Source organism: Phyllostomus discolor, chromosome 3, assembly GCF_004126475.2.
Source record: "Phyllostomus discolor isolate MPI-MPIP mPhyDis1 chromosome 3, mPhyDis1.pri.v3, whole genome shotgun sequence".
In the NCBI taxonomy this organism is placed as follows: domain Eukaryota; kingdom Metazoa; phylum Chordata; class Mammalia; order Chiroptera; family Phyllostomidae; genus Phyllostomus; species Phyllostomus discolor.
This window is the reverse complement of record NC_040905.2, coordinates 67890286-68178643: the sequence shown is the minus strand read 5'-3', so window position 1 is coordinate 68178643 and position 288358 is coordinate 67890286. Positions and strand designations below refer to the sequence as shown.

At 36.8% G+C, this 288358-nt stretch overlaps 2 protein-coding genes and 1 long non-coding RNA gene across 16 annotated transcripts; 2 read left to right on the top strand and 1 right to left on the bottom strand.

Annotated features, from left to right (window-relative positions):
• The first annotated feature begins 160289 nt into the window (after positions 1-160289).
• On the top strand, positions 160290-173896 carry NUDT12 (nudix hydrolase 12). Of its 3 annotated transcripts, none has more exons than XM_036020630.1 (7): positions 160291-160368; positions 162924-163135; positions 163653-164236; positions 166333-166500; positions 167532-167645; positions 170328-170527; positions 171496-171943. In XM_036020630.1, the coding sequence occupies exons 2-7, from the start codon at positions 162930-162932 to the stop codon at positions 171604-171606; spliced, it is 1383 nt and encodes a 460-aa protein (XP_035876523.1). In that variant the 5' UTR covers positions 160291-160368; positions 162924-162929; the 3' UTR covers positions 171607-171943. The 3 variants fall into 3 exon arrangements, with proteins under 3 accessions (XP_035876524.1, XP_035876523.1, XP_028378146.1); XM_028522345.2 differs by having other exon boundaries at positions 160361-160454; positions 171496-173896; XM_036020631.1 differs by lacking the exon at positions 167532-167645 and having other exon boundaries at positions 160290-160368.
• A 4332-nt stretch (positions 173897-178228) lies between these two features.
• Positions 178229-285381, top strand: LOC118499499. 12 transcript variants are annotated; one of them, XM_036020622.1, is made up of 14 exons: positions 178356-178419; positions 179648-179730; positions 189402-189493; positions 191684-194023; positions 199764-199955; positions 210818-210985; positions 216002-216103; positions 225620-225730; positions 234318-234496; positions 271218-271375; positions 273243-273285; positions 275080-275266; positions 282786-282921; positions 284962-285381. In XM_036020622.1, the coding sequence occupies exons 3-14, from the start codon at positions 189436-189438 to the stop codon at positions 285059-285061; spliced, it is 3774 nt and encodes a 1257-aa protein (XP_035876515.1). In that variant the 5' UTR covers positions 178356-178419; positions 179648-179730; positions 189402-189435; the 3' UTR covers positions 285062-285381. The 12 variants fall into 12 exon arrangements, with proteins under 12 accessions (XP_035876510.1, XP_035876513.1, XP_035876512.1 ...); XM_036020624.1 differs by lacking the exon at positions 179648-179730 and adding an exon at positions 187531-187607 and having other exon boundaries at positions 178379-178419; XM_036020617.1 differs by lacking the exon at positions 179648-179730 and having other exon boundaries at positions 178229-178419.
• LOC118499500 lies at positions 256033-268891 on the bottom strand. Its single transcript, XR_004901993.1, has 2 exons — positions 268185-268891; positions 256033-265679 (listed from the first exon to the last, which is right to left on the bottom strand). It is a non-coding gene; the product is annotated as an uncharacterized LOC118499500 (long non-coding RNA).
• Positions 285382-288358: the final 2977 nt, after the last annotated feature.

The window sequence follows — 288358 nt, the reverse complement described above, 5'->3', positions numbered from 1 at the left end:
TATCTGAAGCTCCCAGTTCCCCTGGATTATCATCTATGCATAAAATTTTGGAAGGGAATTGAGTGAATTGGTTAGGGTTTTGGAATACTTGAGAGTGACAGCATTGCCTAGGGCAAAACACTGGCCCTTTCAGGCCACAAGGTAATTGTGTAACTGGCGAAGTCCCTCGGCTCTGACCTGAATTCCTCTCCATCCCAGAATTATTTTGCTCCCTGCTGTCAATGAGCCAAAGGGTAATTTTGTTATGAATATATATTAATTTTTATCTTCCATGTGATTCATTTTTGGTGCATTAAATGATATAGTTAAATTTTATCAATTAATTTTATCTACCAGAGTTCTTCACTCTCTAATTCAAGGACACAAACTTGAATCAGTCACAGCTAACTGCAAGTTACAGACACTGCTAACAGCTAAACTTAGGAGGAGGATATTGCATGCCTTCACCCAACAGCTGGTGCTAATGTCAGTTTTTGTTTTCAGTGTCCCATGTGTGTAGCTTTCTTTGACAAGAACTTGAAATGAAATACAATTTTGCACAGTAAAGAGATATATAACTGTGCTTCTTGCCCACATATCCTCAACTGGGCTTTTTAAGTTTTAAAAGTGTTTATTTATAGTTTCTATTGGGTTTGACTTTATAGACATTGATCTATTATGTTTTGTTTATTTGTAAATTTCTCTCTCTCTCTCTCTCTCACACACACACACACACACACACACAGTTTGTGATGCTAGCATTAATCAGATTTCCAGTCTATTTTAAAATGTATATATTCTAGCCCCACTAAGGGTAAATTTTCAGATCCTAGAATAAACTGGCTTAGCAACTTTGTTCCTATAAATATAATGAAAAGCCGTATGGCTAAATTTTTACTTTTTGTGCTTAAATCTTAAATGAAATTACTTCCAACAAGGTAGCTTTAGAAAAATAAGCACATCAGTCACACAAGACTTCAGAGTTTTAAAGTACTTTTAGAATATAATTATACTTCATGTCTTTAGGAATAATCATCAAAGAAATAAAAATGATCACCCTTTGTCCACAACTAGCAGGATGCTCTGGAGTGCATCATGACATCAAGTACTAGTTGCTACAAATACTAGACCTAGGTAATATCCATTATCTTAGCAGTTCTGCTACATGCCCTACCAATAAAAAAGTATTATAGTAGTCCCCCTTATCCATGGTTACAGCTACCATGGTCAATCATCATGGCCAGGTAACCTGGTATCGCCTGAAGCAGATGATCCCCTGACAGATTGTCAGAAGGTTAATAGTAGCCTCACAGTGCATCACACTGCTCAAGTCATTCACCACACTTCATATCATCGTGTGGGCACTGTATCTTCTCATGTCACAGTAAGAGCAAAGGTGAGTACAGTGCAGTAAGATAATTTTAGAAAGAGACCATATTCACATAACTATTAAAATATATTATTAAAATTGTTCTATTTTATTATTAGTCATGGTTACTAATTTCTTAGTGTGCCTAATATGTAAATTAAACTTCATCAATGGTATGTATGTATAGAAAAAACAGTACATACAGAGTTTGGTACTATCCACAGTTTCAGGCATACACCGGGGTCTTGTAACATACCCCCATGGATAAGGAAGGACTGCTATACCCTTTGATAATACATAAATCCTTATGTTTGTGACAGTGTTTTTGACAGAAATTGACACTTACATTTAGACCTTAAGATCCTACTGCCCCCCACTCTCATCTAGTCTTAGAGAACAACTTTTTAATTTAATTTATTGGGGCTAGATTAGTTAATAAAATTATATAGGTTTCAGGTGTACAACTCTATAACACATCATCTGTATATTGTATTGTGTGTTCACCAACCAAAGTCAACTCTCTTTCTGTGTCAATGGTGACTCAGCTCATCCTGAGTCAACTCTGCTGCTGCCAGTTTTCATGCTCAGGAGTAACCAGGATAGATGCACTGGATCATCTTCACAACCCGTCCATCTGAATACATTCAACAGTGAGGTAGCTACTTTCTTCTTACTACTTCCTTTCTACATAGTGAAGTATACTATCCTTTCTGTTTCATGTAGATTATGGTGGCAGAGTAGGAAACACATTCATACTCACACACACATGCGCGCGCGCGCACACACACACACACACACACACACACACACGAGTTTTAACATTTTTCTTACTTCATACAATGGAAAGTAGCCTGTGAAGCTACATAAACAAGCTCAGCCACCTGCCAAGTAGATAGGATGGTGAATGGGGACTTCATCCCCTTGCTCTTTTTTATCACTAATTAGGTGATGAAAGAGAGGCTCCATAACACAGTCGTGGTTATAGAGCAAAATAGAGTAGAACATGGTGGGATGTAAAGAGTGCTATAACTTTGTTAGGGAACTGATATCTGCCGAAAGATAACTCACAGAGTATCAGGGCAAGAGGGAGGCTTAAATTTAATCTGGTCAAACCCACCATCTGAGAGTTTAATTCCTTCTAAAATTCCCTGCCAGTATTGTTTATCATCTTTTCAAAATTATCCCTGATGTTTGTGGGAGCTAAAGTTGAAATGCATTGGGGTTAGGATTAATGAAAGGTATAAAAGTTGAGACAATAAAGTCAAGAATGTGGTAAAAAGAAAATAGAGAAAAGGAAGTTTGAGGTGGAAAGACAAAGGAGGGGGCCTTATCTCTGAAGATTCTAGTTGTTAGTTCAATCTGAAACAAATTTGATCTCTTTGTTACTTCACTCTACACACATTGATTGAATACTTAATATTTGCCAGGATCTGGGGATACAGAAACAATCAATAAATGGGGTTTTTTTCACCTTTAAGGAGCTTAGACTAACTGAGACAAAAGCTGCATGGAAATATCATCTTGGAAGGCAAGTGATTAAGTGCTAGAACAAAGTACTCCTGTAAGACTAAGGGAGTTCCCTGCTGGGATAATTACACAAAGGAGGTGAATACGTGACCTGGAATATTTGAGGAGGACTTTGCTAGTGGACAAAGCAAATGGCTCAGGTGGGCAGGAGGATGACAGAATTCCAAATAGTGTAATGCAAGGCATTAAGCGTATGATAGCATCAGTGAGTAGTCAGAAGTCAGATGTGGCCATAGCTTCAGATGAATGGGGAAAAGGTGGAAAAGGATACTGGGAAGGTAGTGGAAACTCCATCCAGAAAAGTATAGTATGCTAAGGATATTCAGCTTAACCAAGCAAAATATCTGCTTCTTACTATGAGGATTTGGGGATTCCAGATTGAAATAAACTGCAAAGACTGTTGCCTGGACTAAAGCATTTTCAATAGATAGGGTTTTCAGTTACCTAGAACAGTCATTAGTCAGATATTTCAAAAAGTAGACATCAAAGAACATGTACATAATACCTTAAATATTTTACTTTATGTGAAAAATAAAGCACATTATCTAATATTTTTATGTAAAACAAGGTCTTTGCAATTGTATGGATCTGCTGGTTGTAACCCTGCCATTTTCCTTCTTTTGCAAACAATACATACAAATCATTATATATAATTTCTACTTAGGGTTTTTTTGGCAAGAGTTTTAAAATGTTATCAAAAGATAATTATCTATATTTTGATAACTTTTCTTTCAACTGTTTATATTTGGCTTTCTCACACCTAATTTGACAGCAAACAGTATTTTTTTTCAGCAACTCACTTCTATCAAGGCTTCCCAAAGCATTCTAATTAGTGATCATAGAAACATCTCTCTTTTCACACTGACACTACATTAATTCATAGATTATCAAGTAAATTGCATAATTATAATAATAGACACAATCAGTTTGAGAATACACTGAGGTAATCATATAAACTAACTAGAAGTAGAACTGTAAAAACATACCATACCGTAGAGCAGGCTAGCAGCTTGTTAGCCCTGTGTGCTCAGCAGGTCCTGGGCAAGGACAGCATGTTCTGTGAATAGAATAGAGAGTGTTAGCTATTCTTCTGAGTGGGTTAAGTGCACAGGGAGAATGGAGAATCTGCTTTGATAACCATTTTCTTATCTCCCCTGTGTATATATTTAGACATTTTAAAGACCAGACCAGCCTTTTCAATCATGTATCCCCATTATGTTCCTAACAGAAGAAATAGTAATTTCAAAGACTTTATGTGCTAAGGATTTTTCAGACACACTAGAAATGCCTCATTAGTTCCCTAATGTACAAGAAATGACATCTGGGCTCAGGTCAGAGGACTTGTTGTCCAAAGGAGTTCCATCTCAGGGGAAACTGATTCTTAGTTAAAAATAAAAAAGCATTTATGTAGGAGGCAAGGCAGGCAATCAGAACTCTAGTGAGACAGACTCCCAGGCAACAGTCACTATCGCAGCACATACAGACTTCACCTCACTCTTGCGCCAAATCATGTTTGAAGTCAAATGTACGCCCCAGAGGACCATAGGCTGATACAAAGGCACATGTATTGGAACTTCAGGCTTTATGAAGCCACAAAGTTCCCGTGTCTTCCACATCAAACTCCAACCACAATAACAACTTTTTACAACCTTAAGAGACTTTTGTGGCATTTATGACTTCATTATCCCTGTGAGTATTTTCATTAGGTAAGTGGCAAAGAAGGTACCCAATAAAGCAATATTGTGACTTGTACATGGGCATACATCAGCCTCAAAATAGTATAAATATGAAGAACCCATTCCAGATTTTTTAGGATCCATGATGTAATTCTAAGATTTATTTTATCCTGAACAGTATTTCAATATATTGTTAGGATTTTAAGCTATTTCATGGGAAGACATAGTTCCTTGAACACTAATCTCAACAATTTCCTTTAGAGTAATATAAGAAAAAGCAAATTATATGCACATGTATATTGCAATATACAATATACATTATACAAGATTTGTATTCTTTACACCTAAATGGGACCTAAAGAATGCAAGAAAATTTAGGACAGGTAGTTTATTGTGTATAAAATATGATTTATCAAAAATAACACTTTAAATCTGTTGAAATCGCCAGATAAATTAATAATGATTTTTCACAAAGTAGTATAGCTGAATTATAAGGAAAAAATTAAATTTGTGTTGCTATTCACCAGTCACTTTTACTTGTAAAGAACACAATATTGGGAGGTGTTTGTTCATAAATGACAGTCCACACATTTTAAACTAAGGTGTGCAAGCCACTGGCATTTATGACAAATGTTCAGTGTCTGGCTCACACACAGAGTAAGTGTTCTGTTTCTTTTACATGAACATGATTCCATGATGTAACATTACATATTATACCTAGCATGACCTCCAAAGCCAAAAATTATCTATTAAACAGGGTAACTGTGTATTTAGATAAACATTCTTCATTTAAGGGATTTTGTATGTTTCCATTAGGAAATAGATTAAATATGTATCTAACATATTTTCTCTTCAGCATACATGATTCTCTTGTTAAAAACCTTTAAATTTTTATTTAGTAAGTTAATAAGTCATAAACTAATTTTAAACTCACTAATGTGGATTTTTCTATACTCTAGAAGTGGATAATGAGCAATAAAACATGAAAATAATTAAATTTCAAATGCTGAGCCAAAAGGATCATTGATTTTGGTAAATAAATAAATAAATAAACTTGCCATGATTCTAAGAATACTAATAAAACATCTACTTATCTCCCATGAATAGGAGCATTTTAATTTTTTTAACTTCATTTTTATTGTAGGCACTACTACAAATGTCCCCATTTCCCCCAACCCTCTAGGAGTGTTTTAAATTTTTACAAAAGGTAACTGTACTCCAACTAGTTAAAGCTTTGAGAAATGAGCTAAAGCTAGGCTTAATGTCCCCATGCACATGCTAGCTTTGAGATCCCTTTGAGCAGAGACTGTTTTTTCATTTAGGCTGTCCCTAAACCTAGCTCAGTCCTGGCACATTGGGTATTCTATAACACAGAGCAAACAATATGCTGTGGACGTCTCATCTGGAATTAAATGAATATTATTAGCTTTCCCCATCAAAGGAACAATATTTTTCAGAGCAAGTAGGATTGAGTTAATGTTTTTGTTTATCACAGATGTTTGGAAATTTTAACAAAAGCCTTGTGGTAGCTTCTAATAGTTACTTTTCCTAGACATAGACATTTTAGGTGGCAAAAAGGAAGTATTCTAACCATGAGAACTAGTTTAGTAATGCAAGCAATTTAGTTTGGATGGAGTGGAGGATCCCTGTTGGGATGGATAGCTAAGGTTGGGGAGCTAAAGTAGGTAGGGAAGTTAGGCAAGGCCAAGGTAGCTGCCACTGACTGCCAGCCTGTGGTGTTTAGACCCTTTCCTAGTTTTCAAGCATCACAGCATCATAATAAAACAGCACTATATAAGGTCTCCAAGCAGAGGTACAATGAAGATGAAGTAGACATGGGAGTGGGGAGATGCAGGAAGAACCTACTGCTAACAAAATTGAGATTCTCAGGATGCTGCAGCAAAGAGAGAAAAAAATTCTAGCGACAGATAGCAAACAAAGCCAAATGTTCAGAGAATAAAAACAGAAAATAAGTTGTTGGATTTGGCGATTAGGAGCCTGTCAGTGAAATTTAAGGAAAGGATTTCAGTAGCCTCAAGGTAACAAAGCTAAATACTATAAATAGTGGCTTAAAGTTAGAGTACAGAATTATGAAGAGACAAGTGGTTTTTATTCCTGAATTCAAAACTTTGACAAAAGTGAAAGTGAGATGAGACCTTTGCCAGTTGGAGAAGAAAAAGTGTGAAGATGGAGAAGTTGAAGATGTTATTATAAATCAAGAAAAAAATGAGTGAGCAGGGTCATTGAAGAGAAATTGGATTGTAGTTAGCCCGCAAGAGAGGAAAGGGCAAGTCTTCCTCAGACGAGAAAGGAAGCAAGGAAGAAAGATGAATATCAACAAAGGGTACTTGTGCATAGTGAAGACAGAAGGTGGGCAGACCTCTAACCTTTGTGTGAAACAGGGTTATGATTATCTGACATGATTGGGGCTGGCAAAATGAAATTAAAGCATTACAGAAATCAGAAATTTCAAAAAACTGTTACTAGGAAATTGATAAATGAATAAAAATTTTACTATTTTCTGTGAGTTAAAAAGTACATTAGAGGCCACAGAGAGTCAAGTCAACATACTTAGTACTCTCTGTAGATAGTCTATAGCCTAGGAGCATGATAAATTGGCCAGGGGTTGATCTAGACAGAGCAGATCGTTAAAGACATAAGACAATCTAGGGCATTAGAGCTGCTTAAAGGTGACTGACAAAAATTCTAACTGAGCCAGGATGCAAGCATAAACAAAGGGAAGACTGACTGAGGAAAATGAGAAGTTGGGTCATTAGAGGTCTCTCATATGGGCAGAACCTGGTCAATGAACACGGGAGAGTATCTGAAACAGGGTATAGCTATCACAATGCCAAAGGTATGGCTGCCTTCTCTTCCTAATTGTCTCCCCAGAGTCTCATAAACTTTAAAAACAGACGAACTAAAACAGAAACCTGTGCTGAAAGATAAACAGTCACTTACCACCATTTGATGTTTCATTGTTTGGCTGTTAGAGTATGTACAGAAAGGCCTACCCTCACTAAAGAGACATATCTGCTACTACCTTCCAAATAGCAGTGAGTGTTAATAGGCATTAACAACATTAACTATACATTGAAGGTAAGATGAGTAATTTCACTTCTTTCCTTATCTAAGCTGCTCTCTGGGCATAAATCAGACAGCTTTGAAATGGCACTAATTTTCATAGAATTCTAGAATGCTATTTTAGTAATGTAAGTTTATATAAATTCAATAAACATTTACTGAACGTTTAATATGTGCTAACACACCATATAGGAAATCCAACATGCCTAATCCAGAAAAACCTTTCACACATATATCTTCTGGAATAAGTTTTAAGACTGGTGGAGAAAAAAAAAGGAAGGAAGGAATTAGCAAAGGAACATCTAAGGAACAAAGGGGTAAATTATGGGTTAGCAGAGAGATACAGTAAATATGAGAAAAGAAGGGGAGCTATAAGTCAAATAATACCTCAGAAGCAAAAACCTAGTTGGAAAAAAAGAGAATTAGGAACAAAATATCTAAGCCATAGATCATAAAGTATGGTATGGTATCATAAACTAAGAGGAGAAACATAAACTGAATACAAAAAGATAATGTCAGCTTCAATGATAAAGAGGTTGAAGGTAAATAGGATAATAATAAGCTAACAACACTGGTTTAAGAGAATATGATTGTTAGCATCCAACCTGAAGAAAATAATTGTACTCCAAGAATAATTTATATTTATAGTTATTGAATACATAATCAGTACTCACGGTGGTAGAGAGCTAGTGGGAAAGAGAGGTAATGAGCTGAAGTAAAATTATATTGCATTATACACACACACACACACATATGAAGGTCTGTCCAGAAAAAGTCCGGCCACTGTTAATAATAATGAGACCAGTTTGCACGACATTGATGTAACCTGGCAGTCAAGGAGAGTGGACTGGAATGTGCATGTATGAGTAATGATGGCTTCACTGTACTAGTCAGTGGGGGCGGTAGGTGTCCTTGAGTGACCATGTGTACTGTGTGGTCATTGCATTCAAAATGACTGAGTGAGTACAGCAACAAAACTGCATGAAATTTGTGTTAAGCTTGAACATTCATCCATGGACCTATTTGGATGGCTCAGAAGTCCACAGCTACGGACAACTGGTAATTGGCAGCTTCATCAAGACAATGCACCCACTCATGCATCATGTCTTGTGCAAAGAGTTTCAAAACATTAAATTACCCAGGTGACTCAGCCCCCCTTCAGCCCAGATTTGGCACCCTGCAACTTCTAGCTTTTCCCAAAGTTAAAATCACCTTTGAAAAGGAAGAGACTTCTGATCATCCGTGAGATTTAGGAAAATATGACGGGGCAATTGATGGCAATTGGGAGAACTTTGTGAGCTCTCTGGACAGGCTGTGTGTGTGTGTGTGTGTGTGTGAGAGAGAGAGAGAGAGAGAGAGAGAGAGAGAGATATGTGTGTCTCATAAATATATGACAGATTAATAAAGAATTAATTACTGTATGTACATATCTCCATAAGCAGTCAGAATGTTTTTGCTTGCAATGGACAAAAAGCTATGTTAATTGAGTAAAGCAAAAAAAAAAAAAAAAATAGAAGGCACTAATTTGCTATTTTCTATGACTGAGAATTTCAGAGGAAATATTAACTTCAGGCATAGTTGGACCCAGAGGCTTAAACGATATGATCTATATTCCATCATTTTCCAGCTCTCGATGCAGTTTTGTTCTGCAATGGCTATGTTTTAAGCATGACTTCTCTATCTTGTGGGTACTGACATTTTCAGACTTGCACCATTGTAACAGAAAACAATCCCACAGTAAATAAATAAATAAATAAATAAATAAGGCTTCTTCGTGTAAGTTAATGCCAAATTTCCTCCTGGAGTTAAATCATTTGCACCTCCTTTTTTGCACATCAGTTTCTGAACTGCAGCCTTAAAAAATAATATTCCATAAGAGGCACTCCCAACTATGGGAGATTGTCATCTAAATTAGCTGAACTAAACTGTATGGACTAAAAGAGGGAGAGGCTGTTCCCAAAAGAAAAACAGAGTCACTGTTTTCAGACTCATGTTCTAAATTAGTACTTCTCAAGCTAGATTGGCATGGAAAGAAGTATATCAGAACCTAGGAAATGGGAGGAAGAATTTTACATTTATGAATAGGAGATGTGGAAAGAAGGAGGAGTATTCATAGAATGAAACTGAGAACTACTACTCTAAATATACTATCACCTGTAATAAGAATATAATCTGTTATTTCTAAATTGAAATGTCCACAAAGCATATGATATATGTTACTTTCAGATCCAATTTTACCAAAAAGAATGGAAATTTTTCTATGTACTGTTAACCTATTTCCTCCTAAAAAGTCCTCCTAGAAAAAACAGAACTGTCCTTCTAATTATTCCCTACTCTGCCTAGTTTTTATTACTGCTGTGCAGTAATAAAAAAAATTATAAACATACACAGTACAAATTAATCATTTGTCATAAAATAAGAGATGGTTAGATTTATGTTCAAGTGTGTGCATAAATGTTAGGTGTTCCTAATTTACTTTGACACCTTCCAAATGTCAAATACCTGTTTTCAAACTTTGAATATTATTTGGGATAACATTAAGTATCACTAAATTTCTCTCAAAAATAGTATCTCAAGTCTATTTGCCATAAAATGAACTGTAGGATAAGATATTTAAAGCCAAACTATAGATTTTAATTAACCTTTACTGCATGGTTTTATATAAAAACTTTGTAGTACCTAAGAATCACATTGTTTATACATTAAGTTACTTAAGATATAATTATGCATATATAATGTCATATGTTGTTTAGAAAATGTATTAAATCACACCTTTTATGTCTTTGACCTATTTATGAAGATAAATCACAACTCAACTTGAGAGCATTAAAAATCAATTGTATCACAACATAGCATGTAAAGTCAAAGCAATGCAGTGGAAAAAAGGTATGAAATACAGAGGGAAAATGTTGTATAAATATCATCTTACAACATGTTTTAAAAAATGAAACATGAAATATCTTTAAGGCCTGACTTTATTTTTTCTATATTCCATTCCAGGATACTAAATCATTTTTTAAAATATTATTTAAATTATCATCATAAATAAGATGCATAGTACACATTAAAAATCATTTAAGAAGTGTGAAATTCAGATATGTTAATATCATTTTTCTGTGTTCTAGTTCAGCCATTGCTTAGGGTTTGTTTTTGTTTTGTTTTTAACATTTGACTAGAGCATTCTTCCACTCTAGTGGATGGTTTAACTTCATCAGTGAAACCATCAGAAATGGCACAAAAGTAACTATTCTTAATAACCTTGAGTGTTATAAACTCGTGTGTATTCCACATTTAGGTGTCTGATTCTTATTTCTCTTCATATTCCTCTCTGTCAGGTGATTTCCTTGTCAGGTAACTATCCTTGAGCAGTCTGTGCCTGGACCTTGTTTAGTTGTCCCTGACATATACTTACATTTTGATAACGGAGAATGATAAAAGAGAATGAGTGGTTCTTAATAAGCAGAGTTTCTAGAAAACTGACATTTAGAAGATGTCATAAGAGGAATCTCTAATTATGCTACTGATGCAGACACCAGTCTACAGTGTCCAAATCATTATGGATGAAATGAGACATTCACACGGATTACTGAGTCAGGTGGGGGAAAAGGGACAGCATGGCTTTTCTCTCAAGGGGAGCAAAAGCCATGGCCTCCGCCATGGTAGACCTTTATTTCTATCTCTCAGCACATTACATGAAAGTCCTCATTTTACTATGCACAGGTTTGCTTTAGGTGGTTACCTTTTACAGAAAACAAAGGAGCCAATGCCAAATGCCGCTAATCATGTCACCAAAGAGGGATATTTGCAAATGAAAAGGTAAAAGTGGTTGAACTAGTTACACTCATCCTTGGAAGGTTTAGCAGGGATTTTAGGAAGTTACTTTATAGTAAATCTCCTCAATTCAGTGTGAGGGAGTTTTTTAGCAAGAGCAAAGACTCAAAGCAGCCTAGGCACATTGCAGGTCTGATTCCCCACAGGAGACCCTATCCGTGGGCATGGGTCCTGTGCATCTTCAAGTGGGAGCTGGGCCCACGCCACTCAGAATGGTCTCCTACATGCTACACTATTCGTTATCTTCTCAACCAAAAGATATTGAACATGATTTAATATTTTCTTGATGAATTGGAGCCATCAAATAAAAGCCTTCAGTAGAGCATAACGTAGCTGTAGGAGTGCATATCCTGCCTCTGCCTCTTTTAATCATGTGGCCTTGTGCAAATTACTTCTCTGTACCTCCATTTTTTATAAAATGAAGAAAACATTAATACATATTCGATTGATGTATCATAGGGGTCAAGTATGAAAGTTCACATAAAGCAAATCCTGGAACATAGAAACCTCTCAGGAAATTAAAGCCAATTCAGTGACAACCATTATCATCATCACCATTGTATTATTACCATTATCTCCATCATTATCCTGAGCTGTACAGTGCTGCCCACAGGGATCACAGAGGTTTATCAGCCTGCAACCTCTCTCACTGCTAGTGCCCCGGGGGCTTGCCCCTAGATTTGTCCCTCCCTCTCTTCTTTTAAAATAGTCTTGAAATAGTGTAGGTAGGGTGATGAGAAAATAATCTATTGTGTTTTTATAATAGAAACTTAAACAATTGCTATAAAAGGATCTAAGAAACTTTTGTATGAGTACAGTTCATGAGCTTTGGTATATGGGCACATGTATTGGCAACCACAAGTTTCATTTCATGACACCTTGGATCTCCCTTATGATCCAAATAGAGGATTTACTAGGCAAATGACTCCTTGATAAGTGAAGAAATAATATCTTGTCTGTTTTGGCTTCTGGTATTGCACATCATTTTTTTTTCTGGAGTCCTAACAGGGTGGGGGTGGGAAGGGACCCATACAGGCATAAAAGGCCATTACTAAATAGAAAAACTTCTAAAAAAATGAAATCAATATCTTCTCATAGTGGGATTGTCTCAAGCAGAAGAATCGCTATTCTAGTTAACTCATATTAATCTACCTGGATCAACAATAAGTATTTTGTTCTTTTGAACCAAGTAGGCTGAGGATAAGGCTACAGAGAAGCAAATTCAGAGACTGATTATTTTTCAGCATAGATGTATTGGCTCAGAATTCTAAATTACTTAAAGTAATTCTTGAGAAACATCAGTATCAGGGGTTTCCAAGCTGTTTTAACATCAATTCCTGAAAGGTGGATTTTTTATGTCTCTGAGCAGTCTCTAATCCCTCATGTACCACTAATTCCCACACACACAGTGCAAAAACTAGCTGCTTAATAGGAGCAACCATAAGAGAGAAATATCTCTTAAATTTTTTTAAAATGCCTTGTTTTAACTATTTGCACATTACTCTGCAAAATAACCAAATAGACAATAGCTAACATTTTATAAAGTTTCATATGGATTTGAGAATAAGAATGCCTTTCTGAACAATTTTAATACCTTAAAAGTGTTTGTACGTTTCTTTTTTCTTTAAAATCCTCAGTGCAATTCTAATTAGTGTGTGTCATAACTCATAATGTTGCCAGCTGTTCTAATGTCTGTAAAAGTTTGTAGAGCCACAAATTAAGAAAGAAAAGAAAAACCTATGTATTCAAATAGATAAAATATTTTTCAATTAAATACAGGGATTAAATTCCTGTTAGGATTCATTAAGTAAAACCCCATTTCAAAAATAATGTATAGGCCCTGGCTGAATTGAGCGCAGGCTGTGAACCAGGCATCGCAGGTTCGATTCCCAGTCAGGGCACATGCCTAGGTTGCAGGCCATGGCCCCCAGCAACCTCACATTGATGTCTGTCTGTCTGTCTCTCTCTCTCTCCTCTCTCTCTCTCTCCCTTTCCTCTCTAAAAATAAATAAATAAAATCTTAAAATAATAATAATAATAATAGTGTGATTACTGATTTTTGTATATTATGGGTGCCTTTTACACCAAAATGTTGAAGAGCTAAACTACTCATTTCTCCTCTTAATTTGTTGGCAATGATATCATCAGCATGCATGATTCTATCTGTTAGAATTGTGGTAACTTGCTTAGCTGTGTTAGAACTGCCTTAAAACCAACTCACCTCACATTTTAATGCTACTTCAAACAATGTGGACCAAAGTACATAAAACATATATATCCAGGGTAAAAGTTTGAGGTTAGTTGGCTATTATATAACCAGAGCTATAAAGAGATTCAGCTTGCATTTGTGAAATTTTAAGATTCTTTTTCAGATTGTCCATTGTGGAATATAGGGAACCTATCTGTGTGGTATGGCGAATGTAGCCTGGCCCCTGACTCAGAAAACCAGAGGGGAGCAAGTCGGCACACAGGAACTGAGCTCACCAATCTGTTTTCCCATGGGGAATCAGGCCTGCATTGTACCTAGGCTGCTTTGAGGTTTGCTTTTTGCTAAAATTCCCTCACTTTGAATTGAGGCAGTAAATGTTTACTGCATATATTTAAAGTAACTTCCTAAAATCTATGCTAAACCTCTCAAGGATGGAGCTTAACCAGTTCAACCATTTTTTCCTTTACATTTGCAAATATCCTTTTTTTTTGTAGTAATTAGCAACTTCCTCTCCTTTGTTATCTGTAAAAGGTAACTACCTAAAGCAAACCTGTGCATAGTAAATGAAGGCCTTCCTTTATGTAATGTGCCCAGAAAAGCAATAAAAGCCTGTCCAGGCAGGGGTTGGAGCCTTCTCTCACTCAGAGAGTGGCCATGCTGTCCCTTTTTCTCTACAGGACTTCTTCAGTCTGTGTGAATTTATTTGTCACATCCACAACACACAGACCCTGTGGGCAGGAGTCCATGTCAGTAGGAGGGAATTGTTTCTGTTGAAATTCTAAGAAGATATATCAAGTATATCAACTGAGAGAAAGTAACCATTTCAAAGATGAATAATACAATACTATTTTAAAATGTTAGAGTTCTAAGTACTCAGAATACTTCCTTTTACTCTTGTTCCTTCCTGAAACCCCATTAACAACAAAGTACTACTTAAAGGCATAAACATAGAAGAAAAAAAATGAAGAAATAGCCTCAGCTGGTGTAACTCAATGGACTGAGCACAGGCCTACGAAACAAAGACTCGCCAGTTTGATTCCCAGTTGGGACACATGCCTGGGTTGTGGCCCAGGTCCCCAGTAGGGGTCGTGCAAGAGGCAACCACACATTGATGTTTCTCTCCCTCTCTTTCTCCTCTTTTCCCCCTTTCTAAAAATAAATAAATAAATAAGAAATCTTTTTTTAAAATGAAGAAATACATAAGACAGCAGCAACACCTGTGAAGTACAAGGACAAGTTTTGAATTATAAAAAAAATGGGAATCCTGAACTGGCCATAGAGAAAGGAAAGAAACAATCACATGCAGAACCCACAAAAAATCAGTAATTGAAGACCCAGTTAAATACCTCTGGAAGAAGGTGAAAAAGGAACTAAAGAAGGGCAGATTGGTTGAAAAATTAGCATTAGAAATACTTAAAGCCCACAGATACCTTCCCTCTCTCACTCTGTGTAGCCAAAGAATTCTCTTCTAAAAACTTGGAATTTTATGTTCATAGAAGGTAAAAGAGGATCTTTGAATTCAGGGTTTATAAGCACAGCTGAGAGCAAGACTATACAGGGAACCAGGACTAATAAGTGAATACACAGCTCTGTCCTACCCTCATTCCCAGAATCCTTCACTTACCAGGATCCCAGAATAACCAGGCACCCTCTGGCAAGATGGTTGGATGATACTCACCTTGGGAGTTTGGCCATCCAATAAGGAAGTACCTGAAGATATCAACACAGGGGTTTCTAGAGAAAACAGCCATACCACACCACCTGAGAGTAAACTGTACAATTGATAAGCCTGATCTAAATGTTCAGGATTTCCAATGAACATTTCAGTGCCTTATGAATGTAAATTGTTTTAGGAAAATCTTAACATGAAGGAGATTAAAATCATATTTTTTTAAAAAATCAACTTTGTCCTGGCTGGTGTGGCTCAGTGGATCAAGTGCAGGCCTGCAAACCAAAAGGTTGCTGGTTTGATTACCAGTCGGGACAAATGCCTGGGTTGTAGGCCAGGTCCCCAGTAGAAGGCACACGAGAGGCAACCACACATTGATGTTTCACCCCCTCTCTTTCTCCCTCCCTCTCTGTGTATAAAAAAAAATAAAATATTTTTTTAAAAAATCAACTTGAAAGAAACAGATCATACCAGTTAAGTAAAACCTCAAAAAAGTATCATTAATATCCAAATAATAAGAATTCCAGGAAGAAACAATAAAAGCAAGAAAAGTATTAAAGAAATACATTGAGCAATTTTCCCAAAACTGAAGAATAGTACTTTCCCATTGAATGGGTCCTCTGAATGTCCAGCTCAATGAAGCAGGTCACGAGGAAAGTTCAGAGCACAGAGAGAATAGTTTCCAGAAAGGAAAGTCATAAACAAAGCATTAAATATTTAAAGTGTTTGGGGCAACCTCAAAAAAATAATGAAAAGCAAATTTACTAGAAAAAAAAAACTTCTAATTTCTGAGAATTCTTTTTCACCTAGAATTCCAAACCCATTTGGAGTATTTGGGAGTGCTCTTCACCCAATATTCCCAGCTGTTCCTTCTCTACTTTTGTGTGAAAAAAGAAGAAAAGGAGTATACTACATGGCTCACTTCTGAATATCATTTACTTCATCACACTTAATTTTTATCTACCTGAACTGTGCTATAATATCTTGGGGGGTATGAAGGAAGGGAAATGTCATGTATGGTAAATGAAACAGAACCAAATCCTCACTCTTCTTAGTGAAAATTCTAGAAATAATGTCTTAAATCAAAGTGCAATATACAGATGCTCTTAAAGGTGTGGAGACAGAGGCCAAAGGCATCAGCCTGAATCATTTCACAATGGACAAGAGGAAATATGTAGAATGGGAAGGAATGATCAGTATTGGTCTGACAGAGAAAGGCCTAGCTAATGATCTAAGTTTTTTCCTGCATCTATAAATAACCGAAAACATAAAAAGTAAAAAGCCACTTTAGGTTAGCAATCCAAATCACCAATTTAAGTAAGTCTATAGAAGGCAAACCTGACCTTTCCATTGGGTTTATAAAAGCCATAATTAGACATTCTTTCTGTTGTTTGCAAGTGAAATATAGCACTTGCTTTCTTAGCTAAATATGAGGTTTTTTGTCAAATTCAAAATAGCAATTCATACCATTCAGTATTTTTGTTGTAAAAACATACCTGTGGTGTGAAATACAAAGTGTCAAGTTCCCATTTGCCACTTAGACACTGGACAGGTGAGCCAGTAGTCCTGCTGTGCTATAAGTGTACAACCACATGTGGGTCGCAATGTGAAATGGCATATCCGCAGGCCATGTGATAGTTCCCAAAGCACACAACAGCATCACTAATGCAGGCTCAACACTGGTTAAGTACTGAACATTCTTTTCATACTTTCCCTTGTTTTAAATGTTTCACCAACATCCTCAGAGCATGTTTTCTTCCAGTGTTCACCAAAGATTTCCCATCTTCCATAAGGGCCATCATCCACACTTCTCCCTTAGCTTTCTGCTCCCATCTAAGTGCGATCTTCCACCACCCTTAACACTTCACCACTATTCACAGCTTCAAATCACTTCTCCCACTGGGCTTCCTCTACACACTATAACCAGTTTGTTTTTACTCCACTGAACCCCTTTAGACTTTTCCACTCTTCAAGTCCCTTTTTAAAACCCAAGATATGTCTTTTGAGCTTTGCAGCCTGCTAGAGATTAGGGTCTACAGAGAACTGAGGCTTTAGGGCATGGGAGTGCTGAGTGAGAGCCTTGTAAATGCAGAAAGTACTTCAGAATCTAGAATGAGTCTTTAGGAGGCTAGGAGAAAAGGTGAGAGAAAGGGAATAAATGTCTAAGTTGTAGCTATGATAATAAAGAAAGAAAAGTTGAAATATTTATTGATGCTCTCTATACTGGCTTCAGGGCAGTTGTATCTATCTAAAAATGGCTATATTTTTCCATCATGTTTTCTTTTATCAAAACTGTAAAGTGGGTGACCTATATATTCATTGGTGGTCATATGATTGCTATATGTGAGAAAAGTTTTTGATCTTGCAAGAATTAGAAATTAATGATCTGAATTTATTTTTTTCTCTATCAGGAAAAAGAACACATTATCACAAGAGACCTCTTGAGTCTCATTTTCAAACTAATGCATCCAATTTCTAACAAAGAGCAAAAGATAAACAATTAGACATTACATGTAACAGAACTCTTACCCACCTGCCAACAATTAAACCCAGTAATTAAAAATTGTAGAAGAATACACACAAGCTTATCCTCAGCAGCAATCGTACCATGGTCAAAAAGGGGAAAATTCTTTCTTAATAAGTTCCTTTCCCATTTCCCAGGCTGCTTTTCTTGACACAAAACAGACACAAGATTCTGTCAACTGTTTCACTCTCTTTAAAAAGAGGGAAATCCTATTCTGTATCCCCTGGGAGGACTATTATATACAGATGAATGTATTTTTATTTAGTTTAATAAATGCAGTGTTCAGAACAGATGTTACAGCTTGAAATTGTCCAGAGAAAGGAACAGCTCAGGTGGCAATAATGCAGGCTTCCTGCCTGCTGTGCTTTCTTCTTTGTCTTTGGAAGAGCTACTTTCACAGGTGAAAAGGTATTACAGTATTTATAACCGCTCAAGTCCTCACCACTGGACTGAAGCTGACAAATGGGGTGCTAATTAGTACCAGGAGTGGTGATGGTGATGGTGGTTTTATGACACAGTCATCTGGCCAGTAAATTGGGCAAAGAAAAACTGCACATTTACAGAAGCATTGCAAATCCAGCCATACAACAGGTAAAGTGTGAATGTGAGGGCTGTTTTTTTTTTTGTATAAAAGATGGATTTTTTCCTAACACCAGCCTGTTTGGCCTTGCCATGACTATGCTCTGCTGTGGATTTTCTAATGCACTAGCTACTTATATCACTATAATCCAAAAGGATTTCATTAGAGTACACCTGTGAATAATGATATGCTCAGGATAGAGGAAAGGTATTATTAAAGTCAGAGTGAATATCTGCCCTATGAAAATTATAATTTATAAAACAGCAAGTCTCAATGTAAGAGTCAAGCTATTATTTTGCAAGCCAGGAATCAGTAAAACAGTAAAATCCAATCAAATGATAATTATCTTTTAAATACAATTCTTTGCACAATTCATCATTTTATAAATTTTATAATACCTTATTTAGTTTCACTAAAACAAATCTACAGTTTATAAATGTGGCCAGCACATTTACATTGTCCTTATTGCTTTTGGGTCTGCAGTGGCTGTGATAAAGAGAAAGCATTATACAATGAGGGGGAAAGGGAATCATTAGCAGGAAAGTTCAAGGCCCAGGAGTATACTAGTGCAGTTAAGAACATGAACTTTCAACTCCAAAGAACATGAAGCTAAATCCAGATACTTATTTTATTACTTATACTATGGTCTTCGGCAAGGTGATTGCTCTAAGCTTCAATTTCTACAGTCACAATACCTACCTTTGGGGGATTGCTGTGAGGATTAAATGAGATAATATATATAGTTGACTACTGGACAATGCATGGGTTAGGGACTCTGACCCCTACACAGTAAAAAATCTGCCTGTAATTTTTGACACCCTAAAATTTAAATTGTCCCTTGGTATTTGTGGGGTAATTCCAGGACTCCCCTCAGATACCAAACTCCACAGATGCTCAAGGTCCCTATGTAAAATAGCAGAGACAAATGCATACAGTCAGCCCCCACATCTGTTGACTCCCAACCACAGATGGAGAACAGTACAGGTATTTATTGAAAAAACTCTGTATATAAGTAGACCTACACAGTTCAAACCCATATTAGTTCAAGAGTCAACTGTGTAAACCAGTGAGCAGAGTTTCTAATGCATTACAATGGTTCATTAAATGGTAGATATTATTAAAACCATTAACTGTCCTAAGAGAGTCATAATAGTTTCTCCATGGTTGATTTTTTTAAGTTTATCTCTGTTTTTTAAGATTAAGTATAGTATTAAATATAATGAAATATGCAAAATCCCTTAAAATTATTAAAAGAGACATATGCTACTGCTAAGGAATTCAAGTGTCTTATTCACCATTGAAAAACTAGTTTTTAAAAATAAGCTTTCCAAAAATAAGTTTTACCATCACTGTCATTCACTTCACACACATTTAACTCTCCCAAACCATTTTTCACAAGAGATGTTTTTCCAGAGTCACATGTATGCAAACTGGCACCAGAAAAAAAGATACGTGCAAAATGGCTAGTTATATTGTGAGGAGCAGAATGGTGATGGCTATAAAGAATTTACCCAGCTCATGAACACAAACTGATTAACATTTAAAGTTCAGTGTTTAAACCCACATCTCAGAGAGACACTGTAATGCAAAGCAGCAAAGAGAATGGAGTGGGGGGCTTGGTTCTCAGTGGGAATGTTTCTTCATGCTCCAAAAGTCCTACATGGGCACAGCAGGTAAACATAGTGAATATCGTCAAGCAATTACAATTGAGAATAATATTAATGTAACAGATTATTCATTCTGAGATATTTTACCTCAAAATAGCATATAATCTGTGTAAATATATAGAACCCAGTAAATTCTAAACAGAAAGTTTAAATTATCACAAAATACAGTAATATACAACCTTATTTTTAAATCCCAGGGTCAATGAAGTCTATAAAATTGAACATGGGGGGTGGGAATCCTTGAAATGTTACAGTCTGTCCAAAATAAAATTGAAATGCAGCTTGGAATTGGTTTATTAAAATTCCTCTAAGAGCAGAGCTTTTCCCGGGAATTCCCTTCAATGCAGGCAGTAGGAAAGGAGAGGTCCCTGTCCCCACTTGTGAATTCCTTATTTCCTTCCTCACTGGCTTTGAAGCTCTGCACAAAAACCACACCCATGACTTAGCTTGTTTACTGTGTACTGACACCAATTCCTAGCCTATGCTTTTAGTTAAAAGAAAATTGCAAAGTGACTGCTCCTGTATTTTTCCCAATAAAACTTTAGCATACGTAATGATAATTAAATCTAAGAGTGCCTTAAATTTACTGCTCAAGACTTTAAAATTTATATATCTCTCTACCCCACCCCTAGATTTTCTAACTCATTAAGTCTAGGATAGAGCCGTGGCATCTGCATTTTCAAAAGCCACATAAATGATTCCAGTGCACATCCAGAATTAAGATTATCTGTAAAACAACCAAAAGGAACAGTTTGAAAAAGTATTCTTCCTTCCTACCACTTTCCCTGGAAAAGCAGCCTTCTTGAAAAAAGTAGCATAGCCCAAATGGGACAATAATACCTATTTATATGCTGGAGAGATATTAGTTTTAAGCATTGAACTGGGCTGGTTTAGGTAAATTGAAGCCAAATTACCTGGCAGAATCTTCTGTGGACTGTCACATCTATTACACCCTGCCTTCGTACACAGCTAGATGATTCATTACTTTATATAAAACAGAATATTCCAATGTTATCATTAAATAGTGATGATATTCATAATAAGAGAGAATAACACACTTCTTTTAATTCAGATAATTAAATTACATACTTTTCTAGAGATCTGACCTAAGCATAATAGTCTTAAAAAGCCCGGGAACTAAGTACTTCGAATAGTTCTCGAATTTAAAAAAGAGAATCAATTCCATGTCTTGGTACATTCCACTTCTCAGCAAAGGAACTTGAATATCGCTTTGCTTATCATGTGCAAGGAAACAGCTACAGAACTGTATTGTGAAAAAATGTGCATGATTTTCTGAGCATATTGTTCAGCATAAAGAGTAATTGTTGCTGCAGTGATTGATAACACAATCCTCTAAGATCTGACTTAATGGAGAACAAGGCTGAAGAGTGAAAACAAAAGGCATATTCTCAGTGAAACTGAACCGAGCTGGAAAGCTGACCTGTGACTTGACCACAATTAAGTGTTTCACCATCATTTACCAATTGACCTTAAAGGGAAATAGTGAAATATATTAAGCCATTTGGCCTGATCCTTTGGGAATATGGATAGGTTCTTTGAAAATCAGGTGCTTGAAAATCAGGTGTTTGATAACTTATTATTAAAGTTTCATTTCTTTATGAAGAAATGGAAAAGGGGGCACTTTTTTAAATATTGTGATGCCCATTAGAAAGAGGTCAGTAGTCTCATCATTTTTCAGCAAGTATTTTTTAAAAAGCAATGTCAATGTATCCTTTGGTAGATACTAACCCTGTTCTGTTATGAGATCTTCAGAAAAATAATGATAGTGACGACACAATAACCTATATTGAGCACTCATGTATCAAGCACTGTGCTCAACAATTTACATGCGATGACATCATTTAATCACTACAATCATATCATATGCACTATCAGCCCCATTTTACAAACAAGAAAATTGAGACTTAAGACCATTAACATATCCAGAATTATAAAACCTGTAAGTGGTGAGGCTGGGTCTTGAAGCCATGTGTGTAGGGCTACATTTTACCTAGGAATGTATCTCAAGGATGATGAATATAACACAGAGACAGACTTCAATATGTCAAGGGGAAAATGGAAAGCACATCAAAGATTGCCACAAATGAAGGCAATTGAAACTGAAACCTTTTTACTTCCTAAGTACAATGAAATGCACATCAAAGCTATGATCACTTTCTGCCGTAATATTAGCACAAGGTGCAGGTAGATTCAATTGTATGCAGTACATTTTTCCTAATAATATTTTGATTTTGAATGTGTTTCTTTACAGTGAAAATATTTTTCACACATATCTGTAAAGAGCAAATTATAAATTAAATTGGACTAAATTACAACACTATGATGACTGTGGAATGCCCATTGCAGTGGTTTTAAAATATACTTATCCATCCTTTGACACTCCACCCTTTAAAAGGTAGAAATTAATTTCCCTGCCCTTGAATATAAACTGGATTTAGCAACTGTCTTCTAACAGATAAAATTAAATTAACAAGTTAACAAATAAACATGGCCAAAGTGACAAAAGTATTTCTCTCTCTCTCCCTCTCCCTCTCTCTCTCTCTCTCTCTCTCTCTCTCTCTCTCTCTCTCTCCCCTTCCAAATCTCTAACCAACATAAACTGTGTAACATGTTTATTAAATTTAACTGCTAAGTTTTAGAATAGGCTGTTATGAAGTGACATAAAACTAGTACAACCATATTGCCTGTATCACCGATGTGGTATAATATCACAGCAGGTCACAGTTATTGCCTCTCTTTGACACATTGCTGTTCCTCTTTGTACTTCAGTTACTTCATCTATAAAATGAATATATGTATACACACATACAAACTTCCTGGAGCAATGAGGATTCATAAATACTTATTAGAAGATTTCCCAGCAGAGTAAATAATAAATAAAAGTTAGCTATTATTATTGCTGTTGATACAACAGTTTTCTATTGTCTCTGGAGTTTCAGTTTGACTGGGGGAAACAAAGTTGAGCTAGCTACCAGTAGTCTTGGCTCTGCTCCTTGATTTCACTCCCTTTTTTCATCTCCACAGCTCTAATTTTTTAGCTTTAAATGAGAGGTATTAAGAGAATACAAGTGATTATGGTACTTCTTCTATTTCCTGCTACTTCATAAAACGTATCCCATTTGGGCAGCCAAACTTTTGGCATCTATGAAAAGTTTGGGACAGAAGAACATAGAATAAGCTTTAGAGTATCAAAAACCTAAGGCTTAGGGAACTTTGGGAATATATAAAATACAGAAGGTAAGAGCAAAGATTTCTACTTCTGTTAAGGGGAGAAGCAAAGAGAGCTTAGACACTGATGTGTCCCTAAGAAAGTTGCCTGTGCATTAACCATGTTCCTTGTCTTGAACCAAGAGTCTAGAATAGGAGAAAATAATTCTGAAGAGTGTGGGGAAGTCCAGACTATAGGGAAACTATCTCACTCCCCAGTAGAGCCCAGAGAGGGAAATGCCCCAGAATTTCCCTGCACACCAGATGTGTCAGAAGTGTGAAGGCTGCATGGTGGGTTTAGGACAATGGGCCTCAGACAACTGAGTAGCGGTCACTGCCTACCAGGATAACGCAGGATGAGAAAAAAACATAGTGACTCAACCAACCCTAACTGGGCTATTAGCCAAAATCAAGACTGGCACAGGCACAGCAATGATCTGAAAATAATGCAAAGACCAAGGACCAATGAGATGACACACAGGGCAGCGGATGTCAATCAGCAAAGGGTGAGCCAATCTCAATATATCACCTGGGCTCTTCAAAGTGCCCTAGAACTTGAACTCAGCTTCAGAGAAGGATGAAAACTGTGTTATTGACTTAGATATTTCTGTTACCCAGTAAAAAGGAGTCTTGGAGTAGGTAATAAAAAGTAAAGTTACATTTCCAGCTCACCTGATTTTGTAGACTGAGAGTTCTATCACTACAGAGTAGATGGCATAGAATGATTTCTAACATCCATTTAAACACTTCTATCCCCACACATATCTCAGAATCAAGTCAATAACTTTTGTTAGTCTCTATCCCAGTTACTCAAAGTTCATATTTCCTCAAATTCCCTAAAATTACAAAGTCTACTCAGTCTCATCTGCAGTTAAGTCTCCTCCTTCACAGGACTTTTTTACACATGGTTCAAATAGACTTTCCCATACTACTGTTGCAACTTGATGTTCAGGATTCTTTTTATTAGTAGTCAGACATGTTATTTTCATGGACCAGGAACAGCATTTGTATGGAGCATGAAGAATTATTTTAAAATAAACGAAACTAAGTTTTATATTTCCATTTGTGCCCAAGGGGCCTAGCATGGTGCCAGGTTGCACTGCTTATGGTGTAATTGAAGTCAAATTAGTAATCTCTCTGAGTTTCAGTTATTTCCTCTATAAGATAATGGCAATATTTTGTTTTTTGTAATAATCAAATGATAAATTATCATATGCTCCACAATATAGTTATTTATTAAATGGACAGTAACTGTTCAAATACAATAGTTTACATTGCCAAATCAGGCTCACATAAGTCAGAGATCTTACCCAGAATCAAGATGCAAAGGCAAAGAGCCCGGGGAGCCCATGTGGTTCTACAAGCCCTTCCTTCTTGTAACCAACAAACTTTCTGGCCCACAGTGATAGATGAGATTCCAGAGAAGATGCCTTCCAAATCCCAGATTCTAGATTTGTTTACTATAGGTGGTCCTAAAAATCCATTGTTGGAATTGCCATCAGCTACCCTGTCACATTTTCCTGAATCTCATCAATAGTCTGAGATCTCTTCCCTTTTAAAGCAGATTTCAGTTTTGGAAAAAAGCCAGAAATAACAAAGGGCCAAATCTTGGCTGTAGGGGGTCTGAGTCACCTGGGTGATTTGGTGTTTCACAAAAAAACTCTGCATGAGACGTGATGCATGAGTGGGTGTGTTGTCACAATGAAGCTGCCAATCACCACTTGCCCATACTTGCAGCTGTTTTCATTGAATTGCATCTCTCAACTGATGAACATTGAGGTAGTGCTCTTTATTAATTGTTTGTCCTGGAGAGGTGTACTCATGATGGACAACACCTTCTCAATCAAAAAACACAGCTAACATGGTTTCAATCTTGCTGCAACTTTGTCACTCCTTCTTTGAGCATGGAGAACCAGATGACTTCCATTGGGAAGACTAGGCCTTTGTTTCTGGATCATAGCTGTAAACCCACTACTCATCTCCAGTTGTCACCTTCTTGAGGAAATCCGGTTCATTAGTAGCAGTTTGAATCAAATCACTAACAACTACAACACAATGTTCCTTCTGCTCTGCTGGCAGAAGCCACAGGACGAATTTTGCCAGGATATGTTTCATGCCGAGATCCTGCATCAAAATCTCAGACCCTGTAGTTTTGGGAATCCACAGATCAGCTTCTAGTTCTCACACCGTCAGTCGCTGATTTTTGTTGATTGCAGCCAGTACACGTTCAACATTCTCAGGTGTTCTGCTTGTTGCAGGTCTTCCAGAACATGGATCACTTTCAACAGATTCTTGACCACTCTGAAACATTTGTGCCACACTTTTATTTGCATGGCACTCATTGCATTGCCCCCCCAAAGTCTTCTGAATCATCCAAATAGTTTCTGTGGAGGAATGTTCAAGCTTAACACAAAATTTGATGCAGATCCATTGCTCTATTTGCTCAGTCGTTTTGAATACAATGGCTACACAGCACACATGCTCACTCAATGGTGTCTACCACCCCCCACTGACTATAGAGTGAAGTTGTCATTGTTCACACATGTGCATTCCACTCTACTCTCCTTGGATGCCAGGTTACATGGATATTGTGCAAACTGTTCTCATTAACAATTAGATGAACTTTTTCATTAACAATGAGATATTAACAATGGCTGGATTTTTTCCATACAGACCTCATATACCTTGATAGTTTTTCATCTGAACAGTTAATGATATATATTGGTGTATATTAATCAGTCTTCATTCTTGTATTGTGTTATATCTAAATATGATTTACAGCATATGGAGAAAACTGATTCATCGATAAAAGGTATATAATCACTTCTTGATTAGGGTGAAAGAATGAAGAGAGGGAAATCCATATAAAGGAACTCAGGGGAGAGACCAATTTTGAAACTTTGTTTCACCACTTTAGAAAGCAGGAAAGGTCTGTTTTTTTAAAAATCCCCTAGTGTGGAGAGACTTGTCCACTTTATCAGCTCAAGTCTCTGTTCCTCTAGGTGGTTTGAGTGACTCTGATGGTCCTTTAGTGCTCGTGTAATGACGCCAGAGAGGTTGCCTGTGTCTCAAAATGAGCATATTTCCACCCAAGGACTTCAAAAGCACCTTCTAAAAAGTACTTTTAAAAGTACTTTTTAAAATGTTTTAATGAATTTTATTAAACCTTTGTTTGCCCTTGCTATATTTTTTATAATGTGTGCTAACTTCTCTTCCCTAAATGAAAATGAAGTCACCCAATTATGTAGTTAAGTATTTGTCATAAAAAATCCTGGGTACAGAACATTATTATAAATCATCTTTGCTTCTCTTCTACCCTCAGGCATCAGAAAAGGCAAGTGGAATTCTCACTGATTCACAGACATCTTCAGCAACAGTGTCAAATATCATGGCAAAGAAAATGGCTAGATATCCACAGGATTTGAAAATTCAGGCATTTCCCAAACATATTTTAACACAGAAATACAAGTACCAGAAGAACTGTTCCACAGCTGGAATATTTTCTAAACAACTCTGATTTTCATTTATGGTTGTAAATTTTACCCAGGATAGAAATTAGAGCCAAAGGGATCAATTAGTTTATTGCTATTAAGAAGATAAAGTCTCCTGACAAAAATGAGAATTAACCCTAAGAAAAAATACACTTAGAAAATTATTTTAATGCTTCCAAGATTGGTGTTTATTTTTATCCTCTGTTCTGCTCCCCGCATTTCATCTCTTCTATGCTTCCACTTAAAATTATTTCTCCCTAAGAAGCTGACAACACACTTTTGAATTGCTTTTAAAAATTAGAATCTATTCTCAATTGTGAAAGCCAGGCTGACACACCTTCTCCACATCTGTAGAATTTCTTAGGTTCCAGAACAGTGTGTGTTTCTCTTGTCTTTAGCAAGGTATATACTTTCTCTATTTTTTAGTCACTAAAACTAGTTAGAAATGGAAAAATATTATGTGCAAACAATTATAGGTAAATGCATCCCAAATGTTCTCTATCAGTCTTAACTACATGTCATCCAGTAAAAGAAGAACAATAATGCATAATAAATCTCTGTTGCTTATTCAGCTTATCTTTGACTACAAGAAATAATATAAATTATAATTTTTAAACACATCTTTAAAGTTCTGGACTTGTACAATTTGACTGAAATAGCAGAAGTATAGACAATAGAAGCTAGCAATACTATGGAAATAATGACTAAGCAAACAACTTTTGTGGAAAACCTGGAGGAGAAATAATAGAAGTACACAGAAATAATGGGAATATAATTTTCCAGGGGATTCAAACAGATTTAAAATACTAAATATAAAAGTATATATATACATATTCCTTACACAGAACTTTAAAAATATATATATGTTTACAAGATACCTTATCTGGCCCAACAGTTTTTATTACACTCTCCTTTTCTTCCAGCTATAATAGTAGTATGCCTGATGTCAGCCATGTTAGTAGGACAAAATACAGCTTCAGTATTGATGGCCCCACTTTTGATTTTTTTAGGAATGTATTTATTTATTTTCCATGTACTGACCTCCATGTACTGTTTTCATTGCAGGTCAGGCAAATTTCTTCCTGATCTAGACTTGTGAGTCTTTTTAGTCAGTAAATATTTATTAAATAAACGAATAATTTTAAATGTAGCCCATAGTTCACATTTAATGGAGAAGTTAAAGATAAGATAGTACTTTTATTACATGTGTGTGTGTGTATACATATTTTTTCTTATTTTGACTGCCCACCTGTTAACCTTTAGAAATGCACTTATTGTGGTAATGTACTGAAAACATATCCCAAAAGTGAGTTTTGGCATGAGATATGGAAAAAACAAGTGACCTGCTTGCCACATTACAGGTGCAAAGAAGAAGGGACAAAGCTAAGTAAGAGTCAAGGGATCTAGGAAGAAGCAGCAAAAAGTTCGCCAGGAGGAAATGGATAGATACAGGAATGAAGAAGGGAAGTAGGTGACAAGAGAAAGCACACAGTAGGGAGACATCTGCAGAAAACATCTGTAGATACTTCCCATCACCACCAGGAAGAAGGATCCCTGCCACAGAGACACACAGAAAGGCTTACCTACCTGCGGTGTTTGGTTGAGAGGCACACACAATGTTCTGAGCACCAGCCTCTAATTACTCCGTGACAACCCTGGTCCTGCCTTCCCAGTCCAAAACATATGTCAAAGAATTTCACATTGATTAAAACATAAGGTAATTCTTTGATTTATCTTTTTCCCTACAACAAGCCTGCCCTGTCTCTCATTTGTCTAAAAAAAAAAAGAAAAAAAGTATTTCCTTCCAAAGAGAGATAGAAAATAGTTCTGACCCATTTATCATAGAATTATTTTGCTTTGCTTTTGTACCTAAGGTTAGAAAAATTCTGCCAACACTGCTCTGTCAGCCTGGAACCAAGTGCAACAATTAGAATGACAAAGGTACCAGCAGCTGCAGGAGGACACTGTCTTCAGTGCTCGTAATACCCACGAAACTGGCCACCAAGAAGACTGAACAAGTCATCAGAAGGTAGCTGTGAAGAGGATCGCCATCCCTGCCTTGTTCCCAATGAACATCTTATCCTTCTCATGTTCCACATTACCCCACTTACAGCCCATTCAGGTCTAATGTAGCAGAGGGAATATGTGGAGAAGTCAGAAACAGATACATAAATCTTGCAAATGAAAACAAAATTTTATTCTGGTAAGTGGAGTTCATAGCTTTGAAAAAGAACAATATGGCACACAAATTTTTGTGTACACATTACTACCCCTGGCCTACCCAAGTCATTCAGTCAGATGAATATTGCTTCCTATGGAGTGAGTGCAACTTGTGAGTCCATTACAGGCACGTTTGTGTGGATGGGTTGCTTTCCTGAGTCAGGGTCTCCAGGTCATGATGAGCCAAGTGCTGCCGATGGTGCCGCTCCCAATGTCACTGCTTCTGAGAGGTGGTGCTTTTGAAGTGTGACCAGCTGAAAGAAAGAAGCCACCACAGAAAATAAAATGGAGCTTGAAAGAGGCCTGGGCAAAAAAATGCACATGGACAATTACCTGACTGTTGGGCTTTACGTTCAGTTCCAGAAATCTGCTATCTTCACAATGACTTGCTGAATGGTGCTGGAAAGTTATTAAACTTTCTATGCTACTCAGTTTTTCAGTCTATAAAATAAGTTAATAAAAGCAATTCAATATAGAAGTGTTCCATATAATCAGGTGTCCTTGAAATCATTCACTTTATTGAAGAGATCAAATAGATTAGCTTCTTATTGACAGCCTCAGATGCTACCATTGAAAGAATCTATTAAGGACAATCAAATGTCGAAGGCATTCATGAAACTGGTTCAGTGTTAGTTGGCATTTGAGGAGGCCTCTTCTTTTCCTCTGTGGCTCATGACCTCAAATTAAAAAAAAAAAAAAAAATCAGCCCTAGCCGGGTAGCTTAGTTGGTTGGAGAGTCTTCCCAATGTGCCAGGGTTGTGGATTTGATCACCAGTCAAGGCACATACAAGAATCAACCAATGAATGCATAAGTAAGTGGAATAACAAACTGATGTCTCCAACTAACTCTCTCTCTCTCAAAACCAATAAATAAAAAAATTAAAAAGAAATAAAAATATCAAAGATTCCAAGCCTTTTGATGAGCAAGTAATCTAACTCCCTTTCCCACACTAAACCAAAAATAGTCATTAAAGGTGGATCCACTATGACTAAAAACCAGGTCAAGAACTGAAACCCATAAAAAGGAAAAGCTAAAATGCTGCCCCGTGAGCAATTCAATTCAACCTTGAACCATATACTTCCTCCACTCAAACTACTTTGGGCTCAGTGTGTAAGCATCTGCAAATATAAGAAAAGAAGAAAGATTTTTAATAAGAGAAAGGAGGAACAAGCCCTAGAAGAAAGGGTGGAAAAAAGAATGAAGAGCAATTTATAGAATACCAACATGACTCTCACTCCCCCCTCCCGCCATATCAATAGCCTCAAACCACCACATTCATAAGGACAAAAACTATTCCCACTATTTCTTATGAACATTCCTCTCAACCAAATCACCATCTTCTCACTACCACATCGCTTTTAATGACATATCATGCAGACACAGTAGATGGGTCATAAATGTTATCTGACTATAAATCCAATTTGAATGCAGTGATTACTCCTGGAAAAAAGTATTACCCTTCCATACTTCAGTCTTATATAATTTGGCAGAAGAACAGATTGAGAGTAGTATAGCTCTTGGAACACACAGGAGTGTAGCAATTTGCATGTGTATTTGTATCTATTCATGCATAAAATTATTTTTTTAAATCTTTTTCCAAACTTGTTTCATACTTCTGTACAAATAATTTCATAGGGTGAAATTTCATTTGCACATAAATTTGTATAACTGCTGTAAGTTCTATCACCTTTATTAGGTTGCATGTTTCTTAAAGCAAAGACTTGTATTAACCCCAGTTCCCAATAAATGCTGGTTGATGAAAAGATACATATTTAGAGCCAGTCTATTCAAGTACACAGTCCATCTCTTGCTGTTGCTAATTTTATACTTGTTTTTAGTTTTTTGTTTGTTTGCTTTTGTTAATATGAACCATCTGTGCCTCTCTCATCCTGTTTTTAAATAAGTTGCCTAATTATAGAGTTTTAAATTTTTATATTTTACCCTCAAGCCTGCTGTTGATCATTTTTGTCAAAATTGAATGCCTGCCCTTTAAAAGGTCATTTGTGAAGTTTAAACCTGTTGGTTTGTATTATTACAGCAAATCTCACCCCAGAATGTTTGGTGTTGTACAATAACCACCTGTCCACTGCTGTGTGAAATGAATAACAAAGTCAAAACCCACTATTATCTCTTAGTTGTGAAGACCAACTTTCAAACATACACACATTTGCCATTTCACATTTTTCAAGCAGCTAACAAGAACTACTCCAAAGAAAGTTTATAAAGTCAGCCATTTTGAAAGGTAGTATTGTTACATAGGAAGTATGATAAGACAATAATAAATTTCATTAATACACTCAATAAATAATTTCTGTAGTCATAATTTTTCTTGGCCTCATAAAGTCAACACTAAATGATCCTTTATTCTTACTTGATAGAACATAGTGCCATATTATTCAGAGGAAAGAGAATGTATGTTTTTTTTCTAAAGATAATTGGAGACAGTCTAAATATTAAGCATATTACCAAAAATGTGGATATGAGTACAAAATAAACATAGATTTTAGAAGAAAAATTCAGAGCTTTCAATAATGAAATTAGGAATTAGTTACAACAAATATGTACTAAACTTTATTCTAGATTTATAGGAAGCCAGAGATAAAGGGCAAGTGTGGCAGGGAATGGGGAGAACTATTGTGTTCTTCAATTCCCACTTAATCATTTAAGAGACACAGACCATGGCCCTTTCCTTGATAATTGCAAAGTTCATAAGGGTCCCAAAAGTAAGACTGGAATTACCTTTTGGTATTCATAGCCATGAATTAATGGAGTCAAATGCTGTAGCCTAGAAAAATGAATAAAGGAGTAACATACTTCTCAAAATTATTTACTGGTCCAACGAAGTTTCCAATTTTGGAACTAGTAGTAAGGTTAATGCTGGCAATGTTAGAAATAACCAGCAACTCGTATATTGGTTCACATATTATAAGTACATTAAATATATAATTAAGAATCCTGAAATATAACCATCTCAAGATGATACTCAGGTACTTCAATCACTATAGCTATTTTAGTATATACTGTAAAAAGTGCAATGAAAAAAATAATTTAACTGTTTCATTTGTAATGCTTGAAATATTACAAAAATAAAAATATGTTGTTCTCCTTAAATTAGTTATCATGGAAGGTTTAAAATGCATACAGTACTCCAAATATTAATAGAGCATTAGTTTAGGAGTTATCTTTAAACTAGTTTATAAGATGTATTGGCAAATATGGTCTTCCATTTAGTGGGTTGATTGTTTCCTTTGCTGTGGAAAAACTTTTTAGTTTGATGTAGTCACATTTGTTTATTTTTTTTCTGTTCCCTTGCCTAAGGAGATATATCAGAACATATTCAGCAATACATCTGATTAGGGGTTAATATCCAAAATTTACAGAGAACTTATAAAACTCAACAAAAAAAATCTAATTAAAAATGAGCAAAAAACATAAACAGACATTTGTCCAAAGAGAACATACAGATGGCCAATAGATGTAGGAAAAGATGCTCAATGTCACTAATCATCAGAGAAATGCCAATTAAGACTACAATGAGATATCACCTCACACCTGCAGAATGGCTGTCATCAATAAATTAACAAACAACTAGTGCTGGTGAGAATGCGGAGAAAGGAGAACCCTTCCACACTGCTGGTGGGAATGCAGATTGGTGCAGCCACTGTGGAAAGCACTATAGATTACCTCAAAAAATTAAAAATGGAATTGTTTTATGACCCAGAGATTCCATATCTGAGAATTTATCTGAAGAAAACCAAAAGATTAATTTGAAAGAATATATGAACCCCTACGTTCCTTGCAGTTTATTTAAAATTGGGAAGGTTTGGAAGCAGCCCAAGTGTCCATCAGTAGATGAGTGGATAAAACAGCTATGGTACGTTTATACAATAGAATACTACTTAACCATAAAAAAGAAGAAAGTTTTACCCTTTATAACAACATGGATGGACCTGGAGAACAATACACTAAGTGAAATAAGCCAGTCAGGGAAAGACAAATACCATATGATTTCATTCATATGTGGAATCAAATGAACAAACTGAACTAACAAGCAAAATAGAGACAGACTCATAAATAGAGAGCAGGCTGATAGCTCTGGGTGATGGGGTGAGAAATGACTGTATAGAAGGATAAAACAAAAAAGAGAAAGAACTAATGGACATGGACAGCAGTGCTGTGATTGCAGGGATTGCAAGGATAAAAAAATATCCTTGCTATTGCCCACAAGAGTTGGGAAGGGTGCTCCATTGCTAGTGAGCCACTATATTTCCCCATCCATGGATTTTTTCCCCTTAATTAAAGAACCTCAAATTCGTTAAAAACAAAAAACCAATGTATAAGAACACAAGTCTTATGTTTTACTAAATGTGTGGTATTCCATGTTCATCTGTCTCATTTTTATTAAAAAAGCATAACAGCCACAGTATGAATTTGGAAGCCAGAAAAATCTGGATTTGAAACCTTAGTCCACACATTGCTGAACCAGGGCACTGTTCACAATCTTTATACACAGCTGCTGCTTAAGAAATCTTATTTGTCTATAAACAACCTCTCCACCATTACATAAAATGCAGTAGCAGAAATGCTTCTAAGTTTAATTCTGGAGATTAACTTACTGATATTGCTAGTGATAAAAGAAGTTTTATTTTTAACACCACTATCAAAGAAATTCTATTTTACTTTGTAATTTTCTTGGTTCCTCTCTACTTCAGTTTTAGTTTCCTCCAATTACATACACATAATCTCCATACTTTTGCTATAACACAATTATTAAAGAGGGGGATGTGGAAAGAAAGGTAAACCTATATGTCTCTTAGTATCAACAAATACATACAGGTACTCCTAAAAGAAAATCCAGCTGCAAGTAAACCAAATATTGTTAGCAAATCAACATATTTTGAAGTTGTAATATTTGATGTTACCTAAAAACCAACCTTTTAGCTTTATGTTACTATTATTAATTGACTCCCAACAAACAGCTTAATCATAACCTTTATCTTCAAAGACCTAGGAAAAGTGAAACAAATATGGATATAAGGAATATCTCTGTAACCTTTACTTGGTTTTAAATACTGCTTTTCTATCCTGAAACATAAAAAAAAAAAAGGCATCATACCCTGGCTGGCATAGCTCAGTGGATTGAGCTCAGGCTTTGAACCAAAGTGTCGCAGGTTCGATTCCCAGTCAGGGCACCATGCCTGGGTTGCAGGCCATGGCCCCCAGCAACCACACATTGATGTCTCTCTCTCTCTCTCTCTCTCTCTCTCTCTCTCTCTCCCCCTCCCTCCCTCCCTTCCCTCTCTAAAAATAAATAAATAAAATTTTTAAAAAAGGCCTGATCAATTTATCCTGCTTTATTCAGCAAAAATGTACCACTCTCATTCTTAAAGTGTCTCATTAAAAAAAATGGTTTTGCCACCAGGATGTTTGGAGATAAAAGACCACTCTGTGAACAACATTAAATAATGTTAACAGCATTTAATAATGGTGTCAGCCAAGTGGTTCTCATGGACACTTATTTTAGAGGAAAAGAAAGTATTTCGTATCACCCAGAATAATTCTGATGGTGTTTATGGTAACTTAAATATTTAAAATGTAAATCCAGGCATAAACTCCTTACCTAAATATAAAATAAACATATATGAATTATATATAATAAAAGATATAAATGCAATAAATTAAAATTAATACTAATTTGATGTGATATCTGATTATACTTAGTTTACTAAATCCAATATAATTATATAACTCCCTCCTAGAACACAGTTTCTCTTAAGTTCAGTATAACTAAACAATTGCTTTGTATAATGCCTTTTTTTTCTACTGCTTAATTAAATGCCTATTAGCCACACACAGGACATGGTTGGTATGCAACTGCACAGGGGAATCCAGACTTGAGGGAACTGGCTTAGGCTGGAGATATCAAGTGAACGCTATTTTGTGATATTTTGTGAGACCTGAGAGGAATGACAGTAGAGAAGTTGTCCCATAGCCAAAGATAGAGTGACAATTAAAAAAATAATCCAAATCAACCAAGAGAAAAATATACCTTTGTGTGTCTAGGTCCCTCTACTTCTTTCATCATTTGTTTACGGGTTTACCTGTATCTTTCCTTCATGTTAGTGGCTTGTAAACCATAGGAAGAAGGAATTAGAGTGTACAGAATTGTCTCACCAGGTAAGAACAGGGAACAGGAAGAACAAAGGGGAGAATGTAAGAAGCACTTTCGCTTCCCAGAATCGCTTCAAGCATGCGGGACTTCATTTACTTTGAAATAGTAGGCAGCTAAAAAATATTTCACTTAATGAATTGGTTTCTGCTGCTAGAAAAATGAATAATGCTCAATGTGTGTCAAGAAACAGAGATAGATGTGAGTTACCTTATATAATGAGAAGTGTACTGTAAGGACACACAACTACAGAAATCCAGGACTACCCGGTGCACAGAAGGATAAAAATCATGTAACCTAGTAGAATCTTTACATTAGTGTTCTGGTATTATCCTAACTCTGTTGCTTGTCAATTACCTTTACTAATGCTATGCACACTTACCAGGACAGATCTGTAATCCTTTCTCCTCTTTGTAATTTCTGCTTACTCACAGCTCTGCCTCCTCAGAACTTTATCCTGTAATCATCACTCAGGGTTCTAATTCTATCTCATGAAATATTTCAGCTTCCACTCTCCTACTTAACCACTAATTATGTCCCTGTTCTCCAACCAGTCAAATCAAGGGGGCAGAGTTCCAACATCTACACAGTTAGATTCTTCAGCAGTGGCTGTGGACTGGTAAGACTGACCTGGGGAGGAATGAACATTTTTAGGCACCAAGTTTGACATCCATAACATAACAATGGGCCCAATTAACTTAACATATGCCTTCAATGAGAATGAAAATAAAAGTTTGCATTTTAATAATGTACCAAAAAAGAATTCCTCATGGTACAGTATCAGAGAATACTTGTGACAATAACTACTAGTAAAATGTATTACTATTACCCAAATGTTACCTGATCTCAGTGATGTTTATATGTTACACTGCCCAATATAATTTAAGAACTTAAGAAACAATTTACAAAAATAAATACAATGTGCAGATAACCTCTTAATGAGTTCTGACATATTTCCTACTTTGAGTGGAGGAGATTTAAGGACCTCAGGTCACGGTCATATGAGATCACTAGCTCATATTCAAATAACCTGAGAAATCACAGTTGCCAAAAAAAAGTAGTATCACTGTATGAATTTCACTAAAACACTTCATATTTATTCCTTTTCACAAGAATGGTTGAGGACAAACAAAAATAAGTCAACTTTTAGGCCATGGTAAAAAATCAAATTTTAACAAATACAAATGTTCTAGTTTAGAACTGCCAGCTGAGAAATCAAATGTGGGAACTTTTAACTTAGATTTAATAAACAAAAAAGCTCCTACCCTTACTGATTCCCAGGCCTCTAAATATCTCTGAATCCTGCATATAGCAAAAAGAAAGTCCAGAAAAGGATAAAATTTTTAAATATTTCAACCTCAAAATAAACAAATTTAGGACAGTGCTCCCTTAAAAATTCTATTTTACATAAATGGTCTTTAAACACCAAGAATGTAAAGTTAAGGGCATCAAAGTCTCACAGTAAATATTCTCCTCAAGCAGATGAGAAATATACATCTGATGAAGATTTCATCATTTCAATACATCGTGAACATTGAGGCTCAGTGCTGGTGGCATTTCAATTTCATTCTCCTTTCCTAAGGAGTTAGGTCATATTTGTTAGTCACTGAATTCTCTGTACACATTCAATAAGAAACTTCTATTCTATTCAACAGATATTTGTTCAATTCTCACACAAGACTGACATTTAGAATTTGGCATAATTATCCAACAGCCTGAAAAGAAATATGAACATATTAAAAGGAAAATTCAGAATGCTTTTGGAGTGTGCTTGGAGAACCTGTTGCCTTGAGAAAGCCTATGTCATCTTTGATAAATGGTATCATGCTGGTGTGATATTGTTGCTGGTATTCTTTTATCACTGCAGGAATAACAACATCACCTCTATATTCATACAAGTTTCTCTTTAAGCAATTAGAAATGGTTGCAACAGTCCCACCTATGATGGTAATTTACATAAATATTTTGCCAATTTTGGTTCACTCTAACAATCCATATTTGAGAACAAGTAAAAGAAAGATATACCTGTTGATTACAGAACACATGGAGCTCATTACCTACCCCCCAAATATTATTCAGATTGGAACTCTAGAAAAGCTTAAGGTTTAGGTAACTTCACAGATTGACCCCATTGCAAGTTATTTAAAAGGCAGTATTCTTGATCTACGAAATAATGTTACAAAGTCCGTATCATCAGCTCTTCCCAAAATGTAATTTGTGGGCTGTTCCATAAAGCAAAAATCATTATATCTTAAAGTTGAAAACAATGTTCCTGATTATCATTCTCAACTTTTGTATTTTACTTATAGAAGAAAAAATACCTTTTAAAACTTAAATAATTTTCCCAGTGTCAAATAAATGATTGTGGAGCCTGCATAAAAATTATTGTGTATTCATCTGATGGGAATTTAAAATCTCAACAGACTGTGCTGCTAATTCAGCGAGTATGTTTCAGAACAAAATGAAAACAAGAAATCAGCATATCCAAGACGGTTACAGAGTAGCTGGAAGCTCATCCCACTTGTTTCCAGATCCCAACCAGTCTTGCAGCTAAACCATAGAGCATTCAACTCGAAAATCCAGTGGAGAGTGAGCGAGTGCAAACATGGACAAGAATATGGAAAATGTGAGTGAATGGGCAAGAGCCTGCCTGCCTACAGGGCACTCAGAAGTGGGCGGCCTAGGCTCTCACAGTGGAGCAAACTACATCCCCACCCACCACTTCTGGCTGCACAGATTCAGGGTGGCCGTGCAGTGGCTCAGGAGCCTCGAGGCCCAGGAGTGGAGAGAGATGGCCAGGGCAGTGCTGGCTGCAGAACGCCAAGTGAACAGGCCCAGCCAAGGCAGAGAGCAAATGGTGGGAGCAGCAAGTGCACCCCACCACCACTCTATGTTATAGTATGTCTGCGAGTTTCTCCCCAGCACCATCCAGGAGAGATCCAGAGAGAAACTCTATCTAAAACTGTCACAGGCCCTGACAGGCTGCCAACCCTGACTGAGAGAGACTTAGTGATTTCTGGGAAGGGTGAGGGACAGGCCCCTTCAAGCTCAATGCTGCAGCACGGTGCAGGGGTGGTCACACAGAAACTCTTTTAAAACAGGAATTGAGGCAAGACCTGCAAATCGGCAAGGACCTGGTCCTTGCCTGGGCATATGCGCATGGGCAGTGGCCCTGCAAACAAGGAACTAAGAAGGACAGAGTCATGTTGAAGGGACTGTGGGACACAACCCAGCACTGCTGGCAAGCAGGGGATCATACAGAGTTGAGAATTTGGGCTGAGTCTCCAGAGAGAGAGAGCAGCAAGCTGGGGACTGAACAGCCAGGAGCTGAAAACCTGAAATTTGCTGAAGCCAGGTAGGTCTCCTAACAGACAGTCAAGCCCAACCCCCACCTGTGGGATTGATTATAGGCTCTACAGATCAGTGAGGCCAGGCTCAGGAGCCCCCTGCTGGGCACATTTCTGCAGGAGAAAGAAGAAAAGGCTCCGAAAGGACTGTTTAAAAGACACTACAATCTACACTGTTCCTCTGGGTCAGGCCGAAAGATTAGAGACAAGCACAACAAGGGGGGTTCAGGGCCACCCCTCCAAGCCTCAGCACCTTGACAGAGCTGCTGTCTGCACCAAGCAAGAAAGAGCTGCTCCTCTTACACAGATTAGCACTTCACAGAAAACAGACAGTTAATTCACCAGAAATCATACATAATTGAAAAGAATCTGGTACAGACCAAGATGTGTGGCAAGGGATTGGGGAAGTATTCCCATCATCTTCCTGGAAGACTGAACAGTGCCCCCAGGATGGGGCACAAGGTTCTCAGCCTCCCAATCCCATCAGAGTCCCCCTCTGGAGGCAGATGGAGAAGGTACTGGCTGTGCTCTCAGGTCATTAAATGAACCACTCCTGGGCCCTGGGAGGACAGAAAGCCAACAGGGCAGAATAGCTGGGACCAGCCAAATCTGAAGCAGATAGCCAGAGTATGGATTGCTTGTAGTCTCAAACAAGCTGCCTAGGGCCAGACTAAGACACCACCTGACATTATCAGGGGTGGATCCAGAAAGAGAGGACAGTAGTAAACACTGAATTCTACTGAGATTAATGCCAGTACAGTATTCTTCATGATTTGCATTATTTCCTCTCCCATATAGCTTTTTAATATTCACTTTTTCTTCAAATTTGTGCCTATTATTTCACTAGTTTTTAATACTTTAGTTTATTTCAAATCTCATATTTTGTTCCCCCCTTCACTTACTGCATTTTACCATCTTCCTTCCTATTCTTATTATTGTTTTAAAATTTATTTTTCTCTGGCTACAACCTATTTCTATTGCACACTTTTATTATTTCTGCCCACACCAGCCTCTCAAAACCATTTATTTTGTCATTAGTCATTTCACTCTTTTTTTCATTCTTAAAATACCCTTATTCTCTCTCCACCTTTATCAATCTTTGCTCATTGGTTGTGGGTATGTTAGTTGTTGCATTTCTTCAATTTTATTTCTAGATCATCATTGTTTTGTATTTCAAATCTCAAATTTTAATGCCCCCCTCTCCTACTGCATTTTGCCTTCTGCCTGCCCTGCCTCTTTTTCATTATAAATTTTAATTTTTCCCAGTCTTAGCATGGTTTCCGTTCTTTACTCTCAGTACTCCTTCTCCCTCTGTCCTCTTAAAATCACTTTTCTTTCCTCTAGACATCTCATAAGCTTTTCTTTCTTTCTTTTTTCCTTCATATTCCCATTCTACCTATATTAATCTTTGCTCATTTGTTGTTGATACCGCTCTGGTGGACCTTTTTCTCCAATTTGGTTCCTACTTTTTCCACTATATTTTTCCAGTTTTTGTTTAAGCCTAATACTATACTCTTCCTTTTTCTTACTCAATTCTTCCTTCTTCCCTCCCTTTTTATTTATGATGTAAATTTTCTTTTCTTTCTTTTTTTGCTTTGTTTCTATTCCCTACCCTTATTATTTCTCCTCCCTCAACCCTCTCAAAATCATTTTTCTTTCAGTTAGTCATCTCATATTCATTTTTCCTTTCTTATAATAATCTCAACTCTTCACACCTTTATTAATATTTGTTCATTTGCTATTGATAGTATGGTTGTAGGTGGGGGTTATTTTTGCAGTTATGGGTTTGGTTCCTGGGGTGTTTGGTTTTGTTCTGGCAGCAACTGTACAACAGCATATAAAACATGGCGGATGGCGTGACTCTCGGTCAGACAGTGAGAGAGAAAGGCCCAGCAGAAAACAACCCAACAACAACCAAACACAATTACAACCAGAGAACCCACATAAATAGCATAAAGCACATCCCAAGAGCATCCAGCTTTGGGGATCCCTTGTAGTCTCTCTAGTGGAGACTACACCACTGAGTCCCAAAGTTCTTCTATCACAGAAGTTCACACCATGAAGACAGGAAATCAAATAAGATCAATCTAATATGTGGAAACAAACAAGAAGAGTCACCTAAAATGGGTAGAAAAAAAAAACCCAATGAAAAGGAAAGGTGGAACACCCAGAAAAAGTGCTAAATGAAATTGAGGCAAGCAAACTATCAGACACTGAGTTCAAAATAATGGGTATAAGGATGCTCAAGGAGCTCAGTGAGAACTATAAAAGACTCAACAAAAGCTAAACAGAACTTACTGAGAAAAACACCAGCATGAGAAAGGACATAGAAACAATCAATAAGAGCCAAGAAGAAATGAAGAATACAATATCTGAAATGAAGAATGCATTAGAAGGAATTGAAAGCAGGCTAGATGAAGCAGAGAATTAAATCAGCAAGCTGGAGGACAAGGTAGGAAAAAACTCCCAGACAGAGAATAAAATGAAAAATAGATTCAAAAAGAATAAAGGGGGTCTAAGGGAGCTTCAGGACAACATGAAACATAATAATATTCATATCATAGGGATATCACATGGAGAAGAAGAGGAGCAAGGGATATAAAACCTGTTTGAAAAAGTAATGACAGAAAACTTCCCTAACTTGATGAAGGAAAATGTCATGAAAGTTGAGGAAGCACATAAGGTCCAATCAAGATGAACCCAAAGAGGACCACTCCAAGACACATCATAACTAAAATGGCAAAATTTAGAGACAAACAGAAAATCTTAAAAGCAGTGAGGGAGAAACAGGAAGTAACATACAAGAGAGGTCCAATAAAGCTAGCAACTGACTTCTCAATGGAAACACTCCAAGCCAAAAAAGAATGGCAAGAAATATTCCACATAATGAAAAACAAAGGCCTGCAACCAAGACTACTCTACCTAGCAACACTCTCAATTAAAATGGAAGGACAAATACGGAGCTTCCCAGAGAAATGAAGCCTCAAAGAATACATACACTTCCTCCAAACCAGCTCTGCAACATATGCTAAAGGGTCTGCTTTAAGAAAAGGAAGAAAATCAGTGAGAAAGAGAGGAACACAGGTAGGAAGAAAGTAAAATGGCAATGAATAAATACCTATCAATAATAACCTTAAATATAAATGGATTAAATGCTCCAATCAAAAGATATAGGGTAGCTGAATGGATGAGAAAATATGGTTCACATATATGCTGTCTACAAGAGACTCACCTAAGAACAAAAGATCTATACAGACTGAAAGCAAAGAGATGGAAAAAAAAAACATTCCAAGAAAATGGACATAAAAGAAAATAACTGGAGTAGTAATGCTTATATTAGATAAAATAGATTTCAGAACAAAAGCCATAAAAAGAGATGAAGAAGGACACATAATACATAATACTTAAGTGAGTAACCCATCAAGAAGATATAACCCTTGTAAACATGTATGTATCCAACATAAGAGCACCCAAATATATAAGGAAAATCTTGGATGACTTCAAGAAAGATATCAATAGGAACACACTCATTGTATGGGATTTTAACATCCCACTGTCAATAATGGGTAGATCTTCCAAACAAAGAATCAACAAGGATATTGTGTCATTGAACAACACTCTAGATCAAATTACTTACTTGATATATACAGAAACTTTCACTCCCAAGAAGCAAAATACACACTGTTTTCAAATGCACATGTAGTATTTTTAAAGAAAGATCACATGGTAGGACACAAAAAAGCCCTCAATAAATTCAAGAAAATTGAAATCATAATAAGCATCTTCTTGGATCAAAATGGCTTGAAACTAGAAACCAACCTTAAAGAAAAAAAAACTCAAAACATTCAAATTGTGAAGAATGAATAACATGCTATTAAATAATGGGTTAAGAATGAGATCAAGGAATAAATCAAAAAGTTTCTGGAAGCAAATGAAAATGAACACACAACAACCCCAAATGTAAGGGACACAAGGAAGACAATCCTGAGAAGGAAGTTCATAGCAATACAGGCCTACCTAAAAAAAGACAGAAATATTTCAAATAAACAACATAACCCTACATCTACAAGCTGGAGGAACAACAATAAACAAAGCCCAGAGCAAGTAGAAAGAAGGAAATAACTAAGATCAGAGCAGAATTAAGTGGCATGACTACTAAAAAACAATACAAACAATCAATAAATGTAGGGGCTATTTCTTTGAAAGGATAAACAAAATTTGATAAGCCTTTACCCAGACTCAAGAAAAAAAAGAGAAAGTAACTAAATAAATAAAATCAGAAGTGAAAGAGAAGTTATAACTGACACCACAGATATACAAAAATTTTAAGAAATTACTATGAACAAATACATGCCAAGAAAATGAACAACCTGGGTGAAATGGACAAATTTCTAGAAACACACAAGCTTCCAAAACTGAATCTAGAAGAGGCAGAAAGCCTTAATAGACCAATGACAGCTAGTGAAATTGAAGCTGTAATAAAAAATCTCCTGGCACAGAAAGGCTCTGGTCAGGATGGCTTCACAGTTGAACTATACCAAGTATTTAAGGAAGAACTAACTCTTGTCTTTCTCAAACTATTCCAAAAAACTCAAGAAGAGGAAAGACTCCCAAACTCTGTTTACCAGGCCAGTATTATCCTAATTCCAAAGCCAGGTAAAGACACAACAAAGAAAGAAAACTACAGGCCAATATCTCTGAAGATGATAGATGCTAAAATCCTCAATAAAATACTGGCAATCTGGATCCAGGAATACATTAAAAAGATGTATTGAGATGAAGTGGGATTTATCCCAGGGATGCAAGGATGGTACAATATTTGCAAAACAATAAACATAATACATCACATAAACAAAATGAAAGACAAAAATCACATGATTATATCCATAGATGCTGAAAAGGCATTTCATAAAGTACAACAGTCACTTATGATAAAAAAAAAACACTCAGCAAAGTGGGAATAGATGGAGCATACCTCAACATGATAAAGGCCATATATGAGAAACCTACACCCAACATCTTACTCAAAGCAAAAACTTAAAGCTTTCCTTTTAAGATCAGGAACAAGAGTAGGGTGTCTGCTTTCACTAATTTTATTCAACATAGTATTGGAAATTCTAGCCACAGTGATCTGACAGTGATTGGAAAGAAGGAAGTAAAACTGTCATTATTTGCAGATGACATGATACTGTACAAAGAAAACCCTACAATCTCCACCAAAAAACTACTCAAACCAATAAATTTATTTGTCCAAATTGTGACAATAGCAGGATACAAAGTCAGTATTTAGACATTGAAGGTGTTTTTGTATACCAATAATGGAGTATCAGAATCAGAAACTAGGAAAAAATCCCATTTACTATAGCAACAAGTACAATAAGTACCTAGGAATAAACTTAATCAAGGAGGTAAAAGACTTGTATTCAGGTCTACATAACACTGAAGAAAGAAATTAAGGAAGATACAAATAAATGGAAGCATATACTGTGTTTATGGATTGGAAGAATTAATGCCATTAAAATATCCATACTACCCAAAGCAATCTATAAATTCAATGCAATCCCTATTAAAACACCAATGGAATATTTCACAAATGTAGATAAAATATTTCAAAAATATATATGGAACCAAAAATGACCCTGAATAGCCAAAGCATACTTGAGAAAGAAGAACAAAGTAGGAAGGATTACAATACCTGATACCAAACTGTACTACAAGACCACTGTAATTAAAATAATCTGGTACTAGCACAAGAACAGACACATAGATTAATGGAAGAGAATAGAAAGCCCAGAAATAAACTTATGTCTCCACAGTCAATTATTTGACAAAGGGGCCAGAAGCATAAAACGTAGTAAAAATAGCTTCTTCAATAAGTGGTATTGGGAGATCTGGACAGGTACATGCAAAGAAATGAAACTAGACTACCAATGTATACCATACACTAGAATAAAGTCAAGATGGATAAAGACTTAACATCATAAAAGCCCTAGAGGAAATCATAGGCAGTAAAATTTCAGATATCCCACACAGCAATATTTTTGCTGATATATCTCCTAGGACAAGGTAGATAAAGGAAAAAATAAACAAATGGGATTACATCAAATTAAAAAGCTTCTGCACAGCTAAAGGAAACATCATCAAAATGAAAAGAGATCTGACTATATAAGAAAACATTTTTGGCAATGATACCACAGATAGGGGTTTAATATCTAAATATGTAAAGAACTCATATGATTCAACACCAGAAAGACAAACAATCTCAATAAAAAATAGGCAAAACACCTGAACAATAACTTCTCCATGGAGGACATACAGAGGGCTTAGAGACACATGAAAGTATGTTCACCATCACTAGACATGAGAGATGCAAATTAAAACTACAATGAGATACCACCTCACACTGATCAGAGTGGACATCATTAACAAATCAACAAACAGTAAGTACTGGCAAGGATGTAGTAAAAGGAGAACCATAGTACACTGTTGGTGAGAATGGAGACTGATGCAGCCACTGTGGAAAATAGTATGGAATTTCCTCAAAAAATTAAAAATGGAACTGCCTTTTGACCAAGAAAATCTACTCCTGATATTATATACTAAGATCCTGAATCACCAATTGAAAAGGACCTATGCACGCCAATGTTCATAGCAGCATTATTTACAATAGTCAAGTGCTAGGAACAGCCTAAGTGCCCATCAGTAAATGAGTGGATCAAAAAACTGTAGTACATTTACACAATGGAATGCTATGCAGCAGAAAGAAAAAAGGAACTCTTACCTTTCGTGACAGTATAGATGGCACTGGAGAATATTATGTTACATGAAAAAAGCCAAGTGGCAAAAAACAAACACCATTTGATCTCACCTATAAGAGGAACCAAATGAACAACTTAACAAACAAGCAAATTAGAACCAGAGACATGGAAACCAGGAACAGACTGACAACTGCCAGAGGGTAGGGCCAAGGGGGACAAGGATGGAAAGAAGCAGAAGGGACTAGTGAAGGAACATGTATGAATGACCCATTAACATGACAACAGGGTGAGGACTGACTGTGTGAGTGGGGGTAGGGCTGGGCAGAGGAAAGCAAATAGGAAAAAATTGGGGCAACTATAATAGAACAATAAAATATTTACTAAAAAAAGAAATCACACAAATGTTCTATAGAGGAAACTGTATCATAATAAATAGATATCAACTTAAGTGACAATACAAATACTGTGTTCTACATTCCTTCTGCTCTTTAATCTTTACATCACAATTGCTTCATCATGCCTTAAATTAAAACAAATAGAAAAATAAGCATTCTCCTATATTTAGGTAATATGTTCTTATTATCATTATCCAAGAATGACCTTAAGAGATCATTAGTCCTGCTGCCTATACACAAGGAACAAGAGATAAAATATTAGCTGCAATAACATAAAATCAAATAAGAAATCATTATTTTTGGCATAAATTCACCACTTTTTATGTCAGAAACTTTAAACTAGAAGCTTACAGGTGAACTCTGGCCTTTAACCTTAATTGTTTGACCAATTAATGTTTTTTTTTTTATAAGCTGAAGTAATTTTAAACATTAAAAATGGGAAATTTCAAAGAAAAATCCAGATTTTCAGATTCTCTCAAAAATTAAAAAACTTGACAGTACCAGGATTCCACTATTCAATCAATAGTAGCAATTCATAGGAGTTGAGTAGTTGTCACTTCAGGCAGATTATACCCTCTTGAGGCACAGCACAGTCTCTTCAGGGTGGGCTGGTAAACCAGAGATCCAGGAAGAATTGATGCTATAGTTGAAGTCCAAACACTATCTGCTGGAAGAACTTCTTCTAGCTAGGATGAGGTAGGTTTTTTGTTCTATTCAGGCCTTTTGTTCTATTGATTGGATAAGGTCTACCCACATTAGGGGGAGCAATCTGCTTTACTCAAAGTCCATAGATTGAAATTATAATCTCAACAAAAAACAGCTTTATAAAAAAAATCCACAATGATGTCTAAACACATGTCTGGGCACCATCGCTCAGCCAAATTGACACATAAAATTAACCATCACATTACATAACACTTCAAAAGAGATTTTCCTAAAATCTCTAAAAGAGGTAGCACCTGGTCTAATTCTGCCCCATACAGCTCACAAAATGGCCCAGGTCTGCCACTAGCAGCAGTCAGCCTTGGTTCACAGCTTGGCCTTACCAAGGCACCACCCCATCCAACACAAGTAACAACCATCTTCAGATTGCTTTGTAGCTCACGCTCAGGCAGCACACAGGCAGCAGCTGACCTTAGCCTGCACCTCCCAGGAGGTCTCAGAGCCATAACAATCAGTAGGCAGCTTCAGATCATGTAAAGTACCAGCATCCAACCACCTCCACAAGCGACACACTCAAGGGGCAAACTCAGAGGGCATCAGAGCCCCACTGAAGTAAGTCCCTCTCAGTAGAGTGGGCTCCTGCACAGCTGATCCTCAATGGCTATCAGAAGTCAGTGGTTGATGGTCACAGCCAGTCATTGCAGATGATTGGCCTGAAGGCAAATACCTCCCATTGAAATACCAACAGCAATCAAGGCTCAACTATACCAGGAAGGTGTTTGTAGCCCACAAAAGGCCACACCTAGAGTGCTTAGTTTGGGTGATTGGGGAGGCTGTGTCACCAGACCCTATAGAATACCTACTATATAAGACCATTCTACCAAGCTTGTAGGACATAGTAGATCTATCTAATACATAGAAACAAACACACTGTGGCTGCCAAAATGAGGAGAAAAAGAAACATATCCCAAATTAAAGAATAGAAAAAAACTCCAGGAAAAGAATTAAACAAGATGGAGATAAGCAATATACTAGATGCCTAGTTAGAAACACTGGTTGTAAGGATGTTCAATGAACTTAGGGGAAGAGTAGATGAACTTAGTGAGAATTTCAACAGAGACAGGAAACATAAAAGCATAAGTAGAAAACATAAAAATAACCAGTCAGAAATAAAGAATAAATTAACTGAGATAAAACACATTATAGGGAATCGACAGTGAAGTAGATGAAGCAGAGAATCAAATCAGAGGTTGGTAAGATAAGGAAGCAGAACACCCAATCAGAACAGCAAAAAGAAAACAGAATCCAAAAACATGAGGATGGTGTAAGTAGCTCTGGGACAACTTCAAGAATATTAACATTCATACATGAAGGTGCTGCATGGAGAAGAGAGAGCACAAGAAATTGGGAAAAAAGAAAATATATTTAAAAAATGACAGAAAACTTCCCTAACTTGGTGAAGGAAATAGACAAGTCTAAGGAAGTACAGAGAGTCCCAAATAACATGAATCCAAAAAGGTCCACACCAAGACACATCATAATTAAAATGTCAAAAGTTAAAGACGAAGAATCTTAAACACAGCAAGAGAAAAGCAGTTAGTTACCTACAAGGGAGCTCCCATAAGATTGTCAGCTAATTTCTCAAAAAAAAACTTTGCAGGCCAGAACGGAGTAGCAAGAAATACTCAAGGTGATGAAAAACAAGGGCCTATAATGAAGATTACTCTACCAAGCAAAGCTATCATTTAGAATCAGAGGACAGATAAAGAACTTCCCAAACAAAAGCTAAAGGAGTTCATCATCACCAAGCCAGTATTATATGAAATGTTAAAGGGAAGAAGAAAAATAATAAAAAATATAAATAAGAAAATGGCAATAAATACAAATCTATCAACAATTGAATCTAAAACAAAACAAACAAGCAGAACAGAAATAAACTCATAGATACAGAGAACGTTTTGACAGCTGCTAGATCGGGAGGGAGTTTGAAGGGATGACTGGTGAAAAAGGTGAAGGGATTAAGAAGTACAAATTGGTTGTTACAGAACAGTCATGGGGATGTGTAGTACAGCATAGGGAATATAATCAATAATATTATAATAACTATGTATGGTGTCAGATGGGTGTGAGGTTCATTGGGATGATCACTTAGTAAGTTATGTAGTGTCTAATCACTGGAGTGTATATCTGAAACTAATATAATAATTTATGTCCACTGTAATTGAAAAATAAAAAATATTAAAAACTTTAACAATTAAGGAAGTAAAAGTAGAGATGGAGGAATGGCATGAGAAAGACATAGGTTAATTATTCTGAAAAACATCAGTTGGTCATGTTGCTTGAACTCAAAGGTTCAAGAAGAATAATCACATTGAAAAAATGCTGCCTTCTTAAATAAATTTGAGATTAATAAAAACTGGCACTGAAATGAATCTCCTGATGTGGAGGTAATTTGGGTCATGTGCCCAATTAGGAAGCCAAAGGTGACTTCAGAATAACTCTTTGAATCTCCTTTTATTCACTGAGACTGATTCATTGCCCATTTCATAAATGTATTCTTACCCAATGAAAATTAATGACTTAACACATTTTGACTTCTACAAATATCACCAAGAAACTTAGACCCAGCTTTATACCCAATCATACTCACTCTAATAGCTGTCTTCGCCTATTAATAGCTTTTAAGAGACAGAATGACATAGTAGTTAAAAGTACAGATTCTGAAACCAAATTGCTTATAATCAGATTGCAGTTAGCACTTCATAAATGTGTGAATTTAGGAAAGTTATTTAACCTCTCTGTTTCAATTTCATGAAAACAAAAGGTTTCTATTAATGAAATATGAGATAACATGTATGTACTTAAAACAGAGCCTGACACAATAAATATGTTTTTGTTTTATTATCTCCCTTATAAAATTCTTTGTAGCATTTTTACTGAGTAAATTGTGCTATGCTATTTTTCTAAAGTGGCATCAAAATATTTTTAGAAAACAATAGTGTCTCCAGAGATGGGATATTTTTTTTTTTGGATGTAGACAGAAGAGGATTGTCTCAAGACAGAAAAGGAAGAAGACATAGGGAAGTGAAGAAATTGTCTTTAGACAGTTTGCAGAGGGAGAAAGTTTGTAAGAAGAGAAAAGATGCAAGTGATGTGATGTGAGAGAAGAGAAACTAAAGATTTCACCTTATATTTATGCATGTTATCCACTGCCACACAACAATATTACCACAAACTTAGTGCCTTCAACAAGACACACTCTCTCTCTTTGGCCACCAGGGTGCCTAAAGACAAAATTTTTACCGAATTTTAGAAACTATATAAAGCCAAATAGTCTGTGTATCTGCAAGGTAAACACCCCCCTCAGACTGGCCTTCTCTATGAAAAGATGTTAGTGTTGCCATTAATTTATATATCTTTTATCCATTTACTTTTTAATATGTTCCTATATTTCCTGCAAATCCTCTGTAAAACGAGACATGGAATCAATAATTATACCATAAGGACATTGTTAAAAAGAGTATCTCAGCTCTGAAAAGTCGAGAAGTCGCAATGCTGCATCAGCTTTTCTAGTTTTTCCATTAGTACTGCAGATGTCCCATAGGTGAAAACACGTTCCACCCCTCACCTCAATGCCATTACCGATCTCCCTAATTATAGCATAAGTCATGCAATTCAGTTACTATACTTAGTACAACTTTCACTTAATCAACAGAAATGTCCTTTCCCTTTGACTCGTACAAGGTCTCTTTAGAACCTATGCTAAAAAAAAAACAACACAAGGAATATGATCACATTGTGGATTAGAATTCATAGGAACAGTGTTTCAGCTCATAATGTGCCTTCTATAAATATGTGCATGATTCAAAGCAGTGGGGAAATTGACACTGTTTTAGAAATGCATTACTTAGAACCAACTTTCATATTATAGGAAACATTTTAGAAAACTATTCCTTAAGTTTGGTCAATATTAGTACACAATTTTTAATAGCATTTTGTGTTAACATTATCAAGTACATTTTATCTCATGTTTTTTATGTATTTTACTCAAGTCATAGGACTAAAACACCATAAGAACAATTAACATCTTTGAAGTCACTTATAACTTTTATGTCAGCTCCTTTTAGCATTTTTTGTTTCCCAGTGAATTAATAATTTTATACTATGAGAAAATGAGAAAAAAATAAAGTAGGCTTTCATCCTATATTTTTGTAACCTAAAGAAAGCCAATAAGCACACTAATTTTTTTCTGGTGGTAACTTTGCTCACTCACTGAATAAAATGAGTTTCTTTGACGTTCCATGCTAGTAGTACCTGTGTTTTATAATGGTGATTGCTAGCTTCTCTGAGATTATTCAAATGTATGCGTTGTTCAACTCAGTCTACACAGAGGCAAATTAAAGATGATTTCAATTCTCTCTTTCTTGGTAAACTACAATTTCTTACTAGTCAGTCAACAGCCCAGTCCCTATCACCATATCTCCAGTGTGACACAGCACCTTGACTTATAACAGGGTAAGGCTGGTCCAACACTCAGCAATTTGTAGAGAATGTTGAGTGTCCCTGTGACTTTAAGAGGCAAAATTTATGTACATGCTAAATCAAAGTGTCTCTTGAAAAGGAAAACACCAAAAAAATACATAACACCACAAAGCTACCTCAGAGGGTCAATGTGGTGTGGAGGTAATGGGGGCATCCACCATAAACCCAGACATACCTGCTTCGGAAAGTTAATCTCACTGCCTGCACTTCACATGGGACTATTTGTCAGCAGATTGCTTTCTGTTCATTATAACTCTCACATTCAGGAAGGAGAATTGGCCAAACTGGTAATATAAATGCATTGTATGCTCTCCCCTCCCTCTTTATGATTAATTCCACCAGTGGTACAAATTTGCATGAATGAATGTCAGTGTGTTTTCTGCCCTGAACATTTCCTGCTGGCTTCAGTTCAGCCCTGCTGACATTTATTACAAATAATAGCTAAATATTCCTGATTTAATAGCTGCAGTGGCCCCACATCTGAAGGTGATGTCTGTAATAAAAGCAGACAAGACGAGCTTATAACAAATACTAATCAGACTGTGTTTGCACACATAATGGATAAGCTTCACAGATACACCCACAAAATGCAATGGTTGTTTTTAAATGCAGCTGCTAGAAGTCACAGTTCAAGAACATATTGGTTGCTTTATTTCTTTTTCATTTCCCTTCTTCCTCTATCTCCTTAAAGTGCCAAAGGTCCCTGAACACAATCAAGATTGAATATTATCCCCCTTTTTATCTGGAAAAATGGGACACTAAACACAGAAGACTGGCTGTGTCCTTTTATTCATCTTTTGTTGCTCCTTCTAAACAAAGGGCATTGTCCCCTGATAAATTCCATTTTCTCGCTCTTATTCAAAGACAGTTTACACACTAGCCACGGTGATTCTCACACAATGCAGGGACTGGCAAAGATACAAAATAACTTTCAAAGTTCTTTCAACCTGTTGACCCAGGTGTCCCTTCTGAAAGATATAAACTAGCTTTCCACACCTCTCACAATTGATAAAGGAGACTATAAAACCTGAGATTACAAAAAGAAGGCATGCAGTGCCTACTAAAGGCAGATTTTAAAAGCCTTTGGAGATAAAAGGTGCTTTTCCCTTTATCCGACCCAAACTTGAACAAGCCTCCGTATGAAAATTGAAGGAAGTCAAGTTAGCATTGTCTTTCCCTTGATATTTAAACACTTAGGAACTTTACTCACTTGGCATTAATTGTGAATAATTTTCTGAAAATAGACCTTTTTTTTATTTTTGCAGTTTTCTTTCCAGAGTACAACTGTGCAGAATATTGTAATGTGATGTGATTACAACCATCAAATTTTTTTAAATGTTTCATTGAGATATATTACTTGATTGGCAGACAGTCTATGCAGTGAGTACATTGACTGTGAAGCACTAGGGAGCAAAAGTTATAATCACAAATTGTTGTCAGATCTTCCTCAGTGATCAACCCCAAAAATACATGACTTGAAGTTTAAGCGTCAGGGACTGAGGCATAAGATAAGGGTTGAATATTTTTGTTGAACCCCAACATCATGTCCTATTCTACAAAACCACCTTGGGGTGTCCCCAGTTCTAGTTTCTCACTCCAGCCCTGCTCTGATCCCCCCAGTGGTCTAGGGGTTAACAAGGTGAGAACAGAAGTGTCGGGCGCACTGGAGCTTCTTCTCAAACTCTGCACTGCCAGCACTACTACCTGAGCATCCAACAATGGTTCCATGTAAGTAAAGATCTGGAAGGAAGATTCAACAAAATTTTTATAATTTGATATTCAGAAAATATTTAAATTGCTCACTTCATCCCATTAGATTAACACAGTTTCCTACTTGAATTTGCTTGTTGATTGTGATTTTCAAAAGAACTAGAGAATAAGGCTATTGTGCTCACATTGGCCAAGAATAGAGAGTATCCTCATTTTACAGATGAAACACTGGAGCCGTGGTAGCTGACATAACTTACCAAAAGTCACACAGTGATTTAGGACAGAAGTTGTATTATAGTCCTTGTCTTAAGTGCTGGGTCAGTGTTTGTGCCACTAAACTATTCTCCATTCACCCCGTCTGTCTCATCTGTTCATTTCTTGTTCATGACACCCAAACACTTTGTTCATCTGTCCTGAACTGCGAAGTTTAGTCAATGCATTCACTGGATTATCAGTCTATGGATCCATGTATCATCTTTTCTATGTGCTATGTGGCTGCCTATCACTTGAAGGTGTCACTCATTTCTGTGTCTTTTGTCTCTCTGGATAAGAAATCTTGCTTAGACGGAGAAACAAACAATTCATATACACTCCTTCCTTGCTAAGTATAACCTTTTTGTGGCCAGCCTTTAGTAGCTGGGTATTCAAGCACAAAGTTTTCTATTTTTCTCCCATTTTGTCACTAACCACTATTCTCCTTCCAGAGATCCACTTCATTTGCTTAGTACATTGTGTTCAGATTTCTTTGTCTCCCACCATTTGCCTTGACAAATATTCAACTTCACCTAAATATCCATTATAGTTTTGGGTACATCTTATATCAATCTGTTTTAGTGACTGTGCCCTTGCTACGCTCTGGGCTGGGGATACCTTTCCCCTATCCCATTTCAGTTCTATTCAGATGCTGCTTCTTCTTTGAGCCTTTTCCTGACTATCAGCCAGAAGATTTCTTTCTGCTCTGAGCACCTGTTGCCCTTCTTGTCACTTCTGCTTTCAGAGCACTTATATACTGGCCTGTATATAGTTATATACACTAGGTGCCCTAGACCATGTCTTTTATAATCCATCTTTATGCTACACAGCACACAACACAGGGCCTTACTCTTCATTGAAAAAAAACACTATGTGTGTATGTATGTATATATGTATGAATGTATGTGTGTGTTTGTGTGCATATATATTTTAAGGATATATATAAGATATATATATGTATATATATATATCCTTACCAAATTAAGTTTTTTTAATCATAAAAACAATACACCTTTACAACTCTATGTCAAAACTGAAATTAAACATATACTATTTCAATGTTCTAAGAGTTACATGAAAACTGAATAAAAAACAAAATAAATTTTATATTCTAGCACATTGTATCTAATAGAATCCATGTGCCTGATACCAAAGATTAAATGAGGGAATCAGGAATCATAAGCAGATAATTAATCAAAGGACTGACCCTCTTGGAGGAAAGGGGGGTGCCTGGAGGAGGGAGCTGATGGTGTAAGTCCAATCTGAGCCCCGAAGCCCTAAACCAGGAGCTGAGTCCAGTTGTCCAAGGATGGGAGAGAGATGGATATCTCAGCATAACTAGAGAAAGCAAATTTCATCTTTGCTTTTTTGTTCTATTTGGGTCTTCAGTGGATTGGATGATGCCCACCCACATAGGACGAGCCATATATGCTTCAGTGCAGAGATTCAATATACTAATCTCTTTCAAAAATACCCTTACAGACACATTCAGAAATAACATTATACCACTTATCTGGGAAATCCTTAGCCCTGTCAGGTGGATACATAAACTTAACCATCAGAGGAGGACATGTATTCAGATATTTGAAATTCTAAATTTCCAGGTTCTGAATTCTAGTTACTGTCCTCATATTTACCAAAGAAAACACTACTGATTTGAGTCTAAAAAAATGAATGATTTTTTTAAGAGTCAACCCACCTTACTATGGGATAATCATCCAAGCTTTAAATATTCTCAAACTTTAAATCACATGGGGAATCTCATTAAATTGCAGATTATCACTCAGTAAACCAGGAGGGACCTGAACTTCTTTCTTTCTAACCAAGCACCCATAATGCATAATGCAAACTGTTACCGAGAGTTCCCAGGTCAAACTCTGAGTAAGGAAGCCCCCTGTAATAACTAAACTGGAGCTCAACATACAGGATAGTCATATTTTAAAATCTCAATGGAATTAAGTAATGTACACACATACCATATACAGATTATATAATTTGTTATGCTATCTGGAATAACATTATTTCAGACCTCAGAATATATGTTGCTACATTCCCTTGCCAACAAATAACAAACACTTTGAAGCACTTGTTTTCCATATTTATCTCTTGCTTCTGTCTGCTTATATTCTTTTTAATAGTTCCCAAATGAGAAATGTTCACTTCACAGATTTTAATTACCTGAAATCCTTTTTTCCTTATTGATTACCAAGAGCAAAGTAGCTTTTTGCATTAGCCTTTCACAATGTCTAATTTAATTTATGAATACAAAATTTTTCAGCTCAGTGTGTATAGATGACGCATACTGTTTCATACTGCCATTATAAAAGGACCATTTTAATTACCCCACAGAAATGTGCCTGGAAATGGAAAATTGCGCGAGTTCATGAGAATTGCCCAACAATTTATTGGAAGAGCATCCACAAAGCAATTGTATCTGTGGTAGATAAACATTCTCTCAACTGCTGGGGAAATTTGTTTTGACATCACATTAGGATTAAATCAGTTATGTGATATTCCATAATGGCTGCCTTTATTTTGTATTTTTGAAAACAAAAGCCTGATTTTCTGGATTCTTGCTAACGGACTAAACATTGGCATAAAGCCTGGAAACATGTCAGGAGGAGGAAGGAGGCTGCTCATGATGAGGTCATCCTGAGGCATTTGAATCCAGGGCTTCCATTATTCCAAATGCAGCAGCTATTCTGAGAAGCTTCAAGGTCACAAAACCAACAGGCTGCTTGATTGCAGTCACTTCTCTGATGCCTTCAGCAAGTGTTTGCTTCTTTTTACGTCTTCTGGGCTTTGAAATTCACAGAGCAACTTTCTCCCCACCTCCCCCCCAATCAGAAGGCTTTCATGAAAGCCATTCTGCAAAACACAAAATCAGGGGGAAAGGAAGCTAAATCAAACTCAAATAAAAAAAAACAGTGATAGAAGCCTTCAACAAAGTCCACACAGGGAATCAAACCTGCTTTTAAACAAAAATATTGACATAGCAATTTAAAATAAATACCAGCTTCATATGCGGAACATTTTATTATTGGCTCCCAGGACTGCAAATGTAAGGAACACATTCTTCTCTGAAACACTGCCAAAGGCAAACCTCTTAAAAACCAAACATTGTGACATGTTCTTAAGTAGCTTGCCATCATGTCGATTGTTGCATTTGGTTTAACAATGCCTGCACGTTCATTAAGCCTACATTTTGCCATTAAGGTACATATGTTTTGCTTCTCCAAATGTCTGAGAGCAGGTGGAACTAGTCAATCGCTCTGGTGACATTGAACATTTCTACAACAATGCTGAATTCTAGCTCAGTATTTTGCATAGTCTGCCTATTACATAGAAAATGGAATTGCCAATATGTTCTTTTGTGTAAAGCTGTGAGAGCTTGGAAGATCTTAGCAAATGCTGGCTATGTTGTTGCTAAGGTACATGAAGCAGATGCCTACAAATACCCTGTTAAAAAGTTTCATTGTAAAAGACCCTTCAAACAAAGCACTGATGCCGGTAATTGCACATTAATTGGCTTCATTTCTCTCTGAAGGTCTAGCAGAGCAAGGCCTCTGATTTGCTGCCTCCCAAAGCATACTCTACGCTGAAAATATTGAGGGGGTTCTTATTCTTCCATTGTCTTTTAAACTTTAACTAATGTGTCTATAGAAAGAATGCCAGTGATTCTGTCCTGACATGCAATATTTGTTCACATTTTTAAAAATCAAAATAAAAATGAATTTTATTATGACTTGGGACTGGTAATACCTAAGGACAGGAGGCAGAAGGAGAGTACAGAGTCTGACCTAAAGTTAAAATGGTTAAGTTTCAGTTCACTGCAACCTTGAAATTGTGAGCACTTGGGCAACTAAAATGTTAGGTGTCAAGTAGCTAAACAAAATACGGATGTCACAAATAAATGCCAGCAATGCCAGAGTTATGTGACCTGCCCTGATTCACCTCTATAAGGTAGAGCACCTTAGAACTCCCATTGTGATGTCAGGAAGAGCTAATTAGCTGAAAGCTGCATTTGGGCTGAAAGGACAATGGGAAGGCAAAACAAGGATTGCTTCAAAATTGCTCTCACTATGTGTCCACTGGAGAGGGGTTTGGGAAGATTGCTTAAAGTGCAAAGCTCTTTCTGATATTTCTGACAGCTTAAGTACCTTAAATTGGAAAGCACTCCTGTGTAACAGAATAAGGAAGCAAACAATTGCTGGGGAGTGTTGATGATTATGGGATGGTTAGTCTTTGCTCTAAAAGCCCATGTAACTTGAAGGGTTTTTTAACTTTGAAAATATTAAACATAGTATAAGAAATCTTCCACATTTAAGCACTCACTATTCACCCATACCCAGTCTCCACCACATTAACCACCTGAGCTCAGCAGCATCTTTCACTGTTTCCCTTTTAATTGTTGCATGAACATAAGGCAGGGCTGTCAAACTTGTTTTCACCGGGCGCCATCCACATGAACCCAGTGGTTGCCTTCAAAGGGCCAAATGTAATTTTAGGACTCTGTAAATGTAACTACTCCTTAACTAGGGGCAAGGAGCTCCGCACTGTCGCCGGGTAGAAATGAGGTGGAGGGTCAGATTCAGCCTATGGCCTTGTGTTTGCCACCTGTGACGTAAGGTTTAGCATGATCTGTTCATTGACAATCTACTCCAGATGGAAGAAAGAGCAGGAATAGAGACGGAAAGGTGTAACTACCTGAGGAACTTAGTATTCACCTCTCAGAACAGTGAAGTCAATAAGAAATAGAGGCTGGGGATGCTTTAGTCACTAACAAGTGTACATCTTTGACAACTTACTGGATCTTTCTTTGATTTCATTTCCTCATGTGTAAAATACTTGTCTATATTCAGTTTTTAATTCCCAATGGGGACTACAAGATTCGAACTTGGTATTCTTAAACACCTCTGTAATGGTTCATTGTTGACAAAAGGAGATTTGGGGTTGTGTTATGTATATCTTCCTAAAGTATGCTTTATTCATAAATTTTTATCTGTAAGCATATGAGTAATACTCAATGAAAAATAATTTTGGAGATTTAATAATTCTGAAAAATGAAAAAAATGGAGTACTTGCAACTATTGAATGCATCTCAGATACCAGCTGCGGCCCCTATAACATGAACCTAATCAATAAAACAAGCAAGCAAAATATAACCAGAGACACTGAAGTAAAGAACAAACTAACAGTGACCAGAGGGGAGGGAGGAAGGGGATAACGGAGGAAAGAAGGGATAGAGTCGTCAAGGAACATGTACAAAGGACCCATGGACATAGCCAAAGGGGATAAGATTGAGGGAGGGAGGTGAGGGTAAGTAGGGCAGGGAAAAACGGTGGCAAGAAAATGGAGACAACTGTAGTTGAACAACAATAAATTAATTAATTAATTAGAAGAAAAAGAAATCTTGAAAGCTGGTGAAATTTGGGAAGACTTTAGAAGCTCTGAGAAGACATCCAAAGTGATTTAACTAAGACACCAAAGGAATTTGTATGAGAACCACAGGCCTTAATTTATGGTAAAATGTCTCACCTCTATCTCAAGTAAACAGAATAAAGAATACGGAGAGATTGAAAAACCAATACTGAGAGCCCACTGGGAAGAAATACTGTCCAAGATGCTGGAAGATGAACATAATGTGACCCAGCCAGCAGGAAATGCCTGTTTGTTAAAAGCAAACAAATAAAAAAAACCTGGGCCCTGAGCTGCTTGCACACCACAGACACCTTGTGCAATTAGAGATTGGGGAATATGAACCCAGTTAACAAATCAGTTTTACTAAAGGACTAAATTGGACAGTCTAAGTGGTAAACCATCAGTCCAGTCTGGCAAAAATCAGACAATTTGATCAGGGTGTGAAAGCAAGGCACAGTTGGGTTAATTTTAACAGGACATTCCACTTTGAACCAGATGTTTGGCTGACACTAAGCTTTATCTAAAAAGAGGGGTCCTGGCTTGTTCATTGTATTTGTTCAAAAAAATAATAAAATAGAGGGGACGTGGGATGGGATAATGGGGGGAAAGGGGGAAGGGTTTTCAGGAGCATGTATAAAAGACCCATGGACAAAATCAAAGAAGGGTAGGATCATGGGTGGGGAGTGGGGATGGTTGTGGTTGGGGGGAGTGGTGGAGGGAAATAGAGAAAACTGTACTTGAACAACAATAAAAAATATTTTTAAAAATAATAACATAGATAGGAAAGCCAAAAAAATGACCAAGATGAATATAGAAATTATCAACTCTAAAGTAAAAGAAAGGAGAGGAAAGGAAAATGAAAAATTTGAACTAGATGATTTCTAAATGCCATTTTTCAGTAATTAGAAAAATATCTTTGATTATATATCAAAGATCAGAAATTAGAGAAAATGAGTTCAGATCATTCAAATACCACACATAACTCTAAGCTAATTACACATGAAATAATGTATTTCAAAGTACATTTATCTAAAGACCTATTTAAATTATTTCTATTCAAAAACTGTAAGAACTTAACTTGGCAAATTCAGTGTGAAGTTTGAGGATGAGTAAGACACATTTAGTAGTTACATGAAGAACATACACACTTACTTCCACAGACTATTTCCTTCCTGTGATCACTTAGGTTAGTAAATGGCAATAAAATATGCAAAATACAACATTTTCAGCCAGTTATATAATTGTATTGTATTTTGGTGCTTTCTTTGAAAATAGATTAAACTATATCAGATCCATATACTTGACCCCAAATTTCCAATTTATTTCATGTGGCATGTTGGGGATGGGTCAAGGGACAATTTGCTCTAAAAATACAAATTAAAGAAGACCACAGTTCTTTGTAATTAAGTTTTCATGTTTAAAGTATAATTAACTCTAAATATTTATAGATATTCTCCCTCATGTCTCACCCTTATGTTTCTTTTAACTGAAACATCATGACTTAATTCTAGAAATTCCTATAACAATTCAGAAAGGTTGCAGTTAAAAAGCTTCATTTCCTGGGTGTTAAAATAGTATTTCCTATGGGCTTATTATGAGGCAGAGCCAGTGGGTAAAAATGCAAGATTATTATAAATTAAACTGAAATCTAATTTAAGTGAATTATATTCATTGATGCTAACTTGAGTTTTCATGCAAAATACCAGTACTATTTCCATACGCTGCTTACGTACACATATTGTGTTGCACTAAGTACACAATGTAAAACTATTATGAGTAATATATAAATCATAGTACCTTTAGGATAAATGGTTATGAAACATATTCAGATTGTCCAAAAACATACACTGAATTAATGTTTTAATATCTTACACATCAAATTTTGTAAGTGCCTTTATTGCAAAGACTAAACATAACCTACTATTCCTAAGGATAGAATTTTAGAACTGAAAACTACCTTACAGCCTGCATAGTCCAGGATAACAAAGACACAATCACACATGCTGCCATTCTTGTCTCCTAAATCTAAGGCAGACAGCACCAATCAATTCAGCTTTTGGTTCTAGTGAGCCCGGGTGTGGTCTCCAATGCTTATCCGCATAGCACTTCAGGATGTCCTCACCAACTGATCGCAGCTGGCACAAAAGATGATATATATTTGCTAACTCTACTTCAGTCCAGTATCCTTAATATTCAAATAAAGAATGTAAAGTAGCCCTGGCTGGCGTAGCTCAGTGGATTGAGCGTAGGCTGCAAACCAAAGTGTTGCAGGTTCGATTCCCAGTCAGGGTACATGCCTGGGTTGCAGGCCATGACCCCAGCAACTGCACATTGATGTTTCTCTCTCTCTCTCTATCTCCCTCCCTTCCCTCTCTAAAAATAAATAAATAAAATCTTTTTTAAAAAAAGAATGTAAAGTAATGAGAACATAAGTAATTCCCCATTTTGCTATTTCATTACTTTTGCGGTAGAGCTAAGATTAAAAAAGATTTTGAGCTTTTATAGCTATTCCTTGTTGTCTTAGAGAACTTTTTTTCTTAATGCAAGAGACAGGAGGTTTGAAATTAAAATATTTTAATTTAAAAATCTCATTGCTTTATTTTCCTCACATTGCAGCTGCTGATTTTCATATACATAATGTTATTTTTTCTCTTGCTTCTCTTTGTAAGCTAAAGACACTTCTTAAGAAAAGAACATTAGTCTTCACCTTAAAAAAACATATTATTAAAGAAATTACAGTTTGTGACAAATTGACTTCAAGAACTGATAGGGCCAGTCAGTCCTGAAAATAATGTCTCGTATCTAGTACACTCAAGTTTGTTTTTCTACTGACCAAACAATTCTGGGGCTGGCCACCACCACATGAAGATACCTTAAATGGTCACTCTGATGCCTAGTAATACCCATCACCCATCTGCATGCTATGTAAATCAACTTCATCATCGCCTCAAACAGAACTAAAATTCCCTTCAAGGCTTTTGGTGCCAACCAGCTGACACCTGAACTCTGTCCCCACTCTTTCCCATACCCATTTCCTTCTCCGTCTTTTCAACCCCCACCACCCAAGCACAATAGAACTCCAGCCCTTACAATTTTTGAGCAAAATAAGAGGCTGCTCATTCCTTTTACCATGCAGTCATCCATTCAGTCAATAAATAGTTACTCAGTGCCTATTATATGATAGGTGGTATTCTATCTGACATGACTCAACAGAGTAAAAACCCAGATTCAATCAGTTTACATTGTCATTTAAATTTTAGCAAGTAAATATACCACATGCCAGATGTTGTTTAGGGCTGAAGAAAAAAATAAAGGAATACCAGGCAATGAGGAGTGATGGGGGCTCACATTTTCATAGGCTGGTGGGATAACCCGACTGGAAACCCAGTATTTGATCAAGAACCCCAAGAAAGTAAAACAAACAAGAAAAGCAAGCTATTTATATATGGATAAAGAAGGCCTTGGCATAGAGATACTATTCACAACCACAAGAATGAAAAGAACAGGGAACTGTACTCCAAACTTAAACATCAGGGCAGTGAGGAAAGGCTAAGGAGGGATCTCTTAGCAATATAGGAGACCAAAATAAAGTGGAATCCTAGAAATCAGTTAAAGAAAGTGTTTCAGGAGACAAGGAAGTGTTGAACTATGTAAAATGACACTGAGAGGTTAAGTAAGACAAGGTCTGAGAATTGACCATTCTATGTAGCCACATAACAGTCAGGTACAACTTATGGGAGCCATTTCAAGGTCATGAAGTGGGCTCTGAGATAAGGGGGCCCTGGGGGATACAGTATTACAGAACAGCCCTTTCCAGGAGTTTTGCTCTAAACAAAAACAAATAAATTGAATAAAGGAAATTTTAGGGGTCTTGTTATTATGTTTTGAGATAGGAAGAAGCTTATATGTTTATTCATTAAAATGATCTGGTAAAAGCAAGAAATGGTAAAGCAAGACAGAAAAGAATTGCTAGAGCAATGCCTTGATTAACCAGAAGGAAGAGAGTCTTAAAAGCAAATGCTAGGAGTAGGAGGGAGATGGAGAGTGTTTGCCATAACCAGACAGATACATTTTATCCTAGTGAAGGGTAAAGGTGTGAATTTATGTGCTTAGATTAAAGGTTTGAATAATGTGATGGTAGGAAGATAGAGAAATGCTCTTCTGGTTCCTTCTGTAAAATATACTTCTGTGATATGAGAAAAGTTACAGCTAAAATGAGGAGAAGGACAGAATATTGAAAGTTAGAGGAGAAAAGGACTGTCTCCTCTGTCTTATTAAACAATCTGAACCAACCACCCCCTTACCACATTAATAGAAAATAAGGGAACTATCCACTCTTTGCTAATTATCCACGCCACCGCTTCTTACATAATGAAGTTGACTGCAAGTTCCAGAAAGACTGGCAAAGGGTGAGCTTATTACTTTCACCTTGAAGATAGTTTTTGAAAATCACTACAGCTCACAAACATGCTATAGACTCTCTCTCCACCCTCCATCTCCAACCATGCCCTAATTGTAACTACATCATTTTAAGGCTTTCTCTGACTTCCCTCAGGACATAAGCATTTTTCTAAAACAAATGAAAAGTTCCTCACAAGTACATTCACTGGGGAATCAAGAGAAGAGGAAAATTGCTCACTGTCCTTTAGTCCTTCCCACTCACTTTCTTTAAACCTCTTCATTATCTCTTCAGTTCCTTAATCCTCTTTTATTGTAAATTGTGGTCTGATAATTATGCCATAGAATTTTAAAGCCTGGAAATATACTAGAAAGTGTAAATGCTAGAATAACACAAAATCTGCAGTAGTGAAATGAGTAAGTGTTATTTTTTTAAGTTTAGTATCATGCTTTTTTATTTAATATAAACACTTCTCCAATATCATTAAGAACTTTTTTTTATTTATTGTTGTTCAGTTAGTTTTCCCATTGCTCTCCCCATCCCATCCCCCCACTCCCAGAGTCAATCCCCGCCATTGTCTGTGCCTATGAGTCCTCTATTCATGTTCCTTTGCTTGCCCCTCCCCATTCTTTTCCCATTATCCCTCTCCCCTTTCCCCTCTGGTCACTGTTTGTTCTTTGTTTCCAAGTCTCTGGTTCTATTTTGCTCATTTGTTTGTTTTGCTGATTAGGTTCCACTTATAGGTGAGATCATATGGTATTTGTATTTCGTGGCTTGGCTTATTTCACTTAGTTTAATGCTCTCCAGTTCCATCTATGCTATTGCAAAAAGTAGGAGTTCCTTCCTTCTTTCTGTTGTGTAGTATTCCATTGTGTAAATGTACCATAGTTTTTTTTTTATCCACTCATTTACTGACAGGCACTTAGGCTGTTTCCAGAACTTGGCTATTGTAAATATTGCTGCTGTGAACATTGGGGTGCATAGGTTATTGTGAACTGGTGATTCAGGATCCTTAGGGTACAGTCCCAGTAGTGGGATCACTAGCTCAAAAGGCAGTTCCATTTTTACTTTTCTGAGGAAATTCCATACTGTTCCATACCATTCACAGTGCCTGCACCAGTCTGCATTCCCACCAACAGTGTAAAAGGGTTCCCTTTTCTCCACAACCTCGCCAGCCCTTGTTTGTTGAGCAATTGTTCTTTTCATGGAATCATATTGAGATGTAAACGTGCAGCAGTTCACATCTGTGGTTATTTCAATGTTCCACTTACCTGGGAAAGAGGAGTGAAAGAACAAGGATGATTGAAAGAGCTATCCTGGGATGATTCTGGAACCTCTAACTGAACCTTCTGCAACAGGTAAAATATTTGACCTAGATACTGTGAAAAATCTTTTCTGAACAGTGTGCCCAAGAGCAGATCTATTAGAGTAGTGAGCCACATGTTGCCTAAGGTAAGATAGTCAATGCATAGGAAAACAAAAATTAATATTGCCGACTTCAGATGCAGATTGAAAACTAGAGCTGAACGACCTTAGAGAATTAGAGGGTTCCCTTTTCCTTAAACTTTGTTAGGAGGAGCCTTACAAATCTGCTGTTCATTTGGCATTCACTACTGAGAATGAAGTAGCCTGGTTGCCTAGCTGCCAAATTATTCAGGTGGTAGGAGAGAGCATTCAGAGGATGGTGGGAGGGAAAGCAAAGGGCATTCATTGTAGAGCAGAGTTGGCATGTTTGATCTTCGGTGGCAGGATTTGAGGGAGTATAGAAACAGAGACAGGTGCAAAGAGGAAAGTGAATACAAGTGGAAGGAAGTGATAACAAAAGGGATAGGGGAAGCCACATAAAGTGAAAATTAGAAAAATAAAAAAGGAAGGTGGTATTGTGTAAATAAGGAAAAAATTAGCTTAGATCCTCCCCTCACATTAAATGACAAAATAGATGTCTAATTGGTTAATTAAACACAAAAGAAACTTAAAAATATATCTTCAATATCTTTACATTACATTTTAAACATAAAAGTAATATAATAAATAATCAAAAAGGATTGAACTATTTACTTAAAGAAAATGTAAGATATCTAACATCAGAAAACATCAGAAAATTTAAAAAGCAAATAATTTCTTTTTTGTGTCCTTCTTCCTTCCTTTTTTTTTTTTTTTTTTTTTTTTGCAAAATTCAGTCTGACTGAAATTTAACAGCTGCCAAGCAAGGCAGGTGCCAGTATAGGGGTGCAGTGGTATGCTGGGCCAGTAAGAAGCTGGAGCACTTGTGGGTGAGCAGGGCTTCCTCTCAGAAGCAGGGAGGGAGTAGGTGCAAAAAGGCAGTCCAGCAAAGCTGTCTGAACTCAGGTGAGAACAGGCGATAATGTCCACCTGAGGGTGAAGCCTGGGTAGAGTTAAGAAGACATTAAGAGGGGTGGGAGGAGAAAGTAATGAGACAGGACTTTGGTTACAGAGAGATTGATGAAATAAGTAATTACATCTAGGCTAAAGGGAGCCATGCTTCTCACAAAGGAGAAAGAGTTAACGAATACAGAAAAGAAAACTAAAACGAACCCTGTGATGTGGGACTGGAATTAAATATATCAGTGTGGATGCACTGATTTTGTAATATACAGATACCTGATGAAGTAAATATAGATGTACTCTGTGCATGTGTGTGGGTGTATCACCAACCTCTCTCCACCTAGAGTAACAGCAGCAACACCCTAACACCAATGAACACACTAAGTGCCCAGCCTTTGTTTTCTGAAGATGCAAGCTAAAATATTTATAGTGACTACTTAGGATGTTAAAATGATGCACAATTTTTTATTCTTTGCTCTTTTCCAAATATTATTTAACAAGTCTCTAATTCTTTTATTTTTTAATAGTTAACAAATATTTTATTATTTTTTCATGATATTTTTGTTATTCAAATACAGTTGTCTCCATTTCCCCCCACCATTCTCTCCCACTCTATCTAATACTTGTATAATGATAAATAGTTCACAGAAATTTAAGAAAAAATAGGATGAGAAGGTTCTATAGCCTTCTGTGGACTGTGTCCCCTCCATGAGACTCTCTGTCTTTGCCCACCTTACTATTGCAGCTAGAAAGCAAAAATGTCCCATTTTCCAGTTTGACTTGGAGTTGGATGTGGCCATATCTGTTCAGGCCATGAGAAGTAGGCAGAAGTTCCTAAAGAATTTTAATATGAATGCAAAGCCTGGGAGGAATTAGCCTACTAGTTCTTTTGCTCACTGGCTTCTTCAGGTGAGGAAAACATACTCTCTCCCTGTAGGTTCAGCTGCCATCTTCTGAGCCTGAGTCAGTAAGCATAAGGACAAAGGCCTACACGCTGAAGGGTGGGAAGATGGAAAGCAACCAAGTTCCTGGTGACACACTTCAGGTGCTGTACCAGCTCTGGTCATCTCACCCCTGAATTTCTTGCTTCAAAAAACCAGTAAGATTTCATAGGTTTAAACTGCTGTTTATAACAGAATACATACACTGGTACAAATATTTAAAAAGTCAAGGAGAACAGCAGAAAGAGGAAGATATGCTGTATAAATAAAAAGTGCGGGCCAAGGTATCACATAACCTTCCTGCTAAGCTCAGCATAAAACAATATGGATGTTTTCATTGCTGGATTAAGGACATGTCACATGTCTACTAACATAAAGGGCAGAGTTTTCTAAACATCACTCCTTCCTATCAGCAAGAACTACTTAAAACTCCTAAAATATGGCCTTTAATTCAATTACACTTGCAACTCATCTTAAAACATTAACTTAATCTTCTGATATCTATTAAATATAACTCTATTATCAATTCTGTAGTATTACTGAGATGATGAAGTGTATCACCAAACATTATAGACCTAGCCTTATTCATTGCTTCTAGAATCTTTCTGGTGCCAACCTCAAAGATAGGGTTCAGGAGACCAGGACAGGGCTGGGGAATGTGCAATCTGTACCCTTAAGTAGTAGTAAAGCAAATATGAAAGTAAAGCTTCATCCTTTGACTGGCATGTAACCCAATGTGAGTGACCTCTTGTGAGCAAAGTTTCATTCAAGTCCCACAACAACAAGAAAGTAGGAAGCACCCCTTGCTGTATCATGCTATCAGATGTCTGCAGTTACTGTTTACTTTGATAAACTATGATGGACATAGGGGATTCCCCAGCTGTTACTCACACATTCTACACACCCTAAAACCTTCACACATGCACACATAGACATACAAAACACCAAACGTGTTCACTTTTGTTTCTGGTTTTTTTTTAAAGGTGTGACTCAGCAGACATGAAAAGGCAGAACAGCTTACTAGTAAAGTGCGTACTTTGGGGTCAGACATATTTGAGACCACATGCTAGTTCTGCCTTTCTTCCACTTAGAATGTAAGCTCTTTGATTTCATCAAGTTTTGTCTTCTGATTTCACTGCTCTACTTCCAGACCAAGGCTAGGTTGTGGAACATAATTGGCACTTAATGTTTTTGCTGAGTGACTGTATCGGACTCACAGCATCAAGAATTGACAGTCACACCTCTGTCCCATGCACTGAACCCTTGACATTGTCAGACCAATGAAAGTATATAGCTGTATGTCACCATGAAAGTCAAATGCAAATAATGACCACAAACTTCTATACACTGTACAATTTCCAGATTAAAAGTGAAAAACTATGGAAAGCTATGCATAAATTATGCAATCTTGTTTTTAGAGTAACCTTTCCAAGTTTACTAAAACTAAAAACAACAAGAGATACATTTTTTCCCACCAGACACTTTCTCACTTGGAGACAATAATGAACGAAGTGAAATTAATTGAAAGATTTATCTGGTCATGCACATGTGGAGAGGTGACAAGAATGTTGGGTTTGCAGTCAGATGGACCTAAATTTTAATCAAACTCTAGCACTTATTAGAAGTATGAATGAACTTGTAAAGTTGTTTGTCTGCAAAAAAAGAAGATAATTATATACCTCATGTGGCTTTTATGGGGAATAAAAGGGATAATACATTAAAGTTTTAGTACATAAGCTATACATAGTACAGATGAAGAACTTAATAAATGTTAGATATTGTTATTAGAGTACTGTTATTAGAATATCTTCTTGGTATAAATAATGATGAAATTTTCACTTTATTTTAATTTTTTCATATCTTTAGAGAAAATTCAGCAACATTGGCACTTCCAGGAGTTTCTGAATTTGTTATTTAAAAAATCAGAAGCTTATTTCATTCATGGGGTATAACTTGCATATGAGATTATCACCCAATCTTCATCTATTATGTAAGCAAAATTATTTTCCCAATGTGATCCGCTTTAATCCAGTCATAAAGAGCCAGCCATTCCCAATTTTAATTGACAAATCTAATTACTGTGATGAGTTTATTTATAGTCACTATTCGATATCTATTGATAGTCTCTTGACCTTGAAGAATGTCATCCAATTAACATGGCAATACGTGCTAATGGATTTTTAAATTACTTCATACTGGATAAAAGGTAAAAGGAAAAAGGGAGATTCATTTTCAGAAAGAAGAATCACAAGTTATAGCAACAAGCCTTATATGTTTGTCACTGAATATGCAACACTAAGGGTTTTTTTTGCGTTCACTGGATATAACGGTAAGGGAAAGTTACTTTATTGATTAGTGGTATATGTTTTTGCAATTTTTTTCAGAGACTCAGTTCCTATAACCTGGCAACAAATTATCTGCCTCACTCCAAGAAGAAAGTTGTTGTTTTCAAAGTTTGTTAAATTTTAGTTCCTTCTTTCAGAATGTAAAGTTAGTGGGTGGCTGATTAAAAAGAGTCATCAACTCCCTGTGATACATGAAAGACAGGGACCCATTCTTAGAAAACTGAAGGGAAATGATCGTAGTCCCACTAGTGACCCCCAGGGAAGGAGCAGGTGCAATTCACTCATGCTCCCTTCCCATTCTCCATCTTTATTTCATCCCGTGTTTCAGGCTTAATTTCTAGAAAGACGTGGACCACCAAAACTGTCAGGAACCCTAGACATTATTTACTCAACCCATCATTTACAGGAAAAATACAGAGGGACTGAGAAATGAAGTGATTTATCCTTTGTCAAGTGACTCATACTTTTGTTTCCTTTGTTGTATCCCTGTATTACACCATCAGCCTCTCTAAAATGGACTTTGTAGTAGGGTGTCCTATGGACTAAACTGTGTCATCTCTAAAATTCACATGTTGAAATTCTAACCCCCCACTACCTTAGAAAGTGACTGTATTTGGACAAAGAGGCTTTAAGATATAATTAACTTTAAATAAGTTTATAGGGTTGAGCCCCTAACTCTATATGACTGTGTCCTTATAAAAGGAAGAGAGCCCAGGGATGCAAGTGCACAGAGGAAAGACCATGTGAGAATAGATTAGCAAGATGGCCCATCTCCAAGCCAAGGAAAGAGTCATCAGCAGAAACTAAATCTGCCAACTCCTCCCTCTTGAATTTCTAACCTCCAGAACAATGAGAAAATAAATTTCTGTTGTTAAAACCACCCAATCTGTGGTATTTTTTATGGCAGTCCTAGCAGACTAATATAGGGAGTTTGTGTCTCAGCACCTGGTATAGTAACTGGCACAGAGTAGGTATTCAATTTATAGAGAAAGGAAGTGATAGGCAAAAGAAGGAGAAAAAGAGGGAGAGAGAAGGAAAGGAAGTCTCTTAAGATGGAAATTAGTGTCTATAGGAGAAAATCCCAAAATGTTTAGGCACTTTTCCACTGAGGCGAATGCTATGACTTTTCTCAATTCTAAAATCTGGTTATCACTTGGTTTTGCCGGCATCTTTCATATACTTTCAATCTTTAATGTTTATTTATTATTATACACCTGCAGGACAGTAATTTTATTGTTCATGGTCCCAAATCTACATGTTTGAAATCAGCAGTTATATCAGGAGAGAGAAAAATATACTTAACACCTGTGAAATTCCTATTTTGCTTCAAGCGGTTTATTAAGAATTACTTTATGTACTGGACAAAAGTAGTTTAGCCAGGCTACATCTCAAGAATTTGCACAGTTACCACAAATTATTTTGCTCTAATATCTAATCTTTTAAAAATAAGGAAAGGGAGGAAAGACTGGGAGATTTAAATATTTGGTTTTTATTTGGAAATATTTTCTTTCAAGACAATACATAAAAAAGGAAATTGTGCCTCTGGGGTTTAAGCAATACTCATTTTCTTGGCATAAGATAAATTGGGATGGACTACTGCATTGAGAACTATGTCTAGTACAGTGAAGTGTAGCAAACCGATGCTCAGTGAGGCTCACTGTGCATGAAGAAGCTTCAGTCAGATGCACTCAAGCTGATTCTGAAAGATGCCAAGTTATAACCTATTTCAAACCATTTCTTTTAATGTTTATTTTTTCCATTTGGAACAAGGGTTGGGGGAGGCTGCATTCGGGCTAGTGGAGTAAAGATGCCAACTGAAGGCCTTGTGGGAAATCTAGAAAGACAGACGTCAGCCGGCTGGCAATCACATGGATGTGGTCACTTGTCAATTCTATCTGAAAGGCATTCATGGCTCTTCTCTTAGTCCCTACTGATATTATGACCCTGAGGATACAAGTGCCTGCCTGAGGGAGAATATTTCTAATGCAGTTACCTGCATCTTTTGATAAACTATGGTCTTGTAATTCATTTACTGTAGCAGTTGTGTCAACATTATGTCTCACCCTGTTGCCTAAAACCATTGAATAATTCAAAGGCAAAAACAGCATGTATATGTGTGTATGTTTGTGCATGTGTGTTTGTGCATATCTCTATGTTTGTGTGTATATCTGAGAGTGTGTGTGTGCAAGTGTGTCTATTTGTGTTGGAGACAAGGTCAAAGAGAAAAAGAAGACATGATTGGTACTTCCATTAAAACATTCTCAGATTTGTTTATTCATTTCAATTATTGCAATCTCAGAAGCCAACAAGACCATCACAAATTATTCCAATCAATAAATGAGTAATGCTTGTTTTGTTATTGAATCTATTTGTATACAAATTGCAGCTTGATTTTTACCCATTTAACCTTCCAACCTTTCTTAACATACTTTGTTCTGCCTACAAAAATCCTATCCACTCTCTAAGACCCAAGCAAATTTCTTTTTTATTTTGAGAACTTCCTATGCAAGTGAGCCTTCTGTTACAACCTACATAGTTATAACCTCAATTTCACAAACCTGGCAGAGTTAATAACATGAGCGAGTGAATAGGTATAATTGCTTGGTATCTATGTTTGTTCTTCATTTTGCTCACACTTGATATAGACATGAGTACAAGAAATAATTTTCCTCCTAAATCTAACACAAGAAAAAATATGGAAGCATAATTATAAATGGCAGCCGACACACATTTGTGTGAGAATAAAAGGGAGTGGTGGAGACTATGGCAAACTGAAGAGCAATGCCACTTCAAAAATGAACAGCAGTTGCTCAGCTGCAGATGATCTGTCCTCATTAGACTGTGGGCAAGGGATATCCAAATCTCCTGAAATACCAGGAGAGGCCAAAATCTTAATATTTATATATTGGGTTGGCCAAAAACTCTGTATGTTTTTTCCATAAAATGAAAGATGCATTTTTCATTTTCACCAATAACTTTATTGATTTGGATGTTTTGAGTATGTTGGCTATCTCCCCCATAGTATAACATTGATTGTTCTCAATTAATGTCTTGATTTGGTTGCTATCAACTTCAACTTGTCTACTGGACTGTGGAGCATCATCCAGCAAGAAATCTCCAGCAAGAAACTTCACAAACTGATTGTGACACATTCAATCAGTCACAGCACCTTCTTCATACACCGCACAAACCTTTTTCTGTGTGTTTCAGTTGCATTTTTACCTTTCTTAAAATGATCAAGTGTAATATGCTGAAAATGTTGCATATTTTCTTCCATCTTCAATATTAAAATGGCTACAAATTCACAAATTTTGATTTTTTTCAAATGCACACTGATGACCCTGTCACAATCTAACAAAACTGTTTCAAATGAAGTTAAAGACAACTTGGTGCTACTACAGCCATCTGGTGTAAAAAAAAAATTGGGGGCAACCCAATAAAATACTAAAATACCTCAGTTTTTAACTACTAGTAATGATTTTTAAGAATTTTAAAAATATACAGGAAGTTTTCTAAACAACATATAGGCAAAACAGAGTGTGGCCCAAACATCAAAGGGATAGATTTAGCCCAAGCCACTGTTTTGCTCACTCTGGAATACACATGCATTTAACATGTACTGCCTATGTCATCTCTTATTACTGTCTAAAATAGTAAGATAATCTAGTACACATGCTCTGTAGCCAAACTGGGGTTAAATTCTATTCCATCATTCACCACTGTGAATGGAAAAGTTACCTAATCTCTCTGTGCCTCAGCTTCTTTCTTTGTAAAATGTGGACAATGATAGAGTTATAAAAATTAAATGTGGACCCATTGGCACAAAAATTAAAGTACCTCAAGTCAGTGGTCCCCAACCTTTTTGGCACCAGGGACTGGATTTTCTGTGGACAGGAGTGGGGGCAGGAGGCTGAGTTCTGGTGAGCTTCACTTGTTTGCCACTGCAGCTCACCTGCTGTGGATTGTTTGGAGGGGATGAGCAGAGACAGGAGGGGGAGCTAAGGTGGGGGTCTTCCCTCACAGCCCAGCTCCTAACAGATTCAGAGGGTTGTGGGCCTGTGTTTTAAGTCATTCACTATAAGACAGTTGTTACTAAATATTATATTATATTATAATTTGCTATATTTGTTTGATACCTCCCCTATTAAACTGTAAATGCCTTGAAGGTAAATTTTTATACAACATGATGTTTAACTTACTGGTTTCTTTTTAGAAAAGGATTTCACTATTTTTAATGCCAAAATGTAGTGGAAAGTTAAAAAAATCATTTAAAGAAACTGACTGGAAGTCAAGGTCACAATACAGCTTGTCCTTGCTTTTGTCCTGTATATTTAAATCTACTTGTAAGGCCAGCACATTGCACCAGTCCATGTCAGTTTGTTCCATGACCACTTATAATGAATGTTTTCCAAATCCCCGACGTATAATTTTCTCTTTGATATATTCTATCTGGTCTACAGTACAACAGACAGGAACTATTTATGTCCTTTTTCTTCTTGCCTTTTGAAAAGACTAGAGGAGAGTTAGGGTTAGACAGAACAGTAGGGACATGTAGGGCAGCCTTGTGCGGCTGGAGCCCCTGGGTCTCTCTCACCTGCCTTTACTGAAACTGACAGAGGTTACATCACAAAAGGCCTGACAGGGTGCTTGTAAAAATGGAGCCATTATTATCCTCATTCTTTTCTTCCACTATAATCCTGTTCTCTTTGAAAATAAAGAGTAGGTTCTAGAAAGGGAGTGTTACAAAATAGAACCCCCATATTTCACAGCATGAAATTGAGAATTCTGAGACAGTTAACACAAATAGAGTTTTACACTATAGATGAGGATAATGACTGTACCTCAGAACTTTGGGAGGTAGGCTCAAAGTACATAAAGTTAAAGGCATGTCTAAGTCCGATCCAAACTTCTACCTTCCCCCAAAGTATATTAACATGTTGAACAAAACCAACAGAAACCGTGTGTCACTAAGCAATCAAAAACCTTCTCCAAATCTTAATGGATTGAAAGTAGCCACAATTGAATGGAGCCAGAAAAAGTGAAAATACAAGGAGGTTTAAATATTAAGTGTGCTGATATTAATATCAAGGTTTTTCAGAGGAGATTTCTAACATTAAAACAATAGTCACGAATCCTGGACCACTTTGTTGTATAAGGCACACAGGTTATTTGTGGGTTTACAAGAAGGGTGTGGGAGCTGGGAGAGAATGAAGAAAAGATGGAGTTCAAAAAAAAGAAGGGCTTTAGAAGAAGCCAAATTAATCATGAGAGCTTAATGAAGAATTACACAAATCACATGGCAAAATCTGTCTTGAAAATTTGACAAGCAAAAGTGAAATTTGAGGGAAATTAACCACACCAGAATTTACAGTATTCATAATTTTCTTCAAATAAATATCCATTGATTATCTACTCTGTTCCAGGCATTGGGCTTGATTTTGAAGAGAGCAGTGCAAATAAGACATACAGATTCTGCCCTTGAGGATGTGTCTGTATATTAGGAATGATCTTTCAAAATATGAAGGGAAGAAGGAAGGAAGGAGGGAAGGAAGGAAGGAAGGAGGGAAGGAAGGAAGGAAGGAGGGAAGGAAGGAAGGAAGGAAGGAAGGAAGGAAGGAAGGAAGGAAGGAAGGAAAGAAAGAAGGAAGGAAGGAAGGAAGGGTGAAAAAGTAAAATAATAAAAAAATACAAAAGTAAAGTTGAAGGATTGGTCATTTAGGAAAGGGAAAAGGTATGGTAGAGAACGTTTCACATGAGTTAACTTCTGAACTGAGCAGATATTGCTCAGGCAGGTGGCTAAAGAAGGGTATCATTTCATAAAATTAATTCCCTCTGGCAATTCCCACCCCCCTAGTTCATGTCTACGGGTCATGTACATAAGTTCTTTGGCTTCTCTATTTCCTATGCTGTTCTTAACATCTGCCTGTCTCTTTTGTACCTACCAATTATGATTCTTAATCTCTGTACCTTTTCCTCCATTTTCACCCTTCCTCCCCTCAGCTTATAACCCTCCAAATGATCTCCATGTCTATGATTCTGTTCCCGTTCTGGTTGTTTGCTGAGCTTGCTTTTTTTTTTTAGATACAGTGTTGATCATTGTGAATTTGTTGCCATTTTAATGTTCATAGTCTTGATCTTTTTATTAAATAGCTCCCTTTAACATTTCATATAATAAGGACTTGCTGATGATGAACTCCTTGTCTGGGAAGCACTTTATCTGCCCTTCCATTCTAAATTATAGGTTTGCCAGATAGATTAATCTATGTTGTAGGTCCTTACTTTTCATCACTTTGAATATTCTTGCCAGTCCCTTCTAGCCTGCAAAGTTTCTCTTGAGAAATCAGCTGACAGTCTTAATGGGAACTCCCCTGAAGGTAACTAACTGCTTTCCTCTTGCTGCATTTAAGATTCTCTGTCTTTGACTTTTGACATTTTAATTAGGATGTGTCTTGGTGTGGTCCTCATTGCATCCAACTTATTTAGGACTCTCTGTGCTTTCTGGACTTGTATGTCTATTTCCTCCACCAAATTAAGGAAGTTTTCTTACATTATTTTTTTTCCAAATAAGCTTTCAATTTCTTGCTCTTCCTCTTCTCCTTCTGGCACCCTTATGATTCAAATGTTGGTACTTTGAAGATGCCCCAAAGGTTCCTTACCCTACCTTTATTTTTTTGTATCCTTTTGTCTTCTTGATGTTCTGATTGAACATTTGTGCTTTTCTTCCTTATGTTCCAAATCATTGATTTGATTCTTGGCTTCATCCACTCCACTGTTGATTCCCTGTACATTTTTCTCTAGTTCACTTAGTGTAACGTTTATTTCTGCCTGGGTCTTTTTTATGTTGTTGAAATACCCAGTGAGTTCCTTGAGCATACTAATAACCAGTGTTGTAAACTCTGCATCTGATAGATTGCTTATATCCATTTTGTTTAGTTATTTTTCTGGAGTTTTGCTCTGTTCTTTTATTTGGGTCATATTTCTTTGTCTCTTCATTTTGGCAGACTCCTGTGCTTGTTTCTATGTATTAGGTAGAGCTGCTTTGACTCCCGGTCTTAGTAGCATGGCCTGTTTTAGAAAAGTGCACCCAAAAGTTGGATGTGGTAGAGCCTTAGGTAATCACCAGGGCAGGGCAACCCATGTTAACCAGGTTGAAACTCAGATATGGTATTGTTGTTCTCTGGCTCTATATGGGGGAGGGCTCAGAAAAAGGACAATGACCACTACCTGGACTCTATGTTGTCCAAGAGGAAGCTGTTCCCTGGCATTTTCCCTAATGCCAGAAACTTCATTTTCTCCCTTTATGCCACTGGTGCCCTTCCAGTGGCTGCCCCAGTACTAGAACCCAGAGGAAGTGAATTTTCATAACTCCTAAGACCACTGTGGGCCCTTTAAGAGGTGATGTCTGAGAATCTCACAGTTTCTTCTGTCACCCCTACCCGCTACTGGTTCTTACAGCCAGAAGATATGGTGTGGGGGGGTTCTTCCTGGCACTGGAACCCCAGGCTGGGTGGTCTGGTGTGGGGCTGGGATTCCTCACTCCCAAGATATCCCTCTCCATTTTTATCTACCAAACATGGGTGTGGGACCACCCTTTCCACATCTCTGCATCTCCACCCTTCCTACCGATCTAGATGAATGTGACTTCTTTACTTCTTTGTTTGTTGGACTTCTCCAACAATTTTTAATTAAAAATAAAAAATAAATTTAAATAAACTCATTTATAAAAGATTTGGATCCACTCAAGAATCATGCAGGGATATTAAGTAGAGGAGTCTCTATGCTGATTACCTAGCATTAGGAATTTCCAATGAAACCCCAATTTTTCCACCAAAAAAGAAGAAAAAAACACAAAATCTAGTTAGAAGAGAGAAGGTGCATCCATGGGGGAAAAGAAGGAGGAGATTTTTATTGATAGAATTTGTAGAGCACTCACACTTCCTCTTTTCCCTTCTTTCCTTTAAGGGAGTGGATAGACATCTTCACAGAGTTCATTACACTGCTGGTTGGGTGCTGAGCACCAGGGCTTGCAAACAATTAGGAATAGGGCAAAGATTGCTCTCTTCAATTTCTCCCTGAGCTGAGGCTCCATGGAAGGGGCTCTGAGATCTTGTAAGGGTCTAGAGCAGGCTGCAGACCTAATCTCAAGCAAAGATAGGTGGTCACCACAGGAACCCACACAGTGACCATCCATTAGAGATTTAGAGGAAAAAAGGTGGAACTGACCCCATCAGATATCTGAAGTTAGGATACTGCAAAGAGTATGCCCTCTAGGCACCAAAGCCCACCTCAAGTCCATACCAGGTAACCAGCATTTAGAGACCAACTGCACAAAATCTTACTAGGCAGCCAGTGTTAGATGAAGAAGAGGCAATGGCCAACCACAGAGGTACCCCAATTCCTCACAAAGGGCATACAGTCTCTCACATGAGCAGTCAGTCTTACCTATACCCCAGGCTTCAGCAAGCACAGGTGAAAGAGAATGCAGGCTACTACTAGCCTTCCACTGAAAGTAGACATTGACCATAATAAATAAGAACACGACCTGAAAAAAATTTTTTTCTGAATGAGTCAAGATACTTTTGTAAAGATCAAGCTTCTCCACTATCCAGCCATATCAGTAGGTATACAACAGAAACTAATGTTAAGATATTGGGAAAAAATTAACACTACATAGTTGTGTGTTGCTGAATTACAAGTGTTCAATGCATTGCTTCTATAATTATTTTATAGTTGTGTGAGGCTAGAAAGAAAGTGTGTGTGTAAGAAGAAGAATAAAAACTGAAGCTAATCAACCATCACTAAATGGAGTAAATCTTACCTAATAAACAGATTTTATCTGGTACCTGAATATCTTCCAATTCCAATTTCAAAAAAATCTAAGAAAATGTTTTTGTGAGTCTTAAATGAATCTATGATTCAATGCTCTTCCTAGGGGAAAAAAGTATTTTCCTGAATCTTGTATATAATCCAATAGAACCCTCATAATATTTAACCTGAATTCTTTGTTGATTTTTAACTAAAGAGTTACTCAAATCTTGACTGGCATGCTGTATATCCCAATATACTGCTAATAATAATCATTAACTTTAATAAGAGCAATAATTTCCAGCATACAATTGTCTTTTCCTCTGAGAAACTCAAAACAATTTCACATTTACTATGTTATTTGTTCACAGACAGCCCTGTGAAAACTGGAAAAGAACAGGAAGTTTATTGATTTTGCTATAGAAAAAGACCCAGTGAGGTTAAGCATTAGACCAAGGTCACAGAGCTGGTCTGTGGCAGACCCATGATAGATATTGCTAAGTGTAACAATATAAACTAGAGTTGAGCTAAACCCAGATATAGCAGATTTGATTAAGGGCCACATCTCTGAAGCAGAGATACTGGACCTCCTTACCAGAGTCATGATGTCTTTGCCCTGAGTGGACCTCGATTTCTCTTTCTAAAGGAGCCTTAAATCATGCCATCAGCCCCTTTGGCATTTTCCTTTCTTTAAGCTGTTAGGGTTGTGGTGCCTTCCTGGTCTATATCAAGCTAGATGTTTCAGACAACACGATGGGTAATTTTGCTCCCTAGGATTCTAACTATAACTAGTTGCCCATGGAAAGTATTTGTAAAATTGAAGGAAATTATTTTCTATTACAACACTTGAATATCACAAAGTTCCCATAAGATGTGTCCATTGTAAAAGTATTGTTAACACTATTTTAATCAAAAATGCATTAAGTTAACATCTGACTGGCTAATGTAGATTGATTTTGCCCTTTTTATTTGATCTTACTTGCCCTCATATCTCTTTGCACACTGTCCACTTCAGATATTTGCTTTAGGCTAACACTACTGGTTCCTTGGTGCTATTGCCAACACCTCCTTCAACATGTCTTTCCTTCCAGTTCTTCCCATTACTTACCAAAATCTACACTTCACTTTCAACTTAATTATTTTGCCACTTGTCTCATTCTTATTTCTATAACTCAATATGGAAAATTTTGACCAACAGCCATATTTTCTAAAACACAGAACAGATTCTTTGAGTACAAATTTTAGCAAGCATTTGAGTACATTGGCAATAGAGTTTTCTACCAATTACAATGGGTTCTAAAAAAGAAAAAGTACTTTGGTTTTATTTACTAAGTAACCTTTTAAAAAATCTTTGTTATAGAGACAATGGGTTTCCTCAATTAAAAAAAAATGAATCTTGCCAAGTTTTCTAAGTGTCTGTTTATAAGGCCATTCTCTGCAAATAAGTGTCCTCTCTTTGGGGTGGCATCAATGTAGGGTACAGGGGAGAAGTGAAGTCCATGGGGCCCCATCTTTCACTGACACAAAAGTAGGGGCCAGAAAAGAAACCATGTGCCATATTTTTAAGCTGTGATAATTAGGAATTCTTTGTCTCCGGTGAGGTTAGCAACCTAGTCATATTTGGTAATGTTAAGCAGTCAGGAGGCAGTGTCACAGTCTGGCTTAATTTATGGGGATCTGACTTTAGCTCCTTACATATTATTTCCTATGAAATTTCTTATATTTTTCTTCTGAACTGTATGTAGAGAAGTAGCACATAGGGAAGATCATAGTTTCATGTTCAATTCCGGTTCACCCTCCACTCAGTGAGAAGAAGTCTCTTTATCAGCACAATGGAAGCAATAATAGCCACCTTATCTCTCTTGAGGAGTTGTAAGAATAAATAAAATAAGGCAAAAGTGCTTGGTATACTATAAAGAACCACTCAAACAATTCACACATATAGCACTGATTTTTTTTTCAAAGCACTCTTAACTAGGAGTGCATTTACTCTCTTTTCTCAAGGAGTGAATAGCACTTTTCAAACCTTAATAAATGTCAAGGTTATAAAGGTACAATACCATTTGTAAAGTTCAGCTTAAAGGTAAACAGGGCAGCTTATTAGCAATCACAAGAACTGCAAGTTAATTTTAACCTAATAAATATTCTGAAAATACCTGTAAGAAGATAGACCATTATGCCAAAGAAACTTATCCTTTAAATTAATGTCATACTTTACTGGTTTCTGGGCATGTTGCTAGTTTATTCTTTTTGCAAACTTTTTAAGTGCCCCTATTTTCAGTGATAGAGTATCTGATACACAAGTGAGCTCTGAAGTCAGTCTAGATTCAAATTCCCCCTCCCCACATATTAGTTCTGTGGTTTGGGGAAAATTATATAATCTCTCTATGCCTCAATTTCTTTAACAATAAGATGGAAAAAGATAATGCCTGCTCCATAAGAATGTGATGCAGATTAAATGAAATAACAAACATAAAACATTTAGCATTTGATAGCAACATGATATAATTTTAGCTATTAATATTATTAATAATGATGGTTATAATTGCTAATAATCATTATTTATTATTAGAACATATTTGTGCATTAGGAATCTTCATAATCACTTTAATATTAAATGACCTAACATATAACTATGAGCTATTCTGGAAGGGAGTAAGATGTTGCAGTGCAGAGAAATGTAAACAGGACAATTTTTCATCACCAGTTTGCTTTGAATAGGCATGAGTTATTTACAATCATTTCTTACGTGTCTTTTTTTTCTTTCTGTTGTCAAGTATAATTGTCCAGTGTGGCTGAATTTTCAGAAACTTCCATGCATTAAAGTAGAATATCGAGGTGCTTTACATAAACAAGAAAGGCATAAAACATATAAAATAAACTTGAGGAGAGTCAGGAATTGTAAACATGTTAACAATTGTATATGACAAGTCACACAAGGCTTTTGAACAAAATGACTACACTCTTAAGTTGCAAGTGATACCAGCCACGATGCTGGCAACAAAAAGCATCCATTTTTTGATTTACAGGCTTCAAGTTACAGAAAAGCATGGTAACAGGCCCTAAGTGCAATACTCCCACATACACATATCAGTCATACATGTCAGGTAGAATAGTAAATAATCAATATGTCTGGAGAGAGTATTCTGCCCCTTATTTGGAAAATAAAATGGAACTGAATTTTTTCCCCTAAATTTCTAGGTCTAAAAAAAAGTACCCTTTTGCTAAATAATGTGTTCCCTGAGAAAAAATAATGTTGAATGCTTGCCATTGAAATAACTACAGAAAAGCTATAGGAGGCATAGTTTAGCAATTCTAAACTTCTCTTGGTTCCCGAGTAATTAATCCCTCTTCTAATTTAGAAATGTTTCACCTGCTGCTTCCTCTCTGTGCAACATTTGTCTATCCCTATCCAATTCTTATTTGCACTGTTAACTTCTCTTAATCCTTCTCAGCTTGGACATCACTCCCACTGGCAAAACTTCTCAAACTCCCCATATTTGGATGAGATACCCTGGGTAAGTACTGACATGCCTTGTACTTTGCTTATGATGTTCCTTTTCACACTACATCTTACCTGCCCATTTACTTACCTATAGCCGTCATGAGACAGTAAGCACAATGAGGGCAGGAGTAATGTCCATACTGATTTCATTGCATCCTAACTACCTAACACAGTGCCTGGTACTTTGTAGGTTCCTGTTTAATATTTGTTGAAAATTTTGTTAAATGTTCTCCAATTTAAGCATCACTTTCAAACTGCAACTAGCAAATAAAATTCTGTGCTTTATAAAAAAATTTATTTTATTTTCCAAGTAAATGTATAATATGCCATGTTGTATGGTATAGTGTTCATTATGATTTTAGGTTTTCAGTGTCCATGACCATAAAACCAATTAGCAAAAGATAAGAATTAGCTTTATTTTTCCCTTTGCCAGGGAAGTAAGCTCTAGCAGGAGTGTCCAACTTGCAATCCATGGGCCGCATGCAGCCCAGGATGGCTGTGAATGAGGCCCAATGCAAAATTGTAAGTTTACTTCAAACACATTATGAGATTTTTTTGTGTGATTATGTGTCAAAATGTATTTACTGTGTGGCCCAAGACAACTATTCCTCTTCCAGTGTGGCCCAGAGATGTCAAAAGGTTGGACACACCTGCACTAAAGCCTTCCAAGAGCACCTCAGCCATTTCCATATTCTCAGATACAAAGGGAGACACTCTGGGCCACACTGGAGTCACATTTTCTCATAGGTGAGAAAATGAATGATGTAAAGGAATAATAAATGAACTAAGAGACATACAAAGTCCTGTCTCTGGTCTGTCTCAGTCAAGACCTGGCTTTGGTCTTAACTTATATAAATAGGAAGCTGCTTAACTTTTTCAGTTTCTTCATGTACAATGATAGGATTGGGTCAGGCCATTCTTAATGGAAAAGTTTGTAAACAACTAAAACAGAAGGAATACAGTCGATTCTTCAAAAACTTCTTCAAGGACCTGGTGGTTTAAATCGGGATTAAAACAGGAAAACTGGGGCCACAAAAAAAAATGTACTGAGAAGGAGGGAAGTCTGACCAGCAGGATAGTAAGTGCTTCAGGTTTCTAGAGTTCTGGACCAATTACTTCTTTCAGTGCACGAAACTGAATTCTGCTCGAAACCAAAACTCTTTCCTCACCTTAGTTTGACTTTTTTTGTGTGTGTGTGGATCAGTATAATGTAAAACAAAAAAGAATGTGAAGAGCAGATCTCTCTGGATGATTGCTTTGGACTGGCTTTTCCAGTAACCATTACTACTGATCTTTTCCTCTTCAGTGATATTCCATGATAAATGTGAGGACTTTCATGTGTAGATGAAAGTGGCAAAGTGAGTTAGTAGACATAAATAGAGAAGCTGTCCTCTCTCAGTGAGCCATCAGTTATAATGGAGTATCCTTAGAATCCAAAACAATTTACTTGTTTTGAGGCAGTTTTGGAAGGACTGATACTATAGGAAGTTAGGAGATCTGATTTCAGAAGACACCTGAAAATTACCCCCTCTTCAAAAGTCGGACTTGCAAGACTATCACAGGCACTAAAATTCCACCATGATAGAGTTAGGTCTTTGGGTTAAAGGGCTTAATTTCCAGTAAAATTTCAGAATGTGGTAATATTTAAGCAGAAGTAGAAAGAACATACTTTAGCCATTTCTAGCCATGAATATAACAACAGAAGTGAGTACATCAGATAAGATTCATTCATTTACCAAAACTCTGTTGGTTAGGATACCAAATAATTAAATTTGGAACAAGAGGGAAATGAAAGCAGGAAATAAAAATATCTCCAAAACAGAGTTGCTTACTGAGAATGGGAAAATCAAGGTCTGAATATCTGAGAAGGAGAGTGAGAGCTGACGCAGATGATAAGTACTGAAGAGAGGAAGTGTCTCCAATTCTGGTGATGTTGAAAGAAACAATCCTGGTTTGAAATTAGCATTCAGTACATTCACTCATTCAACTTTCCTAAGTACGTAATATGTCCCAAGCACTGTGTTAGGTACTTGGACTACCATCACACTTGAGAAACTGTGGAAAGGGAAGGAGGAATAAAATTTTCTTTTATGTTCTACTAGTTCTCTCTGAAAGACTCAGTCATAAAACAAGAACGTGCTCCTGGTTTTACTTTCAAAACTGAGAAACACTTTTTTTTGCCCAAAAGTAACATTCAAGGGGAAAAATAGTATTGTGTCAACTGGTTTGTTTATTTCCTTTGTCTTGTCCACCAACCTCACTTGGAGGCCATGTGATGTGGTGGGGCCAGGGGGCAGAGTGTATGTAAAACAGTTACATCCATTCGATGCCACATGGCAGCAGAACAGGCTGAACAGAGATGACCAACGGACAACCCTTTGGATTGGGTACAGTCCTATCTCATACTAAATTATAAGTTAATACTTGTTTTCACCTATATGTCATAGGTGAGAATGCTTTCTCCTTAGTTCTGCCATTTTCTCTGTGGTGTGGGAGATCAAGTGGTATGACATTTCTGGCTTTTTGCTGTCTCTTCTCACAGACATACATAGAGTGACTTCTCTGAAATTGGTTAAGCTTGTAAAGAATAAATCAGAAAGCTTAACACTGATGCTCCTTCTCCTCCACTGGAATTGCTCCTTCTTGACAAAAGTCTGACTTGGTCAGGCTCCTATTTTGAAGACCAAGAATGATATATCTTTATCTGTGACAAGGTGGGAAACTCTCCTTAACTCTGTCATTCTATCAACATATCCTCCACCTCAACCTATATTTTTGCTCCATCTGAGACACCTTTGTCTTATTTCTCAGTTGACTTTCCACTTATTTTTTGGCACCATTGAAAGACCCAAGTCTTCAGTTAAGTCTGTTAAATATAAGTGTTGAATAAACTCTGCTTTGGGAAGTACATGTCCCCATTTTGGAACAGAAATGGTCCAGAGAAAGCTGAAGAAACTTTATATGGCCTTAGGTGATCTGTATAGAAGAACAAAACAACATTTAAATATAAGAAATTCTTGATAATAAGGAAAATCATAAACTCCACACTGGAATATTCTTAAGTACACAAGGAATAAACAGGACTTGTACAACATGGGTTCAGATAATGAATGGAAGGTGGCCCTATAAAACTGTAGAATCTGGAATTAACTCAGGTTAAATATGCCTTTTTTCCCTCAGGTATCTGTCTCTGGGCAAATGAGTGTGTGGCATTAACTAATCTACTGCCTCTTAGCTTCAAGCCCACCTTCTCTACTTCAAGAAGCCAGGAGTCTACAAACTGGGGTTCTCCTTTGCCATCTGGCCAATATGAGACACTAAGGAGCCTGAAACTTTGAAAGAGGAAGAAGCAACTGACTTTTTCTCCTGTTTTGTTTTCTGTTTAGAGGTGTCAGTGAGGAGACAAATAATGTGGGGATATACCACTCCCCACAGCATTCTATGCAACATTTACCACCTCCAAGCTGGTTTGGGCATTCTGTGGGGAAGCCCCAGCATTCTTTTTCACCCCAGGGGCAGAGAGGACGTTGTTGGAGCAGCCATGCCCTCCATTCAAAGGTGGCAATCTCACCCTTATGGCAGTATCTCTCTAAATTTCTAAATTCCTTCCTGGTTGACTTACCCCACAGTTACAGTCTGCAGTTGCTACCTCTATTAAAACACTTTCAAGTTTTCTCTACCTCTTTACCTACTTAATAATTATGCATATTAAATTTCCCCTATTCAGAATATTAGTGCTGCTTATGTCCTCTGACTCACCTTTAACTGATACTTTATAGTAACTATCCCACTTTCTTTTCCTCCATTTCTTAATTTAAAATGTCCAGTCCCTACCAATTCCAACACCAACACCACCACATTTCTGAGATCCCACAAACTGACTTATGCAGATTTATGATAAAGTATCTTTCAAGTGGCATCTCAATGGCATCAACAGATGCAGAGAGTATCATACAACAAGGAACCATAGATTCCTGGGGGCCACCACTGGACCTTCATATAATTAAAACTTTAGTTCCATGGCAACGCACAGTAGCAGTTTTGCTTTGTTTCACTCCAGGAGAAGATTTATAAAACAGTGATGCTGGGCTCCTAACAAAGACTTTAGGGAAACCATTCTTTATAATTTTTCAAAATATCTCTCTCATACCTAGTCTCTATAGGATTCATGTGTCCAACAATGAGCTGAACAAGTGATGGGCAACATGCTGACCTCGAGGTTAGCACTGCTCTTCGTTGGCTAAGAGATGGTTCACATTCACTTATTATAACACATTTATCCTTCTTTTTTCCTCAAGACAAATTCTTCTGAAAGTTCTCTCAATGCACAGGAAAAGTGACCACCCCACCTGTTTTCTAGACAAATTACGTAATGTTTACATCATACTTAGAACCCTTCTGTATTTGTAAAAATATACAGAGATGCAATGTAGAATTAGCATGGCTTAATAGTTCAGTATAATTGGAATACAAAATGATAGAGGATGGACAGGGAAGGCAGTAGCACCAGATGAAGTCATTTAACTGAAAAGAGCTTGTTTATGAGTGCCAAGCAACTCACACTTACTTTGAGGACAATGAGAAGCAACATCCATTTTTTATAAAAAGAATCAAATTCAGAGGATAGACTGGGGTGGGGCAGAAAAGGGAATGAATTTAAAAGAAAAGAACCCTTTACCTCCCACCTGTGTTTCTAAAAGAACAGAGACTATCAATAGCCTCTGGACCAATATTGATAAAATACATTAAATTCCTCTTAGAAAAAAATGTCCTCTAATGAAAAGCAGCATGGAGGAAGCAGTTCTTTTCATCTAATCTGATTTTTAGAATATAACATTGAACATAATCTCTATTTTTACAAAGAACAATGAGTTTGATTTTCAATAGATGCAATTCACAACTTCCTCATCAATTTTTAAGAAAAATGACTAGGCCTTCCAAAGATGACATATGAGAATTCAATATACAGAAAAATAAAAATAGGAAGCCATTGTTAAATATAATTGGATGAATGTCTTTCTTGTATGCAATTAAAATAATCTTTCTATATATGTTGGTTTAGTGTATTTCCTAACACGCATTGAAATGATTGATGTCTTTTTTTGTAACAGTCATAAGACCTGTGCTTCCCCTGAGTATCCTAGGAGGACAATGTGCTGAGATTAGAAAGGATCTGTGAAAGTGGGGACCCTAATGTTTAAGTTTCATGAGTTTCATCTTAAATCCATTTCTGGAATCAGGTATTACATATTTTTTTATTTTAGAGAATTACTTTAAAAGTTTAAAATGATCATTTAAATTTGTTTGAAGTGTAAGATTATAAACTCTAATAAGATGATTAAATATTATTTCCATGTCACAGCTTTATAAAATTTGAATCACACATGTTGTTGAGTCTAAGAGGATATGTATGATTAGACTTTGCATTAACCTCTGAAATCTACTAGAGAAATAATATCACTTCCCTTTCTAATAAATGATCAGGGACAATATTCATACCTCAACATATATATGCATACATGTTATAAAGAGAACATGAACTAGTTTTGTATGACCCTAGATAAATATCAATCAGAATACCTGAGTACCAACTAGGGAGATGTCAATTTCACATAATATTATTCATATTTCAAAAAAATTGTGAACCTATATAACATAAATCTGATCACACAGTAATAAAAAATTCCAAGGAAAACAAAATACACTTAAGCATGTAAGGTACACAGCAATTCCTCAGAAGAAACTAGTAATCTGCTTTATGTTAGAAAAAAATGGTATTCTAAGATCCAGCTGCATAGGCTATATGATGAATATTCAACATATGAGTGACTGATTTATCTTTACTCCATCATTAAGCATTTTTTTGTATGACAAGTTGGGTATTCATCTCATTAGAGTTTGTGTGTCTATGTACTCCTTTTGTCTAATGTTTGCTCATGCCCTTTCCTGACACCCTGCAAGATTAGTCTTTTCTTTTCCAAATTTCTGATTGCCCATATTGTTAGAAACTCATACTCAGAGAACTCTTTGTAATGATAGGAAGAGAAAACCTTGATCAGAACTCTCACTTCAGCACCAAAAGCTTGATCTAATAGCTTTTCCTTCTGCCTAACTTAAAAAAATCAAAATAAATGTAAGTTTTTCATTGGCAAATATATATTCTTAATTATTTTTGTTCACTAGAATTCCACCTGCTTTATATTTTCAGATTACTCCTAATTCGGGAAAAAAATCACTCCTTATTGTACACCAGAGCCTACCACTTCAAAGATTTCACCTTCTCAAAGTAAATTATTCTTTTTATACATCTTTCATTGCTATATATGTGATAAAACATTTGCCTGGGAGGGCTTCATCCAGTTTTAGATCACTTGCTAAAAAAGACATTCACCTAATAGCTCACTGAAATCAATGTCCGAAATGGATTCCTAGTGTTAAGCTGTTAAATAACACAAGTAATAGGACTAAACTCTGATCTCTAGAATGCCTAATACATCATACTCACTGAGAAGCTTAGTTAGAAATTTTCCTATAAACTATTGAAGTTTGGCAAACCTCTTCACTAGGAGATTTCATAGATCCTTTCCAAAAATATGACAAGAAATAATATTCTCTATGTAAAAAAAAATCCATATGAAAGTACATCATCAATGTAACAGCATAGCTGCAGCTCCTTCATTTATTATGGACTCAGTGCCTTCTTTATGTGTTTCAGCGCCACTGAGATCATGACCAAACATCAATACATGCTAACACATTTTCAATATTTATAAGCTAAGGGCTCAGATCCAAGGGTTATCAGTAATGATCTTGCTACTCCATTCATACTCACCAGAATCTCAATTGTATTACCAAGAGGCATCCTCAAGAATCTATGAGGCTAACAATTTTTTTTAATCTAATTTAAGTCTGCTTTAGGGTTGGAATTGCCATATGTCTCACTCATACTAGGGCCTGTCTCCCTTGAAATACTTACTCTAGAATGGGTTTTGTTTGCCACATGACAGAATGTGTAAGCAGGTGGCTGAGCTCAAAATTATACTCACATACTGATCGTATCACAGTCAAATATGAAATAGCATTGCCTACCAATATAAATAGCACTGGCTAGTAAATAACATAGATAAATGTCAGAAATCCATGTTTTACTAAACAAAGGTAAGTGAGAAATGGCGCGTACCATACATCCAGCTACATAACAGCCTGTTTCACTGAACACCAAATAGGATCTATTTACTGTATTTTGCTGTGTATAATGTGCACCCACGTTTTTGGTCCAAACGTTAAAAAAAAAATCTTTCAATTTTATAATTCAATTATTTATTTATTTATATTTAGAAACAAAACCAATTATCACATTGCAGAGTATTATTTTGCATATGGATATTGTTATTATTTTCTAAAGTTATACTTTTAATGCATAAGCATAAATAAAAGAATTAAAAACATTTTTATAGATACAAAATTAGTACTACCCATGTATAATGGACATTCTTATTTTTCCCTCAAAAATCTGGGCACAAAAATGCATGTTATATACAGCAAACTATGATACTTTGTTAAAATAAATGTGGTGATTTAAATAAAATAGTTTTTCAAATGACATTAATCTCCCATTAATAATGCATATACACAAAAAAACTAACACAGGAATCTTTCTATTTAAGTGGAAAATTAATAATATTAGACACATTTTGTGAGTATGTCTAATCAGAATTACATTTGTAAGAATTTAAAAACTGGATATAGGCCTACTGCCCTGAAGGAGTAAAGATTTCTCCCTTTAAAATACTATTGACAAAAAAAAAATCAAATAATAATACCAGAAATGGAAGAATGAACCCTGATTACCAGAGGGTTTCCCAGAAAACATTCCTCTTAAAAAATTTGACTTGTCCTTGAAGAATACTTTTTAAAAATTAAGTTGTTTTATTTTATTAATCTAGAGTAGAAATTATTTTACTATTGAAATTTAGTCAATGTATATTCCTGATGTATTACTTGAGGTTTTACTGACTAAAGTCTAGATGGGCACTTGAATCCTGGTTCTTATGCCCATATTGGAAAGCTTACATTAAGTATAGTGTTAATTGTTCAATAAAAAGATATAGCTTTCATGACAGATTATCATCAGCAAGCATCTGCAGAATGAATTCTTTTTTTTAGTGTTCTAGAAATTCATTTGAACATTAGAATCAGAAAAATCACAGCTCCATTTGGATGTGTTCCTGCTCTACTTCACCTTATGTTCACCCACATACACACTCCAATCCATCCTCCCAACTAAACATGTTCTCTAAATAAAAGATATGTAAAGAATGTGTCCTAAACACAACAAAGACGATGAGATTTCTGTCTGCTTGACAATAATGCTGAAATTGTGATTCAGATTAGTGAAATATACTACAAATGAGTACCAAACAAGTTTTAAGCTACTCCCTTTTGGTTAGTTCCTCCCTGGGAGCACAGTGTCTATCTATCTGCCTCTCTCTCTCTCTCTCTCACACACACACACACATACACACTCACACACACACACACACTATGTGACTATAATAAATAAATTGCTTGTATTTAGGGTATATTTAATGCTTACATTTTGATATTTAACCTACTTATTAATATGGACTTTGCTTAGAAACAGTCAAATATTTCAACACACTTGCCCAACAACTTTAGATCTCTGCAGTCCTAATAAGAATCAAGAAATAGAGTGTTTTGCCAAAGAGCTCAAGGCAGCAAAAAATAGAGGTCAAAAACTGTGTACTAAAAGATCATACTCTTACATTTCAAAATGCGTGTTTTTAAATTTCACGCAGTGACTATTTATTACTACTTCAGATAGAATTCTGCTAAATACAGACATAGTTTTTTCTATTCTATAGTAGATTAAAAGCACAAACTTAAACAAGAGGAAAAGAACATCTTTAAGACAGTCATAAAATTCAGCTGATTAAATATACACACATATATACATATACAATGCACTATTAAAAATCATTATATGTATTGAATTCAATAACAGAGAATTACAGTGGTGGTTTAACCTAAGAATATAATGACCCAATGGCTTCAAAACTCCTAAGAATACCTCTTATACAGTGTACACTAATTTTCCATCACCTACAAGTGACTTATTTGACTTATTATACTTGATATAGGTATAGAAATGAGTGATCTTAATGAAATTTTTCTGTGTAAAGTGATTTAAAACTACAACCTGAAAATGAAGTCTAATTTTTGTTATAAAATTCATTTGTGAAGAATACTGCATTCAGTGACAATACGTATTCATTAATTGCTATATGAACTTGATAATTTTGTTTACCACACACAAATAATGAGCATATATCTCACACTTTGCACATGGACTACTCTCTAAACACTAAGAGAATTAAAGGATATATTAATACCTTTGGGCCTGTATAAATAGGAAAGGGATCTATGTCAAGCAAATAATCAGCATGATTAATGAACCCTAAACCAATGAGACTGGGTTGTTTCTGAAGTAAAAAATAGAGCATAAGGCAAAACAAATTACAAGAGAAGAAAAGAAAGGATGAAATAACTTGCATCAAACCATGGCAAAAAATACAATGACATATTACAGAAAAAGAAGATCCATATTACATGAAATCCATATTACATAAGAGAAGATAATGGAAGGGAGGGTGGGAAAAGGGAGTAATATTCCAATACCTTAGGATGGCAGGAGACCATCAGAAATCAGTCCCTTCTTAAATGGAAGGCTGCGGGGCTCCAGGAAATCTGAACTATGAAGAAAGGACTGTTATCACTGTGACCTAAAGATCAGCCTTCAGACCTAATCTGAGAATTAGAAAATTACCACCAATGAATACTCTAGCCAAAGAGTAAAAGACCCTGCTTTTCTCTTGAAAGTACATAACCCTAAGTCTCACTACTTTGATTTAAGGAACAACCAAGCAAAATCAACTACTATAAAATGATAGACTCATAAATAACCTTGTCCTAAGTATTAGAAATTGGTCTGTAAAACTGAAATATGACTAAATTATTTTCCTTAATTTTTCTTCCCACTCTAATATTTTTTTCTTTTTCTCTTGTCCTTTGTGTGGAGGACAAAGCCTGTCAAAATTCAGGTCTGGAACACAAACACAACCATCTTTCCTCCAGGTCCCAACCTAACTGTAGATCCATCATTTCAACTGACAATTCCATAGGAAATCAATATCTTGAAAGGAAGATTGCTTCAACTACAGCAGCATGGACTGTGGGTATAGCCAGTGAATTCAAGAAAGCAGACCCATTTGTAGCTGCTGCTCATTCTAGCAGAATTGATTGCAGGTAACTTCCTCAGAGAGGAGATAGAGGAGCTATTCATTTCTTCTCTTTTCAACTGACTCCTCTCTTCTGGATCAAATAACGGTCCTAAATTATACATAGCAGCAGGAAATAAACAAACACCCTGGCCCACTCAAAATGCTAAATAATAACTCCACTCATTTAAAGATTGATGTTCTTCCTATTCAACGTCGTTTTTATATTGCACATTACTAACAGTGGGTGTGATTCGCTGATGTTACATCAGAATATTCCATTTAAAAAAAAATGTGCAGATGCCCCAACTCACCAAGCTTCTTTGAACATTGCAATCAAACGCAACCTAAAAACCTTAAAAGCTTAAAATTTGAGTTTTTGTCCCTGCTTCCAATATTTTAAACTGATTTGTAAAATATTTCTTTGTAGCCCTGGCTGGTGTAGCTCAGTGGATTGAGCTCGGGCTGTGAACCAAAGTGTCGCAGGTTCGATTCCCAGTCAGGGTACATACCTGGGTTGCAGGCCATGACCCCCAGCAACCGCACATTGATGTTTTTCTCTCTCTCTCTCTATCTCCCTCCCTTCCCTCTCTAAAAATAAATAAGTAAATTTAAAAATATATATTTCTTTGAAAACACAGTCGTCTCCCTTTTTCACGAATACTGATCATCAGTATCATATTTCAGGGTTGTATAATAACTTGTTTTGTACAACTACCACAATCTACTTAAATCATCTTACTAGCACTGGTATTTAAGCTGTATCCAATATGGTATTTTGTTATTAGACATAACTCAGATAAACACTAGAATGTATTTCCAAGATATTTGACACACTGATAAATCACTTTCTAGAAGAGTTGTTGATGTGCCTTTTTAGATACATATGTTTTTAAATACACCTTTTTTGCTGATCCCTGATGTAGATCATCAGAACTGTCCAGATATCTTTATGTCCATATATAAAATAAGTCTTCTCTAAGAAGAGTTGAAATGGAGGATGGTTCTATATTACTGAGTAAATCAGCCAAAGAACAAAGTGACCAACAGTTCAATTCCCCAAGTTTGTTTTATGGCACATAGATTGTCAGGCTCCCTAACACCAAGGATATTAAGTTCATGGTGCATGTCAGCCCCCAACCCATGTTAGTGCTTTATATGTATTTTCATTTGACCAATTTTTCAATTTTAAAAGAGGCTGAATAGTGTTAAGTGTTGAAGGTGACATGACAGCCAAGAGCCAGGATTTGAGTTTTGGCTCAAATTAGACAAGTCAGATTATTCCCCTGAATATCAGCATCTTCTCTGAACTCCTTGCTTGGGAAAATTAATCTAACTTTCCATGGCATTTAAAAATTCTGTCATTCCCTGTCTGATTTATATGTAGCAGGATAAAATCTCTAAGTTCTTTCCCTCATTTTTCTTACAGTTCTCTCCCCGTATACCCAAGATATTCATTGTCAATAGTGGACAGTAGAATATACACCAAAACAAATAATTCAAATGGATTTTTATGCACAAAGCATAGATACTGGTCTGAAATTCAAAGTTTTTTCCATTTACAAGACCCAGCCACTCAAAAAGGGAAAGTACTTACTAGAATTCTAAAACTTGGGCTTTGCTTATCAGGAGTAAAAAGGGACTCACAGCAAAGGTTTACAGCTTTGCTTTTCAAAATGCTGGTGAGTGCCCACTAGTAGGTTGGTTTCCTGGGTTCTAGACTAGCATTGCTTTTTCTCCCCTGAGTAAGTAGACGAGAATAGAGTGCACTACAATCAGAGTAAGGTAAGTATGTGATTTGCAGGTTGATATGGAAATGGGTTTATCACAAAGGGTTTCTGTCAAAAAAATTTGAAAATGTAAGTTTGGATTATAAACCACCTTGGGTTTGGCAGGGGAATGTCCTAATGTAAATCCAGTTTATCAAAACATTAGTATGTGTATGTGTGGGATGGAAGAGAGAACTTGGGGAGGACTGGGGAGGAAACTACTTGTAACTGTTGCACCTGGTCCTTCCTTTTCCCACAGGAGGCTTAAAACCCAGAGAAGTGGAGTCTATAGAAAATATCAAACTTCCAAGAAAATGAGGGCAGAAATATTTCCATTTCTTGTCTGGATTTCAGTCAGAGGCAGCCTGGTAATGTGATGCTTGCCAACATGGAGGCAACACTTTTGCGTATAGTTGACAACAAGGCAGGTCTAGAGAGAGGAATATCTTGATATTCATACCCACTTCACCCCTGTTTGAATCCTGTGTGGTAAGAAGAAAATCCAAAAATATTCTCCTGGCCAACTGAGGCACAGAGAGGTAAGGTGAAAATCAAGATATGGGATCCCTGAAAGTCAAAGGGGTGAGGACTGGGGGTATTTGCAGCTCAGAAGGAGCTTCCCTGATAATCACTGCACTTTGGCAACATTGACAAAACAGATGGCAAGTTATTCCAGCAATGAGTACACCAGATAGGAATTCAGACCATGTTCTTTCCCTCCAATGTCAGGAAGATATGGGAGCACCTAAGAACCCAGGTCAACTGGAAAAGAGAAGCAGGAGAGAGAGGAACTTTAAAATTTGCTGAGTTTATCCAGAATAAACAACTTTAAACTGTTAGTGGCCTTTCTTTAGCAAGATTGCCTTCCATCATAGTGGAAACGGGGGCTTGGAATACACGTAAACTTCATTCAAACAAAATAAAAAAGTTGTCTGTAACTTTTTATTCATTATATATTCCTGTTACATTTGATTTTAAACACTTTTAAAATCATAAACTATCGTGTTGTTTGTTTTAAAACCACTTCTAATTTTAGGCCAGTAGTTTTCCCACAGTTGTTGCTCAATAAATGCTGCTTTCAGGGTTTCCCAACCCTTTTATTGGTATGGTATATGTAAAAATTAGAATTAATATGTGTGTTGGGTAAAGTGGAAGAGGGAGACCTGCTCAGAGTCTGGGGCCAGCGCATGTCCCACTGAGGTACCTGAAGATGAAGGGAACCAATCAGTAATTGCACAATCATTTCAAAGTGGTCTATTGCATTACTAAATACATTTTGCACAGTGGATTAAACTCATCTGTGTGATGCTTACCATGATACCATAATATAATACCACATTTACCAAAACACACACAAACACTGTTAGCAAATATCTGTGGTTTCTTCTTGATTAAAGTAATCAAATCTTTCAATGTCTTCTAAACATTTAAAAAACTCCTGTCCACAAGTTTCTGCAGTGATCTCTGTGTATCAGCACATCAGGCCCATAATGCTATTAGCATATAAGTGCTCAAGAGATTAACTCAGAATTATGGCAAAATATGAACCATTATTTCTTAAATGTTTCATAAATAATCAGCAATACTTCCCTTCTTGGCAATAGCTCCGTGAACAATTGCAAATGGGTTATATATTATTTTTCTATTGCTTCTAAATGCTATGATAATTCTTCCTGTTTTGAAGTTTGCTTTCATTGCACTCAAGATTGTTTTATTACTCTGGAAAGCCACCTACGTCATCTTTAAGTCTAAAAATATATTTTACTGAGTGACCACATTGATTCTCTTGATGTCTAGTGAGTAAATAATGTCTGTTTTTAATGACATTATTTTTCCCAGGAGATCATGACAATTTTTGAATAACTCTCTTTCTGGAATTCATGTCAATCAACTACAAATAAAAATCCAATATAGAATTTTACCTACACATAACAAAAATATGCTATCATGAATTAGATAATAGAATAATTTTATTCTAGAAGTTGCCTTTTTCAATTGCAATGGCAGGAGTTAGAATCAAAGAGGGCATGATTTTCCTTCAATTATTAATGAAGAATTCAGCCATACAAATTTACTGATTTCAACTGTATGTTCAAAATACTATGAAAAAAATTTTAGTTCCTTTTCTCGAAGGTGACTCTTTTACTGGACACATGTAACTTACAAGGCTTCATTCCAGTACCATCTTCTCCACAAAGCCATCCCTGAGCCTCCAATGCAGAGAGTGACCTCTCCTTCTGGATTCCAGCAGCACATGGCATCCGGACTACTCACATAGCGCCTATCATATGTGTCCTTATAAAATGATGCAAGAAAAGAGAGCATTCACCCCCACATGGAAGGGATATCAAAATATCTTAAATTATTTAACAAAGGCCATGGCCATATTTGCAGACCCTTTTTACCATTTATATTTTTAAAATCTGTTCCAAAGGGAAGCAGAAAACTGAATATTGTCAGAATTAATGGAAACAACAAAGTGCTTTAGCCATCATGTGTTAAATCTTTCATTTTAAGGCTTGTAGTTCATGAATATTTTATTTATTAATGTATACACCAAAGAAGTAATCTACATATGCATGTGTGAATTCATAGCAATGTGGTTTGTTCTTTCGTGCAAAGTAGACTTGTACTTTACTTGTCAACATTAAAATGCCTGTACTAAATAATAAAGTCATTTGTAATGAAAAGTGTATTTCTCCAAAACAAGAAATGCATTGGCAATGCTTGACAGCATTTTCATAACCCTTTAGTAAACACATCAGTTCCACATAAGGTTATTCATTTTCATTTTTCCTCCTCTCTCTTTTCCATAACAATGAGTTAAGTTTTCATTGCAACCAATGTACAAGGTTGGATAATCCCAGTGCATAAATTATAAAATGCATGTTAAGGATTTAGCACAGTGGCTAGCTCCCTCTAAGGGCTCAATAAAAGGTTGCTATAATAGAAGTCTTACTTTAGTTGCAAATATCAGAGATTTGTTTAAAACAAAACTGCCTAACAGGAAGAAAATTAATTGTTTAAAGGATATTATCTTATGAAAACCAACAAATAATTAGACAACCAAGTTATGGGAATAATAAAGAAGAATCTGAATCTGACAGAAAAACAAGAACAAGAACTTAATACCAGTACTGGCTGGTGTGGCTCAGTGGATTGAGTGCCAGCCTGTGAAACAAGGGATGGTTGGTTGATTCACAGTCAGGGCACAAGCCTGGGTTGTGGGCCAGGTCCCCAGATGGAGGGCATGTGAGAGGCAACTACACATTGATATTTCTCTCCCTCTCTTTCTCTCTTCCTTCCCCTCTAAAAATAAGTAAATAAAGTATTTTAAAAAAGAACTTAACACCATTAGATAACTCAGCTCTTTTTCTCACCTCTCATCAGCCTCATTCTTTCTAGGTGCAGAAGCCTTTCTCAACATGCATTCATCATGTCAACCAGCAATCCCATGCCAACATATTTACTCAAGTGAAACAAAAACTCAGTTCACAGAAAAATCTCATACACAAATTATTTTAAGAGGTTTATTTATAATTAAAACTAGAAAAAAATCAAATATCTTCCAACTGAGGAATAAAGAAGCAAACTATGGTGCATACAGGTGCTAGAATATTATTCAGCAATCAACAATATAAGAATAAACTATAAAAAATGCAACCTCGTGTATGCATTTTAAATATATTTAACTAAATGAAAGAACTCAGATTCAAAAGGCTACCTACTACATGATTCCACTTACATGACATTCTATAAATGCAAAACTATAGAAATGGAAAATAAATTGGTGGTTATCAAGGATTGGCGTGGAGGAAACTCGCAACTACAAAGGAGCATAGAGGAATGTGGGTGGTGGAAGTGCTGGAACTGTTTCCATAACTTGATTGCGGTGACATTTATAAGACTTTGGGCATTTCTTAAAACCCATAGGATTGACTGTACACTAAAATGGGTGAATTTTACTGTATGAACATTACACTTTAGACATTTTTGAAAAAGAAATGACAAAATGGCTTAGAAGGAAGTAAATCACAGATATTAAAGAGATAAAATACTGAAGATATTGTTTTGAAAAAAATCCAAGATGCACATCACAGGTGTCTATGAAGTAAAAAAAAAGCAAAGGGACAGAGCAAATACTAAAATCTAATATTGAAGAAAAACTTTTTGTATTAAAGATTTCAAACTGTATATTAAAAACACACACACGTGTACCTGATGATTTAGGCTCAGAACTACTGTCACTAGGTATATTCTAGTAAAATTATTAGACTTTAAAGAAAAAATATTGGGAGCATTTTTTAAACACTTATTTTATAAGTAAAATAAAATTAGATTATCATCAGACTTTGACAGCCATGCTTTATGCCAGAAGAAAATCTAATAAAACATTTGAGAATCTCAATGACAGAATATATGTGTCAAGGATTTCATAGCCAGCAAAACAGACCTTAAAATATAAAGAGCCTAATGCAAATTATTATCAACGTTTAAGCATCCAGGAATGCTCTCATGAACACTTCTTGAGGAATCTACTAGGGAAAGAATTCTGGCAATCAAAATAACTAAAGAAATATCAACATAAGCACTGATGGTAAGCACGATGTTTATAATTACATACACTTAGAACTAAAACAAAATGAATTCAGTTAAAAGGAAAAGATATAGCATGTATTATTATACCCTCAGACCTTACAAATTATAGTTCATCCACTAAAAAATGACCAATGGCATATGAAAAATGAGAATAGCATATGCAAAAATCACTTATGCCTATGTTTCATAATCATACTGATGGTGGTCATATTAGTATTACCATTCTGAGACTGCTGTGTGTGCAGTAATTCAGGATGAAGGAAATCAGGAATTATGCCATAATTCTACCACCTTATATGTCCTTGAGAAGAGGTTAAGTAAAAACCTTGTAGTACTTACATTGCTTTGAAAATATTCATATAAACTCATAAAGTATAGTATCTTTGGTTATGTATATATTTGATGAAATATTTCTGTGTTTCTCACCTCTACCTATATATTTAATTTTATTAAAATGCCTAGAAACAAGCCCTGGCTGGCGTAGCTCAGTGGATTGAGTGTGGCCTGCGAACCAAAGCATCTCAGGTTCGATTCCCAGTCAGGGCACATGCCTGGGTTGCAGGACACGGCCCCCAGCAACTGCACATTGATGATTCTCTCTCCCTTTCTTTCTCCCTCCCTTCCCTCTCTAAAAATAAATAAATAAAATCTTTTTAAAAAATCTTTTTTAAAAAGAAGAGATCTGGCAAATGCCACTAAAAAAATAAAATAAAAATGCCTAGAAACAATGACCACCCCAAAATAAATAAACATCACTAACATCTAGACTTTAATCTTGAAATCCAACTTTCCACTAAACAATCCAGAGTTTGATTTCTTGGGAAAAGGCTGGTTCCATGACTGAGACAGGACATACACAAGTCAAGCCTAGAAAACATTATCAAACCAGAAAGAAAGTAAGGAATAAAAAAATACGAGTCTTGTCAAAATGCTCATGAGCCGAATGGAAGAGGCTCCCACAGGCCAAGAATGAGATGATTTGACCTTTAATAAGTTAATAATGTCAATGAGTTGAAACACATCAAAACATTTAAGTTTATGATTTCATAATGATAGGGAAAAAGTCAATCAATTCAATTTCTTGGAAATTGGTAAATTAAGGGAAAAAATTAAGCATTCATTCTGCCTTCCTTATATGAATTATACCTCTGGGTAATCACATAATGAATAAGGGGAAGCATTTATTTATAAAATTATTCCAGCTGATAAATAAAAATAAAATACTAGAATTAGAATTGCACCATTTACCACCCCCTAATGAATTGGTTGACTAATGCATTCATATGATAAGGTTGCTAACATTATAATAAAAAGATACAGAAAGCAGGAGAAAGTGAGAGAAATTAAGAGAAAACCAGACATTATAGGTTTCCTCATGAAAAACTGCCACCACCAATAGATATGCAATGGAATCAAACCCATCATGCCTTCAGAACAAACTGCCAATTTGTAAGAAGTCAGAGGGCAGAGGAATATGTTAAACAGTATAGCACTCTGTAGGTTAAATGACCTAGGTTTTTCAACAAATAAATTCCAAAGAAAAAATAGATATGAAGAAAAACTCTATATTAAAAAATATAAAAGTCACAGCCAATATATATACAATGTGCAAAGCAACAGGTTAGGAATGCAAACTTGGATAATGAACTGGTGAAGAAATTCAAGGGAGTAATTAGTATAAAAATTGAATATCTCATTCATATGGTAAAATTGAAGGAAACTATATAAAGGAGTTAAATAAAATATAGCTTAGACTGGAGGGGTTAAACAAAAGGGAATACTTCTTAAAATAGTCATAAGACCCAGAAAAACACAAAAAAATATTGACATATTTAAATAAATGGGGAAAATCTTCAAAGACAAATATATCATAACTAATGTTTTAAGTGGATAGACTAAGATAATATATTTGGAGCTTATATGGCTGGTAAAGGATTAATTCTTACATACAAAGAAAGCTTATATTTCAAGATAAAAATCAATAATTTAATTTTTAAAAAACAGGCAAAACCATGAACAGGTAATAGATAAATATATACTGTTATATTCCATGTTGAAAATAATGCTCAGTCTCACTAGTTGTCATATAAATGTTAATTAAATACCATTCATAATTTTTAAACTATTGGATTTGCAAAAACTTTAAAAATTATTTTAATAACCTATGTTTGAGTGTATACAGGTGTACAAGTAGTCTCACAGAATGTTTTCTCTTCCTGAAAATCTTTTAAATGGATTTAGCAAATTTTGAGCCTACAGGAATTATTTCCTTCACAGTTTTCACCTCTTCACCTTTTGTGAGTTCTTGGTGCACTCCTTCACTCAGTCTTCTTAATTGCTAATTAAATCCTCATCTATGATTTTACTATTCAGCCCATTTGTTGAGTTTTTATTCTGATGATCTCTAATTAGTTCTTTTTTTTTTCTTTAACAGCCTGTTGTTTTTCATGGTTGCAGTAGTTTCTTTTATTTCTTTAAGGATTATCAATTATATTTTCTTAATATCTTACTTGTTCTTTAGTCCTGTTTTCTCTGGTGTTCATAAAGTTTTGTGAATTTAGTTATCATCAAATGCTTGGTAATATGTAGTTGATTTCTCATCTTCTGCTTCAGCTGTGCTGTGATCTAAGGCTTCTTGTATCCAATAACCACCTCCTTCTTTCTTTTGCAACAAACAATGCCTGAATAAACATCCTTGCACAACCTTGCACGCTGATACCTTCCTTTTTTAGAATAGACATGTGTGTAAAATATTGGTACATTTTAAATGTAATAGATAATGTCAGCTTATGTTACTTGCAAGTTGAAATAATTTGCACACACACTAGCAATCTGTTAGCTAGCCTCATTTCCCCATATCATTGGCACCTTCGATGATTGTTTTCAAGGCAGATTTTGGATCTCTCCAAGTACTGCTGGAGGAGCAGTATGAATTAGATATTATCTCGTTTGTAGCTGTACTTAGTAAATACTCATTAATTAGCTGAATGAATATGTTCAGTTTCTGGGTCCCTGTTACTCTGCTCTACTTTTTTCCACACAATTTTTACCTTCTAGCACACGAGGTAATATACTCATTTATTATGTTTACTGTTTCATATCTGTCCTCCCTAGTGAAACTAGCTTCTTAGGAACCGAAATCTATTTTGTTCACTAATATTACCTAATAACTAGAGCATTAGCATTTAATTGGCAACCAATACATATTTATTGAATGAATACATGAATGACCATATAGAATATTCACTTAATATCTTAGTTAAGATTTTCAAATATGTTCCCTAAAAATATTTTGAAAAAGTACTTATTATAAAGGTAACTTGTTCCTTTAACAAAAATCATCAATTCCTATAATCACATATACATGCCAAACTGACTGACTACACAACGACTTGCTACAAAGCAAAAATCAATGTAGCATAATTTCTTCTTGGAACCCATTTAGGAAGCATGAAGCACCAGCAGAAACAAGAGAACATGTGGTCACTATAAATGGCTTTTGTGTGTGGGCCCTGAGGATGCTGTCTTAGGGAAAGGCTCCACTTTAGTCACAAGCAATTTATCAAGCATATTAGTTGAACTGGCAGTAATAACAAAATAACTTGGATAACTTGGTTAACTTGGATAAAGCAAATATTGTGTCATTTTAATATAGCAAACATCAAACAACACAATTTTAAATAAAGTTGACTTATTTCACCAGTCAGTTAGTTTCCTATTTTTAAAAACAGCACCTCCACATAGCACTCATAGTTTTCACTGGAGCCTCACAACAACCCTGGGAGCTAGGAGGAAAAAAGCTATCACACTGGTAATTATCACACTCTTTTCGAGGACCAGGAAACTGAATCCAAGAACACTTAAGTTATTGATAGGAAGGAGGGAAGCCAGCACTTGAATACATGCCTTTGGCCTCATATTTTTGTGAAAAAGCAACATATTAAACAAAAAGCAAATATTTGGAATTAGAAGTAGATTTCTATTCTGACTCTGTAATTATTACTATGGGAACATCAACCACTGAAATATCTTCTCTAAACCTCAATTCAACATCTTCTTATTTACCATTAGGCAAAAAAAGGATAAGGAAATGGCCATACATCAGAGGAAAACTATTATCTAATTATCTATAGATTGAAAATATACTAAGGTATGTTATTCATATTGTTAATTGATGGGGTTCCTCTGGAACATGACTCTGTTCTTAATTTTCCTTCTGTTAGTAAGATGCCTCTAGCTCCAAGAATTCACTGTCATATAAGTTGTCCCTCTGCCACCATCCAACAGGACTGTTAAAGTTGAGCCAGCCATTTGGTACTGTGCTATGAAACTAACAGAATTACATTCCATTGTTCTGCCTCTACTATGTTTCCTCCTCAAATGCACCTGTGGCAAATGATAAAACTTCCATGTCATTCTTCCTCCACTGCTACACCCTACATCCAGTCTCTAAGCACTCAATTTTTTGGAGCCACATAAAGATTAATCCTGATAATCAATCAGTCTGGGAAACAAAACCTCTTTCTTCGTACATCTTCTCTCTTCTGCCTTCTTTGGCTAGTTTTCTCAACCTGTTATGCTCTAAGGAACATTGGCTCTGACCAGTTTAACAAACATTACTTGAGTGCCTGCTACACTGGTAATAATAAGGTGCTAAGAATAGAAAAATATGGAGAGCATAATCTCTATCCTTAAGGAAATTATAGTTTATTCGGGGAAAGAGCTAATTAAAAGAATCAAACTGCTATAATTTGTTATGCACAGAAAAGTAAAAGAGAAGCTCAAGGTTTCATGGAAATGGAGAGGAGGAACAATTAACCACTCTAAGAGTGGAAACCATGTTAATAAAAAGCAAAAACAAAAACAAAATTTGACAAGGCAGCACAAGTAGGAATTAGTAGGTGAAGAAGAGTGTTACTGGTGTGACAATAACATGAGTAATTGCATAGAAGCATGATGCCAAAAATTTTATTCAGGATACATGCAGCTGGGTGTTTCTAGGGTGTTAATATGCTTGAATTTTGGGCATATATATTCATCCCACAAATCAATCATATAATCAGATGCAGACAAGCACAATGGAAAAAAATCAAGTAAGGTAAAGAGGAGAGAGTATTGTTATTTTATATAACGTGGCCAAGAAGTTCTTCACTTCTAAAGTGATTTGTGAGCAGAGATCTAAAGTAAGTCAGAAAATAAGTCACATGAATATCTCATGATAGAGCTTTATAGGAAGAAGAAACAACAAATGGAAAGGCCCCAAGTTAAGAATGTGCTCGGATAGTCTGAGGAACAAAAAAGGACCGGTAGGAATGAAGAGTATTACAGGTGGAGAGAGTAGAAGGAAGTGATGATAGAGAGATAGCAAGGGGCCAGATCAAGGAGAGCCATAGTGGCCATTATATAAAATTTGTAACATAGATTTAACTCCAAATAAAGTCAGAAGCCAAAAGTTTAGATTGGAAAAGTAATATGATTTATGCTTTAATAAACCTACTCTGGCTGTTGTCTATGGAATCCACTATATGGATTCCACTATATGGAGAACAAAAATGAGCTTTTTTTTAAGGAAACTATATCATTAATTCATGAGAGAACAATGGTAGTTTAGAGGGGTAATAAGAAATGGTATGATTCTGGGTGCCTTTTAAAAAAAGAGTTCACAGGATTTTCTGAGTTTCAGTATATGACAAAGGATAGAATTAAGGTTCAAAAGATAAAAAAGTCTCAAATATGAAGAATCAGGCAGTGAGAAAGGAAAACAAGGTAAGAATGATAACACAGAGCAAAGAAAGTGTACTTGTTTAAAGGAAGTTTAGAGGTCTTGGCTGGTGTAGTTCAGTGAATTGAGTGCCAGTCTGGGAACCAAAGGTTTGATTCCCAGTCAGGACACATACCTGACTTGTGGACCAGGTCTCCAGTAGGAGGTTCATGAGAGGCAACCATACATTGATGTTTTTCTCCCTCTCTTTCTCCCTCCCTTCCTCTCTCTCTTAAAATAAATAAAAATATTTTAAAATAAATAAATAAAGGTTAGAGAGGGCAAAATGCAGCAATATTATCTAAAGTGGTAGTCATAAAAGCATAAAAATACCTATTGGACTTAACAATTTTGATGTTGTTATCCTTTGCCAAAGCAGTTTCAATGAAATGCAAAGGGAGATTCCAATGAGTTGGAAGGTGAATGGGACCCAAGGAAAGGGACATAGCACTAAGTGTTATCATTTCAAAACTCAACAGACATCTGGGTGTCTGAAGGGAAAAGATTTAATGTCACGTGAGATGAGTCAGAATTGGGAAGACCCAGGGTAATCTCTTGTAATCCAGGGTTTCAAGGACAACCCAGTGGAATGGGTCATTTCCACTTCCTAGTCAGTCATCAAGATTTAAATGCCAATTTTCCTTGAAACACATTTCAAGGACAGAACTCCAGAAGAATAATTCAGTGATTCAGCAATGATGCAGACAGAGCATAATAGATCCAAACAAGTCATCAAAGCATTAGCTAACTGTCTCTGGGAAAATGACACTTTCATTAAATCTCTTTGGCACTTTATTCAGTTTTACTAATACTGGTTGAAAAACTTCATCTGAAAATGCAACTGTTCAGCTTCTATTTTGGCTAAGCAGATAAAATGTTAAATTCTATTAAAGAAGCACACATCTTATTTTCATTCATTTAAATGAAATTTACAGATTATAATATTTAATTGTAGTGATCACAATAAGACCTTCATATTCAATATTTTAACTTTGAATCAAGTATAATCTATCATATATAGATTATGCAATATCCCCCTAAAGTTTCATACATTAACTGCCATTTAAAAAATGCCCTTACATTGAGAACAAACAGAATAATAGTCATGAAACTTTGAACCTGAGAGTTTTTGAGACACCTAGTTCAAACACCTTCATTTATAAGTGAGAAAACAAGCAAGAAAATCTTCTTGGTCAGGCTAAGGTTATTACATACATACAGATAGAAACAAAATGAAAATCTGGATTTCTGGATTTCAGTACAGTTTTTAGTTGCCTTGGAAAAAGTACTGAGACATCGTCACCACAATTAAATATCTAAACTGCACTGACATCTTTCCTACATATGGCTCTAGTCAGTGTTCTAAGTCTTGACATAAATTATTTCTTTCAATCTTTACAGCAACTCTAAGAGACAGGTACTATCACTACCTCATTTTACAGGTGAAGCTAAGCCTTAAAGAGACTAACTTTTCCAAAGCCGGTCAGGTAGCAAGTGGCAAAACTGGAATGGCATGCCAGGGGCTAGTCAGTCTGCTCATTTCCTGAAGCAGACTAAGCCATTCTCAAGATTTAATTCAGAAAGCATTGATTGAATTGCTACTATCAGTAAGACCGTCTTAGGAATTGAATAAGGCATACTGTATAAGATACTGAACTTAAAAACCTATTGAAAAAGAGAGATGAGTACAACACTAATTGTAATGCAGCACATAATAGGTAAATACTGGGGGGGATGGAGACAAGTGCATAGCAGAAAAAGCAATTTCAGGTCTGGGAGTGGACATAAAAATGGACAATACTACCTTATAGTCTGTTGAGATATGCTTTGAACCAATCTATTACCTGAAGAGCCCCAATGGATATAGAAATATTTCCTTCTAGTATTCTTATATGCTTGTCATCCAACTCAGCTTTTTTTCCGTACTATACTTAATACAGCCACTTCTGGCTGTGGTTAGCACTCAAGTCATTTTTTAATTTTTTAACTTAATCTTTATTATATTTTTCCATTACCATTTGGTGTCCCTATATCCCTCTCCCCCCAGCAATCAACATATTGTCGTCCATGTCTATGAGTCCTTTTCCCTTTTTGCTCAATAAGGCATTTTTTTAATGTCCATGGTGCAAAGGGTTAAAAGCATGCAGAAAATAAATCAGCTGTGCAAAACTCTCTTAATATATCAAAGAATCTTCACAGAAAGTTATTAGAGGCCACAGTCTCCATAAAATAATCCATTTACATTCACTGTCCACTTAAGTGGCAACCTCTAAATTTATGACTTAGCTACTTGCTGAAAAGACATATAACTTGCTGAGTGTTAATTTCTTCGATGACCCTGGTCTGGTAAGAAAAGTGCAAACAAGAGTCAGACAAAGGAACTAACTCCTGCCAAATATACCTCATTTCTGGACTCTTCAAAAACCAATCCAGACCACTCAAGAATCACTTGCCCCTCAAGGGGATATTTTTTTTTGACAAATGATCATGTTATTGTTTATTGAAGATTAAGGAATATATCTTTGATTTTCGTTTCAGACTGCACATTTTAGTTGTATTTTTCTCCAACTAACTGTTGCCAAATGTTTTATTTTTAAATACCCAACCTTTATAATAAACTCTATGTGTTTAAAAAAGTCAAAACAAAGACCATTATTTTCTCCATTTTCTTATTATAAACATTACTATTGCAGGCTAATTTGTACAGACATGAAGTATGAGTGTCTGGAAGTGGAAATACTATTGTTTCCTTTTTCTTTCAGCAGTGGTCTATCCAGCACCCACTTTACCTGTTTCCAATGATCAAATAGGGAGATCGGCAGGTGTTAATGAGCTATTAAGGACACTTTAGAACCACATTGAGGGGTATTTTCTTCTTATTCAAATTATAAAAAAATAATTGCAACGACAGTGCCTCTCTTTCACTGTGGCTCAGTGGTTTTTAATGTTGTGCCCATGTACCTTCTAAAATCATCTTAAATACCTGCACGCTGCCAAGTAGCACTCTGAGAAACTGTCGTAAATTATCCAGAAGTTCATAAAGCCAAGCACTATCACTTCTGATTGTTCCAGAAGTCAGTGTCACTGTTGTCGTATACAGTCTTACCTGAGCTCTCTCTAACTTCTCTCCAGTACATGAAGTCTCTACTGAGTTTTTCTCAGAGCAGGGCCAGTCCTGCTGTCTGCAAACTCTGTTCCCACCTGGGTCACCACAGCCTCGCAGTGACACCAATTAGCCAGCAACCTTCTGGCTCAATTCCCATATCAAAAAAAGTACTACTAATAATGGTACGCCTCATATCTATTCACAACTCCCCTGGATTTACTTTTTTTAGTTCCGTGTTCTGCTTTCAAAAGTTCAGTCATTTCTCACAAATCATGAGATGATTAAAAAGCCTATCTTCCTTGAATTTCTACTGTCCTGAATTTCAACTATCATTTTTAAATAAATTATTTTCTTTCATTCTCCATGTTAACAACTCTACGGTTCCACTTGGAAACAAGCTTCATATTCTTAGCTCTGGAATAACTAAATTATTCATTCTAATTTCTATAAACACTAACTTCAAAGACAATATTTTTCATACCCACAATATTCTTAAGCTATGAATTTCCCACATGGTATATTTTCTGCCAGAAAATAGTCAAACAATGCCAGCACAATATATACATTCTTTTGGAAGCTACAGAAAGAGCTGTGTGACCTTATAAAGAAACATTAGCAGTCAAATTAAGGTGTTCTGTACTATCTTTATTGTTATCACTTTCCCAATTATCCTAGCTTTTAAAAAAATCAAATTTAGCATTGCGGAAAACTAGAAATACTCAACATCAATATAAAATATGAGTCAATGGCCAAGGTTAGTTGTGCTATGTGCACTCGTCATTGTTTGTACAACCACACTTCTGCCAGAGTAGTTCCTAAATGTTGTATGTGATCAAATGATTTTTCACCCATGCAATGGGCTTTGTAAAGCTCACCATGATTTTACTCACAGCTTTATTTCTAATACAGTTGGGCAGCAACCTGATGACCCACTGGATCGTCCAGAATACAAAACAAAGGACACTTACTGGTCATTTGTTAGCTGGCAAGCCCCTGAGTGACCAGGTCATAAGTGACCAAAAGGCCCTCAGTAAGTATAAAGGAAAAGATTAATGGGAAGAGAAAGAAAATCTTCAGCTAATGCCATAGTAAAACTAGTATTTCTGTAGAGATATTAAAAACCAGACTCTGCCACATTGGCACGGAACTCTATACTGGGGTGTTAACCACTTTCAGGCAACTTAAATACTCTTACTCTAATTTAAAAATGATGCCTACAGTTGACAGAGCCAAAGATTTGGATTGAAAATAAAATATACATTGCAGTGAGATGTCCTACATATCAATAATTCATCAAAACGGTCTCAACCTGAGAGGTTTTTACACAGGGAAGAACTGCAAGAAAGAGACAATTAAATGATAAATATGACACTCCTGTGGTGAACAACTACAGCAATCCATCGTATTCACCCAGGTATATCTTCAAGGTCCTATTTGTGAAAGATTGTGAAAAAACTGAACAGAAGTTTAAATTCATTTGGCTTCTGAGGTTATCATTCTATTTAACTTTGAAAGCTTTTTTGCATTTTTCTCATGCCTTTGTTTGCTTTCAGGAATTTACCTTCATTTTAACTTTAATCTGTTTTATATCTCCTGCCCTATCTTTGACCCACAAGGTTGAACATTTTTTTAAATCTTCAGTGTCTACAATATAGGTGGGGCAGGGAGGGCTTCCATCTCCTTTTTATAAAGTTATATAATATGGTCATCTTAAAAACTTATACATGAATAAACATGATAATGAAAATATAGCTTTGCTGGGGGAAAAAGCTCATACATACATATGCATGTGTGATTAACCAATGGTCACTTTATTTGTTAGATTGAAAAACTAATGTCTGAGTAATAGTTGTTCTATATTAAAGTAGCAACCTCACCTGGGATTTGTAACACTGGTTCCGTCAGTTACACTGTCCTCAAAGTGACAGTATTTTGTCTCAAGAAGCCCAAGCATTTCAACATTACTTCTCACGAAAGTGGAGGCAAACACTTATCACCTTTGCCATAAGAACCATGAAACTAGCTTTGCAATGGCTGTCTTAGACCTCTGTATTGAATTGTAATAGTTCAGACCAGCTTTGTACAGTCGGGGGCATTTTTTACATTAGGTATTACAAATACAAAACCAAGGATCTATGAGCTTTTGAAGGGCCTGAAAAAAATTAAATATCATTGATTCCAAAAAGATAGAAAAATATTCAAGTAATGTCAACAAAAAAACTATGCCAACTGCTGTTCAACTCATATACAAATAAAAAAAATACAGATCTCAAGGGCAAAAGAAAATAACATTGTTTTAAAATAAAATTTTACCTCAAAAAATTAATTTAATGTGATGCATTCAAGTAAGTGCATTAGAATCAGAATTTGAAATTCAAAAGTATTTAAGAAAAAAAGAACCAGAATTTGATATAATAAAGAATGGAGTCTACCTAAGTGAGCATGCCCAGGACATATGCTGTGATCTTTATTGATCTTCATTTACACGTCAGAAAGGAGGTCATTAGAGACTGTAAAACACAGAAAATTTTTGTAAAGCAACAAAAAGTCTGTATCAGAACTAGTGGTAGGTTGGAAATTACTTTCTCACAGAGATTAAATCAGATAAATTGGGATTTCCCTGAAATCTTAACCTGTGAAAAGAAAATCCCAGGAAACTTGAGTCTTATTATAATTGGCCTTATTCTTATCTCATTTCTGAAAACAATAGGAGTAGACCAGCTATACTCTAAGATAATTAAATATGATTTATGCCATCTCAGTTTTCATGTGTATCAATATACCTGATAGTTTTTTTCTTTTTCTTTTTGCCAACAATGTAAATATGCCAAAAAATATATATAACACAGCAGAGATACTCAGGAAATGTTCCTGTACAGTAGTGATTATTTTATATTTGTTTTCTTTAACAATTTGGAGTGTATAACAATGACTCCACACACTTCTTATGTGAGAAAAATCAGAGCAGAGAAATCTCAGTAAAATGTTATGGACTTACAAGGACCAAACTTATAAACTACCTTATATCAAATCACCACATCCTATTACACTTCCACACCTTGTTGAGGGCCCAATACAAACTTGGATTTGAAATCAAGCACCCTGATATTACCAGCTAGCCTGTTTTTTCACAGTAACAATTCCATGGAGAGAAGCTGCTCTCACTTTCTAACAGGTTTGAGACTCTGAAATATGACTGCTTCTTTTCAGTAATTTTCCATCAAATGTGCAAGCCACATCTTGACAGTGAAACACCATTTCTCATTTACCTCTTCAACAAGATTGAAAATACTCCTTTTATATAACTGGGCATTCATTTAACTTAAAACTAGGATTGGTCTCTGTGGCTTTGTTTCTTTCTCAAATATTTCCTCATCAAAAACAAACAAACAAACAAACAAACATTGTTTGGTTTTGGCTCATAGGACTTGATGGGTAAATTTCTTTTTAATATGTCACCTATATCTAAAAGTAATATGCTGGCAATATGTTACATACCATTTGAATTTTACTAAGCAAGTTGCATTTAGTGGCTAGTCTTTTTGGTGACCAATGGTCTATTTACTAAGAATACAAATTGCAATAATGGACACAATTTAGGGTCATGAACTGAATATATGAATTAGCAAATCTACACTTACAAGGTCTGCTAGGGGTTAAAAGTTTTTAATTAAACTAAAGCATTCCAGTAGTAGAAATATAAATGAATAATTTTCAAAGGTTTAAATCACAGTGATAACTTATGTCACAAAGTTTAAAAATTGAGTTACCACCATTCCTTCCAGATGAGTTATTTTGCTGCATTGCGAAGGGGAAGCCCATCCCACTTATAAATCAATCAGAAGCAAAATCATGGGTGAACTTAATTCTGAACTGCAAGTCCTTGTATAGGAATTTGTCTTTGTCAAACAACCAGTGGTTCTATTCTCCCCAAATGCTAATACCTTGTTCCAGTACAATAGTAGGTTGGATGATAAATGGTAAGAAAGGCATTTAATCCTTAAGGCCTCCACACAATAAGCTTTAATTAAGTATCAATGATGCTAATGGCATGAAATCTTCCAGAACTTCCTGGGAAAGGGGTAAAAAGGAATATATAAGATTTACCAGACTTCCAGCCATGATGGAGGCATAGGTAGATATGCTTTGCTTCCTCACACAACCAAAAGAAAGATGACAACCAATTTAAAAACAAAAAACAACCAGAACTGCTAGAAAATTGAACTGTATGGAAGTCCCACAACCAAGGAGTTAAAGAAGAAACATTCATCCAGACTGATAGGTGCTGCAGAGCACATTTGTGTGCAAATAAACTGGGAAGAACAACTGAGGAGCAAGACAGACTGCAACCCAGGGTTCTAGTACAGGTAAACTAAAGCCTCAAAACCTCTGGCTACGAAAACCTGTGGGGGTTGTAGTGGTGGAATAAACTCCCAGCCTCATAGAAGAGTCTATTGGAGGGCACCATGGGGACCTAGAATGTATACAAACCCACCCACCTGGGAACAAGCACCAAAAGGGCCCAATTCACTTGTGGGTAATGGGGAAAGTGATGGAGAGTGAGCAAGAGCCAAGCAAACAGCATTGTTCCCTCTCTGACCACTCCCCCGCCACATAGCTCCACAATGCAGCAAAGTGGGTTGCCCTCCTTTAGCAAGTACCTAAGGCTCTGCCCCTTATAACATAACAGGTATTCCAAGACAAATAAATATGGCTTAAAGGAAAGAACAGATTGAAACCCCAGAAAAAAAAAAAAAACTAAGTGATGATAAGATAGCCAGCCTATCAGATGCAGAGTTCAAAACACTGGTAATCCAGATGCTCACAGAAATGACTGAGTATGGCCACAAAATAAAGGAAGAAGTGAAGGCTATGCAAAGTGAAATAAAGAAAAATATTCAGGGGAACCAACAGTGAAAGGAAGGAAACAGAATGAGGAAACAAGAATTCAAAAAAATGAGGAGAGGCTGAGGAACTTCCAGGACAACTTTAAATGTTCCAACATCTGAATCATAGAGGTGCCAGAAAGAGAAAGGAAGAGCAAAAAATTGAAAATTTATTTGAAAAAATAATGAAGAAAAACTTCCCCAATCTGGCAACAGAAATAGACATGCAAGTCAAGGAAGCTCAGAAAGTCTCAAAGAAGTTGGATCCAAGGAGGAACACGACAAGACACATCATATTTAAATTATCCAAGATTAAATATAAGGAGATAATCTTAAAAGAAGCAAAAGGAGAGCTACCTACAAAGGAGTGCCTATAAGACTATTAGCTGATTTCTCAAAAGAAACCTTGCAGGCAAGAAAGGGCTACAAAGAAGTATTCCAAGTCATGAAAGACAAGGATCTATATCCAAGATTACTCTATCCAGCAAATCTATCATTTAGAATGAGAGGGCAGATAAGGTCAAGGTAAAGGAGTTCACCATCATTAAGGTCTTATTATGTAAAATGTTAAAGGGACTTATCTAAGAAGAAAATCAAAACTATGAACAGTAAAATAACAATAAACTCACAACTATCAACAACTGAACCTAAAAAACAAAAAGAAAAACAAACTAAGCAAAAACAACTAGAACAGGAGAAGAATCACAGAAATGGAGACCACATGGAAGGTTATAAGTGGGGAGGGAGTGAAGGGAGACTGGGGGGAAAATTATAGGGAATAAGATGCATAATTGGTAAGTATAAAACAGACAGGGGGAGGTTAAGAATAGTATAGAAAATGGAGAAGCCAAAGAACTTGTATGTACAACCCATGGACGTGAACTAAGGCAGGGAATGCTGGAGGGAGGGTAAATATAGGATTTAGGGGTACAAAGGGGAGGAAAAAAATGAGACAACTGTAATAGCATAATCAATAAAATATACTTTAAAAAAGATTTACCAAAGTTTGCATACAGAAAAGAAGAATCTAGACATTATTTCCAGAATAGACCTCACTACTTAGAACCAGGTAAATAGAAGTCCCAGATAAAAGAGAGAAAGATAATAAGTATTCTGTTTATTTATAAAGAAACATTAATACTTTCCAACTGCAAAGGTACTGGAGGTGACAGTAGTATGGAAGGTTTGCACTCAGAAGCCATGAGAACCCAGCTCTCTGACTTGTATAAGTTACTTAAATTCTTTGTACTTCAGACTCCTTGTCTGTAAAATGGAGCAAAATTAAAGGAGACAACAATTCTAAAAAATTTTGCACAGTACAATGTGAAATTTTGTGAGTGCTCATAGACATTCATTAAATTTACATCCCACAATAACTACACAAGGTTAATGAAATACTTCCAATAACTACTTGACAATTCTGCCTCAATAACAGAAAACATAATTTTGTATAACATAAAATCATTTTGTTTTGGGTTGTCAATTTTATATGACAAAGCACTTCCAAAGGTCTAGAAATTATTTGTTTTCTAATTAAGCTAAACACATTTTCTCCCATGGTAACTTATATTTTTCATTTGGTTAGCACAAACAACAAACAGAACAAATAAATAAAGGCCTTCATTTTTTTAATCAAAATGTCCAAATTCAACATGGCAGGATGGGCTTTGAAGTCAGAAATAGCTGTGTTCAAATCTTCGTTTGGCACTATAAACATATTCAAGTCATTTAAGAGGTTTGAGTTTCAGTTTTTTCATCTGTCAAACTGTGGTAATACTACTTGGAAAAGTGAAAAGAAATAAATAAAAATTGTACATATGTCTGTAAGACATATATATTTAAAATTGTATATACACATGTATATAAATCTGGCAAGGTCTCTCACAAATAATAATTCAACCTTTTTTTTAATTAAGAACTTATTGTATGATTAATGATAACTAGATTACTAAATATTTCTATATTGCACTTACCCAGTGCCCTCAGTTTCATCAGTACGATCCCTGATACCTGTGTCAGAACTACTGTCACCTACAGCTGTTCATCTATAAGTGTATGTTCAGAATCTTCATGGAATAAGATGATATTTCTGTTCCTCGCCTCACTGCTGAACAGTACAAAAGAAAAATCATAAATTTAACAACTGCTGCTAAGATTCTTAATTTTCAGGAAAACTCTCAGAAAGTGCCAAATTAACAGTGGTCTTTACTCTTCCTTGGCACATTATGTAGGTAGAGCTTTAAAAGATTTTCTAAGCAGTTCCCTCCCTTGCTACTGGATTTTTTTCTCCTAGCAAATAAAAAGGGTATAAGTATAAAAACAATATAAATTACTCATTTGGCTTTTTCAGCTGACAAATTGTCTTTGCTTTTAGAGTTAAGGGTCACATTTTAGAAAAAGAGCTATAAAAGACCATCAGGTAATAAGACAACTACTCATAGGCCTTTGTTAAAGGCGGCTTACATGGACATCTCTGCAAGGCCAGCTTGCACACGCACAGCCTGTGCCTTCCACCCAGCTGTCAGTTTGCTGTAGTTTGGTTCCCTGTGCTTGCAACATTCAGCAACCTAGATATTCCTCATATGCCACTTTCCTGGGCATTCAGATCTTAAATGTCACCTCCTCAGAGAGTCTTTTCCTGACCAGTCCCCCTAAGTTCCCACCCGATCCAACACACATCACTTTTTTAAAAAAATTAAATGTCCTGGGGTGACATTGGTCAGTAAGATGACACAGGTTTCAAGTGTCTAATTGTACGATGCATCATCTGTGTTCTGCAGTGTGTGTCCCCACGTCACTTGTGTCCTATCATTTTGTTTTGTTTTCTTTTAGCAGTTACTATCTTTTTCATGGATGTGTTCATTAGTTTAATAAACAACTAAAATACTACCCAGCCTATAACAAATGCTCACTAATTATTAACTGAAAAGATGAATCCTGACACCCATCACATGTAGTGAAAATGCTAAGCACTTTCAAAAGCACACTTCCTCTCTAAGACTTCCTTCAACAAGGTATGGTTCCAAATTTCTTTACAAACTGCATCGGCCGCAAAAGAACACAAGCTAATGCGGTACTGTCTTTGGCTCAATCCACCTCAGGCCATAAGTGAAAAAAAAGGGTGCTGTTCATCCAGAAAGATAATAACAGAAATGGGTTCCTGTTAGGATTGAAAACACACGTAGACTCATAAAATGAAAGCCTGAAAGAACAATGCCAGACTGTAAATCTATGTTTTTAGCAAATTTGACAGATAACAAGCTTTTGTTAGATGCTAAAAGTAGACAATATCATCATGCAGTTAGTTATCCAGCATGATGCATAGCTGTGTAGAATCTACCCCTCCTGATTAGTTACTAAAAAAAGAGAGTGAGGGAAAAATGTTGATACTAAAGTACAGTTTGTACTTCAGGAATTTCTTTCTCTATATAGAAAAATAACCTTTTATTTATTGTGTATCCAAACAACCATAACATCCTCCAACATTTTTGTAGTTATTTCTGAGTTGTCCATCTGTCACAGTCTTTTTACACATGCTGTGAAGGTCACATGCCAGAGTTTCCTGGGAGCACACAAAGACCTGGGCTAGGCCTTACGATTCTGACACCCAGGATTAATCCCCAACTTTCTCCCATTTGTTATCATCTTTTTTTTAAGATTTTATTTATTTATTTTTAGAGAGATAGGGAAGGGAGGGAGAAAGAGAAGGAGTGAAACATCAATGTGTGGTTGCCTCTAGCACACCCCATACTGGGGATATGGCCCACAACCCAGACATGTACCCTGACTGGGGATCAAACTGCAGACACTTTACTTTGTTAGGTCCACACTCAATCCACTGAGCTACAACAGCCAGGGCTGCTATCATCTTTTTTTCCAGTTTTCTAAACCCCAATTGGCTACTTGAACTTGCCTTAGGCCATCCCTTTATTTCACTTTCCTTGGGCACCATTTTATTTTTCCATATTTAGTATGTCTGGTTCTCTCCCACAAAAGATAGACTCTCTTGATTTCTAACCCATTAGAGGAGAGGGAGACCTCATACTTCTTCAATAGGCATCAAAGGAATATCATAAATCAAACAGTGTAAGGTATCAGGTATGTAACACTGCATTCTTTGGCCATTGATAACCTCTTTGTAATAACTATAATTAATTCTCAGTTAACCTAGAGTTTCCTTTTGTGATGATATTCTGCTTTGTTCTATCTCCCCTCCCACAATGCCAGCTCTGTGAGGACAAGGACCATATTTTACTCAGCTTGGAAACCTTTGCAACACCTAACACACAATACTTTTAAAAGACATCAAATTAATTGAATAGAATTCAATTCTGGACAAATGAGAATTTTTTATAAAATATGAATGTCAAGTTTTAATTTTTAAGACTCCTATTTACACATCAGCTTTGTTTTGATTAGCTTTATAGTTCATTTAGGAGTTGTTGCTTAGCTGGGAAAACCAAATTTGAACACAGATATATGCAAAATCATATATAAAACATTTCGTACAAGTTGATCCTGGTGGTGCATTTTAGAATCAGGAAGATTAGAAAAGGAGATGGGGAGAATGCCCAGATGCACTTCCTGAATTAGAATTATACCCGGCTTGGGCATACATCCCTGATAAAGAACACTGGTAGTATAGGCAATGGTAAGTAAAGGAGTTCAGGGAATGAAGATACCATATAGGGACATTGTGAGAATCAAGTGAGCTTCACTGTGAGAAAGGGCATCACAAACTGCAAAGAGCCACAGAATGTCTCATCAGCACCATCACTTCCAGTAGCAATTTTCTGGTAGCTGCTTAGGGAGAAAGTTTTTGAGATCAGCCTTCAAGGAAGCACTGCACCTGTGATAGCCCATATTTTTAAAACAATCCCAGGAACCTCATTTTCTCATCTGATCTATCTTCAGTTGTTTACCAAATTTTTTTCAATGCCATCCCATCTTTTAAAAATCACCACTCTTGACTTGATTTATAAAATTTTCCTCTCTAAATCTCCCTTCAATTTTAAATCCATTCAATTGTTTCTCAGTTGAATTATTCTTATTAATTTAAAAATTCATAAAAGAAGACATATACATCCATTAGACTATCCAAATTGAAGACTGATGCGTGGTGCTGGTATGATTCAAGCCCTCAGAGGACATTAATGGCATCACTCACAACTTAATCTGAAAAAATGAAAATGTTTATTATATTCAAAACACTTTGATAACTGGTTGCTTCGCTATACTATGAAACTTCACTAGATTCCATTTGGCCTTATGCCATAACTTTTAATTAATACTCTTAGGTTCCACAACATAGTTCAAAACAATGGTAAATCATTATGTTACAGTCAGTGATTTCTGAATTAATTTCTAAGCACCAGCAGCAATTCTGCTATTACAAGCTGCATTTAGTTTATAAATTATTCTGTGGGCCCTGTTGCCTGTGCCAAATAAATGTGAAGTTACTAATATGTGTAAAGATGGCAATTTGGCAGTAATATTCAGAGCACAAAGAACAAAATTATTACTTCCTCTTGGTCAGAATCTTCCTGTAGCTGAAAATGATGATAAAAAACTAACGAAATGGTCCCTGAAACACATTTGTCGAAAACCTGCTTCATCTTCAGCAGACACCTGAGAAAAAACTAGTTAACAGCTTGACAGATTCAAGATAGGCAGAGGCATCTTTCTTTGGCACTATTTTAAATTGCTACATGGGAGGGTGAATCAGTGAAACTGAGGTCAAGAGAAAAAAGGGAATAATTGCTTGTTAGAAAAGAAGGGCAATAAAGAATACTAAAAGAAAATGTTAGACTTCCAAAATACATACTAAAAGTAAACCTGTATTGAATTCATGTACCTAAGGAAATAACTTTATTTTGAAAAAAAATTAGAAAATCAGATATGTGACAAGAAATCAAAATAAGCATGATTTAAAAAAAATTATATTAAGTGTCAGGAGTATGTTCAAGAATTAGTTTAATCTACAACTCTAGAGATATTGCAAGAATTTTATAGAGTCACAGGAAAATATCTTTTGAATATCAGCTTGATGGAAAACAGCCATACCACAAGTAGACATGGTGACAGCAACCCCGTGGTGCAGGGACCAGCAAACACTTTTGGTAAAGGACTAGATAGTAAATATTTCAGGCTTTGGGAGCCATAAAGTCTCTGCCACACTAAACTCTGCAACTGTAATGCAAAAGCAGCCATTGACAGTATGTAAACAATTGGGAATGGTTGTATTCCAATAAAATGTATCTACAAAAGTAGGCAGCCTACTAGGATGGTCAATATCCAGAACGCTGATGTCACCAAATGCTGGAGAGGAGTTGCAGCAACAGAAACTCATTCATTGCTGGTGGGAATGCAAAATGGCATGGCTACTTTGGAAACAGTTTGGGTGCATCTTATAAAATTAAACATACTCTTACAATATAATCCAGCAATAATGCTCTTTCATATTTACCCAAAGGAGTTGACAACTTATGTCCACACAAAAACCTGCACATAGATGTTTATAGCAGCTTTATGCATAATTATCAAAATTTGGAAGCAATAAGATGTTCCTCCACAGTGAATGGACAAATAAACTGTGGTATATCCAGACAATGGAATATTATTCAGGGCTAAAAAGAAATGATCTGTCAAACCATGAAAAGACATAGAGGAATCTTAAATGCATATTACTAAGTGAAAGAAGCCAATCTGAAAAGGCTTCTAACTATATGACAACTATAATGACATTCTGATTCCAACTATATGACATTCTGGAAAAGGCTGAAGAAAGGAGACGGAACAAAGATCAGTGGTTACTGGGGTGGGGAAATGAAGTGATGAATAGCCAGAGCACAAAGAATTTTTAGGGCATTATATGGTACCACAATGGGGCATGCATATCATTTTGCATTTGACAAAACCCATTGAATGCACAACACAAGACTGAAACATAATGTAAACTACAGAGGATGGGTAATAATGATAGTCAATATAGGCTAGTTGATTATAACAAATGTATAATTTTGGGTGGGGCAACTGTTAATAATGGAGACTACTGTTCATGTGGGGAGGGACAGAGGGCTTATGGGAAATGTATGTACCTTATGTGCAATATTGCTATAAATCTAAAAGTACTCTAAAAAGTTAAGTCTGTTAAATTTTAAAAAATGAGTAGCTAACAGTACTTGGCCCACAGGCTTTATGTAGTTTGATAATGCTTCCTTATTATATTAAACCTGGATCAGGGAACAGAGGACAAGTTCTTGTTGCTTCTGGGAAACACAAAATGCTCTCTCCCTTCAGTTTGGGGAATCTCACTTTAGTCACAAGAAAATTCTCCTTTGTCTTGTTAGTCTTCTTCTACATGCACTCCATCTCTCTTCTATTTCCAAGAGACCAATTTCAACCCTCTATAGTGACTTCAGCTTTGGAAATCCTTGCAGGAATGGAAAGTGCTGTGGAGCAATTCTGCTTTGCATAATGCAATTATGATATATTCATTGTAGCTCTCTACTCTCATCTGAACAATGGCAATAATAATAATACTCATCTCAAAGGGGTACTGTGTCTATTAAAGGAGTTTCCATCTATAAAGTGTTTTGTAAAGTCCCTTACATACAGAAGATATTCCAAATAATTTAGCTATTATTTTTATGTATCTTCTATTCTATGACTCTTTTCCTGAGCAAAGGAAGCACCTATTATTTCACCTGCATAATAAAAGGAGACAATACAAGGATATATGTATATTCAAAAGGTTATCCTGCTACACAGAGTTGACCCACCATGGCACTGACCAGGATCATTACCAGAATTTAAACACTTGAAGAGGGGAAAAAAGAAAAAAATAAATACTTAATTCATTCTAGCAAAATATCAAAAATGTATAATCTCTAAGCAATTCATCAAAATGCTCACATTTGCCTGTGGACTAAGAGAGAGCAGTATGGAGACAGTAAGGAGAGACTTGATGATAAGGCAGTAACACCAGCCACAACATCGTCAGGGAGCAGGGTGAAGGTCAACACAACTTTCCAGGTAACCATCAGGAGACACACAATTGGATCCAACAAAGCAAAAGAGAGTGAATATAACTTTGACCATCACCTACTGCAGCTAATATAGAGCCATACAGCTGAGCACCTAAATCCCACCCAGAGAGTCTGTCCTTGAAACAAATGTTTACTTTAACACAAAATGACCAGGTATACCATCCTGACTTTTTCTGTTTGTTCAATTGAAGAGCAAACCCTAATTTCCTGACCTAGGAAAGCAAGATTATGGCATTGCATATTAAAATCCTAGTTTTCTGCATTTGGAAAAAAACAGTTCGTCTTGTGGACTTTGAAAATATTGATATTTGGGGTTACTTTTAGGCACACTAAGTGTTGGCAGCTCTGGACACAAAAGGGTAATTTACATAATGTCTCAAACTAACACTATCCTGATCTTTTAAAATGTGTGTAATTATATTTATTATTAATTAAATGGATTTAATTACAAATAATTTACTTACTTTGTATCCCAAGATATCTTTATATGTACAGTTCATATCCAAAAACTGGGCCACAGAAACTTAAAAGCAAGTTCAAATCATGAAAATAAAATTCATGTTCGTACTACTACCAAGATATAATCATATATATTATAATACATTAAACAACTTAAGACTGTTTTAGTTAACTGTCTTTTAAATAACTAAATTAAACCTCGCTGCCTATTTATCCCTTCATTTCATTAACAAAGCATTTTTAGGATACTTACTAGGTAGCAATAGTGAAAACACTCGCTTTCCTCCTGCCCAGTAGCACCCAAACTTTCAGTATTTGGAACATTAACTTTTCCACTATGAGTTCAGTCTTACATCAGATACAAGAACCAATTCCATATCATAAACTCATAGTCCCAAAGATTATCATTGAATCAGCCTACAGATGGCTGTTCATAGTAGCACTTAGACTCTTTTTCCTTTAACATCTACTTGGTTTCTTGAATCCCAAATATAATTGGCTCCATACCTTTGGCTCAGACATCTAAATTAGGGTCTTGATTTCTTTCCAGAAATCCTTTTCTCCTTTCCTATCTAACTAACATTTCTGTTTTGTCTGGGACTCAGCTTCATGTTTGCCCTTAAGGTGTACTGCTCCACCTGTTGTAGACTGTGCAGCCTTCTCTTCTTCTTCCCCTACCACATCCTACTTGACACTTTCTGCTCCCAGCTAAGACTCAGTTCTGGTAAGTTGCAAGATATAGGTCAGATGTGAGCATAAGTCATGGCTGTGCAAATTTCCATGGCTAGAAAAATAAGCACACATTTAATTAGTGATTTGCTTTAATTATGCTTTTAGGAATAAATGTTAAAGTTAAAATGCTTCCTTGTGAACATCTATAATATTAAAAGAATGAAAATGTCTTTGAATTTTCTCACCTTTGCAAGTTAAGATATAAACTTTCAAATAAATTAACCCAAATTATAGTCAATTCTCAATTATTTAAATGCATATGATCCTTGTTTAATTCAGCTAAGGAAACTGTTTAAATTATTGATAACACCTATACTATTAATACTATTTTATCTGTTGATATTCCCCTTCATTAATAGCTATCACTTACCCCTCTCAGTTTCAAGTGAATGCACTGACCCATGTATGTTTCCAGAGTGATATTCAAAGTGTTCTCAAATAAAATGTACTAACCATTTATAATGGAGGCTGGAGATAACCTTGAAACACAGTAAATTTTTTTCCTCCTCACATCATACTGCAATGGGGTGTCCTATGGATATCTTTCTACACTGTGATTCAGAAAGTCAGGCTCCTTCCTTCTAATGGTATCTCCTCATCATTTGTGTTCATCCATAAAACAAAGAAAGCAAAACATGAGGAAGGAATACCTGCTGTTAACCACCTTGGCCTGGGGATTATACCTATCACTTCCACATATATTTCATTAAAAAGAATAAGTTATATCTTCCACCGAAATGCCAGAGGTCTAAGAGGTACAGCCTAGAAATATATTCATTGAGTACATACCACTATCTCCACCACATGTAAAATATAGTAGAAGATAAAAAGTGCCATGGAAAAAGTTGAGCAGAAGTAAAGGGCATCTTGAGTACTAGGAGAGGAGTGACAAATGTAAGCAACTTGATCAGAGTAGGCTTCATTGAACAGGTGACAACTGAGCAAAGGCTTTAAGGTTAAATCCATAGATGTATCTGGTGGAAGAGCATTTCAGGAAGAGGGGTTCAGGAATGGTCAGTCAAAAGGCCATGATGTGGGACAGTGCCCCACAGATTTAACTGGAAGTAAGAAGACTGTCAGGGTATTGCAGGGAAGGCCTGAGGACTAAAGAGTGCCAGTAGATTTTTATAAGCTGTTATAGGCTAAATGTTTGTATTCCCCTAAAATGCATATGTTGAAGCCCTAACCTCCCAAAGTGATGGTATCTGGAGGTATGACCTTTGGGAGGCAATTAGGTTTAGATAGGACATGAGGGTAGAGCCCCATAAGTGCTCTTACAAGGAGAAGAAAAATACCACAACTGCTTCTTTCTTCCATGGGAGGTCATAGCAAGAAGGTAGCAGACTAAAGCCAGGAAGAAGGCCCTCATTAAGAACTGCATGTGCTGGCATCTTAATCTTTGACTTCCCAGCCTCCAAAACTGTGAGAAATAATTGTCTCCTATTTAAGCTACTCTGTCTATGATATCCTGTAATAGTAGCCTGAGCTGACTAATATATAATACATTGTAAGGCCTTTGCTTTGACTCTGAAGAGAATAGAAGGCCCTTGGTGAGTTTGAGTTGAAGGTGATATGATACAGGTTACATTTTAACAAGACTATTTATACCATTACTTGAGAATACACTGGAATAAGGCAGGTATGAACCATAAGTGACCAATTAGTAAACTATTAAAACAATCCCAATGATGGACGTTAGTAGGTTGGACCCAGTTGGTACCGAAGGAGATTGTGAACAGTGGCAAAATTCTGAATTTATTTTGAAGGTAAAGTCTATATATATATTCTAACAGGTTGGACACAAATTGTGAAGAATGAAAAGTTGAAGGTGATTCCAAGGTTTTGGAGTTGAGCAATTAGAAAGTGGGAGTTATCATTAACTGATATAGGGAGACCATGAGTGAAGCCAATTTGAAGGAAGAAAAGAATAGGAATCTGTTGTGAACATGTTAATTTTGAAATATCTATTAGATATCCAAATGGAACTGTCAAATAGCTGGATATATGATTCTGGAATAAGAAGAGAGGTCTTGGGGAAAGATATAAATTTAGTAGTTGTCAACACACGGGTAAGATTTAAGCCATGAGGCAGATGAGATCACTAACATAGTAAGGACAGGGGAAGAAGAGGCCCAAGGTCAGAGCCCTAGGCCGAAGAAATATTAAAGGGTAAGGATAAATAAGACAAACCAAAAAAGAGGAGAGAAGATGCAGCGGTGATGTAAAAAGAAATCCAGGAGAGTGTAGCGTCCTGGGATTAAGTTAAGAAAGTGTTTTTAGGAAAAAGGAATTACCAGCTGTGTAAAATGCTGCTAAGAAATAAAGTAATATCAGGACTGAGAATTAAGTATAGGGGCCTGAGGGTCTTTGTTGCCTTGATGAGAGCAATTTTGGTGGGATGTGGAGTGGCAAAAACCTGAGAAGAGTGAGTATAAGACAGAAAATAAAGACAGAAGTTGAAGGCTAGAATATAGATAAATCTTTTGAGGACTTTTGCTGCAAAGAAAGCAAAGAATCTGGGCTGGAATTATTTTAAGTAATAGATGTCTGTTTTAAGATGGCCTAATACCATGTTGTTTCCAATATGTATCAATGGTAGGCTGCTTTAGACTCAAATATAATCTCAGGAATATTCAGATTTACACATTTCTTTAAAAGCTAGTGATGTGGCACAATTCTCAGTTCTACTCTTAGTCAAAAATAGAATTATGTTGGTTTCTCACCAATGATGACCATAGAAAAATGCTTATTTGATCCTGCTAACAATGTATTACATTTTAAACATATTCGATCAACTGATACCTTCTCCCATTTCAACTTAAAGTTGGCACAGATATCATATGGGAAAAATGTGAAAGGTGTACTTATCTTTCCATACCTTGATGCCAAAATATGTCACACACTAGTACCTTTCCATTTTTCATCTGAATCATCAAATTGTTTCTCTTCTCCAATCCTTTTGTTTAATGGCAAAATAAAAAAAAAAAATCTATCCTCCAAAATTAGAAGAAACACACACAACTTCAGGAGCTGAATCTAAATCTAAAATTTCAGGTCACCCCTCACACATGACATCACCCTTACCATCACTTCTCTACCTGCAGACTTAAGGCAACAGAGGACCAATTGCTGTTTTGTTTAGCAGCAAGATGCTTCCTGAAAAAAGCCTTGTTGTTCCCCACCCTTAAGAAGAGTTCACCTGGCAACACTGGGAGGTACTGTTGACAAGTTTCCATTGATCAGCATAAGGCTGAAGCTTTCAAGGACTGATATTACTAAGATAAGGGACAATAGAATTCAGTCAATATTTACCTGTTTTCCCATAGTATGCAAAGTTTAACTTTCTGAGCTATCTGTTGACTCATGTAAAGCATTCCAATTACCAGAAACGGTAGGAATGTGTTCAGTCCTGTGTTGAGACTGCTTCATAGCCCAACTCCTCCCTCTGCTTCCTTCACTTGTCTTCCATAGGTGTTGATTCCAACATGCTTCCTGTATGTTAATCTGTAGCCCACATTTGCATACCTTGGGAACCTAATCTCCATCCTCTGCCTCTAAGTAAAGTAGGATTCAGGTGTTCAAATGATGTTATCAGTAATCTGTCTCTATCTCTCAGCTCTGCATTAAATTCATGTAGTAGAAAGAGGATCTTAGGTCATCTCATCAAAAATATTTTTCTGAAAACAGTTCTGTGAAAATAAATTTCTCTAATAACATTTTTGCTGAAATTTTGTAAACAATTGCTAGAAATTAAGTAAGGTCATATAACATCTGAGGAATTGGTACAAGAAAGCTGAAAATGCCTAAAAGTAGAGAAAAATATGGTATTAAAAATCATTCAAGAGAAACAAAATGTTGTTCTGGTTTCTCAGAATAAATAATTGAAAAAATAAACTTAGAAATGACTTACTGAGAGATTTTACCTAAAATACTAAAATCACTCAAAGCAATATTAAGGAAATTAGAAACACTAGAAACAATTATTGTTATGACTATAATGTACTATATGTCATAGGTGGCACAAATGAAATAAAAATTTTTTTATTTGGAGACTCAAATGGAAATTGGCTAAAAATCCTAAAAATTATATGTTTAAAATATAAAACTAAATAGAAAGCAAAAGGAAAAATCATACCAAATATTAAATTTTATTATCATTTAAAAAATAAACTAAGGTTTAAATGTCGTATGGAAAATTAGCAGAGAGTCTTAACAATACTAAGAGACTGATAATATTAAAAAATGATATTAAAATAAAGCAGAAATTGAAAGAATTCACATAAAATGTTATTGGTTATTAATAAAGTATTATTTTCTAAATATTAAATATAAATTTTAAGAAGATTTCTTAGAATTCACCAACTATAACATTCTTAAAATGTTCATGTAAAAAAAATAAAAACTGAGACTCTTCCAAAGCTTTTAAAAGCATTCTATCAAGCATAAATTATGGTAATAAGATTTTGGTAAACTAGCATATTTGTCACATAGCACATTTTCATTTGGGAAATTTAATTTCAGAAAATTAGCTTCTGTAGAATTGATTTTCAGGGAGTTTGCCTGCCTTCAGCAAGATGGCTACTGGCAGCCACAGTTTCATATTCTACCAAGCCAATCAACCATAGCTAAAATGCACACTTTGCTCCAAGAGTTCCAAATAAAGTCCTGGCATTAACATTGACCAAGACCACTTGGGTCATGAGCTCACCCCTGTACCAGTGACTGTGGTCAGTCATATAGAATGTAGCAATCATTCAAGCCTGATCCTCATGACACCCTCTGGAGCCAGAAGAGCAATCAGGCCCTTCTGAATCATGTGGGATCTAAGTAGGAGAGAAAACTCCTAAAAAAAAAAAAAAAAAAAAAAAAAAAAACCTGGGTCTACTATCAGAAAAGAAGAACAGTAGATATCTGTAAGAGCTTTCATGCTGAGACTTCAAATAAACTTATCTCTTGTTCAGCAGCATTTCTCTAACCATTGCTAATGGAACCAAATTTCATCATGGCTTTCAAAGAGGATACCTTATCATGCTTTTACTTTTTCAATCCAATTGAACTCAGAAAGAGTGCAAAAGAAAATTTTTTCAAACAAAAAATTTGTTTGTTGTAAAGGAAAAAATTATCCTTTTCCTCTACTTTATGATTTCTTTACTGTACTTTTTTTTCTTGGATTCCAACATTTAAATCAGCTTTCTACACTCCTGACTGACAAGAAGGAAGAATGTTCCTAAGTTGAAGTAGACACAATTTGATATAGGTTTAATATATTTGATAGATGTTAGTATCACATACTTCCATTAAATAAAACAAAAAATAGACTTTTTGGTACATAGAATTGTTTGTGTTTTATACCAAAATTTAAAAATTATTTTAAATTCTTTAACATATAATCTATCTACTCTTAATTTTTAGCATTTTTATTCTCCAAATCAATTAACTCTAGAAACTTAGAAATGACTTACTGAGATTCCTTAGAATCAGATACTTGAGTTGGCCTATGTGTAATAAAGCAAAATAAGATTACAAGTGTCTAAATTGAATCCTCAGATGATACTTACAATGTTCTCACATTCTTTCCTTCAATATTCACTCAGTGAATATACTGGTATATTGTGAGCCAAGGACTGTACCAGGCTCCAGGAACTAATGTCTCACCCTCATGGAGTTTACATTAACAGAGAAAACAGAGAGCAAATAAATCAATACATTATATCGAGCATTAGTAATTATTATGAAGAAAAACAAAGCACAGCAAGAGAAAGGAGAGTGAAATAAGTCTACTTTATAGGAACAGTCAGAGTGGAGGGCATTCAAAAAATAATATACTCACATTCTTTTTCGATTGAGGAAAATAATGAGAAAAAGGCAAATAGGAAATAAATGTCAACTTTTTTGTTAATAACACTTATTTTCAAAAATGTGTCTGATACCTGTGTACAAATAAACTTCCTAATATTGAAGTCCACAATTAGGCCTGCCAACTCAGTTTTTGTCAGTGTTGAAAAACCACAGGCTCCCCCATTGGGTCAGACCTCTCTCATAGAAGCATAGCACAGAGCAGGGGGAACTCACACTTCCTGCAGGCAGGCAGCTCCCAAGGAGGACAAGGTGGATATTCCCAATGCCCCATTTCAGTCTCCCACATAGATAAAGTCACATCTCCTCTAGTGCAGAGGGAATGAGAGAATAGAGATAGAATAGGTATACTAGTAAAGCCCCTCTACCTGAAAGGAAACAGAAGGAAAGGGATAAGATAGACCTTCCTAACTTTTTTTTTTCCAACCACATTTTGCTGCTGAGGTGCAAATGCAAAGGAGGCAGGCAGAGAGTTGGTTGGGTTTGGCAAGGGCACAATCTGATGAGTGCTACAGAAGGTAGGTGTGGGGAGGAGGGCAGAGAGAGGGGCATTGAGCATGTCTGCAAGGGAGTAATTGTAGTAAAGGACCGAAGAATGGAAATTGAATAAGGAGAAAGGCAAGTCCATTAAGACAGTAATAGATAATGAATAAGTAGCATAGTAAATGGATTAGATCCAAATGTAATCAGATAATGTTGGAGACAGAATTAGTAAGTGCCTTGGAAATATAAGATGTGGTAGAGAAAATAATAGCCCACTAAAGATGTCCACATCCTGATATTCTGAACTGTAAATATGCTACTTTATATGACAAAGGGGGCTTTGTAGAAGCGATTAAGTTAAAAATCTTGAAATGGGAAGATTTTCCTAGATTTTCTAGGTAGGCCTATGTTAATCACAAGGGCTTTTACCAGGGCGAGTAGGAGAGTCACAGACAGAAAAAAGAGATATGATGATAGAAACAGAGGGTCAAATCAGAGCAATGTGAAGATTTAAACTTCTGGTTTTGAAGAAGGAGGAAGGGGCCAAAAGCCAAGGAAAGGAGATGGCCTCAAGGATCTGGAAAGGGCATGGAAACACATTCTCCCCTAGAGCCTTCAGAAAAAATGCTGCTCTGCTGTTACCTTGATTTTAGCCTAGAGGACCCATTTTGAACTGCTTACTCCAGAACTTCAAGATAAAACAATTGTGTTGTTTGAGCCATTAAGATCATCACAGCAGTAATAAGAAACTAACACAGCTGGGTGAAGAGTAGAATGCTGGAAGTCTGTATTTTTAAGGTGGGGCATGTCTTCATAATGATAAAGTGTGGAATATCACATGAACCAAAGTGTGGTCAGGAAAAGTGAGGTCAAGTAGTTCAGCAGTGCTGAGTGTGACCATCCACATGGATATCTAAGTCACCAAGAATGAAGACAGTGATCTGGATGCTCAAATATTCAATGAATAAGGGTGGAGGTTCATATACTACCAAAAAGGGAAATACTTCAGAGAATCTTATCTTTTGGAGGAAGGAGTGAAGACAGTGTGGTCTGGAAAAGAGAGTGAAAACTATTTAACATCAGGCTCCATTATACATGGGATGTGAGATACAAAATAGCTCCGAATAGAGAGAACTAGAAGAAAATCAATATCCACATGGATGACCAAGTTTCAGTTAAAGAAAACAGGTGAAGGGAATGATGAGGATACAGTTGAAGATATCCAGAATTATAAATTTTGATGATAAACTTTAAAAGCATGGTGAAAGAATTTGGGGCAGAAGCAAACAATGTGGTTATACTGGGGGATATTTAAGGCTTGTGAAGGATGAACCCAGGTGATAATCTATGAACTGAGATTTGGGGGCTTCTGAGGTGACTTAGATAAACAAGCGTGTCAAGTCGTATAATGGGATTTATCCTGACACTTTAAAAAAAGGATAAGCAATTATAAATATACCATGTCATGAGGATTACTGTCTTAGACATTTGCAGTAATGAGGTGAATAAAGAGCAATTGTCTTACCAGCAAGTAGTGTGAGTTCTCGGGGCTGTCCTCCCTAAAGCCTGCCTTAGGGAGGTAAACTCATCAGGAGCACACAGAGCTGGGAGGCCTTGCTGAAATCCAGGAGTCTAGGAAACCTTTGGGCCTTCTGTGCAAACTCCAGAGAACAGAACATGGCAGTGGGCAGGGCCATAGATCTGTGGCTCTCTCACCAGTCTGCTGTGGAACCTGTTGGAGTTCTGGTGGAGAGAGAGACAAGTAAAGGAAATTAACCTTCCTTATATAAGGGTTTTCTTGGTCTATAATCCTATTACTTCACAATTCAAGTATCTTAGTAAATATTATTCTTTTCAGAAACATAACTTCATATTTGAAGAAGGAATAATTTATAACAAAAAATTGAATAGGTGAAAAGAATTATAACAATGAAAATGGAAAAGAGAAAAAAATTGCACATCAGAAACAGCAGAGATTGAAATAGCTTTCACTAAACAGAATGAGAACTATATTCAACCTATGAGTGTTTGGGAGATCTGAAAAACTCAAACCTCTGGTAGAATAATCCCCAGACACCAGAGAAAAAAAAAATATGTTCATCAAATTTGTCCTAAAATTTGAATTCTGTTTCTTTACAAACAGTAGAGCTTTCTTTCTATTATATTTGTTTTCCCAGATAGAAGGAAGTGTCAGCTGTTTTTGCACATTAATTTAGTTAATATTAAAAGAAATTTACTCAGCGCTTTATTCCACGTGGCACAAAAAACTATATAGAAATTGTTCTCTCTGTAGGATGTCTTCAGAGGGCCCATAAAACCTTTAAGTTTATTTAAAACTATGCAATGGGGTGGATGTCAGTGATTATAGTGAGGGTCCTTAGCATCCTTCAAATCCTCAAAATAGTTCCATCTTCAAAAAAAACACCTATCTAGGAGTTTATGATACAAAAAAAAATTCTAATATTGTTAATAGTATAAACAGATAAATTATAAAACAATGTGTTAGAATATTAGGCTTGCATTCTCAGATTAGTGAATGAAGGGGTATGAGTTCAGTTGTTGCCCAAGGGTATAGGGGAAGGGAGGGATGAATCAGCATAACACAGCGGATTTTCAGAGCACTGAAACTATTCTATATGATTCTCTAATTGTGACTACCTGTCTTTATACATTCACCAAAATTTATAGAATGTATAAGATGAAGAGTGAACCCTAAGATATGGGTTTTAGTTATTAATAATGTATCAATTATAGCTCATCAATTATAGTACATGTAGCACAAAAATGCAAGATGCTAAAAATAAAGGCAACTGTTGGTGTCAGGGAGTTACATGGATACCATACTTTTCACTCAGTTTTTCTGTTACAGTAAAACTGCTTTAAAAAATAAACATATTAATTTTTTTAAAAGGATGATACTGACCACTGCGAATAAAAGGAATTGGAACAGAGCTACAGAGGAAGCAGGGGTCCAATCAGAAGACTTCTACAAACACCAAGTCAAGAGATGATAGTAGACTAGAGTAGGGTAGATGTAAATGAAATGGTCAGCATCAAAATATAGTTGAGTGTTGGGATAAGAATTGGTGATGTTTTGAATATGGATAAAGAGAATGGGATGTACCTATAAATCACATAAAATTTTGGCTGTTAAATGAAAAGCAGGCAAATCCTAAAGTACAGATTTTGAGGAGTGGATACTTGCTGAAGCCACTTGGATGGGTCCATGCCAGCAAGGGATGTATTAAAGGTAACTGGAAGGTTCAACAGTACATTTCATAAAAGGAGATAAAATAATACTTTACATCTTAGAACCATTTTGATATTTCCATCCTTTGTCAACTTAGGCTGCTATAAAACATAAACTGTTGGCTTAAATAAAAGCATTTATCACTTAAAGTTCTGGAGGCTAAGGAGTCTATAATTAAGGTGCTGGCAGAATTGGCTCCTCGTGATAGCCCTCTTTCTGGCTTGCACCCTCTTTCTGGCTTGCAGAAAGCTGCCTTCCCTCTGAGTTCTCACATCGCAGAGTGAGAAAGAAAGCTCTGCTCTCTCTCCCTCTTATAAAGACACTAATCCCATCATAAGGGCCCCACCCCCATGACCTCATCTAAACTTAATTACCTTGCAAAGGCCCCATTTCCAAACACCATCACATTCATTTAAATTTTGAGGGGGCACTAACATCCAGTCTATAACATAACTCTAGACCTATGCCAGAATTGCATTACTTATGTCATAAACTGTATGGATACAATTTAAGTACAAGATTATACATGCAAAACACATGGAGATTTAAAACAACCAGTTATTTTAAATAATTTAAATATTTAACACTTAAAATAAAACCTCCTCGCTTAAAGAAAGCCCAATGTCAAGAGATATTTTTAAGTTTATCACATCCCTTTGCCATCTCCCCCCACAAAGTTACTTCCCTAAACAAGGATCCATGTAACTTAAGTTTTATTCTCCAATTCCTATCAATGTATGTAGTTGAAAACTAGCGGCAAGAACATCCTGGAAGTCTACATTTACAATGTATGACGTTAGGGGAGAATAACGTAACCAAGACCCAGATGCTTTTGGACTTCATAGTCCGCAGTCAGCACCTCAGTTTCATCTGGAATCAGAGCTAATCAGAGAACACCGATGTATGATCCAATGGAAACATTATCGCAATTTCGTTATGTAGTAATATAGTGCATTTCTCATGCTGCTTTAATTAAAATAGTATAATATCCACAAAAATTTTGCATAGACCAACTCTGAAGAGATTAGTTCAAAATTATCATCTTATTAAAATGTAACTCCTGCTTTAGTTGCTTTCTCTTGTTTTCTTTAAAGCTCCAAATTATGGTGTGTGCGGCCAGGGGAACATAGATTTCCCCCGAGATTTAACAAAGCAGGGCTTTAATATTTTTCAGGCTTCTTTTTTCCAAATGCATTCCCTTCACCCACCACCTGTCCATCCTACCCCCAGGGCACCAGTGTCTGAGTTAGAGTTGAATTGAATACTCCAGATTTTTTAGGTCTAGCCCAGCCTCACTCACTTTAAATCGGCTTTAAAAAAAAAATCTTCTCTTCTCTGTCACAGAGCCTCAGAGAGTTCTGCACCTGAATGTCATGACTTGTCATGACCTAAGCTGTGTTCACTGACAGGTGCTTGGGAGAAAATGAGCTGGGAGATATAGATGTGACCAGAGGAAAGTCAGAAAGCAAGCTATGGGGAAAAAAGTAAAAGAAAAGGAGGATATTCAGGAGTTTCTCTCAACCTCTCATTTTCTCCAAATTACATACATTGCCTGACAGCTGTTCTTGATCTCCTTTCATTTTACATTCAAAGGATCATAATGATTTCAGGCAGAACACAGGGGGACGTTAAGGCTGTGAGAGGTCATTCATCTTCCCCAAAAGGGAAGAAAAAAATGTGCAGTCATCCCCTCACTCTCACAGGGACCCATTGTAAAAGATGACTCTTATGTCAAACTGGACTTTTCTTCATGCTTTCTTGTATAAATGTATGGGGGCTATCCACATTGAGATAGGTCACTGAGGTGGCTTATAGATTTTCCTTCCCTTGAGAGCTTTAAAGATAGATATCAAACTGTCTTTGAAGGATGGCATGGAGTGCTTGCCACAGGTTGAGGAATGAATTAAAAAACAAAAAATAATTTTAAAAAAACTTTTGCTGTCCCTAGTGCCTAATAAGTACGGAAAAACAAAACAAAACATTAGCTACAATGACAATATAAAACAATGCCTTTTAAATACTAATTCTTTGTTTACAATATGGCAGTTTTTCTTTTTTAAATGTTATTTTCTGCCACTCTGATATTAAATGTCAAATTAACACCAACTGTGTCCAGTTGAGCTACAAAATTAATTGACTGCTATGAAGAATACCAATGTAGCATAATAAGCCACAAAAGACCCATATCAACATTAAATTAGAAGACATAACTGCTTTTAATAACTCCAATATACTCAAGTCTATAGTGTCCAGAAATTATTGTACAGCTACTGGGTTGTTTACAAAAAGTGCTAAAGATATCTAATACCTTCTGAGTATACATGGAATCTAAGATAAAGATGAATTAACCTCTTTAGAATTCCAAGAACTGAGAACTGATTGGTCTTAAAATAGTAACAGTTGACCAATGCCTGGTATAAAAGAACAGAATGTTGAATAAATACACAAAAGCTAAAATAGTGGTCTCTTCCATCCTTTTGGTCTTTTTGAAATGACTAGTTACTGCCCCTCACAATATGTGTGATCTCTCCCTCAGGTATGAAATCTAGATCAGTATCTTTATTTTGTTGTTATCCAAAGTATAATCGCCTGTGTCTAGAACCCTACTTGCTCATTTTATACAACTGAGGTTTATGCTTTCTTGTGTTAATTCTTGAGATGGGTATGAATCTTAGTAGATCTTCCCGATTATTGCCAAAATAGATTTTTTTTGAGAATTCAGCAAGATCATTCGTTTTCTTCTCTAAATTAACCTCCTTCATCTCAACTAAAAACTGGAAGTTTGGAGTATAAGCAGGATTAGCCCCAGACCTCAATGATAGTACCTAATTCAAAAATAAGTCTGTAATAGTCAATGATTGTTATTTTATCACCACCAAAATCTGTTTTAACAATTTACATGTAATAAAAATTTGCAGAGGCATAAACAGAAATTTACTACTATCAGGTATTTAAGGATATAACATAGCTAGAAAGGAAAATGGTCATATTTGCGGGATCCCTACGGTTCTAAGACCCCAATGACGAAACAATGAGGAATGCGGCAAGCTGTGATGCACCTCTTAGGGGATGACACCCTACGGCAACAACAATGTTCCCACTGGCTTCACATCTCCTGTGTGATTTCCCTTCCAAAGTTGATTTTATTTTGAAAACCAAATACCAAAATGAAATCACCAGAGATTATCTCTATAACAGTTCTTCAGACATATTCTTAAAACTAAATGCCCACCAATCATTTATTTTATATATTTCCTCTTACTTATAACTAATCGGAGATAGAGTTCTTAATTTTTTCTAAGGTTATCACAAAACAAGCAAAAATATTATTTTGACAAAAATTTGAGCTCATCCAACCATCCAACAAAGACCATGCAATGTAAATTTATTAAAACAGCTACTTTGGAAGAGGCACTTTGCTTGTTCCTTCTGTCAATTAGTCTATTAATATTTAAAATCAGTTTAGGTTGGTTGTTTTGTTTAGGTTTGGTTTGTTTCTTAAAACTTTCAAGGGACCAAATGACCCATTAGAGGCAGCCACACATAATTGCATCACCTAAAATGGAAAACTATTTTAAGATCCAAATTAACAAATTGGTAGAAATTATGTTTTGTATTTAGAAGACATTGTGTGGTATTTTTTTGTCTTTTTCCTCAAACTTTCCCAAAGCCTCTTATTCTAAGAATTAATTTTCTCTCTCCAGTCAAACAAGCAGTTATAGAAGCATAAGACTTAGGATCTTCATAGTTCAAGTGTGAAACTTAGTATCTAGATTTCTCTAACATGGTAATTTATGTCTTAAAAAGCCTTAGATCCAGTTGTCTGAATGGCAGCAACTGTAATTATATTCCTTTTCAAATACGTCTTTTAGGGATGCGATCCTATTTAAATTTTTAAGAATCAACATAGTAGCAACTTGCTCCTTCAGAAGAAACTAGGAAAAGTAGGATGACACTCAGGTGAGCACACACTAATGCCATGTTCAACAAAAATTCTCTGGAAGCTTTGAATGTTTTCTGAAGTGTCAAATATTTCGTGGTCACAAAGATAGACTTCTCTCAGTCACTTCTCATTCTAGGAATTGGCTTGCTCATTTCCACAATGCCTTTGCACCCTCTTATGGCCGTTTCAGGATCCGCTTCACTGGGAGCAATTTATTCAAGGCTATTCAAAGGTTTCATCTTGTAAATTTGAATTTTTATTAGAATAATGACATTTACACACTCTACATCTTTAAACCCATGATTTTATAATCCCAGATATTAATTGAAGCCCATACTTCTTCACACTGTTAAGAAAACAGAAGTATATAGAGTTGAGGTTACCAGGACGATAATTAAGAATGAACCCATACTTTCCAATTAGGTCTGACATATTAACAAGCTAATAAGAATTTAAGATCCTGCCTTCTAGGCACAAAACAATTCAACAGTAAGACCATTACTAGATATTACAGTTCTTATTTCCTGATATTGAGATGATGAAATCAACTTAGAATCTGTTTGGGCCTGTTTACACAAAGCATGGAAATGATTAGGACAATATTCTAAGAAGAAGAGCAGAAATATGGCTTCCTTTCATTAGTGAGTAGCAATAGCAAGATTGAAAACACACACACACATTTAGAAAAATGTGAAAAGTTTTAATGACAAACTTTATTTATGAGTTCATTATGCTGCCAATGATAAGGATACCTGCTTTGTGGTGTAGAAAACATTCATGCTGTACATTTGGCAGAACTGTTTAAAGTGTTTGAGGAGGGCAAAGGGGGAAAAATTAGGACAACTATACTAGAATAACAATAAAAAATGATTTAACACAAAAGGAAAGAACTGTTATATTTCCATATTTTTTCTTTCTACAGTAACAGCAACACATTGTAAGAGATTTTCAACTTGAAGAGAAATGTAACTTGAGCATTCTATGGACTTTAAATTCCAAGCATATTAAATTCATATTTTTGTCAGGAAAGTACCTCAGAACATATATATACACACACACATATATATATATGTATGTATATACATAAAAATAACACTGGCTTCAAGATACAACTACATTATTAATGGGACACACACACAAAAGCACTAATCAAAAGTGAAAGAAATCCCATACTGAGTAACATTTAAGGAGACAGAAAACACAATCTCACCAACCTGACATCATTTAGTATACAGATTATGTTCCAAATTTTTAAAATAGCTATCAACTTTCTAATTACAAATAAAACTTAAAAATAAAATTTTGGGCAGTCCATCTGAAAAATGTAATTGTCTCTCACAGTGGATAACAGCACTGACAAAGATCACCAATTCCTGCCAGTTACCAATCCACAGGTTTCCTGTGTATGATGTAATGTGTCAGATGCACTCACAGCAAGTATATACTTCATAACATTAAGGCTATTGCCAGTTCCAAAAACATTCTTTATGTACAATTATACTTTCAGAGAACCTAAAACCCTACAAGTGTCTCTTACAATGCAACCACATAAATTGTCTAAAATACCTTGTTCATATTTCATAAAAACTGAAAAATCTGATAGGGAGTTGCCAAGAAAACAACTCCCAGTACCTCCTCTTGTGCACATTCTCACACAGTAATAATCACTGACAACTGGGATCTCCCTTATGAGTCAGTGTACCTTTTTTAAAAAGTAACTGGATACTCTTTATTACTGGGCATTGCAAATATTTGCGATCAAATGTATCTTGCCCCACAAAAGACTGATGAGTCTTATAGAATTCTGATAATTTAAGTGTATATTCAAAATATAAAACAATTAAATTCACTAGCACCAACAACCATTTAAGAAACAGTAAAGAGGGCTATTTGAAAGCAGAGTAACCCAGGGGCCCTAAACTACTTAGCATAAAATTCCAGGCCCTTCAAAATCAGTCACAAGACACTACTTTTAATTTCTTCAGCACTATACCTTTCCACATCTTGGCGATTACACATTTAGCTCCCTCTACCGGAACTAATTCCTTCCTTTACTATAGTACATCATTATATATGGGAACTTACCATATTTAGGTAATGTAAATTATTTGTTTGAATGGCTATCTCTCCCAATAGATAAACATACAAATTTCCTGAAGGCAGGACTGAGTTGATTCACTTTTATATCCCCAGCACCTAAGCACTAGTAGGTGACAAAGCGACATGATGCTTTTGAAGTCCAAAACACCATTACACAGAACTCCGTTTACCCTTCCATTTTCCTTATATGTAATTAAGTAATAAAGCACCTTTTCAGGATAGTTGCAAACCTGAAAGATGCCTTTAAAGTGTCTGGCACATAGAAAGCACTGTTACCTGTGTTCAGTAAATGTTAGTTGAATTGATTTTTCCATATAGCTCTTTCCATTTGTATATTAACTCAAAATCTTTCCAGATTTCTAAAAATTTAAACCACTATCTTGTTCCTTTTTACTCCTTTTCATATATCACAACTTAAAAATAACCAAAAGCTATAAAGAATTTTAGTGTATTCAAGCAATTTAGGTATTTGAGAGCAGTAAGTTCAATTTTTTCCTAAAATAAAATATCCTAAGAATTGTGAACTGAAGTTCAGGGTATTCAGCTTTATTTTCTCTTCTATTTCTCACCAAATGAGAAAAAATGCTTCAATATTTATAAGACTAAGAATAATGGATGTGCATAATTTTACTTTAACATACATTTCTGCCTTTTAAACTCAGTTTAAACTCAGTGAAAGGCCAAGAACATAGACTTAATTATGCAGGAAAAGAAAAGATGCTTTAACTGCAGTGCACATTCAATAGACAAAATCCAAAGAAAGCAGTCCTGTCTGAAACGTTTACAAATCAATTCATTACATTGATTTGGAATGAGTTGTGCTGTAATTTAAAACATAGATTACCACAGGCCAAACTTGATAAAGTCCTATTTTTAAGGTACTTTCACTCAGCTGCGCACTTAACCTGAGAATTTCCAAGAAACATTAATTTGCCTAACCTTTAAAAAAAGTAAATAATAGATTTTAAAGGGGTAATGATTAAGCATTTAATCACGACAAAATTTCAAAAGTACAAAAAATGTGTATTGGAGTTAGTAACATCAATAAAAATTGATATTTTATTGAGAACAGGCAATGTCTTTCTACTTGAAAATGATTTATCCTACATACAATGTATAGAATATGCCCATCTCATTTCCTATTTCTACTGTAATCTTGGAAGAAAATTTTAAGTTTGATTCTGTTTTGTTTGTTTTCATGGGAAAAGCTGCTCCTTGGGAAATCAGTAGTTACTCCTAAGAATCCTTTTGCCCCATTCAAGTCTTCTGATGACTACTGTTTTATATTAATGTAACTTAACCATTTTGTTATTTGTATCACTTATGAGTCTAGAGTGTAAGGTAACAATAGCTATCACTAGATAGGGTATTTCCTAAAAAACACAGGAATTAGGGGTTCAAAAAGACATCTAATTTTCATCACCCATCAAGCAAATGGGGTGAGGAAGTCAACTACTGAGTTAAGTGACAAAATGCTTGCTCCTTAGAGAATATAGAATACTTGTTAAAATTATTTTCTCCATAATAAAATATAGGATCCAGTGATTGACAGTCCCGTTGCCCCCCACTACTACGCCCCTCACCAAAATTGCAAGAGTCCAGAGAAAATAGATAAGTAAAATAATAAATTGCAACTGAGTCGCTCCTGACTGCACCTGAGGAGCAACATCCAACGTACCAAGGTCCTTTCATACCATTCAGTCTCCTTCAGTGAAATCTCTCCTGGGCCTCAGTTATGTCTCAGCAATGACCGCAGGACTTCTCAATTCTATTGTAATTTTGGGTGTTCTGAGCTCTTAATAACTTAAATTAGAATAATAACGGAAATCAGCTGTTCTGTTAGCTAATGTCTAGATGACACATGGACATATTAACATATGAATATTTAAATAAACAATATGTAAGTGAGTCAAAGACATATATAGATTTATTAAAATCGAAGAAACATTAAACAGTTTTTGATATATCATCCTCATGGTCTATGAAACAAACTGTAACTAAAGAGGATATTTTAAATTATTTCCATAAATGCTCATAGCAATGTAGGCCTTCTAAAATGTGTTACCTTGTTGAATTAGAGTACTTAAGATTGCAAAGGCTTTTTTGAATTTTGCCACAAAATATCAAAATAGCCACCTTTCCATCAATAAAATGAAATGATGGTGTTGTGACATTTTTTTCCTGAAAATTTTAGCAGGATTCAAACTGCCTAATCTTTCTATTGTAAGTATTCAGTTATAGAATAAGCAAAAAACAAGGATAAAAGAAGCTGGCTTTTCTCAGTTAAAACAAAATTCAGTCTCAACACCAGTATTTTTATTTAAAATAAAATATCTTACAATTTTAAACTGATTCCTTAAATAATTCTTGAAATAAAATTAATTGGCAACAAATGTAGGTCTCTATTTAAAGATTCCTTACTAACTGTATCATTTGTGCAGATCTGAAAGATGCATTCCTTTCCACGCTGATTATATACCAAAAGTCACAACCTTTGCCAGCACTGCCACCTGCTGTTGACTTTAATTCATCTTCCAGCATATAGAAACAGAAATAGAAAGGAACTAACATGGGCAAATGGTCTGGAAAACAAGCAGCGATACAGATTTTAAACACAATTTGTGTACAAGCCACTGATAAAGGTTTTTTTTTTTGCAACAGATAAAGTTATATCTATATAATAATAAACATCTTACTATAAAAGAGGCATATGATAGGTCATTGAGAAGAAAGACCCTTGAAACTTTTTGGTTATTCACTTTTGACCGAGGCATGTTTTTCACAGGAACAGTATTTATGTGACAAGAAAGAAGTGGCTGCAATACTTCATCCCCTCCAAAGTAATACAGTTCTTCCAGGAGGAATTAAGTAATTTCCTTTTAATTGAGTAAACCATGACAAATAAGTGAGGGAATATATAAGCATACATGTAGTAAGATAAGCAAATACGGCAAAATTTGTAAATCCAGCTGAAGCATATATGGGAAATCATTTTTCTATCCTTTCAAACTTTCTAAAGTTTATAAATTTTCTAAATAAAATGTTGGAGGGAAAAAATATAATGCACTGATATTTTAATCTGCTTTACTAATGCAGCTAAACACAGAATTTGAGATAACACTGAAATTATATGACACAAATTTAATATGTATTTTAAAGTCTGAGAAAAACTGAAATATTTTTTAAAAAATTATTGAGGCCTTCTGCCCGCTCCCCCCCACCCCGGCCACCTTTCTATGATGACGTGATGTTCTGCAGCTGTGGGCCCTATGGGATATGGCTAGCCATGTAGTTGAAGCATAGACCTAATACCACTTCTTCGGTAAGGCAAGAATAAAGTGCATAAAAGAACATGAACATACCCAACAATTTTTTCTTTTACAATTTAACAGTTGTTAGGCTACATGCAAAAGAATAAAACCAGACCATGCAAATTTTACGCCATGCAAAAAATTAACTCAAAATGGATTAAAGACTTGAGCATTAAGGCCTGAAACCATAAAAATACATAGAAGAAAACATAAGCACTAAGTTTCTGGATATCAGTCTCTGTGATGTTTTTGTGGATTTGACTACAATGTCAAGGGAAACAGAAAGAAACAAACGGGACCACATCAAACAAAAAAAACTTCTGCATAACAAAGGAAACCATCAACAAAACAAATAAGAATCAACCAAATGGGAGAAGATATTTGGAATGATACTTCTAATAAGGGGCTAATACCTAAAATGTATAAAGAAGCCATACAACTCAACAACAACAAAAAAAACCTGATTAAAAAAATCAGCAAAAGATCTAGCTACACATTTTTCCAAGGATGATGTATAGATAACCAACAGATACATGAAAAGATGTTCAACATCACTAATTATTGGGCAAATGCAGATCAAAACCACAATGAAGTGTCATCTCACAGCTGTTAAAATGGCCATTATCAAAAAGACAAGAAATAAGTGTTGGAAAGACAGTAGAGAAAAGGAAACTTCTGTACACTGTTGGGGGAATTATAAATTGATGCAGACACCACAAAAAATAGTGTGAAGATTCCTCAAAAATTGAAGGAAAAAACTACCATATAATCCAGCAATTCATGTTCTGGGTATTTAATTCAAATAATATGAAAACACTAATTTGAAAAGTTATATTCACCCCTATGTTCACTGAAACAATATTTACAAAGCCAAGGTACAGAAACAACCTGTGTCCATAAATGGATGAATGGATAAATAACACATGTGTACATAAACAATGGAATACTACTCAGCCCTTAAAAAGATAAAATGTGGCCATATACAACAATGTGGATGGGCCTTGAAACTGTTGTGCTAAATGAAATAAGCCAGACAGAAAAAAAAACAAAATGATATGATTTCACTTATATGTAGAATATGAAACAGAAAAACAAACAAAACAAAACAAAACAAAAACAAACCCATAGACACAGAACAATAGGTTGGTGGAGGGGAAAGAAGGTGGAGGGAAGGCAAAATAGGTAAAGGGGGGTCAAATATATGATGATGGATGAAAACTACACTTATGGTGGACAGCATGATATAGTGTACACAGATATCAAATTATAATATTATATACCTGAAACATAATATAGAAATGTTATTAATATTATTAAATTATAAATTATATTAACTAATATTTACATAACATATGTTATTAACCAATGTTACCTCAATTAAGAAAAAAAACTGACCTGTTAGTTGCCTTGAAAGCTTTACCAGTGTGCTTTCATTTCCCTATCAAACATTAAAAAAAAAACATTACTGAGAACTTCTTTAAAACATGAGGATTTTATTATTGTCGTTGGTATAAAGAAAATGTCATCTTAAAGCTGCTTGTTTTTTATCAAGAAATATAATGGACAGTTTTGGGGTTATGTGTCTAACTTTCTTTCTGTGGGTTTCCCCCCCTCCCACCTTCCCTATCCACAAAGACTTAAATTTCAAGGCCCGAGCCGGTCATAGCCTATCAGACAATTCTCTCTTCTAGGAGTTCAGAATTGGGGTTCAGAAAGGATAGTTCAGTCTCTGTTTTTTGAAAGGGTGACAGGTAAACTCAAGAGCTATAGGGTTGCTATTGAGAACCAAATGCATCAAAAAGCACAGAGAAATGTCTATATGCAGAGGGAAAATAAGGAAAGATATGCACAGAGAAAAAAAGGAGAGAAGAAAACACAGAAAGAGAGAGATGGAATAATGCCTGAAAGCCTCCAGTCCCATCTGAGCCCAGCAGTGCGTCCTGCCCATGTGTTCCATGACATTCCACTGTACCCATATAACCCCCTTCCCATATTGTACTCACACTAGTTTGCTGTGGAATTCTCTTTCTTGAAGCTAAAAGCCTTAACCCCAACAATTTCCTGGCAGAGGAGATGCAGGGATATTTCTGATACCACAAAAATGTCAGAATCCCATGTAATAATGAAAACACTGAAACAAGTAGATATTGCCCGTAAAATACAATTCTGGAGATAAGCACCCTCCACAGGAATGACAATGTTTATCTTGAGCAGAGTCCATACCTAGGAATTAGCATGGCATCTTCGGTAGATTGTATTATTTTTTCAAAACATTCACTCTTCCTCATTATAAATTTCCTTTCTGGTGACTCTCCCTACAAAAGAAATATTGTTTTCTACTGCCACAATCTCAGGCTTGGCCACACAACTTCGGCCAATCCAAAGTAAGCTCAAGTGGTTGGTGCCATTGCCAAACATGAATTTGAATACCATCCTGCAGTTTCATAGAGTCTTTCCTTTCTCTCTGACTACAGGAGAAAGAACAATGTGAGGTTGTGTTAACAATAACGTGAGGATGTGTTACGTGTCAACCTGCAATGGACTTAGCACATAAGTGAAAAATAAACCCATATTCTTGTAAATCACTGAAATTTAGGAGTTGGTTGGTACCATGGTATAACCTGACAAGAACTGGTGTGTGTGTCTCAAACAGAGTCTCATTATAAATGAAGCTGTGGATAAGAAAGTAAATATTTACTTCTGGAGTTCATTTAAATATTGCTAATAAGCTTCTATTTTAAATAACTCCTTTTAGTTTTTAAGCTATGCCACTGTTGATGATTTCAAGGATCTTTACACATAACACTTACCAAAGCATAGATTTACTACTTCCTGTGTGTTTCTGAGAATTGCCAAGATTCATCTAAAACACATGTTTCTTCTTAAAATATATCTAAAAAATATTCTAATATTAGCATCTGTATTTTACTAAAAAAACTGAACACATGACTTTTTGAAGTTATACATCAAGTGAACAAAAGTTCATAACGAACTTTATACTGCCCTCTTATATTATAAAAACAACTTGACACTAAGGATTCTTCCAAGCAGCACAAATCAAAAGCAACTTTTAACACCACTCCCATATTTCCTTGGTCATCATATAACATCAATGGTCTCAAGTCTTATATGATCCAGGTATAAATTTTGCTTTTGTTCAAGTCTCTTCCTAAACACTATATGTCATATTTCACAAAGAGTTTTGATAACTAGAAAATATGATTAAATATGAAGCTAATTCTAAACATTCTGCAAATGATTTAGCTGTGTGACCTTAGGGAAGTCATTCAACTTCTCTAGCCTGGTGGAGATGTAGAGAGGCTTAGAAAAATGAGGATAATAATCTATGCCTACTGCATGGTGTACAAAACAACTAAGACTATAACTCTTCTCTAACCTAAGAAAAAAAAGCCGCATGGTCACAACAGAAAAAGCAAAATATATGCTTAGATATATCCATAAACTTTAGTATGAAGATTAAATTGTTGAAGAATCAAGTAGTGTTGGAGATTATTCCTATTTCTCTAACTTCACCATTATAACCACAATAAACTTCATTAATCACAAAATTTTTTATGCAATTAACTTTTTTTATTCTGGGTGGTCATTTGATAAAACTCTCTATTTCCAGAAGAAAATATTTTAGTTTAATGGCCTAAAAAAAGATATTAAGAATTAACCGTAATTGTTTTAAATTACATATGGAAATGTTTTTTCAAGCTTTTACATGTATTTACTCCTTTATTCCTTTAACAATTCTATGAGAAAGTCACTATGTATTAATTAGCCCATTATTCGGATAAGAAAACAGGCAAAGATTAAGAAATTGACCCCAAGTCACGGCTCATAAGTAGCAAAGTCAGGTTTTGAACTAAGGCATGAAGTGATAAAATTCCAAGTCGAGCCCTAGCCAGGTGGCTCAGATGGTTGAGTGTCATCTCATACACTAAAAGGTTATGAGTTCAAACCCTGATCAGGGCACATACCCAAGTTGTGGGTTCAGGCCCCAGTTGGGGCGTGTACAAGCGGCAGGTAATGGATGCTTCTTTCTCACATCAATGTTTCTCTGTCTCCCTCTCCCTCTCTTCCTCTCTCAAATCAATAAGCATGTCCTTGAGTGAGGATAAATAAAAAAAAACAAAAACAAAAAAATCCACATCAGCCAAATGTTACCCTAATAAAAATGAAGTAAAAAGAATTTGGGGAAGAAATGAAATGTAGTTTTGCCAAGAAAATAAACTATTATTATTTCATACATGTATACAAGTAAGTCTTTCTAAATAATTCCATTTACTTAAGTTACTGAAGTTTCAAATTGCTAGAAATCGTGTGAATGCATCTACTAATAGAAGTGTTGTTAGTATAAATTCACTATTTCCATTGCAATAATTATTTCTTTCACTGTTATTAATTAATCAACCTTGAAAAGTCCATTTTTCTTTCAGTGGGGCTGAGAAATTTTATTCTGTGAGCTAAATTGTGTCCTTAGTAACTAAATGGTCAAGTTGGAAAAAACTAGGTAAAGATGACAATGTAAAAAAAAAAGTTTCCAAAAAATGACCTGTATAAATGTATAATAGCTCTGTGCAAATACATAATGAAAAATTTTAAAAACACCTTAGACTGAGATTTGAATGTTAATGATGATTTTTGCATGCTATTATTTTTATGAAGATATGACATTTAAATAGAGAAATTTCAACTCCTGATTTATCACTCAATAGCTGAAAAATATTTTTCCAAATTTGAATTATATTCAAAATCACCAAAAAACAATCATAAGATTCATTTTAAGTATTTAAATTTAACATGTTCAAATAACCCAGAGATTTTAAATTTAAATAAATAAAAAAGAAAATATCCTAGCCTCAATATCAAAAGTGACAAATTCATTACTTTCAGAAGAAAAGAGTTAACCATTTCCAAGGAGACTATATGACTCCTTAAAAGAACTAATTTGCCTAAACTGAGACAAGATTTTATGATTGGTCCATTATGAAAAAGCTTATCCTTTTATTCCAACTTTTCAATTAAGAAAATTCAAATAGATGAACACAAAAGAAGAGTCCCTATATATTTACATCTAAATTTGCTCAAAGATAAGTTAGCAACAGAACAGAAATTTAGTTATAGCTTAGTGTCACAGAATAAAGATTACTAGGTCAGTAAAACAGATAAATATCAGTTTCTGTAAATTCTCAAAACAACTTTTCTTGGCATTTTAAACTGCATAAAGCAACTGGGAAATTACTACATTTTAGCTTTTAAGAGGTTTGGTGAGGATCATATTTTTTTCCAGAATATATCTGTTACTTTTCTAACAATATCAATAAACCCAAGAGGGCATCTACACACATTTCCAACTTTCAACAGCCAAAGTATTAAATAACTAATCCAGTGTAATGCACCATTCCAAAATAGAGTATCTGGCCAATATCTTCACAGAGAGATCATAATTGTTTCACTCTATTTTCAATAAATAATCTATAATGAAAGTTGCTTTTTAGGCTTAGCCTAGAGCTGTGCCCTGTGGGAAATGGAGAGTTTTTGTAAAATGTGTTACAGTTTACTAATAAGAATGAAGAAGAAGCACAATTGATGAACCAGCAAATCTGCTCTGACTTATTTGGTCTTTGCTGAATGAATTTGAATATCATCAAAATATATTATCCTTACATATAACCTGCTCACTATGATTTGCTCTAACCTCCACTCATTACAAAAGGAACTTTAAGCACTTCAGTATTCTACATATTTGTGCTCCTCCTATGGCATTACATAAAACAATACTTTTTTCTAAAGGGCAAAAATGAAGCTTTCATTAAGAATATATCACCAAGTGAGTATTTAGGGCCTAGAAAACAACAAAGAACATTGACATAACAGTATTTCTACTTCATAATAACATGTAATAAATATAATTTCTCCTTTAAAAATATGCAAAATTATATTCTCTGAACATTTATCAATTGGCCATTGGGAAACCATGGAGATGTGGATTAAAATTCCCCTTATACCAGAAACACATTGTTTTATCTTGAATGCACATGCTAATTCCACTCTCCTTCTCCCCCTCCCTCCTTTTCACCTTTTCTTCCTTTTTTCCTGATGCATTCATGAATATATTTAACTTCCATGAGGGCATAACATGCACTGGGCATTATGGTTTCCTCTAAAGATGCAAAGATGAACAAGATTGTTGTTCCCAAAGACACTCTTAATCTTTGGAGTAATCGAATAAAATTATATATAATTTTTATATTATATATATATATATATATATATATATATATATCATTTATTTAGAGTACCCTAGAGCAGAGACAGGAATATAATTCAGTTTGCCTGAGATGGTGACACATGAACATAGTTTTGAAAAATAGGAATTAGTCAAGAAGCTCTATGAGTAAGGGGGTAGAGTGAGGCAGGTATTTCTGCCAAAAGAAATAGAAGGAGTTCACATGCTACAGCCTCTGCAATTATTTAGTTATAGGTCTAGGGTACATAATAAACAGGAGAGTGATGGAGCTCTCCAAAGTTGAGTTCATAAACCCACAGGACATAAGACAATTATAAGAATACAGGAATACTACAACTTTTTATAAAGTTTTTTATAAAGTTACATTTTGTTGTTTATTCTATTACAGTTGTCCAAATGTTTCCCCTTCTGCCCCCTTCCACCGAGCACCACCACTCTCTCAGGCAATCCCCACACCATTGTCCATGTCCGTGGGTCATTCATAATATGTTCTTTGGCTACACTATTCCCTGTGATGTACTTAACTTAACATCCCTATGTCCACTCTGTAACAATCAAGTTGTATTTCTTAATCCCTTCATCTTTTTCACCCAACCCCCCAAACCCCCTCCAATCTGCCAACCATCACAATGTTCTCTGTATCTATGATTCTGTTTCTATTCTGTTTATTCCTTTTGTTTTTTTAGATTCCATTGTTAACAGCTATGTGTTTATTGCCACTTGATTTTTCATATTTTTTTCTTCTGCTTCTTAAAGAAGACCCTTTAACAGTTCACATAATACTGGCTTGGTGATGATGAATTCCTTTAGCTCTTTCTTGTCTGGGAAGCTCTTTATCTGTACTTCAAGGATAAAGTAGCCTTAATATTTTGATATCTTTCTCAGTAGCTTTCCTGGGTGAAGTAGCCTTGGTTGTAGGTCCCTGCTTCTCATCATATTGACTATTTCTTGCCAGTCCCTTCTAGCCTCCAAAGTTTCTTTTGAGAAATCAACTGACAGTCGTATGAGAGATCCCTTGTAATAACTAACTGATTTTGTCTCGTTGCTTTTAAAATTCTCTCTTTAACCTTTGGAATTTTAATTATGATGTGTCTTGGTGTGGACCTGTTTGCATCCACCTTGTTTGGGACTCTCTGCACTTCCTGGATTTATATGTCTACTTTCTTCACCAAGTTAGTTTTCTGTCATTATTTTTTTTTTCTGGTAAGTATCCAGTTTCTTGTTTTTCTCTCTCCCTCTGGTACCCCTATGATACAAACATCGGTAGGCTTGAAGCTGTCTCAGAGGATCCTTACACTATCCTCATTTTTTGGGATTCTTTTTTCTTCTTGCTTTTCGAATTGGTTGGTTTTTGCTTCCTTATGTTTCAAATTGCTGATTTGATTCTTGGCTTCATCCACTCTACTGTTGATTCCCTGTAAATTGTTCTTTATTTTAATTAGTGTATCCTTTGTTAATGACTGAATCTTTTTTTATGCTGTTGAGGTCCTCACTAATTTCACTGAGCATCCTTATAACCAGTGTTTTGAACTTTGCATCTAGTAGATTGCTTGTCTCCATTTGTTTAGTTCTTTGTCTGGAATTTTTTTCTGTTCATTTGGGTTATATTTGTTTATCTTCTCATTTTGTCAGCCTCCCTGTGTTCATTTCTATGTATTAGGTAGAGCTGCTACATCTCCCAGGCTTGGTAGAGTGATCTAAAGTAGTGGGTGTCCTGCAGGGTCCAGTGGCACAGCCTCCCCTATTACCTAAGCTGGGTTCTCAAGGTGCTCCCACCATGTGGGCTATGTATACCATCCTATAGTAGTTGAGCCTTGATTGCTGTTGGCATGACCAAGGTCAGCCAACCCCTGTGTTCTGTCCAGAGTCCCACAGCAGAAGCTACAAAACAATCTGCAGATGTCTGTTACTTGTACTGGGCTTGAAGGTGCCCAGGCGAGACCAAACTGTAAATCAAGGCCAGCTGCTTCTTGTGCGGGCCTGGAGTAACTTAGCAAGTGGTACGGGGGTCGCTAAAGCCAGATGATTCTTTGCTTTGAGAGAATTTAGGAAAATCTGAAGCATTGGTCAAGATAATCCATTTATATGGAAAAGGTACTGGAAATAGGTTGGGTGGGCCCAAAAATTGGGTAGGGTCAGGCCTCAGGGAATCCTCGGTGGGGCAAAGACTTGAGCTGGGTTGATGAAGTCTCAGATATGGTGGCTGCCTGACAGCTCTGTGGTTCTGTTGGGGGAGGGCACAGAATAGGAATAATGGCTTCTGCTAGCACTTCTGTCTAGGAGAAAGCTGTCCCCCAGCACTCGCCCTGATGCCAGACAATTTCCTCTATGTATGTCTCTGATGCTTTTCAATCTGATCCTGCTCTGGAGTTCAGAGGGAGTGAGTCCAAGTAAGTCTGTGTGCAGGCCCCTTAAGAGGTACTGCCTGGGACTCCAGAAGTTTCTGTATTCCACAGCCTCGATCCCCACTGTTTTTAAAAAGTTTTACCGTGTTTTTTCCATTACCATTAAACTCCCTTTTATCCCCCTCCCTCTGCAATCACCACACTCTTATCCATGTTTATGTGTCCTTTTTTCCTTCTTGATTGATCCCTTCAAGCCCTAACCTCCCCCCAATAGCTGTCATCCTGTTCTCTAATTATGAGTCTGTCTCTGTTTGCTTGTTAGTTCAGTTTGTTCATTAGATTTCACATATAAGTGAAATCATAGCTATTCCTAGAAGAAAATATAAGCAGTAAAATCTCAGACATTGCTCATAGCAATATTTTATCTCATATATCTCCCCAGGCAAGGGAAACCAAAGAAAAAAATAAGCAAATGGGACTACATCAAACTAAAAAGTTTTAGCACAGCAAAGAAAAGTATCAACAAAATAAAAGACAACCCATGGAATGGGAGAACATATTTGACAATATATCTCTGATAAGGAGTGAATATCCAAAATTTATAAACATCTTTCAAAATTCAACACCAAAAAAACAAACAATCCAATTAAATAATGGTCAAAGGACCTGAAGAGTCATACAGATGGCTGATAGACATATGGAAAGATGATCAATGTCACTAATCATCAGAGAAATGCACATTAAAACCACAATGAGATATCACCTCATACCTGCCAGAATGGCTATTATTGATAAATCAAAAACAAGGTGGTGGCGAGGATGTGGAGAAAAGAGTGTCCTTCTGCACTGTTGATGGTAATGCAGACTGTTGCCATCACTCTGGAAAGCAGTATGGAGACACCTGAAAAAATTAAAAACGAATCTGCCTTTTGACCCAGTGATTCAACTTCTGGGAATATATCCTAAGAAACCCAAAACACTAATTTGAAAGAACATAAGCACCCCCATGTTCATTGTAACATTATTTACAATTGCTAAGATATGGAAGCAGCCCAAGTGTCCATCAGTAGATGAGTGGATAAAACAACTATGTAGCATTCACACAATAGAATTTTTACACATTGTAAAAAATAAAAAAAATTACCCTTTGTGACAACATGGATGGACCTGGAGAACATGCTAAGTGAAATAAGCCAGTCAGAGAAAGACAAATCCCACTGATTTTTACAGCCAGAAGTTATAGAGACTCACCTTCCTGGCATTGGAACACTGGACTGGGGGCCTTGGTGTGGGGCTGGAACTTTTTGCTCCTGAGATATCTGGAATCTTAATTCACCACAGGTGGGTGTGGGACCAAACCATACCGTGTCTCCACTCCACCTACCAGTCTCAATGTGGTTTCCTCTTTTATTCTGTAGTTGTAGAACTTCCATTCAGCTCAATTTCTCACAGTTCTGAATAATGGTTATTCCACAGTTTAGTTGCAATTTTGATGTGGTTGTGCAAGGAGGTCTCAGCCATGTTTACCTATACCATCATCTTGACCAGAGGTCTCTGTTAACATTACAACTTTTTTTTTACAATTTTCTTACAAACCCCCTTTTTCAAAATTCAATTTCAATACACATTACATAATGTACATGCTAGTATTTTTAACCTTGTACACATATATAATTTATAAATAAATAAATAAATACTGAGTATATGTCCTTCAAAAATTTTAACTAATGGTATTTTAAAAGGAAAGAACAACATATTCTATATTATCCTAAAGATGATGTATAGTAATAAAGTATTTTAAGCAAATGAAGAACAATTAGAGTTTAACACTCTGGCCATATTCTAGGAAATAAATTAGAAGATGAGATCTGTGACCAGCAAAGCAACTGTGAAGCCACTATATTAACTGTAGTGAGAAGATCCTAAACAATGATGGTGTCATGGGAGGCAGAGGCTGCTTCCAAGAAAATAAAGATTACAACCTATAAATCAGATTGACTTGCATCATTCATTACACTTGATACTACACAATTCCACAAAGATAATTTATACATCCTTCCAAAAGTAGGCTTATAAATCAAGTTGTAATGTATTATTATGCTATTTGAGATCATTAAAACTCAAAAATGAAATCATATTCTGATTTCACAACTAGGACCAATATTTGAAAAATAATATAATCACTGTCACAGTTATATTGGTCTATTTTTTCTCATGTAAGCTAAATTATAATCTTGATCACAGAAGATGGGAGAAAGGGAAGGAAGGAGGGAGGAGCAGAGGTGAGGGTAAAAGATACTAGCTGATATATGGCTAAAACACTGAGATCTGAGATTAGTATCCGATTATTCCATTCCACCAAATTGGTTGATAAGACAAAGATAGGATTTTTTTCTGTTTTCCCTTCTTATTTTGTCAGATTCCACAGGCCAGGGGCTTTTAAATTTTTGCTAAGAAAACCAGGAACCAAGCAAAAAAAGAATGAATATTGAGATATAACTTAGGTAAGTTATGCATTATCCACTGAAACTTCAAGAGTTGGATTGAACAAAATTAGATACATACATTTTGTATAACTGACCTCCATTAAGTATAAATTCAAGAGGCTAATTCAAGTACTATTCTCCATTAGCATTTTAAGAACTCCTTACCTATTTTTGAATGAATGAAGAAATGAATGAGTGAGTAAGTGAGTGAGTGAATGGCTGTTCAAATTTTATTTCAGATCTGTGCCTGGTCCTACATAACAAGTATCACATTGATGGTCCTATTTCCAGAAAAGCTCCATGTGATTTAAATTTGAAATGTTTTCATCCATAGCAGGTAACTTTTTAACTAGGACAAAATCGCATATTACATGAGATATCCCTAGTGGCATTTTGTAATAGTTCCTCGTCTTTCTATTTCACATGGCCTTCAGTGGCATAGCTCCTCTCTTAAATTACTCTAGCTTTTCCACAATTCTGCAGGTCAGATTTATATATAAACTAGCTAGACAGCACGGCAATAAGTGGATTCTCAAGGATATTTCACAAGACGTTAAAATACATACAGCATTTTTACCATTAATGTTAACAATAACTATATATAATGTTAAAATCAGATTATCTTAAAAACAGAGAGAACAGTCTCATAATTTTTCAAAACTAAAAATTTATTGGATTCAGACTGACAGTCCAGAGAATAAAAACAAAATGTCAGCCTAGTTTCAAAAAGTGTTTATTAATCATTCTAAATTTTATTCCTCTTTATAATATATTCTGAGAATATCATAGCAATCAGCATTATATTATTGTTGTAATGATAGCTCAGAGGGCAACAGAAATCCTCTCTGGGATATTGAAATCAGACAAGCTGGGGACAGCTGACAGGGCACTGTTGGGGCATTCTGTTGGGAAATAACAGGTAAGGTGCCCTCTAATTAAAGTCATCTCAGTTTTTCATTCTAAAATTTCAGATTTACTTCTGCACTAATCCTATGTGGGGCTTAAAAACAGACTATATTCACCTCCAACAGTAAATTAATTGACATGTGAGCACAAAACATGTAGCTTTAAATATTGTACTGAATTACCCGTCCTCCATAGAAATTGAATTATTCTGATTCACAGAGCAGGTAACAAACCTAAGGCTCTCAATCAGGCTGAAGGAATTTACGTGTGCTGCAGTCATTCACTCTCCTTCGAAGGTCATTGGCTTCACAGCCTGGGAAATAATCCCTGCCAACTGCCTTGCAAAGTGCCTGAGGCATCGGTCCCAAGAGGCATAATTCCTCTTCTTTCAAGGCTAGAGGTCAGTGCCATGATCACAGCTCAGTAAAATTTAAAGGAAAAAGTATCTGGGGTCAAAAATATCCTAAGGAAAAATACAAGACTGAAACTAAAAAATATATAGTGTGCTCCTCTGGGCTTTAGCATGGCGATGAAAAAACCTGTTGCAGAATATTAAATTTAGATTTCTTTTTCATCTGATAGCTTCAAAATAACTAAAACTGAATACAGAATATGATGGATGTCATGCTGCAATCAGTTCTGAGGACATTTTTAAATGCTACAAGTCCATTTAAATCCTCATCAGCCTAGACATTCTATTTTAAAAAATCAAGTTTAAATGACTTAAACATAAAATGTGAGCAACAGCTCATGATTAAATTATTGCATCAATTAACTCGAGTACACAAAAAGAATGCTGTTCTTTCAAGCAATGTTATTCTACCTCTGATCAGACTCATCCTCACATTTGGTTGCTATTTCATAAAACATAACTCATACAGCAAAAGGGGAAAGATAATTTGTAAATAAGAATAAACCACGATTTGGGAATTATTTATAAAATACATGAACTAAATTCATGTTTATGTGAAAAATACAGTTCCTTTATATACTTATAAAAGTGAGAAACTCTGAAAATTGTTTTTGAAAATCATAAGCCAGGTGAAATTACCATTAAACTCAACAAAAGTAGTTTGGTACTCATAAAAACCAAAACCATAACTGAGTGTATTTAAAGATTAAAGGCATTTCTGCATGTACACATGGCAAAGGGTAAAGTGTTTTATTGTGGTCATCTCTGCCAGCTGCTATTACATGCTGTCATTTTCAGCAAGAGGAAATGAATTTGCAAAAGAGTGAGCACAACAGGCCTTTAAGTCAGGCAAGCCGGGGACTGCTGACAGAGCGCTGTCCATACTCCGCCTTCCAGGACTCTTGAATATTCACATTTCATGGGATGTTTTTTTGATGTGCCTGTAACTTAGTAGAATCTATGACCTCCTAGCCTATTAATCTGCTTCTATCTCTAAATTTGGTCCTACTCTTTTAAGGGACAAATTTCTATCTGGCAAGAAGGAAAAGCCCCTGACAAACAGATTGTGTCCTTTCATTGTCTCTGGCTTTTCAAAACTCAGTTCAGAGGTTATACTTCCTCACTGTTTTCTGTAGTACTCTAAATAGATTAGGTCATGCCACGGTAACAACTTAACCCTGAGATCTCAGTGGGGTACACTGGAAAGGTGTATTTCTCACTCACACAAAGTCCACTGCAACGCTGGCAGTTCTGCATAGCAGCTCCCTCTCAGGGTGAATACCAGTCCTATATCCTGTGACTTGGTCATCTTAACATGCCATACCCAGATCTCTGACATAAGAGGGTAATAAATATCTAGAGGACAATTTACTGGCTCGTACCTGCCTTGGCTCAGAAGAGCTCCCCTTCTGTCCACAGCACATTGTCTAGCTTTAAAGAGCCTGGGCCATCCCCTCTTCCCAGAAGATCCGGAAGCACATAAAAATAACATATTGGTAAGCACTTTAAGTCTCCACTACCTTTTTTAACCCTGCCCTGTAAATGTAGGTTGGGTGCCCACAATTTGCTCTTCACTTTGTTTTCACTCTATTATATAATAGAACATGTAATTGTTTATCATCTATTTTACTTCATTAGGCAATGAGATTCTTGAAGAAAACAATTAGATCAATTATTTTCCTGACTAAATTCCATAAACATAAATAAACATAACCACAGAAGGTTAGATGGATGCCTGCTAAATGTTATTGAGAAGTCCTAGTTACTCAGGTATAGCAGCAACATCAAAAATATATTTGAATTTTATATGAAAACCACCACTTATTCAACATCAGTAAATACTCACTGAATGTTCCCTATACACTGATCAGCAGTAAATGAGATAAACTTGGACCTTCTCATGTAGTACTTTATATTCTAATAGGAAAAAACAATAAACATCAAAAATAATAATGCCAAATATAAGAAAATATTAGTAGGAGAGTTACTATAAACTGGATGATCAGAGCAGCCCTCTGAAAGGGTAATATTCAGTGACACATGAATGATAAGAAGCCTACCATTAGAAAATCTAAGGAAAAAGTATTTTTAGATGCCTCCATTTCTATTTACTTTTCATCACTTTAATACAGTATAGAAATCGTAATTTATAACACATAAATCTTTGAGTGCACATATATTTATAGCCAGATTAAACCATTCAGGCCAAAATATGGAATATTTCCAGAGCTCTTAAAGTGGATATAGAGGGAATATACCTCAACAAAATGAAGTCCATATATGACATACCTGCATTTAACATCTAAAAGGAAAAAAAAAAAAAACAAGCTGACAGATACAGATGACATATCAGTGGTTGCCAGAGGTGAGTGGTGGGGAGTGAACAAAATAAAAGGAATCAAAATGTACAAACTTTCAGCTATAAAATATGCCATGGATATGTAATGTACAGCATGTGACTATAGTTAATACTGTACAGCATAATTGAAAATTACTAGGAGAACATATCTTAAAAGTTCTCATAACAAAAAATAAAATAAAATTCTGTAAGTATGTATGGTTAACAGATGTTAACTAAACTTACTGTGGTGATGATTTCACAATACATACTACTATCAAATCATTATATGTGCACTTGAAACTAATAAAATGTCGTCTGTCAATTATACCTAATTTTTTAAAAACTGGCAAAGGTCATCTGTGGAGATAGAGACCAGGCAGCAGTTATCTTGGGAGGGGGTACTCTTGAGAGGGGTCCAAGAAAATATCCTAACTAGTATTTTAAAAGGAAGGAACAGCTAGTCCAAAGTCCAGAGCAAACTTGGTATATTCAAGAACGCAGAATTTTTGTACAATGTGTGTAAAGTGTCTACCTGTAGTTACATGTGAAATTATCCTCTATCAAGGGCCTTAGGTAGAGTTCAAGATCCCTCACTGTTATTCAATTCACCTCTAAACTGTGTAGAGTTAAAGCACAGTTCCCAGCATACCTCATCATTACCAACCACCAACTGTTATTAAGTGCCCTATAAGTAAAAGAAAAGCAGGTGTTACTGTAGAAGATTTTTAAAATATCTGACACTCTTCATTTTTAAATTTACAACCGATTGTATTAGAAAAAAAACAAAAATATGTAAAGTGCTAATTGATCAAAAGTTAAAAGCAACATGTGGCAAGAATAAGACATACTTCAAGATAGCATAAGATTAATTCCCAAGTAAAATTATCCACATAAACTTTTATTTATATATTTTCCATACAATCAAGTTTATTTCTGGTTGAAGGATTTCACTAAATTTGCAGGATATAATAGCATATTTCCATGGTACATTTACACAATGGTATACTGTTTGGCCATACGAAAGAAGGAAATCTTACCTTTAGCTACAGCATAGATGAATCTGGAGAGTATTATGCTAAGTGAAATAAGCCAGCCAGAGAAAGACAAGTACCATATGATTTCCCTCATATGTAGAATCTAATGAACAAAATAAACAAAATAGAAACAGACTCATAGACACAGAAAACAGACTAATAGCTGTCAGAGGGGAGGGGTTTGGGGGCTGGGTGCAAAAGGTGAAGAAATAAAGCAAAAAAAAAAAAGAAATGAAACCCCAAAGACACAGACAACAGTATGGTGATTACCAGAGGGAAAAGAGGGTGGCAGGGGGAGGTAGAAGAGGGTAGAGGGGAGACAAATGGTGATGGAAAGAGACTTGATTTTGGATGGTGAACACACAATGCAATATACACATGGTGCATTATAAAATTGTATACCTGAAACCAATGTAATTTTATTAACCAATGTCACCCCAATAAATTCAATAAAATTTTAAAAAATGTTTTTTAAAGAAATAGTCTATGTGTTATATACAACATTCACTTGCAGAGCACCCCAAAAAAAGGTATAGAGTAAGTTTCCCAAACAGCTAAACTAAAAAAGGACAACAAAAGTCCTGTGAGGTCTTAGAGGGTTAGTAATAGTATGAGATAAGCCATTTTATAAAAAGATACTATGGATGAGCAGAGAAAAAACCGTGGTTTCAAATTTAAATTCCAAGTTATTTGACTCAAAAGCAATTCATCCAAATTCCATGCATCGATTTGCAATAACATTGATTCTCATATACATGATAGAACACGATGTGTTCCAGAATGAGTGATAATTGGGATTTACTTAATGATGGTTTCTGATTCTCCCAAACTATGCAGAAGAGGCTAATTACTACAACTACTATCAAAAAGGGTTATGAATTGAAAGAAGGAAAAGACCCAGAAGCAAATCCTGAGACCTGAGTTCACATGTAATTGGTGATCTGGAGGAAACAATGGTAGGGGAGGGAGGAAGTGAGACAGGGAAGGGAAAGCAGACAATCAAGGTTTGGTTATTAATCAAGTGTCCACTGCAGCTATTACAAAAAAACAAAAACAAAAAATTAATCCCACTGAGAATACCTGGCAGCCAGTTTAGAATAGAGTAGCTGGTGTAGCAAAATGGGTGAAAAACACTGAGGTATTGATATACTCATTTATGGCAGTCACTAGCTGAGGGCTCCTCCCAGGCAGTATTACTTATCTGGCATGCTGGTCCACTAAGGGCAAAGGGGGCTTTGGTGATAAGAAGAAGCCTTCAGGCAAAGAAACACTGCTGATACCAGCTGGGAAAAGGGCCAGCATACACTGAAGTGGTAAGAACAAGGGAGTCTGGTGGTAAAGCGATTATCATATGGACAGGGGTAATCTAGAAGACCCAATGAAAGAGGAAGTTTAACTGGGCTTTGAGAAATGGGTAATATTTGGTTGAGGGAAAGCGTTTAAGTTAGGAAAACTGGCATGAGCAAGAATATCAGGAGGAAAGCATAAGAGGTCTCCTAGGTCATAAACCAGTTTGTCTAGCTCAGAAGGACAATTTATATAGGATATCCTTGGGGAAATATGGCTAAAAATATATGTTGGGGCCATATTAAGTAAAGTATTTAATGCTAGGCTAAAGAGTTTCAACTTTCCATTGTAGGTATCGAGGAACCATTAAGTTTCTAAGTAGAAATATAATAAAATAAAAACATTACCTTAAGGCATTAACATCTATGATGGCAGCACTAATATCCTTACAATGTAAACTCCTATTGGATAGGCTCTGTATGTTGTAGGTTTCTCCAGGAGAGGACTGTATGCAGAGAGGTATTCAGAACCCATCAACAATGAGGACCCTGAGTACACAAACTTTGGTATCACAGTATCATTTCTTACTAAAAGAAAGCAAGGCTCCTTGGAGAAAGGGCCGATTTCAGGTCTGTGCAGAATATTTACAAGGTACGGTAAGTCTAAAACATATTTTCATGCCAGAAAGGAAGTAAGCTGTCAAACAGTATAGTGCCTTGGTCAAAAAAACTCAGAAGCCCAACTGAAGGGATTACCAGCAGCCAAAGAAGAAACAATTTGAGCTTCAAAATAATAAATATTATAAAAACATATTAAATAATATCTTCAATGACATAAAATATATTAAAATTGTAGTATCCATGAGTTCATAAATATACTTAAAAACTTGAAGGATACTAGGGAACTAACTCATTATTCTGAAAACTAGGCAATAAAGAAGAAAATTATACATTTATCCTAGTTGTCCTGTATAAACTGTACAGATATTTAATGAGGCAAAATTATTTATTATAAAAGAATTTCTGTTAGTAAATGTAGAATTAATAATCACATTAGGATATCACCATTTTGCAACTTTAAATGAAATAATGGACCTATGCTATAATCAATAGCTACTAAAACTATTAGCTGAAAAGCTGATGGAAAAACTTATGGTGTTTTTCACAAACTTTGCCAGGTTGACTACATCTGAAGCCAATAACCAACTAAAGCACGATAAAAAGAAAGACCACCAGACAGTTTATGCCTCTTAATGTAATGCAACAAAAAGTGAATAATAACACCTATGAAATCTTTTTGCCAAAAAAAAACCTTTAAAAGCTTCATCTGGGTAATCCTGTAGATTTAACTACCAGTATACAAGAAATACAAGAGAAAGGACTCCATAGGAATACAATTTGCAAAATTCAGAATGTGCTAAATTCTGTAGAGCAATTGATCATTATCCTTTTTTTTTTTCCCATCCCCACCTGAGGACATGTTTTTATCCTTATTTTTAGAGAGAGAGGAAGGGAAAGAGAGGGAAAGAGAGAGAAACACCAGTGCGAGAGAGAAGCATCTATTGGTTGCTTCCCATATGCACCTGGACCAGGGATCAAAGCTGCAACCCAGGCATTTGCCCTGACAAGGAATCAAACCCACAGCCCTCTGGCTATGGGACAACGAGCCAACCAACTGAGCCACATGGGTGATCGTCATTCTTTAACAAATAAACTTCAAGAAAAAAATTAGAGGTGAACATATACATTTAAAAAATCATCAAATGTAATGTGGAGACTTTGTTTAGGTCCTAATTCAAGTAAAAAAAGTAAAATTTATGAAATGATTAAATTTGATATTGAATGTCTCATGATATTAGGGAATTATAAAATTTGAGTTGCACTAATGATATTATAGTAATGTTCTTTTTAAAAACCCTTTTATATTATAGATATACATTTATAACCCCAAAACTTTTATTCTTAAATATTTATCAGTAAAAGAATATTATGATGTATTTCAAAAGAATCTAATGGGCTAGGAGAAAGACTATACATTAATAATTATTTATGCTACAAAAGTGATTAATATGTGAGCATTTGTTAATCTGATTTACTTACCTTACTATATGTTGGAATACAAAGATTGGGTATTCCGAGTGAATTAACTAAAACTCAGTATTCCTGCACTCCTGCCTGATCACTGAAATCATTAAGGGCTGAAGACGACTATTGACAGACAGAAGCATAGGACACAGCTAGAAAGAGCAGTTATGAAAATACAATGTCAACACATACATAAAATTCACTGTGAGAAGCTTCTAATTGATACAGTAGGTGGTTAGACAGATATGAGCAGAGTAGGAACTACAGGCCAGCTACTGAAGCTCCAGTAGCAGGCACAAAGCCCCAGGTGCCTAGCAATGAACAAAACTGGGAATACAAGTATTGTAGGGTGGGACCTCACCCCAGGGTGAATTCCCTTCACACATCAGTTTAGAACCCTTGACCTTTCACATCACTGGTCCTGTGTTTTGGACCCACCCCTGAGCTTTCCTCCCCTAGCATATAAGACCCCTTAGATGGGGAACAAAGAAGGCCAGAGAATAGCCTCACACGATGCCCCATACAAGCCCTGCATGTCCACTCCCTCAAGACAATGAGGTTCAGACTTATATCCAAAAATCTTAGAAACAAAACCTTGTGTCTATTGATCACAAGGACAATATTTTCATCAAACTACAGAAAACATCTAGGTTTCAGGTGTGTTTCAGCTCAATGCTCAGAAAAGCAGCAGAACCAGACAGCAACAGCCATGGCTGACATTAGGACCAGCTACAATCACTAAGGACTTCCTACCCTAGAAGTGACCCGTCAGTAAAATCCACTACCCTAAAAGGACACACCTGGAAAGCTGAAGAATATTCTATTGAAATCCTCCCCGGACACCTCTAGATAAAGACCCATAAGAGGAAGGCCCCAGGGCATGCTCTTTCTCTCTCTAGAGCATGCCCAGGGCATCCCTTCCCCCTTTCTTCCCTCAAAGCACACACTTTGCTTTCTTTCTCCTAAACTCCAAAAGCCCTTCTTTTGCCTCTGTAACTTGTTTCCTGAGTCCACACAGCCCAGCTGCTTCACTTCTTGCACAACTCACTTATTTTACCTCTGTGACTTTCTAAATAAATTTTCACTATATTTGAATTTCTTGGCTCAGAATTCTTTTCTTTAGTGGAACTCAAGGACAGAGTTCTAACATCTGGTGCTCTTTGCCATTAATATAGTAACTAAAATCCAGGCAGGAAGCAATAGTCAACCTTAAGAGACTCTTTGCCCAAGAGACAATTTTAATAAATAAAGTCTGAAAATTAGAACACTGCCAACACCTACCTTTGTAACCTTGGACTCACTTAATTTCTCTAAGTTTAGGAGCATGAAAGAGAAGGAACTAAAATAATACAGAACAGCAACGATAATTGTGCTGTGGGTACCAGCTCTAGACTTAGCACTGTCCTAAGAGCTCTGCATGCATTCTTCTATTTAAACTTCACAACAACTCAGAAATGTGTTGTTAGCACTTTGTAGTACCTTCTAAAGAACTACTCAATGAAGTGGGCATCAACACATGGTACCATTTTTCGCATAAAGAGATTGAGGTTCAGAGGACAACAACTTGTTTAAGATCATTCCAGTTTTATTTAACATGAAAGAATGCTTTAGACACTCCATTGCATTGGACTTTATCGGTTGGCCGCAACATACTCGAAAACTTTAAACCCATTCAATAGGCCTTAGAGGTTTTCATCACCAGCACCACACTCCACACATCTTGGTCTCACCTGGAAGAGTAAACAACCCTTCACTCACCCCCAGGACACCTGGGCTACTAGCAGGGAACTGTTGCCCAGAACTTTCCTGAATGTTTCCCCCAACACTACCCCCCCACAAACCCCGCCCTTTCTCTGGTCGCTCCCAGGCTCTGACCTTCAAACTACGTCTCCCATAAGGCCGTGCGAGGACACCAACCCTCTACCGGAAGTTAGAAAGGCTCTATCCGGCGTCGGGAAGAGTAAGCGTGGGGTTTTCTCAGTCCCTCGACCACATCCCGATTTCCTCTGGTCAGGTCGTGCATAGGTTGACAGCTGCAGCAGCGAGGTAACGCGCCCTGCCCTTGGGGCTGCGACCAGTCCTCCAGGCTCATTCGTCTCTGCGCTTCCCGCCTGGCCCTGCTGGGTCGTGTGGCGCAGACCCGCGCCGGGACACGGACACGGGCGCTGTGGCTCTGCGGCCGGGGTCCCGGGAGGTGGCGCGGAGGCAGCGGGTTCTGTGGCTGGTGGCACTTCCAGCCCGGCCTTTGAAGTGGGGGAGAGGGAATGCTGCCTTAGGCGTGGTTTCACTTTGAAAGGAGGAATTCACAGTAGTGGCAAGAAAATAAACTGTCTCAAACCATTTGACTGTTTGAAGAGACGGTGCATGGGTGCTGCTCGATTGGTTAAATGACCACCCTGAGTGCCCAAGGAAGGGTAGTTCCTTAAATAATGGTGACAAGTGACAGAACCATATTTGAGATCAGCCGGGTCCGTATTGAGCAATGTACTGGTAACCTTGAGCAAGTCATGGGCCCCGAGTTAGACACATCAGTAAAAGTGCATGTTGGTTTGGATAAAATCTGAGACCCTTGAACCCTAAGGTTCTCTTAAATGACCTCTCAGAATAGTACATGCTCCTCTTGGAAAGCGAGGACAATAGGTTATATGAATCACCTGATCCTGCCTTCAAATCCTTACCCTCTGGAGGGCCTGTCAATGAGAGATGAAAAAGTAAATCAAGCAGCAGAGCTGGTTTTCAGACTTTGCGTAATTCTCTAGAATGAGTAATGGTTCTATTTCTAGATGGTTTTTGTGCCGAGAAAGCTAAGGGGGGAAAAGTACATTTTCCACTTTCTCCTGAAAGCACTGCATCGCACTGCAGCTACTGAATGGTACTATATTTCTGGAGAGAAAGTTTTGCAGTCACCTGGAGTGGCCTGTGTTGAGGCTGAGGAAGTGACCATGACTTAGAGCATAAGGCAGTGAAATATTATTTAAAGTAAACCTAATAAAGGACCTGTATGATGATACTGTATAGAAAGTTTAAAGGAAAGTCACCTTAGAAAGGAGACTACACCAGTCAGTATATAGTAGTGCTTCAAAACAAAGTTCTGAAAAGATACATCTTTTTTTTTTATTCACAATATTTTTAAGCATTTAAACATGAAGAGAATGGTCAGGCACATTCTAGAGTAAATCAAAAATTAAAATGTTTTCTAATACAGAAGTCACTCTTCCTAATTTAAGTTATAAACAAATTTTTATTATTAGGTTTTACCCAAATGTTTACACTCTTGTGAATATATTTCACCTATTTATAAGTTTCACCTATTCATTTATGAATAGTAGATAAGGGAAAGAACAGACACCAAGTAAAGTTAATCTCTCTTGTCCATTTTTTCCCCTTAAATTTTGTTCATACTACTACTGTAAAACTGATCTGCCAAATTGTAGGGTCAGAACCCTAGAGACATCAGCTTTCAAACATTGTGGATTACAACCTTTCCTCCTTTTAAGCCTAAATATCTTATTACTTAGAATGGTAGAAGCCTAGTTAGGAACCCAAATCTTTTCCTAACAGCATTTTATAGAAAAAATGTATACCTTAATAAAAGGTACTTTGAGGAGTTGATAGACAACTGAAACATGAACCACTTCCACCAAAAATAGCTCAATTTGTGCCCTACCATATTCAATCCATGTTTAGACAATTTTATTAGGAGGTATGAAATAATGATTATCTATACTTTTTTCTTAATGAAACAATGGAATATAATCAATGCAAAGTTAATGTTTAAAAGGTTTCTGTGTTTCAAGGGTAAACAAAATAATCAACATAAGTGTCCAATAATAGATCAAAAATATATGATCAATTTATGACAAAGATAATACTGCAGTGCAATGAGACAAAGACGGTAATTTCAAGAATGTTGCCAAGTCATATGGATTACTCAGTGAGATAAAAATGTGTCTTGACCCTTCACTATGAACAAAAATAAATTTCACATAGGTTACAGAAATGAGCAAGGAAAAGCAATGAATGGTTTTCATGAGAAACTTAGTTTTTGAGTAATTTACTGTGGGATTATAATTCCTCTGAGGGCAGGGACCTGTTTCTGGTACCCAAGCATTAAGAGAATAATACTTGTCATCTGCTAAAAACGTCTGCCATTACTTCTGTCTGCTTTAAATCCTCTTCCCATTGAAATCCCTCTGTCTACCTCAAATTCCCACTTTCCATTGTAAAGCTGTTACCTGACTCCCTTTCCCAAGCATATGGCCCCCAATTTTACCAAAGGTTCTATACACATTATTTTATATATCCGTCATGTTGAATTATATTTAAAATTCTCAGCTGATGACAGTTTTGAAGTGTATGCTGTGATGACATTTTATTACTAATTAACTTTTGAAGAGCATATTGCTTGGGAATCCATAACTATTATTCTAATTATATCAGCACTCAGATAATGTTCAATCATTGATATAAAAAGCAATTGCAAATGTTTTTTTTTTCTATTTTCCTTTTTTTAAGGAAGAAATGTCTTCTATAAAGAGAAGTCCGAAACAAGAAATAATTTCCCAGTTTCACTGTTCAGCTGCAGAAGGAGATATTGCCAAGTTAACAGTGATTCTCAGTCATTCTCCATCTCTTCTCAATGAAACTTCTGAAAATGGCTGGACTGCTTTAATGTATGCTGCAAGGAATGGGCACCTGGATGTTGTCCAATTGCTACTTGAGAAAGGGTAAACATTTTGAGCTATACCACTTGAAGGAGGATGTGGTTTAATTTCTGAGTTACATCTTTTTTTTTTTATTTTTCTTGTAGCCACATTTATATCATTGGACTTATAAATGACTCATTGCCTAGTTCTGTTAACAAAATGTAGCATAATTTCTAGTCAAAGCTTATAACTTTTTATTGAGGAATTAACTTTTCATTCTTAATAGCAAAACAAATTTATGAAACAAACTTATGAAGCAAAGCAAAATTAATCTAATGGTTCCCCAAATAGAAAATGTAAATCTACCCACTGTGACTAGGACAAATTCCTTGTAAAATTTAAATATCTAATAGCACATACTGCTTTTTAATTGTATAATTCTCCAAAAATTAAAATATCTTCTTTCTCTAACTTTACATCATTTATGATTATTTCTTTTAACTTTCCCACTTGTTACATATGTATCTAAAAATATTGTATTATAATAAACACTGGAGAAAATGTTTATTTCCTATTATATTTTTCCTTTTATCTGTAGGTGTGACAGATCCATTGTCAATAGATCAAAGCAGACTGCACTGGATATCGCTGAGTTTTGGGGTTACAAGCATATAGCTAATTTACTATCTAATGCTAAAGGTCAGAAGAAGCCTTGGTTCCTAACCAGTGATGTAGAAGAATGTGAAAATTATTTTAGCAAGACACTACTGGACCGGAAAAGTGAAAAAAGAAATAATACTGACTGGCTACTAGCTAAAGAAAGCCATCCAGCCACAGTTTATATCCTTTTCTCAGATTTAAATCCCTTGGTTACTTTAGGTGGCAACAAAGAAAGTTCCCAACAACCAGAAGTCAGGCTTTGTCAGCTGAACTACACAGATATAAAGGATTATTTGGCTCAACGTGAAAAAATCACCTTGATTTTCCTTGGAGTAGAACTTGAAATGAAAAAAGAGTTACTTAAGTATGCTGGGGAAGGCCCAAGAGAAGATGGGTTGGTTGCCTGGTTTGCTCTAGGTATAGATCCTGTTGCTGCTGAAGAATTTAAGCAAAGACATGAAAATTGTTATTTTCTTCATCCACCAATGCCAGCTCTTCTGCAATTGAAAGAAAATGAAGCTGGTAAGAAGTGAACAGTCTTTACTTGTATCAGTAGTAATCTGGTTTTTGGAACTATATGGCAGTTGTATTTATCTGCAGTTCCTAGGAGACATGTATTTTCCAGTAAGTAGTGAAATTAAGCTGTGTATTCCTTAGAAACTTGTGTAAAGTTCTCACCCTAGGGGACTGCTCTCCTGGGCAGTTACAGCAGTCTTAATCAGCCAAGATTAATTTCCCCACAATTAACCCTAATGTGTGATGGTTTCGTTTGACTCTTCAGTGAATAATGATTGAGCACCGTACATTGAGCCTGATGGCAAAGACTTTAGTTTTGTTTTCTATTGCTGGGTATGCCAGTTCTTGTGTGGCCTTTTTATGCCATGGTAAGAAACTAGGTATTTTAGTCTAAATTCCATTTAAACGTTATAACCTGACCTATGTTTAAAGACAAAAAAAGCCTTTACTTTGCCTGCTTTGTAAATCATGAATTATAGGTAATTAAATATGGAACTCAGGAGTCTCACTGAGAGGTGATTAGAAATTACTTTATCCCAGGTAAGAGATTGCAGTGGCTTGAATTAATGGAGGGTGAAAGAGTCAGGACATTCTGGAGGTAGAACTGATAGGGCTTGATCAGTATGTAGGCTATTATAAGTGAGAAGGAGGTGACAGTAACCTGGACTATGACCTGAATTAAAGTGATTGTAGTATAGATGGAAAAAAGGAGATCCATTCAAGGTATATTTTGAGAAAAAAAAAATGACAGTACTTGATGGGATGCATATAGAGTACATAATAATGAAGGAAAAGATCAGGAATGACTGCTAGGTTTGAACTTTAGTAATTTGGCAAATAATGATAGTATTTTTGATAAAATAATGTAAGGTGATGAGTAGAGCAAGGAAAGCAGGACAGACTTGAAGTAAGTAAATGAAGATACTAGTTTTGGGCAGGCTAAATTGTAGGGGATGTTAGAATCTGGAGAGAGGGAAGGAGAGGAGGTCAGAACTAGAAATACCTATAGGGATTCATCAACACAAAGATGGTATCTAAATCACAGGAAACTACTGAGATTACTTAGAGAGTAGAGAGCAAGTAAGACAGAGACTCTCAGAATCATGCCTGAATCCCTCTCAATTTAGAGGTCAGGTAGAGGTAGAGAAGTCATTTACAGTGGTGTGACTGTAAGATAGGAGGAAAACAGGAGACATGGAAACCATGAAAGCAGAGTGTTTTGGGGAGGTACTGGTCAAATGTGTTGGATGCTGTTGAGACTTTGAGTACGGTGAAGGCAAAGTTGTTTTGTTTTATTTTGTTTTTTTTAATAAGAATCTTTGGTTTTGGTAGTGTGAAAGTGTTAATGAACTTGACAAGAGGAGTGTCAGTGTAATGGAAGGACCAGAAGCTAGATTATGAGAGATGGAGGAGTTAATGGGAGGTGAGGAAGGGGTTACCTGTCAGTGTTCACTTTCCCTCAGGTGATAAGGAAGGCCCTTGCAGAGACATGAACAGTGTAAATACAGTATTTTTTAATGCTCTGCAGTTTCCAGTTGTAAATAGGATGTGTTCCACAGTGAGATGAACCAGTAGTGGCTTAGTCACAAAGGTAGAGACGAGTTCCAGCAATTTCCTAGTAATATTGTTTTTTATAGTTCAAATCCAAGTTAGGAACTGCCTTTGTAGTGTATTTTTATAAAAGTCTCTATTATAAAGTCACCATTTGTAATGTCACTATACGCCAGAATCTTTACACAAAATTTCAAAATCACCTATAATAAAAGTCTGAGTTAATATAGTGTGTAAGACGGATATTAGTACATCTATCTATATGAGAGTTATACTTTATTAGTTCAAATTATAGTTAAATCTAATTTGCATTTGTTATACATAGAATTTAATCTTCTACTTTATGTATACATTATAAAAATAGGAATACTAAACCTTTGATCACAGAACTATTCAGGAGTATATGTCTTTATTGTGACTTAAGAATATTTATATTGTTACAATATATATATATTCAGTATATGTCTCCATTATGATTTAAGAACATTTTACATATAAATTAGTTTGTTCACAATTTGTCACTGAATTAAAACTTTTTGTTTCTCTTGAAGGGGTCGTAGCTCAAGCAAGATCTGTTCTTGCCTGGCACAGTCGATATAAGTTCTGCCCAACCTGCGGAAGTGCAACTAAAATTGAAGAAGGTGGCTATAAAAGAGTATGCTTAAAAGAAGACTGTCCTAGCCTTCATGGTGTTCATAATACATCATATCCAAGAGTTGGTAAGCCCTTTATTTTTCAGCGCAGTCTCAGCCATCTGGAATCTTAGGCAATAAGACATTCTGGGAAGACAAGATTTTCAGTTACAGATGGATTAACATTTTTATTAAGAGCATGTTTAATTTAACCATTAAGATTATAAATATTAAGTTATTACATACTTTCATGACTTTTAAGTAAAGGACATTGTACATAATTAGCCAGAGACAAAAAAAAAAGAGCCCCCACATTTGGTACCTGTTTGAGGCATTACCAAAGCAGTACAGCCTGGAGCTACCTTCTCGTAACTGCTGGTATCTGCCTGTACCTTCTCTCCTTCTTCTAATCCATGTTTTGAGTCTGCTGGGGATTTGGAAATCTGATAACCCAGCCCTTTAAAACTGTGTGTGTGTGGGGGGGGGGGGGGGGAATAGACAAAGAAACACCTGTGGAGGTCGCCTGGGAGTAAGTAAAGTGCATGGCTTAGTGACATCTGTTTTTACTGCTGGAGAGCCTCTTGTATTTGATTCCTGGATCTCAATCATGATATAGGGAGGATAATTCACTAGATTAGTGACTTTTGGAGAAGTGAACTGTTACTTAATTTATATGTATATGTATTTTTTAATGGCTTAAACTTGATCATAGAGCCATGTTAGCTTTTAAAAACATTTTGTTAAGGTTTGGGATGGAAGAGAGAGGCAAGTTTACCAGGGTAAAATTTGAATTTTCCCCATGCCATCCATATACTATCTATTCACACTTTTTTCTTATTAAAGAACATAAGAATATGTCTGGCACCATAAGTACACAATAACCATTGTTAAGATGAGAAGGAGGACAAAAGCGATCTTTCACTTCACTGACGGTATTCTATACAACTTTTCTAAAATACTGTCATTAAGCAGAAAGGGAAAATCTCTTGTAACTAGACAACAGTGTTGTTCTTACTGTAGATACACCTTATAATTATTCTACGAGGCAGGGACCCTACACACACAATTAGTTTCAATTACTTTTTCCTGTCATTCATACATCTGATTTTTTTTAATAGATCCAGTAGTAATCATGCAAGTTATTCATCCAGATGGGACCAAATGTCTTCTAGGCAGGCAAAAAAGATTCCCCCCAGGCATGTTTACTTGCCTTGCTGGATTTATTGAACCTGGTAAGCCTTTTTAAAATAGTTTCTGTAATAACTTTCATTAACTTATAATTTCCCAATAAAAGTTTTAGATAACATTTGAGAAATAACCTTTGATAAATTATTATGTTATAAAACAGGTATTTCTAAATATTGTCTGTGTATTTGAAATGATAATTATTGTTTTTACTGGTGGAATAATTTTGTATATTTTAAAATTTCAGTATTTGCTCTGTCATGTATTGCTGTTATCCCAGGTATCCACATGATTTATGCCTCACTTCCTTCTGTACTAGACTCAGCTGTCACCTTCTCAAAGAGGCCTTTCTTGATAGCCCCCAATACATGAGGTAGCCCCATACCCTGTGCTCACAGTCCCTATTATCCTGCCATTTTTTTTTGCTGCAGTGTTCATCACCACATAACCTGGTATGTGTGCACATATCTGTCCATCCATTTGTCAGTCTCTCTATTTACGTGCTCATACTGGAAAGCCAGATCCATAAGGAAAGAGGCTGTATTTTATCATCAATGTGTCCCAAACCCTTAGGGCAGTACCTCTTAAATAGTAGAAGTTCAGTAAATATTTGTGGAATAAATGAATGAATATATCTAATTAATATATTTTTAATCTCAACTTCTAACATCAATCTGCATTGCTAGATAATAATAGTAATAAACACATGTAGAGCCACACTGTGTTCTGAAGGCTTTCCATATATTAAATCATATGATCCTCAGCAATTTTATAGATGGGGCAGTAAGGCACTGGGGTGGAATAACTTGCCCAAAATCAAGCAGCTAGTAAGTGATAGGCAGAGATTCAAACCTGGATAGTTTGTCTCTAAGTCCACGCTCTGGTGGCTCGATGCTGCCTCTAGTACCTCTAGGTTTGTTTGTTTATTGTTCTTTTTACTGCTGTCTAGCATTCCACTTATGAATATTCTGAAATTCATTTATCCATTCTGCTGTTGGTCATTAAGTTTACTTCAAAGCTCTTGCTATTACAAATAACACTACCATCAGTATTTTTATACTACTCCTTATACACATTTGCAGGAGTTATCTAGATACATACCTGAGAGTAGAATGGCTAGATCATAGGATATGAGCATCTGAACCTTTTCTAGATATTACCAAGTTGCTCTCTCAAGTGTCCCTGCCAGTTTACATTCCTTCTAGCAGTACATGAAATTGTCTGTTGTTCCACATCTTCACCAAATTAGAATTTTCAGACTTTTTAATTTGCCATTCTGATGGATATGAAATAGTGTGTCACTGTTGTTTTCATTTTTATTTCCTGCTGATGGAGTATCTTTTTCAAATGTGTATTAAACATCCAATTTTCTCTATCCCTTGGTTTTACATGTTTATGTTCTTTGCCTATTTTTGTTTTGGTTGTTTGCCTTTTTTCTCATTGATTTTAGGAGTTTTTAATATGTGTTATATGTTATTCTTTATTTTGTTATGGTCTTGCAAACATGCCAGTCTATGAATTATCTTTTCACTATGTTTTTTATGAACATAAGTTGTTAATTTTAATATAGAAAATGTATTAATCTATTTGAAAAAGAAAGCTATATTTAAATAGCAAAATATCTCTAAACTCCCAGATAAACTTAACTTAGAATATGTTTTCTTTATTCTAATTCTCAAGTCCAGCAAATCAAAATGTACCTTTATTGGCATCATTTTATTTTATCATAGCTGAGTCAACAGTCATCCAGAGCAGTGATTTTCAACCTATTTCATCTCATGGCACACACAATCTAATTATTAAAATTCTATGGCAGACTAAAAAATATATTTTTCACTGATCTGACAAATAAAAGAGGTATAATTTTGATTGATTTACAAAAATAATAATTACTCTTTTTGCTCCAAAGTGAATTTTCAAAAAATCAGATGCCTATACTTGTATATAAGAACTTTTGTTACCAAGTATTAACCAATCAGACACACTCTTATTATGTGATATGACCAACAAGATGCAACTGTGTTACATGATATATATATTTATGGTTCGAGACAGGCCATTCACACTGGATGGCTATTGTTGTATTGGCTTTGTCATTTTTCAATTTGACAGTCTAAGGGAAAAGAGATCAGTGCCCCTGACTAAGTAGGCATTGCATACATTTTTAAAATTTGTGTGGCACACCGGTTGAAAATCACTAATCTAGAAGAAAGTAATCATTTAGAAAGTAAAATACTGAATTTTATTTAATGTTGCTTTTAAACTTTTAGTGTTATGTGCTTCTGACTATTTTGAAAAGAGTTATCTGCAATAACTGGCAACCTAAGAAAAAAAGAGTTTGAAGATTTTAGTGAAGAAAAGACTAGCCACTTATAGAAATCATGTAACAACATAACTATTCAGTGATAATATATAAATGAAATACTATTTAAAGTGTTTACATAGTGTTTAGCCAATAGTAGGTGCTAGATAGTTGTAGATGTTATTTTTTAAATGTAAATAAAGATTTGGACCTTTAAGAAATAAAAAGAATATTGGTATTTTGATTCTGTATGCAGTCATATACTTTAACAAATAAAGTTTTCTTGAATTCCAATCCAATTTCAGCCTGTTTCTGATTCTTTGAGTGGGTTCTGTCCAAAATGATTTCCAAATGTTTGAACTGTTCAGAGCACAGTATGTCCAAGGCATGTTCATCAGCTACTTGTTCTTTTGCCCTATTTCATTAGGGGAGACAATAGAAGATGCTGTTCGGAGAGAAGTAGAAGAGGAAAGTGGAGTCAAAGTTGGCCATGTTCAGTATGTCGCTTGTCAGCCGTGGCCAATGCCCTCCTCCTTAATGATTGGTTGCTTAGCTGTGGCATTGTCTACAGAAATTAAAGTTGACAAGAATGAAATAGAGGATGCCCGCTGGTTCACTAGAGAACAGGTAAAGTTCAATTTAATTTCCTTCTGCTATTGATTGTTCTCTGACTGTATCGGTGTAGGCATGCAGCAAGGATACTTGCTTTCAACAGGTTGAATGAATGGCTGTGGCTCTCTCATCATGCATGGATTACAGTGTAATTGATGTGTCCTGTGTTAATTCATTCTATGAGATTCTTTGAGTAATGATGATTCTGTGCCATTTCCCAATTTCAAACACGATTCCTTCAAATTAATGATGCCTTTCAGTATACTTAATATAGGTAACCGTTATTTCAGAGATGAGAAACACGAATGTTATGTTTAAACATTTTATATTTAATTTATAGCTTTAAAACAGTTATCTCTTTAAAAATACCAGTAAAAAATGCATAAAATTTGTGAAAAGTTCTTGTTCAGTTTAAAATATACTTAGGACAAGAATGACAAAACTGTATAACAAAAATATACTTGCAAGAACTTTTTACAATATCAGTAAGTTTTATAAGGAAAGATAAATTAGAAATACGTATTTTGCATGACCCAAAGTATTTGTAGAAAATAAATGAATATTCTGCAGTACTGAAGATCTGAAGTTCTTTGTGACTTTGTCTAAATAAAATTAATTTTATTTTATGCTCAACCTTTAAAAGTAAAAATAAGATTTTTTCAAAATTTTATAAAGTGAAACCTGTCCCAAAAGTTGACATCACTTTGAATATAAGTGTGGAGCATATGCTTTGCTTTTTCATGACCTCATTTTCATAAGAAAGTATACATTACTCAAATATTTTAAAAATTGAATCACTAATTCATTGAAGCAACTAAAGATGCTGCATTAAATATTTCATGTTGAATATGAAATTTATTACTTTCTACTGTTGTTATTCAGTAGAAAAGTCATCACATTTTAGTTTATCGTATAAGCATAGAAGTTGTATTTAGGTGTAACAGTGTTGAAATCCTAATACATTTTATTATGGTATATTTTAGGTTGTGGATGTTCTGACCAAAGGGAAGCAGCAGGCATTCTTCGTGCCACCAAGCCGAGCTATTGCACATCAACTAATCAAACACTGGATTGGAATGAACCCCAATCTCTAAATCAAAAAACTAGACTTTGAGTACTAATTCATTTCTTATACCATTTATTCCTCAAGAGAGGTTAGAAATGTTCAGTGCTCTTTAGAATGTCACAACACAAAATGTCATATTGGGATTTTAAAATATTTTCAAAGTGTGCATTTCAACTTAACCACAGAATTCTTATTTTTATGAGTTACAACATTGCCTCAGATTTTGTTAAATCTGGATCATCCTGCTATCCAGAACATTTTTTGGTTGTGCTCCACAATTCTATTTCACAAAACCATATTTCTAATAAGAGAAATCATGTTGTAAAGAAATATGTTCCAAAAATGTAAGTACACTGAAATCCTAGCACCTCTTGTAAGCATTAGACTAGTCATTAAAGATCCATTGCTGAAATTAAACACACTTACAAATAATTCTCAAAGATCAGATATTAAATCTCATATACAAGGTCTGGCAGAAGTAACACCTGCTTGAGTGTGGCTGAATGAGACATTCATTCATGTGAATGTCTCACATGAGATGGACAGCAATTTGAACATTTCACCTAAAATGTCATATGGTGTGCTTGAGTGTGATATTGTTATATTACAGAATTACGTACCTATGATTTTGTAATAAAAGAGTTTGTAATAAGTGGGCATTATTTGTGCCAGACCCTGCATATGTACATAGTTAATAAAAACACTGATTTGATGTCACATCTTTTTTGAGAAATTAGACAAAATCATTTTAATGAATTTTGAGCTTGAATTTTTAGTCTTTCCATTACCATAAAGCGTCTTTTAGTTGTCAGTAGCTGATTTTTGCTCATCTTCCCATTGTAATTCATTTTTTTCTCCTGGTTTCATTGTTCTAACAGTGCTGCAGTTACAGTGTTGCTTCTAGTCTATTTTCATCAGTTAAGAATTTTCTATTTTGACAACTCCGCAGAATAAGTAAGAGCATATATTGTGTCTGGGGCCTCTTCCTTAAACCTAAAATTAATTAATCTATTTTTCTGTTAGATCTGCTCAAAGTCTTAAGACAAATCAGGATTCTCTGTTTTTTCACTGAAATGAAACATATTTGAAAGGAAATCTCCTCAAAGGTCAGATGTAATGTAAATCACAGAAAGATTTACGTATTTTTAAAAAAACACTGGCTTTATGGCATTTTGTGATAAGGAATATATCTGCATTAGCAAAAAGCTATATAATCATTACTAATAATATCTATTAAGCTCATATATAACATTTTGCTTTTGGCCTTAACACATTCTAAGAAGGCTTTATAAAGTAAGTATATGTTAGAAATGAAACAGTAAGATTCTAGAGAAAGTAAATTGTACTTAACAGTTTTGCAACACAGAACTGTCATATTTTACAAGGCTGTTTTGAAATTGTTTTAAAAGGTAACACTTAAATACATAAATTTATATAATTTGGCTATATACTATCGTATGTTAGAAGTGGAAGAGACCTAAAGGATAATATATAGATTTCATTGCCCTTCTCTTACAGATAAGGTAAAGGAAATATTGAAAGGTGAATTTAATTAATTCATTAAAGGTAATTAATTAATGAAAGTTATACAATTACAATGTATAATTTTAACACAATTTATTATATTTTCAGTTAAGTAAATTACAAGTTTATATTGTATAACTCAGAGAAGCATTCTTCCTCTGATCGAAAGTAGAAACTATTACTGAAAGTGTATATAAGATAAATCAAAATAATAATAAGAATAAATTCAGTTTACCAAATACTGTTAGTTAAAATTTTAGATACTAAAATTTAACTTAAATAAGATCATTTTATTAGGTAAAACTTTGTTTTATTAACAAACAATGGTTTTCTTAGTAATTGATGAAGGCTTATTGGTATTAGGTCTTTAAACAAAATTAAGACTTACACAGGACATTTGATACATAATAAAATTTGAACTACATAGGCATATAGAAAATGCTGTGCCTGGATTATCTTAAGTATAATGACTTAAAGTTCAGTTTTACTTCAAATATATTTTAGTACTTATAGATCCTAAGATTACATCAAAAGTTTTAGGATAGCAAAGTAAAATACAAAGTATCAACGAGTAGTTGTAAATTTAGTTTTTGATATTTAACCCTGTACTCAGGGAAAATCAGTATCTAACTAAATTATTGTTTTAATAATCTTTCTTAAATTCTTAACCTCTGAGAGGTGAATAGCTACATGTAAGTAGAAGAAATAGCCAAGAAATGGTAAAGGATCAAGTGCCATCAATGTATTCTAATGGAAATAAAAGTAACAATACATTAAAAATTTTATCTATTCTCTGTTTTGTGTGTTGTGTGTGCTTTTTAATGTTTTGATAAATATCTTCTGAAAAAATGGAAAAGGCTAAATTTCAGTCATCATCTCCTATTTAGAATTAATGATGTGTAAACAAAATATACAAATGCCCTTTTAAAAGTTGTCATATTGGATTAAAATTTTTGTTTAAATCTTTTTAATTTTATAGTTTTGAGTCATATATATATATATGTATGCATGTCCATACATGCACACACAGACACACACCAAACTACATGTACATATGTCAGTAATTTCATATTTGTGTATCTACTGTCTATTTGTATTACTTGTCTAATATTACCAGTTTTTGCATTTTGAATTTATTTTTTTATTCTTCATGGAAGGGCTAGAAGAATTAGAAGCCTACATATTTTAATTAGTTGGAAAAATAACTGAGTAAATCTTTTAAAGTTTAGCTAAGGGGTGTGGATAAAGACAGAAAAAAAATGGAACAAGCAAAGTGAGACCATGAGATGAAAGGAGACAGTAAGTTTGTTAATAAAGTAAATAAACAACTAAATCTCATATGACAACAGTAGATAGAACTGTGTTGCTAATGTGCTTATAGCACAACATTAGGTGAAAATGTTTATAAAACAAATTTGTTAATAATTGAGAATAAAGTTTACATAACACATTGTATTACGGATGAGAATCAGTTACTAGGTTCTAAAAATGGTATATAATATTATAATAATATATATCATGTGTGTGTGAGGTGAGAATGGTGATGCCGAGTGAAATTTATGTGTGTGCTACACTTAAAAGGGCCAGTTTTCTGTAGTAGAAAAAGATCTAGGACAATGTAATTCAAAGCACAAAATTAAGAGTATTTGTCTACAAGTGTAAAAGATCTAGGTCTTGAGGCACTTGGAGAGGGAGGCACTTAGAAAAGGAGGTGGGAGAGTTTGACTTCAGAGTAGATGTGGGGGGAGTGCTCCCTAAGGGGCCAAATGCTTAGGAGCTTTGACAGCACAGAGGTAGATGAGACACAGACACACTGCACGTTTTGAGAACTCCTATTTTGAAGAAATGGATAATGATGTTGCCAGGAGCCTGCATCTTCAGAAGCATTTCATTGGTCAGGAAAGAATTGAAAAGGAGCTGTTGGTGAAAATAAGTTCAGTGATTTTTCTATACTACATCTTGTCCTTTTTCTTCCTGAGACATTCAGAATTCAGAATAGATTTTGAAAGAGGAAGTGTGGTTTATTATCATATACAGTAGATTTCCAAATAATTATTTTCCAAAAGTACAAATGATCAAAAGAAAGTTATTTAAGTAATAAAAATTGCATGGGGAAGAAATGGGTAATCAGAAGCCTGAACTTGTTTATTGTTCAAGAAATAATTTTTCAACTATAAAATGAACACTTGGATGTGTTACTTGGGCTCATAGGCAAGTTCCTCATTCGATTTTCACTAAATGATATGCACACATAGTTGTACTCTTTGGTGGAATTAGCACTTTCAAATTTTCTTTATTCCTTGAAGAATATTATGTTTCTGACACTGCTAAGCAGACAATGCCATAGCATTGGACAATGGATATTTCTCCTTTTCACAATTCCCATTATGACGATGCTGTACAGAATAGTGGGGGTGGCTGTGAAATTTTAAAAAGGATTTATTGAGTTGAAAAAGAAACTTTGCTAATGGAAACATTTTTCTTTCTAATACAAAGTCTGATAACAGACAAACTACAGCATAGAGAATGAAAAACTGCCCTGGCTTTCTAGTCCTGGGTTCACGGGAGCTGTACCAGACCATCTTCTTGTCTCACCCTTGATGGATTAAGAACATAATTCTAATCACTTAACTTGTGAGGTAGTTTCATTTTCAGTAACATGGGAGTTCCACCCAGGAGTAGAAATTGACAATGGTACTTATATCTATTTTAGAACAGAATGGATAAAAAACTGATCTAATCTGAAGTTTATTTTTGTTTAGTTTATATTCAGCCCATTTTGCTCTAGCCTGAAATTGCAGTCTTTTGGAGCTGTGTGATGTTTTGAACATCTCAGTAAAACACCTTACAAATATTTATTACTGCGTTCAAATAGCAGTAAGCTGATGTCATCTCTATCACTAAGGGTAAAAACGATTTAAAATGCCATTGATCCAACAGCTTTGCTGCTAAGAGTTATTTTGCTTTTGTTGCTGGATTCACTTGTATTATGAAACAAGTTTGAATACTCAAAGGGTTCATAGGGTTTGGAAGTCCAAATAAGATGCTGGAACAACGGCTGCAAAATCAAACCTCAGGGGCTGTGACAGCCCTGACCGTCTGTTCTGTGTGCTAGTTAAGGCTTCGGTGGGATTGCAGCCGTGAGTGGGAAGCCGGTAGGAACTTTGTTTGTTCTGGGAAACACTGTTCAGGATGAAAGGAGAAAATGTGCCATTGGTTCTAATAAATTGTAAATTTACTTCAAACTCAGATTTGTGAGCTTTGTAAAAGTTGTTTTTTGCTTTTTCTTTCCAATATAAGAACTAATAGGTCTCTATTTCCAACAAGCTCCTAAGAAAATAGAACTCTTTAGTTAGCTTATTCTCAATACTAACACTATCTATACAGAACTCTATATAGAGTGTTGACAATTATTTTTTATCTTTAACCCTGTGAAATGCATGTTAATATCATTATCCCCATTTTATAATTGACTAAAAGGATTTTACTTTTTAAGGCACATTGTTAAATAAATGGAGAAGCTAAAGCTTGAACCCCAGCATTTCATTCCAAATTCTTTAATCTGTCCACTTGCCAGAGCTATCTTACAGAAGTCCTTTAATAATGCTGCACTCATGAAAGCACTTTCAGTCTTTGTTTCCTCTTCCAATTCCTTAAATTTTGGTCATTTTTAGGTTAGATCTTTTCTTATCATTACATGTTTTTTTTCCCCATAACCTTCAACTACTTATTTGGTTACCAAATTTCTATCTCCAACTCCCCATTAGATATATTTGCTTGGACATCTCAGAGTGTCCTGTATAGTATACATGTACAGGTAAATGATCTTGTCTCCCACGGGTGTTCCTGTTTCTCTATCCCTATTTCAGTAGTCTTGCAAGTGCCCAAGACTTACCTTGCAAGTCTTGGAACTTGAAATATTGTTATCTTTAATATATCTACCTTGTTTTTCACCCTATGGTACCCCACAGCCAATCTCCAAATCCTCCCCCTTTTATTTCTTTACTTTCTTGTACTTCTTAAATGTCAGTCTCTGTCTCGCTGTCACTGCCTGCCCCCAACTCCATCTCTCCATGGTCACCATCCTACTTTGGGCTACTCACCTGGTCTCAAGCTCAGCTCAATTTCCTTAATTGGTCTCTCTACTTGAAAGTTCTATTCCCAATCCATTCTTCACACTGTAGCCAAGGAGATCTCGCTTAGAAGCAATCTTATCTAGTCTTTCTCTTCATATTTTTTAATCCTCACCTGAGGATATGTTTATTGATTTTAGAGAGGGCGGAAAGGAGAAAGAGACACACCATCCATCGATGCCTCCAGTACACACCCCAACAGGAATCAGACCCACAACCTTTTGGTGCACAGGATGACACTCCAACCAACTGAGCCAACCACCCAGGGCTCTCTAACTTAATATTCTTCAGAAAGACCTCTCTGTGGATAAAGGAGAAAGCCCAGTTTCCTTAGCATAGCAATTTACCTCTGTAGTTAAACTCCCATCACTTCTGTTTTTCCCAACCCCTTATATTTGTATGGCAAAAAGCCATAGACAAACCTAATTCTTTATTATGCATCAATAAACTTTTATTAAGGGTCATCTGAATAACTATGACCAATATCATATACTACTAGTTTAAATAGAAATGTTTCATTCATTTATTTAAAGATTCTAAACTATATTTTTATTTATATTTCTCACAGTATTTCAAAAATTGTAGTTAAGAGCTTATTTATCCCCATTTTATAAATAAACACACTGAGTCTAAGAAGTCAAATGACTTCTGCAAGATCAACATAGGGTATGGAAATAGAACTCAAATTTAAATCTCTCTAGTGAGAGTCTAGAACCTCCACTATACTGTACACCATATTGCCTCTGCTCCTGGATCTACCACTCAATGATAAATAGCTGATAAAGAGTCAAACTAGATCATTTAAGTTTTCATTCTTGTTTGGGTTTCTTTCCCTTAATCTGTACCATGTGAACATCATAGTTGTGTATCATGAATGCCCCTATCGAAGCTCCTAATCCACAAGAGCATCACTGTGCAGTAAAAGTATATTTGAAAATAAACAGGCTTTGGGAATGGTTAAGATAGATAATAATAGACTGATTAAAGGGTGGTAGATCATTCCTGACAATGCATAAGATTAAATATGGTAATCAGATTTTGGATTTAGACAACCCAGATAAATCCAAAGTAGAACAAGACGAGGTCATCAAATCTTTATTTCATTTTCTTGCCTTTCAAAATACATATTTGCATTTAATTCATGTCTCCTTCAGAGCTGAGAAATCTATAAAGGCTTTACCAAGGTGAGCTGATTATATTTTCTTTTAAATTTTTTATTTTTGTATGTTGTTTTGAATGAAATACTTTAATCTTTGTTGTCCTAAATTAGTGGCTTAGCGAAGGATAATAACAAAGGGAAACTTATTTGAATGTTATATATGAGGACAATTTAACAATGTTTTTCTTTACAGTCACAGAAAATCCAACAGCTGTTTGTAACTTGCTCTGTTATCAGAGAGCATGGTTACATCCAAAAAAATTCTCAATAGTTAATGTGTTTAGGCCTCTTTTATTTGGGCTAAGAAAGACATCATATGCACACTTGAATAGCTACTAGCCATATCCTAATTTGGTTATGTGAAATAGTGCATTTGGAAAGCAAGGAAAATGCAATTGACAAGCTAGGCTTCCAAGCATAATTGAAATTCATTCTGAATTCAGGCAGGGTCAGTTTCATTTCAAAGCAGAATCTTTGTTTTGAATTTCTATATTCTGCTTTGTTTCTATGGCAGCATTAAATTTACTATCTAATGTAAATTGGATTTTAATAAATTGCCAAATGATTTTCTCATCTGGCTTAGTAGGATTTCTCTTCATTAATTTTACCTTAATTTAACTTACATAAATGTTTTTATTTAATTTTTGAAATATCTTAATCACCCAAAACATTATGATCTGATCTCAAGAAAGAACATGTTATGGATTACTCTTTTCTATAACAATAATAGCAATTAGTCTGAGATTCAAAGCAATTTAATAGGTGAGTATTCTGGCTAATATTTGTTGTGTAAATAATCTCGATTCAAACTTTGCAGAATGATGTGTTTGCAATTTTACCGTCAGTTCTTTGCTTTTGATGGCAATGTACATTTATAATCAGATTCCTCTCACATTAGGAATTTCAACAGTTTTTCCTACCTTCCTCATTCTCACTCAAAATTTAAATATTAGATGACTTTTAATCTCCCTTTTCTTCTTCCAGAATTTAAACATTCCTTGTTGTTGTTTTAATTCCATTGTCAGATTACCTTAATGTTAAATAAGTATCTTCAAATTCTTTACTGGGAAAGAAAACTGAAAGTTAAATTTCTATTTCCTACTTTTTTTTTAGATAGTGCTTCAGTTGCTAACAATTCACTTTTTAAAAAATATTTTATATGATGTTTAACTTCTCAAACAAATCTGTAGTAACCATGTGATGAAATTACAAATCAGCATGCTCATAAAATGGTCTTGGTGTCTTCTCTTCAGGGGGAAAATCATCTAATAACCAGATTTTCAAATAGGTCTTTAAAATGACATGCCAGGTAAAGGATACATGGACAAAACCAAAGGTGGGTAGGATCAAGGGTAAGAAGTGGAGAGGGCTGGGGCTGGGGGGAGAGGGGAAAAAGGTAGACAACTGTACTTGAACAACAATAAAAATATATATAAATAAAAATTTAAAAAGAAATAAAACATAAAATTGCATACCAGAAATTTAAATGTGACGGGTCAAATTCTCGACTCTCATCAGCTATGAAGCTCCTTTCAGAGACTGGTTACAGATTATTTTTGAAAAGGAGTAGAAACTCTAAGATCAAATCTGTGAAGGTATACACTACCTGAACAAAATGCACTGATACGCTACTCTAATTTCATGAGACTGCCCCGACCTCAGTGAACTGGAGAAATGGGATGAATGTTAGCACTAATTATCTGCCCAAAAGAAATCCAATCATAAAGTGATTAAATTAACCTGGCAAATAATTCTAAGCATAATTATCATTGGCCAGACTGCAATTTACACACTTTTTTATGGTAATAGGCAAAAATACAGCACACTCAGTAGTTCAAGCTATGTAAAAGGAAGATCAGCAGAAAATAGCAAGCATAGAACAATTTAAAATACATTCCAATTTATTGCTTTCAAAAACATACATTAGTTTGGATTAAGCTACAAAAAATGTGTGTAGTGAATCAGGTAAGTAATTATAGAAAATATTTAAAAATTGTGATTTCTAAGTTATTGAAGACATCTTCTCTAAATCTTTTAATTGAAGTCTCTTTGAAGTCCTTACATCCTGTTACATTAATGTCCTTATCAAATTATTTTTTCAGAGGTAACAGTAATTTCAAGGTAATTTAAATTCTCTTAAATTATGAATGCTAAACAAGTAATGAGGTTAACATCGTTCAAAGTACAGTAAAAATTGCTAAAAGTAAAAATGTTGTCTCTTACTAAATAGCAGATGTTGATTATATTTCCACTGAAACATTTGAAAGAACATGTTGATTGTGTTCTTCTGAATGACATGAAGAAGTAGTATTAACCTACAGCCATTTTCTAGAGTACTATGAGTAAAACACAGTTTTTTGCTTAGGGGGTAAGAAGAGAGATTATGAGTTTGTTTTAAATACTGACGAGATTTTTCCTACTCTTGTTAGAATTTGGCAGTGTCACGTTGTGTATCAGGTTCGGGTTTTTGTCGGTTTATTTGTTTTTGTTCTAGACTGCAAAGGAATGAAAATGTTTTGTTTTGCACAATCAAAAACTCCGATGTCAGCACAACTGCTGAGATGTGCCCCTAGGGAATAAAACTGCCTCACTAAACAAATCAGAGAGATTTCATATTTTGCGGGAATTACAGAGGTTTCTGTATGAAGATCAAGACACTATCTTCAAATTATATTTCAGACTGAGGATTAAGGTTGAGTGCTTCAAAATTAAGAGGATATTATTTAAACCCATCAAGCACTGATAATTCAGCAATTAGGTTTGCCGAGAAGCATGACTCTTCTGTAATACAGTTACTGAAGCTGTATGCCTCTACTTCAATAAGCAAAACAGGAGACATCATTTTTCTTTAAAAAACTCAGAGGCATTCTTCATTTGATTAATAGGTAGTGAAAGTCTTGGGCAGAAAAAAGAAGTTCCTGAGATCTTTTCAATTAGTCTTTTATACCTTTTTTTTTTTTGCTAACTTTTACAAGGTAACTAATGACATATTTAAATACACATATGTGCTCTACTTTGTCTCTTTATCTTAATGAAACACACCATTTTAGTAAAATTTTTATTATTTGAAATATGTGTGTTGAAATGAAGTCATCACTTTGTGTCTAGTTGAAAACAGTATAATTAGCCAAAGAGAAATAAAGTGTCCCATGGGACTTGAGTGAATAGAAATGGATTTCTCAAGATAAGATTCTGAAAGTCCATGTGCTGGTCAAGGTCAGAGTAGGAGAAAACTGTAATTACAGATTTATTGGACATAGCAATTGAAAACAAAAATTTAGAGTAGCCAGGGTTCTAATCATAGTTGAATAAGGTGATTTCTCTACATATACTGATATTTAATTCATGCCTCATTCTGCACGTGGAATTAGCTAAACTTGCACTCTAAGAGTCATTCTGAAGCCCAAGAGGAAATTAATCAAAGCAAAATACATTTCTTCAGGGTTTTCTGGTCTCATAGTGTCATGATAATAACATAGATTATAACTGTACCTTCTAAAGTGAGTGACTTTACTGGTATGCAAAATGGTTTTAGGTGGTGCACGTGAAGGTATTTTCATTATTTTTTAAATTATTTATGTTTTTGTTTTACAGGTGTATTAGCTACAACCCAAAATTTTATCTATATGAAGCTAAAGTAAAAAAATTAATGAATCAAAAAACTATTAAGCAAGTAACAGCACAGCTATTTTATGGGAGTAGTAAAACTCATGAAAGTAGTACACACTATTGATATTGAGAGACAATAGTGCAAGTTGTATTCATTCATTCATTCATTCATCCAATAAATGTTTATTAACTACTATGTTCTTCCACATATGTGGAACAGGAGCACATCAAAGATAGACATAATCTTTACCCTTGTGGATCCTACATTTTGGCCCATATCTCCAGTGATTCCTCAGAGGATTAGGATAATCTGGGACTGTGTACACTGAGGAGTTTTGTCTACCTTTGCTAGGTCCAAAAGTAAATTTGCTCTAGACTTCTGTTGACTCAAGTCAGGTTAACCATGGAGTAGCCAGGGATCTAGTTTAATCCCAGGAAGATAGTCTCACTAGGGGCGCTTCATAAAGAACCATGCCCTGTAAATACTGGAGCTCACAGGAGATGGTGGATGCACTATTATAAACAGGAAGATCAAGGTTTAGGTTTGTCATTCACCCTGCCAAATATACTCCTTCTGAACATTTCCACTACACTATAATCCTCCAGATACTCGCCAACTATTTTAGCTCTTGCAAGCATAATCAAATACAAGATGTAAGAACACTTTGACTCTGATAAGCCAAATGTGAACACAAAAGAGACAAGCAATAAAAAATACAACATAATATCTTCTCACTCTAGTGGCCCTAAGCCATAGCCTACTAATCTGATTGCTAAATTTTTATCATAAATCATGTTTTGCACAGATGAAAGAAGGATATTGAGAAGTTAACACCTAAGATTGATTTAGGACACAATTTAGGTAGAGCCTCTTTACACTGGGCTGAGAAAATATAAACAGTGATCTCTCAAGACATTTTCTTTTCCTAGAAGTCTTGTTGATGTAGAAAGAAAGAGGATCTGTGTCTAAGCCAAAAAACAAAAATAAACAATAAAAAATTTAATCTTTAGTGTGTACCATCTGGGAAAGGAAGGATATGAAGTGGAGTGAAGTGAAACTGAATTCATTGCCAGTTTCCTCAAGACTGCCCTACCTAAAATCTTAAGGTTCTTAAAGGTTTTCTGAATGAGGTTCCATTCTACCCATTCAATTATGCCTGCTTCAACAGTGCTTCTGAAATCAGAGTCACTTGGTGTGGGTGAAGAGGATTGGAGGGTGAGTGCTTATTAAAAAGGTGTATTCCTGAGCCTCACCTCAGAATCTGAATCTGTAAAGTGAGGCCCAAAATCTACATTTTTAGCAAGTTGCTCAGTGATTTGTAAGCATTCTCAAGTTTGAATATCCTTGTGCTAAACTGTAAATTCCTTTAAGTTTGCATTATATTTACATTTTTACATTAAGTCCAGCTCTGAATCTCAAGCCCATAGCACGCACAAAGTGCCAAATTCAAGGCTGTCTCTGTGGGAAGTACACTGGGGTTTCCCAATTATAATTTTGCTCCTTTCACTTGAATCATTTTCAAGAAAGTGAGAAAGTGAAGGAAGAGTTTCTGATGAATATCAGAAAGAGCCTCTACATTTAACACAGTAAAGCATTAAAACCTTCCAAAAATCTTCAGTAAAAAAAAAAAAAAAAAAAAAAAAATCCTCACTTTCAGAGGCTTGTCGTGGCGGAGAAAAAAGTAAAGCAGCTTCTCAGCACTCTGTTTCCTCTGATGAGAAATGAGGGAGTTGGGTAGGTGGCCTCACACCTGTCTACCTGTCAAGCAAAGGGTAGACACTTTTGGAAGTGCAAGTGATTTTCATTTTTAGTTCTTCCTTCTGTTCCTTTACTGATATCACTTAATCTATCAAACTTTGTTAAATACTGAGTTCAATTTTCCTCTGGTTTACTAATATAAATTTTCATCTAGCTTTTACAATGTTAATAATAGTATCAATAAATTCCTCAGTGCACAATGTTCTTTCCAGCCGCATTTTATTCCTGTAGACTCTGATTTAACTAGTGCAGGGCGGGCTTCTCGTTCTCTCAGGATCGCCCTCACCCACGAAGTTATGTCGGATCCACTGTGGGTCACACAGTGTGATGACATTCCCACAAAGCTTATGTGCAAAGATAATTATTTTTATATGAAAGTACTCTTATATTTATTCTTCTGAACTTAACACCTTAGCAGATTTATGCTCCAGTGATTACCAAGAGTCTCCTTTGCAGACGGACATAAATATTCCCTGTAAGATGGACATGAATATTCCCTGTGAACTTTAACAGCCTGCCCATTGTATGCTCAGGGAGAGGAAAAGTTGGTTTCATCAGAAATGAGATTTGGATGTTTCTGTTTTATAATTCTAAGCTAATAAGTTATGATTCTTTGCCCATATGAAAGTGTATAAATATAGATATAAAACTGTCTTCAATGTTTTCAACAGAGGGAAGGAAGGAAAGGTGTGAAGAACAACTTGCAGTAGCTGCCATGACGTTAACTAAAGCTGTTTTATTTCCAGACTCTGGGAAATTATCAAGAACTACTGCCCAACAACTGAGTTTGTTAAGTGTTATCCTTGTGAGCCCCGTAGTGCAAGTCTGAAGTGATATATGGGCAGCATTGAAATGTCTGTTTTCCAATATAACCCTTCTTGTGCTTATGCATACTTTTTAAAAATTTAAATACAAAAGAATGTAGTTTAAAATACATGCTATTCAAAGTCAGGGTGACAGTAAGTTTGTATACTTAAAACGTACTTTCAAAAGTAAGTAGAAATTTTAGAATTTTCTTGCCTTTGATTATTTTTAAACTTGAACTCTTCATAATTTGTTTTAAGTGTATAAATTTCTTTTAAACCTTTAGTGCAGAGAACATAGGCTTTGGGTTAAAATCAAGAAAATGTAGTTATGAAAAATAGACTAAAGTTGATTTCAAATTCTACAGAAAACTGGAGACAAAGGGTACCACAAAGACTACCGGATGGCATGCTACCTGGAGTTAAGCATGTAACCTTCTGAATCAATTTATTTTTTTAGTCTCCTCTAGAATTTTAATAGTGATCGTCACTTATACTTTTGTGAATCTTTCTCTTATTGATAACAGAACATTCCCTTTGAATCTTCCAAAGAAAATGTTTCAACTTAGTAATACAATAGAGAATTTTTAAGTAATTTATTTAAAAAGTGCCACTAGTAGAATTTCCTAATACCTAAAAAAAATCTTTATGTTCTAATAGTTTTCTCAAAATAATGCTGTCACTGTGTAATACTGCAGTGGAAAGTATTTTCAGTTTACAATTTTTCTCATTCTCCTGTGAATTATAGTAATGAGTCAAAGCTCAGTTAGAAAAAAAGACCTATAAAATTTAATATAAAGGTCTCAAATGTGATAGAATTTGGCTGATATATATCTGCAATCATGGTAACTTTCCTGAGCTTTATTGCCAATTTTGCACAGAACAAATAAACATTTATGAAAAATATAAATCCAGGAAATCTGTGATTAAATTGGTACCTTAATATATATTCCAAGGCCTAGTGCTGATATATTTTACTTGTGGATACAATTATACTTTATACATGTGTGTAAAAAAAAACTAAAGTGCTGAGAATTTTTTCAAAGTGGAATGAGAGGTCATTAGAGGATTTTAAACAAGGAATGACATGATTTAATTTACATATTTTTAAAGTCTGACTGCTATGTAAATAACCAAAGGACATAAATATAGATGAAAATCAGCCATTGCAATTGTTCAGATTTAAAATATAAATGAATATGTGTATTTCTATATTTAAATATACTATAAATATATAAACATATATGTTTCTAAAGTCTGGACTACATATGTATAAAGTACAGTTTTATCCACAAGTAAAATACATCACCACTTGGCCTAGGAATATACATAAGGAACCGTGTGACAATAGATGGAGGGGTCAAGGAATGTTTATATGCTGAAATAGCAATAACATGATGGAAGGAAGAAATTGATGTCTCAGAAAGAGGAGAAGAATCATCACAGGAAAATGGTCCCAGGAACACTTACTTCATCCACAAAATAAAAGAGATTTGATAGTATATGATACAAATCAAAGGGGTTAGTAGTTTGAGTATTTGAAAATGGAGAGAATTTCAGTGTTTCTATTTCCTAAGATTATGTGTCCAGATCATTATTAAAAAAGTACAAAGACAAGGGATAAAGTTGAAAAATAGAGAAATTGTGGAATACTTTCTTTTAGAGATAGGAAAGGTTGAATGTTATTAACTCATTGTAGGAAAGATTTGAAATGATTGCAGTGTTCATGTAAAATGTCTAAACCATGTGTAAAGAAATCCAATAGTATTCTGATTTTTCCAAAAATAACCACTTTTAAGTTTTTTGAAATATTAAATTATTTAGTCTTCTAAAACTTTTTTTGGTGCCCCGCATTGCTGGTGTTACAAGCACTCTCTTTATGAATAAGTTTTATTTGGCCCTTTCAGAAAGGAGAGTGAGTGCCTGGAGATAAAATAAAGTGATTGACTGTTTTGGAGGAAGAGAGTCTCACACAAGGGACAAAGAAACAGGAGTCTAGGATGCCAAAGAACTTTCTCCCACCCCCAATTTTGCTCAGGATTAGTTTAGACCAGGTGGCCACCGCCATGCCCCATTTAACAGGCAAACAGGAAAAAATGTCTGCCACCACTCAAGTAAAATAGAATGTGTAGCACCCCTTACAGAATGCCATATAAGACTCATGCCAATTATTCCAGGTGCTACCATCAGCTAACTTTGGTGCTTCTTATGGAAGGAAGTACAGAGCAAGAGAGAGAACTAGTGTGGAAAAACATGAGCAGTATATACACTAAAGAATTAGAATCTTTATTAGCTAGCAACAGATTAATACACAGTAGAAGGAAAAATACATTTAGAAATGCAAGAGGGCACATTATTGAAGACAATTAAATAGAGATTGGGCTGTCTGTCTAATTCATTTATTGCATATTTTTTAGGTTAAGTGCCTATTTCACATAATCAGTATCAGGCACTGTGCTAGGTACATATTCAACAGTACCTTCCATTTCCTGGACAAAGTTGTCATACTCCTTTTCAGTTAAAGCTTGAACTGATTTAAATGTGTTCTGTGTGATCAAAAACAATCCCAGGGCATCTAGACCATGTATGTCCGTTCAAAGAGAGAGTTTGCCTAATTCCTAATAGTCTGGGCTCTAGTCCCTGAATTTGCCACCATTAGTGCAATATGGGAAGCAAGGACTCTCTGGGTATGTTTTTCTCATGTAAAAAGAGAACCCTGGGTGAGCTGATCTTGAAAACTTCTTCTAGATTTTCTGGTCAAAAATTTTATGATTTTATCGAAGCACTAGCTTGCACCTCTGTTGCAATGGTATTCTCCCAAAGTCAGGTACTTCTCAACCTTAATTATGTGTGCATGTATTCTAATAGATATAGATGCCATTTGACTAGAGTCTTTTATAACATATTGTCAATTGTGTTTCTTCAAGATGACTCTGTAAGGGACAATTTATAATTTCCATCTTAGGGGCAAAGGGAATTCAACCGATTAGAGATGACAAGACCTGCAAAGTAAACCACAGAGCCAGACCACGACCAGATCTTGTGAGTCAAAGCCCAGAGTACTCTCCACTACACACAGCACAGCAGGCTGCATTTTACTATTCAAACTATATGGGATGATAAACAAATAATCAGTAACCTAGTCAAGTGCCTTTGAAGCATTTTTTAAAATAGAAAATCCAAAATGTGTAAGACAGGGATTTTAAAAAAGGTTGAAATATTAGTTATGTGTTTATGATCCTTTCTCCGACCCAATCACCAAGTTGGCCTTCTAAGAAAAAGGGATTATTGCTTGCCTAGTCAGCCATAGGAACTTAATTGGGCCTGTTAGAGGAGAATATAGAAAGGACAATTGCCAAAAGAGTGCCTATTGCTCTCTATAAGAAAAGTTGCCTAAGGGAAGTAAAATCAGAAAGTATATAAAAAAGAAAGAAATTTTACCTTTACAGCAGCATGGATGTACCCGGAGAGTATTATGCTAAGTGAAATAAGCCAGTCAGAGAAAGACAAATACCATATGATTTCACTCATATGTGGAATCTAATGAATAAAATAAACTAGCAAGTGAAATAGAAACAGACTCATAGATACACAGAACAGGCTGACAGCTGCCAGAGGGGAAGGAAGTTGGGAGCTGGGTGAAAAAGGTGAAGGGATTAAGCAAAGGAAAATTAAAAACCTCACAGACAGCTTACCAGAGGGAAAGTGGGGTGGAGGAGGTAGAAGAGTGTATGGGGGTGAGGGATAATGGTGATGAAAGGAGACGACTTGGAGTGGTGCATACGCAATACAATGTACAGATGACACATTATAGAATTGTATCCGTGAAACCTATACAATTTTATTAACCAATGTCACCTCAATAAATTCAATTAAAAATAAAAAAAGGAAAATCGTGAGACTTTGAGAATTTATGGAGAAAAAGGAATTTGAAATCAACACATACTACAATGTAAAAGATTTTGAATAGAGAAATAAATAAAAAATATATTTAAATATATTTTTGCCCAAAGTGGCCACAAACAAATCCATTTTGTTTTGGTTACCACACAACAGATAAAAGTTGAGCTTCTCTGCTGAGGTATGTAAAGGCACAGCCTGCCAAAATACACTCAAGACCAACTACTTCAATGGGAAGCTTTCTCTTTGTATCTGCAGACAGTTCAATCTTCTAACAGTAAAGCAATCGAATCAGGATTAGCTCTAAACAAAGGCAGGTGCCTATATGAAATGACACCTGTAAAGTCAGGAGGCTGCTTTTTCCCCAGATTATCTCCCCACAAATACGTCCTATTAGCTAAGATATCGTCAACAGGGATAATAACTCTTTACTTCACAATAAAAGTAAAGAATTAATTTGATCTACTACAGAGAATGTATCATGTGCATCCAATTTATATTTAAGTATAGCATGTATGATAATAATGTAATGAAGGCAAACTCCCTCATTCATTTAATTCAGTAGGATAACAAATTTGATGATATTGAATTTAATCCAACTTCATTAAAAAATTAGATATTTCTATTAGGACAAGAAAAATAGGATATAAAGTAATTAAACAGGATGTGATTATATAATTTGCATTCTACATATTTTACGAATGGAAAACATATTTTTGAATGTTCAGGTAGTATACAATAATGCACTAAAGAGTTGGGGTGGAATTAAACAAAAAGGGAAGGTATAGTTACGATTAAGTGTATTCAAAGGAGAATACTGTGGGATAACAGAGAAAGATACTATGCTATCAAGTTGGCAAGGTGGTGAGTTAATCAGTAATTTTACTAAACCTAAATTCTGAGTGGAAAATAATTTCAAATTTCGTGCTTTTGAAGGACAGTGAAGATTGAAGACCATCAGCTTCTGAAAATGAGGAGAAAAAGAAGAAAAGCCTATAAAAAATGGAAACTCTTGAATCCCACGATATGTATGTCTAATTCATTTGTTCTATAAGAATGTATAAAATGAACTACCCAGTTTATGTACCTTATCACAGGAATGTTTATAAAAGTAGGAAGATAAATGCATGTAAATGTTATAAAATGATTTAGAAGTTTGGTCATAGTTATTATGTATGTACTCCTGCATTAATTATTAAGGATATATGTATTATGAATAAAAATGTAAATAAAAGTATTTACTTATCATTCAAAGGCTATTAAGACCTCAATTCTTAGAATCTGTGTCTAATATATTATTATGTAACTATCTCAGATCTACCTTTCTGCTTGCAGAAATTGAAGTATAGTCAATTGAAAAAGACTGTAAATTATAAAATTGAAAAGGGCTATAAACTGAACCGTTCTTGGCATGGGGTGTTTTTTTAAAGAATAGATTGTAATCTACAGTTCTGGAAGGCAATCTATCAGTCTATAAACTGCTCTTGCGTACATGCTGTAGTGTAAATGGGTTTCAGAGAGATATGTCTCCATGTCTTTTTTCCATGACTGTCTCGTTATAGCTCTCCGATTATAACCAGGCCTGCTGGAAACTGTTTCAGTACTTGCCGTGATAAAAGCCATTCCCTCAGACTAGAAGAGAGGCAAATGGGAATGGTTAGACTTTCTAGTATGCTTAGAGAACATATGTGTCAAATCAGAAGTTTGTGTACCTCTCCTGAAGTAGAAAAGTTATGATTCTTTAACCTATGATTCTTTATTTGATTCTGAAACAGCAATTGTTTTTGCATCCTTTACTTCTATACCACCACTAGCCAAATTTCAATGGGATGCTTTTCTTTTTCCTGTTAAAGAGAATGTATGTATTTAGTCTTTTTTAAATTTTTATTTATTTATTTTTTATTTTTTCATATTTTTATTGTTGTTCAAGTATAGTTGTCTCCATTTTCCTCCCACCATGCCCACCCCCACCCTACCCATCTTCACCCCCCACTGTCCAACCCACCCTCTTTGGCTTTGTCCATGTGTCCTTCATACATGTTCCTTGTCCCCCTTATCCCCTTTTATCCCTTTCCCTTCTCCTCTCTGGTTACTGTCAGATTGTTCTTTATTTCAGTGTCTCTGGTGGTATTTTGCTTGCTCATTTGTGTTTGCTTTTATATTTTATATTAAAATACATGTAAGTATATATCAAATCATATTTAAATTAAGAACATTTCAAATTAATTTATAAATAATCTTTTTATAGCTTGACCTGTAGAATAATTCTATTCTAAAAACAACCCTATTTTTAGCTTTACCAATTTATTAAAAATATCCTTGTGGACACCTGGTTCATGGATTTACCTAACATCATTATTTACTTGTTGCTCATTCTTTTTTCTTTTCCTTCACAAATACTCTCTTTTGGATACAGTTTAAAACATAATTTGAGGTCTTCATATTTTGTCCACTGTTTTTTACAAAACACCGGGTAGCTCATGCTCAGGTTCACAAACGGCTCATAGCAAAATGCTCTAACAGGATACAGCAGAGGGGCTGAAAGCTGGCAGTCCTTGGGCCAAAGCTGGTGCCTAAATATATTGGCCTCCTTCTATAGAAGGTTTTTCAAACTGTGAGCCAATCCCCAGAGATTGGGAGATTACATATAATGAATCCAGATTCCAGTGTAGTTCTGGAAAATGAGGGGACTGGCAACACTAGAACACCTTCTCTGTCATATAAAAAGCCCCTTCCCTAGGCAAAAGAAGCTGTCCGAGCTGTTCAACACCCTGCCTAGAAACCATTCTTAGGTATCTTTCATTCACCTTACTCACATGTTTATTTGTTACACCATCTCAAAGTGAATCCAGCTTTATTATTATTGGTATTATAAATACCTGATCATGGCAACTTACTCTTTATCAAAAAGTCTCTTAAAATTTATTTGCATAAATTTGCTCTGAAATTTTTATTTCACCCATTTTGGAAGTCTTTGTTTTAAAGTTAAGCTTAATTATATTCTTACTCCCCCAAACTTCCAAATGATATTTTGCATTCTAAGATAATTGATTTAAAATGAGATATTTATTATTAATGAATTTTGTGGGAAATACCTAGACATACTAGAAATGTTATTCAAAATACTTCCTAAAGATATGCACTGGATTTCATCCTAGAATTTGGAACATCTGCTCTTTATATGGACACAGAAACTTTTTTTTTTTGCTTCCTCTTAGGTGAGCCTCAGCCTGCTAATCAAGCATGCCAAAAAACTGTAAAAGATCATGAAAAGGAAATCAAAGGAGACACCTCAGAGGCTGTGTTTCATCATACTGGGGCATTAGGGAAATCTAAGGAAAATGGAGAGGAGCATACGTCCGCTTCTATGAACGAAAAGCAGAGTTCCTTTTTTCTCCCTAAAGATAAGAAGCGACCTCCATCTGAGAGCAACATAAGACGGGAGAAGGAAAATGATGATTCTCCTCCACCCATTTCTCATCAGCCAAAGAAAGTCTTACCAGTGGTCATGTTTAATGACTGTGGAGAAACATTATCAGGAAAAATTCCACTGCAGGATTTCCCAAACACAGTAGAAAGCTTTAGACAGGAAAGGGGGAAAACTATTACACAAGTGAAATGTGGGGATTTCAATGTTCAAGTAACACAGAAGAACAGACTTTTCTGTAAAACAGAAATGCAGTTCCCAACAAAAAAGAGATGTCCAAAATGTCACCAGTATTACCCTGCCAGATGTATTCAAAGATGTTACTCCTCTAGAAGCCACTCTTCTAAATACAAGACTATTTTGATAGAAGAAATAAAATCTGAGCCTCCATCTAAATACAAGGAAGAAACTGCCAGAACGGAGAGCCCCTCACTGGAAGTTAGCATTGTAGGAAAAGGAATTAAAGTTAAATACATGAGTAAGAAACAGAATATAACAATTAATATAATTCATCCTAAAATAGGGGGGAAAACAGCTAAATACAGAAGTGTTTCCTCTGATCACACCACTAAAGAATGTCCCAGGCTTTCTGTGCAGTCAGGTATCAGGCTGCCTGAAAAGTGGCAGCTTGAAGACAAACTTCAGAGTTCAGTTGGTCGTCGTGTGTCTTCTCCTATTGTGCTTGCTGCCCATAAGGAGGAGAAGCATGACACAGCTGTGGTTTCTCTGTGCTCAACTCCCAAGAGGAAAAAGGAGCCAGACACACTGTCTTCAGTCTTGGGTGACTGTGAGTTAGAATCTGCCACCTCTCAGCAGAAGGCCTTTAAAATTGGGCAGAGCATGCCAGAGACGTGTTTCTTTGAAGCTGAGACTCTTCTCAAAAATGTTTTTCATACTACACATGATACCCTAAAAACCAGAAGTTTAAGTGAAACAGACTTAAGTAAAATGCCTTTTGAGGATCCTAAAAATGTAGACAGAGACAGAAAAATCAACTTTGATATCCCAGAAAATACCACAGCAGACTTGTATACACAGCAAAGCACAGAAGGAATAAATTACTCGCCATGTACCATTACTAACATCTTTCCAGCTCAAAATGGCAAAGACTCCGACTTTTATTCTTCATCTTCTCTGAATGCAAAGCACATAGGAGAAAAGGCAGCCAACATTTATTGCAAAGGCAGCAAAATTGCACCTGCAAAATACTGTGAGAACTCAAATTCCAAATCCTTCCCTTCCAGTCAAAATACTGTGATGCCTCCCACCCCATTCTGTCCATCCCACTGGGCCACCAGATATTCAAAACCTAAAGAATCCCCTGGAAATACATTTTCCTTTGCTCACTGTGCAGGATTTGTGATAGACTTTGAGGATGAGCAAGTTGATGTGACTGACAGAAATTCTAATAAAGCCACTTTGCATAGTGACTGTCTTACAAATGTGCAGCAAGTATTGGAAACGAAGAGTACGCAGTATCCAATTCCCAGCCTTGCCTCCTCCAGTGGGCTCGCAGCTGGGAGCCCACTCAGCAGGAGTAGCCACAGCTCTGTGCAGTGGGGTCAAACAGAGTCCCAGGCAACTCATGCAGAGACAACAGCTTCCAGCAATACAAAAGTGTCAGGCATGACCTCAATAACTGATGAGTTAGAGCAAAGATTAATTATTCAAAGTGATAAAGAAGGTACAGTTGATTCTAATTGTCCCATGGGAATGAAAAACCTTAAAGAGTCGCCCAGCTTTCTGGGAAATGTTGAAAGAGACAAGTTCCTCATGAGGCCAGTGGTAAAGAACACATGCCACAGAGATTTTGAAACCCTATCAAATGAGAATCATGATGAAGTCTGCTTTCAAATGGATTTTCCACCGAACACTGCTGAGTTCAGCTCTGCAGGGTGCACTGCAGATAATCTGTTCCTTATTGAGAAACCAATGGCCGGTGATGCAGACCAATACAGTAATCAAGATGAAATAAACCCTGGACTAACCAGTTTTAAACAGGAGGCAGCAGAGTGCCAAAGGATTGCCTCAATAAGGCCAAATTGTGAAGGAGATAAAAATGACCCACAGGAAAATTGCTATCACCAAATAGACATACTGCTTTCACCTCAGAAGCAGAAGGCTTTGAAAGGTATGGTGTGCTACACAAAATCTTTCATGTTCTTTATTTTTACATGTTTGAACTTTGGAAAGTCTTAATGTGGGGGCTTTTTTTATTGCTTGGGATTTTTTCTTTATCGCTTAAGATATATTGAGTATTTTAGAGTTAGATGAATATGGGCAAGCATATATCACCCACTCCACCCATAAATAGCGCATAACAAAATCACCAAGGCTACAGTTTAATATAAAGTAAAAAAAATCAATTTCTCTTTAAAAGGTTGATGTATTGCCAAATCAATTTTGTGGGAGACATTAGCCTTTTGCCACTCTTAAATAATCTACCATTTCTTTTCTTCTTGCAAACTAAGCATGTTTAGAAGAATAGGCAAAATGTGTTATTGATGAAATGCGTTTTTAAACCTTGCTGTGGTGTCACAAAAGCATGGTATACATGTCTCAGGAGGCCATATGGAACAGTAATTAAAGCAAAGGACAAAAACCAGAAATGGCCATGGCTAATCCTGACTGAGCCGTCTATGGGGCCTCTGAACTCAAGCAGACCTCTGACCTCCCTCGTGCATTGGCTGGCCCAGCTCAAGCCATTGACAGAACCCAGAAACCCTCCAGCCCTCAAGAGGGCTAAGATGGAAGCTTTTCCCTAAATACATACTACTGCCCGTCTGCTTTCAATCTTGGGTCCATACTATATCATTTTGGACACTTCATAAAAAGCCCTTGCTGTTTTTCTCAATAAGTCCAAAATATTTTATATTTAGTGTTAGCATTATTGCACACTGTATATTAAATTATGTCTTGAACAAATAAAACCTTTATACTGCTAGTAACATTCCTAACTTGTCCAAAAATGGGATTTGGAATGATGTAACTTAATCAAGAAAGTATCTTTTCTCTGTTGTTGTTCTATCCCCTTTTAAAAATAGAATTAACAAAATTTAGACATGAAAATAAAATACAAAAAGCACAGTCAGTTACATAAGCGTTGGCATAAAATGTGAAATTTACTCTATGGAGAATATATGCCCTAAAACAACACAAAATCTATGCAGTCATCTGCTTAATATGAGCAACCTAAAGCAAAGATCCATCGGTCACCATGACTACTTCCTAGTGCCAACCTAGTTCCAGATACCAAGATGAATAGCATTAATCCCAGCATTGGGTTCAGTCTGTAATTTCTAGGTCTGCAGAAAGCGGACCTGCAATAAGAGCACACGTCCAGAGCACACTCATGCTCACCTAGATGTATATTTTTCCCATCCAGGCTGGCTCTCCTTCCCCCATGGATATGCCCCTCCCTGGAATGCCTCTTCCAGCAAAGCATATTTCCTTCAGAAAATCAGTAATTCAAGCCAGAAACCTCCCAAAGCTGATATGGCACTTCAGTAGGCTTTGAAGTTGTCATACTTGGTGAACAACTGAAGCTCCAGGTTTTCTGTGTTACTGTGATTATCAAAAGGCTGTTCCAATCAGTTACAGGTGGCAAACACAAGGTCCAAGGGCCGAGTCTGGCCCTCTACTTTCTCTTATCCCACCCAGCACTTTGTTTCTACCCAGCGGCAGGGCCGAGCTCCTTGTCCCTAGTTAAGAAGTAGTTACATTTATACAGTTCTAAAATTACATTAAGCCCTTTGAAGGCAACTGCGAGGCTGATGTGGCCCCCAGTGAAAATGAGTTTGACACCCCTGCTATAGCTCTTGCTCCTTTACTCCTCTTCTCCCATCACTCTGTTCCAGCCACAGTGACTTTCTTGAGCTACTAGAACCTGACAGACAAGGTCTTCCATGAGTCCCTTGTTTGAGCTGCTCCCATGATCTGAATCACTTTCCCCCATTTGTCCTCATGGTGTACTTTCATCTTTCCAAAATTTTGGTCTCGTGGTACCTTCTCAGTGATCCATTCTCAGACCACTCAATTTAAAATTGCAGTCTAAACCCTTTCCATCATAACCCAAGTATACTCTATATCTTTTCCATGTTTTACTTCTATACATAGCACTTTTCACTTCTTGATATGCTATATATTTTATTCATTCTTTTGTTCTGTCTTTTCCCACTAGAATGGAGTCACGAGGGTAAGGATTTTTTTCTGATTTGACCATTGCTATATCTACAGCACCAGACAATATCGATCCTATCATGGAAACACAATGAATATTTGTTGAATGAAAGTGAATTCAGTGAAGTCACATCAGGTTTCTTTGTGCAAAGCTCTGTTTACATACAAGAATAAAAAAGCTGCGAAATGGTTCAGAAATTTTAATGTTTATATTAAAAGATATTTGAATCTATAAATTTTGTGTGGCTTTGACTCTCCTAGAGTTGTAAGTATTCTTATACTTTATTCAATACTATTGTAATCACACTATCGAGCCAAGGCCAAGATTTTGTAATCTTCTCAGGGTATAGGTGATTTTGAGAAACTGGGAAATCTTTGTACTGTTTCATCAGGAAATTTTAAATTTGATGTAAGCACAAACTTATGCGTGTATTTTCAGACAGGTCCTTCAACTTCTCAAAGTCTAGCCAGATTAATAATCCCTAACATGAGCGCTGCCTATACCATTTACACATTGCACTTCTCTAAACCCACGTGTGTGCCCTTGGGAATTAACTAGATTAGAGGTCATGACAGGGACTGCCTGCAGGGGCCAGGGATGTAATGTAAACCAGTAGAGCAGGCTGCCTGTGACAAATAACGGAGTGCTGGTGAACTGCAGGGAGCAGTGTCCTGAGGGAATAAGAAAGCGGGTCTAGTACAGCCAGGCTTTTTCAAATTTCAAGAGAGCTAGAGATCTGGATTTGTAATATATATAAATCTCTAGGTTATATGAATTGGAGGACAGTGCAGACCAAGCAATCTATGTAGTCTGAACTAAATAAACAAGAGAGGCTGGCTGGTGGGCATGTGGTAGAAGGTAGAAAAGCCAGTGGCAAAAAGGAAAGGATACCTGCCTGAACCCCTCAACACTAAATTCTGGGTTCTTCCCCTGCCAGGTCAGGTCTGTATATTCTTGGGTAAAGAGATTTCTCAGGGACTCAGTTCTTCAGCTGTAAATGGACTGAAATATATCTTTAAAATCTCTGCCCAAAAAGCCTCAGAAATTCTCTGTCATAAAAATAAAATTAGTGAAAAAAAAAAAAACTAGGCTACTCTGAGGGAGTAACAAATAATGAGAAGGATTAAATGATATTTTACACAGCAAAGAAATATTTATAATTAAACAGCCCTTTGTATATAGTATGATACAAAACTTACATGCATTGCACAAGGTATTCTGTTTCCTTGTGTCCCTAAGGAAGTAGTGACTGGAAAAGCCCACACCAAGACAAGAAGGTATAGAGGACTGCAGTTCTGAGAAATTTGTGGTCCCAAAGTGTGCACCAAGCACCAGAGATGGAAAGATGAATTTAAAAAGTTTGTTTTCCAATAGCAGAATACAACTGTTAAAATAATTTCCAACATGCTGACTTATGGTGAAATTGGAGACTTCCACACTGGTGCCCATTTCAACATGTCTCAGTAGATGAGCAAGTCCAGTGTCCAGGCGGCACCAGGGGCCAGGGGCCAGCTGCAATGCCCATGTTGTCTTCCAGCCAGGCTACTCCAGGATCTGCATTTTCCTCTCCTTGGCTTCCAAATCACTTTCCAAGCCTACCTCTGCCTTTCAGAGAGGTAGCTTTCTACTTTCATACTCACTTTCATAAACTATTAGTATGTTCTTTAATGGATTAACATATTGTTCCTCCAAAGTGACAGTCTGTATTTTAAGAGAGTCCTTCAAGAAACTTGAGTGTCTTCATTCCAGCCCCAGGCAAATTGCCTGATTCTTAGAATGTCTCAATAAACATATATTGGGTAGCTATGAAAGGAGGGAGAGATTTAGGTGTGAATGAAGGTTACTGAGATATAGATTCAGTTCACCACGGAAAAACTTTCTACCACTTTGAAGTACTAATGATTATGCTGATTCAAGTAGTAAACAGGTAGCAAATTTGAGTCTTGAGAAGTGTTCAAGCTTAGATTAAATGACTACTTGGTAGAAACCTTGTTGAAGTTTTTAAGCGTTAAGCATGTAAAGATGCTTGGGCCAAATTACTTTCTATATTTTTGCAAACCTGAGATTCTATAAATAACAAGCAGGACAATTAAAGTGATGCTTTGTAGTCAGTAGCCATTACAAGTGCTTCTCAAACCAAACTTCAAAACATACTGTAGGGCACATACTTTTTCCTTATTTGAGCATAAAAGAAGATATCCTAGACAAAAACTTTTCCCACCATATCACAGGGCCATATTTCCAACACGCACTTTCCTAAGCCTGTAGGACTTCCTTTTCCTCCAGCAATTTCAGAAAAGAACCACTTTTAAATATAAAATATTTGACATTAGAAAATTCTTCTTCTCCTGGATGCCTTCAGAATCAACCTGGACTCTCTATCTCTACAAGTAGTGGAACTATAGTCCCACCATTCTGTAAAGTTGCAGCATACAAGCCAAATGGTTCATAGCTGTAGACCAAGTAACCAGCACAGTGGAAATTAGCATATAAAAAGTGAGCAGTAGTAAATATTATAGAATGAATGTCGTTTTTCTGTTACCCTCTTACGTCCTAGGGCAGTGGTAGGAGTCAACACAGAGTTGTTGAAAATTAAAGGGATTGGATAAAGACTCTTCTCCCATCAGTGTCTTTGGCCCTGACAAGTAAAATTTAAATTATTATGCAAGGACCATTAATAACTATACATAAAAATAAAGAAAATAATTTATTTATTAATATTTTCCATACATTAGTTAAATAGTTTTGAGAACAAACTTTGATACTAGTAAATTAGATTTTAATTTATGAAGTCCAGGTTTAAAAACTCATTTGCCCCTGGGAATAGAATAAAAATAAAAGTTAGTATTGGGTCCCTTTTTAAATTAATATTATTTACCTTTTCATATAGTACCAAAAAGTTAAAGCAAGTAAAATCTTAATCAATTCTAACCTATCAAATTACTTTCTATGTATTACATGCTCTGCTATTTAGGCTTATTTTTACTCATTTTTTTGAGTTATTTTCTTAAATTACTTGTATTGCAACTAGTTTATTTGTAACTTTCTTTTAATTAGTACACAGCATTGTAGCTTGTGATGACAAAAAGCAGAAGCTTTGAAGTTATTGTCATTTATTAATAAGTTATTAAGCTGTTGTTTATTCAAATATAAAATTATCAAAACCTGCATGTACTATGGCTTCTTTTCCTCTTTTCCTGATTTTGAACCAACACGCAGCAAGAAAAGTATCATGAAATTTTTTATTCTTATGATTAATGGAAATCAAACCATAAAGGATTTGAGTTCAATAGTAAACTTATTATTATAGATTATATTATAATTTATTTAGGTAGTAATATCTTGTCTTATTGAGAATTCAGGGGACATAATTAAAAATTTATTTGTGCTTTGCTCCTCCAGAGTAACTAATTAATATAGTATTTTGTGTACTGCTGGTGCCCAAGGAGTATCTATCAAATTGATCCAACTGAGGCAATGGGTCCATGATCCCTCTTTCCTATATAAATCAACTTTTCAATTATATGGCTCTTCTTTTTTAAGTAAAATATGTTCAGAAAGTGAATCATGAAGAAGGTAAATGAAATTATTCTAGTTCTAGTTTACAGTGATTCTGTTTTAAAGATTGGAATATTTGAAATTCTGTCTTGAAATAATGTTTCACTTTCATATAAAATGTGGTTTAATCTAGATTGGAATTTGGAAATAAATAGCATCCTCAAGTTACCCCCGGAACTGGCTCCAAGGGGTACGAGGGCCAGTGATGGTTCCCAGGAAGAGGCAATAGACCAGTGGGCCAGGAGGAGGCAGCAATTCAAAGATGGCAAAAGATGCAGCTCAGCAGGGGGAAGTTCATTTGCCAGCAACATCACTGAAGGATCCAGTGAGTAGACAATCACTTTTATCTCCAAAACCAGAGCAAAGCAACAACTTATGGAAACTTAACCATGTCCCCTCCCTCTTATCTCCAGAATATAAACTCTGTTGTTTGAACATGGCAATATGATAATTATATGCTTTTATATGAAAGATATTTTTGGAAGAATCAACTCTTTATTACTCACCAGGAATCCCAACTTGGTAAATTATCTCTTTCAAAACATACAGCTGCTTACTAAGGCTGCTTTTCCCTTCAGAAACTGAAATAACTAAATATAGGGTTCTTTACTGAATTAAATTAGTGTCCTACTTCAAAAAATCAGAGTTGGCTTGAAGTATGCACATGGTAAGATGACAAGATTAACATGTTTGATTATAAGAAACAATTTTGTTCTTCTTTTAACATTTGTGAAATAAGGAAGTGTCTTTAGATGTATACTTTAATGAGATAATGTTCCCCTCGCTAATGAAAGGGTTCCATTAAATAAATGTTATACTTCAGCCCATAGTTAATGGCAACTGACAGGGCAAGATAGGCCATCACTGAGGAAGTCCAACTAAAGGAAAAATAGGTTAAAAAAATAGAGGGTGGCATTAGAAGAGTTAGTATGTACCACTATTAATCTGGTTCCTAATCTCTAAGAGCCAAAAGCCAAACCTGTAGAAATAGAAAGTAATTTATGGTACCAGGGTTTGGGGAGTGGAGGATAGCACAGATGTTAAGGTACAAACGTGAACAAGTAGTTAATAAGTTAAAGAGACAAAATGCACAGAAGAGTAAATACAGACACCAACATATTATTGTAATCTTCAAAGTTGCTAAGAGACTATAACTTAATTATTCTAACCACTAAAAAGAAAGGATAATTATATAATGTGATAGAGGTGCTAATTATCACTATAATGGCAATCATTACAATGTACAAATGTATCAAGTTAACATGTTGTACATCTTAAATTTATACAGCGTTATATGTCAAATATATTTTAATAGAAAGAAAACTTTCTCAGATACATGAGAAAGTTCTGCCATGATTTAACTCCATGGCTTACAGGGCGAATCTAGACTTTAGTTATTTTCTACTTATTAGTCTATTGAAAATTCTCCTCTTGCTTTCAAACACATCTATAGATCTTACCTTCTATCTCCTTCCTGATTTTCATTTATACTTTGAAATGCCTCTTTCTTTTATCATGCAGAAAAATATAGCTGCACCCCCTGCTTCTATGTATGTGTAATTGAATTTACCATAGTGTTCATAATTTTTTTAAAAATCTACAGGAATTAGGACCTATCCACATACATGTTTTCTAGCATTCCTATCAAAATGGGAGACAGTGTTGGTGCTTATTCCACTATCTTGAACCCACATCTGCAAGTAACTTCCATAGGTAGCTTGCTTTTTTACTTTCTGTCCCAGAAGTCTTACTTCTATGGATTATATCCAGGGGCTTATATGTCCTCTGGCTTCCTGTGGGGTTTCACCAGTAGGGGAGATGAGCAGGAGCCTGGAGGGAGTGAGGAGAGTGAGGAGAGTGAGGGAGTGAGGAGAGTGTAGAGAGTGAACACCAGAGCCACCTACCCCCATACATCTTAGTATAAATTACATGACCTTACCCTAAGGCTTTCATTAATACAACATTACTTTGCAGGAAGCTCTTGACCAGGCAGATATTTTTATTGTTTGTTACAAAAACTCCCCACCAACTTTTCAACAGAAAGCACCAATATACAGTTTATTTTCTTAGTCTCTTTGAAACCCTCAAAATCCTCACCTTGCCATGTTTGTAAGTTCTAACCTATTAAGTCATGATTCTGACCCAGTCCTTATCAAGGTTTCACTTTGAAAGACCTGCCTTAAACCCAATTCTATTTCTCAATAAAGTTGGACTTTGCCTCAGATCTCTCTCTGTGATGTACCAAGGGCTGGTTTTATCTCTAAAGCCAAACTCCTGTAAAATTGCCCTCCCCTCACAGCCTTCTATGGCTCTGGCTCTGGTAATTGGTACCTGCTCTGTCTCCCTTACCTTTTCAATGTTAAATGGACTAGTCTTTTTTAAAAATATTTTATTGATCATTCTGTTACAGTTGTCCCAATTTTTCTCCCTTTGCCCCCTCCACCCAGCACCCCTCACTCCCTCAGGCAATCTCCACACCTTTGTTCATGTCCATGGGTTATGTATATAAGTTCTTCGGCTACTCCATTTCCTATAGAGTACTTTACATTGCCATGGCTAGTCTCTGACTACTTATTTGTACTTCTTAATCCCCTTACCTTTTCATTCATTCCAACCCCCTTCCCATCTGGTAACCATCAAAATGCTCTCCATATCCATGATTCTGTCCTGTTCTTGTTTGCTTAGTTTGTTTTTTAGATTCAGTTGTTTATAGGTATGTATTTATTGCCATTTTATCATTCATAATTTTGATCTTCTTTTTCTTAAATATGTCCCTTTAACATTTCATATCATAATAGTTTGGTGATGATGAATTTCTTTAGATTTTTTTCTTGTCTTGGAAGCTCTTTATCTGCCCTTCAATTCTAAATGATAGCTTTGCTGGGTAGAGCAGTCTTGGCTGTAGGTCCCTGCTTTTCATGACTTTGAATGTTTCTTGCCAACACCTTCTAGTTCACAAAGTTTCTTTTGAGAAATCAGCTGATAGGCTTTGGGAACTTTCCTGTTCCCCAAAACTAACTGTTTTTCTCTTGCTGCTTTTAAGATTATCTCTTTACATTTATCCTTTGGCATTCAATTATGATGTGTCTTGCTGTGGACCTGTTTGCATCCATCCCACTTGGGACTCTCCATGCTTCCTGGACTTGCTTGTCTATTTCCTTCACCAAATCAAGGAAGTTTTCTTTCATTATTTTTTCAAGTAGATTTCTAATTTCTTTCTCTTTCTCTTTTTTTGGCACACCTATGATGAGAGTATTGGTATGCTTGAAGTTGTCACAGAGACTCCTTACACTATCCTTGATTTTTGGATTCTTTCTTCTTATGGCTCCACTTGGATGTTTTTTTGTTTTTTTGTGTGTGTTCCATATCATTGATTTAATTCTCAGCTTCATCCTCTCTACTGTTGATTCCCTATAAATTGTTCATTTCCATTAGTGTCTCCTTCATTTCTGCTTGGGTCCTTTTCATACTGGCAAAGTACTCACTGAGTTCCCTAAGCACCTTATAACCAGTGTTTTGAACTCTGCCTCTGATAGATTGCTTATCTCCATTTTGTTTAGGTGTTTTTCCAGAGTTTTGTTCTGTTCTTTTGTTTGGGATTTATTTCTTTGTCTCATTTTGACAGCTTCCTTTTGTTTGTTTCTGTGTGTTAGGTAGAGCTGTTTTGACTGCCTGGCTTAGTAGTGTGGCCTGCTGGGCCCAGTGGCACAGCCTCCTTTATAACTGAAACTGGGAACTTGAGGTGTACCCTCTGTGGGGGCTGAGTCCACCCTCCTCATGTAGTTCAGCCTTTATTGCCATTGGGAGGTCAATGGGAGGGATTTACCCAGGCCAATCAGCTGCAAGGACTGGCTGTGACCACTGACCACCAACCTCTGCCCTCCGTGTAAGATCAGCTGTTCGGGGGCTGGGTGGCGGTGCTCCGACATGGTCTGTAGCTGTCCAGTGTGTATGCAGGCTCTGAGGTTTCCTAGGTAGCACAGGTCAGGGTCAGTCACTATCTGTCTTCCACCCAGGGCCACCCAGCATGAGCTACAAAGTAATCTGCAGATGGCTGCTTCTTGTGTTGGGCTTGGAGGTTCCCAGGTGGAGCCAAATTGGGATCCAAAGCTGGCTACTGCTGGTGCTATGCCTGGAACTGCTTAAACAGAGGTTGGAAGGCTGGGGGTGGCCTATAAGTTGGGTTTGGGAGAGCCTCAGGTAGTCACCGGGTGGGTCAAACAGTGGAAGCCAGGTTGATGGAGTCTCAAATATGGCTCCAGTCTGCCTGTTCTGTGCCTGTCTGTTGGGGACCACCCTGCCTGGTCTCAGGAAGCTGTAACCCCCCGTGACTTAGGCTGAGTGAAAGACCTCTGGACCAGGAGCCACTAGGGAGACAAACCTTATTTCCCTGGCATGATCAGCTGTCAATGATGGTTAACAATTCTCTAAGAAAGAGAATGAATCTAAGACATACGCGATCACGTGGGAATGCCCTAAGGAAGAAACTCATGGGGCTGTGGAAATGAAGGGGTGATCAACATCAACCCCTGCCCCCTTTGGCTTTGTCAAAGCCTGAGTCTTTGTTCTTGAATGTGAGAAATTCAAGTCTCCTGGCTGCCTCTGCCTTCTGCTCTTCTCAGGCCTGCAGGGGCGGTGCAGGCCAGACCAGAAATGGCTGGCGGGCGCCCGGGGTGATCAGGACTGGGACATAGAATATGCATGATCCTGTGAGACCTGTTTGCTGGAGGGTGTTATTAACTTGGAATTTAAAAGCACAGACAGGAAACCACAACTGCCCTTTGAGCCATATGTTAAAACCCCAAACCTTGCCCAGAATCTCAGCAGGAGTTCTGTCCCCACCTTTGTAAGTTGCCTATATCTTTTGATCTTTTCTGCCAGACTGTGAATACACAAACTAAGTCTGTTTTCTCAATAAAAAGCTGCTTGGGTATGGACACGAGGCGGCGGTCTCCACTAGAGGGGGTGGCCAAGTGGTGCCCTCCAGGAGAGAGGGTAGCCAAGGCGCTCCCCACGTGAGGAGTGGCCCTTCTGTCCCTATTCTCCCATAGGACCTGGTTGTCTCTGTGTATGTTTTTCTTGTGTTTCGACAAGCATCCGCAGCCAAGATGGATACTGCTGGATGGTATCATCCATACCTGTCTAGGGAGGGCTCAGAAAAGGCACAATAGTCTTTGCCCATCTTTCTGTCTGGGAGGAAGCTGTCTCCCAGCTCTCACCCTACTGCCATACACTTCAGTTCCTCCCTGTAAGCCACTGACTGGTACCTTTCAGGCTGCTACCCTAATGGTGCAGTGTGTCTGCATAAGTTCAGCATGGGCCCTTTAAGAGGAACTGCCAGGGAGTCCAGTAGTTTTTTTCACTAATTCAAATCCAGCTTATTTTTACAGCCAGAAGTTATGGAGGTTTATCTTCCTGGCACTGGAATCTTGGGCTAGGGGGTTTGTTTGGGACAGGGACACCATACTCCCAAGGTATTCCCCCCAAACTTTTATCCATCACACCTGGGTGTGGTGACCCATCCATTCTGCATCTCTGCATCTCCTACCCTTCTGGATTAATGTGGTTTCTTTAGTTCCATAGTTGTCAGACTTCCATTCAACTCTATTTCTGACAGTTCTGAGTGTTCATTTGGTCTGCAGTTTGTTGTAATTTTGATGTGGTTGTATGAAGAGGTGAGCCATGTTTACCTATACCTCCATCTTGGCCGGAAGTAAATGGACTGTCTTAATTCCATTACATCACATCAGATTTCATTAAATCCTATTTGCACTTTATAAATAGTATTTTTATTAAACTGACCATAAATTACTCATTTGAGTGTGACAGCTATTTTATGCTATAGCCCTATGTTATACTAGTGCTCAGTTCTCATACTATAGCAATGATCAAACATCACCAACACTACACACTGAAGACAGCATTGTTTATTGCTTACAAAGATAAGGGAGGACACCACATCAACAGAGTTTTGGTAATATCTCAAAGGAGAAAGGCAAAGTTGATTTTATTGAGAATTAGGGGTTTTGTTCTCAGTCAACTAAAATCTTCCTTAGTCTTGAGGTAAATAAATAGCAGACATTTCACTTAGATGAATTCTCCAAACTGGATTTCCTAGACACCAATGTTCTTGAATTGCCACCAGTTAAGTGTTTCATGGCCATGGCCTTCTCTTTAATAAACTTACGGTTTGAAATTTTTCTTTCTTTGCATTTAAGAATACAAATCTTGTGTTATACATGTAAATCAGATGCAGTAGCCGCTGCCTACTATTCCAGGTCCCCCGAAGAATACACTTACATGAAAGCAATAGTGAGAAAGACAGAATTTCCTGAAGGCGTGAGAGACAGAGGGAAGGGTGCATATCACATACTCCCCAGCAAGCAACTTCGAAACCTTCTCCAGATAACACTCTTCTTCAGAGATCCTTATGCTATCGTTAGTCACCCAAGGAGGCCCTTGTATAGCCTGCTTCCCTCACATAATGCCCATGTTCCTTGAGTTCTATTTTCCCCTCTCTGGGTTTCCCCTTGAATTCCTCTTCTTTATACTGCAGACAGTTCAACTGCAGTTCAGCCTCCAAACCCATGTAACCAAAATTATCAGGTTCAACGCTATAGTAATCAGAATTAACCCACTCAAAAAACAAAGAAGGAAGAACTTGAGGGAGGAACGGTTTTATTATAAATAAGAAAAACAGGGGCAAAATTGTACTTGCATTAAAAAACTTCATTACTTATAGCAATGGCTTCCATTATTACCTGGAACAATTTATAATTGATCTAAACTAAAAAAAGTAGATCGAATGAAAACTTTGGCTACTTTGATTAATCACAGATGATCTTCACATGCCACTGAGAAAAGGACCATTTGCTCTAGTTTTCATCCTCTAATATAGAAGGACCAGTTCCTTCTAGTTCACTGTGTCTTTCAGCATTCTGGACCCTGTCTGTGCAAGTCTATATAATCCTTTGTTTTCTGGAAAAATCTTCCACTACTAGTCCTCTTAGACATTTGTGTCCTTTCTGCATTTCTTGGGAAAAAGGAACAAGTGTAGGTACACAAGAATCAGCTCTCAGTGGTTTACAATAGTCAACTATGCACATTTTCCCCCCTAACACTGCAATTCAGCAGCATCAGGTTGGTAGCTTGAAATTGGCTATGGTGGGGGTATATATACAACAGAAACTATCAAACACCACAAAGCAGGGCTTTTTTATTTTTCTTTTGGAGAATTATTTGTAAACATTTACCAGCACCCATTATAACCCAAGAATCAGCTGTATACCTTGTACCAATTCAAATTTCAGGCCAATATAGCAATCACTTTAATTAAAACAATGATTGTGTTTTCTTTGGAATGACTTCTGTTTTTAATAAGAACTTATACTAACAATTTGTGTTTTGTTAGACTTAAGGGTACTGCATTGTCTGCCATTTTATTTTTCAATGTATCCAAGCCACAGACACTCAGAAGCATGCTGTATTTCTTCAGCAACTGTTGTAGAGAGTGCACTTCACTAAGAGCTGCTGGAGCCAGCATTGTTTAATGTGCAGTTTAAATTCTATCTCATTTATAGAGTCAGGATGTGCTACTAGCCCATGACTTAGAACCTGACAGCTTTATCGAGCATCATTACAGCTGTGCTTTTCAGTCTGTTAATCTCACTCATCTCTGACTTCCTACGTACTAACTGGAAAAGACATTAGCAATGACATATTTATGTATGTGGGCAGAGTTGATCAATCCATCTAGGCTGTGGGCAATGCTGACTAAGGCACACCAGGTAAATAACTTGGAGACTGTAAACTTAAGTCAGAAGGGACTTCAGGCTATGATTTTTATCATCTCAAATGGCTCCGGTATCACCAACAGGTGTGGCAAGAGTTTTGGTTTAGTTGTGTAAGGATATTTGATAGCATTTGATAGCATTTTTCTTATTTCATTCAGCTATAAAAATTATTATGGAAATGAATTTTCAAATATTAGTTTACAAGAAAGCAGAGCGTTGGAGTGGAGAGAGAGAGGGACAGCAAGAGGGATAGGGAGGGAGAAAGGCAAGCAAAAGAACTTCAATTTCTAATAAAAGCTACAGATTACATTGTGCTTACTACACCAGGCTTTACATTAGCTTGTTGATTCTCCCAACAGTATGAGTAGCACTACGTATATTCTCTTCCTCACTTTACCACATGAGCGATCAGAGTCAGGGGGAAGATAAGTAACATGCCCACTGTCACTTGGCCAGAGTTAGTGGTGGACAAGGTTTCAAGCCCAGACAATCTGTCCAGGGTCTGTGCTCTTAAACACTACCACTCACTGCCTCTGGTTGGACCATTCCAATCTGATCTTGGTTTCTCTCTCTGGGGAAGTCCAAACAGGGTCTCACTTCCTCAGATAACACTTTTTATTATCCTCAAGTAGTACAGTAAATGAAAGTGATAGAAGATCTAAAGACACCTGGAACTATTTTATCTTTTTTATTCTAATGTCAAAAAAGGGAAGCTTTAAAATTTTCAACAGCACAGGAGTACAAATGCAATTTTAGTAATACCAAGATATTTAAGACCTCATTCTGTGTTAAGATTTTATTTATTAAAGGCTCATCTAGCAAGCCAAGTTTGGGTGACAAAGTCACATTTGGACATGTTCTCTACTTGGCTCAAATTTCCCCAGGGACAGTTGTTGAGAAATCCAGCAGTTCAAAGCTGCAGCAGGTGTGTGGCTTGCTGCTTCACTGGATTTTAACACAAATTTTATGTCTCAGTTTATGTAAGAGCATGCTGATTAGCTCTGTCTTGGTAACCAAATGAACAGAGAACTGCTCATCCACATAATCAAATCTGTTCATAAATAAGTGAGCTGTTTTAACAGTCCCCTGCATGCTGTTAAAAACAAAGATCACTCTGATCTAAAGGCCCACCCTCACACCTTTCCATAGTAGGGGGATGTTTACCTACCCACCATGGACTGCTACTGCTCAGGAAAAAAATCATAATAAAGATAAATCCATGGACTGGAATGTGTGCATTATATTCATAAATATTAAAATGTAATTGAAATTTTAAAGCCAAGGATATAGAAAATGAATCAAATAAGAAAAGATGTTTTAAATTCCTTTGGGGTTTCTGTAACTTCAGAACTACTATGTATAAAGCAGCTTGGATTTAGGTTTAAAGCTCAGAAAGATGGATCAGTAAGTTACTATTATAATATTTTGAATTTACTTTTCCTAGCATATAAAGTCAAATGTCACACTCAAACTTGTTCTAAAAAGAAATGCAAAAATCCTTAAAAGATTTTGAAATATGACACATGGAAGATGGCATCCATATCTCAAGTTAAAGTGTTCATCAAGTTTATTCTATTTAAAGTGTTCATCAAATTTATTCCAATAAACAAGATATCTCATAAAATTCCATATCTTTTATATGCCAACAGTTATTACAAAATATTCCCATATGTCATCCCTTTATTTTCACACCAAAATTGCATTTCCATTGCATGGCAAGACATGGTATATCTTTCCAGTACCTATTTCCCAACTGCAGCCTACCTCGCTATATCATGTTTATCTAACAGTCTGCAACCCTACCTTCCTGTAGAAATTTTGTCCACTCCTCAAGGTCTAGTCTAATGAAATTCTTCCTTTAAGCATATCCCTCCCCTATAGCCAGAATTACTTTACTCAGTCCTCCCTTTAAACTCTCTTTCTTCATGAGTTCCCTATATTACTAACTTAGCCATCTCCACTGTGCCTAAAATTGCACCTTGCTTATGGCAGAATGATTATTTTAAATTAATTCAACTTAATAAATGAGTAACAAATGAGTGAATGCACCTGAAACTGTTTAAACTGTGGATTAGCATCAATTAACTAATGAAATCTCATTTAGCATACAAAATAAAAACTGTAAGAACAAGCATTGTTTTTGACTGTGAGAAACTATGGTTTGTCAGCACACCATCTCTGACCATGTCAACAAAAGTTAAACAAATTTATCAGCTAGAAAACTATTGTTATATTCATCTGTGTGTCCGGACAACAGCTAATGCTTACAATCTTCAGTCTAGTACTAGGAAAGCAGAGGCAGAAATGTAGAGGCAAGGACAAAAACGTTAGGAACAATTCTCCCAAGAAAACCAATGAGAGCAAAAGAACCATTCTTCCAGGGGCTGTATAAAACTGACCTACAGCAGAAGTATAGCTGGCAATGGCTGAACAGGGTGAGAGGAGGAAGAAAATGGTTTTATTCACAGTTTTTAAGAGATGTGCATAGAATCAACTATAGTATATGAGAAGAAATTGAAAGAGATGTGTCCTTTGGTTGTTTTTGTTGTTTAAGAAGCATTTGTGGTCTTCAAGTCCCACTCTCTTCATGGGAGTTGAGAAATGCAAGGACTGATGCTATTGAAATGACATGTTGGTTAGAAAGTGGTGCTTCTTGCTTATGCACCATATAAAGACTGAAAGACTTGGGGCAAGACTTTATTCAGGTTTGAACTGCCTGAACAAGGCCACAAAGAAGCATGTGAAAGCAAATATAAAAAAGCAGTCTCATTTCCTTAACTGGAACAGACTTACATATTACCCCAGAAACCCCCCAATGCACAGACAATCTTAGGCTGCTATGAACAAAATTGGCAGATAAAACTATACCTGCTTTTCTATCTTCTTTGTTCTACACATTAACACCATAGTGAGTTTTCCAGGAAGGTATGTTTATTTCAATTGCACCTTCTTTGAAGCACAGGAGGCAATAATGATTTTTCTCTTGTGCTTGGAATTTTGAAAGGAATTCTAAAACTAATTCTCAGTCTAATGTGACTTTCTCTTAATACCTAAATACTAACATGTATACCTCAAAACAATTGTTTTTCCATAGTTTTCTTCAACTAAAGATTCATAGTGCCATCTGTAGTGTACTGACTCCCACAGTGTGGGTCCTCAAGCAATACGTGTTTTATTTACGATATTTTAGTACTATATAAGTTCTTCCCAAGAGAACTGTCTAACCAACTTAGCTGCTTGTTTTTAAGGATGACACTCTGCCTGTAATACAGACTTTGCCCCTGCACACAGTCAGGCTGTTTTTCACCTTGGCCATCATTTCTTGGCCAAGAAGTATGTGCCTCTTCTTTCTTCCCAGAGTGTAATTCACGGTATCACCTTTTCTGCTCCTCAGTCACCTCGGAAGATGGCTGCTCTGTGGATCTTGGCTTTAGAGTTGATATTGAGGAAAAATGTTTCTACACAGAGAATTTCCACTCAGCAGCGTGGGTTTTTCAAGGGGATGACGGGAATCCTGAGGACAGTCCCAGATGCCTTAGTAAAAAACCCCGGCCAGTAGCTGGTAAGGACTCTACAATTATGATAAAATGAATATGTAAGTCTCAGAGAATCTGTGACCAGGCTCCAGGCAAATCTGTGAAGTCCACAAACACACGCACTGGCTGTAGCATTTGGAGAGAAGTATGTGTGCATATGTGTGTGTGTGCATATATATATAATTTCTTAATATTGTGAAAGAATCTGAAACTGTTAAAACAAAAGCTATCTTAAGAGTTCATTCAAACACAGAAAGTAATTTCAAAGTTGCAGTAAAGATTAATGAAGGAAGAGTCAAGTCTATTTCATTCTGTGAGTAAAAAAATATTATTTTTTAAAAATGTACTGGAGACCATAAACAAGTAACAGATTATCATTTACTGTTCCAACACCAAAATATAACCATTTTATTGTTGCTGCCTTATCTTTTCGTTATACATTGATCTAGTCCTGTATTTAAACATGTGTGAAATATGCATTTGATATTATCATGTATATAGTTTGATATGTAAGATGGATAGCCTACATTTTACATTTAGTAATATAATTTTCAATAACTATACCTTTCTTTAATAATATAAATATATTTCAGGTGTTTTGTTGACTCCATTAACATTCTAATAGTTTCATGATGTTTCTATGGCATTAATTATTAGTTTACTAAGACTATACAATTTCCTTAATGCAATAACAAGTTAATGAATTTTTTTAAAATACTTATACCTGAATTAAAAGTTCTAGCATGTGAAATTCTTATTTCAGTTTAATCTTTGCTGCAAAATTTAAGGTGTACAACTCTTGTAAATATCTCTATCAGTATAAATAAATGACCTTGATTAGAAATAAACAATTTAACACCAGCAAGCAAAGATTCAGGTTGTGAATAATGTTTTAAATTAAGTACACAACCATTCATTCAATAAACACAATACCTACTATGGTCCAAGAACTAGGGGAACTTGCTAAAGACACACAGACAGAAATTATGAGTTTGATAGTTCTACAAAGAGGTACTTAACATTTTCAGTACAGGCTTCAAAATTATCACCATATCTACAAATGTTTATAGGCAGCCAAGAACAGGCATTTGTTTAATTCACTATCATTTGCTATGTTAAAAAAAGAAAAGAACTTCTTCAATTTTGCTAAAAATTTTCATTTATATGCACACACACATATACATAGACATATGCACATACATATACACATATATAAAATGCTTTTATGTTGCAAGTGAGTTTTATGGTAGCATTTATTGCACTGAACCTCAGTACAAGAGTGTGCTAGTTGTTCTTATTGTTACTAAAACTTGAAGTGTTACATTTATAAAATCCATCTGTTCTTAACAAGGTGATATTGAGAGATCATTAAAGAAGGTCAAGATTGGGAGGAAAGGTAATTTATAGACAAATCAATCATTTTAAAACTACAAATATTTTTACTAACCTAATGGCATTCTAAGGTATTGCAACAATAATTTATATATACCAGCATGCATTTTGTGAAAATAAATTTTATTAAAAATATCCATTCCTAATCTCCTAAAAGAGCTCTTCTATGAGTTGGAGAAGTAGATAAACAAAGGTTTGCATCACTACAAAAGTGTATTGCTGGAGCAACAGGGAAATACTAGTGTATTTTCAATGTATGAATGCTGTTGTATTTATGGAAATATTTACCCTTCATCTGAACTTTCACATTTAACAAGATGATTCCAAGGTAGTGTTATCTGAGGGGATAAATTACCTGAAGATGTGACCACATAGTCTCTGAAAAGACAATGATATTTATTTGTGGCTTTTCAGCAGCAGCCATGTGGCACTCATAGATTATCTACCAGACAGTAGCAAGGGAAACTAGAGCTATAAATCTTAAAGTATGAGAAAATTGTCTGAAAAATATTGCAAAACATTTTGATTGTTTCTTCTCCCATAGGAGAGTGCTGCAGTTGAGCTCACAATTTAACAACTTTATTGAATTGTTTATATCTTAACAATCTCATGTAATATGAAAAAAACAACAAACATGATTTGAATTGAATCAATACAGTAAAAATACTCCAAATATCTGTTGGGTAATCAATATGTAAAAAGCAGAAGACATTGTGAAGAGGGTAATCTAGAGAGAGCAAGAAGTATGACAAATGTGGATGTTAACAATCATTTCTACAAAGGTCAGAAATAGAGTTTCTGATTTTCTTTTTTGCCCTGATTATCTTCCAGCCTATTGCAGCCTACTGTTAAAATATTCATTTCTGTAGCTTTGAATTTCCCAGTTCTGCTTCTTCAATTATACTGCTATCTGGTAAGTGGCAGTCCAAACAGTCAAGTAAAATGACTGCCACATGGAAATTGCTCCCAGGAACACTGAATAGAGCAGAGGACATAATTTAAGGGCCAGAATACAATAATACCTTCATGGCAACTTCAGTATGCTTTTTCTGATTCTGTTTTCAACAACAGAAAAACAGTTTATTTTCTCCAGATATTTTGGAAAGAATACATTCCTTCTGTAATCTACATGAAGAGACTTTATCCTTCCTATCTTTGAGTGATTGCCAAGTTTGGCATCCAGCATCACTCATGTAAACTATGAGAAGAAGTCTTTAGCACAAATGTCCTAGTGCATAGGAACACACCTGGGCATACAATAGATACTCCATAAATGTTTGTGAATGAACTTCTGCTGCTAGGCTACAGTGGATCATTAAAAACAGAGGTACTTGTTTCCTTGTTTTTTTCAGATATTTTTATTCCTTAGTTGACAAAGGAGATGGTCACATCCAAGCACATTTGTACAGATTGAATAGACTTTTACTCTTTGTCATTTCTTATAGGAAATTTAACTTTTAAAAAGTATTGATTTATCCCAAAATATCTGGAAAAAAGTTTAATAAAGTAATGGCAAAACTTCTTACAAACTCTGCAAAATATAATGTAAGTTTATAATAATAATAATACATCTCCAAAGACTATGGACTCACTCAACTAGACCATCTGTCAGAGATGACAAGGAAGATATTTCTCATCAAGGGGAGGCTAGACTAAGGTCCTTTCTAACAAAACACAATTGGTATCTTAAATTCTTAATATTTCCTTTGACCTGTTGATTGCTTCCAGTTATATCCATATTTCCTCTACATTACACATTCTGTAATAGTCTTTGGATTTGCACCCAAAGAGGATGCAACCTTGCAAAGAACAAGTGTTCTTTTTTTTTTTAAGATTTTATTTATTTATTTATTTATTTTATAGAGGGAAGGGAGGGAGAAAGAGAGAGAGAGAGAAACATCAATGTGCGGTTGCTGGGGGTCATGGCTTGCAACCCAGGCATGTACCCTGACTGGGAATTGAACCTGCGACACTTTGGTTAGCAGCCGGAGCTCAATCCACTGAGCTACACCAGCCAGGGCAGAACAAGTGTTCTTGATACCCCACCCAGAAGAAGATATAAATCTGTCTGAGAAATGAGAAGTGAGATACAAAAATACAAATAAAGATTGAAAAGAAGTAGCAAAATGTATTAATCATAAAATCTAATGTGTCCCTATTTTTCAATGAAAAGGTATTGCATTAAATTATAATTTTAAGGTGTTAGTTTACCCTGTCTTTAATAGATCATCATTATTTTTTATCATTAATTACTTTGCCTTTCCCAGAGACCTAATAATAGGACTATTACTCATAACTTTACTTCCAAGACTCAGAAATTTTATTATTGTAGTTTATTATGATTTATTTTTATCATTTAAAGACATTTATTAACAAATAAAAGAAGAATTGACCAATAGAGTATGCCAATTTAATTGTAGGGGAGAGATTAATTCTCTCAGTATTGCATTAATGCTAATTTCTGTTGGCCTTGACCTTAAATACAACATAATACACAGTATTTTGAAGCCTTTTGTTACAACTCTTCATTGGATAAGTTTGTCAGCATTTTAAAATGAATCCTTCTGTTATTATCTAGACCCTTCAGATGCTTTGCTTTAATTTTGTATTCTACCATGATTCAGGCATATATTTTTTTCTAAATAAAAATGAGATGTAAAAATACTGCAAAAGACAAAATGCCTATGATGTCCACATTTCCCTTTATGTAAATTGTCCATCCACAAAAGGAACAGTCTTGCAGAGACGTTTTCTGCCTTGGAATCCTGCCCTTTCCTTGCTTCTAAAGAATAATAGCCCAAAGAGTTATGGGCAGAGATAGTTTTAACATGTGGTATTCTCTCTTTCAGGAATCAAACTAGGAAATGCCCTTGGTAGTGGGCACAGAAGTTAAAAATGTCTTGAGGGCAAGTGAAGAGGGTCATGAGTGAGTTGAAGTGATGAATAAGCACACACATATACATATACTACATATGTATACTTGTATATCCACATCTACACAGAAAAGACTGTATGAAGGTAGCAGGAGGAAAAGGGAGAAGGACATGTAAAAACAGACTGAGAAATGGCTGAACCACATTAATTAAACATCACTGGACTAAGTGTAAAAATCCACATATTCTTACTGTGATGTCTCTGGAACTCTCCACCTTCAATCCAGCACAATTTTACGGTTACAATTTCGGCAAAGCTCAGCTATTTCTGACTTTTTCTGAGGACCTCAGCTGTTCAGGTTTCCCTGAATTTCTATAAGACCTACATGTATGGATGAGAATTCTGTTTTCTTATTCCATGTATAATCTTGAAATAAATGTCCCATTATTTATGGATCTGAGTGGTTCAGACCTGTAAGGTTCATCTGCCCTTTGGGAGTCATACTACCTGGGAGTAGTCAGCAGCACCCCTTACTTACTGTGCAACTCAGGAGAGTCACTTAACTTCTCTGTGCCTCAGTTTCCTTCTCTCCAAATAAACAACCCAATAATTATAGGCTAATCAGAAGATTAAATTAGATACTTGTAAAGTATTTAGAACATTTTTATTTGGCCTGGTATGCAATAAATGAGTAATAAAGACTAGCTACTTCTATAATCATACTTATAGTGCCTAAAGATTAACTCAAAAGAACTCCTTTTTTGCTTCCTCCATAGTCCGAGAGCGCACCGTGAGGCTCTTCAAAAGAACTGGCGATTATCCCTGGGGCTTCCGAATTCAATTCTCCAAACCAATCGTGGTAACAGAAGTGGATACTAGTAAGTTGTCTCACTATAGCAGCTTTAATTCAGACCAGACTACTAAATTGCCTTTGATGTCATAGTCCTGTAAAGCACACATATGCAATAGAAGCAATTTCTAAATCTCAGTCTATCAAAGACTCCTTGCAAGTGTCCACATATCACAATCAGATGTTTTCCTGACAGAAAATACTCTCCTGGTATATATAGGACACTGGCCTCCCTAACAAAGAATGGCCCTACCCACATCTGTGGAGCTAGAGTTCAAACTCTGGAGGTAAGAAGGATGTTATGCGTAGGCCGTTGCTGCAGATATTTTAGAATTTAATAGTTTCTGGGAAGAGTTCCATTCCCCCTAAATTATTTCCCGACAGCTTCTCAGATCTTGTTATTTCCTAACTAGCAAATTGAAAATTATCTGATGCCTAATGAAAGGTGGATCCTTTGCTCCCTGATCTATAACATAAGAATAACTGCAGATGAATGCTCTGAAAAAAATTAGGGCCAGAACAGGAAGATTGATAGGAATATAAAAGATGTCCACACCCAGCATGGTGCATTAGTTGAGGCCAAATGAGATTTTCACAAAGGGAGGCCTGGGGCCACTGGGGGGTTTCTTAATCACAATACAGTACTTATCTGGGTGGTGTGTTCCCCAAGGCCAGAAACTGTATCTTACTCATTGTTTTATCCTCAACACCTTGTGCAGTACCCCAAAGGTAAACAGAGTAGATGCCCCCAAAGTGCTTATTTGAGGGACTGGGAGAACCCTGGGTACCTGAGGGCTGAGGAAGCGTGGGGCAGAGTGGGGAGGGTCATGACCCTTCCTGCTTTGTCCCAGTGCTTTCATTCCTTCTCTGGTGCCATTATCACCTAGGGTCACGTTTCACTTTGCTTTGCTTGTCAGAATTCAGGTGTCCCCAAGTTAGATATTGTATGCACTGTGATTCTCCTGAGAATCAGCTGTCATATCTGTAAAGAAGTGGATGGCTACTCAGCCCAGCATTTCAGTCAAAGGTGACACCAGTGGATAGGAAACAATGTGCCCAGGTGACGACCTATTTTATATATGAAAGAATTTTTTAATCTGTTCTTGGTTCGTGGGAATAAAGGGAAGAAATATTGAGTCCCTGGGTAAAAGTGAGATATTCCTGGTGCAGCAAAGAAGCTAAGTTCTATAGTTGTAGGACCCGTCCTAAAGAAACTTCTTACAGGTTACACTTATGCCAGGTGAGCAATGGCACAGATTTTGTCTAACACTGTAGAGGCTTAGTCTCTTCTAAGTGCAAAGGGATTGTCTAAGTACTAAGTAACCTGAATATGTATTTCATGTCCATTGATGTTTATAAAGAAATTAGTTTATTTATTTATCATATCAGAATAGTAATTACATTTCCTTTAAATATAAGTCATGCTATATGACTTATAGCATATGACTTACATGACTAGAGAAGAAAGAAACTTACATTCATTGGACACCTATTATGAGCAGGGAATTTTATGTATGTTCTTCCACGTATCTATACAGCAGAACTTGAAGCTTGGTATGACCACTTCCATTTAACAGATGAGTTTAGTGAAGCTCAGAGTGATTAAATGACTGGCCCAAGGTTGTGCAGCTATGCTATGGCAAGTCTAGAATTCAGACATCAGAACTTCTCCTTCCAGAACCAGTTGTTTTCCTATGACTTCTGTCAGTTGGGACTCTCTGTTGCCACTGAGAAGAAATCTGGCTCAAAATGATCTAAGAAATGAAAGGGACTGATTGACTACAAAAGTCAATGATCCTGAGATAGCCCAGGTGCTTGATTTGATTCCATGGCTCGATTATTTCATCAAAGGCTCAATTTCTTTCAGCCCCTTGACTCAGACTTTTTTGATGTTACAAACTTCCCATTTGGACTCCAAAACAATCTCAGCTGTTCTAACTTCTCCTCACACTTCAGATTGTAAAGATGGATGGAACTGGCTTCAAATGTCCTCAAGTGTTAGTGTCCTCTGTGTGGGGGGGGGGGGGGGGGTCGCCCCTATGAGCTGTTTCACAAGCCAGATGCAAGGGGAAAGACATTGTCCAGACTCTTAGTAGGAAACCTGGCCCACCCTGGACCTGAGGGTGGAGTGATGCTCTCATGCCTTCCCCAAGCAACCACAGAATGAGAAGAGATGGAGAAGTTGTGAGAAGACCTCAAGGCACTCTACACATCTCATCCTCAAGTCATATCGACACAGTGGCACTCTGCACCCAAAGAGTAATAAACAATAGTCACACAAACAAACCATCACACACATATACAGAGGTGGGGTTTTGTCTCTTCTCAATGGAATAGTTTTTCCATCTAGTCACATTTTTAAAAAATTCTGTTATTATCAAAGAATTGCTTTTGAATTTGCATAATTTAAATAGACCTGGTTTATTCTCAACTACTAAGAATAATGTATTCAATACATTAAAAATCATATCAATTCTTCTTAACTATACAGTAGAACTGACATTATCTCAGATATCTAATAGTTATGGTTGAACAGGATTCAATCAGTGTATTATATAAAATAATTTTTTCTCAGTATTCTCCATTAAGCTTACCTTGCAGATTCATATTTGCATGCTGTGGGTGAGTTTTAGGATGGATCTTAATTTTTTGTAGTCTCTCTTAGACCATAAAAGCATTGTTGTTTTCTCATTAAAGGTTAAGTGCAATTTAATAATTATAGAACTACAGGTCAGTCTAGTGTAATAATAAAAATTGCTGAATTCTTATCAAATCTTGAGTTTCTCTCCTCTCCCCAGCTTGAGCCAGCCTCGGTCTTGCAAGCATGGATTGTGTTCTTCACGGTCTCTCATCTCCATTTTCTATTCATCAGAAATCCCACCTCTATACCTTCAAATATACTCACTTTTTCATCTCTTCCTCTTTCCTCCTTTTCCAACTGAAGGTCAGTCCTTATATAGAAAAAAACTGAAGAACACCTAGTTGGGGGAGAGCAATGCGGGGGAAAGGGGACTACTGTAATTTCACAACAATAAAAAATAAATAAAAAGAAAAAGGAAGAGGACCTAAATTAATGGCAGAAAAAACAACTGCATCATTTGTAAATCTTAATATTTAAAGATGTCAATTTTTCCATGAATTGATCTCTAACTAATCTCAATTAAAACTCTGGAAAAGTAGGTGTTTTAGCTTTTGCTTTTGTGGTCATTTTTTTTTCAATTAGATTCTAAAATACTTATAGAAAAGCAAATGGCCTAATTATTTAGCTGAAAATGTTTTCATCCAGGGAAAAAGCCTTTGTTCTGACTTAGATTATTAAAATGCATATGCATGGATATATTTTTACTTTGATGTGAATAAATTTCAATTAAAGTTTAATCAGTTAATCAAATATATAAATGATGATTTAACAAATAGTTCTCTTATTAAGGGAAGGGGATGGAAAGGGAGTTTACCCAAATGTTGGTGGGATTTGGGGGTGGAAGAGTGGACGCCAAACAAGAAGGGGAGGGATAGAAGAGGAACATGATAATAGAACTCAGGTGACAAAAGATAAAGATTGCAAATTTTGTCCAGGGTCAATGTTACTAGTGCCCTTCAAATTAACAACAATGAAAAACAATTGTGGGAATAATTATTTCTTTATAGACACAAAGAGGGGCAACTTTTTATTTTGAAGAGGCTTCTTATTTTTTTCTCTGTTTTTAAAATACATTGAGCTTTAAGGAAATAAATGTTTATTCATGGAGAATGTATTCATGGATGTTTCACAACCTTACCATTCCACTTTTTTCTCTCCCATTCCTCCTCTTGAATTTTCTCTTCTCTTTCCTTTTTCACTTTTCCCTACTCTTCTCTTTCTATCTCTTATTTTGAAAAATTAGTCATAAGCAAAGAAATAAGATAAATGGCTACCCTTCTTTTCCAAAAAATTCAAATAGGTCTGACTTTATAAGTTAGGAAGATTTTTGCAAAATATCCAAAATCTTGGCAAACTTTTTGTGCCTGTCATTCTAGATAAATAACTAAATGCAATTTAATAAAATGTTATGATTTCTTTAATTTTGATAACTTTGTTCAACTGACAGAATTAACTGTATCTCATCTATTCGAAAGTGAAACAAATAAAAATGTTTGCACTGCAAATGACTTTGTACTTAGGAGGTCCTGAGGTTTTGTAATAGGAAAAGCTGAAGCCTGTCTATTGTAGCAGAAATGGTACAATACATAGTTAACATAGGATTTTATTCAATATCAGAAAGTGCTGCCCTGGCAGGAATTCATTTAGCTGCTGAGTCTACTTCTCCTTTTAAAAATGTATTCCTCAAAGCTGAAGAACAACCTCTGAAACCCATTGTCTAGTCAAATCTACTAAATGAGTGGTTAAGGGACTTTAAAATTACACATATTTTCAGCACTTCTGAGCATCTCATTCGCACCACAGAACATTGTTCTGGAAGCACTAGAGAGGCTTAATTACACACTGAAGATAAAAGGATAAAGCAGGAGACATGTAGGTGGGATGGAAATGATTATCCATAAGTATACAGAGAGGGAGCTTGCTTGTAGCTTACATAACTAATTGCCCACATTCAGCTGGCATTTGCATGAACATTTTCTATGAAAGCCCAAATGTTTGTGAGATCTGTTGGCATAAACAAAAGAACCAGATGTTCCAAGCAAACTTGAAAAGAAAACTATACATTTAGGGATGGGCAAACCATAGAGGAAATTATGGACAGGCCCATGTTTCTGGAAGCTCTAGAATTTAAAAGGCTACTGTTATAGTACATTTTTTTCAAATGAAAAGGACAGGCCTCTTTTTAATTATAAGGTTTTCAGATTCTGTATTATATGTAAATATGCATGAAAGATGAAGTAGCTCAGCATTTAACTATTTATTATAAACATACAACTATAGACTCAAGAATCCTTTTAAGTAAAAAAACAGAAAATTATGGTCTTGTTTTTCTTTTCTTTTTTTATAGATTTTATTTATTTATTTTTTTAGAGAGGGAAGGGAGGGAGAAAGAGAGAGAGAGAAAAATATCAATGTGCAGTTGCTGGGGGCCGTGGCCTGCAACCCAGGCATGTGCCCTGACTGGGAATCGAACCTGCAACACTGTGGTTCACAGCCCGCGCTAAATCCACTGAGCTACGCCAGCCAGGACTTATGGTCTTGTCTTTCTATCATCTCATTCCTTCCTGTGCAATGTAGGATGCATACTTCCCTCCGTTCCCAAGACCAAGTAGGGCAGCCATCTGTGTGGTGTGTTACAGGGTCACTTTGAAGTAGCTCCCTCCTCCAAGAAGTCCTAGTGCCTCAAATTTCTACCATAGTTAAGTAGATAAAGGGAGAATTTCTAGGCCATGTTAGAAAACAGAACACAATTAGTACCCTCTATAATTAAAGCTAAAAACAATGAAATAAACTATAAAGAAGAGTTGCACTTCAGAGATAATTACTTTACAAACAGGAATTGTTTTCATGCTCATAAATACTGTAACACAGTTTTTAACTGAGTAAAGGATTCAAGTAGACATTTCTCCAAAGAAAATATACTCATAGCCAATACACGCATTAAACATGTTCAGTACTCAACATGGAAGTGCAAGTAAAAACCACAGTGAAATACTACTTCACTCACACTCACGAGGGTGGCTAAAATAAAAAAAATCAAAAATAACAAGTATTAGAAAGAATGTAGAGGGATCCAGAACACTTATACAATGCTCTTTGGAACACAGTCTGACTGTTTCTCAAAAAGTTAAACACAGAATTACCATTGGAGTCACAATTTCACTACTACGTACACACTTAAGACAAGGAAAACATATATCCACAAGAAAACTTGTACACAAATTTTCATAGCAGCATTATTTCTTTAAAAAGTGAAAACAATGCAAATTTCCAACTGATGATCAATAAAACATTTTATATCCTTACAATAAAATATCAATTCAACATTTAAAAGGAATGTAATATATGCTGCCACGTGAGTGAATCTTAAAAATATTTTCCCAAATAAATTAAGCCAAACATAAAAAGACTACTTATTGTATGATTTCATTTATAGGAAACACCCACAACAGGCAAGTCCTAAAAAATAGATTAGTGGTGAGCCAGGAGGTCAGAGGAAATAGAGAGGGACAGCTGCCGGTCGAGGGGCTTCTGTCTGGGGAAACAAAAATGTTCTGAAGCAAGACTGCAGTGGTGATGGCACGACTCCTGGAATATACTTGAAGAGGGTGAACTACATGGCATGTGAGTTAAATCTCAGAGGTGTTGCAAATGAATGATTTCTCTACTCGAGTTTTTACGTCACAAATTATTGGTTAAAGACAAACTTGACTCGGGAGAGAAGGCCTGATACCGGACACTTAGACCACTGATCATAGTTGTTAGGACTGTATCTGGTCAGTTAGTTAGCGTGTGCTGGCCAGCTTGACAAACATTCGTCTTAAATTTACAGTTCTTTGATTATCATTTACTTTCCCATCTCCAGATGTAATCACTTGTCCTCGATTCTTGTTCTTGCCTGCTTGTACAGATTGGGACTGAAAATGTTATTTTGGACATTTCTGTGGTGTCACTGTAGAAATTCTCTCCCTTCATTGATCTCACACTCTTGCTTCTGTGCTCTCTGGAATCCATCCGCTTCCTCGTTCGTTCCCCTTCGGTTCCCCTTCCCTCCCCTTCCCACACGGAATTGTCAAGGTTTTGTCTTCACTGCTCCACATTTCTCTCCATACACTTGCCTTTTTCTTTACAAACTCCGAATCCATTTCTCAGGCCCATCACATAGCCTAGGCTTCAAAGATATTTTTCTATAAACCTAATGGACATTTTTAATTTTCTCATACATGGTTATTTCAGTATTATGAAAAAAAGCTAATACATATATTTAGCCAACTTTTTAAAAGATTCTACTATATGCCAGAGATTATGCTAGGCATGAAAAGCAAGCAAACAAACAAACAAATAAATAAATAAAGAGAATTTTTACTTGCCCATGAGGTGTTATTAGTCCATTAGGGGTACAAAGGCAGATACGCAAATAAGTGCCGTGAAGTATTTTAGGTCCTATGACAGCATTTTATACCTTCTATCCATTTCCAGTTCCATTTCCAGAGTCATATTACAGGACTGTATCCTGACAATAATATTCTTGATGATCTGCTTATATTAATCTCACCATATTCTAAATTAATCTTCTACAAACCACTGCAAACCTATTTTCTGTTCACAAACTTTTAATGGCTCTCTATTGTTGAGGAATCAGGGACAAATTCCCCATCTTCGCATGGAAGACCCTTTACACACTGGCTAACCCTTCAGTCCTTTCCTCCACACTCACCCTGCCCACCCACAACCTCTGCTGCAGTTTATCTGAGCCACTGACTTTTTGGAATGTCTTAAATTATTATGCTTGTGCACCTTTGCTCAGAAAATTTTTCTTTCTTGACATGATAATTGAGGGTATGTTAGCTTTGGTAACACAAATATATGAATGGCTTAAGACAATAAAAGCTTATCAGTCACTCATGTTAATAGTCCAGTGCAGATGTTCTTTGGATGCTGGCTTTGACCCACATAATATTTCAATATCCAAAGTTTTTTAGTTTAGTTTTGGGTGTTTTTTTGCTCTTTTTTTGTTTTTTTTTGTTTTGTTTTTTTGGGTTTTTTTAGTGTATAGTCCCCTAGGGCCCTTGAAGTTATCTGCATCCAGCAAGTCAATGGAAAAAGGATATGAAGGGTGGTCCATGGGATGTTTTTATGGGCCGGGCCTAGAAGTGGCATGCATCACTTCTATCCACATTCTAATTGTTAGAACTCAATCATATGGCCTATCCAATTGCAAGAGAGTCTGAGAAAAGCTGTCCAACTGTGAGCTCAGATGGAAGAGGAATTAATTTTGCAAACACTCAGCAGTCTCTTCCACCCTACCCTCCTCATTACCCCCCATTGTGGAGAATCTATTTATTCATCAAGTTCTGACCAAGTTCCTCTTCATGTGGAAAGCATTTCTTAACTACTTCAGATTGGAGTGAGAATTCCCTTTACTAATGTTTTATAATACCTATTGTTTATTTTAAATTTACCACTCACTGTGTATTGCATGTTACCTTTCTTCTTGGCACATCATTTCATCCCCAGTGGAATCTTAAATCTGTGGAAAGTATAATTTGGGGGTCAGTTATTCATTTATTCATCCATTCAATATGGATTTAATGAAAGACTAGTTACTATATATAAGACAATATTTAGTACAATAGGGAATACAAAAATTTATAAAAAGTCATCTCTGGACCTATATTATCATTTTAGAATATTATTCAGAAGGCATTAACATAAGCAAGTCCTCCGAGTCCTTTAAAGCTATGGAGAAATTCATTGAAATGATCAACCATACCATGAGACTTTAATTCATGGCAAGGATGACATCATATAAATGAACAGAAACATCAAATATTATTCTTCACTCACCTTTCTACATTGACCAGCCATTGCTTATCCAAGCAGAGAAGACCCCCCCCCACACTAATATAAACAGATTTAGACAAATTGTGGTCATGATTGAAAATATTCAAAGTCATGTTACCTCACTGGTTGAGTCACACTTTAAGATTGCACATCTCTGAAAAGGTTTCTGACGTTCTAATAATAACAGCTTGATATTTTTACACAATACTCTGCACATCCATGAACAATACACATGCATCCAGCACAGAGATATGAGAAAAAAGAAATGGTTTCCAACTGAAGTGGAAAAGAAAAAAGAGATTTAAACTTCTGCCGAAAGAATCTTGGTTAAATACATGGGAGACCTTATTAAAATGAATTAACCTTAAAATGGCTTATTACATCTTTTTTTTACCCACAGAAAATAGGTATGTTACAGTAAGCGCAGATACTAGAAAACCAGGGGTTAAAATAAATAGCCACTGGAAAGATCCTCCCCACCTTCCAAAGCCTAAATCCAAAGGCTTAGGCTATTTTTGGTTTTCTTTCTCAGAAAGGAGCCTATACAATGAAAGTAAAAGCAGCTCTTTATTTCTTTTTTTCTTTTCTCCCTGACTACTCTGAGATCTGTTTTTGCCACAACTTCATAAGTATTTCAATTACTTGTTCCCTCAACAATCCTACAGAGAAGCTCTGCCCCCATCCCCCCTTTTCCTAGATGAAGATATTGAGGTTAAGTGATTTTCTCAGGGTTACAAAGAGACCTAGCAGCAATGAAGGAATGAGAACTAGCAGTTCAACCTTCTGGTGGATGAATAGATTGAGTTTCTGAGCAGCTGCTATTATATTGCAAAGAGGCCACGTATCTGCCTGGCTGAATGTGCAAAGAAACCGGGTCCTGGAAATGAAAGGGAGGCTGCGAGGACAGCATTTTCCTTCTTATTAATGACATAGTCAATTGTTTAAAGTTGGAAAGAAAGGCCCTTTAGAGAAAGTGCTTTCTACAAAGAGGACAAACAGCAGGGAACTCAATTTGGGACCCTGCCTCAATGAGACCCTTTGTTGTCTATCTGCTTACAGACAGCGCCGCTGAGGAAGCTGGGCTCCAGATTGGAGATGTGGTGCTGGCTATCAATGGCACCAAGGTCACCAGTGTGGAGCATGCAGAAGCTGTGCACCTTGCAAGGAAAGGTAGGTGGGCTAGCTCCAGAGCCTACAGTTAATCTAAAGAGGCAGAGAGCTGCAATTCACCAGGGAGTTCGAACAGGTGGAAGGAGCGACTGCAAAATGGGTATAACTGCATTTCTCTCCTGAAGCTCCCTTTAATGCCTTGACATCGACATAATTTGTTGTAGGAATTAAATCACATTTCTACCCCATGTTCCTTTTGTATCGATGGCCAGCCACAAAGTGAAACCAGAAAATGGCAGTAAGCAAAATGTACTTTATTTAATACCAAAATATTTCCTTAAAGTCCTTGTCATGAAAAATAGCATTGTAATGATATTTTCTTTACAAGAATTCTCTTCCTTCTTTTCTGTTTTCTCTCCTTCCCTCTGTTGCCTCTTTTTTCCTTTCTCTCTCTCTTTCTTCCTTTTTTTCTTTCTTTCCATCCATTGTTAAAGTTAAGAGACTTGGGGTTTTAATGTTTAAAAAGAAAGAAAAAATTACAAATTAAAGCTTCTACAGATTCTCCTGAGGCCACAGGAAGCCTGCCCTTAAAGCAGTTCTGACAGGGATAGAACCACCAAGAGAACAATGATACATACCCCGTACTCTTGTGTCCATTCCCATTAAACTTTGTGGAAAAGCTAATACCATGTTCCTATCTGCAGAACAAGTTACTTCCATGGTGCCATGTTACAAATACTTACTTCCCACAGACCTAAAAATATACACCATGGGGTTACTTGGTGAGGTGTCCTGTTCAGTGCTTCCCAAAAGCTGTATGCATACCTCCCTGTCTCTGAAGTATATTATCGGGCAGTGGGACATTAAAATGTGTGCATCTGAGATAGGCCACAGGTGCTACTTGCTGAGCAAAGGCATCCCTTGCCATTTCTCATGATTTCATTAGGCTTAGGGGTTAGTGACAGTAATAGAATTTTCTAGGACAGACCAGGACAAGAAAGTCACTAACAAATGTTCTGTACTGATAAGCTATTCTGCGCTTTAAAGAAAAAAAACAAGAATTTAGCTTAGTGTTTGCCTGCCCTGTAGGATTTGCTACATACTACATGCACCAGGAATCCAAGGATGCTATCAGTTAGCATGTGCACAACTACTTATAAGTCCTGTGTGAATATTTACCCCATGTGCAGCACAGATGAGAAATCAAGATAATATGGCAATGATTCTACTAATGAATTGGAAGTAAGTATCTCATACAATATGGGAATTTCATCCCCTTACTTTTGGATTTACCTGTTCCTAGGTTCTTTGTTACAAATAATTATTTTTCCATTTTTTTGACTTAAATAAAGCCTGATTTTAGTAATACTTTCACTCTTAAGACTTCTTTTATTTTCCCCCAAGAAGCTGAATATTCTTTATAACACTGAACCATTCAGCCTCTCTCTATTAGTTCATAGAAAGTAGAAAACGTCTCTAAAACTTGAATGGAGAGTTTTCAGATTTCCAAAAGATGAACTAACATTGATACTGAGAGAAGAGCTAAACTTAACACCCTCTCTTGTGCTGCTCCTGGAAGCTATTTGCAGGATGGATTTCTCTGCTGCTATAATCTGGCTTCTGCCACACCTTGACCTCCTTTCCCCAAGAAAGGACCCTGACTCTCAGGAAACCTCTCTGTGTCTTTGCCAATCCTTCTCAAACCCAACAGTGGAGATACCTTAGAAGCAGAAAGGCCAATTATAAATCTGAGACTCTAAAGTGAGGGCAATAAGAGACTTCTGAGCAAACAATGTCATTGTAGAAGTCAGGAAGGGTGGGCTCTGGGGCCAGCAGCAGAAAAGGGCTAAGCACCTCATATAGGGCGTAGCTGAGACACCATTTTTCAGGGTTTTCCTCCCCCATCAGGGGCCAGTTCCCCACCTCTGAAAGCCAGATAAACAGCAGCCCCTGTCACGGACAGTCAGTGGGAAACAGTGTGGCCCTTCAGCACAGCTGGATTAGGAAAATGATCATTTTTTTCCTCAGGTTTAATCTGCATATCTCTAAGATTAATTAGGAAATAATAAAAAGAAAAAAAATTGAAAGTAAACAAAATAAAGGACAAACAAGGAAATAATAAAATATTAAAGTAGTTTTAAAAATAATTAAATAATACTTTGAACAACTATATTAAAAATAAGTTGGAAAACTAGATAAATAAAACCATTTTCCAAAAGCATTTATGGTGCCAAAGTAAGTGCTAATATAAATAGAAAATTTGTACAGACCAAAAAAAAAGATATTTATAAACAAAAAGACCACCTCATCTCGCCCTCATTTCCATCCTACTTTAATTACCATTCAAAAGCCCAGGATACCAGTCACTCTATAGATGAAATTTATCTTATTCTGTAGAGTTTTTTTCAGAAAATAGGAAAGCGCAAATGCTTCTCAACTCATTTTATGAGACTACTAAAACTTTGATTCTAGAACCAGATAAGTATAGGATGAAAAAAAATACTATGTCCATTTTACTTAAGAAGTGTATAGATGCACAAATTCTAAGAATAGTAGATACCTGAATCTGTTTATTCAAATTACATATAATACATTATAATCAAGTGGAGTTTAATCCCTAAATAAAGATTGCTTATCATAAGAAACTATTTTAACACAATTCATCACATTAATAGACTAAAGAGAAAAATCACATGACTCTCATCATAGAACAAAAAGCATGTAATAAAGGTCAGCAAATATACATGTATGTATGTACATATTTAAGGTTCTCTAAATAGTGGGACTAGAAGTTTCTTTCCATAACTCGATAAAGCCCATCTACCAAAAATCTAACCAGGAAAAGAAAAGGTATATAAAAAATACAACGACAACAAAACATTTAATAGGGAAACTCTGGCCACATTTCTTTTGAGATTGAAAAAAATAATGTCAATTTTAGCAACCTCTGTTTATCATAATATCAAAGGTCCTGACATCCAATAACACAAGAAAGAGAAACAAACATGTATGGTCTAGAAAGAAAAAACAAAACCATTATTATTTGCAGATTATATAATCATAAAAACTCTGTAGACCAATGTTTAGAACTAATTAGAGAAATATTGACCAAGTCAAGTTCTCCTTATAAAAACAACGGAGAGTAAGATGTCAATAACAATAGCAAAAAACTACAAGGTAGAAAAGAATTAATTTGACAAGGAATGCATAAAAACTTTATGAAAAAATATGTACAACTCAACCAAAGTGCATAAAAGAAGATACGAGTAACTGAAGATGTATAGTATCTTTACAGATGCAAAAATATTGTAAAGATCTTAATTCTCCCAAAATTAATAATAAAATTTTATTAGAAATAATTGAGTGGCTTGTCAAACTTATCCTCTAATAAGTGTGGAAGAGGAAATATCTGCAAATGGCTGCATTGTTTATGAATGGGGCAAGCAGTGGCAAAGGAACTTTTTATACCAGATATTTAGGTATATGACCAAACTATGAAAATAATAAATAAAAAGTGGTATTGCCACAGAAAAAGACCAGTAGGATGGAATAATTTAGAAAGTTTAGAAAGTCACTAAGTATTTATGACAAATGTACCACCACAAAATAATGGGGAAAGGACACATATTTTTAGTACATAATTTCCATACTGAACTATAAATTGGATGGATTTATACCTTCATACATGATGCCTTATACTTTATGCCATACAAAAATGGACTTCAGATGTATTAAATACCACAATTTGTAAGTTACAAATATATTGTCAGTAAAAGAAATTGTAGGAGAATAACTTTGTTAGTGTCCAGAGAAATGCAAATTAACAAAGATGACACTTTACATCCACCAGATTAGAGGGGAAAATTATAAATCAGATGATAGCCTACTTTGGTAAGGATATGAAGAAATAAGGATCCTCGTGCATTCTTCTTGGGCTATAGACATTTCAGAGAGCAATCTGCAACATCTAGGAAATCCTTTGTCCAAGCAAAGTGCACTTCTGGGTCTATAAGCCCAAAGAAGCTGCTGAGAGGACAAACACAATGACATTCAATGCAATGTTCTGTGTGGCAGAGAATATTTAGAGGGACTCTGGGTGACCAATAATGAATATGTACTTGGACCTTTATGCCACACTTTGGAACAATAAAGGAGGTGTGCATTTGGCCAGCACCATGGATAGATCCTTTAAAAAATGGTTTTGCATGAAAAAAAAGACAGAAATGGAATGAGATATTAGTATAATATCATATATGTAAAGTAAAAAATTACATGTATGAAAGGGTGTGCCAACAGTCCTATATCAAACATGTTCTATGAATGCTTGTTGTGGGGACCAAAATGTGGGAGGAAAATCAGGAATGGAGGGAGAAAATTAAGTGAAACAAAACAAAATAAAAGGCAGCTGCATTGCAAAGACAATTGTGTGCCACAGCCTGCGTGTTATAATGGGCTGCACAGTCCGCACCTGAATTCAAGAGCAGCAGATGAATAATACCTCCTGAACGGGGACTCACCCACACACAATTTTAGCTCCATCCAGATTCTGAAATGTTTTGGTCAGTAATTGTGAAGGACGGCAAAAACAAAAAACAAAACAGAGTAACAACTGAGATATACTGGGTCTGTGAGAAGAAGCTAAAAGGGAGGAAGAGAAAGGGGAAGAATTAATAAGATTAAGTTTGTTTAATGTAGTGCTTTACACATTCAATTTTGTTAGTAAGCCCATTAATTGGCCAGGGTGTTTCTGGAATGTACAGGATTTGAAATAAGCTTCTGAGTGTCCTTTTTGGGAGAGAAAGTCACCAACTTATATGAAGAAGGCAATAATCCTGAAACAACTGATAAAGCCTTTTGTTAAATTTATCTGATGTATAGAAGTTTTGAAATACATATTTATGAAGTATCTATTAAGGACGTGTTTTAAAATCTAAATGTTTCCACTTGTCTTTTGTATCTGTTTGCCTAAACTTCTTAAAAGTCTAGCTGATATCAGTTTGACTGCTAGATATTTCTGTACAGTTTCATTCCCTTGTATTTTAAACTTTGGTAAAATTCTATTATACTACTGGTTGCTACTTGGCTGATTTAGATTTATAAACATTAAATCACTTTTCTCAAAACATTTCATCTTAAATCTAACAGTATGTCAGACTCAGCAGAGACACTCTTTTAAATACAGAATTCCTGGTGGTGGCCTGCACATTTGTAATTTTAATCAACCCTCCCTGGGGATTCTTTCACAGCCAGCTCAGCATCAGTACACAGCCCAGCAGCTTGGAGGCACGGCCACAAGGTTAGAGCCACAAGATTAGGAGTCTATTTTGTGAGCTTCCAGTGCAGGTGTTATCGTATCTCCCTGGACTCGCATTAGAAAGGGGATCCACCATATGTTACAAGGTCAAGTTTTCAATAAATCTATTGAAATAATAATTCTATTCAATAATAATAATAGAATAATATAGTAATATAGTATAGAACATTATTATATAAAATAAAGATAATTGAATAATAATTCTATTAAAAATACTACTAATCACACCCATCTATACACATTACCTTAATTTTGCTGATGGGAAATCCAAAAGAAATTTAAGAAAGTATTCACACTGGGACTGACAATTGTTCCATGTGAATCTTTATTTAATTAAGTCTCTCATATGTTCTATTTTGGGTTTTTATCGAGCTAGTTACTTGCAGACTCAAATAGAAGATTTAATCATCAGGGAAAAATGCTGAAAAGAAGAAAAGGAAAGGAAAACAATAAAGCTTAATCAACCTGGAAGTCCTCTGAGTCTGTGAGGGCCTCTCTGCTTCACTGAGAGCAGGCTTGACTGAAAACCAGACAGCACAGCCAGTGGGGTCTGGGACCTCGGCAGCTGAACCAGTGCTGGCCCACCAAGCAGCCTTGAGGGACAGTGCGCATCTGGCACATTTCTCTCCCACGCCTCCGAGGGTGGTGGAGTTTGTCTGACAGCAGAGGTGCGACTCTGACAGTTTAAGATTGGTGGCATAATGAGAAGACAGTGATCCGAGGAGAAAGTGTGAATTCGAAAAAGAAATCATTTTTCTCTCTCCTGTAGCTGTAAATAACCTCACCCCAAAATCCTGACTCCCAAAATTCTAGGCCAAAGTGAGAGGGAATAAGAGTCTGCTAGAACTTCTCTTTTTAAGGACGTCATCACCAAAGAACCGTGTTTGTTAAAGACATGATTTTCAGATCCTCATCTGATGAAATCAATAGTTTTCTTGGCTCTTTCACCTCAAGCCATTCCCCTCCCCACATCCTTCTACCCACCCAGCCCCTAAAAGCATGCAAGATTTCTGGGATGGCCAACAAAGGAAGGCGGTGGTTGTGTGTGTTTTTTATCCAGGGTGAAGAGAGACTTACAGAAAGAAAGAAGGGATGGAAAAGCTAATAACTTTGCAGTTGAAAAATACTGGGGCTGGAAACGAAAGCATACAGGGGAAATTAAATTATAATCAAAGAAAGAATGGAGCACGGTGGTTGGTAATAAAGCTGTGTTTATGAGCAGAACCTCTCAGCCACTGAGAAATGCCCAGGGACTTGCCACTCAGACTGCAGCCTCACGTCACCTGAGAGCTTACAAAGATATGAAGTCTCAGGCCTCATCCCAGACTTGCTGCATGAGGATATGCATTGCAACAGACCTGCTGGGTGATTTGCATCTACATTTAGTTTGAGAAGCACTGAACTAGGCCATTTCAAACATGGCCATTTCAATATTTTTAGGATCCCAGCAAATTAATAAATAATAACAAAACCGGGAGGTTTTCATGGTTTGTACATTGAGTTATTTTCATACACACACACACACACACACACACACACACACCACAACAACTATGTAAATAATCTAATTTGAAGATAACACCTAAAGCCTACAGTCTCTGTGAAAGCCCAGGTGCTCCTGGCCCCTGATGGAACCTGCAAAGAGGATGACACCACCATCACCCAACAGCTCTTTGGAACTCAGCAACGCCCTTTGCATCAGCTTCACGTCCTGGCTCTGAATGTGAAAAACTTTCCTTTACTATGACACCATGCTGTGGCAGCAGGACCACCTTGTACCCTTGTCCCAGACAGAATTCTTCGGTGCACCAAGTCATGTTTATGACTAGCTGAAACTCAAGCTTAGCCTGATCCGTATCAGAGAAACCCATATGCAGTGTGTGTAAGCAAGAGGGAAATGACCTCACAGGGCAGCCCTCTTCAGCAGTACATAAATACATTGGCAGATGTGTCAACTGCAGGAGTGCAATTCTTTGCAGTCTGAAGTCCAAAGACAAAGACGTTTGTGGTTGCCGGTCAATCTGGAGCATTGCTTCTCATTTTTCCTGGGATGTGTTTTTGACAGGAGCTTAAGGGCAGTTCAATAAATTAAAATGTATTTACATGGCAATGAAGAATTATCTTGACACACAGAGTTATTTAATTACCAAGGTGCTTTGTGTGCTGCTAAAGTTAAGACTGTGTCAGCCTTTCTGGGACAAATCTTTATTTCCAAGGCCATGTGGCTCAGCCAGGAATGATCCCTCGGGTTGGAGCTTGTCATTCATATAAGAGGAGTCTCCTCACTGACCCCCATTTCCATAGACAGCTCTAAACAGATTGGTAATCTCAATGTCAGACATTATGATGAAGTCAGCGCAGCCAAGGCCAAATGTCCCCCTTCGGGGAGGTGGCCTGCCTCTCAGAGGAATTGTAAATGAAGCCATACCCCATTTGCAGTCATCAAAGCATGTCAGGGTTGCTGCCTGTCTGAATGACATTCAGAGAATTTTCTTGAGGCATCAAGAGGTAGGCTCGTGATGCAAGTCTGTGTGCATGCCAGCAGCATCAAAGCACAGTTGGTAAACAGTGACCTCATACTACCCAGGAACAGGGACAATTTCACCTGAGCTATGCACCACACGCATCCCATAGGAAGGGAGGTCCAGGCTCCAGGGAAGGCTCTGAGAAGCAAAAGACGAGCACCCGGAAGCTCAGGGTCCAAACCTCAGCACTAATTTGGGTAGCAAGAAAAAAGGATAAAAAATACATGCCTCAGCTGTCCTAGAGTTCCTGGCTACTTCCAAGGTCAAAGGCTTGTAATTGATTTTGATCAGAGATAATATTGGTGACACAATATATTAGCAGTGATTTAGATCCTCCTTCAACCCATGTCAAGGAGGCTCGTTGAATAAAATCGAGATAGGAAAGCCAAACATCACCTATCTTCCTTCCTAGGATGTTTAAATCAACTTATGTTAAAGATTTTCCTGGCATTATTATAGACAGAAGGATAGAACAGACTTGAGTCATTCACGATCAGACCCAACAAGGGCAGGTGGCAGAATAGAGAGGACTCTGAGCCAGAAGGACCTGGGTCCATCCGATTCAAACCCTTTTGAGCTGCGGGGCCTCAAAAGAGCCGCTTTACATCCCCAGCTTTTACTTCCCTCATCAACAGGAGGGCTCCAAGTACTAAAGAACTCTGATTCATCCCAAAGGTAGGGTTCGATTTCATGTTTTCCATTTATGAAAACTATAAACATTTTTTCATCCACTTGTTTTTGAAAAGCAGCAGTCCTTCGGTCAATTAAAAGAGTCAGCCCCTAAATGATCCCAAATTCATTCCTCTAGGCCCAGATGTCTTGACTCTGGTGGTGGGATCTGACATCAGCCGCTGCCCCAACACGCCGTGGCCCGCCTGCCGTGGCTACCTGCACAAGAGGACACATTCCGGGCTCGTGAAGGGCTGGAGGAAGAGGTGGTTTGTGCTGAAGCATGATGGCTGCCTCCGCTACTACAGACATAAGAAGGTAAGTCGAGGGGAGGTGGTTGCAGTGGTTAAGAACAAGAAACTCTCGGAAGTGCCATCAGTACATTAGCAAAGTATTGTCTTGCAAGGTAGTAGGATTCTGGAAACAGTGTTCCGTTCTATGACTTTTAAAGAAATTTTCCTTCTTTAGAGGTTCAGAGAACTGTAATTTATTTTCTCTGTAGCTGCATAAATCAAGGTTGGCATAAGTTTCTATCTCGTTTATTCCTATTTTCATTTATTCCTCTGTGAAAACTTCCTTATCAAAGCCAGGAAAATGAGAACCAAAACTGCATATGAGGTACCCTAGAGAAGTGAAGGTGGGCTGAGGCAAAGTGTAGCTAACATCTCCAGGCCGCAGTACCAGGCACTGTTCCCTAGGTCACAGTGACTGATATCAGCAATGCTTCCGAAGCAGAGCACCTGAGAAGCCACCTGGAATACCCTGTTTCATTTCCCAGATTTTATTAGCACAGTGGTTTCTAACTATAGGTAAAGGTTGAATCTTCTGGGGAATCTTCTCAAATTATGCAGACCCTGTCCCCCACCCAGGTGTTTCTCATTCTGTAAGTCCGGTGTGGGGCCTGGGCTGTTAGGTCTGGGGAAAGCTCTTCAGGTGACTGTGTGTGGTTCAGATGACCAACTGCAAGCCTTGTCTTGTCAGCAGAAGTGTTTTCTTAGCCCTGTGCAATACAGTGTTTAATTATTTTAATCTGATGCAAACATAAAATTCAGACATTTCACATAGAAATCCCTATTTCCAACTTCTCTTGAAAATTTTCTTAACATTTGGTGGAAGTTACTTAGTGACTCCGTTTTAGAGACCGTGTGAACTGTCCAGTTCAACCTGGCGTCTGCTGCTTCCTACTTCCTCTGCTCTGTTGGCTCCAGTCCAGGCCACGTGTTTGTGACCCGCTGTTAATTAGTGTTAAAAACAGGAGTTTTGGTTGTTCACCTTATTCATGGCACATTCTTATTGATTCTGCCTTCATTTTACATTGCCCTAGTTGATTAATATTAAGCTTCTTTTTGTGTGATATATATGTATATTTTAATGACCTTAATTCTTTTCTAGAACAAGGAAAGGAATATATCAATATAGAAATCAATACATTTTTAAAAATGAGGAATAATTTTGCATATTGAATCATTGTGAAGACTCGCTATTCCTAGATCATTAATCACTTATGTGGGACATAGACTGAGAGGTGTCTGTCTGCCTTTCGTGCCAATATGAGCTGTGCAGCTATTTTGCAAAAACTTTGTCTCCCTCCAGTGCAGGAAAACAGGATTCTCTGTAATGAAGATGAGTTGATGGTCCAGCCTACTTCCTGGTACTCTGTATGTTAAAGTGGAACAGATCAGACGTTTCCAATCTGGGTATACTGCCGAGGCCCCTGAAGAGTTTTACAAAGTACACATGCAAACCATCTCCTTTCCACTTCCCCCCACCCCAGGAGGGGTTCTGGAAACTGTGTGTTCATTTTTAAGCCTTCAAGGCAGTTATGATAGAACTGATCTGTAACCTGGGTGAGTCCCACAACAAAGCCTATTTCCATATAGTCAGAAGAAAACAACAATAACACAAGTTTGCCAATTTTTCTTTCATGATTCTTCATCCTGAGATTGTGTCCCTTCTACCTTCTGGTGATAATTTTGGCTTCTTCTTATGACATAGTGACAGCAGTGGATGCTAGCTTTTCTTTAATGGCCTTCCTCAACAAACTAATACATGAAAGCAACCTAATGTCAAGCACCCCATATTTTAAACTTCCTGGTTCTTGAAAGTCAGAATGGTGCCTGGAGCCAGAGTTTCAGGTCTGGGTTTGCCAGGTGGCAATCGTGGGACTGTGCTGCCTGCAGATGTTATGTTTGGCTTGCACAGTGTTTTTATAAATGTTTTAATTAAATGCATTCAGGTGAAGCATGTGCTATCCGACCTGCCATAATCCCTACTCCCCTCGTCTCCTTACACTGAGCCCAGTCATTTCAATTACCCACTAGGCCCTGTGGGGATTTGAGTATACGAACCCCAAGGTAGAATTTATGGAAAAAATTAGTCATATGGTGGTATAGCAGTGGGAATTTAAATAGATTTTTTAAACTGCTTCTAGTCCTCCTTGGAAAAGAAATGTGGATCTTCTAGTAAGTTTGGACACAGCTAAGGAAAAACTCTTTTGAGTAACTCTAGTTGTGATCATCATCGCCCATGGTAAAATAGAAAAATATAGCTTTATTTTTGTTTATAAAGGGCCAAAATCAGATCCCTCTGGTGCTACAAATTCCAGAATACATTATGCCTGATCTTTAGAATAGATAGCAGTGACTGAGAAAAATTAATGGGGCATAATAAGAACATAACAGAATAAATTAGCAGAAAATTAACTCAGCCATACAGTGTTTATTCATGCAACAAATATGTATTGAGTGCTTTTTATGAGCCAGGCATTATGCTAAGTGCTGGGAACACACACACATAAAAAGAAACAGACAGTGTACCTGCCCTGTTTGTGCTTATGGTTCCACAGAAGAGACTGATATCAGGAAATGGACTCACAAATAACAACCACTGTGCAATTGTGGTTGGTACATACAAAAAATTACAGAATAGGAGAAGAGACTTGTAGTGATCTGGATCCCAGAGATGCAACCACTAGTGATTTAAACAAGTGAAATCTAATATAAAGTGTTATTAAACTGTAATAAAAGAATAACTACCTGCTGTAAGAAATTCTGTGGTGCCAATGGAGAGTACCTGATCAAGGACAGGAAAAGGAAATCCCTCCCTAAGGCCCGAGAATTCAGATCTCCTTGGGAAATGTAGTTAAATCCACTGGATGGCAGAGCAGCTCACTGGTTTGCTGGGTCAGAGCCAGGCTGTAGTCACAGGGCAAACAAGAAGCAACACTTTGGAGCATGGATGAGGCAGGTGAGTTGAAAGCTGAAAGCTGGTGCATGGGTGTGAAGGAGTGGGGTTGCCCATGTAGCAGGAGGCCCGGAGCATGAGCTGTCCTGTTGGGAATGCCCTGTCTAGACGATGGTGATGTGGGCAGACAAACCTAGGGGAGAGGGGAGGTGTGCAGAGGAATCAGGGCCCCAGGGCTGGCAGGAGACCCAGAGCATGGGATGTCCACATGGGAAGGGTCACAGGGAGGCGATCACCAGGCTACAATGGGGCTGCAAGGTCTCTAGGGACAGCATGTTCTGGTTACATGGCTGAGACAGAGCACCCCCAAATGTCCACAGGCCCACACTGCAGACTAACCTGAACACCTGGAAACAGCGGGAGTACCCCTTCCTCCTGAAATGTTCCTCTACCGCCCTCTACTGAGAAAGCTTAACACCATGTTCATTATGCAGCGGCTCCATCCATTGTTGCAAAGCATATATTGAGGGGTGAATTTGGAGCCCAGAAGCAATAAGTTGTCAACTGGCACACAAGTAAAATGGACTGTCTAGTATAAATTAGGAGAAGAGGGAATATTTAATGGATTTCTTATTGAGGATATAACATTTCCACTGAGGCCTGGGCATTGAATAAAAGTTAACCAGACAGAAAGTTGGGATGAGCATTCTCCAGGAAGAGAAGACAGCATGTGCAAAGTCCCTGTTCTGGAAAAAAAACTTGGAAAGTGTAAGGAACTCAGAGAAGGCCCAGTGTGGCTAATTTGGAGTGTGTGGGGGAAAGCAGGGAAGAAGACAGGGGTGAGACAACTCTGGGCCCTGGGCCAATGACAGAATTCTTGGATGTTCTTCTAATTGCAATAGAAAGCCACCCAAAATATCTTAGTCAAGGGAATTTTCAAAACATCATTCTGACCATTATGTAGAGAATAAATTGGGTGGATGAGTGGAATGAAAATACCAGCTAGAAAGCTGGTGCTATAGTGTAGGCAACAGGGACAGTGGCCTGGACCAGGGTGGGAAGAATGAGGCTAAGAGAACAGATCTCCAGACACAGTTAAAAGACAAGATCCACAGGGTTTAGCAACAGATTAAATGTGGTAAAGAAGGAGAGATAATAGGAAATCAAGGAGGACTTTGAAGTTTCTAGCAAAAGTAACTTGTTGAGTAAGGTATCATTTACTGAAAAAGGAACAGGTTATAAAGATATAGGGTGAAGTTAGGTTACTGGAAACTTTGGCAAGAGAAGTCTGGTCTATATAGATTTGAGAAAGAAACAGTTTATTAATGTGAATTGCAAAAGTTTAAACAGTATTCAAGACCACCAGTCAACACTTGCCTATGAAAGAGACTAAATTCCATTCATTATCAGGATCCTGTATAGTCTGTCTCTGTCATTGGCCATGTCCGTAATTTTGTGTCTTTCAGAAGGATAGGGCACTAATCCCAGTACTGAAGGCAATCTTCAGTCCTTGTGAGTGTTGGTCGTTTTGCTGTTCACCCTAATCCCTGGGGTTATTCTTTAGGGCTCTAACTCAGAGCCTGACTGATGGGGCCAGAATTCTATGAGTCTGTTGAAAGCTCTGCTCAGTCTCTCAGCCTCTTCAGATGGGAGTGACCCCAGTGCTGGGCTCATCTTCTACTGATTTTAGCCCCGTTGTTCTTCACTATCTTAGAACCTCTCTCATGCATTCAAAGAGGACCTTTACATATACTTCAGCTTTTCTATTTCTATCAGTAATAGAGTTGACCCTAATTAACTAGTCTGCCATTACCGAAAGTACAATTCCAATGTCAGCAGAAAATAAAGGGGATATGAGGACAGTACTGCTCTTTGTTATTGTTTTTAAGGTATAAGGTACCAGTTTAAATATGAATGCAGTTGAGAATAGAATCAAACAGAGAGAAAGTGTCAAAGATACAGAAAAAGAGGAATAACCAGTGGATACATAAGCCATCTTTCCTAAAAGTTGGGTATATCCAGCCCATAAGTACCAGCAGAGAAATTGAACTTTATGAAGGATAAGACTGAATGTTCTATCTGGTTAAAAACAAAAGGAAACATTCTCAGTACATTATAGCAGAACAAGCCAGTTTTTGTTTTGTTCTGTGAATCTGTGTATGAAAGAACCCAAATGTGGGTGTGTGTGGGAGAGGCAAGAGCTGGGAGACACTTCACACACTGGGCTTTACAGATGCTCAAAGAAAAAGCAGTGTTATGCTTCCAATAACTGCCTCTATTCAGGACTGCAGGTCGTCACAGCATACGCACTTTGCTGTGCTGGAGGAGGAGTCCAAGGGGCCAAATGGCACACGATAAGGTGCGAGGCTGCATTTTGAACAAAGAGTAAAATTTGGAGTGTGAAATGAGATTAATTATTTTAGTCATGTGTCTTGAATCTCTTTTGTAAATGAGACCTGCTCATCTTTGATTTTCTTTTATGAAAGGTAAGGTGAATGATATTCCTTTCCAAAATTGCCAAGATGCTAACAATTAACTTTTAAAAGCTGTACAGCTCTAAAACTAAATGGAAGCCTGGGGAGTAGGATAGAGTGGGGGCTTTGAAGGTCAGTGAAGACCTACAGCCTCCAGTCTTAGAATAACATTGTTCCCCTTTAATCACAGAGGGGTTCCTTCCAGACCCCCAGTAAATGCCCCAGCCCTAATCAACTTCCTCAGCTCTACCAGGAACTAGCAGCATCTGCTTCATTGCAGGCTTAGCCTCTCCAGTAATTTTTATATTTTCAGTCCAAACCTATTCTCAAGTCTGTGTAACCATCCCTGAGCCACAGTAAATGGCTTGGTTCCACTTGTTTTAGGGACCCCTTAGTGAAGTCTCGATGCTTTCTGGTGCAACACCTTGCCACCAATCAGAACATAGTTTTGGTTCATGTCTTCACCCCTGAACTTAATGCCTTTTCCACATTAACTAATAGCACTTATAGTTCAATGCAGCTATACCTTTTGCAGTTTGAGGCACCGTAGAAAAACTAATAGGAATTCCTTTTTTCTTCTTTTTATTCTTCCCAATTTCATGGCTGAAAGATTTATTCTTATCATAGGTCTTAGCAACCTCAGCAAATGATATTTTTATTCCCTTATAAAGTGGATAACTTCCACCTTTTCACATAAAGGAAGCTCTTCATGGTTTCTCTTTGGCATATCAAATTGCCAGCATCACTACTCTTGTGCTTGGGGGTCATTATGAAATCAAATAGGGGCCACTTGAGCCCAAGCACTGCGATACCGCAACAGTGATCTGATAACCAAGACTGCTTCTCAGGGACCAACAGGCGGAAGTGTCTCCACTATGGATAGGGGTACATGAGTCATGTCCTGGGTGGGATGGAGCTGGATGGCAAGAGATTTCTTCACTACCCAGAATGGCCCATTCACAATGTAAAACCTATGGATTGTTTGTTTATGGAATTTTTCGTTTAAAAGTTTCGTATCCCTGTCGACCACAGATAAGTGAAACTGCAGAAAGGGAACCTGCAGGTAAGGGGAGACTAGCGTAAGTTTACACTACATCTTCCAGTAAACTAAGAGTTACCAGAAAATTGGTATCTCCTGGGACTCACCCTAGAAATGATCCAAGAAGCAGAGGAAAACCAGGCCCACAGAATGGGTTTCAATGGACAGTGAAAGGAATCAGTACAGTTGATTTCTGATGACACCATATGGTCTTGCCTATTACCACAATGATGCCACGCCTATGGCTCTCCAGGTGACCATACAGAGGAGACAGAATGCTGGAGCTCTGGGAAGTGATCTGGCAAGAGATTCAGCTGTGTTAATCATCTGCATACAGATTTGGCGCTGCATGCCTTGAGGTCACCTGAGAAGAATGCAGGTTACAAGAGATCAGAGCTGAGATCAGGTTCATTGGGATGAGAGTGGAGCCAGTCAGAAATCTGGTGCAGGGAAGAGGATCCAGCATTAGAGGCTGAACAGGAATAGCCAATGAGGCAAGAGGAAAACCAAGGGAGTCTTCTGTTCTCAGAGCACAGAGACAAAAGTGTTTCAGAAATGTGAGAGTGGTCAGTGGAGGCTGATGTTGCTGTGAAGTAATGGTGTGCTGGATACAAGCCTCTTAGAGGGAGAGTGGACCTCCCTGGGGATGACTGGCCTTGTGTGGAAGTGTGGGTCCCGTTTCCAATCTAGAAGCATGTTTGTCTCAGCTGTTCTAAGTGGGGGAAGGGAAACTACCTTGAATGCACATTTTGGGGTGCTGAGTTTCTATCTTTTCCTTGCTCTTTCTAAGACAAACTCTTGGAACTGTCTAACACTATCTTCCTCCACTATTTCCCTAACTCCCTGCAATCAGGAGACCACTTTTGCTATACCTGTGGTAGCTGAAATTACAATCATGCCCAGATTATTCAGGAAGAGAGTGTAGAATCAGAAAAATGGTGGGCCACCAACATTTACTGGGACAGGATACCATCTGCCTGATAAGGCTCATATGTGAATTCAATGAAGTAATATATGTAAACTAATAATTACAGGGTCAGCACATAGTTTCAAATACTAATTTTCATTCTCTTGACCCATTTACTCTATTCTAAGTAACCTACCTATGGTCATGTAGCTGGTAATTGAGAACAGATTTAAATGCCTGTCTGCCTGGCTAAAAAAAACATGTTCTTCCTCTCCACTTTGCCAAGCTTCCTGCTCGGTGCTTCTGTCCCGTTTGGTGCCTACCTGCAAACTGCCTGCCTCTGGAAACCACAGGTCTCTACTGGTTTCCCAGGGTCACACCTCGGAGCTTGACTTCACCGTGCTAATCCGCTTCTAGTCTACATATTAGCCTTTCTTCGCTGGATGCCCATTCCATTTTTCCTCACGTCCTAATTGTGTCAGTCCCAGAAAAAGATACAGGACAAAAGAGAAGTGAATGTAAAAACTATTGCCTGAGATCTGTGCACATCACGTCATTTGCTGAGTTTATAGGAGTGAAGCAGATGTGTTCCCCATCAAGGGAAGAATGCTCGTGGCATTCAGAAAGCACAGCGCCAGTCAGTGTGTGTTTGCTGTCAATATAACCAATGATCTTCAAGTTTCCAATCAGCTCCCAGGAAGTTCCTTTCCAAGTCTCAATATCTCATTCAGCCTTGCTTTTTAATCTAAGAGATGTCCAGCAGGTGGAGCAGCTCACTCACAGATGGTTTTCAGAGACCACAACAGAGGGTAGTTTCAATCTTAGCGTTCCTGTTTATTCAGGAGGAGATTGAGCAAGAATTGACACTAACCTCTTCCTTTTCCAAAACAAAGAAATGAGGATTCAAGATTATATAATTTACAACAGAATATCTAGCACTTAAACCAGGTAGCTGAGGGTCACATGAAATCCTCCTATTTATACAAGCTATGAATGCCCAGCTTGGGGTAACTTTCCAGGAGGAGGCCATGCAAGGCACTAAGCAGCAAGTTCTGGGTTAGGAGGGTGTAAGGTACGTGGTGAAGCTGTCTGACATGAGATGACCACATTTCATAGGATGATACGCTGTTGGGCCTATTTGTCCTGTATTAGTAAGTCCCAATAAAAAAGGATGTTTTAGAATGGGAAGAGTGTACCCCTTAGGCTTTTTGGCTTCCTCCTACCACCTTCTGCTTTTTTCCCCTACAACAAAATTCCACCTGCAAAGTGTAAGTTCAGGGTGTAAAGCAGATGAAAGCCAGTTTCCCAGAATGGCTCCCTTCCTGGGCAGCCAGAAAGAGAATGCTTGGAATTCCCAGGGATAAAGGCAAGGCCGTCGTGCCGTGTTCACTTCTAAAAGATATTTCTGGCAGAAATCACCTCCATTCAGTTACTGGCAAAACACTTATTGAAAACTTACTACATGCCAGGAATACAGCTGTAACAGTAGTAAACAAAGCTAACAGCTCTCCTGGAGTTACACTTAGCCGTAGGAAGAGACAGGAAAAAAACAAGATAATTTCAGATACTTCAAATACTGATAAGAATTTGGATTTGAGAATGCCTGAGGGAAGGATGGGGTTGGGAGATTATTTTTCAAGGAATGGCCAAGAAAGCTTGTCTGAGAAGATCATATTTCAAACAAAGATCTGGGAGGATGATTTTGGCAGAGGAAACAGCTAACACAAAGAACCTGAGCAGGGAGTGTTAAGTCATTTTAAATTATTACATTCTTCATAAGCATTAGGTAGTTCCTTAGGTTGCTTCTTAGGTGCTACTTACTACCTGGTACGAAGATAGATACTGATGGAACTCAGGTTTAAATGAGAGAAGAAAAAGGATGATCCCAGAGCACAGCAGGTGCAGAGGTCGGGGGCAGCTGCAAGGGGTCCAGCTTTGTGGCACTAGTTCGAGGAGGAATGGCAAGGGGTGGGGGATCAGGCAACACAAGAAAGCAGAAAAGACTCACCAGAGGGACAAACTGAATGCTTCAAATACACATTGTATGTATTGTAAAGTAGCTCTTAAACAAGCTTTAAAATAACCCGCTTATCTCCATTTCAGTGTTTCTCAACATGTGGTCAACCACGTGTTAAGATCGCCCAGGCACTTGTTAGATGTGAATTTATGGGATGGGGCTCAGGAATATGGATTTTAATAAGCACACACACACCACGAATATCATACACACTGATTTCTTTTGTTTTTTTTATTGTTATTCTAATGCAGGTATCCCAAGTTTCCCCCTTTGCCCTCCTCCACCCATCCCACCCCCCACTCCCAATGTCAATCCCCACACTGTTGTCCATGGCTGTGGGTCATCCAGGCATGTTCTTTAGTTTCTTCCCCTTCTTTCCACCATTATCCCCCACCCCCTTCCTCCGTGGTCACTATCAGTCTGGTTGATGTTTCTCTGCTTCTGGTTCTATTTTGTCCATTAGTTTATTTTGTTCATTAGATTTGTGATGGCCTGGATGGAACTGCAGAACATTATGCTAAGTGAAATAAGCCAGTTGGTGAAAAACAAATACCATAGGATCTCACCTATAAGAGGAATCCCATGAACACAGGCACTGAAGTCGATCATTGACAGACACTCTGTGGGATTTGCATTTCACCAGGGCTTCCGCTCTTCCAATAGCTTGGCCTTCCACTTTCTGCTAGCACAGGGTCAGCTCTTCAAAGCTGAAAGAGACTAAACACTTCTGAGAGAAAAAGGGAAGATTAATGCACCACAAAACCCTGAAAAGCGTTAGGAGTTTTAAAGAGATCTTTAATAGTTTCCTTTATTAAAATAAAAGACATAGGTCCTTGCTTTGGTAATTTCTGCTTCTTTTACCTATAATATGTAAAGGACCTCTTTCCTTTCTGAGTTTGAATAAACAGAGGCTTTCTTCAAGGGTACAGCATTGTTATTCCTGTGGAAGATGTAATGTTTGTGCCGGATAACGTGCTCTCCTAAACTTCCAGAGCACCGAGCTCTCAACTCATCCTCTTCTGGGGACACAGTGAGGGGAAAGTTCCCTTGCGGGATGGGAGGAGCCAGTTTCAGCTCCTGCCGCAGACAACAGTGGCAAATGCCTCTGGAATGGTGAGGAAAATGAGTCTGTTCCTCCTGTCCTCTGGTATCTTTGTATTCGATTTAGAAAACTATGGCCAAAAAAGCAAGAGTAAATTTGGACTTCTTACTTGCCCACCTCCCATCTCTAATTGGTAGAGGGATTTTTGGTTGTTGTTTTTATTTTTTAGCTAACCCTTCCAGTGACCCAGTCCCAATAAATCAACAAAAAGAGCAGGATTATTTGGTTGCCTAATATAGCATGATATGTTTAATGCTTGGGTTTTTTTTCATACTTTTATCATCAAAATTTTGAATAGAAAGCCTATGTGTTCTTTCTTGCACAGATTTTTCTAGTAGGTCATAATGCCTAAGAGTAGCAACAGCAGCGGCAGTTACAGCAGCAGGACCTTTGGAAAGGTGTTTCTTTATTCAGAAGCCTAACAACCTCTGCTCAGAGACTGTTCTGCCACCATTCACACTCTTCAAATGCTTTAACTGAAATGTAAGAGAGGCTGCATCAGGATGGAAATTATTTTATGGCTCCGTAATACATTATTTGTCTCTGTATTAGCTTTATCTCCTTATCTCCAGTAAAATATCTGCTAAATCAGCAAAAGGAGAATCAGTCCATTAAAGTTTGTGTATTTGTTCTTTCCAAGGAATTCCAGGGTCCAAGTTTAAGAATGGACAATTAAGGCCAATTATTCATGGAGTGTATGTGCTATTTGCATTTTTCCCTTTGTTATACATTTGTTACCATCGTTTGTAAGGAGGGTATTTGCTTGCAGATCTGCCCTTTTACCTCAGAATGAAGATAATGTTTCTATTTAAACTTAGTCATCCTTGTCCTAAATATTGCATAGTGGCAAGGACGCCATCTCCTGTTTCCTTGGGCCAAGCACAATGACAAGGCAAATGAGGCCCCGGTCCCCAAATCTCTTTGTACTCACTGCCATTTTACGTGGTGGTCAGATGTGTTTATTATATTACAGAGAATTATAATACTGGATGAGTTGTATAAAATTCCACCCAAGAACTTTTAAAATAAAACACTTGCAAACAGAGTGCTTATTCTAGCTATGAAAAATGTATTCTGAAAGCACTGCAGGAACATTTGCAACTTGAAACTTTTCATCAGAAATTGAAAGAACTCAAGGTCAGTTTAATATTAATTCTCCCCCAGCGCTTTCCTCTAACAGATATCAAGTTGCATGTGAATTTGGTAAAGAGATATGAATTTAGGTCAGTTTAGCCTTCAGAGGACAAATTTCTTGAGAAATATTTTGTATCCATTTATTTAGTCTTAAGTATCACAGGTTATTTTAAGGTGAAAATGACCAAAACCCGCCTTTGTCATAGAGCTGGAAATTCACTTCTGGTAAGTTGGAATTGCTTTTGAATAATTTATAGGAACAGAGAATTCTTCAGATCTGATACCGCCAGTAGCCATGAGATTACCTTGTTCTGTAGTGGGTGCTGTGGGAACTGCGGAATTGGAGTTGGACAGCATGAGACTTTGTACCCAGAATTTCCTACAGGTGAAAAGCAAGCAATGTTTAAGAAATGGAAAGCTTGAGTCAAAATGTGTAAGAAAGGACCTTTAAAAAAATGCTTCACTATGGAAGATATTCCCTAGTCCTCCCTCCCTGATGCTGACATTCATTCCACCAGAGTTCCTAGCCGATACACAGGACCTCATCTCTTAGTATCCTCCTTTTCACTACTTGGGGTCATAAAAAACCTGCGATTTGTTACTGATCAACCACCTATTTCTTCTACTCAATATTAAGATTCTTCCATTCTTTTAGACCTACTGTTCAACCTATCTTAAAACCCATCCTAAATTCAAAACTCGATGATCTTGGGACTTCCCCAATAATTCATGTTTAGTCTTTAGAAGACTAATAGAGACTTAGACTGTAAAGATAAACCCAAACCAAATGCTAATAATGAACCTTACATTCAGAATAAAGAGCTATACCTTATTTGGACGGCATCAAAGAACCACTGAATGGTTTTGAACCCCAAAGCATAACTGAAAGATCAAGAAAGCTGCTCGTTAGGACTGTGAGATGTACTGGGAGTTTGGCTGTAGGGTGAGCTAGGAAAACTTGCACCAGTTCAGACAAGAGATAAGAGACTGAATTTGGGTGATGTGCAGAGAATCAGGAAAGAAAATCTCAGAAATATTTTAGTTATCCATTTGCTATTCCAAACTTTTTCCTGTTATTCTGTGCTGCTTTTAACACTCCTGTATCCTCTCCTCCCACTCTTTTACAATTTCTTGATAGTTTCAGCCCCTATCTATAGAAGTTCTTAACCTGGTGTCCAAAGACTTCTGAGGATAAAATATTAAAAGGTCCTTGAACTTGGATGGAGAAAAAAGTTACATCTTTATTTTCTTTTTTTAAAAGATCTTATTTATTTGTTTTTAGAGAGGGGAAAGGAGGCAGATAGAGAGGGAGAGAAACATTAATGTGTGATTGCCTCATGCATGCCCCCTACTGGGGGCCTGGCCTGCAATCCAGGCATGTGTCCTGACTGGGAGTTGAACCAGTGACCCATGGTTCCCAGGCCAGCACCCAATCCCCTGAGCCACACCATCCAAGGCTACATCTTTATTTTCATTAACCTCCAACTTAAACTTAAAATGTTCTTCAATTATAAAATAGGGCACAACCCACCATAAAATTAGCTGTTCTGTCAACTTTTTAATAACATAAATTAGATATTTCATGTCATATTGGAGTTATTGCTCATGTTAAATTATAGTTTATATTCATCACTATTTTAAAGTGAAGGTAGCAATTACCAGATTCTATTGTTTAATATGTCATTAAACAAGCAGATGCTACCATATCACAAATTTTTCTCTACTGTTCATAATGCTACTTCAATATAACTGGTTTCCTTTGTAATCCTATATATTTTGACTTATGCATTTACACATGTTAATCTAAAAAAAGAAACATAAACTTCTCCAGAAAAAACATCAAGAAGGCTTGTAGAGACATGAGTATCATGTCTGACCTGACACAGTCTCCAAGGTCTAGTTCTATTTCCTTGAGAAAATAATATTCAATCTATCACCCCTTCTGACGGCAGCCCTGCCTTTGTCCATTACTTGTAGACCAGGGAAGGAAAGATGCCCCCTCACTTGCCACCTCACTGGTAGCTATACCTCTTCCCCAACCCCACCCCACACTTTTATTTTCCTTTTTGTATTTTATGAACCTTCCTGATACCCCTTCAGAATACCAATTCTTCTGTAACCAAGCATAATCTCAATCTCCATTTGTCCTTTTTTGTTTGTTTATTTCTTAAAGAATTCTTTCCTTGCTAAATAAAAGGCTGCACTCTTCCTGGCTCTAGCCACTTTGTTCTTGTTGCATACCAGAAGGCAACAACTTTTCAAGGTGAATGCCAAGTCTCTACTGATTCACTTCCTTATAAGTGGTAGCAGGAGATGAGAAAGGAATTCCATTCTGGGAAATTAATGCTGCATGGAGCACCTTGACGAGCACATTGACCATGCACTGATGTGGAGAGAGAGGGCAGGAAGGAACTCGTTGACTAGAAAATAGAAAAGAGGGTATTTTTAGGGTACAAAGAGTGCACCAAACATGAGTTTCATCTAGGATTGACCCTGACCGCTCCCATTGAATGACTTTGTGTGTTAAGAACCTTGGCACATGTGCACAGTTGATAACCTCTGTTACATAACCTCTCAAAGGGCACAGGCTTCAGCCACACACTGATAATGAAAGCACAATAAATATCTTCTTGGCTGACATTGCGATAAAACTAGAATAATTTTAACAGATTTTGTTTTCATGGATGTTCCTTCCAATTTACCTCATTTCCTATGACTAAGAGATGGCATTGGTGATAGAGAGAAAACACTATGCATACTGTGGAACTTTGTGAAGATTTCCATGTGGTTTTGTTGTGTTAGTTTTTCTTTTCTTTTAACATACACATTAAATGACACATGAAAAAAATAACTTGCTGGAAAATTATACACAGAATTTTCATCAATAGTTTCTCCCATTACTGGAAGTAAATAATGAGATTTTAAGGATTGTATCTGAAAATCTGTAACATGATGTTTTCATAAATAATCAAGAAAACAGGAATAGGAAGTTTGATCAGTAAGATTGGAGTCACAGATGGAAAGAAGAATAGTATCACAAAAGGTAGGCTTAGAATTCAAGTGACTTTGTAATCTGAAGAAGTAGTTGGTGGGTAGGACAAATATATACTGAGGGAAGAGCCAAATGCACATTTGTGTGACACCAAAAATGTTAAGGGGTCAGAGTGAGTTATAAGCATCTAAAATGCAAAACTAAAATGAAAAATGCAAAAATGGTTGCTGTCTGGCTGTGAAGCCACTGTTCCAGTAAGGATAGCACCAGGGCTGCTTACCCTGAGCACTGCGCCCAGGGAGACATGAAGGAGGAGGACAGCTGTCACAGAAAAGGTAAAAATTCCTGTAGTGTTCATAGACATTGTTTTTAAAAGTACAAAGGATGTGACATCTCATTTGAGAAAAAGAAGATTATGAGAATTAGTAGTGCCAGCCAGTATTGCTCCATAGTGGTGTTCAAAGAGTCCACAGCAAAAAAAAAAAAGAAAAAAAAAGAAAAAAAAAAAAAAGGACAATGTGTAAATTGTTCATAAGTAAATTATTTTCAGTTTAATGGTTTATTCTTCCTTCTGCAGTTACATCCTTCCTAATTTGAGAGAATTGAAACATGTACCCAATCTCCTTAATTTATTTTAATTTTCTACTTTTGGAATGGGTAGTTCAGATCAGGGATCCCTGAACCTATTTATTACATAAATCTTTCAGAAAAATTTTAGTAACATATTCATAATGTATGGGATTTTAGTTATAAATTACACTTGTGTGCTGCTCTGTAATATATATTGATATTAATAAACTTACACAAAAATGTAAATTTAAAAGGATGAAATGAAAAATAAATAAACATTAAAACTTGTTTTTTATGTATTAAAGATTTAAAAAAGACATCTGATGTTCTCTCTCATTTTAAAAATATTGTTGAGATCAACTTATTGGACACACCTTATTCTTTAAACATCTTGGCATAACAACACTTTGTGAGACAGGAATTCAGTTTATCTTGACAGAGTTTTAGTGGCTGTCATGACTTAAGCGCACATTTTACTAGGACAACAGAGATCCAAACAGAAAAGTGCCTCATTGGCTCCACTTCCTGCGTCGAGGTCCTCACCTCTCAGTCCCATCCACAATTATACAAGTCTTCCCTTTCCATTTGGCCAGTGAATTTCCATCTTCCCGGATGTCAGTCATTCATTCATGCAAACTAACTGGGCAGTGTTACATTCTGCTATTTTTAACAAATAGATTCAGAACATTTTATTTGGAAGTTTTTTTAATTCCAATTTCCTTAAATGTGGAGGTATGAATTTTACAGATGAAACTCAGTGTTTGTGGCAACTAAATCATTAATAAGAGCAGCATTCCCTAAATGCTTTCTTCATTACATGAGCTTCTTTCCAAAGCAGTTCTTTTCTCATTCATTATTAAAATGTGACCTTTGCCTTGAAGGGGCAAAACAAGTCTGCTTACTTCTCCAAGTAACAGCAAAGTACCAGACTACCAATAGCTACTTGTCATCACAAAAAAGGTCAGCAAACTTGGCTTGTGAGGGTTTGTTTTGTTTTGTTTATAAACATAACCAGCAAACCTTTGTGCTGTGTAAAAGATTTTCATAGTCATTGTCCCATGTCCTTAGAAAGTATTCTAAAGACATTTTAAAATATAAGGTAATATAATGTTTCATCATCTTACCCACATAGTAACATGGCGGCATGCTGAAAGTGAACACACAGCACAGGTGTGCAGTCAGCACTTCCAAGGGGGGCACGCACACCCTGCCCTTGGGAGGTGGGCTCTTGGGCCTGGGTTCCTAGCTGATGACTGCTTGAAATACGGGCTACATGATATTGCCTGGGAGATGCAGTACATATTTATAAAGCTTAATTTATTATATTTGCAAAGAAAGTCTACAAAAAGTTCTATTATTTTTTTTCTTGCATCTTGGTCTCTGAGGTGTATATATATATATGATGAACATCAAGGTCTTAGTTGATTTGGATAATGTGCTTCTTTATTTTGCCAATTGACTGTCAAATATAAGTAGTTTAAACAGCAAAGTTTATTAATTAACAGTCTCAGTTGTCTTTATGAACTTAGTGGGATATTACATAAAGTGTGGTGTCCACAGATTCTTTAAGTTTCCCAAGAACAGATTAAAAGTGTAAGGACATGAAGCCTAGAAAATAACTCTGGATAAATTAAAATAAAGAATTTCTTTTTAAGGAACATTGTTAAAACCAAAATCAATTCTAAAAAGAAAAAAAAATGTCCCTAAAGATCTCTTCTAAAATATTACTGCTTGAAATGAAAGGAAATGCATGTTATATCATGGAGCCAGACTTTTCTGCTAATCTACAACCACACAGCATCTGTGTCCGAGTTTTCACAAGAACTGAGGCACAGCTTCTCCTGATTCCCTAAGAATGGCATTCTCGCTTCAATTAAAAGATCCATTTGATTCTTATTAATATCACAATATCAGGATCTCATGATTATTACTGAGAAAAGCTCAACCAACCGAAGTGAAACACAAACAAAAATTTAATTGAGGATTACTGAGAGTTATAAATAGTCTGAAACAAATATGCAGGGCATAAAATGTGAAAACATTAGCTTTTGACATTTTGTTTTAATTAATTTCTCACTAAATTAGTAGTATAAAATTAGCATACTATAAAAAGGGCTATAAAACCATAAGCCAATGGAATTAGTCTGATTGGACCATGTAAGTTTACCAAGAAATAACAAGCTACCAGAAATATTAAATAATACTTTCATACTTGCAAAGGTACATATTCTTATAGTGTGTTGACTGATTAAATAACTAACACACCACATGTTATATTCATTGTTACAAAGCCAAATTTCAAAAATGCATCCAGTTCTCATTATTCTCGGTAACTACATCCTGTAAAGCAGCTGCGAACACTAACTAGTGAGTACTGAACTATTGCTCCCAGCAGAAACACAGGGCTAGGTTCCTGCAGGCCTCTGCTCACAACATTTTCGTCAGCCGACCAGTACATAACCTTGTTTGTATGTGTTTCTGTTTAAATACACTTTATTTAATGTATATTGTTGATTCATTAACACTGAATTCAGAACCTACAGCATTATATTTCATGCCCAAATGAAGCTTATGTAAAACAAATTTTTTCTTTGTCAGGCATATCACAGTCTTCTTGCATTTAGGAACATGAGCAAGCAGTTCAACACTATGTTTGGAAGCCCATTTAAAAAGTGAAATCAGTAACCAAAAAACATAAAAACCCAAAGAATATGGCACTACATAAACCACAAGAAGGGTACTTGTTGATAACATAAGAGCTGAAATAAGACAGAGCGTCCCCTTGCTTGGCCTCAGCAGAGCACGTGGGCATCAGACAACTCAGTCATTTTGCAACTTTACACTTGGCCATGGGTGGCATGGACAGTGTCACAACTACAAATAAAGTTTTGCAAGTAGGTAGGTCCACATATATAGAATCCACAAACAATGGGACCATCTGTTCCTTATAAAATTTAAAATACTGAACTAATGGAATAACAAAGTAAAATATGAAGGATTACTCTTTTTTCATTGTCAAGTCTTATTTTAAAATGGGAGGAAACTATTGTAGTAAAATGACAAATACTTATTGATTTATTATGAACAAAATAGGACTCTAGTAAGCTCTAAATCTTTTAATTTCAACAAACCACCAAGGGAGTTAACACCAGTATGTCCATTTACAGATGAGAAAACAGAGGCTTAGAAAGGAAAGCATATTCCCCCAGCTTAGCCACTGCTAATTGGCTGAACTAGAATTCAATGTAAACTCAAAAATCAGAGTACTGCTTTAACTCCATGAAACATGACTTTCCTAAATTTAATCCTAGGTTCTAATTTTGAAATCAGTTAATTTACCATAATGCCTTTTTTTTTTTTATAAAAGGCAGCTTCTTTGTTTTTAAAGTTTTTCCTTTATTCAGGTCGTTATGAACTTTCTACCTAAATCATTCATCTTAACTACACACACTGATTCTGCTGGCATTCTTGTAAACCCTGTGGAACAAAAAAAAAAAGCAAAATGTAACCTTTTAGATAACACAATCTTTTTTTCCCCTTGTATTTGTTCAGAAATACTCTTTTGGGCACAAGCCTACACTGCTTTCTCAAAAAGGAATTAGGAACTGTGTTCTTTCAGGAGTACAAATGGTAAATACTTGTTGCACCTTAGAAATGATGCTAACTCTTCTTTATATTTTGTAATAAGTAATGATGAATTGTGTCATTTTGTTTAAAACGTTTCAGTAATTCCTTACTTACAGAACAAAGCCAAACTCCTCAGCCTGGCGTTTAGAGTCTCCACAACATGAATCCAGCTTCCATATATACCTCAATGCTCACTCTGCTCCATCCAGTCCACTGCATTTGCTGCTACTTCAAAACACTTTTTTTCTCTAACTCGTGGGCCATTCCTCACACTGTTCCTTCTATTTGGCTCTCACTTTCCAACAGCTCTAGATTGCAAACTATAACCTCTTTCATAAGACCTCAGTACATCCAGGTCATATTTAGTTTATTCCACCTTCACAGTTCCTACATGTCCTTGTCTTTGAAAATGACTACACATAGTAGGTGCCCGACATATGTTTGTCAAACTGAAATGAAAGAGCCATGAATATCCGTGATTTAGGTGTATCTGTTAGGACATCTTTTACAAAGGAAAACTGAGACATACATCATTGCTAATTCTCCTTGAAAAATGGCTGAACTTTTCATGGGGACAGACTAGCTCTAGGTATTTGGTAATTGATCAATAAATCAACACTTTAATACAGCTCTTTGTTTTTGTTAGCATTCTCTACATCTTTCTAACTCCCTATAAAGACAGTTATTACCCATAGATTTTGGTCAATCCAGATCTTGGACTAGTGAGATCTGGACCACATTTAGAACTCTCTTCTGACCTATAAAGGATGCAGGGATAAATTTCGTTTATGATCCTCTTGCAAATATAATTGTGCCTACGTCTTTGCAGTTGACTTCCAGTGAGAGAATGAAGAATGACTAACAGCACCTTCTCCATGAAGTGGGGAGATTATCCTGGGTTACCCAGGTGGGTCCTGCGCCATCGGAAGGATTCCCATGAGAGGGAGGCAGGAGAGTTAAACTCAGAAAAGCAGTGACAGAGGAAGCAGAAGTTTAAATGATGTAGGGCCACCAGCCTAGGAATACAAGCAGCCTCGAAAGCTGGGTGAGGCAGGGAAACAGAGTCTCCCCTGCAGCCTCTAGGAGGAAGACAGTCCTTCCAACACCCCAATTTTAGCCCAGTGAACATGATTCCAGACTTTGGACTTCCAGAACTGTAAGAGAATATGTTTATGCTGTGTTAAGCCACTAAGTTTGTGCAATTTACCACAGCAGCAATAAGAAACTAATACAATGCCAATGGCTTCTGAGTGGAGAATGGCTTGGAGGGGAATCAAAGGTAGAATTGGGAGGCCAGATGAGATGCTGTTACAGCAATCTAACCAAAGTAGGTCTATCCAAGCGTAATGGAGCCTCCATAGACCTGAGATAAGGAGACAAACTGGGGAAATATTTTGGAGGTAGGGCTGATAGGACTAGCCAAATTCCCTTAGCTCCTAAACCATTCTTTGTTTTGGCAGAAGCTGGAACCTCTGGGTACTATTTGGCATGCTAGTGTCATTAGTCTTAGAAAGCAAGCACTGTTTTACCAGGTAACTGATTTGACAAATAAATAATTTACTCACCAACTGGAAACATCCAGCCAATGGAAAAAAACAACTCAGAGCCCAGACTAAACAAGTCTAAAGGCAAGCTCTTTAGTCCTGCACTGTCATGAAGAATGGAAAAGCAAGGTCAAAGATAGCAGCCAGCACAAAAGTGGATGCCTTCAAGGGAGAAAATGTGCTGTGGTCTAATTCCAGGCTCTGCAGAGTTTCCTCCTTACAAGAAATAAGAAGAATGGTTTTCTCCACAGTGCAAAAGAGAAGGAAAGTAATAGCTTTTTCACCCCAGCACCATTTATCAGACCTCTCTGAGTGCCCTTCTCCAGCCCTCCATGCATCCTGCAGGTCAGGACCCCATCTAACTGAATACAATGAGTCCTTCCTATAGGCAGACTGTCCAGCTGTGGCCTCTGCCCACAGTCCTCTCTCTCACCGTAGCCCAGAGCTGGCTTAAAATGCTAGCTTGAGCACTGAAGACCCAGGGGAGGAGGCTATCTTATCGGAGACCAGCAATGCTGCCCTGTTACACAGTAGGCATTTTCAGTCCAGCAAGAAGGCTAACGTAAACCTTCACTCCACCAAGCTGTCCAGGACCTGGCCTGTGGGATCTCCTTAACATCACCTCCCCTGACCAGCTCCAGAATCCCGCATCATCACACCCTTTTCTATCTGTGCCCAGAATTAATCTCAGCTTTCTGAGGAGGTATGTGACCCCAGCAGACAGGTCTCAGGAGCTTCAGCGTGATTCTTGTTATCCCATAGTCTACATAGTTTTATGCTGTTCTATGCATACCATGCACTGCCCTTCCCTCCAAGACATACTCTCTGAATTTCTAACTGTCCCCAGGAATGAAACCACTTGTCATCACAGCACAGAGGTGCCCCATCCTAGGTCTTTGCACAGTTAGGAGGGCAGGGGAGCCATCCAAATTCTCCATTAGCAGCAGAAATAGCTGTGCTGATCTTTGAGGCTCAGCATTTCCACTGAGAAACTCCTCTGTGGAGTAAGGGAGGAGGAAGTTGTGTGAACAAGTTTCAGGATAGAACACTGCACACCCTCTGTCCCTGCCTGGCCTCCAAATCTCCCCACCCCCAGCCTCGTGAATAATGACTCTGTTCTCTGGCACCTGGAGATCTTTTGCAGCTCCAGTCTCTTATCCTGGAGCTTACAGAGCCTCATCTCAACCCAGCTGAGCTGGCCAGCAGGCCTCATGTTCTTGTCCAAGGACAACCAGAATAGGCCACTCTTCTTCTTTGTTTTTGTTTTTTTTAAGTACACTATTTTGACTTAATGGTCCCATTTCTGCCCCATACCTGTCACCCTTTAGATTAATAATCCACTTTACCTTGTTCACATCCCCTAGATTCCCAGAATGATTTGTGGGTATCTCCATTTTTATTGCTAATGAAAATCAAAGTGCTTTGCTAAAAGAATAACACAGGTGCCCAATGCTCATAAAGAAGGTGCCCGCCAGCTCTGATCCCTCCCATCAGAACTAGACCTCATCCCTGGTCTCTATTTTGAGAAACTTTTCATCCCACAGGCCACAAAGGCAACCAACCACCTGAAGAGAATGGCCTTGTGATGAGCACAGAGGTCACACTGGATACTGTGTGCTCTTAGTTGATTACACCCTTTTCCAAGCCCGTCCTTGATACAGACGCAGTGGATGCCTAAAATGGCATGTGCTTCTCGTTCTGGCAATTAGTTTTGATCTCTCTGCCTTAATGCTGTGTCCAATTGTTCTGAAAGAGAAGGGAAATGCTCTGCCTCTGCACCATTTATTTTTATAACTGAATTCAATGAAGACTTATGGGAGCCAAGGTCTCTCTGAGGCATTGTGAATGATAAGAATGAATCTTTCCCCACCTTCTAGGAGCCAGTAGCCTAGAAGAAAGAAAACATGTAACCAATATATGACATACAGCATACTTCAGTGTTTGAAGAGAGAAAGGGCCCTTTCTTTACTCAACACATATAACACAAGGCATAGTTTAAGGCATGTATATGTATAAATAAATAAGGCAAAAAAGGGTCCTACTCTCATGGGGAGAGATGATCATTAAACCAGTAAAAAAATAATTAAATATGGAAAGTCAATTTATAAAATGATCAACACAATTAATAGAAGAGGAATTGGATAAGATGGGATGGAGTTTAACTTAGTGCAGGTATTCAGGTAGAGCTCTCTGGAAGGGGACCTTCCTTCTGAACGATGAGATGGTTCTAGCTGTAGAGACCTAGAAAAGAACGATATGAACAGAGGAAACATGTCAAGGCCATGAGGTGGGCACAGGCTGGGAGCTTTAGGAGAGATGTGATAGTTCAGCTTCAAAGAGTGATTAAATTGGCATTTTACAAATACAATAGTGTAAGCAAAGGCACAGAACTAGGAGAGCATGTAGTGTACTTAGTTGGCAGCAAGCTTGAGTCTGAATTAAGGTCTGGTGGAGCCTGAAATTCGGGAGACAGGATGAGGGGATGTTATTGACTGAGACCCCAGGGCCCTGCTGTGGCTGTGGAATGTATTCTGTGAGCAGTGAACAGTGTGTTGGAGAGCAGTCTCTGGCTTGGTAAGAATGTGCTTTAGGAAGATTTCTCTGGCCTTAGTGGGAACTAATTTTGCCTTTCACAAACAGATATTCCTCTGTGTTTCTGTCAAAGTTTCCTATTTCCTGATAAATATTCATGTTCATGCCTAGGTTTCTTGTAAGAGATTGGGCTATAAAATAGTTTTAAGTAGTGCTGGCAATATAATTTGTAGGGCTCAGCACCAAATGAAAATGGTCCTCTGTTCAAAATGCAGTTTAAAAGCTTTTTTCTTTCTTCTGCCATCTCTCTCATGGCTTGTCACAGCATTCTGTATCTGTGATTTAATACCAAATATGTCCCTCAGGATACTCGTGGGGCAAGTGCAGACCATCCCAGGCACCAAATGCCTTCCTCCCCACCGAACACTCTGGTACCCACACCCAGCCCCCTGCAGCAAGGGAAGGGAACAGTGGTCACTGGGTGGGAGCCAGGGAGCCAGAGACCCACACTGTGTCCTACAGAAACAGAGAAGTGGACCCACACATGAGACAAGGCTCCCAGCCTCTGGCACATGCTCCATTGTTCCACCTAATTCTCATACAAAACATAATTCTAGGCAAAATCATTAAAACTTTCAAGATGCTGATTGCATCCTTCTGTTGATGGAGCTTTGTGCAGTGGTCCGGTGGCACACATGAAGCCTGCCCTAGTGTGAGGCCTGATGAGAAGTTGTCTGCTCCTCAACATGCATTTTTCCCTTAGAAGTTAAAACGAGCGAGCTACTGCTCGTCAAAAACACACATGCTGCTCTGCTTCTATGAGTTGTTACCTCTGGAGGAACTGAGTGCAGGGTACATAGGACCTGTCTGTATTACTCTTTCAACTTCCTGTGAATCTATAATTATTCAAAAATAAAAGTTTATACATGAAAAACCCTTACACATGTGCTATTTTGCTGAAGTCAGTAAGGAGAGAAAGAGAGAGAGAAAAACAAGGAAGGAACTGAAGAGCCATATTGAGAGGATGGAATTAAAGCTACTTAGTGGTACTTGGCTGGACCTCTCAAGTTATTTTGCAGCCTTAGCTGGAAATGCAAACTTGTCCATGAGCTAGCAAGGGCTGAAAGGATGGTGGTCAGGCTCATGTTTGCAAAGGTGAAGGACTAGTGAGCTTGTTTGTGACCACACTCCCCTGTAGCCTGTTCAGATCCACTGTCAGGGGTCTCCAACATTTTGGCGTCTCTAGGCCACACTGGAAGAAGATTTGGCTTGGGCCACACATTAAATATATTATGAGACATAATCACAAAAACATCTCATAATGTTTTAAGTTAATTTATGATTCTGTGCTGGGCTGCATGCACAGCCATCCTGGGCCCTATGTGGACTTGGGCTGCAGGCTGAACACCCCTGTGACTAAATGATCATTTACTGATTGCTCACCAGGTGCAAAGAATGCCCCACACTGCCCTGTGCCTTCTGGGACTACAATAAACGACAGTTGCATTTTATACAAAGAATATTTTCTCAAGAACTGATGGAATCCAAGACTAATCTTGGCAGAAAATGGCAGGTGCTTCTGGTTACTGGCTAAAGAAATACTGCCTTGTGGCAATAGAAACAGAGTTCTCTTGGCCCATATGTTTTGAAATACTTGTTTGATTTTTTAATTTAATTTGAGAGGTTTTCTGATTTTGTGCCTGATGTTTGCACAATACTACTCCAAATTTGCATAATTCAAATTGTCATAAAAGGACCTACACAGATCCTAAAGGGATATTCTGTAAATTAAATAAACTAACACATGTAAAGCACCCAACACAATCCTTAGAACTAAATAGGCAGAAAATTAAAGGCAGTCATTCTTGCTGTTATATTCAATAATATTTCCAATAAATCACAGTTTCCAATCCTGAAAGAGAATATCTCTAGACTGTAGAGCTGGGGCATTTTTTACATCTGTATGAGTAGAATAAAAGTAGAGTTCATAGAGTTAAAACATTTCATAGGAAAATACCATTTAGCGCTGAGATTTGAAGTATTTTTCTACTGAAGGTAAAATTAATACCGATCCAATTCTTCTGCTTCTGTGCAAAAATGGAACACAGTAACAAATTAAACCTACACACCATCCCAAAGCTTTTGTCTAATCAGTGATTAGAATACTTCTTCCATTATGTTATTTTTCTTTGTCCTCAGCATGGGGGAAGAACTCAGAGATCAGTGAGATCTCTGAACTAAAGGCAAATAGTGGTGGAAGCATTCTGCTTGGTCACTGTCTGAATCTAGGCAAGTAGCTCACAAGCATTTTTCCACCCCCTGTGACAGCTAGTGAGTAAGGGGCCCCCTAAGGAGCAGAGCACGGCCAGAGCACCAGAGTTCAGTGTACCCAGCACCACCTTTATGCAATCTAAAATCAGGCATGGCCATCATTATCACTGTCATCTATCCTGAATAGCATGTCCTCTAGAACCAGTCTTATATCTTGGTATGGACTTGAGGATCAGAAAAAAGGCCCAAGTCACCAGACAAGTAGCCTTCACACAATTCCAGGAAAAGGGAAATTTTTCTGAACATGGACCTAAGGAGACTTGTCTCTAGAGAGGTCAGGTCATAGCTGTGAAGAAATTTAAAAAAAAAACCCACTAGTGACTTATTCCAAAAGAAGCTGGTGCTGGAATTCAGGACTCTGGGCTCCTTTGCAGTTGTCCACCGTGATCATTGTTCATGACTTGAGTGCTTTGGACCCAGCACTGTCTTAGCCACTATCTGGGGGGGAAAAACCACAATGTCTGCTCAGATGGAACTTAAATCTACCTTGGTCAGTAATACCCACACGAAATAGTCTATCTACAAATACACAAGAGCACTGTCTCTAGATCTCACAGACTGGCATCCAGGCCTTGACCCTGCTAACTCACTACCTGGATGGGCCTGGGCAATTTGATGAGGTTTTCTAAGCCAAATCCTGAACTAAAAGTTAGGGATAAAAACAGCCCTGACCCCCCAAGGAGAATATAAGCATGACATTAGTATGTCTAGCCTTTATGAAATAAATCTTACTCCACAGAGATAGCCTTGTGTCACGGTCAGGCAAGCTTTGGTGCACATCCTGGCTTTACCGCCCACTAGCTGCATTTCCTTGGCCAAATTACTTAACCTCATATGACCCCCCTTCCCCGTGTGGAGAATGCAGATAATGTAACCCTCACCATGAGATCCTTTTATAACCTTGCCCAAATCAACAAAGAATATTAAGACAAACCTTTGTGGACATGAAGAGTCAGGACAAAACTGCTGCCATTTTCAGCTTCACTCAAGACAAGGCTACATGGCATCCAGAAATCACCTACACTGTATGCAGCACTGTGCTGATGAATTTCTTTTCCTTTTTTCCAAAGGTCTGAGTCATCCCATTCTTTTGAGGTTAGACAGAAGGGGTTTTGCTAAAAACTCCCAGTAAACTCTATGGACATGACACAGCAACTACTAAAAGAGGGGAATGTTTCCTGAGCCTTTTCATTCCCTCCCTGAGGTTTCACTGTGGATCAGAGGATGGGTCATCTCCCTGGAGGCAGGTTCAGTAGAAAGGTTTCTCTTTATTACTTACTAGAAATAGTAAACCAGCAGGCAGTTATAATTTTCAGATGCTCAGAGAGATTTCTCACAGGAATATGGCACATATTATATGCCCTCTCCCTCATCTATGTCCCTGTCATTTATCTTCTGAAAAGGGTATGTCCTGATTTTATGATGTCTTACTTAAGGATGACAGGCCATAGTCCCAGTTTGCTATGCCATTTGGTTCCTCAGAAAAAGAAGACAATTTTTGATTATATGGTGACTCTTGGGGGAGCCCATAGTCCATACAGAGAGTGTTTGATGGAGTATCTCCCACTTGAGATGATTAGAAGTACACAGCACAGTACATAATAAAAACTCAATCTCAATAGCTATTAGCAAAAAAAAAAACACATGAGGCACTATCTCGTTCGGCACTCAATCATATGGCGCAGGCATGCTTCATAGGAAGAGAGAGAATAGTGATGGCTGTAAGAGGAAAAAAAATACTTCATGGAGAAAGAGGAATTTGAACTGGACCTTGGAGGATGGCTAGAATATAACTAGAAAGAGAAAAAATGGAAGGACACAAATGATGACTTGAAACGAGCACAGGAAGAGAAAAAGTGAGTGAGGAATTCCTGGGACACCAAGGACTGTTAATATAATTGGGTAGGTATGGTGGGGCCAGGTTATGGAAGGGATGAGGAATCAGCAGGAGAGCCTCGATTGAATATTTTTGATGTGTTCACAAGTCTAGCAATCTGGGCCCACTCAGGAGTTTGAAACCACGTGGTATATTAGTAAGGGTTCTCCACAGAAAACAGGGCCAGTAGGATACGTGTGTGTAGGGGGAGGACATTGATTTTAAGAACCTGGTTCACACAATTCCGAAGGCTGGCAAGTCTGAATTCTATGGGACAGTCCAGCAGTCTGGAGACCCAGGAAAGTCGCTGTTGAAGGGGGAGTCTAAAGGCAGTCTGGAGGCAGAATTCCGTCTTCCTCTGCGAGACCTCTGTCCATTTCTCCTAAGGCCTTCAGCCGATTGAAGGAGGCCCACCCACATTATGGAGAGTAATCTCCTTTATTCAAGTGCAATTGATTTCAAGGTTAATCACATCTGAAAAATACCTTCACAGCAACATCTAGAATGGTGTTTGACCAAATATCTAGGCACCATAGCTTAGTCAAATTGATACATAAAACTAACCATCGCACACAGTCATTTGAACAGAGGAAATTTAATATAAAGAACTATTAACCAGAAGTAATTATAGGAAAGTAATTATAAAGATAGAAAAAAAGAAGATACCTTCTAAAAGATACAAAGCAAAGAGAGAAGCAACCAAAGAAGCACTAATTCAAAAGTAAAGGTTCAGGTCTCTTTAGGGAGGTTGGCCGCAGCCACTGAATGATGGGGGATTTTGCTGGGTTGCCTGGGCCAGAGCTGGTCCACAGTCTCTAGGCTAGCAAAAACAACTTGCTGGAACTCAGATGGTCCACAACTGCTGGACAGGTGTGCAGGGAATCAGGAGTACTGGGGGTGACAGGGTACAGCTGTAGGTGGGAGGTCTAGAGAGCGTAGTGTCTGCTTTGGGACAGCCACAAAAAAAAAAAAAAAAAAAAAAAAAAAACGAATGTCCACAATATAGGTGAACCAAGGCTGGGCACACAGAGGGAGTTGGGTGCATAGAGGGTACCGGGTGCCACTGTGTATGCCGTTAAAACTGGGACCTGGAGATGCCTCCCTCTGTAAGAACCTAATGTACTTCTGGGCACCTCATACCCAAGGTGGGTAATTTCCTATATGTGCAGTCCCACAGGGTTGAGGAAAGGGTATGCAGAATAGAACTCCAAGATAGTGTACATCACTGTCTGGGACTCCTTACAAGGCCACTGCTCCTGAAACTGAGAACCGAGAAACCTTGGGAAAGCCACATCTACTAGCACTTAGCACTGGAGGAAACCTGGAGGTCCGAGGAGTAGAGAAAAATGCAGCACACTCTTGGTGCTTTCGGAACTGTCCACTGGAACCAGGAAGAAGAACCCTTCTCCCTGCCGTGTCTCCCCAGCACTCTGTACTGGCAAAGCTTAACTTCATGTCAGCTGGAAAAGGAAAAAAATTAAAAGTCCCAGATCTATTTTCACAAATCAGGCAATGAAGTATAAATTAGGAGCTGAGAGGCAATAAGTTGGCAATGGCGCCGTGGGCAGTGCAGTGCAAGCAGCCCTTGTGTGGGCGATATCAGATGGTTCTGATTATGTTGTCAAGATTTTACTGGTCTCAAGAAGCTCAGCCAGGAGGCTGCTGGAGTGATGAAGATATGAGATGCCAAGGCCTTGGATCAAAGTGATGTCAGGAGGGATGAAATAGAAGGGTGGAGTGTGATATTTCAAAGGAAAAACAAAATTCTTCCTTCAGGTCAATCACCCTGCCATAGTCCGTTCAGGTTGCTTAATAAAAATACCATAGGCTTGGTGACTGAAATAGCAAACATTTCTTCCTCATAGTTCTAGAGACTGGGAAGTCCAACATCAAGGCTCTGGCAGATTTGGTATCTGATCCATAGACATCTGTCTTTCTGATGTGTCCTCACATTGTAGAAGGGGACATTGATCCCATTCATGAGGGCTCGACCCTCACAATCTAGTCACCTCTCAAGAGCCTGACCTTCTAATACCGTCGTCACATTGAAGGTTAGGATTTTAACATGTGAGTTTGGGGTGGGGGGCAAAAACTTTAGTCCATAACTCGTTCCAATTTTTTTTAAAGCAAAGAAGCGGGGCACCTGCAAAGATGTTAGAGGACGAGATGCCTTGGCTGTGCTGTGTAGGCCATTCTCTGTGGAGATAAACATCTGAATCCACTGAGAATAAAACACCCCCCTCAGAAGAACTGGGTCATCCCTTTCATAATGAGGGTGAGAATGAGCCTGTCGAAGGACCATGAGTAAGAATAAGCATGCTGGCTTTGGAAAATTCCCATGGTCTAAGAACATGGCCAGAGAACGAGCTGTGGAACTGTCAGGAATGAGACCAGGAAATCAGCCCAAGGTTAAAGCTGTGCAGGGCCTTAGTGTCCAGTACAACATCTGGCAGAAGATACAGACACACTCCCTTCCACACTAGTGGAAGGAAGGGAGTGGAAAGGGTGGTAAGGGGAGAGAAATTCTTTCAAACCTAGAATGTGAATCCAGGAGGGGCAGGGCTTGGCAAAGGTCCAAAAGGCAGCCTGTCAGGAAGAGAGCACAGAGAGAGGCGGAGAGAGCAGCGAGTGCCTGGATCTGGCCAGCAGGCAGCATCTCCCTGGGGGCTACAGGGGACCTTCCACCTAAGTGTAGCTGTAGCCAGAGGCAAGTACTGACGCTTCTCCATCTCTGGGTAAGGGGCAGAGAGCCTTCAATAAGTGAGCTCTGTCACCTGAATGAGAAGGATCCAGGCAGAGAGCCAACCACTCAGATCATCACAGCTTCCTTCCAAGATAGGACAGCAACGTCCCCCCCCGCCTCCTTCCCTTCTGTCTTCTGTCTTCTCCCTCCACCCGAGGCAGGGTGTTACTGGGTGGAGGGTGGAGTGGCCTAGAGCTTTTCTCACAGCTTCCCTGAGTCCTGAAGATATAGTAGGGATGCTTCATTTGCACTTAAACTGAAAGTGGACCCAGGTGTGGGAAAGAAAGGACCTTCATTGGATAGCTATGTGCCAAACACATTATACAGATGATTTCATCCTCACAAAAGAAGGTTCTGGTACTCTCATTTTACAGATGAGGACCCTGAGATTTCCAGAGATTACGTCCTTCCTCTTGTTCATGCAGCTGTAATTCTTGGAGTGGGGAAAAAAAAGACAGATAAAGGAACTTAGTTTAAATAAAGTTACCCTGTTACTCATATTAAAGCTTCTTGGTAAACAAATTTCCTGGGCTCTTACTCTTCACTTTCATCAAATTTCTGCATAATAATGAAAGTTAACATGTATACCTAACTTATAAAGGGCCCGGCACTGTTCTGAACACTTTATAAAATATATATTAACTCAATCCTTATAAAACAACCCTATTTTACAGGTAAGGAAACTAAGGCACAGAGAGGTTAAGTACTGGCTCAAGGTCACATAAGTGATCCGATTAGTGGTGCAGTGAGGATTCAAACCCAGCTCATCTGTGTGAACCAACAACACACTAGTTCAGAGGGAAGCTTTGGAGGACAGACATTCAATAGCAGTACTTAAACATAAAATGTCTTGATTTTATGGTTATCCTGGTAACTCTTTGACAATTTTGAACAAGGTCATGAGTATGACTCAGATTTACTACTTCACAGTCTTTCTGTTGTGAGGAAAGTATTGGGTGGTAGCTGTTGTACTCTAAGGATAGCTTAGGAGCCAAGAAAAGTGGTGGCAAGTGAGACGTGTGATTGAGGCTGAAAGTGTCCCTTCAAAGCTGCAGAGCCTGGGCAGCCCCGACCCCAACATCATTAGCATCACTCCACTCGGCTGACTTTCCCGAGGGAAGCCTGTCTGCACAATGAACTCCTTCAGCCTCCAGAGCCGCCTGTGTCTCCTGGAGCCCAGAGTCTCCCTGGTGCCAAGAAACAACGTGGTCCTGCCAGCATGGATTTATCACTTGTACCAAATGCTTCACCACTGCAGGCAGATGAAAAAGAAAAGCACAAAATCTGAGTGTGCAGCCAGTTAATGTCTCCTGATGTCACAACTGCAGCCAGGCAGCATTATCAAGGCAGAGAAAGAGCAGTAGTACATTCTGACTGGAGAGGTTCAGCAACTTTGGGGGCACTAAAATTGTCACCATCTCAGTTTCTTGCTGAAAGCAAAAAGAGAGAGGTTAAATGCACAAAGTTCAATGGGGAACCCATGCCACCCCCAAACAAGGGTCTGACTTCCATGCTCTCTTCACTCTCTGTTCCTCATCCATCTCTTCTTGCCTAGCCAGAGGGGGGAAAGTACATACCAAATAAACAAATACATGCCCACATATCCAAATGTATGTGTGTAATAATTGGGAGTCATATAGTGAGGGGCTCACAGTACCTGGACTTAAGACTTCTATCTAATCACAGAACAAAGATAACAAAGTCACTACAGTGAGAAAACACTCATATCTTTCCCTTCCTCTGGCCTTTGCCAGCATCTCTGCTCTCCTAATCCTATCAGCTAAGACATGAACAGAGGCCATCATCTCATAGCTATCGAAAAGTGATGGTTGTCCATCACCAGTGGGGAAGGGTGCCTGCAAACTGCTGCCTGGAGATAAAGGGCCCCCAGCATCATTAATAAGGCTCCAAGAGACACTCATCCTTCAGTTTTGCTTCATCCCGGTAGCTTTAAGTATAGCACTCTAGATGTATATTTCATGCATCCTTTCATGTGGTGTGTTGCTTCAGGACATGCTTTCTTTCCCTCTAAATTTATCTTGGCTCTGGTTTCCCCACTGAGATTTAGCTATTTTTCACAGCTAAAGATGCCTTTTTCCCTCACCCTTAGTTTGTGGATGTTCGTGACAGCACCTTCAGATAAAATGAAATATGTTGGTAGAGTGTCCCAGCCTTTTTCTCTTTTCTGAGACAAAGAGGCCTTACAACAATAAAAAAAAATTCCTAGTGTGTTCAAACCAAAATTTTGACCAAAGCAAAAAACTCAAAACACCTGTACATAATTTTATTTCACCACAGAGCCCAAGGTGTAGACAGACACAGAGTCCTTGTCTGTATTTTTGTTTATAAGGAATAATTTAATTTAGAAGTGGGTTCACTCTGGGCTGGGTTTTTTTTGTCATTACTATTGTTTACTATTTCCCTTTGCTGAGCAGTGTGACCTCTGGGATTCCTGCTGCAGAAATCTTATTTCATGATAGACAATGTCAACTTTATCCCAGGCCATCTGGCATCAACAGCCTGAGTTCCTTTACTCTCCGTCAATAGCTTCTGGACCTCGCTGAGCAATTCCTTGTAAATCCCTTTGGCACCCCTGCTATTCTAATCAACCCTGCACACTGGAGCCGCTGGATCTCTGATGTAGCTCAGGAATTCTTTCAAAAATGGAGCGAGAGCCTTTTCATGTCTTGGAAAGGAGAATGTCAAATTGTGGGGAAACCAGGGTCTTAAACAAATCATCACTGTTTCCAGTACCGACAAAAGTGAGACTTTTGGCAGAACTGGAGGGAAGAAATCAAACAGAACCCATTAAAGAATTATTGCCAAACTGAAGGGCTGACTTTCACTTAAGGGACAAATTGACAACCCAAAGGCTATGGCTGTAAGATAGAAAACGGATTCTTGTTCTTTGTCTCTTGAAAACGTTTGAATGGGGAATATCGAGCCACAGTTCCGGTAGCAGTAGGATTAGGCTGAACAGAGAACATTTTCCAATCCCTGTGTCTCCACAAGATCAGAGCATCAGGGTGCTTGGGCTGGTGAAACCACGGTAAAAAGTAACATAAATATGCACAGCAGCAAGAGCACCCACACTTCCCATACAGGCTCTGAGTCCGTGGCTTTTATCACACCTGGTTCCAGGCAGCCACAGGCTCGTAATCACAGGCAATGGGGAAGCAGGTGAGATTGGTGATAACGGAGTCTGGGCCATGATGGAGACCATGTAAGAGACAACAACCCTCATTTTTATCCTAGCCTTATTCTTCTCACACAGCTACAACTTGAGCAGAGGGGAAAGAGCCTCAAATGGGACTTCAGGTACTCTTCCTGGTGTGTATCATGCGCCATGTGAGTGTTCTCTTCTGCATGTTCCAACAGCAAAGGACATGGGAGAACATGGTAGCTCCGGAGTGACCTACTAGGGCTACTCTCAGAGACCAGTATTGTATCATCAAATCTACATAATGGGCTCGAAGGAAAGCAGACACAGGGAATATTTGCTGTTAGCAAATGAGCAGAAGAAAATATATTCTCCAGGCTTTATGTTTCCTCTCCTTTTTATTTACAGTTTAAGATGCCATTGGGGAAATGATATACATAATTAGCCATGATTTATAGTTATGCAAATTATTTGTCCTTATTAAAACAAATGAAAATATATTCTGCTGGTTTCTAATGTCATAGTATTGGCCATACACAATTACTATATGAGGTGCTAACTTCTAATATTTCCTAAAACAGATCAAAATTTCAGCTCTTTGTCTCTATTCAAGGAAAGCTGATGGCTTCAGGAAATACTGTCTTCTAAAATGTTGAATACTACAGCCTTCAAGTGCTGCGTCTAAGAACCAGCAATCTCCCACACTGTAGGGGCCTAAGAAGGCAACATGAGAGAGAAGCTGTGTGGAAGGCAGAGCCAGAAGACCAGTGCTTACCTTCAATCTCTGTCCATGTAACCATGAGGCAACTGGTTGAAACTTAGTTTCTTTCTCTAGAAAATAGGGATAACATTAGCTTCCTACTTTATAGGATAGTTGTAAAGAGTAAAAAAGATAGAGTCCATGAAAATACTTTATAAAGTTCTATATAACTATGAAATATTATCTTTAGATAAAGAATATCTTTGTATCCATCCATCCATGAGTTGCAAGAAATGTTTACATGTGTATACATGCACACATGCATATGTACTTACACGCGCACATACACAAATAGGAGTGGGGACCCAGAAAAATCCCCAGAATTATCTTCTGGAAGGTGGGCCCCTTGTATTACAGGCTTCCCCCTGTACTAGGTGAGCGTTCTAGGAACCCATCTGTATCAGTGTACCAGCTGGCATTGTTGTGAGAGGCTACATTTGGCTTCAGTACATTTTTTTGGAAGACTCTTTCATAACACTCCCCATTTCATGATGAGTGTTTTATGAGCGCACCTGCCCATACTGAGCAGGGTGTTCAGCAGTCGCTGACCAAAAACGGCATGACCCCCACCCCCCAACCTTTCTGTTTACCCAGTCTTGCCCTGAGAGACATTGTTTTGTTTCCCTGGATGAAAAAAGTCCTCAAAGGGAAATGTTTTGCAGATATGGAAAAGGTGAAACAAAAAATGGCACAAGCACTAAAAGGCATCAAAATTGACAAGTTCAAAACTGTTTTGAGCAGTGGAAAAAAATCTCAATAGATGTATTGCATCAAATGGAGAGTACTTTGAGGGTGACTGAAGTTTAAACATGTAAGAATAAGTATACAATTCTTATAAATAAATTCTGGTTTTCTGAGGGTATCCCCCTTGTATACATGTAAATCCACACATACACATTTATGTATTTTGGGATGGGTCCATAGTTTTCATCAGCATTTCAAAGGAAGTTATTTTCTAAAATTGGTTAAGAGCCTCTGTGCTAAATGGGGTTCCACATCATAGTCATTAGAAATGTGCAAATTAGCCCTGGCTGGCGTAGCTCAGTGGATTGAGCGCGGGCTGGGAACCAAAGTGTTGCAGGTTCGATTCCCAGTCAGGGTACATGCCTGGGTTGCAGGCCATGACCCCCAGCAACCGCACATTGATGTTTCTCTCTCTCTCCCTCTCCCTCCCTTCCCTCTCTAAAAATAAATAAATAAAATCTTTAAAAAAAAAGAAATGTGCAAATTAAAACCACCAGAAGATACCACTACATGCCCAGTAGAATAACTCTATCAAAAGGACAAGCAATGCAGAATATTGGTGAGGGTGTGGAGAATTTAGGACATTCACACACTGCTGGTTGGAATGTAAAATGATACAGTTGCTGTGGAAAACAGTTTGGCAGTCTTATAAAGTTAAAGATAAACTTACCATATGGCCCAGCAATTACATTCTTAGTAATCTACCAAAGGGAATGAAAGCATATGTCTACACAAAGACCTATACACAAATGTTCTTAGCAGCATTGTTCAAAATAGGCCCAAACTGGAAAGAAAAGTCTCCATCAGCTTGTGAAGGGATACACTAAATGAGACGCATCCATATAATAGAATACGGGGTAGGGTAAAGGTAAGTTTACAGTCGTTACTACAAGAAACACAGAGTTTATTCTTGTATTATTATTTATTCATTGTTGTACTATTTCCCATATGAACCTACTTTTACCCCATCCTGTATAGCTCAGCAATGAAAAGAAATGAAGTACTAAGAAGTGCTACAACATGAACAAGACTTGAAAATATCACACTAAGCCCTGACTCATGTGGCTCAGTGGATTGAGTGCTGGCCTACAAACCAAAGGGTCGCCAGTTCAATTCCCAGCCTAAGGGCACATTCCTGGGTTGTGGGTCAGGTCCCCAGTAGGGGGCACGTGAGAGGCAACCACACATTGATGTTTCTCTCCCTCTCTTTCTCCCTTCCTTCCCCTCTCTCTAAAATCAAATAAGTAAATAATCTTTTTTTTAAGAAAAAGAAAAGAAAAGAAACCTAACTCTGGAGCAGACCCCTCAGGTTCTGGTTTCAAATTAAAAGAAACAAATAAAACAAACATAAAACACTACACTAAGTGGAAGGAGCCAGTCACAAAAGATCATACAGTACATGATTCTCCTTACATGAAATGTGCAGAAGGGGCAGGTCTGGGACTGCCTGCGGTTGGAGGGGCAAGTGTAGCAACTGATGTGCACTGGCTCAAAGAAAATTTACACATTGATGAAAAAGCTCTAAAACTACACTGTGGCAATGGTTTCATGACTCTATAAATGTATTAAACATCACTGAATGGTACATGTACACAAGATATGTTGTGTATGTAAATTATACCTCAATATAACTGTTTTTAGGAAAGACACAAATAATGGATGGGGTGTTTTGAGATATAACTGTAAAACAAATACAAATAACAAAATATCTGCAAAATGATTGAGTCTTGTATACATATTGTGGTATTTTAAACTATTGTCATTTTTTAAAAAATGTTTTTTACTCTCTGTATGCTGCAGTTTCCTCATCTGTAAAACAGATGATAAAAGCAACTACTTCCTGAGCATCTGTTCGAAAAATGAACCGATTACTGTGTATAAAGTATTTAGGAGCAGTTTTGACGCGTAGTGAGAGGGAAAGACCTGTTAATTAGACACTCACTGGAGATTTCCTGTCACTACCTACCACACGTGCTTTATAATACCCATTCTTTTGATGTTCTTTTTACTGAGAGGAAAAATAGGCATTAAAAATTAATGGTAGTTTCCTAAGTTGGCATAAATACAATGCATAACAATAGAGGCTATTCAAAAGGAATCTGGGAAAATATCATAGCTGGAAATTTGGAGTTTTGTGGACTATATCATGGAAAACATAATCTACAAAAATTCATTGTGGTTTTATTTTTATTTCAGATCAAGCAATCAATTCAAAAATAACTTTAGTCTGTTCCTTTCTCATTTTCTCCCTTATCTGCTGAGCTGCAGTGCCCACCAACTGAACCTCTTCCTTATCAATTACAGGATGAAGGCAAATGCCCACCTCTAGGGGCAATAACATTAGCAGGTGCAGAGGTCAACACTGATAGCAGTTTGGGAAAACCATTTGTGTTCAGCTGTGTGCCTCAGTCTGGAAATAGAACTTTTTGCCTCTGTGCAACCTCAAACCAAGAAATGAAAAGGTAATCCATTAATGTTTTATCTTACCATTTTCACTTTGGTGGGGCTGGGGGGAGCAGGCTTCTTTAATAGCAGTCTTATAGATTGTTGGGATTGGAACAGCACATTCGTAGCAGGAGTCAAGAAATTGTCTGTTTCTCAAATACAAGCCCCGTTCTTCATTATTCCTCCAGGTTTTTCTAACAGAATCTCTAAAAACAGAGGCATCTTCTCTTAACTTATTTACTTTGAATCTCTACATTTTCTTTAAAACCCTCAATAATGCCACAGTTCATATCTAGCTTCCCCCCAAATTACTGAATTTATATATTTAAGCTAATTGAATGGACAGTCCAAAGCATAAAAGTAACACGGTAAGGCTACAATTTAACAGACTACAGTACACTGAGAAAAATAAATAATAATAATAATAATGCAGCTTTGTGGGGGTGATCCAGTTGGCATTTTGTGAGCATGCATTCTGACGGTGTGCACAGGTGCTCTCAGAGGGCAGCCCACAAACTCAAAGCATTTAGTGACTGTGATCATTATTTTGTGTCTCGCCCTGAGGGAAGAGAGATCATTGGTCAATCCAGTGAGTCAACTGACCACTTTCGTGTAAGTACTGCAAATTTAGGGTGAGGGATGGGCTGAGGAAGACAATGACAACAGGTAATGGGTCAACAGTGTTAGTGTCAATGGCATATCTCTTTAAGAGAATTTGAACTCAGCTCCAGTTTTAAAGAATGCCCTAGGTCTGCAACATCTCAGGCAAACAATATACTGTCCCTATATGTAGACCATTATGTATCAAATATATGTTGCTTTAAAGGACAAATAGGGAAATATGATGATAGTGATTTGGCTGTATTTCAAGTCATGGACAAAACATGGGGTGGGGCAAAAGTAGGTTCACAGTTGTTTGTAAGGAAAATAATACAACAATTAATAAATAATAATACAAGAATAAAGTGTTTCATGTACAACTGGAAACCTATTTTTGCCCCACCCTGTATGTATTGGATATAAGTTAATATGTTCAAGATTATTGCTTTAAGGTCACTAGGACAATGAGTATGATTAAGCCTTCGGAATAGGGCACTTCCTCCAATACTTTTAATTCAAAATAGAAACTGAAATGTGTTATAGAAGCAGGCAAAGGTGGCATGGAAGTGAGTGGGAGGGAGAGAAGGTGCCTGGGTGTGGGGATAAGGGAGGAGTTCCTGAAGGAAGGGTGTGGCATAGGGTCAGACAAGCACACAACTGAAGAAATGGAACAGAGAAGGGCAGAGTGAATAAACCAAACTTTGGGAAGAAGACTAAGCAGTATGGTTTGATTGGGAGTTACAGGGTTTAAAAGAAAAATTTTTTAAATTGGCAAGTTGAGGTGGGGTGGACAGGCTGCTACAATGGCTGAGGAAAAAGGACCAAGAAAGTTCAGTTCTCAAATAGAGGCAGTAAAGGTGCCCTAAAGGTGACCATTATGTCCAAGGAACTCTTGACGGTGACCATTTACTAGTTTTCCCATATTTTAACAGTGAGTGCCTTACAGTTCATATACGAGTTGTTATGAGCCCTGCTGGTGTTAATGAATTCACATACTTTGGTAAATTTTTTAAAAAATGAATGAGTTTTCTCTTAGGCACTAATTAAACCATAGTAAAGAATAAGGATAATTTATTTTAAATATGCCTGATGGGAGTAGGCTTTTGCCACCTAGTAACAGCAATTTTGTTAGAATGTGTTGCCCTTCAACCATGAACTGTGAAATATATGTGAGCCTCGGGACTGTTCTGTGTGAACAATGGGTTTCAGGGAGAACAGCCAGCACCTCCGAATGGCACTTACTGGGCCCCCGAGGGGAATGCCTCTCATTTCACTGTCTTTCAGGTGGCTTGAGGCAATGAACAAAGCGGTCCATCCTGTCCGCCAGGTAAGTGTTCTCAATATTTATCTCTGTCTTCATTCAGGTTTTCTCCTCATAGGGGCAAAGGGTAGAGTTAGATGCCTTGCAGGCCACCTGGGAACATCTTCGATCTTTTCTGACAACTGGAAAAGAGGATTTTAAGTCAACAGGGTTTCCTACTCAGACACTATGAGGGAACTTGCATTCCTGCTGTTCTCCTTATTTCCAGGGGTTTGTATGACATTTCTCTCAGTGAGCTCGGTGGAGCATCACAAACTGGCATGGAAACTCTGTTTCACACAGAGCAGCCCAGTGGCTCCCCATGAGGTTGGGGCACTGCTGCGGTTTTCTCTTGTTCCCTGAGTACAAGATGTCAGGGATGGCTTGGGACAGTGCTGTGAGCCACACAGTTTATTGGAAAATGAGTCTTCTGTTCAGAAATGCAGGGCTTTATGTTCCTATCTTTGTTCTGGAGACACATTAGGCCACCTTCCTTTCACTGTTCTTGCCAGTTCATAATTCCTAGCCTTGGAGCAATATAATTTTTAACTTAGATTTGACCTATAAACTGATAGATAACTTCATAACATTAACAGGTGAGTCATCACTTTAGCCCGTAAGGCCTTTGATATTCCTTTCTGAGCTAATGCTATGACCTGTATGTGTGTATGGGGGAGGGGTTGCTTTAATACTCAACTATGTTACTACATATATGATTTCTAATGAGGAGATAGATTTCCTTTAAATATGTTCATTTCCTCACAAAAATGGCATACAAGCAAAAGGCACTTACTATCAATTCTCTTCTGTACATATTTTGGCTTTTGTCTGTTTCAGAAAATTTGTATCATTTGAGCTTGAATGTACTGCCCCATGCCCTGTGGCTGTCCTTTCAGAACAATCACTGGCATTATCACATGACAAACAGCAGGAGTTGTGTTTCATTTTACCTGGAACACAACACTCATTACACTCATCCATCTCTTCAATGAGTCATCCTAATGAGCCTCGAGATTTTTAAGAGGGATCTATCTATTCTGCTAATGCGTTCTGTCTGTAGCAGAGTGCAAAAGAAACAACCAAACTCCCAGCAGGCTCCCACTTCACAGCACCGAATAGAGCCAGCTCTACAGTCTGGAATCTTTTGCACTGCCTTGTTAGAACTGAAGAGCAAAAATGAAACCAAACAAAGAGAAACTGGCCGGGTGCCCAGCAGGGCATTATGATAAAGAGATGAAACGCTATGTCCTTATGTCTCAGGTCAAATTCCCAGGAAGAACCTGCCTCTCAGGTCTGTGGACCCAGGGCTACCTACCCTCTAGGGTAGAAGATCTTGATTTATCATAGGCCTTCCACATCACTGACCATGAGTGCCTAAGGCCAATATGGGGCATTTAACTTGTCCCATTGCACAAATGGGAGTTCTAGATAAAATAAAGCATGAATCTGGGATCACAGTGGAACTACCAAGAACAGGGCTGGGAGGAAAATCTCAAATATTGAGTGAAATAGCAAACTGGGACCAATCCTTACAGGCAGTGCCATTCAACATATTCTTCACTGAGGAGCCACCTCCATTTCCTTTCTATATACCACTGATGTTCTTTGGATTTCCTCACAATAGAACAGAAGCCAAAGAGAAGGGGGACATTCTCTATGGCCAATGGGTTACTTCAGGTTTTCTGGATAGTTGATTAAGTATTCAGATTGTCAGCAATAGTATCAAACAGCTCAGGCACTAAAGTCTCGGGCTTGGGAATCTGTGACCATAGACTGGCGCGGGATGATCACTCAGATGATCCCTTTGTGCTACACCTGCAGAACCATGTCTGGGAAGATGTTACTCTGCACAACAGTAGCCTCCCGCCCCTGGCTATCAAGAGCCCGGAGTGCCTGGGCCTCCTGCACCAACTGGACAGAAGCACAGACTCATGGGTCCAGCACTACTGCATTTTGAAGGACGGCTGCTTGTACTTCTATGCTAGCATTCGCTCCACTCAGGCCTCAGGTATGCACTCAACTCTCACAGGAAACAATAGCAATTACAATAATAATAGTAATGACCTCTTAGCTTTATGGAAACGTTACTGAGTCTTGTGCTATGTAATTTACCCAAATTTGCTCATTTATCCTCCAAAGAAGAGGTACTACTATAGTTTCCATTTTACAGATGAGAAAACTGTTTGGAAAGTCTACATAGCTTGACAAGATTACTTGTAGTAAACAGTGAAGCTGAGCTCTGACCACAGTCCAACAAACTGCAGACCTGGTACCCTTAACTCCATGCTGCTACTGCCTGGAAAAGAGGAAAATAAACGCCTTCATTCTTTTGGTCACAATGACATGCAGAGTCAGTGTCAATGGTCTTCTTGTGCAGTGACTCCACCCTTTTCTCATAGTATCCCTAATCTTACATAAGTGAGTAACTGAACAAACATTAACTGTCAATTTTTCCCTGAGCAAGTCCCTTAACTTCTTAAAACCTGCTTTCTTCATTTATAAAATGGAAACAGCTGTATTTCACAGGACTGTGGTGAAGATGAAATGAGATAATTGCCAACAGAGTGACAAGTTCTACAAATAAAGCACTCTACATAAAAAGTTCTCTCTATATCATATATATAATATATACATTCGTATATACAGTTGTATGTGTTAAAAACTATATATACAAAATAAAAATATAAACTATATAATTTAATAATGAAATAATTGTGCCTAATTTCTACAAGAAGGGTCATTTAGCCTTCTTGTAGTTTTTGACAAAAGAGATTATTGGTGTTTTATTTGCAGCTGGATGTTTTCCCAAATGAATAAGCCTTAAATCATTAGCCTTAGTCAACATTCTATAATCTCAGTCATTTAATTTCTTTCTTTTAGCATTAATGCTTAGGTTTAATTGGGCTAGACAGACATGCCAAATGAGAAATGGGTATCTTGTGACAATTTTTGACCTTCCTGGAAGGGTACAAAAGAGGTACAAAGCAAGCATGGTCCATTTCTCACCACTCAGGAGGAACAATACAATGATTCTCTTCTACTTAATCACCCTTCCATTGTGAGAGTGTTAAAACATGACCCAGAATACTATTCAACTATTACGAGATAGATGGCATTTCTAAGCACTTACAGGACAGGCTGTTCCTATTGAATAGAACTCTAAATCCACAGCTTTATGCACCTGATACCAGGATAGGAATGAAGTAAACAAAACAAACCTCCAAAGTGGTCATTACCTAGAACTTCTCTTATAACGTATCATTACAAAACTTTGAACCATTTTAATTACCAAATCAATGAAGCTCACTTTCAAGAGACTGTTTCCATAGTTAGAGAAGGAATGTTTAGGGTTGAATGCTCAGGTTACTCCAAAATGAAATATTAACAGAGTGCTGCCAAAGCCCTGGGGCCAGAGATAGCTACTGATTCCAAAAGTTTAAAATAGTAATGGCAGCCACTAGATGGCTGCCCTTAACCTGAAGGTCGCAGGAGGTCGCAGGAGGCCCTACTTGGAAAGCCCTAGTTGGAGAGCTGGAAAACAGCTACTAATAAATAGCCTAAAAATAGTATCAGCAAAGGCAGTATTATCATTCAGTGAGATCAGCTTTTTGTACTCATCACTCTGTTGTGTTTTTACTTATCATTTCATTTAATTACCACAACAATTCTATAAAATACATTATTGTGCCAATTACACATTTGGAAACTGATGCTTGGCAAGGTTAAATCATTTGCTCATGTTTCTCTGACTAGTAAATAGTGAAAGAATGTAAACCCAGGTAGCTTAAATTATACCAACAAAAAGAAAAAATAGACAAGTAGGAAAAATTGGAAGGTTTGTTTATACTCAGATCTTATTTCACACATCTTTCCTAAAACTCTGATGGTCTTTCTGTTGCCTCTAGAGCACTCTAGGGCCTTATACTTTGCTCTGAAACCCTTGTTTCTGGTTTTCTCTTCCACTCCTCATGTTAAAGCACCCTGTACTCTACCCAAACATGGTCACATTCTATTTCCTTAGCACACCCCCTTAAACATTCTTCTGACCTCATCTCTTTGCTTGTACTAGTTCCTTCCCCTGAAACATTCTGTATCTACTGACTCCCGAACACAAGTTGTCCAGATTCTACCTGTCCTTCAAGTGCTTGTTCAAAGGCTTGTTATTTCTGCTCTAAAGCAATCCCAGACGGTCCTACATAAACAACCTTTTCTGAATTTGCATACTTACCTATCATATGGCACTTACCACACTCTACTTTGTATTTTTATCTCTGTTAGCAAACCTATCTCTTCTAAGGGCTTATACACTCAGAGATATAATGTGTGTTGAATGAATGAATGAATGAACGGCATATTACTGCCATTGGCCATTATTCCATAAAGTGTGAGTAGTTTACCATTCCCGCATTAATAGTGAAGAAAGATTAAAAAACAGAACAGCCAATTCAGAAGTAAAAACTAAAACTCAGGCCACTGGGTAGATGCCTGACCTTTCTGCCATATCACACCCTTTCCAGCAATCATGTGTTATCTATTTTTAAATCCTTTCTTGAAAATGTATTATTTTGTGGTTAAAAAATATTTAATCCAAAGTCACTCATTCTTTCCCAGCCTTCAGTCTTGAATATTCCTATCTCCCCAGGCTCTCAATTTCTAGCCCATACTTTCTCAAATATGGATTAAAAGAACATTTTCCTTACTGAAATTCCAACAGAAATTGTATATCTAGGCCATGTTCTAAAATAGAGGCCTGTGACTTTTAGTTTTACATGACTCTACCCTTCCTCGAATTAAAAATACCATTTGCCAGAGCATGCACCTTGTTTCAGAAGGTGCACTTCACGGCTGCACCCTCCCTACCCCCACCCGACAGCCACCACTGGGCCCTCACAGGAGCTCTCCCAGGGCTAATCAGTGTCTGACCCCTCTTCAGCATGAAGGCAGCTGTGCAGAGACTCTCCTAAACTCTTTTACCTTCCCTAGATTTTAATTTAAAATTGAGGTTTACATCCTTTTTCTAAGAGTCCTAATCAACCTTCTTGTACATTTTCACTTCAGTCATGACCTGACGCTCACAGCCAGTGATCTGGCACAATGAAACCCAAGATGGGATCGATGAATGTCCATCCACTTCTTCTGTGATAAATTCCCAAAATGAATATGGCCCCATCACCACTGTCTACCAAGAATCACTGGTTAACCACATTTTTTCAGAGGACTGGATCACACTGCTCAGGGATATTATAGGGGGAAAGTTAGCATGCATTATGGAAGGCTTCTTATGTGTCCAGGACTTTGATAAGCACTTATATTCATTATCTAAAACTAATATTTGCAAAATATCCACTGTTATTGCACCATGATAAGTGAGAAACTAGAGCTTAGAGAAGTTGAATAAAGCCAGTGGTCACCCAGCTAGTAAGTGACAGCAACAAAATGTGAACAATGCTATCTGATAACTGTGCCCAAATTCTTGATTTTATGCCATGATGCTACATGTAGCACTCCCTGATAGAAACTGGTCTTCTTAAAGGAGCACTCAGTCAAAAATGCTGCATGTCTAGTCTCTGCACTCTGGACATCAGTGCACCAATGGCAATAACCAGGGTCCACCCCATCCAATTATTTATCACAAGAAACATAGGAGCTGTGAGGCCAACAGAGAAATTTTTTGAGAATGGTTAAACCCATGATATGCCACAAACACTACAGGCAATAAAATATTCAATTTAACTTAATCATATTCTATGCATGGAATATGAATCATTATCAATTTCATAAAGATTACACTGAGTCTTAATACTCATTTTCAGTTCTTCTAGGTGATGCCATGTGAGTGATCTTTGTGCTAGTCTGATCTAAAATTCCTCCTTGCTGTACTGTCCAAGTCCCACTTGGCTCTCGCACATCCCACTCTAGTCTGGTTCCTTGTTCTCCAGCCCTGTAAAGGTCATAACCTTGAAATAGACCTTGATTACCATTTATGCCAAATTGCAGGTTTTGACCCTATTACTGAGTCATGCAATCAATGTAGTAGCTTGTGACCAGTATTTAAAAATAAGATAGAACAGAATTTAATTGAATAGAAAATATTATGATACCTCACAATGTTTCACAAAATTTTGGTCTAAATGTACAGGAACATGTAGAGGTCTATATTTCTCACAGGCAAAAAAAAGTTGGAAAAATACTAATATACAAAAACATTGGCAGTAAATATACGTTTGTTCAAATAGTCAGTTTTCTGTTCAGAATGTTAAAGTACTTAACAAAGGCTCTTTCCTTTCAATTATCTTTATAATATACCTGCCATGTTAGTTGCTTTTTTATTAAGATCCAGGCTTCTGTGGTACCACTTCATAGAGACACAGCCCACTGGCTCATAGCATCTCCATTGCTTTACTATTTAATTTTTTTTTATTTTATTTTATTCTTTATTTTATTCAATTGATATATGTTCTTTATGAGAAACCTGGGAGACCTCACTTGATACTTTTTATTTCTGGAGGTACCTAGAGTTTTTGGGATGTGACATCTCTTGCAATCATCCTTTGAGATTCTGAGACAATAGTGAGAATGAGAAAGAGAAGACAAGAAAAGAATAACAGTGAAATGAGGGGAAAGAGCAAGATATGAGAAGCAACACAGCCCTGATTTCCTGTAAAAAACACATTAGATGCCAAGCCCACATTTTACTTTCAGCTAGATAAATATGCCTCTAATGTGCATCGTGGGAGTTAGAGAAAGAGCCCCAGACAGTTCCCTGAAGCCTCTCCTTATGATCCAGGAAAGTGCCGGTGCTTTAACAATATGGATACTGGCCTGCCTGTGCCCGCTCATACTAAAGAGGCACTGTGTGAGTATTCCAGACGCCCTTTAGTCAAGTGCCTCTTCACAGGCCTGAAGCCCCTTGTCATTCCCCATACCCTGGATTTTTTTTCCTTTTATCTCTCCAACAAAAGCTGGAAGTAACTGTTAACTATGGTTCTTGAATAAATCACATCAAGGTCTGTGAGCATGTCTCAAAGAGAGAGATTTTACTCTATTGCAACAAACAGAACACACAATGCTTGTACAGTTCTTGTGAGAAATCTCTGTCCAAAACTGTGCCAGCTTGCTATTTATTGCTGCTACCTAGTAACAGATAGAGAACTGCCCAATGAGGTCACCTCCAATGAGGTAATTGGGTTATAATTGGGTGTCTTTAGTGCCAATCATTTCTACACTATTGCTGGTTAGAAAAGGGGTCAGATAACCTTGTTTGTAGCAGACACATTTTGTACAATACTTTTTATCCTTTCTCAGAAAGGGTAGGGATGGGGAGAGTATTCATATATGCTCAGAGAAATGAGAAAAGGAAACCTCACAAGCAGGAAGATGTCAGAAACCAGTGCAGCAACATATAAATGCTGTGCACTGCAGTTTGGAGCAGAAAATAAAGACAGCAAAATAACCCTCTGCTATGTCTCTAGGTACCTGAAATATCTAGCACATTGCTTATTCCACTACTAGTATATACTCCCAAAACATACACCTATGCAAAAAGTTGTACATGAATATTCATAACAACACTATTCATAGCAGAAAAATTAAAGAAAACCCAATTGCCCACCAACTAACAAATGCATAAATAAAACATGGTACGTGGAATCTAATGAGCAAACTGAACTGACAAGCAACACAGAGACAGATTTATAGATGGAGAACAGATGATAGCTAGTGGGGGTGGTTAGGGGGTGGAGGGATTAAGCAAAAAGGAAAAAAGATTCATGGATATGGACTACAGTGTGATAATTGCTGGTGGGAGTGTGTATAAGAGGACTAAATGGTAATGGAAAAAATATAATAATGATTATATATTTTTTAAAAGAAAAAACAATAAATAAATAAATAAAACATGGTACAGTATATCTATACAACAGAACATCATTCAATAATGAAAAGGAATGAAGTACTGACACATAATACAGCATGGATGAACCTTGAAAACAACATGCTAAGTGAAAGGAGCCAGTCACAAAAGGCCACATGTTGTAAAATTCTACTCACACTAAATGTTTCAGGAAAAGCAAATCTATAAAGACAGAGGGTAGGTTTGGATTGCCTGGTGTTAGGGTAAGGCAGCAGATGGGGCATTATTAATGGGTATGCAGTTTCTCTTTGAGGGTATGAAAATGTCATAAAATTAGATCATAATGATGGCTACACAGCTCCATAAACACATTAAAAATCATTGATTATACACATCGAATGGGTGCATTTTATGATGTACAAATTATATCTCACTAAAGTCAATACATATAGCATAAAGAAAAAGGTTGCTCGGATTTTAGTAAAAACATTTTACTGGAGCCTACTTAAGGAAAAATTTTCTTAGTCATTCTGAAATTGACTTATTTTTAATAAAAAATTTATTTAAAAATTAACATTACATTTAAATACCCTTATAGAATAAACAACTTTCCCCCCAATTTTTAAAATCTAGAAGCCACTCATTCTGCTTAAAAGGAAAAATAGATGACTTCCTGACAGTGTACATTGGTACCAGGTTAACCAAAGTCAGCCATATTCAAAGGGACCAAATATTCTGTTGAGAGTTCCTTACTAACATGTGGGCATGAAATTGTTATTGTGTAGAGGAGCAAAAATCCAAGTCATATTTTCTTATTTTTGTTAGTACAGCACATTAAAGTGGCTCCTACAGGCAGGTGGGGCATGAGAACAAGAATTAGCAAGAACAAAAGATGTTTAAACATCTCAGCATTGCTGCTAATGATGTTTCCTGAAGTCTCTGCAAAGAATTCAGGTCACCTCAGAGTTTCAAAACCCCATTAAAACACACACATACACCTTCTCCTAGACTGATATCCTCTCCCAAACCCCCAAATAATGGAAAGAAAATTCAGGCCAAGCAATATATAATCACTAACATAGATTAAAAGGACCATGGGGAGGAAATTATCTTTTTAAAACCAGTCGTTCACTCTCATTTTAATTCAAGTTGCCTCCCTCACATTGCCCTGTGGGTTCATATTTTAAATGTGCTTTGCATTAAATATGCACAAAGAAGGTAAGAATCTATGCTGGTTGTAGAAACTGCTGGCATGCTTCATTATTCTTCAGAAAGGATGTCGTAATGGTTCTGCCCAGCCAATATTATTAAATTTTTCTCTAATGTAATATTGCAGGCGTCATTCTTTGATGCCAAAAAAAATTATTTCAAAATGTGTCCCCCAGGTAGAGAAGTTTGCTTAGGACCACAGTAAACCAAAGCTCAAAACTGAATATATGGTAAGAAGATTACAAAAATGAAAACCAGGAGACCCAAACTTTATTACTAGTCTTGGCATTGATCATCAATGGATGTCCTTAAATTCTGTACACTTTTGGAGTCTCAGCTTCTTCATTCATAAGTGGGATGGCTGACTAGAGTTTCCTTCAGCTGTAAATTTTTGATGCTTTTTCAGACCCTTTCTCCATCTTAACTCTTTCCCTATTCTCATTTTTTTTTCTTTCACCTTCTATAGGTGGCCTATATCTGCAAGGGTATAAGGTGAACGAGCAGACCCTTAGCTTCAAGCAATCAGTCATTGAACTCAAACCTCCATCTGAAGAGTTCCAGACTTTCTATTTTTGTGCAGAAAATAATGCAGAAAACCAACGGTAAGTTGAGATCTGCATATTTCTCCTTCTTTTTCAGTCTTAACAAGAACCTTAACAGCAAACACTTATTTGTGTTTTCCAACTTCAACCCTGTATCTTCAATTAAATCACACCCTTTCTTTGCATAGTCTCCTTAGTTAATATTCTCAGGATTCTTTTTCTTTCAATGCATAGAAAATGATTCTTCTAAAAGTATTGTTTTCAAATGAGAAAGGAGTCTACATTTTTTCCCAAGGCAGTAACTGACTCAGGCAACATAAAAAAAAATCTATTAATACCATAAGTTGTGATGCTGTAATTTATTAATTCAGAGTTGCTGTTTTACCTCCTTTCACATAACACTTATTGATATGTCCATCTGAACTTGGTCAGTTTTTTGGTTTTTTCATGAGCTATTTAAAGATACAAGACTTACCCATCTAAATCTGTATGTTCAGCATCCAACTTGGCACATACACAAGGCATTTGGTTCATAATGATTCTGGGGGGGAAAGCAGGGAAGTCAACAAAGACAAAGCCATGCAGCAGAGGTGCTCTGGCCCCTGCAGCCCCTCCCACACCCCCACCCCCCCAAGGAGTCACCCTGTCCAGCTCCAGGTCCCAAGACAGCCAGTGCCCTGCAGTTGCTCTCACCTCATGCAGACACTTTCTCCCAACTAATAAAAAGGATCTAATAAAAAATTTGCAGTAATTTATTAAAACAAACAATATAGTAAAATTTCCAGAGACATTAGCAAGGACTAGATACACTGTTTTAACCTAAAGAAATAAAACTCTGAAAGTCGAATTTCAGGATCTCAACAAGTGACCATTTGAGAAAAGAAAAAAAGATTTCTCCAGTAGGGGTGTCCAACCCGTGGTCCGCAGGCCACATGCAGCCCAGGATGGCTGTGAATGCAGACCAACACAAAATTGTAAATTTACTGAAAACTATAAGATTCTTTTTGTGATCACGTGTCACAATATATTTAATGTGTGACTAAGACAACTCTTCTTCCAGTGCGGTGCAGAGTCACTGAAAGGTTGAACACCCCTACTGCACCTGTCCCATTATATCAATCTTGTCTGTTCCACTCATGCTTAAAGATAGGCTATAATGAGGGAGAAATGAATACAGAATTGCTAGGTATTTTGCCAAGATCTTCTTCCTTGGGTTCATGCTATACAAGCTGGTTGACAGATTAAGATGGTTCCCTTGAAAACGAAGCACCAACTGGCATATGTAGGAAAAGGGTCAACGAAACAGAGTTAACTCCTATTTGATAAAACCCACTCGTTTGCCTAGTTGGATCTCATTGCCAAATCCATGAGTGGATATCATCAACAGGAAACAAAATGTGGTTCATGAAACTCTGGTCTCACAGGATACCCCACCTGCAAAAAGGAAGTTTTGGAAATGATTCAAATCATACTCCTCTCTTAGATAATTACATAGCATATTAACTTATTAATGCTGCTAAGACACACTGATGGAAAGAATTCTGGTCAATTCTCCATAACTCCCATTACCTAAGCTTATCTGACCTAAACCATTAAAAAAAATAACTCCTACCAAAGACCTTTAGAATAAATGTTATATATGCACATTTTATAAAACATCATCCAAGAAAATGAAAGTAAGGGAAAGGAGAAGACAGGAGAGTTTGCTGTGCTTTCCAGAATTTAACAAAGAAATGTTTGCCTTAATGGCAATATTCAATTGCTATATGTTTGATCAACTGAACTTTAAATTGGAATAGAAACAGTAAGATTTTTAAAAGTTCTGTAGCTTTGTTATTCTCTATTTACAAATACTGTACCCTCCTCTGATTCTATTATTTATAACATAATTTTACTTCATAGGTACAATTGTATTTTTCTCATTTGGCGTTTGATCTTTTTGTTCAATCCAAAACCTAAGGAACATTATTTACCTTATTAATTTCAAGCTAAATGACCAAGAGAAACAATTAGAAAATAAATTAAATTGTATTGTAAATTTCACCTTCTTTCAAGTGCAATGATTTTTTGATGACTTGTCACGTGCTATTATCTCTGCAGCTGGATTACAGCTCTGAAAACGTCTATCAAAAAATGGCTTCCTTTGCATCAGGCTATTCAAGACTTCATCAGTGGACCTCTAGAGGAGACCAGAATGTGAAGGAAAACCTAATCTTAAGGGGAAAGATCCACAAAATTATCACTAGCTATCTGTGGGAATAAACAAAAACATTTATCATTATATAGCTTTTCAAATGAATGTTTCTCCAGTATAGTAAAACTTTGTGATAAGATTATAATTTTGCTTTTGAACTAAAGTACCAAAATCAAAAGTGACATTCAAATAACAGAACTTATATCAACACCATTAATAACCCCTCATGTTTTTCCTCCTCGGGCTATAGATGTTAGCATGAAAATATAGTATGCCCCATATCTGTCTTTTGAAAGCATAAATACAATAAAAGTCTTTTTATTTTATTTTCTCTTTTTTATTCTCTTCTAAATGTTCTACTCTATGCTTCAGCTATAGGCTTCTTAGAATCCCTATAGGCCATGATGTGGGAAGCTGATATCTGGAAAAATAAAGATCATGGAAATGAAGTAGCTTAAATGATGAATAAACAATTCAGCTAAACAGGGTCTTCTCTGTTAGGTCATCTTACAGTCAAATGACTCAAGTGACTCTCAGGACTTCCCACATGAAAGAAAATAGTAATATTATTGTTATGAAACTAAAAGAAGGAAAGAATTAGACAGAATTTAGGGAAGAAAAACACAAAGGCCTCAGTATGATTATCTGAATATCATACTCTAAGGGGCAAACCCAAATAAATCACATGTCCTTCTCTTGATACTGAACATAAAATTCAGAGAAATTGGAAAGTGAATTCTAAGCATTGGGTTCATTTCTCAGCAGCACAATCCCTTTGTGTATCCAAGATGCTGTGATGCATTTGGAAGTCCCGCACCTTTACTAATGGAACATGGAATACAGATTTCAAAGAATTCAACTATCAGATTCGAGTGCTCTGCAGCACCTCAAAATGGAAAAAAAAAAATTGAAATCTTGTCTTTTCATAAAACCACAGTACTTCAGAGCTCACAAGGACCTTACAACTCAACCCCCTTTCTTCATGCTGAGGCTCAGGGAGGTAGTGGGCTGTTGAAGATCATATTGGTTGTTAATGGCAGAATTAAAACTGAACCCAGGTCTTCATCTCTCCATCCACTGTTGTTTCCATTCTTCCTGTGGCTCCTCATTGTGCTCATGGTGCATTTTCACAGAGACAATGCAGCCACCCACTCCCCAAAGTTACCAAATACTTCTTATCTTCAGCTGAGAACTGAAACACAATTCCAGTAATGAATCTCGTTTATATTTCCACAATGTCACGGAAGGTCTTCATGTTAATTCAAATTAAATCCTTTTCCAGAGACTCTGAAATGTGAAAAAGATATCAAAATTCAAGTTATTTTTCCTATACTCCTCACCTGTACCTCCTTCTCCCAAGCTGTGAACTCTCAAATAGATGGCTCCAGTTTGAAGATCTTGTTCACAGCCCAGATAGAGGAGGCTTGTGAGTGAGCTATGTAGTTCCCATATTAAGAGAAGTTCCTTAAATGAACTCATGCCCAAAACGATGTGCTGTAATACTCCAGCCAAGTTAATACCATAATCAAAAACATCCAGTTAACAATAACAGATAGCCCTCTGTTCTGAGAATGATCCCTTTGTTCTCCTGGTATTTACCATGATAATAAAGAGGTCTTTCAGCAGAGGCGTCATCAGTGACGTTCAGGCCAGAAACCTAGAGTTCACAAATCCGCTCCCCAGCGGAGCACTCGGTGTTTCTGGAGCCCTGCCCTGGATAGCAGACACTGCCCAGCCAGCTGGTGACCACGGCCAATGGTGACACTGGCACAGAACTGCCCCTCCCACCCCAAGGAGAAGAACACAAGCAATTCGCTCAGTAAAATATGAATAAGATTTTACATGAATTAACCACTCATATGACTCACTTGCAAGTGAAAGGTATCAAGATTCCAAGTTCCAAGTCACTCCTTAAAAAGTACTATTGTTAGTCTCGGAAAGTTCTAGAGATTTAAACCATTCTGGACATTATGGCGGGAAGCGGGGGAGATGCATGCATTTTTATGTGGAGACGATTCTAAGTTTTTAATGTGGTCATCACAGGATATGTGACCCAGAAAGAACTTTTTGATTCTATGATTAAGAACATCTCCCTGGATCCACAAAGTGTCTATCTCCAATAGATAAAGTGAGGAGGGCAAAGTGCAGGGTCAGCCTTCTATATAAGCACTGACTGCATGTTTTATGGTTAGCCCACCTTCTGGCAAATCAAAAAGAGCTCCCCATGAGCCTAATGGTCAGTTAGTCAATAGATGTTCATTCAGCACCTAGTTTGGGCCAAGCACTGGTTGCCTCCCAGTCTGCCATCACTAAGAAGTATCAGAAAGAATTGTTCAAAGCATGTACTTTGCAGCCCGAGGGCCTGGGCTCAAATTCGAGCTTTATCACTTCTGTCTGTGACCTTGGCAGGTTACTTTAACTCTCCCTGCTTTAGTTTCTTCATCTACAAATGGATACTGTTATAGCAGCTGTCACATGTGTTTATGAAAATTAAATGAATGGTGCATAAAAAGCACTGAACAGTGAGCAGCCCCACTGAACTCTCAATATAATTATCAGTATCATTAGCAAGTAGTGTCAGCTGGTTATATACAGACCTCATATCTCTGTGGACACCTTCAGAAGGAATATATCTTGTCTCCTTCACTTCACTGCCTGCAGAAGGGAGGGTGGAGAGTATCATCAGGGTTTTCATCTTAAAGGACTTAGGAGAAGACCAAGTACAGCTTCAGGCTTTCTGAATCATATACAGCAAATAGTGCTTATTTAGAACCTCAAAGACTGGCCTACAGTTGTCAAAACTCTGCTAGACCCACTCCTTGATAAACTTGGAAGATTTTCCATCAGTATTCCTAGAAGCCCTGAACTAAGCCCCAATTGTTCTGTAAGGTCCCTGCAGGGCCTAAGTAGTGCTGGTTTCATTCCAATTCCTGTTCTGCTCCATCTGCTGTCTTAAAGTACACACAATAAGGAAAGCCCATGGACTGTTCTGTACTTAGGAATTACATTTAGTGAAGATAAATTAATAAACATCAAAGACACAGCAATTTGTTCCCATAAAAGAGTAACACCAAAAGCAATCAGTCTGTTCCTTTATTTGACTCACCCACTCAGCTAAGAAAATGATCTCAGTGACCCCTTGCCTCCACATCACCTCTCAAGCTTCTTCCTGGGTTTGGAGCAGTTTCCCCCACCCTCACACTGAGAACAAATGTGTTCTCCATAGAGGTTTGGCTAATGTAATAGAATTTTCTCTTCCATTCAAAACTCATTTCAAAGACATGTCTATAGCAGCATGTAAAA

Bases quoted from the DNA above. Each gene is read 5' to 3' on its own strand.
- NUDT12 (XM_028522345.2), top strand. From the start codon at position 162,930: ATGTCTTCTATAAAGAGAAGTCCGAAACAAGAAATAATTTCCCAGTTT. The intron at 167,646-170,327 runs GTAAGCCTTTTT...CTATTTCATTAG, and splicing joins TGCTGGATTTATTGAACCTG to GGGAGACAATAGAAGATGCT. The intron at 170,528-171,495 runs GTAAAGTTCAAT...GGTATATTTTAG, and splicing joins GCTGGTTCACTAGAGAACAG to GTTGTGGATGTTCTGACCAA.
- LOC118499499 (XM_036020617.1), top strand. From the start codon at position 178,244: ATGCATAAGATTAAATATGGTAATCAGATTTTGGATTTAGACAACCCA. The intron at 271,376-273,242 runs GTAATCCATTAA...ACTGTCTTTCAG, and splicing joins TCAAACCAAGAAATGAAAAG to GTGGCTTGAGGCAATGAACA. The intron at 273,286-275,079 runs GTAAGTGTTCTC...CTACACCTGCAG, and splicing joins CGGTCCATCCTGTCCGCCAG to AACCATGTCTGGGAAGATGT.